General features: G+C 37.4%; 2 protein-coding genes, 1 long non-coding RNA gene and 1 pseudogene across 11 annotated transcripts; 2 read left to right on the top strand and 2 right to left on the bottom strand.

The window, feature by feature from the left end:
• Positions 1–45,652: 45,652 nt before the first annotated feature.
• Positions 45,653–143,891, bottom strand: PLOD2 (procollagen-lysine,2-oxoglutarate 5-dioxygenase 2). 3 transcript variants are annotated; one of them, XR_004300084.1, is made up of 20 exons: positions 143,320–143,891; positions 99,087–99,178; positions 95,594–95,730; positions 84,962–85,125; positions 81,776–81,888; positions 79,492–79,555; positions 78,164–78,261; positions 71,164–71,265; positions 67,894–68,019; positions 66,139–66,260; positions 62,925–63,029; positions 58,588–58,713; positions 56,225–56,366; positions 55,012–55,074; positions 53,909–54,022; positions 51,014–51,079; positions 48,993–49,054; positions 47,709–47,855; positions 47,474–47,599; positions 45,653–47,070 (listed from the first exon to the last, which is right to left on the bottom strand). XR_004300084.1 is itself a non-coding variant. In XM_032408514.1 (20 exons), exons 1-20 carry the CDS (start codon positions 143,426–143,428, stop codon positions 46,915–46,917), a joined length of 2,277 nt encoding a protein of 758 aa, XP_032264405.1. In that variant the 5' UTR covers positions 143,429–143,890; the 3' UTR covers positions 45,653–46,914. The 3 variants fall into 3 exon arrangements, 2 of the variants coding, with proteins under 2 accessions (XP_032264405.1, XP_032264406.1); XM_032408514.1 differs by having other exon boundaries at positions 48,993–49,097; positions 143,320–143,890; XM_032408515.1 differs by lacking the exon at positions 55,012–55,074 and having other exon boundaries at positions 48,993–49,097; positions 143,320–143,890.
• LOC116635347 lies at positions 59,340–59,521 on the top strand (annotated as a pseudogene).
• Positions 143,892–144,202: 311 nt separating the features above from the next.
• On the top strand, positions 144,203–165,429 carry LOC116635200. Its single transcript, XR_004300126.1, has 3 exons — positions 144,203–144,493; positions 157,777–157,784; positions 165,419–165,429. It is a non-coding gene; the product is annotated as an uncharacterized LOC116635200 (long non-coding RNA).
• A 9,948-nt stretch (positions 165,430–175,377) lies between these two features.
• PLSCR4 (phospholipid scramblase 4) lies at positions 175,378–220,723 on the bottom strand. 7 transcript variants are annotated; one of them, XM_032408510.1, is made up of 11 exons: positions 220,618–220,721; positions 220,095–220,143; positions 202,830–203,072; positions 202,230–202,257; positions 200,819–200,929; positions 186,161–186,396; positions 183,472–183,514; positions 182,121–182,347; positions 179,739–179,900; positions 178,225–178,383; positions 175,378–177,349 (listed from the first exon to the last, which is right to left on the bottom strand). In XM_032408510.1, the coding sequence occupies exons 4-11, from the start codon at positions 202,234–202,236 to the stop codon at positions 177,302–177,304; spliced, it is 993 nt and encodes a 330-aa protein (XP_032264401.1). In that variant the 5' UTR covers positions 202,237–202,257; positions 202,830–203,072; positions 220,095–220,143; positions 220,618–220,721; the 3' UTR covers positions 175,378–177,301. The 7 variants fall into 7 exon arrangements, with proteins under 7 accessions (XP_032264401.1, XP_032264403.1, XP_032264399.1 ...); XM_032408512.1 differs by having other exon boundaries at positions 220,641–220,710; XM_032408508.1 differs by lacking the exon at positions 202,830–203,072.
• Between the last annotated feature and the right edge of the window lie 67,635 nt (positions 220,724–288,358).

Here is a 288,358-nt window from a genome sequence, read left to right as displayed (position 1 = left end):
AATGTCACTTCCCAGAAGAGGCTTTAAGAGTCCGGGTTTTACTTCCCAGCTGCTGTTACCACAGAAACAGACATTGTAAGGGGGCCTCTGTCTTCCCAGCTGCTTAGTGACTAAAAGCCTCTTGACCGGCACGGCAGACATGTAGTTTGAATCAGATATAAACTTTTAATGTTTCAAGCCACCAAAGTTTGGAGTTGCATCATAACGTGGCGGGGGGGGGGGGGGGGGGGGAGGTCACCAAGAGGATGTGACCACCAGTTGACCCCAGAGCTGGACTCCAGCAATCAGAGGCTCCTCGTCCCCTCCCCTGTCCTTGGAATGTGCATTCTACTTGCCTCCCCCACTCCCACAAGCTGCCCCAAGGACACGGCCTTGAGACAATGAAGTGGTGCTGGACCATCTGAACAGTACACATGACTGAATCCAGTGAAGGCCTCTATGCAAGCTTTTCAGATGCAGCGAGTTGGTATGGAGATCTACTCATCCTGCAGCTGCCCAAGACAAGTAAATATTCCCTTGCTTTTTAACCTGCCACCTACCAGTCTGGAGTGGTCTCTCTTCTGTCTCTCCCTGCCCTTCGTGGCGGGTGGGGCGGGGAGGGGTTTCAGGTTATACCCCGGAGGCCCCCAGGTTGCGGACAAACAATTGGCAGCCAGCCAGGCCACCAAAGAAACGGTCCCTGGGAAAGAGGCATCCGTGGGGGCAATCCCGAGTCAGTCAGCGGGGAACCTCCGCGTGAGGAGAGGTGGCCCGTATGTAAGAGCTTGAGGACCGAGCCTCGCCGCCGTGAGGACGCCCGGCAATCGCCAGCTGGTCTAATGCGCCCCTCTGCGGAAGTGCGCAGACTGCGCCGCGCAGAGCGAAGAAACGCATGGTTGCGCAGCAGGCTGCCCTGCGCTGTGCGCCCTTCAGCTGGACGCCAAGGCGCTACAGAGGCTGAAGGTCAACCTAGAGAGCTGGAAGAAGAGCTGAGATTAGAGAATACGCAAGTGTTCACTACTCTGCTCGCTTCAGGGCTGGCAGACACAGTGGGAGAGTGGGATGATAAACTGGAGAATTTAGCCTGCCAGTTTGTAAAGCGGGGAGGGTGCAAACTGCCATGGATTAAGGTCCAGCGCCTGTGACTAAGCTTGATTGGGAGGTTCACAGGTGAAATCCCTGGGAAGGGATTGTGGTGATTGACAGTGAGACAGACCAAACGCCCCGTGCCATCTGCCCCTAATACAAAGGAAAGCAAAAGCACAGCAACAGTAACCCCAGCCAGCAGAGCAGCCCCCAATTCCGGAAATGGTCGTGATGAGAGAATATACTTCCACTGAGCTTATTGATAATACCTGCCAAGTTCCAGCGAAAGGCCAGGGTAACTATCCAGACATGATTAGGGCAGCCATGGGATAGGGGAGACAATGGTATTTCCCTGACCAGGCAGGAGGGACAGATAAAGAACAACATCACCACCACACATCACACACTTGGCCTTCTGGCAGCTCCTTCATGGCACTTGGGGGGAGGGGGGGCATGTGAAAGGAATCTTTTCAAAGTCTCCCCTTCCCCCAGCCAAGCTTATAGACAAAACTCACAGTTGTCTGCACTTGGCCCTAACTCTGTTTTTCTAGGTGATGGTGCCCTCCATTCTCGGAAAGTTGACCCCAACTACAAAACATATTCTTCTCTAGCCTGACCACAACCCATATCCCAGATGAGCCCCGGACAGACCCTCTCGAAAAACCCGCCACTTCCTGCTCTATCTGGTCAAGAGTCAACCCTCTCCTCACAACCCCCATTCCTGGGCACAGCTGCAACCCTCTCACATCCTTCAAAACCCCTTAAAAGGCCCAGCCTAACAGAAACTCCGGTTGACATCTCTCTTGATGTCTGGCCCCTCTCCTCCCTTGGAGAGTGAATAAACTCTGTCCTGATTGTGGCCCTACTCTTGGTGCAATTCTTTGCCGCCCATATCACCAGTGACCCTAACAGGGGTTCAAGGTACTCATTCCCATATAGATTATTACCTCTCAAGGAGGCTTGACCCAATGAGTATGAGCTCCCTGAGCATGCGAGACTCAGGAAATCTATACAAGATGTACAGCAAATTCTTAGGGAATTGGGAATGAGACAGGCAATCTACACCCATGTCTTTGAAGGTCCTGATTGGGCCACATTCAGTGCAGGAATAAAAGCTAAAATACTCCAGCACTTGGTATGGGAGACTGATATTCATGCTGAACCCAGTTGTGGGACAAGATATCTATGATGTTAGATAATCCATTGCTGATCTAGAGGAAACTGACAAATCCCAAGAATGGATACAGGCTGTAGGAAAGGCCCAAGAGAGAGAAGTGGCTTGAAAAGCTAAAAGACAACTGCCTATATGGGTCCAGTAAAAATAACCCAAAAGTAAATGTAGTTTGACCTAACTGTTGTCGGGTCCCCACCTAGACAGATAGATGCTGTGTTGGCCTATGGAAAGCCTTAAAATATGAACAACAGTTCAGACCTGTCCCTGCTGCTCCTACCATCCCTGATAACCCACACAGAGGCCTCAGGGTTATAGTCCTAATCACAGTGGGTGCCTCCCACATCCTGAGTAGAGGATACAGGCCAAGATTGCCTCCAGGTGAGAGTTGTTGGAGGCGATCAGAGGCCTCATATTGAGCTCACTATTCACTGGTCCTGCAGAAATAAACAAAAGGTGGCAGCTCCAGGGGATACCGGAGCCAAATGTACTCTAGTACATGGTAACCCTCCGAAGTTTTCTGGTTCCCTCAGCAACCATGATGGTTACAGTGCGCCAACAGCTATGATCAGGAAGGTCCTTTTGACACTGCAAATTGGGCATTATACCCCCGAGAAAATGAGGTTTTCATCTCCCCAATACCAAAGAACATATTGGGCATTGATATCCTACACGGTCAAATTCTGCAAACCTCTATCAATGAATTTCACCTCCAGGTTAAGAGTAATCAAGCCAGTTCCATGGAAAAATACCAGTTGAGAACTGGCAAGCCTGCCACCCCATGAAGAATGGTAACTGTCAAACAATAGAAATTGCCTGGAGGGCATAAGGACACAGGAGAAACTATCCAAGAACTGCACCAAATGGGTATTTTATGCCCTGTCCATAGTGCTTTCAGTAGCCCCACATGGCCAGTAAAAAAGCCAGATGGTCCATGGCAGATGATGGTGGACTACCAAGACTTGAACAAGGTAGTGCTCCCCATCCATGCAACTATGCCCAACATTGCCACCATCTTGATACCTTGGCCATGGTCCTAGGAATGTACCATGTTCTATCAGACTTAGCAAATGCCTTTTTCAGTACATCCCTGGCACTGAGTCACAAGATCAATTTATCTACACATAGCATAGGCAACAATGGATCTTTTGAGTGCTTCCCCAAAGTTACCTGCACAGCCCTACCATATGTCATAGAATGGTAACCTGAGGCCTGTCCCTATTCTCCTTCCCTATATCAATAAAATGGGCCCATTACATTGATGATATAATCTTAACATGTGAAGACTTGCTTCTGCTGCAGGCTTTGCTGGCACATCTGCAAAGGAGAGGATGGACAACGAACCCACAGAAAATTCAAGGCCCAGGCACCACCCTCAGGTTTTGGGAATCATTTGGTCAGGTAACATGTATGTTGTCCCAGATGCTGTTTAAAAAGATGCAAGCCTATCCAACCCTTATATCCAACCCTTAAGAATATAAAGGAAATGCAAGCCTTGTACGACTTTGGGGGTTTAGGGGACTTTTTTTCCCCACCTGGCAGTGCGACCATCCCTTATACCACCTGATAAAGAAAGGGCACATGTGGAACTGGGATCAGAGCAGGAAGCCCCATCTAAGAAAGCAAAAATATCCATGAAGCAAATTAAAGCTCTGGGCATCTTCCCAGCAGGGCTGCCATTTGAGTTAGATGTGTCTGTGACTCCAGAAGGTATGGGGTGGGCACTCGGGCAGAGACAGCAGAAGGGGAGAGTGCCCCCAGGATTTTGGCTCCAGCTTTGAAAGGGGACAAAACCCCAATATATTCCAACAGAGAGACAGTTCCTAGCAATGTTCAGAGCTTTCCTCCACGTGGAACCTTTCAGGAAGGAATAAACCACAGTGGACATTGAGATGAACTCAGAGCAGTTTGGCTGGTGATCACTCATGAGCCCTGGCCATTAACCCTTTGCACTGAAAGTTGAGGTGTTCTAAGGAGACTAACCCTATGACTTGGACAAGGGGAACCCAAGGGTTGGATGATCACTAACAAACCCTTGTGTGGTCAGGATATATGGAAAGTCATCAGATCTGCCTGCAAGAGCCTGAGGCAGTCTTCACTGTTTTCCACTTCCCGGCCCACAAGGAACTGACACCTCCTGGCAATGAAGAAGCTGCTGCCCTCGGTGCACCTGGGTGGCTCAGGTCATGATCTCAGGGTCCTGGGATCGAGCCCTGCATCGGGTTCCCTGCTCGGTGGGGAGTCTGCTTCTCCCTCTCCCACTCTCCCTGCTCATGTGCTTTCTCTAGCTATCTCGGTCTCTCTCTCTCAAATAAATAAATAAAATCTTAAAAAAAAGGTGAAGAAGCTGTTGCCCTCATTCAGATATGAGCTCTACCAACTGACCCTTCTGTGGATACAGCAGATGGGATGCATAGAAAGTGTCCGCCGTTGCACCCAGGGGGTTGGTATATTGGCAAGGATGCCAGATGTCCTTAGAATACTTGCTTAACGCAATAACATGTCATGTGTGTTCTAAACAACGTCCAAGGTAACTGCCAAAAGAATCTGGGTCCATCCATCAGTGTTCCCAAACAGTGAAGAACTGGCAAATTGATTATATTGGTCCCTTCCCTCTGAGTGGGGATTCTAAATTTTCCTTAGTTTGCATAGACACTGTGCATCCATCCCAACCCAACCTTTTCCCTGTCACTGTATGAATGACACTGTCACCATTAGGGGATTAGAGAAGACAAGTACCATGTATGGATACCCTCATTGAATAGACAGATCAAAGGCCACATTTCAAAAGTCACAATATGTAAGCCTGGGCAAAAGAACATGATATTGGGGCTCCTGAGTGGCTCAGTGGATTAAGCATCTGCCTTCAGCTCAGATCGTGATCCCAGGGTCCTGGTATTGAGCCCCGCATTGGGCTCCCTACTCAGCAGGGAGTCTGCTTCTCCCTCTGCCTGCCGCCCCCCCACCCCCCACTTGTGCTCTCCCTCTCTCTCTGTCAAATAAATAAAAGAACATGATATTGAGCAAAGGTTTCATCTCTCCTATTATCTGCAAGCAGCAGGGTTGGTAGAAAGAAAAAAATGGAATATTAAAGCAGCAGATTAAATTACTAAAAGGTAAAACCACCTTGGCCAGGACAACTAAAGTACTGTCCCAGGCTTTAATATATTTGAATGATCAGCCATACAGCCTGTTGTCCCATATGCCAGACTGGGGACCCCTGCCCAGATACCCAATACCATAAAGGTGTGGAAATCACAGGAAACAGCCATTGCCCCAACTCTCATCGTAAATCAACACGCTGTGCTGCCGGGAAAGCTAAGCCCCATCATGCCTGGGAAAGGAGTTATGTACTGGAATTTACAATGGGACATCTGACTGGGATGGGTGAGTTCCTTGGCACCCCTGAGGGTGGGGGGTTGGGGAGAATTCAATCTCCACTGGAATCCCATTGTCCTGCTAGAAGCTGGACCTGTTGAAACACACTATGTCTGGAATGGAATTTGCACCATTGAAATAGGGGTGAAGGTAGGGGTCCTTGTCTGGCACATCCCACCCCCAGTCCATCTCCTCATGCCTGACAGTGCTGCCTCTCCCAGCCAACATGTATGGTATATACAATCAGGGCAAGTTCCTAAAGCTGCCAACCTCCATCTCCTTAAGGCCAGCTGGGCATGTTCTGTCTTCCACTGGTACAATTATTTGGCCACTGTCCTTTTTCCCTCCATTGTCCTGGAGGACATTATAGCACACATAGAAGTCCTCACTAAATTCACTCAGCAAGCCTTAAAAGATAACCAACAAAACCTGGTCTTCATTGGACACTGGAATGAAAAGCTGTCCTCTAAAATAGGATGGCCTTGGACATTATTACTTCCTTATAAGGAGGCACCTGTGCCATTATCCATATAGAATGTTGTGTGTTTATGCCTAATGAGACTGTTAATGTATCATCTTTATTAAATTACATGAGGATAAAAGTGAATGTCCTGAATGATCTGATCCCCAGCCTAGGGGACTTAATAAATTGGTGGTTCAGATCATAGGGCTCTTGGTGGAAAAAATTGTCACTGATTTTGGGAATCATTGTCTTAACCTGTGTTTTCTCTCGCATGTACCTATATCATTGCTGCATCACCTGCCTCCAGTGCAGCCAGAGAGCCACCAAACCAGCCACCTCCATGTTAGTGAAACCCCTTGCGGACCACTCCAGGCACATTGAGGAAGAGGGGGCCATATGAGATTGTAAAAGCTGGTCAGGAGGGATAGAGTATTGGGAAGGGTCGTTGAGAAGATATGACCACCAGTTGACCCATGAACCAGACCTCAGAAATCAGAAACTACCTAATCCCTCTCCTGTCTTTGGAATGTGCACTCAGCATGCCTTCCTGCTCCCAGAAGCTGCCCCAAGGACAGAGCCTTGGTCTGGTGATGTGGCGTTGAGACCACCTAGAAGGCATGCGTGACTGAACCCAGTTAAGGCCCTGTAGAAACTTGTAGGACATGGCAGGCTGGTGTGGAGATCTGCTCCTCTTGTGGTTATCCAAGACAAGCCTCGAATGTAAGTTCCCGTATGAAATCTGCCACCTACCGACCTGCAGTGGTCTGCCGCTTCTCTTTAGTCTTGCTCTGCCCTGAGTATGGGCTGGTTTCAGATCACACCCGGAAACGCCCCAGGTTATGGACTAACACCTGGAGTTCAGTGTTTCCCAAACTTCAGTTCGCATCAGAATCACCTGGAGGCTTTGTTAACAGACTGTGTGTCTATGGGCGCCTGGGTGGCTCAGTTGGTTGAGCGACTGCCTTCGGCTCAGGTCATGATCCTAGAGTCCGGGGATCGAGTCCCACATCGGGCTCCCTGCTCAGCAGGGAGTCTGCTTCTCCCTCTGACCCTCCCCCCTCTCATGTGTGCTCTCTCTCTCTCTCTCTCTCTCATTCTCTCTCTCAAATAAATAAATACAATCTTTAAAAAAAAACAAAACAGACTGTGTCTAACAAGTTCCCAGGTGCTGCTGATGCCGCCGGTCTGGGGAGCACACTTTCAGAACCACCGGCCCGGCCTAGCCTGGCTGGCAGGTGCTATGAAACTTGGGGCTGAATAATAGTTGAAGAACTCCTACGTAATTGTTGATAATGAGTCCAGTATTATCGTTTATCCCAACATACTAATGAGATGAACATCAGCACATCTGTGTTATAAGAAATTAAGATTATGTATTAGACAGGGTTTTATTATTATTTTTACAATGTACTTTGGGGCCCCAGGGTGGCTCAGTCGTTAAGCGTCTGCCTTCGGCTCAGGTCGTGATTCCAGGGTCCTGGGATCGAGCCCCGCATTGGGCTCCCTGCTCAGTGGGAAGCCTGCTTCTCCCTCTCCCACTCCCCCTGCTTGTGTTCCCTCTCTCGCTGTGTCTCTCTCTGTCAAGTAAATAAATAAAATCTTAAAAAAAAAACAAAACAGAAACAATGTACTTTGATTTACACTATTCTATCTCAGGAACTGTCTACATCAATACAATGACATTTCCTATGCATCCTCTTCCTTTGCCAGCCCATTAGAAAATATAGGGGTTATGCTGTATTCCAATAAGACTAGTCACACAATTTAAAACTTGGCTTGGATAAAAAAATTCCTCTTAGATGGTCTCTGACAAATGGTACAATTTATTTACTGATCAACAAAAAAAGTAAAACTAATTGTGCTGAAACAATTTTTAATAAAAATTAACCTGGAACTCACAGAAATGTCTCTGTCCACAAAGGATAATGACTTTACTTCCAGCAAAGATATCCAAGAACATCCAATGCTTCTATCTAGTGTGATTAAAAACACAAAGAAAGCACAGACAAAAGCCCTCAATACGGGGTGTCTCACTGTCCTTCATTTGGGGGCAGTGTGGGGAGCCGTATCTCCAACAATGCCCAACAGAATATAACCAGCCACATACAAGTAAAAAGTAACTTTTAAGAATGACTCTATGGCCTGTGCCCAGTTCTTGTCTTCTAATACCACTCTCCAATTTCTCCTTGAAGAAATAGCTGATAGTAGGACTGGGGCAAGATGAGCCTGCAGCATCGTGAAGTGCCAGGAAATGTGCAAAAGACAAAAGGATACAGGAGCCCACTGAAGGAGTCCAAATGGCCAAAGTTGGAAAAATTGGAGCAGCAAAAAATGACACACTATTTCATCATTACTCAAAGTACAAAATAAATATCTAAGAATCCATAGTGAGATAAATAAGTCATTGAATAAATATATAAATAACTGGGAGATAGAGGACACATCTCCCCTACAGGTAAATTCCAAATAAATTATATAAGTAATTATGTAGATATCCCCACCCCCAGGGAGATGAAGCTTAATTCCTCACCCTTTACTTATGGGCTATGCTTAGTGATTTCTTTCCAAATACTACTACGTACAGTATGGAACGGGCAGTGGGAGGAACAAGTCACTTTACAGTGGAGAAGACTGGCAAATGCTACCTTTTCTAGGTGATGAAGGTTCACATCATGTGGATCGTATGTACCTCTCATTTATAATGTTGAGAATGGCACTTCACCTCTGTGGTCTTCCTCCCAAAAATCCATAACCCACTTCACCTGAGAAAGATATCAGACAACCCCAGACTGAGGGACATTCTACAAAATACCTGATCAGCACCCTGCAAAACCGTCAAGGTCATAAAAAGACAAGAGAAGTCTGAGAAACTGTCACAGCCCAGAGGAGCCTAAGGAGACATGAGGACGAAATATAATCTGGTTTTCTAGATGAGACTTGGGAACAGAAATAAGAACAATAAAGAAAAACTAATAAAAAATAAAGTACGGAATTGAGCTAATAATAATACATCAATATTAGTTCATTAGTTGTGACCAATCTGTAATAGTAGTGTAGGATAGTAACAATAGGGAAACTCAGTGTAGTATATATGGAAACTTTGTGTGCTGTCTTTGAAACTTCTCAGGAAATCTAAAATTTTCTCAAATAAAAATTTTATTTAGATATAAAAAAGATTGTAACTACTTAAAAAAAAAATGTCCTCATCTTTTAATTGTGAGATAGCTGAGTCAAGACTTGGGTCTTTCATATCCTAAATAAACTCCTAGAAATTTTTCCTGACCAGCTTCCTCAGAGGATGACTATGTCAAGTAAGGAAGGCTTCCTTCCTGAAGACAGTATGTGAGCCTTCAGTCTGGTGAGATTTTCTGGTGTTCAGGATGACACTGGTAGTCGTTTCAATTAGGCTTGAAAATTCTCTGAAATCCTGAGTCGTTAGAAATTCAGAATACGATTAATAAAATTTGAACAGATAAAAAAAACTGTTACTCTCACCCCTTCGGTTCATCTGACCCCTTCAGCTTTGAGTGGTCCTGGATTTCATCGCTTTTGAACAAGAAATTTACTGATTTCTATGTGGAGGAATGAGTTTCAATCCATGACTTGGAATCAATTGGATGATGGAAATGATTCCACTCAAAGTCCCTATTAACTGATTGATAACATACCTACAGTGTGGTAGCCAGGAATGTGGTATGGGTTAGGATTTCAGAGTTAATCCCCAGTTGTTCTCATATAACCAAATTCAAATTTTAAACGAAAAATTTTTACTATCTTTTGTTTTTTCTTTGCCTTCTTTCCCCCGCTCCCCACCTCTCTCTCTTAATTTTGGCATTTTTTTTTCATAGTTCTCCATGTCCTAGAGAGAAACCTGAGGATAGGAGATTTCCACGGAAGCCTGAGTGCCTACTGCTGGGGGGGATAAGATGGAATGTGCAAACATGCTCCTGTAGCCCCATGTGATGCGGGCCCAGCCAAGGGACAGCATTACCTGCACTGTGTACTCACACAGCTGCAGAGTCATTGAAATGACCTATGGGCCCTATCACTGCACATATTCAATTAGAACCCTTTATTAATGGGCCAAAGAGGAGCAGGGAAATGGGAAAATTACTGTGCAAATTGCTTTAATCCATTCAGTCCTCCCTGGCTGTGCCTTCCCTGATTAGTCTCTAAATTTTTTCTCTTTACTTATCCTCTGTCTATAAAATCTATATCCCTTACTTTGTGGTGTTCTACATTTATTTTCCCTTCTCTTTACCATGCACACACGTGCGCACACACATCCCAGAGGTGCACTAATGTTCGCCTCCCTGTGAAGGGTTTCTTGACTATACTAAACTACTCACTCCTCCCTGTGTATAATTTCTTGAAAAATACTGGTTAACATAATGTTCTAAATCTCAAAAAATGAATAAATATATGCCCTAAGGTGAGAATTCAGTGTTTGACTACAGTTTTGCAGGAATTATATAGTGCTACTTACTTCTAGATAAGAAATTAAAAGCACTTAGTCAAATAGTTCTCTACATATATCCCAACCATGTCCATTTAGAAAATCACAATGGGTTCAAATTATCATACATCTTAAAGTTCAGAATGGCAAATCAGAGGTCATCTTTTAAAGTAAAATAACTAGACAGAAAAACCTACCTACCGATTATTATATAAAATCTACTTTCTCTGGTAAGGTTAAAGTGAATCATCCAGACGTTTGTTCAGACCCAAACAATTCTTCCTGGTTGAATAAAAGCAGAATAAATCTCCCAAAAATGTTACTCACATCTAAACTATGATTAAAGATTGTGAGTCAATGATTTCTGCATTTGACTTTATAGCTATCTGCCTTTAGCCCTGCATAATTTTTTTGTTTTGGTCAACAATTATTTATTTTTCCAAATCTACCATATGCACATATTATGCTATTGGATTAGGTGTAATGGTAGACACAGAGGATTGTAAAATGCAATTTCTACCCTCCAGGAAATTATCATTCATTTATCATATTATTATAATATAAAAAGAACACAATTCTGCCAACATTAATGTGAAGACATACAGGTAGACTGAAAGAGTAAATGTTACGATGACATTCTTCATTGGCACCCTTGCCCCTTCCCATCTGCCCATATCTAAAGAAATACCACATTAAACAAAAGATACTGAGGTTATTTAAAATGTTTTCTAATATTTATGTTTTCCCCCTTTCCTTTGAAACACTGTGTGTATCACCTCTCCTAGTCTTTGACCCCTCTATTTTTTAAAAGGTTTTATTTATTTATTTATTTGAAAGAGAAAGAGCACAAGCAAGGAGGAGAGGCAGAGGGAGAAGCAGACTCCCCACTGAGCAGGGAGCCCGATGCGGGGACTCGATCCCAGGACCCTGGGATCATGACTTGAGCTGAAGGCAGACGCTTAAGGACTGAGCCCCCCAGGAGCCCCTGACCCACTCTATTGTTAACCTGAAACTGGTGATGAGGAGCAAAGGCCCTGGAATGTGCCTGGCTCTGTCTCTTGGGAAGCTTTGTACCCTTGAACAAGTAATTTACTCACTTGGCAACTCAGCTTCCTCCTCTGGTAAGTGGTGTTAATAATAGAACTCACAGCATTTTCGTGAGGGTTAAATAAATAAACAACAGTATTAAATGTTCGATATTAGATAACAGTGTTCGGTATATAACAAGCATTTAATAAATGTTGACTGTTATTACTGATCTAGTGGTTTGTTGCTTCTATTAATTGCTTCCTTGGACTCAGGAACTAAATCACCAGCAAGATGCACCACGCTCCTGCAGCCAGATGATGTCTTAAGGAGACAACAACCAGACCCCTATCACTATGCGCTGGTAAATGGGACATATAGCCATGCGGCTCTATGTAGGAGAGTCAGATAAAGCTTCACAGCAACATAATTTCGTCTTGTTCTTCTATAGCTCATTTTAAAAATTACATTTGGTTAACTCTTTGCTCTGAGAGCCTTAGGTTGGCATTTAAAGGCAACCTCAAATTCTCAACCAGGGAAAGGTCTCAACAGAAGATGAGAAATTTGAACTTACAAGAATTCTTATCTCTTGAAGCACAGCCATCAACAGCAGACCATGCATAAAAATATAAAAGGATATTATTCTACTTGTAAAGAATTTAAGCATTTCCACCATCTAAAATAAAGAAAAGCTACACAAAGAAGAGCCCAGGCTTCTCCAAAGGGACAGCAATCATTTGGCTTTAAGTGACAAGGATAATTTACATCAATTTACAAATTAACCACCAGTATGACAAACATGAAGCCAGTCGGTATTTGACGTGGGGATATTATTAAATAACTGTCATCTTGCAGTATGTTTAAATTAGTTAATTTGTTTCAATTCATTAATTTTTAAATTAATCAGGTCTATATGTTCTTTTGCACAAAACTGGAAGGATTTTCCTGCAGCTCAACATTGCCCTCCTATGGACTAAAAGCCATAATATGATATTTCGGATATTTAAAAAAGAAATAGGAAAATCATACTCCTATAGCACAGGTTTTAAAATAAGCAGTCAATCTCAGAAATCTGAATAGCAGCATCGCTAAGTGATCATATCAGATTTGAACTCCTCCTTCCATTGATCAGTTCTGCCCTGGAAAGATTTCCCAGCTTTAGACAACCAGTGGTCTTGTGGGTGGGCAATCATTACAAAGAAATGAGCAACATCATGATGAATCAGTTATTTCACTGAATCTGGCCAGTAATTACAGGGACATTCCAAGGTGATTTTCCTTACTGGGTATCAGGTATTTCCTAAGCTAACAATTTATAAAACCTGGTAGACTTCTGGGAGGTGTGGTGAGCTTCCATATAAAGGATACTTTCCACCAATTAGGATAAGAATAAAAGTGCTTGCCAGTTTTGTAGTCTAGACTGCCTAAGAGAAATAAGCCCGATTCTGTGAGGAACTCAACTGGACTTCTGGACTGAATTTGTGTGAGAGAGTCCAGTGATTGGGTATGCTAGAAACAACCGGTGAGTCATCAGATGCGATCAAGCTGGATCAAGAAAAAGAAGACAGGAGGGGGTGGGATGATGATATTTTTAAAATAAAAACCATAAAAATAAAAAATCATTATACAGTCCTTTTTTGAAATTACAATATTAAGGAAATGTTTTATGCATATGCAGATGATGGTGGAAAAAGTGGTCCAACAGCAGTCACTTTCATACAAAGTGCTTGAAAAGAATATTCCTAAATGATTGCAAAATAATTACAAGTAAGTCCAGGAGAAGTTGTTTTAACCCCTATGAGTCTCAGTTTTCTCATCTGTAAAATAGTATTTTCATTCCTATTTTGCAAGTTTGAGGGTAGAGATAAAAAATAACCCAGGGAAAATCCCTCACTTAGCACATATATTGGTATAGAGTAGCCGTTGTATAAAGGGCAGCTGATTAATAAACAGTATCCATAATTGTCACCTTAGATTTTAGACTTTATCATGCTCTTTTACATATATTAACTAATTTTATCAAATATATTACCATTATTGCAGTCACTACTCAGTGGTATAGCTTCCTTCAGAGTAGAGAACAGAGAGATCAATCTAGCTTGGGAAATTTTAAAGAACTTAATGAGAGTAAGCAACAGATTCATCATCTCAAGCACAACTCACAAGAGCACAAACTTTAACCAAAGCTTTATTATAAAAACTCACACCCACAACTGAACATAATTGACTAACCTTCTCATCACCTTTATAAATCTGCACTCCAAAAAAGTGGTAGGAGCCATTTGCAGGAGAAGCTGGAGAAATGAGTCCAGGCCCTTCATCTTCAGGCCAAAGTGTTCTCAGATGTCTTTTCTGGAAATCATATCTTTTTCCTGTGTGTTCTTGGTGTGCCAAGATATGAAGCTTCAGCCACTCACTCTACAAAGCCTTCCTTGAGGGATGCCTGGGTGGTTCAGTCAGTTAAGCGCCTGCCTTCGGCTCAGGTCATGATTCCAGGGTCCTGGGGTCCAGTCCCGCATTGGGCTCCTTACTCAGCCGGAGCCTCTTCTCCCTCTGCCTGTTGCTTCCTCTGCTTGTGCTCTCTCTCTCTGACAAATAAATAAATAAAATCTTAAAGAAAAAAAACAAAGCCTTTCTTGGGCTTAATAGGCTCCAATCATCTTGGTCCCGAGGACTATTTTTGCCGTATGCATCCTCTTCAACATCCAGTATGTTTAGGAATTCAAATACTAGCTACAAGCAAAGATGGGGAAGGTAAAGATTCCAATTATTTAATTACACTCCAATCACAGAAAGGGGCTGAGCAAGTCTTCTGAGGCAAAAGAAGTTACTTGCAGCACTCACCAAAGATACATTCAAAATATTAGTAGGCATTAACCATCTAAAAGGACACTATGAAAGAATATAGAAAGGAAATGTAAGCCAAACCATAAAGTGGTTTGAAATAACAAGAGTTAGTATTTAATTAATGCTAAGGCACTGTTCTAAGTCCTTCACATGAATTGACACATTTAATCACTACAGCAAACCTATGAAATATGAATGTATTATTATACACACTTTATAAGTTTGGAAACTGAGGTCCGCAAAGGATAGGTTCCTTACTCAAGATTACACGTGTTAAGTAGGTATACCCATATTAAAACCGCGGATAGGGGCTCCTGGGTGGCTCATTTGGTTAAGTGTCTGACTCTTGATTTTGGTTCAGCTCATGATCTCAGGGTCCTGAGATGGAGCCCAAGTTAGGCTCTGTGCTGAGCCTGCTTGAGATTTGCTCTCTCCCTCTCCCTCTCCCTCTGCCCTCCCGCCCCCACTCACATGAGGGCACATGCGCGTGCATTCTCTTTCTCTAAAAATAAAGCAACAACAACAAAGATAAACCCAATATTCAAATTAAAGGTATCTGATTCCAGAGCTTGAGCTCTTACCACTCCCCGATACTGCCTTTTTAAATTAGTACAATTATTGATACATATTTTTTTCTCATAAAATACTCCACAAATCAGATATCTTTGTACTGGTTAGGAGACCTAGTAAGATTTATTTAATGTGTCTCCTTCTATGAGGTAAAGCTCTGAGCCAATGTAATTAGACTTGTACCTTATCAAGAAATGAGGCAATGAAAAATCATGTCTTCTGCTTGGGTGGGAGAAGCTTGTGAACAGTTAATTTTCTTTTGATGGGTGTAGTCTTTGTGGGAGCAATATGGAATGCCTGGTCCTGAGTCACAGACCAGGGTTGCTTTGGATGACATTACATTGTCCCGAATTAGATGCTGCTCAGGGATCCAAATCTACTCTGCTTATCTCTCTGAGACATGAAAAGGTAACTCTATGTCCCTGAGCTGTGGCAAGAGGGCATCACTTTCAGCAGCTACAGAAATCAATACTTGTTCCAAGGGAAGGAATGCCTGCCCCCTAAAATTAATGTATGCTAGGATAAAGACAATGGAACGATTATAGTTAATGGCACTTTTTTCTTTGTTTATAACACCTAATACATAGGCCTCTTTCCTTTTAGTAAGTGCCTGATGTAAAAGTAATTAATTTAGTCGATCCTTTTGTTTGGGGATGGAACAATTTGCAGGAGCTCCTGGAAAACTCGTCAAGCTGGCCTGGAAAGTATTCTGGAACAATCCCTTAAACTGAGTCTCCCTAACAAAATGCTTAAGCAGAGTGGGACTTGTCAGGGGTCAGACGAGTTAATTTTAGAACTGACTTTCCACAAGTAGAAAGTTAAAGTCAGTTATGGCATACATAAATGAGAATAAAATAAGACTCAATTTTGTTCAAAAGAAAAGGAGTAAGCATAAGAAAACAGCCTTTCAAAATCTCGAAGATCTGGCTCTTATAGAGGAACTCGAAACCCTATCAGAAACTTAACCAATTTTAATATAAATTTCTTATTAAAGACAATTATTGATGTCAGAACAGTAATGAAGATTAATCAACTGTAATCAAGAATTTTGTTCAGGAAGAGAGCACATTGCCAGAGAAGGAAACAAGGCAGTAAATTAGAAATAATAGTAAAATTCAGGTCCTATTAGCTTTGAAAAAGACACGTCTATTTCAAAGATCAGCAAAGGACTGAATTATAAAGGGGAGAGGGGATGTCACAAGGTTAAGTATTGCATAATAATAAAGAGGAACACTGAAAATAGTCATCTATCTCAGAAGAGGAAATAGACAATTTTCACAATGCCAAGTATCACCATTCAGAAACAAAGAAAAGCCAATTAAAGGGTTTGAGCCTCAGACACATTTATTTTAAAAGTTCCCACAAGATTCACAATCCTAAACACTAATCCTGCCTCCAGAGACCAGCTTTATATCATGGTCATGCAGATTCCTTCTACAATGCATATTCGAAAAAAGTTAACAGAAAACTTTTCATGTTCAATAATACTAATTTCAATTAGATATATAAATGTTGTGGGATGCTTTGTCTGGTTTAAAAAAAAAGTGAAACAAATTAAATATACCAATGGCCCTGAACTTAACAAAATACATGGAAAACCATTTGGAAACAGGCTCCAGGTGCCTGCCTTAACCTCTGTTTCCTTGTTCTCCTCCTTCATGCAGGGAGATGAGAAGACAGAATGGAGAAGGGAGGGGCAGACAGTGCTGAGGGAGATATTTGGGGGATGATAGGAAGAACAAGGAACAAAAGGAAGAAGTGTATATTGAGTGGAAAACTGGGGGTGGAGGAAGAGGAGTAGATGGGAAATGGGGATGGAATAAGGAAAAAGACTCTTGATCTATTATTTCCCTAAAAGATGAGATCATTTGAGGAGTTACCTGAGCTGGAGTTGGTTAAATTTCAAGCAATGGCATTGTAAGTTTTAAAGTTGCATACTTTGTAGTTCAAAAAAAGAATCAGTTCTAAAGGAGGAGGCCATTTTTTTTTTTATTGCATCATCTTGTTATGAGGATATGGTGGTTAAAGAGAAAGTCAGTCTTCAAAAGATGTGGAAAGCTACATGGTATAGAAAGTCTGCCACCTACAAGGAAAATCTGGAGGAGAACAAATTTCTGGTTATGTTAGTTAAGTCTGGTCTTGTACTAAAGTTTTCCAGCTTATTGGCCAGGATGCTGAAATGGCAATATAAATAAGACATAATTGTTGGTTTGCCATTGAGAATTACAGACTTTCTGAGATGAAGGAAAACATCAGAGAGATCACAAACCTAAAATCCCCTAGGTCACAAACCAACGTGTGTACTGAGGTCAGGGACATGAGTGTCTGAAGGGGGCCCAGTGGGGAGCACAGTGAGCAGCAAAGGTGAGCCCGGGGAAGAGGGGTAGGTGGCCCCACTTAGCCCCAGCTGGTCTTGCCATGTACAACCCAGGCTCTGCATGACCAGAACTTCTAATCTCTCACGAGAAACTGGAAACAGATTTATATGTAAAATGACCCAGTTTTCTTTTTGCATTTGCTTATTTATTTTAATCGACTGCTTTTTGAGCAGTTTTCTGCTCATGACAAAATTGAACAGAAGGTACAGAGATTTCCCATACACCCCCACACACATATAGCTTCAAATCATGTTTGTCTGATTCCAAATGCCATGTTATTTCCAATGTGTCAAATGAATTCTCAATTCCAAATGCCCACCAACAACCTTTTAAATTAATAAACTTGATTTTTTAGAGCAATCTTAGATAAATGGTAACTGATCAGAAATGGAGTGGAAAGTAAGAGTTCTGTGTGCCCTCCTCCCCCACACATGCCCAGTTTCCCCCACTACCAACATTGCCTACCAGAGTGGTACATTTGTTACAACTGATAAACCAACGTTAACTCATCATTACCCCCCAGAGTCCACAGTTTCCACTGAGGTTCACTCTTGGTGTCGTACATTCTATGGGTTTGGAAGAATGCATATGACATACTGTATAGCATCATACAGAGAAGTTTCACTGCCCTACACATCCTCTGCTCTTTGCTTATGCATTCTTCCCTCTCTCCAACTCTGACAACCACTGAAATTTTTATTGTCTCCATAGTTGTACCTTTTCCAGAATGTCATCTAAGTCCCCAACCATGCAGTATGTAGCCTTTTCAGATTAGCTTCTTTCACTTAGTAATATGTGTTTAAGATTCCTCCATGTCTTTTCATGACTTCATAGCTCATTTTGTTTAGCACTGAATAATATTCCATTGTCTGGAATGGACTGCAGTTTATTTATCCATTCACCTACTGAAGAACATCTTTGTTGCTTCCAAATGTGGGCAATTATAAATAAAGCTGCTTAAACATCTGTGTGTAGGTTTTTGTACGGACATAAGTCTTTAATTCCTTTGGGTAAATACCAAGTAATCCAATTGCTGGATGGTATGGTAAGAGTATATTAGGTTTTGTAAGAAACCACAAAAGTGTCTTCCGAATTGGCTGTACAATTTTGCATCCCACCAGCAATGAATTAGAGTTCCTATGACTCTACATCCTCACCAGTATTTGGTGTTGTCAGTGTTTTGGATTTTGGCCATTCTCATAAGTGAGTAGAGGTATCTCCTTGTTGTTATGAGGAATTTTTAAGTGCTCAAGAACCTTTGGGGCACCCGGGTGGCTCAGTCTATTAAGCATCCAACTCTTGATTTGGGCTAAGGTCCTGATCTCAGGGTTGTGAGAGTGAGCCCCACCTCGGACTCTGCACTCAGAGGGGAGTCTGCTTGAGGTTGTCTCTCCCTCTCCCTCTGCCCCTCCCCCATGCTCTCTAAATAAATAAATAAATAAATAAGTAAATTTTTAACAAAAAATAAATGCTCAAGAATCTTTGATTAAAAGCAAGAAGGAAGGAAGGGCGGGAGGGAGGGAGGTAGAGAGGAAGGAAGAGCACTATGTGAATCAAATAAATCACATCTATGGGCTACCAGAGTTCTGATCCCATTCAGCGCTTCAGAGACAAGGAAACAAAGAGCTTGATCGACGAGAAGGGAAGGGCTTGGTCAAAATCACACAGTTAGTTATTGGAAGAGCAGAGATCATCTTAGGATGCAGGTCTCCTTTTTCCTAGCTCAGTGCTTGTCTGGTTTGTACAGATTCAGATATTTTCACAAATTCACACTGAAATTCTTAAGTTTCTTCAGAGCTTGGCAGTGGCCTTGCTTGTGTGCTTCCCTCAATTTAGCAGTTTGGTTGAAAAGTTTCCAGATAAACTCCAGCTCCACAGCCAACGTTGCTCTGGTCCATCAAGTAAATCTTCTCTCAGTCTGGGAGGTAAGTTGGAAGAGAAGGTTAAACACTGATGTTTTATGGAGGATCTAAGAGTTGGAGTCAGTGTAACTGAAACCTTCACTCCATGCTGGGCCTAATGTTTTGAAATCTGTCTCTTCTTTCTACTAAGCATTTCCAATGTGTTGGTGCTGAGGTGAATATAAAAGCTGTTCCAGGAATAAGTATTTAACAAAAGTTTTAGTTTAGTTTAGTTTAGTTTTGTTTTGTTTTGTTTTTAAGTACTCTGACTTAACTTATGCAGATAAACCTTGGAGACAAAGATTCCATGAGAGAAACAAAGTTCTAAGTCGTCAGAAGCATGAAGATGGTGCATAAATGATGATTATAAAAGACCAAAAAGACAGAAAGATGACAAGAGATGAGAGGGAAAAGTTGTGTGCTCAGAATGAATAGGAAGTTAACACTATTAGGGAACAACATCATTTTATTAAATTATAAATATGACTCAAAAGGTTATTTTTTAGGAAAAGGACCCTTCAATACACCTTCAATGATATACAGGAAAAAGAAATTTTAAGGCAGTATTTGAAAAGTAATTATGTAAAATAAGTGTCTACAGCTTATACCCCTTCACTATCAGAACTCACTCTTACAATTACCCAGCACCACATGTGTCTGTTTTTTCACTCTAAAATTGGCTCTGCACAGAAACTTAGTAGATTTCTAGAGATTCTCATATAATAATGATTATTTTAAGAATTAGGAGTACTGTGAATTATAAATACTTATATCATATCTGCTTTTATACCAAAGATGTTTACCATTTTAATGTGTGAGAGATTTGAAGAGGGCAATATTTTATAATACTGGAAAAGACTTGGTGATCCTTGGAACCCAGAACACTATTTTCCTCTAGGGAACTGATGTTGTTATTGTCATTAGAAGTCTCCTTCAAAGACCTGGAGATTTTGATAAAAGCAATACAGAGCTACACATAAATGGGAAATTCTTTCATGAGCATTCAACCAATAGAATTTAATAAGACATAGTTCCTGTGTTTTGTATTTTTTTATCCAGATCTTCAGAGTTGTCTATTATTGTTGACAGGTTTAGTCAACAAAACAAACATTTTGTGTGGGAAGAGATGTAGGCATAGTATTTACTGTTAAAATTAAGAAAGGGAGGAAAATAAAGGTCAAGGTAATTTGGGTTTGAATTCTTTTTCTTTACCAGTATTAGTAAAGACACAACTTTATGATAATCAAATTCATTTCCAGAAATGTCATTACAAAATTCAGAATACCTTTTATCATACCTCTATAGCGAAGTCTTTTCCTTCTGCCTTGCTTTCCTATTGAGGTGGCCTGTGGTCAGCCTGTGTGGGAGGGACAGACCCTCCTAGGATAACTATAAACATGGAGCCCTTCCCTCATTTGGTACATCTTTGAGAAACTTGACCCCCCATCCCACAATTCCTTGGATTGTGTCATTACCCCTGAACCCAGAGACTGCTTTATCTTATGCTCTAATAATCTTCTTGGGGTCAGAAGGGGGTGGTTCTCATCTAATGGCATGATGGGAAATACTACCTTTATCCTGAAGATTCCCCCATTCTTCTTTTTTTTAGGCAAAGCCTCTCTCCTGAACTTAGGCTCATATATCTAACTGTCTTAAAGGTACCTCGAATTCAACATATCCAAGTGAGCTCATTATCTTCCCCCGAATACAAACATGCTTTTGTCCCAGGAGAAAGAACTATCCATCCAATTGCCCAAGACAAAAAAAATCTGGTTATAAGTATTAGCTCTTTTTTCTCATTCTTTTCCCTGTATCCAATCAATTATGCATTTTTGTTTTATTCAGCATTCCCATTTGCTTATAATCTGCCAAACTTTCTACATACTCACACTGAAGGACACCATGATATATTTCCTGGATTATTGCCATATCTTCTTAGCTGGGATCTGCTTCTCCATTTTTTAAAATGCCCGAGAAATAATTCATTTCTGTAGGCAGATTGACTTTTTTTTTTTTTTTAAGATTTTATTTATTTGACAGAGAGAGACACAGCAAGAGAGGGAACACAAGCAGGGGGAGTGGGAGAGAGAGAAGCAGTCTTCCCACCGAGCATGGAGCCCAATGTGGGGCTCGATCCCAGGACCATGGAATCATGACCTGAGCAGAAGGCAGACGCTTAATGACTGAGCCACCCAGGGGCCCCCAGATTGACCTTTAAAAAATGTAATGCGGACCACACTCATCTGCATTACTCTTAAGGTAAAGTCTAAGACACACATGGTTTACATGGTCTATGTGATCTTCAGCATCCCTTGAACTATTTTTCCCCATTCCACTTCATTCAGTCTCTCCTCCTGACCTAAATTGTCTAATTTATCATTCTTCACAATTCAGCTTAGATATTACTTCCCTTGAAAGCTTCCCTGGATATTTCTTATGTGTTTTACTAGCATACTGGACTTCCCTTATCTTAAAACTTACAATACTGTAACACAATTATGTATTTCTTTATTCAAAAAATGGTTTATTGAGTGTCCACTATATGCCAAGGGCTATTCTAGATACTCTTAGTAGTGAACGAAACAAACAAGTTCTCATTCTCATGGGTTATATTTCAATTGAAGCTATTAAATTAACAAATACATGTCAGAGAGTAGAAAGTGCCATGAAAAGGAACAAGGCAGAGTAACAAATATGTAGTGTAATTGGAGCAAGAAGAAATGTATAGTTCATGAAAATTAGGTAAGGCTTCTCTGATAAGCCAGCAGAGTAGCAGAGACATGAAAAAGAGGGAGCAAGTCATATGGATTTCTGAGGAAGAGGATTCCAGAGAGCAGAACAATATACACAGAGGCACTAAGACAGGAGCTGAGCATAATCTAGGACAAGGAAAGGCCCAGGAGGCAAGAGGAGAAAATAAGGGTGAGCGTAGAATAGAGGGAGTAAGGGCAGATGGCACAATCATTAGGCCATTGACAGCCCTCATGTACACTCTGGGTTTTATTTTACCTAGCATGGAAGCTATAGAGCTTTGAACAGAGGAGCAATGTGACCTGACTTAGAAGGATTATTGACTGCTGTTTGGAGAAAAGGGTGGGAAAGAGAAAGGGGACCTGGTTTTTATTTTTTGTTTTTTAACTTCTAAATTCCTATCCTTAAAATGTGCTTGTTACAGAGTAGGCATTCCATAAGTAATTGATATTTGATTAATAAATGTATAGGGGCACCTGGGTGGCTCAGATGGTTAAGCATCTGCCTTCAGCTCGGATCATGATCTCCAGGTCCTGGGATTGAACCCCGCATTGGGCTCCCTGCTCAGCGGGGAGTCTGCTTCTCCCTCTCTCTCTGCTTCCTCCCCCCTGTTCATGCTCTGTCTCTCTCTCTCAAATAAATAAATATATAAAAAAAATAAATGTATAAATGAATTTCTAGTTTCACGATTTGGAAAGGGCCTCAGGCATTTTTGGTGATTTCTGAGCCACCACCAAAGATTCTATGATTTCATTTGTTTAATGAGAAACAATGCAGATAGGGAATGAGGAAACGTTCACTCCAGAAAAGTGTACTCTGAAACAATATCAACAAGACAAAACAATTCTTTTTCATTGGGCAAACCAGTTGGGGAATTGTTTACTCGAAAAAGTTCACCTATTCAAGGTCTAAGGGTCTATGGCCTTGTATCCAAGAGATACTTACTAGGCTCTGTTTGCAGAGTCCACCTGTGATAGCTTAACCACTTCTTTATAACTACGACGAGGTAGAGACAACTGCCTTCAGTCGGCAGTCACTGCCAGGTCTGGACAGAAGCTTGCAAACCACCCCCACGATCCAGGTCTGAATTCACTCAGTGTTGGCCTAGAGAGAGTGATAAAAGACAACTAATTGCCAACTAATAATTGATGAGAGAATGATGAGAGAATTTTACTTATATTTGGATTTCTGCTTTTTTAAAAATAACAAAAAATGATAATATTGAACCACATGGGGCCAGTTTCTGGCACTGCATTAACGGGCTGGCACTGAGCGGCTGCGTGCTCTAGGAGGGCTGTGCGCTCATCTGAGACTCCATCCCAGCCAGTGATCGAATTAGCTTTATATTAGGTTTGACTACAACCCAGAAATTATCTTTCTTAAAAGTAAATAGTTAAAAAAAAAAAAAGCTCCGTATTGTCTGGGGGAAAAAAATGAGCTTCAACCCATACCTCACACCAGACAGAAAAATTAGTTTGAGATGGATCATAGACCTAAATGTAAAGAGAATATTTTCATAAATTAGGGGTAGGCAAAAATTTTCTAGGCAGAATCTAAAATTAACTATTCTAAACTATTTAAAATAGACTATTTTTAACTATCAATTATTGAAGTAGTAAAAATTAATGCAATAGACCATCAAAATTTTAAATTTCTGCTCATTAAACATTAAATTCTGTTCATCAGGCTACCACCATTGTGTTCTATTTATTAATAAATTGAATAGGAAAGTCATGGACTGAAAGAAAATATTTCCTATACATATAAGCAACTCTAACTCACTAAGAAGAAAATAACCTAATTTAAAAATGGGCAAAAGGCTTTTACAAGCAGTTCACCAAGGAAGAAATATCAATGGCCAAAGAACACATGAAAAGATGTTCAACACCCTTAGTCATTGGAGAAATGCACATTAAAGTCACAATGAGAAAGCATTACATACCCACCAGAATGGCTAAGATAAAAAAGACTGATACCACCAAATATTAGCAAGGATATGGAACACCTGAATTCTCCTACATTGCTGGAGTGTAAGTTGGTAAATTAGTTAGGAAGTTAGTCCAGCAACTTCTTATACAGTTGAACATGCAGCTGTTCTGTGATAAAGAAATTCCATTTCTAGGTATTTACCCAAGAAGAATGAAAAATATATCTCCACAAAACAATGTGTACTAGAATGTTTACAGCGGCTTTATTCTTAGTAGCTAAAAACTGAAAATTATCAAATGTCCATCAGCTGTGAATAAAGAAATTATGGCGTAGTCATACAACAGAATAGTACTCAGCTGGTAATATTCAGTGATTGAGAATTTCTAGGGTGATGAAAATGTTTTATATCTTGATTATATGGGTATATGCAAATATCTAAACTCTACAAATTTTATATTTAAATCTGTGGATTTCTCTGTATATTAATTTTACCTCAATTAAATATTTTTCTTTTTTTATCACCAAAAAAACATTGTATTCAATTAACTAAATGCAATTATATCTACCAGGCACCAAATTAAACATAAATACCCAGTAAGTAAATATTCAAAGAAAATAACAGGGGTGCCTGGGTGGCTCAGTTGCTTAGCGTCTGCCTTCGGCTCACGTCATGATCCCAGAGTCCTGGGATCGAGCCCCGGAGTCCGGCTCCCTGCTCAGTGGGGAGTCTGCTCCTCCCTCTCTCTCTGCCCCTCCCCCAGCTTGGGCTCTCTTCTGTCTCCTCTATCTCTCTGTCAAATAAATAAATAAAATCTTTAAAAAAAAAAAGAAAACAACACAGTTGTTTTCTTCACTTAGTATCACTACCTTAGATATCAGTTTAACTAATAAACCTCTTAGTGAATTTTGATTAAACTATTATGTTGTTTTCATCAGCTTATACTTTGTACATCTTAGCTGTGTATGAAACCCAAACTCTGACTGGTCCAGGGGTTCCTACAGCTAAACACAGCTTCAAAAAAGTCTAAGCAGAATCCCTCCTTCAGCAACAGAGGCCCCAAGGAGCAAGTGAAAAGACATACTTTTTTTTTTTTAAGATTTTATATATTTATTTGTCAGAGAGAGAGGGGAGAGAGAGAGAGAGAGCACAAGCAGGGGGAGCGTCAGGCAGAGGGAGAAGCAGACAACCCACTGAGCAGGGAGCCCAACGTGGGACTCCATCCCAGGACCCTGAGATCGTGACCTGAGCCGAAGGCAGACGCTTAACTGACTGAGCCACCCAGGCGTCCCGAAATCACATACTTTTGCTAAACATCAGAAGTTCTGCCTCCATCAGTATTTCTAATCCACAACTCCCCCCTCTTCCCCTCCCAGTTGGCAGAAATTGACAGAAAATAATTAGGATTATTCAGTTACTGTCTATATAAAACCCCACCAAGTAAACTCCTCCCAAGTGTCTTCGTCCATTTGGGCTGATTTAACAAAATACTAACTCCTGGGTGGCTTATAAACAACAAACATTTATTTCTCACAGTCCTGGAAACAGGGGACGCCAGAGATGAGGGTGTTAGCAGATTCAGTGTCTGGTAAGAGCCTGCTTCCTGGTTCTTAGCCGGCTGTATTTTCTCTGTGTCCTCACAGGGTACAAGGGATCAACTGTTGTCTCTTCAGCTGTTGACTTTTGAGATTTTCCTGCTGTTTCTTTCTTTCTTTCTTTCTTTCTTTCTTTCTTTCTTTCTTTCTTTCTTCTTTCTTTCTTTCTTTCTTTCTTTCTTTTTCTTTCTTCTTTCTTTCTTTCTTCTTTCTTTCTCTCTCTCTCTTTTTCTTTCTTTCATTCTCTTTCTGTCTGTCTTTCTTTCTTTCCTTCTTTTTCTTTTAAGATTTTATTTATTTATTTGACAGAGAGCCAGAGAGAGCCAGAGAGCACAAGGGGGCAGAGGAGGGGGACTGACAGAGGCAGAGGGAGGAGCAGACTCCCTGCTGAGCAGGGAGCCCGATGCGGGGCTGGATCCCAGAGGCCCGGGATCATGACCTGAGCCAAAGGCAGCCGCTTAACTGAGCCATCCAGACACCCTTTTCCTGCTGTTTTCTAAAGAGAGCACAGTCTTCTCTAGCCTCACTCAGATTTCTGATTCCTCAGGAAGCCTCTGAACTAAGCCAGCAATTTTCCTCGGCTGCCCTGAAGAGTGAAACAGCCTCCGACTCTTCACGGCTCACTTTCTGATGCGGGCACTTTCTGAAACAGCTTGGGTCTCTTATCACAGATGACTACCTTCTGAACAACAGTTTCAAACTAAAACTAAATGAGATTTTAAAAGGAGATATGAAATGATTTTGTTAAAAAAAAATTGCTATATTGACTACCCAAAGAAAATAAAATCTTTTCTTGCTTACTTTAACTCAGACACTAAAACCCCATATATTTCGTTCCATAATAAATAGAGGTGCAGTTTTACTGGAATCCAGGGCATCTCCACAATCTTTTCAAATTCCATTTTTCCACAATATAAATTTTTCCTCCAGAGACCAGTAGCCTAGGGTTGATGTGGTGTCCCACCCAGGGAAGGTTTAGAAATTGAGTATTTCCACTTTCCAGCTGTGACAGTGACGGGAGATGAGAAATCTGAATGGGTCAGAGGCAGCCAAAGCTTACCTCTGCCCATAAACGGACATTCTGATGCTGACACAAGAGAGGCACCAAAACTTACAATCTATGAATGAAATTCTTCTGTACAAATATGGAGTGCGCTAGCCTTTTGTAATATAGCCTCTCACAAACGTTTTGACCCTTATTAAGAAAAAGATGAGATACGTACATCGTTTAAATAAAAATAAACTGGAGTGTTGCAGACTGCCTTAAGCTAGGGTCCATCCGATGTTGTTCTTTGGAGAGTACAGTTGATCTCTCAATAACACAAGACAAATGTTGGTCAGATGCTAGGTATAGCTAGACGTGACCCCAAATGTGACTTTGCTGTTACTGTGGTTAAGTTTGAATTACTGTTCTCTGACCTTTATTTATCCTAGGCTTGTAAACTAGCAAGTCATGCTAGTCTGTACTCTCAAAATGCATGCATGGAAAACCTCAGTACTGTCTGCGTGGCACAGACTACGAGCACATCGGACTGATAGATTTCTCTAGGGAGAAGTAGTGGTAAACTAGGGCCATAATTAGAGCTGGATTATAATGCGATAAAATGCATAACGATTACCTTTTAAAAAGATGATTCTTGATCAAAGTTCAGGTCTTTAGTAAATATAAGTTCCTCTACTTAACTAGCTTTTCAAGTATACATATAAATCAATAGACTGGCATTTTAATGACCCTTTTCTAGAATTAGATCTCTTTATAGTGAATTTGAGATTTTAAATAGATCCATAAATTAACATCCACGCTTTACTTTTAAAATATCAAATTCCTCTTTGTCTAAAGCTATACTATCTTCATTTTCTCTTTTAATAAATATCGATTCTGGGGCGCCTGGGTGGCTCAGTTGGTTAGGCGACTGCCTTCGGCTCAGGTCATGATCCCAGGGTCCTGGGATCGAGCCCCGCATCAGGCTCCCTGCTCGAAGGGAAGCCTGCTTCTCCCTCTCCCACTTCGCTTGCTTGTGTTCCCTCTCACGCTGTCTCTCTCTCTCTGTCAATTAAATAAATAAATAAAATCTTTAAAAAAATAAAAAAAATAAATATCGATTCTGCTTGCATTTTTTTGTTTATATAAACTTATTTACACAAAAACCTAAAGTGGAAGAGAAAAATGATTTTGAATTGTGTCCAGTTTTGACCATTAAAGATAGGAAACAATAGGAGTCCAGCAAGAAAAATGAGGTTACATACATAAAATTTACTATTGTGTTATGTTCCTAAATTCTCAAAATTATTTTTTAACTGAAAGAAGCAAGAGTTGTAAATAAAGATTCAGATAACACTTTTCTAAACACCTGGGTTTTATCTCTAGTATAACAAATAGTACAAGAACAGGGTCTGGATTTTCATGGCAGTCCCGGATTCTAAGAGGGCCTTCTAATTACTCTCACATAATAGACCATGGTTTGAAAAATAAAGCCTTGAATGGAACTTCAAGAAGGTAGCCAAATACACATTATTTTATTTTGTGTCTGTGCTTCTTTAAAGCCTCATGTTCTCCCCAAATATCTTTTCTTTCCATAGCCACATGTCTGTCACCGAGCAAGGCTTTCCATTTGACAGGTAATTAAAAGGAGGAAAGGTTTGCCAAAGCTTACAACACTCTTATTCAATGTTAAAGATACCATAGAGAAGAGTTTTCTAGAATGTGCTTATAATACATAGTTCTGCATTTATTTCTGTTTAAAAGACCTATAGCAAGGAGAATAGCTGACAGGCAAGTCCCTAAATCTATTCAATCATTTCTTGGGAGTTCAAAATGTACAGTAACCTCTCAGAGACTCTAGGAAGTCCTGCTATAAGGAGACCTGTTTAGCTTTGTTTAACAGGGGTTCCCAACTTTTCAGGCACTGTAATACTTATTAACATGGCCGTGTATGTTTAGGGAATTGCCAAAAGTGATAAAGTTGAAACGGGATAAAATGTTTTCAAATTGCATGTAAATATTCAAAAGTCAATATAGCACCATCATCACAATCCTAAGGTACTTTACAGTTTACAAAACACTTTCAAATATGCCATTTCATTTTATTTCTGTAAACATCTTGGGAGTTAAAAAGAACAAGTATTAATCACACCCACTTTGAAGATGAAATAACTAAAGCTTACAAAACTTAAGTGAGGGTTCTTATTCTGGTGAAGATGAGGTAAGCAACTCTACTCTATCTCACCATCTGAATACAACCAAAACTCCCTCCCAGAATGCATGGAGTGAATGCTTGACAACAACTCTAAGTAAATGGGAGCAGGTGACTTGGGGAAGAAAACCAGAACTCAAAGTACAAGAAATCAGTGGAAAGTTTCCTTGTTTTGTTCTTTTTCCACCCATATCTTTTTGTCTTAGAGTCAGCACAAGTCCCAGAATAGTATAGTGTAGCAGGCATGGACAAAAAGAGCTCCAAGAGAAAAAAAAATTTTTTTTTTTGGTCTTAGTACTGAAAAGTGGAGCCTCTAAAAGGAGGACAGAGTGTGGAGAAATTTATGGTCTTTTTTCTTGCTCTCTCAGCTTTATTGCCAGCAAGCCCCACTCTTGAAGCTGCAACCATATGGTGGGGCAGCAGTGGCAACGAGGTAGAGACTTGAAAGGAGGAGAATCCTTCTCTCTAATCAGAGAAACTGTGTGATCCAAGGACCATGGAGGAAAATCTTCATTTTTCCCTTCTATCCTCCTGCCATTTGCATTTGGAAGCAGAGGCAGGCTCAGGACATGTATACAGTGTAAGCAGACCAGCAGGGGACCAGGAAGGAAGAACACTGGGAGCCAGTCTAGGGAAGACAGTGGAGAAAGAAAAGGACCCCAAAACATTTTATATGAACCCTTTGGCTTAATCCTGAGCTGAGTAGTAGATCTGACCCTAAACAGTATACCAAAAGCCTTGAGGACTGAAGTAGGAGGTAGACAACCACCCAGGCCTCAGACTGGCCCCCAGGTGGGACACATGCAGGAGAATGCTGAATAACATAGCAAAAGCTTTAAACAGTATATGGACATTTGAACTACAGTCCACATAAACATTTCAGACATTGCAGCCAGTTCCTAACTGACTCAATTGCCTACTAAAACTAAACAAAACAACAACAAAACATTCTCCATGGGATTTGATCAAGACCCAGATCCTCATAACTTAATATTCAAAATGCCCAGCATCCAACCCCAAACCCCAACTTATAAAAGAATCAAGAAAATCTGACAAATTACCAATAGAAAAGAAACAACAGATATCAATTAATGTGAATCAGATGGTAAATTATCAAAGACTTTAAAGAAGTTATCATAAAATGCTCAAAAATGTAACAACATTCTTAAAACAAATGGAAAGATAGAAAGTGTCATCAGAGAAATAGAAGTTTTAAAGGAGAACCAAACAGAAATGTTAGAACTGAAAAATACAATCACTAAAGTTAAAAAAAAAAAAATCACTGAACGAGCTACACAGCAGAATGGAGAAAATAGAGGAAAAAGTTAATGAACCTGGAGATAGATCAATAGAAATTATCCAGTTTGAACAATAGAGAGGACAAAGTTTAAAGAAAAAATGAACAATCTTAAGACCTGAGGACAACATCAAAAGGTCTAACATTTCTGTCTTTGGAGTTCCAGGAAAATAAGAGAAAGATAATTGTGCAGAAAAAAAAATATATTTGGAGAAATCATGCCTGAAAACTTTCCAATTTGGGTAAAGATATAAACTTACAGATACAAGTTCAGCAAACCCCAAACAGGATACACTTAAAAAACAAATAATACATTATATGTTAAAAAAAAAAAAAAAAAGAAGAAGATAGCAGGAAGGGAAGAATGAAGGGGAGGAAATTGGAGGGGGAGACGAACCATGAGAAACTATGGATTCTGAGAAACAAACTGAGGGTTCTAGAGGGGAGGGGGGTGGGGGGATGGGTTAGCCTGGTGATGGGTATTAAAGAGGACACGTACTGCATGGAGCACTGGGTGTTATACGCAAACAATGAATCATGGAACACTACATCAAAAACTAATGATGTAATGTATGGTGATTAACATAACATAATAATAAAAAAAACAAAAAAGAAAGAATAAATATACATGGTCTTTTAAAAAAAAATTCATGCCCATACACATCATAATCAAACTAATAAAAATCAAATATAAAGAAAAATCTTGAAAGCACTTAGAGAAAAATAATGTATTACATATAGAAGAGTAACTATTTAAATGATTGTAGATTTGTCATCACAAAGAAAGCAGTGGAGCAAAAATGATATCGTACTGAAAGAAGAGATCTGTCAACATAGATGTCTCTATCCAGTGAAAATAACTTTCGTTCACAAAATAAAATAAATTCATTATCAAATGAATGAAAACTAAGAGGATTTATCACCAGCAAAAATCTGCTATGAAAGAATTGCAAAAGGAGTTTCTTTAGGTGAAAGGAAAAAATACCAGAGGAAAACAGATTTGGGAATAAAAGAAGAGCAACACAAATGGTAAAAATCTGCATAAGTAGACTGTACATTCTTTGAATAGCTGAAAGTAAAAATTATAACATTTTCTGGTGGGTTGTCAAATAAACATAAAGTTAATGAATATTACAATCGAAACATAAAGGGAGATATGATGGTTAAGGTTTCTACATTCAACTAGAAGGAGTTAAATATTAATTCTAAGTAGACTCTGAAAACTTCAGTATGAGTGTTGTAATACTTGGAGCAAGACTGGAAAAATATTCAAAAGGATATATTCAAAACTTAATTGGTAAATCAAATGGGATACTTAAAATATTTAATTAATCCAAAAGAAGGCACAAACAGTGGAATGAAAAAGGGGACAACAGAAAACAGACAATAAAATGGTAACCTAACTCTAAACATATCAATAACTACTTTAAAGATGAATGGTTTAAACATACTTATTAAAAGGCAGAGTTGTCAGATTGAGAAGAGAGAAACAAATATATGTGGTCTATAAGAAACCCACTTTAAATATAATGATATAGGTAGACAAAAAAGGATGGTAAAAGCAATATACTAATACACTAATTAGAGGAAAACTGGAATGATTATATTATTATATTACTATCAAAGTAAACTTTGAAGCCAGGAAAATTACCAGAAATAATGAGACATTACATCATGATAAAAGGGTCAAAACATCAGGAAAACATCCGTGCTAAATGTATGCAACTTCAAATACATGAAGCAAAAATGGAAATAACTGACAAAAGAAACATGTAAATCCACAATTGTACTTGGAGATTTCAACACTCCTTTCTCAGTAATCAATAGAACTAGTAGATAAAAAATCATAAGGTATAGAACTGAATGACACCATCAAACAATTGGGCCAATAGAACACCCACCAATAGCAGAATACTCATTCTTTTCACATATACATGGAACATTCGCCTTGAGAGACCACATCATGGGTCGTAACACAAACCTTAACACATTTAAAAGAATGGCAATCATACAAATCATGTACTCTGACCATAAACATATATACTTACCACATAATACAGCCATCCCACTCTTAGCTATTGCTCTAGAGAAATGTAAACTTGTGGTTATGCAAAACATGTACATAAATATTTATAGGAGTTTTATTCATAGTCACCTAAAACTAGAAACAACCCAAATGACCTGCAATAAGTAAATGGGTTAGAAAACTGTAATTCATCCATACAGTAGATTACTACTCAGGAATAAAAAGGAACTATGTATATACACAACACTACTGACGAATCCCAAAGGCAATACACTGAAGGAAAGAAGCCAATCTCCAAAGGTTACACGCTGTACGATTCCACTTAAAGGCAAAACCTGTGTGGAAGGGGAAGAGATTAGTTGGTGTCAGCATTTCGAAGCAGGGGGAGGTTTTAAGTACAAAAGTGAAACTAAAAGGATTGGTGTGATGCTGCTATTTTATATTCTGATTATGGTGGTGGTTACAGGAATTTACACATATGTTAAAAAGTGCAGAACTATACATCAGAACCAGAAAAGGTTAAACAACAACAACAACAAAACCTTTAAGTGAGTTGCCCAAGATTATGTGACTTTTATGTGGTGAGTTAGAAGAAAAAGCGGATGCATTTGTACTGGGCCCTCAAATATTTGTCGAAAGAAATGAACTGATAAATGAACCAGCACTTTACTCTCAAAATAGTTCATTTGGCAATATATTAATTCATTGCAAAAACTGAAATCACAATTTTTAGTGTATTTATATAATGCTTTATACCTTTCAACAATCCTTCCTGCTTCAACAGTCTCTGCCATGTGACTTTGCAGTTTTTCTTCCTAAAGGTTCCACGTATATGTCTCCAACCCTCAGTCTGGGTTCAGCTACGTGACTTGCTTTGGCGAAAGTATAAGGTAGAAGTGATGATGGGCCAGTTCAAAACCTAGACCCTGAAAGGCCTTCTATGTTTCCATTTGCCCTCTTATGCGTCTATCGGTGCCGTGAGGAACACATGCTGGGATGAGCCCACTAGGCCTGCGAGGGAAATGAGATATTTATAGAGAAAATCCCATTAAACTGAGCCCAGGGGACTCACAGAGCCATGAGTCTTTTGTGTGGCAAAGGCTAACTGCTATCTTTCTAAAGCACAAATTGACCCCTAGTCCCTCACAGGATCCCAGTCTTAGGGTAATAGCAATGAGAATCAAGATATCTAGGAAAGTATTCAGACAAAGGGAACAAGACAAATCCAGTTCTAGCAGGTGGAGTGTATGATTTCTCCACAGGCTCAAAATAAAACTTGGTTAACAGATCTGAAAGGAAAAAATCAAAGGAAAATAAGCATCAATGTTAGCTTGTTACTTGATCTACTTGGGGCCCCCTTAAGCACAGACAGGAATAGAATTTAGTTAAAATCAAGCACGACTGAATCTCTAGGTGAAAGCCTAATAAATACAGAAATAGGAAAAAAACCAGATGGGTACCTGAGGAGAGAGGAATGTCTTTATGGCAATATAAAGAGGCCACCACGTAGATAAGCACTGTGTTTCTTCTTTTGACTTGGCTATCAAGGGAGCTGAATGATAAGTTTTATGTGCAATTACCGTAAACTTCTCCGCCACTTCCTACAAATGTTTTCTGACCTTTCTTATCTTCAATTTAATGGTATTAACACTATTCCTTTGGATAAAACCAAAAAACCAAAACAAAACACTATTCCTTCAGACTATCTGTAATTCATTTTACAGGTAGGTATGACAGATATTATAAATACCATATGATGCCTTAGCCTATGAACTATTTGCCTTCAAAATTGTACATTATGATCATCATCAACAATGTACTCAATATACCAAGAATTATGGGGGTTACTACATGAGGGCTGCTCCTGGCCTTTTAAATAAAGGGCCAATAACGTTGAATTTTGTGAAATTCTCATTCACGACACTGCAATATTCAGGCAATCTTAACAACTTTGAAAAAAAAAAATGCCTTTGCCAAATGCCCCAGAGATGCAAATTTAAGTAATTACAGTTGTTCCTCTTAACTCTTACTCAATACTGTGATTAATTTCAGATGTGCCAGACTGAAAGCTTTCTGCTGCCAAACTTTCTGAAGGAATGCTCCTTTTAACAGCTGAAAGATACCAAAAGTCAAAGGACGAAAAAGTAGTTTAATTTGGATATGCCTTACAACCCAGTGTTTTAAATAAAAAGAGAGCCAACTAGCATAGCATTAATGCTTGTTTTATTTGGAAAGACCTTGAATTTGGAAAACCATTCTTTTATCCCATGCTTACTGGGCCATGTCATTTGCTAGTGATGATTCTCCAAGTTTATTCATACTAGGATGGCAGGATGCTTTTATATACAATATAAATTATGTTGTGCATAAATTCAATAAGATAAATATTAAATTGAAGTGAATTAATCTTTATGCTTTTTTAAAATCCTTTCCAAACTTTTCTAAACATGTTATGGACATCAATAGCAATTTTAATATTCTAATTTAGTTGAAAATTGACCTTATAAAATTACATTTGGATATTCTGGGAATCCTATTATTGGAGATAAATTACACTGGAACAGAACAAAATCTGATATTTACATTCAAATTTAAAAATTGCATTTACATATAAGTTGAGAGAAACCTCATTTAAGAGCAAAACACATTTTGTTACATATTAGAATCACTGAAACACTTCTAAAAAATACCTATACATGGGCCTTCCCTCCAGAGATTCTGGTTTATTTGGTTAGGGCCAGAACATCAGTATTTTTTTACTTTTTTAAAAAAGATTTATTTATTTATTTTAGAGACTGAGAGAGTGTGTGAGGGAAGAGGCAGAGGGAGAGGGAGAATCTCTTCCAGCAGATTCCCCTCTGAGTGCGGAGCCCAACATCTCAAGGCCCTGAGATCATGACCTGAGCTGAAATCAAGGGTCAGATACTTAACTGATTGAGCCACTCAGGTGCCCCATGCATGAGTATTTTTAAAACTTCACCAGGTGATTTTAATTTGCAGTCTGGTTTGAAAACCACTGACCTAGTATTTTCCTTTAAGTCATTGTGGGATGACCCCTATAAGAACTAATAACATCTTAGGTGTTCTTTCTAGAAGTACAGTGACTAGACCAAAGGAGGCAATCAGAACCACTGCAGTAGGCTGTGCCCTACTCAGATGATACACTGGAAGTGTGATGTTGGCAAAGGAGAAAGAAGCAGGGAGTCACAGAGGACAGGATGATGAGATGGTTGCGAAAACCTAAAATGTTTACTTTGGAGAGCAGACTTAGGAACGTTACAGTCCATTTGCATTGCTAACACATGGAAAAGGCATTCAACTTAGTCTATGTTCCTCCAGAATGCAGAACTAGAGCCAACAGGAAGAAGTTAAGAGGGTAACTTGTATCAGCTCAATATATGGAAAATTCTGATAACAAAAGCATTTCATCCACCGATGAGCAACCTACAAATCCTCAAGTGGAGGCCAAGTGATCTGTCATCAACATGAGAAGGAGGTTGAACTAAATGATCTTTTCTTTATCGTTGTGCTAATAACCTGAGAGAACATCTTGAAGTCTCATGAACTATCTCAAACTGTATTCTAGTGTTTTGGGAACTAAAACAGAAGAAATAATTGACTGCGGGAACTCGGCCGGAACCAAGGCCGTCTATAGTCATGAATTGTTTTTTTATGTGATCACACTAGGTCCGACATGGCTGCCTTAGCACTGGTCAGGTCTCTGGATGTAGTAACCTAGGGAGAAGTTGGTCATTTTGTCTTCCAATATAGAAACCTTGAGATTTCGTTTAGGTTGCCATTTGACGATTGATTAGACATTTTCCATTTAACACGGTCCCACTAATTAGCTGAAGATCCTCCTGCAGTGAGCTAAACATAGGTTGTAAGTATTGTGTGGTGATAGAAATAACATCTTTGTTAAAGAAAAATTATTGAATGACACCATTAAAGTACTGTAAGGCAAACTTTATTCAGGACCATTGCAATAGGTATAGGGACCACTGCAGGGGGATGTGGCAATGAGGGGGAGAGATTGGGCTCAACATGGAACACAGCATGGGCAGTGGGAATTTATAGCTGAGGAGCAAGGTGGAGGTCAGCTGATGGAAAATTCCTAAGAGGCAACATCGGGGAAAGGGGGAATTCTGGCTAAACCAACCTAACAGGATTCTTGCCGAAGGCAGGCCAGAGGGATCAAACATCCATGGACATACTGACAGATCATTCCAACTGGAAAAAAGAGTGCCTGCAATGATATTAACACTTGGTAAAATCAGCAAGCCACCCTGAGCAGGAGGGAGGTCCAGAGGTGGTCATACAAGGACTAGTGGAGAATATGATATTTTAAATGTGGAAAAGATAATCTGGTGAAGTGAAGGGGGTGAAGGAGACAGAGGGAATGTTGGTGATTACTGCTTTAAATAATTGAAAGATAAGCCCATATTAAAAGGCATTTTTTCCTACCATTCCCAAATGCACAAATATAAACTTTAAGCAGAAATTACAAAAGACAGATTTTAGCACAGTTAAGAAAAAGCTTTGTTGTCTCTGTGTCAGAATTCAGGGACGAGCCCATCCCTGGATTATAATGCAAGGATGATACTGAAGTCATGTCTGTAATTTCAGGCAGCATGATGGGCATGTAACAGATACCTAACAAACATTCACTAAACAAAGTTTTCAAGTCTAGTCTGGATAATCATCAACCAAGGAAGCTTGAAACATTTATTTAGGGTGGGAACAGGGCAGAGATTGGACTACCTAGCTTTTAAGACTGCTTCCAATCTTGAGATTCTGTTGTCAGATGAGCAAATTAAATCACTAAACCCTACAATAACTCTAGGTTTTTATTATTTTAAAATCAATACATACCTCAATCCATCTTCTCCAAACAAAATATGTATCATTTTCTCAAACATGTGATTGGTTTTATTAGTCAGGTAAAAATAAGCTTTCTTGAAAGCCTTGAAACCGTAACATATAAAGCTTCATTTCTTTCTCACACACACCTGTTGTGGGCCTGGCACCTGTTAAGGCAAACTCCCTTCCAAATAGTGACTCAGGACCCAGACGTCTCAATATATATGCTTCAAGGGTCACTACTGCGGGCTCTTAAATGGTTGGCCTTGGGTGATCCATGTCACTTCTGCTCATAAGCCAATGGCCAAAAGCAGTCACGTGGTTCAACCTATGAGTGGAAAATCTGGGAAGCATATGGATATTGTATGAAAAGCACATGAAACTGTCACAAAAGTAAACCATTACTGAAGATTTAGATTCTGGGCTACAAACATCTGCGAGTGGATACCTATTAATCATGTCACATAGACGAATCATATTCTGCACTTCTTGTTCTGTACTCACTTTAGAACTTAAAAAAATAGTGTAACATTGGACTAAATATTTGCAAGAAAGTCTGTTGAAGGATGAAACTGAAAAACAGTGCACACAACATACTTTCCAAAAATAATAGAATAATCTGACATCTTAAGGTCAAAACAAATGTCCCAAATTAGTAGATGTGACCCTTCCAATCCATGGCAAGTTAGATGTGGGTTTATGCCCATTTGTCACATTCTTGTTTTGAAATATAATTAGATTAATTATAACTCCTGAATATCATTGCTCTCTCCCACGTCTTTACACATTTGAGTTCACTGTTTGTTACCTTTTACATGTCTCAGATCTGCCAAATCCTTAACCAATTTTTTAAAAGATTTTATTTGTCAGAAAGAGAGAGAGCACACAAGCAGGGAGAGTGGGAGAGGGAGAAGCAGGCTTCCCTGCAGAGCAGGGAGCCCCCTGCGGGGCTCGATCCCAGGGCTCTGGGATCATGACCTGAGCCGAAGGAAGACACTTAACCCACTGAGTCACCCAGGCGTCCCAATCCTTAACAAATTTTAAGTAGTTAAAAATATCTCCTCCATATTTGTATAAAAATGCTGCTCCCCAAGTCTGCTTTATTCGAACTATCAGTTACATGCAATCAAGAAGTTTCTAAGTTCTGGATTTTTCTGACATAATCTCCACCACAACTCTCCTAAACAATTCATTCCTTTTTTTTATCAGATTCATACAGGTCCATACCTCTGAAATTGTAAAGTTTTAATGCCATTATTCATCACATTTCTAGGACCACACTGAATAGATATTAAAATCACGCTTGGTCGGGGCGCCCGGGTGGCTCAGTCGGTTAAACGGCTGGCTTCGGCTCAGGTCATGGTCCCAGGGTCCTGGGATCGAGCCCCGCATCGGGCTCCCTGCTCCACGGGGAGCCTGCTTCTCCCTCTGCCTCTGCATCTCTCTCTCTGTCTCTCATGAATGGATAAATAAAATCTTTAAAAAAATAAAATAAAATCATGCTTGGTCAAAATCAACGAGCCACACCCAACAGCAATGCGATCTGTAACCATGGTAACAGCTGTGGTTCCAACAAAAACGCACATCAAGGCCACACTCTCCTTGGAGTTTCAAAACGCACTGCTTTTCCTTTTCCTATTTTATATTTTTCAGTTTAAAGTGGGAAGATAAAATACGGAGTTTTAGTCGCTATATAAGCATAATGCTTTTTAAGGCATCTTGTTGAAAACTGCTTTAAGATAGGTAAAACCAAATTCACGCAATTCAAAATATTTATTGAAAGTCTAACACACATATAGCCACTAAAGAGGTTACTCGTAAATTGATCACCCCGTCTCAGTCCTGCAGCATAAGATGCTGAGAATAACAATGATATCAGTTTATTTTTACAACATCGTAGCATATCATTCTATCCAACTTGAGGCCTCCTACATATCCCTTTATTCAGGAACAAACTTGTACAATCTTTCTCAAGTCTTTACCTCACACATCAAAACCAAAGTACACATTATTAAAAACAGATTTATTTTTATTTTTGGTCTATCTGTTAAATTCAAAACTGCCTTCCCTTCAGGGATCATTTTGATTCAAATGCAATAAAACCTGACATAAAACAAATGCTCCATTACTTATTCACACATAAGTGCATACTATATGCCAGGCTGTATGCTAGGGTCTAAAACAGAAAAGACTAAATAAGGCCCAATCCCTTTCCTCAAATTGCTTGTGGCTTTACTGAGGAAAATTAAAGGTAAATAAACAATGCAGTATGTTAAGTGCTCAGAAAAGCAGGCCCAGTTAGAGAGGCAAGATAGGCGCTTATCCGTGTTTCAGTTATCTGCGGCTTTGTGACAAACTACACAGAACTTAGTGACTTAAAACAAGGTTATCTATGTTTCTCATGGTTCTGTGGGTTGACTGGGCTTAACGGGTGGATTTTTCTTGGGGACTCACATGTGGTTGCAATAGGAAGTCAACCATGCAGACAATAGCCATCTGAAGATTCGACTGGGCTCATTATATCCAAATAATTCACTGGTGTGGGGCCAAACCACCCAGGAACCCAGCGACAGCTGTCAGCTAGAGTGCTTGTACATGGCCTCTCCATGCGGTACAGGCTTTCCACAGAATGGCACCTGGATTCGAGAGGGAGTGTCCTAAGAATGAATATTCCAAGACAGCAAAGCCGCAAGGTCTCTCATGACTCTACTTGCACTATGGAGAGCTGCTTCACAGAAGACCCACCCAGGTTCAGCGTGGGAGGGAACGGGACAAAGGTACGAGTCCTGGAAGTGTGGCTCACTGATGAACACCTTTGGAGACTTGCTATCACAGGCCCCAAATCATTTAGGTTTCAATAATACATATATATATATATTTTTTTTTTTTTTAAATTTCCTCTTAGCTCACAGAAGATCAACAGGGAAGCTGTCTTGGGGCAATGTGAAAATTAATGGAGTCCCTCTGGAGTGAGAGGAAGAGCACCTGAATTCAGTCAAGCAGCCAGGGCACAGGGTGACCCAGTGGAAGGAAAGGCGATCAAGAGGATGTGTGGTCAGCATCTGAATACAGGAAAGCTGGAGTAAATGAGCACTATTTTAGTACACTTCCTGTCAACAACTTCAGCAGGAACACATTTCATTAATCCTCAAAAAGCCAAAACAGAGATTATTAACTTTCAAAATTTGTCTGAATCATTCAATTTTTGTACCACAGGAATCCTGTCCTCGTTGCTGCACTTTTTTTTTTTTTTTAAGATTTTATTTATTTATTTGACAAAGAGACACAGCGAGAGAGGGAACACAAACAGGGGAGTGGGAGAAGGAGAAGCAGGCTTCCCACGGAGCAGGGAGCCCGATGCGGGGCTCGATCCCAGGACCCTGGGATCATGACCTGAGCCGAAGGCAGACGCTTAATGACTGAGCCACTCAAGTGCCCCCTCGTTGCTGCACTTATTAGCCCTTTGCTGATTATGAAGAAAAAAATCATTGTGATTTATCTTTGCCCACCATGCAGTTTTTAAAAACATATTTATTTTTACAATTAAACTCTCTGGAGCTGTCCTAATGTAAGTTATTTTGTCTACTCAAAATCAACTACTGTATCAGTTGTAGTTGAGTCTGACCACTTCTACACTGATTTTATTATTAGTCTAGGCCCATATTTCCTAGTGAACATAGATTAGCAGTTTACAAAGTAAGTAAAAGAACAGAAAACAAATAGGGACACCTGGGTGGCTCAGTCGGTTAAGCGGCTGCCTTTGGCTCAGGTCATGATCCCAGAGTTCTGGGATCTAGCCCCTGCCTGGAATTCCCCTTAAGCCCCAACCTTGAGCCCCCAGGGAATCTGCTTCTCCCCCCTGCCTCTCCCCCTCCTCTCTCACTCCCTTTCCCTGCTCATGTACACTCTCTCTCTTACACATGCACTCTCTCAAATAAATAAATAAAATCTTAAAAAAGCAGAAAGCAAATTATTTCCTCGGTACTAACTGAAAATAATGCTAGCTATCCCTTATTTCAGAATAAGGTATCTAATTCTTTCTTTTAAAATATTGTATCATGTTACCAAAATAAATAAGAAATTACCACTCAAAATCATCCAATGTTATCATTTTTATTCATATTAGCCTTTAAGAAAAATTTTGAAAGCATAAATTAAAAAAAAAATTAAGGTTCCTGCTTTGTTTCAAATTTAGATCCTACTAGTTATCTACATTGACCACAAGATGGGGCTGTGATGTCACAATTTGGCAAGATTTATAAAATATATAAACTAAACACAGATTAAAATAATTTAATAAAACAAAGTTTGATAAGATAATCTCATGTTTCAAATATCATATATTTTCAATTAATCGATTGTCTAATCACTAGTGCTCAGCAAAGAAAAAAAAAATCACACTGTAATTTGTCCATTTCTCACTTGGAAGTTACTGAGCTTTTTCAAATGAAAAATTCTCCTGTGTTGATGCAAAATTATATATATAACGATGTGATTTCTTTAAGGATTCTTGTTACCATTTCACACTGCATTTTTAAAAGTTACTGAACTTAAATCAGTGTTAAGAAAAATGTCTTTTAGAAATACTTTTAAAATTATTGTATAAGCACAGAGAAGTTCATTCCTCATCACAAATCTACATGAAATTTTTCTCTCCTGTTCTATCCCTTAATTATTTTTTTGTAATCTAATATACTTGACCCTTGAGCAACACGGGTTTGAACTGCACGTATACACTTTGTGAGGTTTTTTTCCATACAGACTGTAAAGGTATTTTCTTTTCCTTCTGATTCTCTTAACATTTTATTTTCTCTAGCTTACCTATTGTAAGAATAGAGTACATAATACATATAACAAAAAACATGTGTTAGACTTTTTATTATCAGTAAGGTTTCCAATCAACAGGAGGCTATTTATAAACTTGGGAAGAGTCAAAAGTTATACACACGTTTTTGACTGTGCGGGGAGTGGGAGTTGGAGGGTGGTCTGGGGGCCCATAACCTCTGCATTGTTCAAGGGCCAACTGTAATTACTTTGGGGTAAGGATGATTTGAAAGAAACCGTATTTTCTTTTCTTTTTTTTTTTAAGATTTTATTTATTTATTTGAGAGAGAGAGAATGAGAGATAGAGAGCACGAGAGGAAGAGGGTCAGAGGGAGAAGCAGACTCCCCGCTGAGCAGGGAGCCCGATGCGGGATTCGATCCCTGGACTCCAGGATCATGACCTAAGCTGAAGGCAGTCGCTCAACCAACTGAGCCACCCAGGCACCCGAAACCGTATTTTCTTTATGTTATTTATGGCATGCATGATCTTTCCATTTCATCTGTTAAAACTTCTTTAAGTTGATTACTTGTGTGTTTTGTATTGTTAAATAGGCCAAAAGTCCTTTCTAATTTTCAAAAGATTATAAAAATTCAGATTTCTTAGTTAACCATTTTTCAGTAGAGACACAACAGCATGCCAAAATAATCAGTTACTTGATTTATTAAACAAATACCACCACCTCAAAAATCAGCAAAGAAGCTACTTTTCACATGAGTTTTTTTTTTTTTTTTTTTTTTTAAGATTTTATTTATCTATGAGAGAAAGAGAGAATGCACAAGTGAGAGAGCACAAGCCGGGGGTGCGACAGGCAGAGGCAGAGGGAGAAGCAGGCTCCCCGCTGAGCAACGAGCCCGACAAGGTCCCAGGACCCAGAGATCAAGACCGGAGGGGAAGACAACGGCTTAACTGATTGAGCCACCCAGGTGCCCCCCACATAATCTATTTTAATATATTAACCATGATACAAAAATATAATTTAATTCTTAAAAGAAAGATGTCAGGAAAAGTTTAGATTTATAAAGTCCACACATCCCTAGCATGTATACTCATCTTTCCAATTTTTCTAGTTCCTTTTATTAGAATAATTAAGCTATACTGTACTTCACATTTTAAAACAAGTCTACATGTAGTTTTCTACTCTTTCCATTACTTATTTGTATTTCTCTTCAAATTTCATCCAAAATTCATTGCTATCATTAAAGAGTTTTATACATTTTCCCCTTTTTTCACCCCAAGGGCTTTTTCTTAATGAGAGTTATTCTAAAAGAAGTCTGTAGCTTGCTATTCTGAAAGACCACAGATAAACAACACTGTTTGACAAAGGCTGCTTTCATGAAGTCTTAAGGACTTTAATTTTCCAAAATAGTCAACATCTAGTCAAAGAGGGCTATTTGCTGAGACCGACTCTCAACTGTGACTAAAAATTGTATTTGGCTTTTCCTGCAACTCGAAGAGACCTGTTGAATAGACCACTCCATATTCCAAATGAATGACAGGCCCCCAAAATGTCATACAAGATGGACTGTAGGGCTTAGCAAGCAGAGAAATTAGTAAGTGCAGATGGCAGACAAGAAAATAGGAGTGAAGGAATATATAAAGAGATTCTGTCATTAGGATGGACAGAAGGGACTCAATCCATACGATAATAGTTTTCCTTATTTTAATTCTGTGAAGGGGTATTTGATCTCTTCGGTTAGTTACCAATGCAAGTAAATTATTAGTGTTTTTAAAAAATGAACCAGAATCAAGAAAATTAATATACTGAACTACTACTAAAGTATCTGTATTTTTTTTCCTTTTTTTTTTTTAATTATTATGTTATGTTGGGGAGGGTATGTGCTATGGTAAAGTATCTGTATTAAGGAAAAATATTCACATTAATTCCTATGCACATTCAGAATTAGGAAAAAAGCCACCAATATGAGCATTTAAAGCTCTCTGGGAATACATGTATACACACACACACACACAAACATGTATGCATAAACACAAATAGTTACTACTGACATCAATATACTTCCATTTATTCAAATTAAATTAGTTATGGGAATTCCCCCCCTTTTCTTTCTACTGTTTGTTCTTTATATTAAACAATACACAAATATATTCAGAGTAAAAGATTTCACTTCCATAAAGCACTAAAAATAGCAAGGATATGATCTAGCAATTCCAATTCTGGGAGTGTATCTGAAAGAAAATCATTATCTCAAAAAGCAATCTGCATCCTCATGTTCACTGTAGCAGCATGATTTATAATAGCCAAGACATGGAAACAACCTAAGTGTTCACAGGTGGATGAATGGATAAAGAAAATGTGGTATATATACAAGGGAATATTATTCAATCTTAAAAAGGTAGGAAATACTACAATTTGTGACAGCATGAACAAGCCTTGAGGGCATTATGCTAAGGGAAATAAGTCAGACAGAGAAAGACAAACACTGCATATCACTTACATGTGCAATCTAAAAAAATGAACTCACAGAAACAGAAGAACAGATTGGTGGTTGACAGAGCTGAGTGTTCTCCATGCATCCAATCCTACCTATTTTCCATCTTTCCAATTTGCTGATCTACTTATGGGAATTTTCACACTTTTCCTCACTAATTATGAATTGTTCTTTTTAAAAGTACATTTCATATAATTTCATGAAACTTGGGACAAGAGGGAAGATAGAAAATGCTATTGACTGCCTTGATCCAGTTTCTGAAAACATAGCATGAGATTAAAATAGTTACTATAGGTTGCCACGCATGTGAACCACAACTGAAAAGAACTAGGATCTAGCAGATGTCTTTCTTCTGAAGTGTATCACAAGGGACATTATGCTGGCTTGCACTCTGTTAACAGTTTATAACCAGGGTCTGCTCTGATTGGCTGGTATCCACGACATACCAGTTGTTACATATTTAGAATACCATCCCTGAAGTATAGTAATGTAATTCAGAAATAATAACATGTCTCTTCAACAAAGTTGATGGGCTGTAGGAATTTACTTCGAGTATTAAGTACCACCAAAGAAGAGAAAAGAGGTAGAACCCAACTTCCTTATTTCCTAAGTCCATCTTCCAGTAATTATAATCTTGATCATCACTATCTCCTCAGGGCCTGGAACACTGCATGGCCCATAGTAGGGACTTGAAAAACACCACTGAATACATACATACAATGGAATATTACTCAGCCATCAGAAAGGTTGAATACCCACCATTTGCATCGACATGGATGGAACTGGAGGGGATTATGCTAATTGAAATAAGTCAAGCAGAGAAAGACAATTATCATATGGTTTCACTCATATGTGGAACATAAGGAATAGTGTGGAGGACCACAGGGGAAGGGAGGGAAAACTGAATGGGAAGAAATCAGAGGGGGAGACAAACCATGAGAGACTCTGGACTCCAGGAAACAAACAGAGTTACAGAAAGGAGGGGCAGTGGGGGGAATGGGGTAGCTGGGTGATGGGTATTAAGGAGGGCACGTGTTGTGATGAGCACAGGGTGTTATACGCAACTAATGAATCATGGAACACTACATCAAAAACTAATGATGTACTATATGCTGGCTAATTGAACATAATTAAAAAGAAATCATCCCCCTAATAAATGTGATCTGAAGAGTCAATAAATAAATAAATATACCACTGAATAGATAAATATATATTGAATAAATGTTTGTATTTCTTCACTTGTAAAATAAATTAGATCAATCCCCAGTCATTATGAGATTGAAGATAATACAATGCAATTCATAATTCAGTAAGTAGAGTTTTCATTAAGTTATAATATCATCAGTAAATATACCAATCAAAATGAAAAAATCATAGCCTATTACATCCAGATATTGCTTTAGGATACTCCATCATACATTCTCTTCTAAAGATAAATCACCAGTAATAAAGAGCCCAACAGAAACTTATTTTAAATTATTTTATTTTTCATAATTTTCTAACACATGGTGTTAGAAAAGTGAATTTTGGCACCATGACTTACAACTTTATTTCAAGTTTAACCTTTAAATTAAAAACAGTAGCTATAATAAGTATATTTAAACCTCAGAGAAATGGTGAAAAATCAAGTCACAAATTTTTTGTGCTGGGGAATTTTTTAAAAATGGGATTAAGAAAAGGTAACAAAAAGAGTAGGAAGGATAAAATGGAGACTATGCTGGAAAGATAAAAAAGTAAATAACCTTCTCTAAAAAAGAATAAGGAAGGAGACAAAGGGCAAAGAGAAGAAGAAAGGCTCACCAACTTTATTTTCCTGATATAAAATTCAAGTACTTAACCAAGTTTTTTAAAAATCATAAAATGCTACTACTAATCTCATGAAATTTTCTTTTTCCTCATTATTTTCTAGAATTAAAATCAAAAGCCTGTTTTGACTCAAGGACACTTGCTGATCTTAAGTTGATATTTGATATACTTCACAAAATGGAAAGGCTTGAAAACTTTCCTAAATCTAATACCTACTCAATATAATCCACCTTGGAAAATTAATCTGAAGGAATATAGGGTTTGATTTCTAATACAAATGTAACAAAACAAAATCTGTCTAACAATCTAAACAAAAATGTTTTCAACTGGCTCTAAACCTCAGTTGTATTCTGTACTAAGTTTCTTGAGGAAAAACATTGTGTAATCTTTACTGTTCTTTGTATTCCTTCAGTAACTACTATAAAAGGTACCTGTATAGGTCATAGAAAAAAGTACTTACACAATTAGTTGCATACAAATTTAGTTATAACTCCAGTTTTCCAATGTTTCAAAAATTGTCAATTTTCACTTATATTCATTTTGTTTACGTTAATAAATAAAATTCTTCCCATGCTTTTTTAATAAAATATTATTAGTCTCTTGTCACTTGTACATTTATAGCTGAATATTTTATCAATTGAAACACAAATTCAGAAAACTGTCATTATTCTCAGAGAAAATAAGGCATAGAAATAAATATTTGTTTTTACTTTTTCTTTCTTTTCTTCTTCAATCTGTGTTTTAAGGCTCAGAGCAGACATTAAGAAATATCAAACAATTTTTTACAAAAAGTTTTTCAAATGTTTGGCCCAAAGTGAAGTTGTTCTGTTGAAGTTATTTAAATATTCCTCTCATCTTCTCAAGCACAACTTCAAAGACATGTTCGTCCGTTCCAAAAGAAGATTCAGTTCAATGAAAAGTAAATAACTTAGGGGTCTATAAATGACACTGCGATGTATCTCGTTCCATTTTTAACAGGAAGTCCTTCATGCAAATGTGTGAGTCTCCCTGGATGCATGAAGCTCCAGCCTTTTCTGGGTGATTCAATAGAGCAATTGTACCTTAGAAATTTGCATCCGCCTCCCTAAAAGAGATGGAACAAATGAATGTATCAGCTTATTATGTTTAATTTTTTTTTTTTTAAAGATTTTATTTATTTATTTGAGACAGAATGAGAGAGAGAGAGCACATGAGAGGGGGGAGGGTCAGAGGGAGAAGCAGGCTCCCTGCCGAGCAGGGAGCCCGACGCGGGACTCGATCCAGGGACTCCAGGATCATGACCTGAGCCGAAGGCAGTTGCCCAACCAACTGAGCCACCCAGGCACCCTTATTATGTTTAAATTTTAATCAGTGGGAAAATTCAAATTATGCCATCTAACCGGAATCTTAAAAAAAAAAAAAGGCAAATCTAAAAAAATCTAAAAAAAATTAAAAATCGTAATGACATATTTCTTTTACAAGGTGTAAAAAATCAAAGCCATAATTACCTGAAAATCTTCTCCCACGTTATTGAGTGCAATGTTGATGGTAAATGTAGAAGCGTCATGATGAGGGCGAAGAGAGCGCTGTCTTTCAGGGGAGTATTTTACTACAAAATTCAATAGAGCAAACCCCTAAAAACACAAAGTACACCAATGGATTTGCTTATCAATAAAAACGTAAAATAGCACATTTGTGTAAAAACTAGTAGGAGGTGGACAGGGGGAATGGGAGGATAACTACCTTCGTATAATAACCTGCAAAGACCTTCAGTGTAACAGGTGCAATAAACTCCCGGATAAAATGAAGCCATACATTCTCCAGATCAATTTGCTTCATGTGGATATCATCAGTTGGGACATTTTCATAACCACCAGATATACGGCTATCCTAGAAACAGCATTAATGATGTCATAAAGTGTGGTCCACATGCAATTCACATTTATATTATGTTGGAATTTTTTTCAACCACAAGATCATAATAGACAATAAAAATAACAGTTGTTCAATCATGGTGTACCATCTGCTTTAATTGCAAAACTCAAAATAACTTAGATAACATGCATCAAGGATGCAGCAAAGTATGAGACTCTTTTCTTACTTATTTAATATATATGTGAGGTCTCTATAAAGTAAATAAAACGTATTTCCAAAGCCCCCCCATGCCTCCTAAAAAATTGGTGTTTTACAGTAACCCTTCAGGCAGTCTTAGCTACTTGACGGACAAAGATTCTGCTTGTCTGCCCTTTGGATTCCCTACCACTGAAAACAAGCTTGCCCTGCTATGTTCCCCACTTGAAATTTACGATACCCAAAGTCCTTCCATGATTGCTTTTTATGATCCTACAACCTGCTGACTTCAAGTTCTTCCTCATACTTTGAACTTCTGTCTCTCTGGTCAGCTAACTCGCTGGGGTATGAAATTGAGCAGAGACAGTAATATTCCAGAGTATTCCCCTAAGAGCAGGCATCTGTGGATTCTCCGAGGAAAAGAAACACATTGAACCACCAACAGCAATACTTCCTGCCAAGTCTTTGACACTGAATATAAATGCAAAACTGAATTACACCAATGGCATTCAAACAGATTTCTTCTGCCAATGTTTACACACACACACACACACACACACACACACAAACACACACACACAAAGCTTTGGCAGTCAACCAGATAAACTTTGGGTACTTTCACTATTATAGGTCACTGTGAAAATGCAGAGAATAAAAAGTGGCCCTGGGGAAGACCAATACCACAGAATAAATAGACATATATTACCGTACCATTCCAGCCTGGAGACACTGACTTTAGAAACCATCCAGTGTAATTACACACATAAATGAGAACCTGAGGCCAGATAGATTAAATGCTACCAGAGTGCTCCTGACAGCCTTGGCTAGCCCCTGCATTTAGGTTTAGGAGTCAGAGGTGCATGACAAAACAGATAATCCCCTTTAATTGTCTAAATATCTACCCCTGCTTCTATCCCACATACACATTATAGTTCCTTGTGTGAAATTACCACTTACATGATGTTTCCCCCCAGACCACTGGCCATAATGCTCCATTTCTTCCACCAATTCATCACAGGCTTTTTCAGAAAAGATGGGAAACCAAAAGACATCAGGACAAGGCTATAAAACAAGGCATCACCATTAAGAGAATAACAGTTTGTGTCTTTTAAGTAATAAATGGCATTTCAAAAGTAACAGGATGGGATATTCAATATTCATCTCATTTAGATGCCTTTTTAAGAGGTTTGCCCAATATTACTGACATTACTGTTACAAATAATAGTAGCTTTTCTTTAATGCTAAGACTTTTTTTCTTTTTTTGCATTTTAACATCTATAAAATTAAGACATATCTTAGACTCACATTTGGCCAGGGGGCCACCATGATGTAGTTGTAATGCTACAGTGTATGTATACTTGGCAAATTTTCATTCTGCCTCACCTTGTGTGTACGTGTATACATCTGTGTGTGTGTGCACGTACACGCACGCATGTAGCTGGTGTTGCACTTGAGTTGACTTGCCCTTTGAAATGTTTTCTAAATAATTTACACTACGATTTGTCATTGACTCTTGGTGGGAATGCAAGCTGGTGCAGCCACTCTGGAAAACAGTATGGAGGTTCCTCAAAAAGTTGAAAATAGAGCTACCCTACGACCCAGCAATTGCACTACTGGGTATTTACCCCAAAGATACAAATGTAGGAATCTGAAGGGGTACGTGCACCCCAATGTTTATAGCAGCAATGTCCACAATAGCCAAACTGTGGAAAGAGCCAAGATGTCCATCGACAGATGAATGGATAAAGAAGATGTGGTGTATGCAGCCATCAAAAGGAATGAGATCTTGCCATTTGCAACGACGTGGATAGAACTGGAGGGTGTTAGGCTGAGCAAAATAAGTCAATCAGAGAAAGAGATGTATCATATGATCTCACTGATATGAGGAATTCTTAATCTCAGGAAACAAACTGAGGGTTGCTGGAGTGGTGGGGGGTGGGAGGGATGGAGTGGCTGGGTGATAGACAATGGGGAGGATATGTGCTATGGTGAGCGCTGTGAATTGTGTGAGACTGTTGAATCGCAGACCTGTACCTCTGAAACAAATAATACATTATATGTTAAAAAAAAAAAAAGAAGAAGATAGCAGGAAGGGAAAAATGAAGGGGGGGAAATCGGAGGGGGAGACGAACCATGAGAGACTATGGACTCTGAGAAACAAACTGAGTGTTCTAGAGGGGAGGGGGTGGGGAGGATGGGTGAGCCTGGTGATGGGTATTAAAGAGGGCACGTTCTGCATGGAGCACTGGGTGTTATACGCAAACAATGAATCATGGAACACTACATCAAAAACTAATGATGTAATGTATGGTGATTAACATAACATAATAAAATAAAAAAAAGAAATGAAAGTTATTATGTATACAGTGCTCTATGACATATGATAACATCTATACCTTGATAAGTCTAAATTAGCTTTTCCAATATGTACAAAATAAAAAATTTCTAAATGACTAGAAAACATTGTGTCTTAGTTTAATTGTCAGTATTCTTATTCTTTCTCACAGTACACAAAAGAACAGCATCTCAGAATCAAAGATGCCTTACATTCTCTGAAATAAGCTATTAGCAACAGTTTGGAACACTAATCTAGAGTTCATTTTTAAAAAAAAAATCTTTGAAAAGAGACTCTTAAAGTTCAATTTCTTTCAAAGATAAACTTACTAAATGAGGCCTACACCAGAGATTTGCCAAAGGTTCCTTATTTTTCGTGGTTTGAAATAGTTACAACATTTGGAAGCATGCCAATAAAAAGGGCAAGATCTTAAAATTATTGTTCGATCCCATGTTCTACATTTTTACAACTATATGACCCTTAAGGCTATAACATTTGTAATTAAGCCACATGATTTTTACCTAAAAGATGGTTTCTGCACTTTCACAACAACCTCTGCTAAAGCTATATTGCATTAATATTGTTCCCTTCTGGAAAACAAGGCAAAAGTGCTCTACACATCATAGTAATTATTAATACAAACCTGTTCAACTATATTTTCAGTGAAAATCTTTGAATAATCACGGTTTATATACTTCTCCTTCCAGTCCTACCAAAAAAAAAAAAAAATCAATTGCACAGATTAAAGCAAATACCTGTTTATAAGGAATAGAAAATCCAAAGTATATGCATTTTAGAAATTGCTCAATTTATAAGTGACTATGTGTACTGGACAAAAAAGGAATTTTCAGAAATCACAGTTTATGTTTTTTAAACATAGTCTGATTCTGCATATGCTCACATCACTCTATGAAACATCAAATTTTTATTTATGAAGTTTTATACCTCAAGATTTTAAAATTTGAGTAATCTTACAGCAATTAGATTTACATACTGTATTCTATGCATATATACAGGGATAGGTAAATATGTGCTTAAAAGTTAGTGATAAGAACAAAATCCTATCAACAAATGTTAGTAAAAATTAGCAAATTAATAAACTAGCATCTTACTTATATATACTTTAATAGTGAATTATCTAAAATAATTTTGATTTCTTAAAATTATTTCAAAAATTTCTATTCACTTCAGTTTTTAATATGTATCAACAAAATGATCATGGGTTACTAACACTTTCATTTCTTTTACTTACTGAAATTAAGGCATATAACCATACATTGAGAAATAGCTTCTCTTCATGCTAATTCAGGAACCTGATTCTTCTCTTTGACTAATCTCTGATACATGAACCACATACGAAGATATCTCAATTTTTGTCAACATCAGTTAAAGAATCCTTTTCCTGGGTCAAGTGTTTTATTTAAAAACCACATATTTAGAGGGTATATATGAAAATATGGGGTGATTTAGTATCAAAAAAGATCTCTTCTTAAATGTATTTAGACATATTTAACAAAATTTTAATTTTCTCTTTACAAAGTACAAAGGAGCCAGGAGGGAAGAACTGAGGTATAGACTCAAAATAATTCCAAACAAAATATGTTGCAGAAAATATTTGTCTGAAACATGTCTTTTGAGGTCAGATTTCAGAGAGGCCCTGATAATTTGTATGCTATTCTTAGCTTTGCACATTTTTGTTTATATGTAGCTTGGATATTTTTGATATGGAAGAACCAAAGTTATCTTCAAATTCTTCAATAAATTTCATTTATACATAGTATGTAATTATAAGAATCAAATTATTGTATTATCTCATTAATCTCTCCAATAGTGGTTGTTCTCTGATTCCAAAATACGGTGGGAAATTAGAAAAAAATAATCATTCATAACATTTCAGAATCTTTATTTTTTTCCTATGCATCATTATTGATTTTTTGAAGTAAAAGGAAAAAAATCCCTACGATCTTACAGTAAGGCATTAACTTCTCATTTTAGGCTACCTTTCAAGTATCATTGAACAAACTGTGACTTTACTCATTTCTTAGAAATTCTGATAATGGGACAATCGTCAAATATTTTGCTATGGGACATCCCTCAGGAGGCGTTATCGATCAGGCTAATTTACCAAAAATAAAACAAAGCCATGGAAAGAAAAGCAGTTCCTACTTACTTCTGATGTTTTCATTTCATATTCTCCAAAGATATGAATTCTGACACAAATGTCTACAATTCAGGATATAATTTGGGACATTTTTTCAGGAACTAATATTACCCAAGAAATAAAATAATTCTATTCCTCAAAATAACCAAGAGACTCAGTGCCAAAGTAAAATATGTAATTACATCCTCACCATTTTAAAGAGCCTCTTTTTAATTACACTCCTGTGAAAGATTAAGATATGAAGCTAAGATGAAATGAAAATACTTTTAAAATACAAAAATGTCAAAAGACATTCTTTTTCTATTGAATAGAGTTTTCAGAGACCACTAAATTTACTATTCCTGGATGTCAACTACTCCTACAAAATAAAAGACAATTCTAATCAGGTGGATTGAGTCTATGTAATTTAAAACTTTTGCTATTGAAAAGGGGAAAACCATGAACAGTAGCATTATAGAGATGATTGATAAAGAGAGTATTTTCCCTTGAATAAATGTTCCAAACTGACTGAAGAAAACAGGCTCCCGTAAAACAAAAAAGGAGTGAATTCCTGTATGATTCAAGTCTTTAAGATACGAAATTTTAGAGTTAGAAGGAGATAATTTCTTCAACTTCAGACTTTCTATATATGCTGAATCCCCTTACTCTACAATCTTCTCTGGCTATCTTTGGTGTACATTCACAAACTTGTTATAAAAAAATAAATAAAATGATAAAATAAAATGTATTTTCCCAAACTAACTTCTTGAATTCTCTTCTTGAAAATCAAAACATAATATTATCATATGTGAGCTACTTGTTTTTCTGAAATTACAATTAAAAATTTTATGATGCTTTTGAATATATAAAATAGAAATATTGAGAGAAATCATAGAAACTGATTAATTTCTTTCCCCACTCCTAATATATGTCTTAATTAAAAAAAATTTCTTGGTCAAGAAATATAATTAATTGTATCTTTTATTTATTTATTTATTTTTTAAAGGTTTTATTTATTTGACAGAGAGAGAGACAGTGAGAGGGAACACAGCAGGGGGAGTGAGAGAGGGAGAAGCAGGCTTCCCGCTGAGCAGGGAGCCCGTTGCGGGAATCGATCCCAGGACTCTGGGATCATGACCTGAGCCGAAGGCAGATGCTTAACGACTGAGCCACCCAGGTGCTCCTAATTGTATCTTTTAAAGAATAATATAAATAATAATATTTTAAATGATGTTATTTTTAAAAGACAAAACTAATTATATTTCTCGAGCTGTTTTTTAAACTTTAAAATTTTTAAAGCCTCTTATCACATTTTCATATTATTAACCCAACTGATTTACATCCATTTAGAGTTATAGGAAAAGAAGAAATAAATGAAGTTGAGTATGAAATACCTACCACGGGATTTTCAAAAATCTGCCAGAGGTCATTGTTATAATGGGAAGTATTGTAATTAGCAGTTGATAAAAGTCTTCCAAATTCATGTCTATTAGAAATGTACATAAACACACCCTATGTGCCAAAGAATAACAGTATTAACAATCTTAGAGGAAAATACAAGAAAATAAACTTAACCATAGGAAAAATATATATGAGATATTAATTTCAACTTTTATATCTCATTCCTGAACATGCATTTTTATTTTTCATATAAAACATGCATGATTTAAAATAAAAGAAAAAAATTTTATTAATTATGAATTCAGACACCACACAAAACTAATTGATAGCACTAACACTCAACTGAAAAAAAGAAGAGGAAGAATGACTGTTTTTGTCCCTTTCTCATTGATCCTAGATGTAGACATCAGGGAAAAAAATTCCTGTTTGAAAGCAGAAATATTTTTGAGACACCAAAGTGCAATGAATTGTACCTGTTTTGGCTTCTTTCCCTTTCAAAGAAAATGTCACATTTTTAAACAAGAATTCAAATGTCAATATTTCATCAGACTATGTTATTCTTTTTATTGTTCTGATGTTTAAAAACTGAACATAGAAATTACTTATTCATTAAAGGCAGCTAAAGAAAACCGGTCTCATTTCCTTGCCCCAAACCAAATAAATGTGGCAAACACCACTATGGTAAGTTTGTTTCTTTTTGTACCTGTTTTAATGGTAAAAGGGTTAGTTATTAATAAAAAAAATAATAATGAAGAGTACCCCAATCTCATTTTAGTCAAGATGTACTTTATACTTACTCCTACTTTTTCTCTCCCTTAAAAAAAACAAAACCAGAAAAACTAGTGAAAGGGATTTGGGTTTAATTTTCTCATTCGTCAACCACAAAATGTAAATCTGCCCAAAGAACTAAGAGTTGAGTATCACATAATGCCCACCCCCAACACACAAAACATACACACACATACACAATTTAAGAACCAATGAATACCAACATTTTACCGTGCTAAGTGGAAAGAAGACTCTTAAACTTTACTGGTAGGCAATATACCATATCTAGTATTAATTAAATAAAAACAAATAAAAATAAATAAAAATAACACCTTTGGGGGGCTGAGCATTTGGAATGTTTCCGGAGTAGGGGAGTCTTTTTCCCTTTGTAAAGTCTAAAATGAAGAGAAGCATTGGGTAAGTTGACCTGCACACCCACACTCTCTTAGGTATTCTTAGGTAAATAACATTAGCAGCCCTTGATCAAAAGCTGACATTCTGAAATGTCCTTCATAGACAACATGCATAACAAGCAAAGCTTATAGCGCACACAAAGAAACAACTCCAGCCCTTTCTTTTTTTTTTTTTTTGTCAAACATAAATCCAAGCTCATTCCTTAGTAGAATTTTCATTAGACACAAAATTAAGACAAAGGAAAAAATGTGTAAGAGAGGCCATTCCAGGATGCGCTGTTGAGTCAAATTAGCAGAACATGAGCACAAATTACAATCACAAGTACTGAAGATACTCAATATAACAATGCACATAGGTTTGTGGGAAAAACAAACATAGTCAAACAATACATGCCTTATTAAACTAGAAAAAATACTTGCCAACTTTTCTGATTTTTCCCAAATCACATTTGCTTATATGAATTTGAGTAAAATAATCCAATCATTTCTAAAATAGAAAACTATATAAACATGTTTTAGAATATTTACACATTTTGAAAAACAAACTATTTTCTACAATCATTGAAGTTTTATAATGAAGGTACATTTGTAGAATAGCAATATATCATTACTTTTCACACAGATGAAATATACTACATATCACAATCCCTCTCTCAGTTTAGTGATAAGGAACTGCTTTGAGGAGTGTGCAGTTTATAATGATAAAGAGAATAATGGGCATTGATATCAGAACAAAAGTGTGTTCTTCTTAAATGTGTAAATGATTATTTCACCCAGGCTTTATCTAATTAACTTTAATTAAGTCAGTTTTCCACTACAAAATTGCAGATGGAAGTGAAGATGAATTCTTAAGAATGCAAAGCTGATTTGTAACAAATCCATGTTTATGATTGAAATCTTTCTGTTGCTTATGCCTAAGCATGGAACCTAACATTTTCCAAACTATTTCTACAGATAAATGTTCACAAATTATTCTCCATAACTGCTCCCAATTTTTCAATATGGAACCAAAAAAATTGGCTAGTACTTACAAATTAGAAAGAAAAGGGGCATCAAAACACAATGACACATCAACTGGTAAAGCAAGCCATTTTATAAAAACATTCAAGCAAGCCATCATTGTAGACCCTACCATTTCTCTAGCATTTCGGCACAGAGCCATATCAGGATCCAATTTATCACGAACAAAATAGTTCCTTTCATTCATCTCTGATCGAAGTGTCTTTCCCTTAATTAAGTACACATTAGCCATGTATGGGACATTCCATATCCCCCTGAAAGTAAAGACAAGACATTCCAAAATACCACAAATAAAAAATATTTAAAGGTTTATTTTTATGTTTTCAAAACAAACACTTTGTATGTTTTTAAATTTTGTATATATAAATCATTGAATCAAATTACATGCAAATGCAAACATACATAATGATATTTAACATAGTTATACACACATATATGACATTACTTGCTACACACTACATTTTTATGCAATAAATCACTATCTCCCTACATTAACTTCATTTTAGGGTTGATACCTGTTTAGCGTTTTGGCTGTAATCCTTCACTTCATTATTAGAGTATAATCTATTGTACAGAGTTTCCATTTAGGATTAAGCAGTTTGATAGCAAAAATAATTACATACAACCTGTGGTGTACTACAGCTCGTTCACACTGGCTCCCCAGAGCACTTAGCTATACTCAGTGACTTCCCATTGCGAGTGTGAAATCAGCCACTGCAGAAGTATTTACACCGCAGAAACCGGCAAACACTACAAATCAGGGCATCCCTCAACCCCCAGATCCAGTTGTTAGACCCTTACCAGCACACCACTGAGTACAGCCTAAAATTCTCCTAAAATATATCCTCTTGAAATTCACTAAGCCATCTCAAATTTCTTGAGAAAGAGAAGATATGAAGAAATAGAGCTAGAAGTACGTGAGGGTTGGGAGATACTTTATTTTGTCCTTCATTCTTCCCCACATTTGTCTTTTCACTCTGAACATGACTCATTTCCTAAGAATAGTGAGTAAAGTTTCACCTGAAGGCAAATGCCTGTTGCTTTTAGAGAAAGAAAGGAAAGATTTTGACCAAGGAAATGAAGTTAGACGTTAAAAGGAATATGATTTCATTTTGTTTTGCTAGATGAACCTCAAGGGAAACAGCCATAAAAGATAATACAGTGTATCATCTGAATTCAGAAACTTGTCACTGGCAGAGTATGCAGTTTTGAAGAAAGACACACACACACACACACACACACACCCATGTGCATACGTGTCATAAGATGTCATTCCTTCATGTAGCTTTTGGACATGAAGTGCATTTTTGTATTAACTAGATCAAAAACCTCTCCCATATTCTTTTCCTTATACTTGAAACAACAGTGACAGGAGGCTGTACAAAATATCACCAGTGCCTAAAGCAACTTAAATGAAACATTAATTCTATATTCTACTTCTGTGAACCCTTATTTCTGTTTTACCCACAGACAATATCAGGCATTTGGTCTATACAAATCATCCCAGAGATAATAAAATACTTTGAAACAACAGAATATGATCTGAACAGTGTTTTCTCAGCTATCATGCTTCTTAATTGCAGCTAACAAAAGCTTTAATCATATTTATCATTCAAATTTACTATTACTATTTTCACAAGTAAAACATCTTTTTAATACTCAACTGTTCAACAAAAAGTATGTGGGTTTTTTAGTCTAAATTTAGGGGCACATATTTTTAGTCATGAAAGAATGTTTTCCCTTTCTAATTGGGCTGATGTATCTGAGAAATTAGGCAAAGGCTTTAATGTATCAGTCACTCTGGTCCATCATCTGTATGAAGAAAAAGGATAACATTCCACTCTATACTACCTTAGCAAAAAAACACTATTTCAATTCTGATTATTTTTTAGTCTAAAAAATGTCAACTGTTGTCTCTGAAATAAATATCAATCATGCATACACTTTGTAGCAAGTATATTCTTTTTAAACTCTGGAAATGGAAATCAGATATTGGTGAAGAAATTGATCTTTAAAGCAGAATATTAGCTATTTTACACAGAACACTCTTGCAGTAGGAAATGCTAGAAGGTAAATCATTGCCTTTGTTTTTGATTTTGTTTGTTCACTTGTAAATTTTAAAAGCTATCAAAACAACTTTCATCCTGGCCACTAAATGAGCTAAGCTAAATTCTTTTTCTAAATTTTTAACTAAATATTAGTCTTCTGACAACCCTCTCACAGCTACTCCTACCTACCATGTAGTATCTCTTAGTATTTCCCACAAGTTTAGTTTGTTCCTGTGAAGATTTAGAACCTCAAAGGCAGATTTTTGTAATATTATTTTACACTAGTATTTCAGGATCCCAAGTGGTCTCAGGATGGTAGATTTCCACTAATCATGAAGAAAAGAGGAACAAAAACTCAGGTAATGTTAACAAGACCACATTTTGAGGTTATGGCACTTTACATTAAAAGACTGACCAAGTAACTTACACTCTATTCCCTTGAACAATATCCACGTAATCTTCAGATCGAGCATAGTATCCATCAGGACTCAAGGCTCCCCAGAAGTTGGACCATAGCTTTCCATGACGAGTTACGAGAGGAGCAATGATCTTTCTAAAGACAGCGTGAAAGGAAAAACAAATCCAAGTAATTGTTTATTCTTAAATTACCACAGAATTACGTGTTTTGGGCTTAGCATGACACATACAACACTAAAGTTCATTTAATACCATGTAGTGAGTTCAAAAAAAAAAAAGTAAAATAAAAGATAAACAGGAATTTCTTTCCACTTTTTCTTAAATAAGCACACTGCTGATTTTCAATGATGTTTCCTAAAAAGGCAAAGTAATCGAAAATGCTAATGAAAGTATAAAAATGACTTTTAAAAGTACCTTACTTCTATCCAATTAAGTCAAACTACCTTAATTATTTAATTATTTTAAGTATTTCAGAAATTATACAAAATGAAATCGAATAGTTTCATTGTCATTGAGAAGACATAATAATCCCTGGTGCACTGAAGTATCCAACAAATATTTGACAAATATTTGTTGAATAAAAAAATGAATAAAGATGAACTGAGATATTTGTAAATAGGCCAGTTTTCCTAAAGTTAGGTCCTGAATTACTTTAAAGTATGTTTCCTTTTTTTTTTTTTTACAACTTTTAAAATGGGCTGTGCTATCCCTGGCAACACTGGACATTCTTCTGGCCCTTCAACTATTTAAAAAAAAAACAACAGCTTTGCACAGTGGCAGTATCGTAGCCAATGAGGTTTATCTGAGGCGCGATCATTGCTAATTAAAAAAAAAATAGAGGGTAATTGCCATAGCACTCTGTCTGACTACCTACCAGGAAAGTAGTCCCTTTGAGACAAGCACATGTTACAGATTCAAAATATGTCAGATTTTTTCTTAGGAAAATCTAATTTATAATGTGTCAACACTTTCCAAATGAGGTAATTCTGAGGTTCCTCTAGAATTACTTTAAAAATTAAGTGAATTATAGTGGTGTCAATTTTTAAGAAAAGCTCACCCAACTCTTTCATGAGGAAGTTTATGAACCAGGTATTTGCCACAAAAAAAAAACCCATTTCACAACACTCCAGTCCTGTGAAGACCAGGTGTGCCCTTTCCCTTACCTACAGAAAAGTGAAACAGTCTATAAATACACATCATTCAAAATAGTGATTTTGGTTTATTTTTCCTGGTTCCTATTAAAAGGAAATGTTAACCAGAAACACTTAAATTGTCCATCAACAGATGAATGGATAAAGAAGATGTGGTATATATACACAATGGAATATTATGCAGCCATCAAAAGGAATGAAATCTTGCCATTTGCAATGATGTGGACGGAACTGGAGGGTGTTATGCTGAGTGAAATAAGTCAATCAGAGAAAGACATGTATCATATGACCTCACTGATATGAGCAATTCTTAATCTCAGGAGACAAACTGAGGCTTGCTGGAGTGGTGGGGGGTGGATGGGAGGGATGGAGTGGCTGAGTGATAGACACTGGGGAGGGTATGTGCTCTGGTAAGCGCTGTGAATTGTGTAAGACTGTTGAATCACAGATCTGTACCTATGAAACAAATAATGCAATATATGTTAAGAAAAAAAAAAAGAAGAAGATAGCAGGAGGGGAAGAATGAAGGGGGGAAGATCGGAGGGGGAGATGAACCATGAGAGACGATGGACTCTGAAAAACAAACTGAGGGTTCTAGAGGGGAGGGGGGTGGAAGATGGGTTAGCCTGGTGATGGGTATTAAAGAGAGCACGTTCTGCATGGAGCACTGGGTGTTATGCACAAATAATGAATCATGGAACACTACATCAAAAACTAATGATGTAATGTATGGTGATTAGCATAACATAATAAAAAAAAGAATATGTACAATATTAGAAATGATACTATAAATTAGAATCTATATATTATGTTAATTTAAGAAATAATTCAATGGTGTTAACTGATAAGATCAAATATATAATAGAAAAAAAAATCTTGTAATTTATAATCCAGCTGCCTTCCAAAGAAGGTTAGGCAAAGAAATGAAAATCAAAATCCATCTTCGGTGTGCCTCAATGTTTTTGAGTACTGAAATACAGTAAGGCCCCTTATCCATGGTTTCAATTACCCAGGGTCAACCATAGTCCAGAAGCAGATGATTCTTCTGATGAATCATCAGATCAACAGTAGCTTAACGTTAAGTCACACTGCCTGTGTCATTCCCCTCACTTCATCTCCTCACGTGGGCATTTTTTTTTTTTTTTTTTTAATTTATCTGAGAGAGAGAGAGAGCACAAGAGGGGGGAGTGGGAGAGGGAGAAGCAGACTCCCTGCCGAGCAGGGAGCCCGATGCGGGACTCGATCCTGGGACTCCAGGATCATGACCTGAGCCGAAGGCAGCCGCTCAACCAACTGAGCCACCCAGGTGCCCTCACGTGGGCATTTTATCCTCTCACATCATCACAAGAAGGGTGAGCACAGAACAAAAAGATATTTTGAGAGAGAGAGATCACATCCACATAACTTTTATTACAGCATATTGTTATAACTGTTCTATTTTATTATTGTTGTTAATCTCTTACTGTGAGCAATTTATAAATTAAGCTTTATCACAGGTCTGTAAGTATAGGACAAAAACATAGCGTATATAGGGTTTGGGATTATCTGTGGTTTCAGGCATCCCCTGGAGGTCTTGGAACGTATCCCCTGTGGATAAGGGGGACTACTTTATCAGGATAGCAGCTGGGGGATGATGAATTACACTACATTACTGAAGGAGTAAAACCTGGAGTAAGGCAGTAAATAGCAGAGATGGGACAAGAGGGAAAAGAGAGCTGATGAAATGCTAGGAAGCTACATGCCCTAAGATGTGACCCATCCCTTGTCCCTCTAACCTTCAGTCAAGTCTACTAAATCTCACAAGATTTTTGGTATATGTAAATTCTTTATGAAAACTACATGCTTGGATACAGAAGCAAGAACTGTATGTATCATATGAACCTAAACCTTTGATCAGTAACAGAAATTTATGGAATTGGAAAAATATCCTGAGTTTTCTAGCCTTTCAAGGGCAATGGGCCCAGATGGCAGTTGAGTTACTTTTGAGGGAATTTTATTTTTTACCAGGTTTAAAACATTAGATTAATATTAAAGGGGATATATGTTAAATACATAGTATGAATTCATTAAATAGTTCACTGTAAGAATAAGTACCTGCAAAAGTGTCATATAATAAAAACATATAAATATTATCTAAAAAATGTACATTCCATAATATTGAATTTAAATCAAATTAAGAGGCAATTAACATTGCAAATTCAAGAAAATACTACTGAATTCCACTAGGTTTTAAGAGTTATAAATTGCCACTCTATCCCTTATCTCTAAGGTAGCCTAACTGCTCCTTGCCTAATGATCAAAAGGTTATTCATGTTTTAAAAAATTACATGCAATTTGTAGATATACAGTGAGGCTGTATACACAGATTAATACTAAGAGGTCTTAGATTTTGAAGTAATAACTGAATTCTCAAATTGGCAAATCATATTACATATAGAGGAGGTTAGTATAGCATAACAGATTTCTCATATATTTTACTCAGCAAAATAAAAACAGTAATTCTAATATTTCACTGCTAACCATACTATTTGCTAAGAGAAACAATTGCATTAATATATGTAAACATACTTAAAAACAATACCTGGCACTTAATAAGCACTCATTAAAGGTGGGCTATTAGTAGGAGGATTAATAAACTACTAGCAGCAATAGGTGTAATATAATAAATAATGACTAATATCATTATAAGCTGGTATAGATGATGTCTTTTTCACACTTCAATTCCACTAAATAAAAATAGGTACTGCCAAGTAATAATTATCAGTTCAGTACTAAATAAAATCACAGATCTCTGAAATTTCTTTCAAATTCTAAGAACTTAGATCTCCGTTTGCAATAACTTTTTAGGTCATAAGTTTTATGAAATTCTACTTTAAAAATATCTACAAAAATTTTTAAAACTCCAAATTTTACAGATATATCATAATTTCATCTTGCTTTAAACAGAAAAATAGGCCAAATATAATTGATAAACATTGCATTTGTGATTGTAACTAATATTAAATACTTCTAATTTTCATCATGTTGTTTTCTATTTGACTCCTCTGAAAGAAAACTAATAAGAATTGAAAGTTTATAAGGCATAGAAAATAACTTCATGTGAGTTCCCTCAATTCACTAAGCATAGTGTGTCCACATAGACACAGAAAACGATTATCATTTTAAAAATAAATTGAAAATGAATCTTATGTAGTACCTGTTTTGTTCAATCAAAATTTTTAAGGTCCTTGGATTTGTCAAAACAACATCTGCATCCAGACTAAAATAATAATCACAGTTTTCATCCTGACGGCAAAAATCCCTAACATTGAAAAAGAAATAAGAATTAGATAAAATAAATACTTGCTAGTTGAAAAATGTCAACATAAAGCTTATACATAAAATAAAGTTTCTCTAACATATTCTTCTAATCAATATAGTAAGACAGTCTCCAAAGGGATAAATACTGTCTTAAATTTCAAAATGGTCAGTTTATCAACATAGATATTCACATGGAGATCAACACTAAAAATTTTAGGTCAAGTGAAATACATTCTCAAGCCACTAAAAAGTTTAAGGCATAAGATACCCAGTCAGAATGGCAATTTAGAATTTGGTACTTAGACCTCTCTGAAAGGGAAACATAATTTATCTCAATGTATTTATCAACAACTTTTTTTCACAAATCAAAATGCTTTCTGCACACACACACACACACACACACAGTGCAAAATCTTGCTTATCCAACAACTCAGTTTTAAGTGAATCTTGGAGATACAAGTGTGTAATTCTTTAGGTATTAATACTTTTAAAACTTGATTTGCATGGAATTCTAAGAAATTTACTCCCCTACTTCTTATCAGGGGTCATGGACTATGACATTTGTTTTTCTTGGTAGAGTCTGTAGCATTTTCATCAGGAACAACAAGGAATGAACTACTTGTGATACATAGATGCTTCCAAGTATTATGATTTCTACATCTGGGGCTCTCTCCTTTTGACCTCCCCTCCCTCACTGCTGATCCTAGTTACCACTTTCTGCTATTGTCAGTATGTATCTCTATACCACATTTGTTTCTAAGCAACTGTCATACAGGAAACTTTGCTAAACTTGCACAAAAAATTAGAGAAAAATTTTTAAAAGTTTTGTAATTATGTATGATGACAGATGGTAACTAAACTTATTTTGTGTATTCAAATATTGAATCATTATGTTGTACATCTAAAGCTATAGGTTATATGTGAATTATACCTCAATTAAATACATAAGATAAAATAAAATAAAAATAAAATAGCCAAAATTATTTTGGAATAAAAACTAAAGGAATTACACTACTTGATTTCAAGATTAATATAAATCCCTGGTAATAAAGTGTGGCATTGATCTAAAATCAACGGAACAGAGTAGAGAGTTCACAATCACTCATAAATATTCAGTCAATTGATTTTTGACCAAAGCCAAGTCAATTACATAGGAAAAGAAAAGCCTTAAAATAAAAAGGAGTGTTGAAACAACTGGAATTCCTTTTGCAAAGAATAAAATTTGACCCCCACTTCACTCCAAACACAAAAATGTATTCAGGATGAATTATAGATTGAAACATCTTAAACATAAGTGCTAGGACAATAAAGCTTATGAAAGAAAAATTCCAAGGGATGTTTTCATGACATTGGAATAAGAAAGATTTCTTAAATAGAAAATAAACCCAAAAAGCACATAGCATAAAAGAAAAAAAAAAAGAGAAATAGAATTTTATTGGAATTCAAATTTCTTCTTATCAAAAGACATGATTAAAAAAGTAAAAAAAATCAAGCCACAGAATGGAGCAAATATTCACAAAACATCATACACACACACAAACACACACACACACACCCCTTGTATACAGATTATATAATGAAATCCTATAAATAAACAAAAAAAGATAACCCAATGTAAACAAAAATGCACAAAAGACTTAAACAGATACTCTACAAATGAATACATACAAATAGCCAATTAATATACAAATAGAGAATTCGTTGTCAGGGAATTAAATTAAAATACAGTAAGATATTTTTGATACCCAATAAAGTAGCTAAAATAAAAAAAGATGGGCAACATCAACTGTTGACAAATATGGAGCAGCCAGAGGTCTGAACTACCTGCTGTCAGGTGTGTACAATGGTATAACGGTTTGGAGGACTATTTAGCAGTTTCTTATCAAGTTAAACATGCATTTATTCTAACCCTACGCCCTCGTTAGTCTACTCCTGGGTATTTTCCTAAAATATACTGAAGCAAAATATGTACACACATACACCCACATATACACTTCTAATAAGGAGTCTTCATTAGCAATCTTATTCAAATGGCTCCAAACTGGACATGATCTAATTCTATCAATAAGAAAGTGTAAAATCTATTTGTGGTATATTCACATGATAGAGTATTAGTCAGTCATGAAAGGAATGAACTGCTGATAACTGCATTGACATGAGTGAATGAGAATATGTTGTACTGAGCCAAAGAAGCCAGACACAACAGAGTATATATTAAAAAAAAAAAATCAAGAAAATAAGTTCCAAATGTGGATCCAAGGTATTCTCCAATGAATAAATTATGGAACCATTAGTTTTGTCTTTCTGAGGCTTGTTTTCCTGCCTATGCCTTTATCCCCACACCAGGCACTACCCATCACTCTGTACCGTGAGCTTCCACAACACAAGAGAACATCTGAAGAGAAGTCACATGATTTATTTATCTTTTTTCTCAGCAGCTCTTAAGTCACTGCTGGCATATTCAATTAACATTCACTGAAAAATGATTGTTTTTATTATTTCCAGAATTTTACTAGTAATCTGTCTAAAGTATTAAAGGGGCTAAACAAAGAACCTAAAACTTTCTTCTGAGGGGTATAGTTTTATCTAGACCAGTAGGTGACTAGAAAGTAGGAATACCCTTTATACCCCACAATCTGAAACACACATTTTCACCACACATAATCTTCAGATAGTAAACATTTAGATCACTGCTACATCAGTCGTACTATTCATTTATCTGAGTATCTTTTTTTATTTCTTATTTTAAGTAATCTCTACTCCCAGCGTTAAGGCTCAAACTCATGACCCAGAGATCAAGAGTCACATGCTCTTCTGACTGAGCCAGCCAGGCACCCCTGTCTGAGTATTTTTTTAAATCTTGATCTGCAGTTCAATTAATAGTTTGATTAAATATTTTGACTCTTAACCATCTCTCTCTCTGTATACATGTAAATACACACAAACGTAGATATAGTCTAACAGTAGAGGTGTGCTCATGAGCATACACAGCACACATGCAAACTCACATACAGAGCTGAGACACCCAAGTTCAGGATACTAATTTTGAAGAAAATTTGTTTTTCTTTAAATTTCTTTAGTAGAAATTACTTAAATTGATTAAAACATACATTCCCATGTTTCTGGCTTCAGCTTGACTTAGATTTTCTTCTGGTCCTACTATTTTTATAGTATTGATTTCATGTTTAGCTTTATCAAAAAATACTTTGATGTCCTTTTCATGATAAACTTCCTGTAACATATTTTAAAAACAGAACATTAGTGCAAAAATGACAATAGGATGACTGAAGTATTCATATGTAGGGATGGCATCGTATTCAAGGTTGTGAATTCCACAATTCACATATTCCCTCAATTACAGATGAAATAATAACCTGTATCAAACACATATCACGTGAAGAATCTAAAATAGATACACATCAATATTTTTTAAAATAAAAATAAAACAAAATTCTTCTAACATCTACTCCTGGACAGGTCCTTGAAGAAATATTTAAATCCTGGGTTTAAATTTAAACAAAATGTTTCTGACTTGAAGGAAAAATGGCTTGTGGCCTGAGAATTTCAGACATGTGCTTTAAAATATCCAAAAAAAATGTCTATTAAACCTAATAGACATTAATCTAAGTTAAAAATATAATCATATTTTATAAAGTAAGTATTATAATACTCTTTGAAGCCGGAGACAGAAATGAATGGTCATATATAAAATTGTATTTTTACAAAAAGAAGGTAAAGTTTAACAAAACTTTATTGATAAATTATGAACATAAGTCATCAAATTAGTATGATTCAACTGTGCTAAAATTTAGATAAGATTATGTGTCTCCAACAGAGCATTTCAGAGCTTTTTGTGTATTGAGTTTCACTAAGTTATTTGAAAGCTTTTCACAGCTTGTTAAAACTATTTATAGCATAAAAGCTGCCCAGAGTTAATTTTATAAAAAAAGAGAGAAGACAAAATCCCCTCTCATCAACGAGGTCCTATGAAAGAAGGAAGACATAAATAAATGACACAATATATAAAAACAAAACACTTCAATGTAAATAAATGTATTACGACACATTTTACAAAGCAAATGCTCAATGATTCACCCTTTTAAACTTATTGTAGCTGGTTTTCTGCAAATTTAAAATATTCTCTGGAAAAAGCAAATGATAAGCTGACATATACATTAGGAAGAAAGAATAATATTAAACAAAAAGCATTAGGACAAAAGAGAGAAAATGCATATTTCATAGCTATTGTGTTTTTCTAGAAGATGTTAAGTGTCAATTGTTTTAACAGGACAGGGACAAGTAAATGGGAAAATATTGAGCAAAAATGTCTTTAAGTTTAGATTATGTGTGGGAGGTTTGGGGGAGGTTCTGATTATTTTTGGAGGAAATGACAATATCAAAATCCTTTGGGAAAGAGCATGCCATTGTGTGATTAATCAAAACAATACTGTATCTGGAAGCTATTTTAAGTTCTGATGTCACAGTATTAGCTTAAGTTGCAAACAATTTAATGACCAGTTCCATCAAAGAAGGTGCTAGAACTAACCCAAAGGCAAAGGAATATGAGGACCTTTGACATTTCTTCACATACTTATATATTAAGTTGAACCATATGAAAATAGCTGATATTCCGCCATTTTGAATCTACAAAATTGAGTTTCATGTGGCTCATTCCAATATTATGATACTAGTTTCCAGACTCTAAAATCCTTAGGTCCTAAATAAACAGGACAGTAATTATCCCCAAAATTCCCCACTGTATTTAGCTCAGTGTGTTATTTTAGACATAAACAAATAATAGCAAATAGTTCCAAAGAAGGTCAAAAACAATTTTCACATAAAATATTCATTTCTCAAACACTTACTTTGTTATGAATAAAGAGTTTAAGCGCTTCTTTTGGGTAATCCAGTGTCAACAATATGTCCAGAAATCGAGGTAGGAAAGGGGTTGGTTGTTCAATAAAAACTCCTATTGTTACATTTGGATGGACCTTTGTTTTATGGCAAACATAAAAGCAAATTATTATTAATGTGGGTGTACTCTAAATTCTATTTAAGTCTTAATCAATACAACATAAAATATATTAGGAATATCATTTATAATCTGCTAAATTTCAATTGCCCCATGGCAATTCTCTAACACTTAAAATACATTCCTATGGTCCCCCTCAAAGTGATTTACCTAATCACATCTTGACATTATGACTTAGGTTTGAAGAGGAAACTCACTATCATATTTATTACATGAATGTAATAAAGGACATTGCCTACTCTACCATTCAATGCTTCCTTTATGATAGTCTTTAAAGAAATTTCCTTCAGATCTGAATCTACTTTGTCATCTTCATCTAAGAAGTCAGAATGCTAATTGTTTTTCCCTTTTAGTTTCCATGGCTTGGAAGTTCAACATTTAATCTGTAGCTCAGATAAAGCAATCATGGAGGTCTTGAGCCTTTATTTCTATCCTTGAATATTTCCTTTAATCTCCTTTTATGGATAGTACTTTATTTTGCTCATTATTATATATAAGAAAACTATTTTCTTCCACTAATGTAGTTTATCTTGTTCAATCTATTTCTATAGATTTTTAAAAATCCTTTTTGGGTATGTTTTACAGGATAGTTTATCTTTCACTAATTGCATGAGAACTTTTTGAAAAATTCATCATATTTGTCAGTCCTTGTGATGAGCAACATTTAGGACAAGGAGTAAAAGGTTCCTGGCCTTAAAAATTTACAAATGGTTGGGGAAGACAGAAACATAAGTAAATGACCATGTAATAGTGTTATTACCAAAACTATAAGAAAGATTTCATTATAATGCCTTTTTAAAACATGTCTTAAAGTCTGAATTTAAAGATTAAAGATTTTTAGAAGTATCATATATGTTAAGGGCTGAATTAGGTACCGCCTCTCCCATCTTTTCATGCATGATGCCTCATATATTTCTGTTATCTGGATCATAACTTAATATCTGTTTACATTGAAGTACAACTTATTTACTGTTTACTTCTTTATCAATTTATTCACTCACTCAAATATTTATTACTGAATAAAAAAATACAAACAACTAAAGACAAAATATCTACCCTGTAGGAGTTCTCAATTTAATAGGGGAAATAAGTAAAAAGTTGATCACAACTCTCCCTTATTAAATGAAATAATACATTTCATTTACATTTCATAATAACCTTAGAGTTACTTATTATTCCAAATTTACACATGAGGAAAATGGGGTTTAGAGAAATTAAGCAACTCAGAACACATAATTAGTAGGTAAAGAGCTGGGTTTCAATGTGCTACCTTTTCATTATCCATCTAAGTTCGTTTTATATACTAATGATAATACAACAGTTAACATAGATTGAAGGCTTAGTACTGCATATGTATATATAATTTATACATGTAAAATATTATTTATATATCTACGTATAAAGTTTCATTTAACCCTCCCTTTCTTTATATAGAAAGAAACTTGCTTATGGCCCACACCTAAGAATGTGGTAGGCCTGAGATCTTAACTACCCACATCATTTTAATTTTTATATCCCTATTGCATAATAACTACAAAATTTAAAAAAATTTTTTAAAGGTTTTATTTATTTATCTGAGAGAGAGAATGGGAGACAGAGAGCATGAGAGGGGGAGGGTCAGAGGGAGAAGCAGACTCCCTGCTGAGCAGGGAGCCTGATGTAGGACTCGATCCCGGGACTCCAGAATCATGACCTGAGCTGAAGGCAGTTGCTTAACCAACTGAGCCACCCAGGTGCCCCAATAACTACAAAATTTTAAAGCAAATGTTTTTCTATATTTGCACCAGAAAGTTTATGTAAAAGAAGACCGAACAGATAAAAAGAATTAACCCTCCCTCCAAAGGACATTACTTTCTGCAAAAAAGATCAGGATGAATTTTTAAACATCATGGTGCTGCTTCATTCAAAAATATTCTGGCACTCTTTCCAGATAGGAAATATTCAGTTAGTTATTTGAGAGACCAGCCAAAAAGTCTTATTTTCAAGAAAAGTAGGGCTCTATTCAGAAGCTCCTAAATGTGCACAAGTTACTCTTTGTCCTCCTTTCAGACAGTGATAAGCATAGAAACAATTTAATTCAGGAGCTTCAGTTCTTTATAGTAAGAGTATTTTATATTTGCATGGATCCAGGAGTTACCAAGACTATATAACTGGGAATTTTATTTTTGCTTATATTGGTTCTACCTATCTGGCATGCTATAGATACTCAATAAACCTATGATGAATGAAGGAAAGAATCAGCCTTAATGACAAAATCATCCCTAGAATCCAACTGTTCATACCCATAATAACAGTCTTCCAAGTTACAAGAGCAATTTTTTGGAAGAAAAATGTTACTATAAGATATCCTAAAGCTGCTCTGGTTGATGACAGAAGGATGCATCAAAATGTTCTACAGGTAAATATTATTTATAATTGCTCCTTTACCCTCAAAGTGTAAAAGATAAACTACAGCTATAATTCTCTATGAGCTATACATAAAAGTAGCACTGTGCCTGGCATATAATATGTACAGGGTCTAGAGCCAGATCGCCTAAATTCAAATCTCACCTCCAACGCCTAAAAAACTTGGGTGCCCTTAAGCAAGTTACTTAATTTGTATGTATCTCAGTTTTTCATTTGTAAAACTGAATCAATTAGTACAATCTACTTAAGAGATTTCGTGAAGTTTAATTGAGTTACTTTATGTAAAATACTTAAAACGGTCCTTAGTTACATAATCACATATTATTATTTTTTAAATCATCATATTTGAAAATCAGGTACAGATAATACTAGTCAGTACAAATGCTAAAGCATTTTTTCCTCAATGCTTTAGCTAAGTTAGCAGACTAAAATAGAACAAGAGCATCCAATCATAACAACTATTAAATATTAACAACTAAGTCCCTTTTATTGGGATCAATTACTAGCCAGTTTCACTTTCAAAAACAGTTCAGAAACACACAAATCTAGCAATTTTCTGAATCATCGTTTTAGCTTTATAAATCCATTATCTACCATATTACCAAAACTATAAAATAACATGTTTTTGAAAAATCACTGCATTTCATGACACTGTGCTTTTTATTTCTACATTTCACACGTAGTCAATTCCACTCACATCTACCGTAGATAAGTCAATTGTATCCACATCACAAAGAGTGCAGCCATTATCCTGCGTCCATGCATTCGGTACATAGTTTCCAAAATAATTCAGGAGAATCTAGTAAATGAAGGAAAACTATAGTAAGTAAGCCTTTCCCATCAATTCTATAAACATCTATCTTCAAAGCAGGTTTTCTGCATTAGGTATATTCCTTAATAATTCTACTAATATTTAGCACCTAAAGGTATACACTGAACTAAGTTCTCTCCAGATAATGAATCATAAAATCAGGGCAAATTTTGTCTAGAAAGGCCAAAAAATGCATTATAAATCACAAGGGTCATTTCATTTCAGTAAGAAATAATACCAGAAGAGACATAATTGAATAGATATGTCAAATAATGAAATACAGAGTTTTAATTGAGCTAATGAGACTTAGCCAAAACAACACTAATAAGAGCAGTCATGTGAATAGTAATTTAGTAATAAGATAAATATGTTCAAGGCCTGGTGCAGACACCTGCAGTGAATGGGGCAGTGCCAATGTAACCTCTTGCCAACCATCACCACACATAACAGGTATTATATATATACCTTATCACCAAAAAGCACTAAACCCTCCCAGAAACTATGCTACCTACTATGAACTAGGCTTCTGGGCAGTGGTTCAGGGGCACTGACTTCAGGAAAACTAAGGTTGCAGATTAAAACAGATCTGGAACAAGGTCCTAATTACTGCCACCCCACAAATCCTCTTAACAAAAAACTGAAGTACAATATTGCCTCCCCTTTCAAATCACTCAGACATCTCCTTTGTAACTTATCTCCCCCTCCTCTCAGGCATCTATTGGCAATCATTTCATCCGTAAAATCTGAGTCCCTTGAGTGTGTTTTGGGTGGAGAAGAAAATGAGGGAAGGTAGACAGAGGACAGACATAAACACTAAAATATGAGCCCTCAAACAAATCCTGAGTATTCCTAGAGTGTAAACATTTTAGAGAAAATTCTGATTTACCTTTAAAAAAATCAGTACACTTTTCTACTGCAATTTTAATACCTGTAGTGGTATGACCGTTTGTAATTTTTAAATTTTTATGTTTTTATTTCTTTTCAAAAACTATTTCACCTCAAGACAGTAAAGTTGCAGCAAACTAGCTTTAGCTGTGATTTTTATATTACTGTGAAAAGGAAGCACCTAAAATCCTCACTATGCTTATATAATCATTAATTTTTCATTAGAAAAGTGAGATGAACTCAAAAGAAAAAAATGTCAATATACTAAATATGATGGTCAAAATGTATGGTAGTGCCAATTGGATTTTTCTAGCTTCCTAAGACCCTAAAAGATCTTCCAGTACAGAACAGATGAGGTAATTAGTCTAGTACCATTTTACCAGATTCCTCTCAAATATTTGGGATGCCATCCAAATATTTCTATTGTACTAAAACTGAAACAAATGTTGTTGAAACAGTACAGTATTCATTACAATGGGAAAATCTTTGTGTAATCGTAGTACGATCATAGGACACGGAAAAGTAACTCACTCACATCTCTTTCAAACTACATGATAATTCAGGAAACAAATTCAGGGCAGGAAATATGTACTCATGAAATTCATTAATGACATTTCAAGAGTCAATGTGGTCATTTTAATGGACCTCTATAGTAAAAACAAAAAAATATGCTATTGTCAAATTACAAATGCAAACATTAATCATTCATATTCTATACAATAATATGGTTTTGAAGGATAAAAATATATTCATGTGAAAATGGATCCTGTACTAAGCATTATTTCTAAAAGAAATTTTAAAACATTTTTTTTAAAGGCTAGTGGGAAATATAATTTGTTTAAAATATCCTGGGAAAGAGTTTTTTTTTTAAAGGAAGAAAAAAAATCCCCCAAATAGTTGGCCATATCTAAAATTCCCAACAATGTGTAAAGACTGGCACTTTCCTCATCTCAGAAATCTCATAAAAATTAAATATTTATTTCATGAATTATTGATCAGTCTATTAGAACCCTTATGTGAATATGAAAATGATTGATATCTTTTAAAAGGTTAGAGCATAAAAGGTATTACTACTTTTAGTTTTCAGAATTAAGACTTTATTTTTAACCTTTCCACTTTCTACTTTTTGCCTCAATTTAATTTTCATAGATAATTAAGATATTTTAAAAACATTACTTTTGACTGGAAACCTTTCTCTTTTGGATCTCTCACTACACAGGGAGAAGTTATCCATCACCTCCACCCTCCATTTACATCTGTTTTCTTCATTAAAATCTACAGACATTTATGCTGGCGGCTTTGGAAAGTTCAGAAGACTGTTTATGTAGTTTGGCTGTTCCAGGCAGTCCCCGCTACTAGGTGGTAGTACTTTCCTGATCCTTCTTGCACAATTATCAAACCCTTTCCAGGAATGATGTCATTTCATTGGCAGAGAAACTTTTCCAACCAATCTTTTCTTTTTTCTTTTCTCTCTTTCTCTCTCTCTCTTTCTTTCTTCCAAATCATCCAATTATTCAAGGTCACAGTGACCAAGTATGTACAAAATTAACATCCCTATTTTTATTGCAAATCAAATTAGTTACAGAAATGCTTGTTTTCATGTGCAAATTAGGTGATTTGATCTTCTGTTCGATTTTAGCTTCTATAAAAATACCACCAATTTCATGATTGCCTTAACATGTATATTACCTGATATTTAAAAGAAAAGGTTAGTTATTAAAGTAAGCATCTTATGATGTGTTCCTAACAATAAATGAGCTTCAAGCATAAAAAGTAAAGCTTCAGCCAGAAATCACAGTTTCTGTCTAAAAAGTTAATTATATCAGATTGTATGTATCTAGCCAAGCATGAAAATAATTATGTAGATAACATATTTTAAATAAAATGAAACTTTATTTTAAATAACATATTTTAAATAAAATGTTACTTAAAAAACACAAAATTGTTTACACATCATTATGAAAACAAGTGAAAAGTATAATGTTCATAGATATAGACTGAAAGGACATAAAAACTGAAAGCAATCATGAACAAAACAATATCAAAGGTTAGTGGGATTATAAGTGATATTTAAAATCACTTATAATTTAAAAATTATTAATTTTTAATTATAATTTAAAAATTATTTGTATTAATAGCATGAGATTTAGAGAAAGTAACTAACTTTAATAACTTCAGTCCATAAACACATTAAAAACAATTTATCATTTACAGATTATGTATAATTTTTAAATGAAAAAAAATGGCTTAAATATTATGTTAGATCAAGGTTATGGTTCAAAGCCACTGACATTATAATCACCCCTTACTAAATAAAATAATAAGTAAAATTAACTTACAAAAATTCATACAGAATATCCTTTTGCCTTTCATAATGGCTAAAAAAAACAAAGTTTGTATCTAGAGAATAATCTGCTTTCTTTCCCCATTAGGCTGGACACAGGGGAAAATGTGATATATTCATGTGCCTCTAACTTTAACATAATATTATTAAATAAGGTATTCGCATAAAGTAAATGCTTATTTACATAATCTTTTCTCAAATGTTTATAACAAGTATAATTTTTATAATAAAAAATTTACTTCACTTTGTTACCAAATAGCATCCCAGGAAGACAGACAGGATCATGTCAGGAACTGTGATAGTCCAAACTGAGAATGTTTCCTAGAAGACCTAGACCAGGTCTTTCTAAATGCACTAAGGGTTAGGGCTCCTTTTCTTACGAGATGTCCTAAATTGGTCACTGTGTAAAACTCCAGGCAGCATCGTCCTGGGAGTTGGGAAGGCACCGGTGATGATACCACAATCACTGAACATCAGGCCTTACTCACAACAGCTGAATTCTCAGGGCTAAGCCCCCTCTTTCAAGCCATTTACATTTGATTTAAAAAAACTACCAAGAAGGAACAGCACCCTATTTAGTTATAGGAGAGGTCTGGTTGTGCAAAAGCCCCTGCCTAACTGGCACCAAGGGTCTCAGACAGAGGCTTAAAACAGACGCTGTGAGCGAGCGTGCGTGTGCACAAACACAGGAGCGCGCGCGCGCACACACATACTGTAAAGTGCTTCGCAGACAAATCTGTCCATTTATCTGCTTACGGAGAGTTACATTTTATGACTTTTTTGCCCTGCCAAAAAATAATCTGTCTTGCCACTCCCATGAATAATGCTAGGTCGTTACATTGTTTCTAAACTCTGACATTTTTTAAAGGCTAATATATGGCAGACATGTGCTGGACCCGGGGGGAACAAAAAGTAAATGGGATAGATATGATTTCTATAACTCCTAGGCTAAAGGCCCAGTAGGGGAGACCAAAAAAACAAGTAAATTCCATCCCTGTCCAGAGTGTGGCAACATGTATTGTGATGGAGGAAGTTCCAAATATTATAAAAGCATACAGGAGACCGGAGGAGTAAAGACTAAGCTGACACCTAAAAGGTGAAGAAGATTTAGTAGGTGGGTACAGCAAGTGGGAATTGGGGGCAGAGGATTCCAGACTGAGTGAAATGCGGGCACAGAAGACTTGTAGAATGAGGAAACACGAAACTTGCAAAATTCAAAGTAATTCAGTATGGTAGGGGGTGAGGGAGAGAAAGGGGGAGAGAATGAGTGAATATGAGAAATGTATGTGTGGATATTTGTAGGGTCAGGAGTGGGGAAGTAGATGGGATGGTGGACTAGTGACCATTAAACCAGGAGTGAAATTTTAAAAAGAGCCTTAAAGGCCAGTTGAGAATTTGGATCTTCACCCCGAAGTCCACAGATGCAATTACACAGGTGAATGACATGACTGGCTTTCTGCTTCAGCAGAATGCCCTAGTTCCAGGCTCCTGGTGGGTGACTGCGAGGAGTGGTAGGGTGCAGGTGGCAAAAACTAAGGAAACTATCACTGGCACTGAGAAAATTAGACAAGGCACAGGAATCAGAAAAAAATAGCTCTTGGATTGGGAGTGGGAAAGCAACTAGAGCCAAAATAAAACCTAGTTTCCAGTTAACCAAATGGATGAAAAAGGAGGCAGAGCTGAAGGTCTTGAGCTCCAGATCTCATACGATACACAAATAAACCAACTGGGTATTCAGACCTGGAGGTCAAGAAAGATATAGGAGCTAGAGTAAGGATTTGGAAATCATCAACAATAAGGTAGGAATGAAGCAAATTAACTAAGAATTTGTGTAGAAGAGAAAAGGAAGGTGTCTCAGATAGATACCTGTGGAACACTTACCTGAAACTAAACTAAATAAAGGCATTGCCCCCAACCACTCCTGAGCCACTCCCCACACACAATGTGTTAGATTTTTTAAATGCATATTTAAAAAATAAAAAGAAAATGAGAGAGGTTTAAGAGGCCAGATAATTAATAGACAAACCAGCAGAGAACTGTGCAAAGGGAAAGAGGACCACGTGGGATCAATATAGTCAAATGTTATCTTTGGGTAAAGTAAAAATCAGGACTGAAGAGGATGTCACAACACACGTCAGCAGGAGCATTTCCTGGTGTGGTGGGAAGAGGGACTGGGGGGGGCAGTAAGTTGTCTTTACTTTAAAGAGTGTGGCTGTGAAGGGTGGTGGGGGAGGAAGACAGGCAGGCTGGAAGGCAAGGGGATTGAGGAGGATGTTTTAGTTTGTTCTGGCTCAGTTTTAAGATGGGAAAGAGCAGAGGGTCTTTAAAATGCTGATGAGTAGGAGAGAATAGAGCAGGGAAAACTAATCCAAGATATAGAAAGGAATGCACCCAGCAAGATGGCTTCGTAGGAGGGCCGGAAGGGGACAAAAAGCAAGGTGGAAAGATTAACGAGAGGAGAAGAGGAATCTACTTCTTCCAATTTGATGTTGGAAAAGCTGCCAGTATGGGCTTCCCCTCGCATTTCTTCCCATCCATATAGTTTTTATTGGAATTCCAGACTATTCAATCCTCTGAGACAGCAGGCGACATCTCCCCACCCTCTCTTCCCACAGTGCAGATCTGTTCATCTCTTTTCTAGGTACTTATGAGTAAACTAGGCATCTTGGTATCTCAGAACACTGCTTTAAGCACAGTTTTCACAAGATAGATAGGTATCAAACTTATCTATGAATTTTTCACTCAATAACATTTTCAGCAAGCTCAATTATATATATTTGAAAAGGATCCAAAATTTCATTAGTCACATTAAGTCTTTGTCAATTATAACCCAGCAACCTTCGTATAAGATAAGTGCAAGAAGAAAGACAATTATCATATGATCTCACTGATATGAGGAATTTGAGAAACAAGACAGAGGATCATAGGGGAAGGGAGGGAAAAAGGAAACAAGACGAAAGCAGAGAGGGAGACAAACCATAAGAGACTCAATCTGAGGAAACAAACTGAGGGTTGCTGGAGTGGAAGGGGGTGGGAGGGATGAGGTGGCTGGGTGATGGACATTGGGAAGGGTATGTACTATGGTGAACGCTCTTAATTGTGTAAGACTGATGAATCACAGACCTGTACCCCTGAAACAAATAATACATTATATGTTAATTTAAAAAATAAAAAATTAAACATCAAATCTAAAAAAAAAAGATAAGTGCAAGAAGAAGCTTCCAGCCATATAGTTACATCTCAATCTCAACAGAGCTGTTAAGTGAGAAAATGGTGACTTACAGACCTGCACATTTCCTATTCAGATAGGATACCCTGTATGAGGGAAATATGGCCCATTCTCACATTCGCTGTTATTATTAAACACTAAAGTGAAATGTGTTACCAACAGAATGAAAAGGTATCACTTTGCTTAGGAAACATCATTAGTTTGGTGAATCTGAAAGAAACCACTTAATCTACAGTGTAAAAGATGAAGCCAGTAGATTGCTAGCACCAAAATAGAGCCTCTCAAAGACACTAAAAAAGAAAGGAGGAGAAGGTGAAGGAGGGGAGGGATGGGGGTAAAGGAGGAGGAAGAGAAGAAGATACTCTACATATTGCTCTAGAGTCTATTTCCAAGAAATAAAGAAACAGGGAAAAGTCACTGTGACTCACCTTGGTGGGTCCATTTCCATTAACTGTCACTGGTAATGTTTCATAAAATACATTCTTAGCTCTGGCTTTGCCATTTTCAAATTTCAAAACAACTTCATCTGGGTCAAAAAGAAAAAAAAACAGATTTTAGTAATTTAAAATGTGTGTGTATTCATATACACACATATATGTGTACATTTATATATATCTTCTGGTTATTATAAAATTTCCCACAAATGCCATTCCACGTGCCACAACACTTTTACAAATTTTGCCTACGCTACATCAGAGAGCACCTCAGTCACTCCAACCTGGCACCAGCGAACTGAGGTGCTAATCCACTGAGGTGTCTAGCAGAAGGAAAGCATCTTTGCAAACCTGCCTCCAAGGACTCTTGATAGTAATGTGATCCAGGATGAATTAAATTATTGTCTGAATTTATTCAACTGTGAAATGGGATCTTTGCCTGCTTTTCAAAGTTATTATGATGATAATAACAATATAAATATGGTGAATAGAACACTGCCAGACATAAGCAAGGTCTCCACCATCGGCTATCATTGAGAGCATTGCCAGTTCTCGAAAATCAGGCCTAATGCCAATTCCAGGAATACACAAGTCAAGTGGGAGCAGAAACAGCTGGGTGTTTTTGTTGTTGTTTTCCAGTTCCTTTCTTTGCATTTCCTAAGCACTCCAACCTAAATGCTTTCATCCTGAGAAATTTTTAAGGTATGAACTGCCTTGAAGAGTTGGACTGAATTGCAATGTATTTTTAATGTTTAAGGTATTAATGCATTAATGAATTAATGTATTTTTATTTTTAATATATTAATTAATTGATGTATTAGTATATTTTTTCCAAGACATATGTCTAACTAGGAAAAAGCATAAAGGCGTACATGCATATGCACACAAAACACAGACACACATACACACACACACATTCCACAGTATATGTGCCTGGTTACCAGCTTATCTTCAGCTACGTAAAGTAGTCTAATACTCATACTCCTGAGTAATTCACAATATAAAGAACTTATACTGAAAAATGTGTAATAATAAGGTATAGTTAATTTAAAAATACATCTAGTCTCCAGATGGTGAGACACTAAATTCTAAATTACCTAAAGCTAGAAGCTTATCTTTTTTTGCACTAGTCTTAGGACATGATTTTAAGTAAATGCGTTTCACTATATCAAGCTAAGCTCAAGTCCATTATTTTTTAAAAGTTGTAATATCTATACACTAAACCTTAATCATAGCCCCAAATTGATATGATAAAGGACAGACAGTTGAAAACACAGGTGTTCATTTGTATACATGAGCAATTCAGTATTTAGGAAGCATACCTACAGCTCCATTTAAAGTCTGGAAAATTTTGCATTTGTGATCCAATGTGATGTTAATAGCTTCCTAAAAATGAGAATACAGATACCATTGAAAATGACAATATGCAAACAACACTATCACGTTAATATAGTTTATTCTTTTGCAGAATTTAAAGATCCTATTTGTAAATTATTCCAGCAATATTCTTCAGAAAGACAGAAAGACTGTAATTTTATAGTTGATTGAATTAAAGGATAAAGGGAATGGCAAAGTATTCATGCTATTCTCCAAATATTTCCACTTCCCTACCTTATGACTAATTCTGACCAGTGAATTTTTAGCAGAGGTGAAATTATTTCACTTCTAACCTGGAGCATGGAGCTTCCAGTTTGAGACGCTAGGTGTGCTCTCTCTCTGGCACATGAACTGGTAAGGTCTAAGATGGCTGCTCCATCAGCCAGGGTCCCAAGTGAGGACAGTAAGCAGAAACCCTCTGCTGACCTACAATGCACACGTAGCAGGAGAAACCGACCTGTGTTGTGTTAAGCTCTTGTGGTTTGGGTTATTACTACAGCATAATCCCCAATCCGACTGCTACAATAGATATGTAATTAACATAACCATAAAGATTAATCTGCTTTCCAAACTTCATGATTCTCAATGCACCAGTTTTTCAGCTACATTTCTCTGTATAATAATACTCTTAAAATTGACTTTGTATATTGTTAGAGACCGAATGTTTGTGTCCCCTCAAAATTCATATGAAGCCCTAACCCACAATGTGATAGTATTAGGAGACAGGGCCTTTGGGGAGTAATTAGGGTTAAATTGAGGTCATGAGATGTCCTCATGACAGAATTATGCCCATATAAGAAGAGACACCAGAGAGTTTGTACACACACTCTCTTGCTCTGTGTGTATGTGTGTGTGTGTCTTTGTGTCTCTGTCTCTCTCTCTCTTCAGCATGAGAGGATACAGCAAGAAGGTGGCTGTCATCTACAAGCCAGGAAGAGAGTTTTCACCAGAAACTAACCATGCTGGCACCCTGATCTAGGACTTGCAGCCTCCAGAACTGTGAGAAATGCATTTCTATTGTTTAAGCCAACCAGTCTATGGTATTTTGTTATGACAAACCAAACAGACTAGGACACATGTTAACCAGATAAAATCTTAGCCTTCCAGAGAATCTTTTTTTTATTATTATTAAGTTCAATTAGCCAATATATTAGTTTCTGACATAGTGTTCAACGATTTATTAATTGCATATAACACCCAGTGCTCATCACAACACATGCCCTCCTTAATACCCATCACCCGGTTAGGGTACCCTATCTTAACCCCCTCCCCTCTGCAACCCTCAGTTTGTTTCCCAGAGTCCAGAGTCTTGAAAGAATCTTAAACAGGATTTATACAACTAAAAATATTATGAACTCAGCAGTGAGAGTTCAGAGAAAGCATCCTGAAGCAGAGACAACTAAATATGACTCAAAGTACATTCACAGTTGAATTACACTGAGAAAGACAAGCATGAGGCTGCATGGGCTAGTACTCATGCCAACAGTAGGTCTCTCCTCCCAGATGAAAGAGCAAGTCCTCAGGTTTGCTCTGTCAGGCACATAAGAGGGAAAGCAAGAAATGGAGATGAAGAAAAACATTTTAAGAATAGTTTCTTCAGTATTAAGTGTCTAATGAAAATATTTAGATGACTGAAATATTTATCTAAGGAATAGAAACAGTTACAGTTGCAAACTCACCATAAAATATACTTTAAAAAACTTGTTTCCAACAACAGTACCCACAAATTATACAATTCAGTACATTTTAGAACTATATCACTTCTAAACTATATCAGTTACATACAGTGAATTTATGAAACATTAACTTACATTATGTAAATATACTAAAAATATTCTCAAATTAGGGAACTTTGGTTCTACTTTTCTCCCAAGTTTCATTTAAATCAATCTCAGGAATGTTCTCTCAAGGGCCGATAACACAGCTATTGTTCCCTACATCCCCTCCTTAATAATAGAACTCAGATTTTCAGTAGGATGTTTCTGCTTGAAATAAAGGCCAACATTTACTTTCCATATTGTGAATAGCCACATAAATATGTTCTGGTCAAAGAAAAGTAAGAGAATTTTTTTTTTCTAAAAAGGTTATTTAAAGAGAGTTGATTCAACTGAGATGGCCCTTTATTTACTATTCTGCCTGTTAACTGCCTAGAATATGGATGCAATGGCTGGAGCTCCAGTAGCCGTCTTAAACAAGGAGGTTATATTGAAAATGGGAGCTATTCCATACCCTCTTCAGTGGATCAATGTAAATTTTGGTGTAAAATAGCTGATCATCATCATTATCCTGGAGATTCCACTGTTGAACTATCTGGTTGATATACGGAGCATAACCAATAAATCCTGCAATATAATAGAGAGAGATTAGAGAATTTAGTAGTCAAAGACCAAAACGTGTGTCTATTAATTCCACTGACCAGTTGCACAGAGTTGTAAAGCCATTAGGCCTAATCCTTAGGTTGGAATTTTACAGCTCACCATGAAATAAATGTTATTGAGCATCCTTTGTTTTATATATAAACTATAATAGAGTGAGTTTTTACCACCAACTACAAATCAGAGACTCTTTTTGAATAAACACATTCCCCAAATTAATCGACACAAGAGAGGGAATAATGTTTGTCAAGGCTCCTAAGGGAAAAAGTTACTAGGAAAAGAACAGAATAAGACAGAAGAATTTTCTTCCTGACCTTCTAAAATGCTCTTTCTTGGATCCTTTGGAGAGGATTCACTGTTTCTGGGAGGAAAAAAAATCTCTACTACAGTGGTTTTAATGTCAGCGCCGGTGATGCTAACAAAATCAAAGGAATGTTGGAAATGTCACTGACTGCAAACATCTCAAAGAAATTCTATATCTAGGACATTTTGGAAATTTTTCCTTTCCTTGAACTAGTCATTATTGTACCTGCTAAACCATTTTCTGGCCAGATTTTGTGTGTCACAGTCTGGAGAAAGGAAGTCTAAAATTGGATTGTTCTCCTTGGCCTTCGAGCATAAGCATTAAATTTGCCAATAACAGTTGTCTATAAAAGACACAGACAACAGGATCATTTTTCCCCTTTTTGAATCTTCCTCTGCATTTCAGAAATGCAGCCAAGCTGCTATGTTTCACTGACATGCAATACTCTTAAAAAGGGACCAATGTTACTCCTGTGAATTGAAAGAAAACCTAATTTTTTACCCTCAAAATTAAAATTTCCTCGTAGGAATAAAAGAATGAAAAGAAATAAGTCCAGGAATAATACAGTTACCTAGAGGAAACAAGACAAAATGAAAACATACTTAAACCAATCACTGGTTGCTCATTTTTGTTATTTTCATCAAATTAAAAAATCCTAAAACACTGAAAAATAGCGCATTTTTAATTCCTATGACCCATCTATGGTGATGAAAAGTATGTCCAAATAGTGACACATGACATTTTCCAATGGCTTATATTTCTGTTTTTCAAAAATTATGTTTCCTTATTCTTTTTATAAATCTATTTCAAAAATGAAAAGAAATTTCATCTATTTCAAAGTATGTGAGATATATTTCATATGATTTATATTTTTTATTAAACTGCCATATTATTTCAAACTAATAAAGTTTATAATATTCTGAAATTTTCCTGATTAGGAAACATGTTTTCTTTCCATGATAAATTTTTTTAAACTAAATGATATAATCATAAACAAAACTCTTGTCCCTTAAATAACTGTCAATATACCATTCATGAAATTATATAAACCTTTATTGAATATATTTAGATTTCCTAGCATCACTTTAATTACTATGACTACAGAAAGCAAAGATCATGTTTTGATGTCCTTATATGATCTCTTTCCCACTTAAAAGCACCTTTTCCTTAATTAAACTAGCTCACAAAGGCACTCACTTGCTAGTCTTCTGCTGTTTCCACAGCACTGTGCATCTGATTGAAATTTAAATTCTTGAATAGATATATCACTATCTAGATGAATTTACATATGATATTTTACTACATATGTCATGTTTAGGAAAATTAATAAATGTAAAATAAAACTTCTCCCAGAGGTCCATAGCTAAATGGTTTTTAAACTATCTAGGACTTCGGATAAGTTAAAAGCTAGCCATGTGTTACTGAGAACCTGACAGTTTGGAAGTAGAAGTTGCACCAATCCATAAATGAGGGTTCAGACAGAGACGTCAAGAGTGGGAAACAATCTTAGGAGAAGCTTCATCAGCGCATAAACTGTAAATGTAAGAGGAAAAGACAGCTAAAGCGATGAGGTCAGAGTGACCAATCTGAGAAAACCTAGGTTCTGACTTGAATGTGGAAGTAAAATCCAAAGGTGGTAGATAGATTGGGAGAAAAATAAAATGGTCAAGAGATCTCCCAAATGATAAACTGTGGTTATCTTGAGATGGAGAGAAAAAGTGAGCTGAAACCAGGCAATACAAACTGGAATTTAAGGTTTCAGAAGTGCAGTATTTATAATGTGCTGACAAAGCTCCAAGGTACAATGTCAGGAATGGGTTGCTAAAATATATTGCAGGTAAATAGAGCTGGAATTGAGGCACCTCAGAGAAATTATATTACTTGCTAAAGGTTTCATTTTTATAAGTGACTTGAGCAGAGCCTAGAATCCAAAAATGCTGTTACCTCAAGTAGTACTTACTTGAACTAGACTGAATAGTATCAGTTATATACATGCAAATCACCCCCCAAAATTTGTTTTCCCAATGTGGCTTGCAATTTCCACCCAAACTGTTTTTCTAACATGTCCCCCATCCTATTTGGTTATGTCTTCTGGTCATACATTTACATTAATCCAGTCTAAGGAAAACATTTTGGAGTCATAATAATGTCCAAAGTCAAGTTTTATTTTATTTTTTGAAGGGAGAGGGGAAATGTGATAATTTGTTCCTTTAATCCATTATTAAAACTAATGCAGCACTTTATACCCACTCAGTGCCGAGCTTTTTGACTAGTGATTTCAAGACAAATCACTCATTTACTCTGATATATTTAAAATATACATAAAATTAAGTAATGCTTATTTTTATAGCTACATAATTAGTTCCCCCTAAGTAAGGGAACTTACTAACCCCATTATCCTATAGCCAGAAAATTCTCAATGAAACTATAGTCAGAAGACCCAAAAAGTCACTTAAATTGGGGGAACATGGATTTTCCACTTATAATCTGGAAATAATATTTACACCACTTAGTTTTGTTAGGAGCATCATATGATATGACATGTGGAAAATCTTTTGTCAACTACAAAACCCACCATGGATTCTAAACTGATATAATTTTTTCATAGTAATAAGATGATAATGGTTATTTAAAGCTTCATGTCTATAGTTACATATATCAAAAAAAAGGTTGTTTCATCAATCTTTATAATTTTCTGTGACTAGCATTAAACTCCTCTGCCAGTATCTTACCCACCTCCCGAATTCAGGTAGCGTTTCCCAATGTGCACAATGGGATACTTGTCTGCTAGTCTTTTATCTGGCCACAGAATTCCATCTGCTGCAAACACCACTTTGTGGTTTGACTTTTGAAACTTTTTTAGAACTTCTTCTGGACCACCAGCAAATATGACATTAAAGCTGTTTAATGAGGGGGGAAAAAGAAGTTTTAAAATACACTTGTCAGAATTTAGGCACATAAACCAAGAAATAGTCACTAATAAAGTTAGAATTCAGCATCCAACCTAAGATTAATACCAACGATTTACAGAATACTCCAAACAATTTTCCCTCGTTAAACTATATAGATTGTACTAAATTATTCATATTTACATTATATTGGCAAATGAAGTCCAAATAAAGACAACATTTTTAGTACTAGTCTTAGTATCCCCCCAAATCAAAATGCTAAAGCAGTGTTGAAAGGTTAAAAAGTCAATAACTCATTATATAACTTAATAATAAAGACATAGTCATTGACAGAAGCTGCCATTATAACTGCCTAATGTTTCAATGTAATTTGTACCCATCCATTAAAATTTCTGAAGATTTCATTATCTTTGACAAAATGTGTTTGACTACTAAATGTCACCTATATAAATTTATATTTGAATCATTGTTTAGCCTAAAATCTTAAAAATAAAAGTGTTTAGACAAGTGCATCTTTTTAAAGCTCAATAAATTTGGAAAAAAAAGTCTAAAAGTTGACACTATCATGTCTATGGTTTCACTGATTTTTCTGGAGACATTATTGCTCACTGTTCATTCACAGAATGACAATGACTTAGCCAAATAGGAAGTGTAAAATCCACTACCTGATATGCTTCCACTCTGCAATAAATTCTTTATTCTTGTTACAAACACAAATTGTTTTGCATCCTTTTTTTTTCACATCAGATTACCTCAAGTCCAAAAGTTTCTAAAGACGATGATTTATTGACCTAACATCCCAGGTAGCAAACAATAAGAACAAACTAATGTTCACAAATTCAGCACCAAGTCTTCCTAACAGCCGGTAGTCCAGATGCACTGCTGGGATATGTGAGTGGAGGAGTAAGGAGGCTGTCCCACATTCCTTTCCCAGCCACACTTGCTCTCAAAGAGCTTGTTAATATGCCAGGAGGATAGTACTGCATCAGGCAAGATTTAATAACCTTCTATATATGAATTATTTTATCAAAATAAAACACACTATTGCTCATCTTTATAAAAGTAAAAACCATACGAAGTTTTAAAAATTACTTTAGCAAGAATAGTGCAAGTTTATTCTTGTGGAAGAGATGCTAACTGAGCCCCCATATACATTCCCGAGCCTTTATTTGAACAATGGAATCCCCCTGTGTTAACCGGGCACATGGCCATCCTGCTAAAGACTACTCTAAAGCTAGATGTGGCCACATGATTCAGTCTGTCCAGTAGAATGTGAGTGGGACTGGTGTGCTTCTCTAATCTCCAGGTCCTGTACTTTAAAAAGAAGTTGCTTGCCCTCTGCTCCTTCCCTCTCTTTCCCTTTCATGGTGAACTACACCTCCCAAGTAAAAAATACTTGACATACACACACCCTCACCATATACTCCACTTCTGAATCTTAAAGCCAAACTAAGAGAGTTAAAATATTACTAATGTGCAACTAAATTTAGTAATTGTACCCAGCCAATTTTTTTAAAAAGTAAAAATAAGGTTGGGATCAGAGAGATAGACTATTTCATTTTATATTGTTCTAGAGGATTTAAATTTTATGATTTGTTTTTTCTTCAGTTATAGAAAATATTACCTCAAAATTAAAACATATCTATATATACAACATTTTGGTACATAGCTTTTTCTTTCTTCCAGAATCAATTGGCAAGCTTCTGTTAATACTATTAATAACATAATCATAAAGAGACTCAGGACATACAATTTAAAGTCTGCTAGTTGGGTTTTTAATTTCAGCTCTGCCATGAGCTATCTTGAGTAACCTTAAACCAGTTACTTAAACTCTTTATGTTTCAGTTTCTTTATGTAGAAAATGGGGGAGGGGAGAACTTATCAAGTTATTGAAAAAAAATTAAAAATTAAGAAAAAATACATGGCACATTATAAACACCCAATGAAGTTAAAAATTAACATTATTGTTACCAGAAGAAAGAGACTGCAGTAATGGGAGAGGCAGGAGGAAAACTCACTTTTAAGTTTATACCAATCTGTAGTTTAAAATAATTTTTATTTTTATATACACATATGTGTTAAGATAAATTCTAAATCAGAAAAAATGTGTTCTGACTAAAACCTCAAACTAACTTTTCCCTGTTGATTTAAAAAACGGAATTAACCTGACTACACAAAATATTTATAAAAATATATCAATTTCCTCTTTTTCTTATAAACAAGTACTACTTAACTCCTCAGTATGACCACTTTAGACTTCTGCCTACTAAGATAATCCATCCTCTTTTCTAACAGGGGTAATTTCCTGAAGACTACTAGTTGTTGATATATTCTTTTTAACATTAAAGATTAGGAAAGAAGACCAGTGTCATGGGTAATTGAGCCATAAGAGGCAAGGAAAATAAATCAAACCTTCTGAGACAGAGATTGCCCTGCAAGTTGCAGAAGAACCCCAATACATTGTCTGGACATGGAAAAAAGGGCTATATATTATGTCAGAGAATCACATGATTGGAGACTGAGGCCAACTGATTCAGAAATTTTGCAGGTAGCATTGTGTCTTCAGCGGTATAAATGCACATTTGGAAAGTGAATATTTTCTGTCTTTATAACCCTAGTGAAGGGGTACAGTATCTATGCTGTATGTCTCAAACTATTAGCAAAAGGCAGTAGCTTGAAAAGAAGGATTTGTAGCAACTTTTACTTTTATGACTTAGTAGTTTATAAGTATGCATTACCTTTATAACAAAAAACAATTATTTTAAAGCAAAATGTAAAGGCAAAAATTATGTTCACATAATTTAAGTAAGAATTTGACTGAATAAAAATTTAAGGTTGCTAAAACTTGCCCATCGTATTTTAGCGGCATTGTCATTTCTGTGTTTAAGTACTTTAGAAAAGTTCTCTAAATTGATTTAAAACTTTTCAAAGGGGAGAAAGTTTTTCTACTTAAAATTACTTTGGCCACAACAACCTGAATAATCAAATTTTTAAAAAATGCACAACGGTCACAAAAATAATTCTCATAGGAGTTTGGTCCATTTAAATATGAAGAATAAAATAAAATTTTCCATAGTTAACTCTGGTAAATATTCCTGGTCCTGCAAAAAGCATAAGGTCCCACTTTATGTGGTCACACTGAGTTCTCTAACAGACATGTCAGGGTTCTATCTCCAACAGGTCATTCAAATTTTACAAGCGTTTGTCCTTCTGTGTTCCCGGTTTCTGTGGCACCATCAACCACCCAGTCACCCAAGTTGAAAATCTTTCTTCCAGCCTTGCCTCCTTCCTTCTTTCTACAGCATCTCTCATCAAATATTTCATCAAATCCTATTGATTCCATCTACTTAATCTATTTAGCATTCAAATCCTCTCCACTCTTTCTAGAAGACACTGGACAAGATTAATTCAAAAATCCTACAAGCCCTCACATTACCTACCTCCACCCCATTTCTGATAAGGACTGACTAATATAAACTCCTCTGGAAACCATTCCAGTTCCCAGACTGGATCAGTGGTTCTCAACTAGGTCTAGAGCAGGACTCTACAAATATTTGCTATCTAGTCTTTTATAGAAAATACTTTCGGCTTTGAGGGCAATATGGTCTCCCTCGCAAGGACCCAATTCTGCTGTTGTGATGCAAGGGCAGCCAGAAGCAATTGACATAGCTGTGTTCCAATAAAACTATTTCTAAAACAAGAAGTAGGCTAGACCATGGTTTACCAATCCCTGACCTTGGAATAAATTCTAAATTAATCAGCATCACAATAATAACTTTCCATTAAATAACCTGTTCTGAAACCAGACTGAATTATTTGATCTGTCATCTGTGTTTACTCATAATGTTCCATCTGCTTAGCACATCTTTTCCCAATTGGGTCCACACCATTCACTCTTGAGGCCCATTTCCAGTCTCACCTCTTCTAAAAACTTCTAGTGGATCAGCCTAAATGGAAAAGATCATTTCCTTCCTTTTAACTCCCAGAGCTCTTTTCGTTTCCCCTTTCATGAAACATTTTATTTCTTGCTCTTCATGCTTGGAATGCCTATCTTATACTAGACTGCCTGTTCTTCCTTCGTGGGCCAGATCCACATCTTTATTCATCTGTGTATTCCCCTAGCCTTGTATTTTGAAGATAGTCAGTAAATATTTGTTGGACAAATGAATGAATAAATAAATGAATGAATGAGTCATCCCCAGTCTTAACAAGAAGCAAAAGCTATTGGGTAGTCAGAAAAGAAAGCAACAGAAGTGTTCCCTAATTTTATTTATTTGTTCCTCCCCAATCCAACAATTTCTTCATCATCACTGACATAAACTTAAGCCAAGAGTTATAATCATCCAAACTATTGCTAGTGTTTAAAAGCTTAAAGTCTAATGAAACTGAAGCACACAAGTAGCAACACACCTGATGTTTTTGTCTGTAATCATGTCCTCACCTTAAAATACATATCTTTATTTCTATAGATAATAGCGCAAACCAGTACTAGGAAACCACTCTCCCCTCCCCCTGCAAAAAAACCAGTTAAAACGGTCAACCAGAGGACGCATGGCTGGCTCAGTCAGTAGAGTATGCGATTCTTGATTTCAGGGTCACGAGTTCTAATCCCACATTGGGTGTGGAGCCTACTTAAAAAGAATAAATAAATATTTTTTAAACAACATTGACCCAGTTGAACTTGCAAAATAAATTACAATAAAATCATAGTATAAAATGATAAGTTTTCTGTAAGAATTTTGAAGGAAGGGGTAGGAATTAGCTCTTAAAAAGTGGGTACTACTTTAAAAACTAAATATTACTGGGAGGCTTTTTCCTCCAAATGGTATAGACTTTCATTTCCTGTATAGAATTCTTACTGAGGCTGGGTAGAGGTAGGAGTCAATAAGGACACTGCCGAGCTGGAGAGTCATTTTCTCCAGATTGTTTTCTGAGTGGCTAGTGCTACGTAACACCTAACAAAGAAGGCAGCCAAGATGGGAATGGTGGCAAGACATCAAACTGCTCAAGCTGCTGGCTACCTGTGGGGCCACGAGTCACCAACACTTGTTGTTTCTGGGTCAGTCTCCTTATTGGGAAAATAGTCAAAAGGTGGTTAATTAAATGAAAATTTCCCTCTACTTTTAAATAATAGTTACGTTTATCTCTGCAACATGAGAACTTTTAAATCTGACACATATTTAGTACGCAGTAAGTATTCAGTAAATCAATGAGGGAATTAAAAAAACTTTTAAAAATCCTCCAAACTTGTGATTATGCAGCTACGACATGCCAGATACAACATATACAGAGCTATGGATAGAAAAACGTATCCAGCGGGCAAGATTTCTGTCCCACTCAGCCCTTTTCCCCAACTCCAGTTCCAACCACAGGGGCCAGCACCACATTTTGCACATAACAGATACTTAATACATGTTTACTCAAAAGAACAAACTTTAAGGAGTAGGCAATGTGGTTTGGGAAAAAAATTATATATATATATATATATATATATATATATAAAATGTTGTACATTATAAACACACACATATATTTGTACACATACATACACAGTCAGACAAAGTAATGCCATATAAGAGTATCATATATCAATCTACAGATAGATAAATAGATAATACATACACATATACATATATATACATCCAATGCTTCTTCTGTATACAATTTATTTCTTCCTCATTCCAACATACCCACTAATATATTCAGTAAATATTAACAAGAACATTTGAACAATTTGAAAAAAACAAAAGTCACTCATTTCCTACATGATTCCTAAACATATTTCAGACTATTCTGGATGAGCCAGAAGTCAGTACAATATATTTAAGTGACAGCTAATGATTTCAATCTTTCCTTCAAAAAAGGAAAAAAAGAAAAAAGCAATACTGAAACTAAGAACTCTGATGTATTTTGGCCTTCCTTCATACTAATATAATGAAATGTTGTCCATTGCTAATGAATAGGTTCTTTGTGTCTGCACACTTAAATTGTCATCACTGACAGGAAGGAGGAGTCCATCAAATAAATCTGCCATAGTTAGTTAAAATTATAGCCATCATACTTGAAAAGCTTTGTTTTCAGAAAATTTTTATTCTGTCTTCTGTATAAACTATATAAGACAACATAAAATGCAGGCATACTGGGTATGTAACCTGAACTATGAAAGGTATAAAATATTTACTTCACGGAATAAAATAGATAGGATCTCGTTATCTATAAAATGAATACATATAAATTATATTTATGACAATAACAATAAAATCATAAAAATATTTTTATAAACAATTACCAAAACGATTCAGTAAAACATAACCTTTGACAATTTTCTAAAAGTAAATGATTCTAAAGAGATTATGCCAACATACGAATTTTTTTCTAACATCCAAACTTTTTTGAAGACATATTATGTCTTTCAAATTAGGTCTGTTCAGTTTTATTTGCAAAATTAGTATAATATGAGAATTCCTTGAGCGTGGGATCTATGTTTATCTCTTCTTTTGAAGGGTTAAGTTTAATGCCTGGATCACGGTTTGCTCAAGACATGTGTACCAAATGCAAAGCGAAAAATCTGTCCACTGATCTCGCTTTCTCAGCAAAATAATATTTAGTTAGGAGTCAAAAAAAGAAACATTGGCCTACATCTGGAAGATCAGAAGCATCATTTTCATGGCTTCTGACAATCAAAATTCGTTTTTCTAATGATTTCAATCTTTGAGATTTAGAAAATTTGGATGCTTTCCTACTTTTATAAATCATTTTATTTCTCTAAATGAATGAAGAAAATCAATCTTTTAAAAACAGTTACAGGGCACTTGGGTAGTTCAGTTGGTTAAGCACTGACTCTTGGTTTTGGCTCAGGGTTGTAGAATCGAGCCCCACATTGGGCTCCGCACTCAGCGGGGATTCTGCTTCGGGCTGTCCTCTTCGTTCCTCCCCTACCCTCTCTCTAAAATAAATAAGTAAATCTTAAAACAAAATTAAAAACAGTTTCAAAACATCACCATATTTCTCCTCTTGTAAGATCTATTTCTCGCTCTTTTAATGCAAGTTTCTGTTACCTAATATTTATTGATACCTTGCTATTTACGCAGATAATATTTAAATCAGGTACATCCCCCAGCTTCACTGTCTAGGAATAAGGACAATTAGAATCCAACATGATAAGTGAATGGAAGCTAGCAATATACAAGTGGTAAGACATATACATTAACAGAAAAGATTTGTATAACTAAGATTATCCCTGCGTTTTCAACCAGTATTACTTATCCTCGATCAATACCCCCAGACCAGAGCCAACTAGAAAACTACTATAATAATGGCTTTACTTTATATTCATTTTAATTCTATATCGGCTTTTGTATTGTAACATTGACTACCATTCTAGTTTTTTAAGTTCAGTCTTCCTTACCGCTATCATTAGATAGCAAGAGCTTATAAACTGCAAAGTCAATTCCTTTATCTTACCTCAAAGTCATATAGTTAATCATATTTAAACAAATACTTAAATGAACTGAGGAGTCTCTATCTACCAAAATCCTTGGGTAGATATTTTCATAGAGGAAATATTACTTTTTGGTGAGACCAATAACCAGCACCAAATATGTCTTTTAAATATTTCATATATTGGGAGTCTTTCAAAATGTAGCACATCTGCATTCTGATTATTGGCATTATATTCAACATCACCAAAAAAATAGAAATTTCTGCTCAGTCCAAATTCAAACTCAAATATTTATACCAAGTTTATTTCTAATTACTTTTCTTCTAAAGAATTTTCTTAAGTCTAAAAGAAAAAGAATAAAAGAAATAACCAAAGTTTTTATTAGACATTAATGTGATACCCAAAAAAAGCATTCTACCACATGCTTATTTTGGGGTCTGGACTCTGCTGGTTTATAATCTACTGTATCTAGTACAGAACAGGCTTGTGGAGATATTCAATTTGTATCTAATTTACTCATAATAAAACACTTTCTGTTACATATTGGCCTGTACATTATTCTAAAGAAAGAAAAAAAACCTGTTTACTATATAATAATAATTAGATCTGACCATCTGTCTTCAATGTGACTAAAATAAAAGAAACACATAATTTGCAAGGTAATTCTAAAAGTAATGCAATGTACCTTGTAATAAAACTCAAAGTGCTCAGTTACCTTGATTAAGGTAAATTATAAAATCATTATGGAATAATTTTTCTCCTTAAGGGAATATGCAGCTACCATGCTAAAATATTTGTCCTCAAAATCTTTATGAGCTAATTCCAAAAGAACTCCTCCTACTCCTCCATTACAAGTCTTCAAATTCATTATAATTACTGGTAGTTGCTCTAATCAAGGAGAGATTTTCAGCTTTATAAAACATCTAATTATATTCACACATACACACACATACATACACACACTACAGTATGAAATAACTTGAAAGAAGTTTGTGATACTTTCTCATATGAATAGCTTCAGTTTTTATTTTAAGAACCTAAACGCTTGCCAAATATTTGTTTATATCTAAATTAAATATGATAAACTTACCCTATAGAGTACATTTATAAAGTACATTTATAGAGTACATTTATAAACATCTAGTCTCTAACTTTAAATGTTCATCCAAAAGACAGTTTAGAAGACATATTCCCATGGAGGCAATGTTATAAAATTGTTTCCAAATTAATGAGCACAAGGGATTATTTGGAGGTATTAGAAATGTTCTAAAGGGCACCTGGGTGGCTCAGGTGGTTAAGCATCCAACTCTTGATTTTGGCTCAGGTCATAAGCTCAGGGTTGTGAGATCAAGCCCTGCATTGGGTTCTGTGCTGGGTATGGAGCCTGCTTAAGATTCTCTATCTCAGGGCCCCTAGGTGGCTCAGTTGGTTAAGCATCTGCCTTAGGCTCAGGTCATGATCTCAGGGTCCCGCATCGGGCTCCCTGCTCAGCGGGGAGTCTGCTTCTCCCTCTCCCTCTGCCTCTCCTCCTGCTTGTGCTCTCGCACTCGCTCTCTCAAATAAATAAATAAAATCTTTAAAAAAGACTCTCTTTTCCTCGCCCTCTGCCCTTCTCCCCCCTCATATAAATCTTACTGTTGTCTTTTTTGTCAAGCTGGATCTTAACATATCATCTAAATAAACAAATGCAACCTCAAGCAGTTTTCAGAGATCTCAAAGTGTCCCTTTTCTTAAGAGAAACAACTGGCATCTAATTAAATCAGTTTCTCCTAAGGTTAAATCTTAGATTGGGGGTGGGGGAGGTGGAATGGGGCAAGAGGGTAAAGGTAGAGGTTAAGAGGTTCTTCTGAAAACACAAAAGGAGGCTTGGGTGTCTAAAACCATTACTGGCCATGTATGTGGTAACTTTTACAAGGAGAATTTCCCTCAAAGTCAAAATCAAAACGTATGCGGGGCAAGTTCAAGCTGACCAAAATGGTTGTTTGAAATCCACGGTAATTTTAAACCAAAACATACTCAATATTTAATCTGAACAGTTATTATGAGCTTCCCACTCTTTTTTCAAGGATAAAAAATATATAATAATAGATTCTGCAGAAAAATCCCTGGTACACAAGCTGACGACAGCTATCCCACATTTCATGTTCAAGAACAGGTTAGCTATAAGCAGAACTTTCTTTCTTTCCTGGGAGACATTAGGGAAATTCTAAAGAAGCAAGTATACAGACGCTCTCAACTTTTAATGGTTGATGGCACCAGGACTTCATTATGTCTATTTTCATTTCAAAATTTATGCCTTTCTTACTTATATACTTGCATAAAAAGCATTGCCCTTACTTTTATCTACAGTAATTTATGGTGTTGGATTTTCAAATTGAGGAAGAAATATAAATAATCTTTCCTAAGTTACAGAGGAAAACACAAGATTTGAAATGAGCAATCAAGGACAAAAAATAAAAAGGTAGAAAAAATTGAAGAGAAGGTAGCAACCACTAATGACTCATGATAACCTGACATTATAAAAACTTGCTGAAAGAAGGTAAAACAGGACAGTGGACACTCAAAATTAAGTAGAAGGAAAGTAAAACAATATACAAAAAAAGATATTCACACATGAGAAAGGCTTTTCTTTTTAAAAAATAGGCTTTCTCATGTCTCACTTATAACTTCTCACGATCTGTTTCTTTCTGGTTGACCAGGATCCACTGAATTACTTTCCTCAGTAGAAATGCTCAACATGATCTTTCTTCCAACTCAAGTTAGAATTAAAACATGAATTTCACAAAAATGCTAGCTCATGCCATGTTTTCTCATTGTTGCTTACAGTAAATCATCAGATTCAATCCATTACATAATTATGTCAGACCATAGTTTTATAATTATGAGTAAAATCTACTTTTTAAAACAGTAATTCCTTGAGAATAAAATAATTTAATATATAATCTGCAAATATGAATTTTGACACTTTTAAAAAATAATTTAATGTAAACTTAAAAATCCATAAATTATTTCTCTTACCATTCAGTAAACAAAACAACCAAATCCTCTTGATTGGCATAATGTTCCATGATTTCTTTCATTAATCTCACTTTCTGGCCCCCTCCAATACTATTAATTCCAGCACCACCTCTCCACTCTTCTCCTTGACCAAGGACCTATAAATGAAATCAACATTTATCACTGAGCAAAACTCAAGTTATGACAGTATCATAAAAGCTAGAAGTCATCAGCAACTTGTATAGTATGACACAGTATCCACTCTTTAAACATTTCACTAAATCACGAAATCACGATGCTACAGAGAAAAACACTTGCTGCATAGGTCAGGTCATGATTCTTCAATGTTATCCACCCCATAAAATGCCATTCCCAATTTTACCATTTCAAAAGTAGAGTCTAATCTAAGGAAATCAAGGGGTATGGGGGGGCACAGACAATATTTCTCATATCTTACTCCTATTTGTTCAGATAAAATGAAAAAGAAAATACAGAAACTTTCCATAACTTTTCAATCTGGCAGGAAATCTGCATGATGAACACTGAAAGCTCAGTAACTCCTGGACAGGGCCCTTAGGTGATTTTCCTACTGAACCAAGTGGGTTGTTCAAGGAAAGACAGAGGACATTAGGTCAAATGTCACCTACTTTACCTTATAAATCTTACATTACTCTCAAAAGCTTAATAATAATTTATCAATGCAAGAAATTGCCTAAGCACAATTAATCAAAGCTAAACTTGTAGCTGTTCTCCTCACTGTTTGCCTTAGGCTCCTCAGTTGCCTCCCACATTGCAAGTGCATGGTAACACTAGGCTGCTTCCATAGTTTGGTGATTGTAGATAATGCTGCTATAAACATAGAGAGGCATGTATCCCTTGAATTAGTGTTTTTGTACTTTGGGGGTAAAAATCCAGTAGTGCAATTACTGGGTCGTAGGGTAGTTCTAGTCTTAATTTTCTGAGGAACCTCCATACTGTTCACAGTGGCAGCACCAGTTTGCATTCCCACCAACAGTACAAAGAGGCTTCCTTTTTCTCCACATCCTTGCCAACACTTCCTGTTCCTTGTGTTTTTGATTTTTGCCATTCTGACAGGTGTGATGTGATACCTCATTGTAGTTTTGATTTGCATTTCCCTGATAATGAGTGATGCTGAGCATCTTTTCATGTGTCTGTTGGCCACCTGGATGCCTTCTTTGGAGAAATGTCTGTTCATGTCTTCTGCCTATTTTTTATATTGGATTATTTGTTTTTTTGGGTATTGAGTTGTATCAGTTCTTTATATATTTTGGATACTCACTCTTTATCAGATATATCATTTGCAAATATCTTCTCCCACTCAGTAGGTTGCCTTTTAGTTTTGTTGCTTATTAGAAAATAAATACTATTAGCTCCATCATCACTAAACACTGAACCAAATATAAACCTGGCTAGCAAAGCCCATGGGGCTCCTAGCCTCAGATCTCTAGTTATTACTTTATTACCACCTCTACTGCAGATTGGGGATAAACGCTACCAAGAAAACTCAAAACTGATGTGGATCTGGATTTATTCTGGGGCTAGTCTAGGAGAATTATTAATTTAGTAGAATTATTAGTTTTTGCCCTAAAAACTGGCCTCCTCTGACCCTGTGATTTGTAATACTTCTACTCCAAAACCCTTCTGGATTTCTCCAATATCATAGTAATACCAGACTCAGCCACATCCAAGAGCCTACTCTGTGCAGTGCAGCATGCTAAGCTCTATTCTCTATTTTCTTTCCACTCCATCAGTGTGTCAAACTTTAGTATGCATCAGAATCACGTAGAGGGTCTGTTAAAACACAGACTGCATTGGGCTGCCTGGGTGGCACAATCTGTTAGGTGTCTGACTCTTGGTTTCAGCTCAGGTCATGATCTCAGGGTCCTGGGATTGAGCCCCACAACAGGCTCTGCGCTCAGTGAAGAGTGTGCTTGAGATTCTCCCTGTGCTCCTCCCATTCGTGCTCTCTCTAATAAATGTTTAAAAAAATACAGGGTCCTACTGTGTCTGGCAGGGTCCTACTGCCAGAGTTTGTGATTCAGTAGGTCTGATGTCAGGCTTGAGAATCTCCTTTCTAACAATTCCCCAGATGATGCTGATGCTGGTGGTCTGGGGTCCACACTTTAAGAACTATTGCATTTCATAATTGGGAAGACAGCAAGAGTCACTCAAATGGGCTTGGTCCAAGATTTGACATTTCATAGCTATATACCCTGGGGCAAGTTTTCTTTACCTAGAAATAAAGTAATATCTAACATATATGGTTTCAACAGCATACAATATATAAAATTCCAAACAGCTTCACATATAAGGAACATCCCACACTCTCCCCAGTCCAAACTCTAAAAATCCCCCCCTTATTAAATTTCAGCATTATTCAGCATTATTTTACCCTGATTTCTCTGTTACCTCCACATGCCTCCTATCAGTACATACTACTATATTTTTCCTCTATCCTAACAAACTCCTAACATATTTCTCATTTATCCTGCATTGAGCATCTGGTTGTTAACACTAGATCTCTTTTCCAGCACAGTTTAGCCTCCTTAATAGCTGTTCTGTATTAACATCATCTGTACCAAGTCTCCGAGGGGCTAAGTAAGTGAATACTACCTTCTTTCTACATTACATACTAGAACAGCTCAGTTTTTCCCTAAGCAAAACAGTCTTCCCCTCTTTTTTTTTTTAAGTTGTTTTTTGTTTGGTTGGTTTGGGTTTTTTTTGAGGGGGGATAGTTTTTTTTTTGTAAATGTTCAGTTTGTTTGTTGGTTTGTTTGTTTTCCTACTTGGGATACCTCCCCATACACCTCTTATTTGTGTAAAAGACTTGCCTGACAGTTCCTCATTTCTATAAAAAAATAAATAAGTAAAAAAGGCAGGCCTTTAACACTCAGTTTACTAATTCTACCAAAGTCCCCAGGTTTCCTCTGGTCATTTATCAGTGAGATATTCCCGTGGAGGTCAGTCTTCTAAAAAACCTTTTTATACTTTTATAATGTTCCCAAATTCCTCTAAAACAAATAACAGGAAGAGCAACTCTCAATAATGGGACAGAAAAGGTATTCCCCTCACTGCCATGTTTCCAATTCTCTGTAAGCGAAGAAACAGACTATGACAGACAAACCCATTACAGAAAAAATTCTTCAAAGTAAGTGAAAAACATTACTGTCAAATCTGTTATGCTGTGCTTGTATATGACCCCTCAAAAGAAGCATATATATAAACATGTTTTTCTGTTGTTTTATGGAATGTGTTTATACAAAGCATTAGCAAATATGAAGAAATTATTGTCTAAGTGGCAGAGTATTAATAAGGTCAAAATGTACCCTTAAAACAATCAACTGTATATACAAACTCAGTAACTATGTAACCAAATTTCAACTCCCTTGTGTGGGTTGCAAACTGTGGTGGTGGTATTGTTGTTATTGTTATTAAAAAAATGTACTTTAGTCACATATTCTAACACCTCCATGAATTAAAAGATATACTGTACCTTCACAGTATAATTGAAGTATTTGGCAGACTGCATAAATCGATGGAATCCATCACTTTCTTTTGTTGCTACCGTTATGACTAATAATTTATCTGCAAAGACAGAGGGACTAGCATAAGATGGTTCACCAAGAGGTTAAATGTTCCCACTTTCCAATCTCACTAAACCCACCCGCCTACCTCCTGTTAATTTTTGTAATGAAGTCTTAAAATCCATAGCAACATTTACATCACCATCAGTGCATCGTTTTTTTAACAAATAAAGGAACCAAAATCAGCACTGCTCTAGTAAATACACAGCTTTAGTTGCCATTTTATAATGGATGATTATTTTCTATCCAACATAAAACCACTTCTCAGTAGGAGGAGGTAGATTTAAGGAATCATTTTAAAATATCCATAAAAGCTATTAAGAGGAAACCGAATCAGAAAAAGGCACGTTGGAAAAGGCATAGAGGAAACAAGTACATTAGCAGATATCAAAAGTGCTGGGACATTTCTTTCAACCATAGGACATAGAAGGACCCATGGACTAAGAAAGCAGAAGTTAACATCTTTTCAACATTCTAGGCACTGAGCTGTATTGTTTGATCCTCACTTGCTCTTTACCAATAACAAAAAATCCACAAATTCATAAATGTCTGCTAAGCAATAGGCAATTATTAGAAATAGCATTAATGCATTATAGAATTTAATTAGAAATAATTTAATATAAATCAAAGTAATTTTCCATGAAATTTTTAAAATAAATAAAACAATAACATATATAGATGCAATACACATGAAGAAATAACAGATTCAAACATTCATTAGTCAACCAAAAAAAGGAAAACATTTCCATAGAGATAAATATCAACATTCTAATTTTTTTTTTCTGGAAAAAGGTATATTTCACATAATTTTCACCATTATGAGAAATAAATAGTCAAAGAAAAATAAGTTATTTTCATAAAGTTGTCAGGCCCCAAATCAATATATTTTAAGAGTACTTTTTCAATTAACTATTCTTTTTTAAAAAAAAAAAATTCACTTGTAAAGTTTAAACAAGGCTTAACTGATTGAGAAAATGTGACATATTACCATTCACAATAAATTTTGAAAGAGAATACCAGATTTTTATAAATATTTTATACATAAATCATAAAAATTATCTACAAGCTTAGATTCTGATTAGATGGATTTTGACACTATTTTCAGTATAAAATTAACAGCAAGGATTTTAACATCCTTAATAGGAAAAGTAATGTTGGCCAGACCACTAAGTAAACAGAAACGTCACCTAACCCAATGACGCAGAAGGCAAAATTAAAAATGTGTAGTCTGACTATGTCTGGCAGTCTTATGCCAAATAAGGACTCCTGTTGTTTTACTATTGTTGCTAATTACAAAAACAAAACAAAACAAAACAAAATAGTGAATTAGTAATTTTGTTAAAGGTATGTTTAATAGCATTATGTATAAGTATCTGTTTCCTCTTACCTGCTATTCAGTATCATTGCTATGATGAGAAATAAATCTTACTCAATTGGGGGCAATAAAAGAAGAAAGTGCTGACATGTACTACTCATAAATTTCACCAATCAACTCAAGAGTCTAACTTGGTCACCATTTATGAAGTATCCTTGTCAAAACTTTAACCTAAATTTGATACATACTTGATTTCACAACTGACCTAACGAATCAGTGGCAAAAGGGAAAAAGAATGGAAGGGAAACTAATGTAGTATATTAACAGAATTAAGAGATAATTCAACCAGGGGCGCCTGGGTGGCTCAGTCGTTAAGCGTCTGCCTTCGGCTCAGGTCATGATCCCAGCGTCCTGGGATCGAGCCCCACATCGGGCTCTCTGCTCCGCGGGAAGCCTGCTTCTCCCTCTCCCACTCCCCCTGCTTGTGTTCCCTCTCTCGCTGTGTCTCTCTCTGTCAAATAAATAAATAAATTCTTTAAAAAAAAAAAAAAAGAGATAATTCAACCAAATGTAAATCATGGAGTTTAGTTGGATCCTGATTTGAAAAACTAACTGCAGAAAGGTATTTTTGAGAAAATTAGGGAAATTTGAACACTAATTGGATATTTGTTGATATAGGAAACTGTTAATTTTTTATTGTGCTAATGGCATTGATTTTTTAAAGAGTCCTTATAATTTAGAGACACATATTTAAGTATTTACCCAATGAAATAATATACAGTATTTACAGTTTCTTTTAAAATTGTCTGAGGTTGAGAGGAGGCAATGAAGGAGGAAGATAAAAGATTAAACAAGACTGGCCATATGTGATGACTGTTAAAACTGGACTCCTTTTCTGTATGTTTGGAAATTCCTACAATTAAAAGAGAGTTGAACTTTATGCACAATCCCTAACCTTCCAATCAGAAAAATTACAGAAAAATATTCAATATAAAACTTTTAATAGTCTAAATAAGTAAAAAGAAGGATGAAATAGCAGAAATATTCTAACCAAAAAAAAAAAAAAATTGTAATTTAAACAACTACTATTAGTACTTCACTCAATCCACCCACCACAACCAAAATGATAATGTGAGATGATAGAGGACGGAAATGGGCTTGAATAAGAGGCACGCATCAACCATTACCAAAACCGATCTATAATGGTGTCAAAAGGCAAATGGAAGCTTAACTGTGACCAAATGGAACCTCTATTGCCACTATCTGGCCCTATTATAAAATAGATTAATACAGTTTGCATGAGCAAGAAACATGTAACGCATCTATAAAGTGTGGTAGATTAGAACCACCATTTATCAATGAAAATTCACACCATAGCAAAAAACAAACAAAAACTTCTGTAATCATCTTTACAATCCCCCCAAATGCCTATCATTATAGTAAGATTTAATAAATACTTAAGCGGCTAAATATATACCTCTCTATAAAATTCAGATGAATATCAGAACTTCTCAAAAAGGAAGAACTCAATTTATCTAGAAAGGCCAAAAATATGCTATATTCTCTCTTATTAATGCAGTTCTGGGGGCAGGAGAAATGCATTGTTAAAGAGGCATTCTTCTTTCTCCAAACAGTTGTTACTATAAGAGCAAAATTATCAATATTTAGTGCTGACCTAATTTTTCTTTTCAAAAGCAAACCATGGGTTCAAAATAGAAAGTTTTGTGTAATATACCATCTCCAAATGCTAAAGCAGCACACAAAATTCATCTGAAATTCATTGTCTTAATGACAGTCATCACATTAAGTAACTCAGCAATAGCCCAGCTACCTTTGATCCTACTACGGGAAGGATAAATTTATCTTTCCAAGAAACTTTCTCCACACAAAGTCAAACCAGTCCTCAATTTTAAATTTGCAGATATCAAGAAAAATAACTCTAAAACAGGAACTATAAGTATGCTATTCTCACTCTGCAACTAACTCATTTTATGACAAGATATGTCCTTTATCTATAAAGATCAGTGACTCTCAACTTTCTACTGAAGGAACATATCATATCTTCTTAGTAATGGTTAGCATAGTGCAGGGGCTAGAAACTTTCACTGTACAAGACCAAAAAGCAAATATTTTAGGCTTTATGGACCACATATAATCTCTGTCATGATTCTTTATATTTTTTTAAACACTTAAAAAAAATTTTTTTTAATTATTAATTTTCTGGCTGTCTTTACAAAAACAGTGGGTCAGATTTGGCCTAAGAGTCATAGTTTGCCACTGGGGTTGGCCAAATGAATCTGAAGACAAATACGTGGGTTCAAATCCCAGCTCTACCATTTATTTGTTAGAAATTAGTCAGCTGTGTGTGTCTCCATTTATGTCTCAACTATAATATGTGCAATAATAGCACCTGCCTGATAGGTTTGTTGTGAGAATTAAATTAGGTAATATATGCAAAGTGGCTGACACACTGTAAAGTCTACATATATCTACATAGATAGTATCTTCTTATTTCTACTCAACAAATGCATGGATAAGGTAGGCTATTGTTGCGCAAATCTCAGCAGGTTATAATTCCATCTCTTTCTCTACCAGAGTTACATACTCAAGAATCTGACATCTCTTCCAACTCTCAAGATTTTATGATGCTAGATTGAAACACACACACACAAACCCAACCTATGTAAAAACAGTTCAGGTTGAAGCTATTTAATCAAAGAATTTAGCAAGAAAATGCAGATATGTCTTCTCAAATGTTTACATTTCTCTCCATCTCCAAGCAAGCTATAACACTAACTCCAGTTATGGTCATGACTAGCCCAGGCTTCTGCAATAGTCTCCTAAACCCACTTAACCCACTCCAACTCTACAAAGCAGCCAGAGTGATGTTGTTCCACTGCTAAACACCCTTAAATGGCTTTCCATTGCTCTTGGGACGGTGCCCAAGGTCTATCACCTAAATGTGGTCCTTGACAGTGGCCCTCTCCACTGTCACCCATTACCACTCCCTCCTGTCTTCTCTCTGCTCCAACTGCCCTGGCTTGTTTTGACTCTCCAACAACACCTGCTCCTTCCCACCCAAAGAGAAGAGCATATACAACATCATTATCTAATTCCCCTCCTGACCTCTTGATGGAGTCACTGCCTATTGAAATTTCAGATTCTTTTTTTTAAATTTTATTATGTTATGTTAATCACCATACATTACATCATTAGTTTTTGATGTAGTGTTCCATGATTCATTGTTTGCGTATAACACCCAGTGCTCCATTCAGTACGTCCCCTCTTTAATACCCATCACCAGGCTAACCCATCTCCCCACCCTCCTCCCCTCTAGAACCCTCAGTTTCTCAGAGTCTGTAGTCTTTCATGGTTCGTCTCCCCCTCCGATTTCCCCCCCTTCATTCTTCCCTTCCTACTACAGTAGAAATTTCAGATTCTTACAATAGGCTATTTCCTTAGGGAGACTGTCCCTGACTACCTCTCTTTCAGGGCACTTACCACAAATTGTGTATTAATATTCACAATTATTATTTGAGATTAAAGTCTCTCCCCCCCAGCTAAACTATAAATGTCTTACAGGATGTCTTTTTCTCAACACTATACCTCTAAGGTATATCAATGTTTAGCATATAGTAGGTTCTTAATAAACATTGGTTGAATGAGTAGATTCAAGGATAAGTAGTGCTATGCTTCATGTGAATGTGTATATAAAATAATTTGTTCTCGGGCGCCTGGGTGGCTCAGTCGTTAAGCGTCTGCCTTCGGCTCAGGTCATGATCCCAGGGTCCTGGGATCAAGTCCCACATCGGGCTCCCTTCTCGGCAGGAAGCCTGCTTCTCCCTCTCCCACTCCCCCTGCTTGTGTTCCTGCTCTCGCTCTCTCTCTCTGTCAAATAAATAAATAAAATCTTAAAAAAAAATAATAATAATAATTTGTTCTCAACAAAATCCCTATGTCATTAGCTTTATTACCTCCAATTCACAGATGAAGAAAGTAAGGTTTAAATAAGTTTAAACAATTTTACGAAAGTCACCCAACATGTTACTAGCAAAGCCAGGAATAAAACTTCAGTTATTTCTCAAAGTCCATTTCTTTCCAACATTTCATGTGGACTTACTTGCTAGTGAGAAGTTAAGAGACTAGACGCAAACTGAGTTTTACTACATGTGTAGAAAAGAGAGAACGTAGCAAGCTGAAACTTCTAGCCTTAGAAAGACCTGCATGCAAGGTTGGTCCTTGGCTGCCATCTGGAAAATTGGATTTGGGGAGGGTTCCCACCATTCCGAATAAGAATGGCTCACTGGGCCTAAAATGTAGAAACAATGTACTTAATGCTGAACAGCTGCTTTCCTTCTAGGAGCTTGGAATTTTGATACAGAGCTCGCCTATAGGACCAGCCCCCACTAAAAACCCTGGGCACTGAGTCTCTAATGAGTTTTCCTAATAAATAACATTTCACACGTGTTGTCACAGTTAGTTGCTAGGGGAATTAAGCAAATCTTGTGTGACTCCACTGGGAAAGGACTGTGGGAAGGCATCTGATTTCCCTGGATTGGCTCATGTGCCTTTTTCCTTTGCTGATTTTGCTTAATATCCTTTCACTATAATAAATCACAACAATAAGTATGACTTATATGCTAAATCCTCTTAGCCCTCCTAATGAATGGTTGACTCTGGGGTTGGATGGCCTTGAGGATGCCAGACCCAACATGCTTCTAGTTACAAGCAGCAAGTCTTCATCTGAAAAAGACATTATGGGCCTAATTAGGTTATGTGTCTGATAAAGGGCTAGGTATTAGGTTAGGGCTCAAAGGTCATGCTAGAGAGATATAGAAAAGACTCCAAACAGACATTAGAGAAGTATTTGGTACATAAGGCAATCACACTCTGTTCCTCTGCTGAGAGTTATTTTATTTTATTTTATTTTATTTCTTTAAAAGATTTGTTTATTTGACATAGAGAGAGAGAACACAAGCGGGGGAGAGGGGGCATGGAGGGCAGAGGGAGAGGAAGAAGCAGGCTCCTCACTGACTGAGCAGGGAGCCAGATTAGGGGCTTGATTCCAGGACCCTGGGATCATGACCTGAGCAGAAGGAAGATGCTTAACCCACTGAGCCACCAGGTGCCCCAAAAGTCATTTTATGTTAATGTAAATTGTGACCTCATGCATAATGTAGCAAAGTCTATTTCTTTTAGAGAGGAGGAAACCAAGACCTAAAGAAAAAACAACACTTGTCCAGGATCTTGCAACTCAGTGGTAACCAATCTAGGACTGGAACTCAAGATTCTCAATTACTAAAAACATGGTTTTCCAGGTCCTATTGAACAATTTTGTTGCTTTCTTAAGTACTGAGTCGTCCAAACACTATGACAATTAAACCAAAGCCACAGCGCATAGGTAGCAAGAAAACAAATTGAATTTTGTGTAATTGTTGAAAAAAATTCAAAACAAAGATTCCTCAAGAACAATTAATGCCAAAAATTTCAATAAAGAAAAAACCTAAAAAGGATATGACAAAGAGACATCAAAGGATTCCTTAGGATTTTTATAGGAAAGGGGGGAGAAAAGGGAACACTTAAAAAAAAAAAAAGTAAACTTGCAACCACTAATGCTACATAGGGAACAGCTTCACACATTAGCATTCAGATGGATACCTGAGCTTCCACAGCCCACTCTGGACAATGCACAGATATACAGCAAATCAGGAGATGTGCCGTGAGGTAGTAGGGGGAAGGTAGTATGTAGGGTGACCAATCACCCCAGTCTGCCTAGGACTGAGGAGGTTCCCAGAGCACAGGGATTTCAGTTTTAAAACCTGGAAAGTCCTGGATCGCCTGGGTGGCTCAGTCGGTTAAGCATCTGCCTTCGGCTCAAGTCATGATTCCAGGGTCCCGGGAATCGAGCCCCATGTCTGCCTCTCTGCTCAGCAGGGAGCCTGCTTCTCCCTCTGCCTGCCACTCACCCTGCTTGTGCTCTCTCTATCTGCCAAATAAATAAAATCTTAAAAACAAAACAAAACAAAAAAAACCACCACACAATTAAAAAAAAAAAATCAACTTGGAAAATCCTGAGCAAATGAGGACAATTTGATCCCTGTAGCAGTATATGCAGTGGGATTAGAGAAAGTGAATATTGCCAGTTATGTATAAAAGACTGGATGACAAATGGTCCAGGAGCCAAATGGTAGGAGGGCATTAAGTTAAGGATAAACACTTCTAGAAACCAGCAGTTCAACCAACACCAGATATCAAGTGAAGCAGGACCAGATTAAGACCGCCAGAGGCCTTAGGCACCTAAGAGGTCAAAGTGGACAGAGACCACCTCTCTCCCTCATAAGTATTTCAAACCATAATATGCATTTTAAACTTTTTTTCAAATAAAAAATTGTACATACACTAAAATTAGTATCACATTTTTAAAAAAGGTTTTCTAATTTTCTTTTTGGGGGCCCATGTTTCCTGATGGTATATACCCATGTTTAGCTTATTAGGTAACCTAGTAGTGAATGAAAGACAAATTTCAAGACACAGTCAAAAGACTTATTTAATATTATGCCCAAGAATTCCTAGCAGGTAGTTGATTTCACAGGACTATGAAAGCTTAAAGGCATTTAAGAATAGCATTCAAACAGATAATTATATTGCAAAAAACATCAAATTTAGTGTATGTAGTCAGTAAAACTTGAATAACTATTAGGATAACACTGGAATTTTAGAATGAGGTGAAATTTTTAATATCAAAAATCGTGGGCCCCTCTATAACCATATTAATCATAGCAACCATTGAGAAATTTATGAAAAACCTTGACATAAATACATCTTTAATAAATTTAAATAAATTTATATTTAAATAAATGTATATTCACCTAATCACAGAAGTATTCACATACTTTAGAAAAACATTAATATGAACAATATAATCTATTCAAACTGTGTTAAAAAAAAAAAAAAAGAACAAACTTTGTTCAGAACTCCAGTGCAATAACTCTCTTTGGTAATACCCCACCATCCTTCACAATAACTATTCATGACCTAAATTTTAAGAACTCAACCTAAAGGTGATAGACAAGAAGAAAATTAAAGGAGACCCACTCCTCTACATCCATCCCCATCCCCTTCCAGAAACATGGAGATAAAAATGCAAGGACTTGATTGCAGCCAAAAACTTTACACTGAGTTCCAACAAATTGTTTCTGGAGTTTAGAAGGGGAAACTAAAGTTTAAACACCGAGAATGATCATAGTAAGGGGGGCTTCGATCAGGGTAAGTAAGACATGACTTAAAAAAATGAAAGAATAAAAAGTGCCCTAAGGGCTCTACCCGAATATAAACTCAAAAATGAGCCAATATGTGAGAAAGCTGGCCAAAACAAACAAAAAAGCTATCTTGACAAGAGAGGTGATGATCCCTGTGTAATCAGTGCAGCCTATGCATGGAAAATTATGAGATGTTTGGCATGCTACACTGAGGAAAATTTTGACAAACATGGAGTTTGACCAGCATGGTTAGAGGTCTGGGAATTATTTCATATATTGAATAGTTGAGGGATTGAGAATTTTTCTACTTGAAAAAAAGACTCAACACCTCCCTACCTCATCACATTTGAGAAGAAAAAAATAGATTTCCTCTATCTTATTTTGAAGAAGATAACTGGCTGGGGAAGAACTAATGGAGAGAAGGCAGATCTTGTATCATTATTGTCTTAGTCCATTCAGGCTGCTCTAATAAAACCACCATAGACCCTGTAGCCTAAAAACAAGAGAAATTCATTCCTCACAGTTCTAGAGGCTAAAAGTCCAAGATTACTCCACCAGCATGGTGACGGCCCTCTTCCTGGTTTACAGCCAGCACCTTCTCCCTGTGTCTTCACATGGTGAAAGGGGCCAAGGTCTCTTTAGAGCCTTTTTTTTTTTTTAAATTTTTTATTGTTATGTTAATCCCCATACATTACATCATTAGTTTTAGATATAGTGTTCCATGATTCATTGTTTGTGCATAACACCCAGTGCTCCATGCAGAACGTGCCCTCCTCAATACCCATCACCAGGCTAACCCATCCTTCCCACCCCCTCCCCTCTAGAACCCTCAGTTTGTTTTTCAGAGTCCATTGTCTCTCATGGTTCTTCTCCCCCTCCGATTTCCCCCCCTTCATTCTTCCCCTCCTGCTACATTCTTCTTCTTCTTTTTTCTTTCTTAACATATATTGCATTATTTGTTTCAGAGGTACAGATCTGAGATTCAACAGTCTTGCACAATTCACAGCGCTTACCAGAACACATACCCTCCCCAGTGTCCATCACCCAGTCACCCCATCCCTCCCACCCCACCCCCCACTCCAGCAACCCTCAGTTTGTTTCCTGAGATTAAGAATTCCTCATATCAGTGAGGTCATATGATACATGTCTTTCTCTGTTTGACTTATTTCGCTCAGCATAATACCCTCCAGTTCCATCCACGTCGTTGCAAATGGCAAGATCTTATTCCTTTTGATGGCTGCATAATATTCCATTGTATATATATACCACATCTTCTTTATCCATTCATCTGTTGATGGACATCTTGGCTCTTTAGAGCCTTTTTTATAAGAGTACTAACCATATTCATGAGGTCTCTACCCTCGTGACTTAAGCACCTCCAAAAGACCCCACCCTCTAATACCATCACCTTTGGGAGTTAAGTTTTTGACATACGAATATGGGGCAGGAGGGACACAAACATTCAGACCATAGCAAATACAAAGTATGATTAAAAGCATCCAGGATGAATGGACTGTCTTAGAAAAGCAGTGTTTCCTATCTTTATAAACATTAATACAAAGAGGATAGGTCCATTTTCCAGGATTTATGACTTGGAGGGCACACTTGATACATTCAAAATATGAAATTTATACCTCGGTAATATTAATGTCAAAAGGAAAAGGCGTTGCCCCCTAACAGACAGAACAGATTTTAACTGTAGAATTCCAAGGGTTCAAAGGTTACAGCAACCTCCAAAGTAGAAAGATGTACCGATAATGAGAACCTCCATTGAGTGGGCTGGGGTAACCCATCTGCAAGCCAAATGCTTTAGCAGAGACTCTAAATTGCCTGCCAAAAATCTGGTCCCAAGGTTATGTAGTTTGTTCAAACAAATTTGATTTATTGCTGTTTATTCCATATTTTACATAAGCACTAAAAATATTTCCCAGACTCATAAGCAAAGGTCATCAACAGTAAAGTTAACAACGAGTACAAAACAGCAGAGGCTGAGATAACATATTCCTGCTAATTCAACTACAAATGAAAAGAAGAGTTCCCCTTGCGCGGAGGCCAACTTGAGATGGACTTGTGGCCAAGCAAGCCACGCTCTGAGAGAAAGTTTTAAGGATGAATTGTCTGAACCAAAATGGCCTTACTCCTCCATAATGGAAAAAGAAAAATCATTATGAAGTCTGTCTAACCTAAAGGAATAAAAATAAATGCATCTGGGTTGCAAAATTAAAAGCACACCTGATAAAGTGCAGAGTAGCTGAAATGGAAACAAGAAAAAAGTCGTAACTTTCATTCCTCATCTTCAAATATAAACATTTGCTTCTTCTAGTCCACATTGCCATGAACACATTATAAATACATTTTTTCGAAGAGGGTATTTTCCATTGTATCCATCTTGCACAAAATGAGTACATTTAATCTGAACAGCAGTTCATCCCCACTCTGTCTGCAAAGTTTTATGGCATCTATTTTGGCAGCTCAGAATCCTCCCCCAACAACTTGCTAGTTCTCCACATTGTTCAACAAATTGAACTTGCCATGTAAGAGATTACTAGAAAATTGAATCTGTATTTTTGATCTTTGGGGAAAGTAAAATTAAATGTAGATGATTTGATTTCTACAACTATGGATACCTTCTTCTATGGAATTACTGTAAGACTCCAAAAAAAAAAAAAAAAACCAAGGAGTTTTATTATTTAATTTGTGTAGTAAACTGTCATAAACTTTCATCTTTATGTAAGAGAAATGCCCTATTTTTTGGAAAGTATGTCCCAGAAAATGTAAGAAACATTCTAGCATTCACTGGGCCAAGTTAGAGATTTAAAAAATATGTTTATGTATACAGATGACTGATTTTTCCTTCCTCAGCCACTCAAATTAGTAATTTAATTTTTTGGACTAGGTGATAAAGTCGGAAGTGATATTCCTTCGCAGATCTTTCTCCCAGATCTCTAGCTTTCTCCCAGGAGATACCAGTAATGTTGTTCTTATGGATGCTTCAAAAGATGTCAATATATATCCTACACTCCAATTTTGCGTATTTTAAATTTTTTATTATTCAATTTATTTAAATTTTTTTTAAAAAGCAAAAAAAAGTTCACCCATTTTTCCTTCCCTCCCCCAATCTCTGACCACTGGCAACCACCAATCTGTTCTCTGTATCTATGAGTTTGTTTTATGTATATTTTAGATTCCACATACAAAAGTGATCATATGATATTTGTCTATCTCTGACTTATTTCACAAATGGCAAGATTCATTCTTTTTTATGGCTGAGTATATATGTACTGCATTTCTTTACCCATTTAGCCATCGATGGACACTTAGGTTATTTTCAGATCTCGGTATTGTAAATAATGCTACAATGGACATGGGGGTGCATATGTAACTTTGGAATTAGTGTTTTCATCTTCAAATACCCAGAAATGGAATTGCTGGAGTATACAGTATTTATATTTTTAATTTTTTTTTGGTATCTCCATCCTGCTTTCCACAGTGGCTGGACCAATATATTCCCACCAAGAGTGCACAAGGGTTCCCCTTTTGTACACATCCTTACCAATATTTGTTATTTATCTTTTTGACAACAGCCATTCTAACAAGTGTGTGGTGATCTCATTGCGGTTTTGATCTGCTTTTCCCTGATGACTAATCATGTTGAGCATCTTTTCATGTGTCTGTCGGCCATCTGTATTTCTTCTTTGGAAAATGTCTATTCAGACATTCTGCCCAATTTTTTAATCAAATTATTTTGTTGTTATTGTTGTTGTTGTTGTTGTTATTGAGGTGTATGAGTTTATATATATTTTGAATATAACCCCCTTATCAGAAGCATGGTTTGCAAATATTTTTTTTTCCCATTCAGTAGATTGCCTTTTCATTTTGTTGATGGTTTCCTTTGCTGTGAAGAAGCTTTTTAGTTTGATGTAGTACAACACGTTTATTGTTTATGGTGTTTTTCTTTTTCTTTTTGGTTTTGTGTATTTTATTGTTGCTTTTGATGCTTTTGCTTTTGGGGCCAGATTCAAAAAATAATTTCCAAGACCAATGTTAGGGAGTTTATCACCTGTATTTTCTTCTAGGAGTTCTATAGCTCAGGTCTTATATTCAAGTGTTTAATCCATTTTGAGTCAATTTTTGTATATAGTATAAGATAGTAGTCCAGTTTCTTTCTTTTGCATGTGGCTGCCCAGTTTTCCCAACACAACCGATTGAAGAGACTGTCCTTTCGTCATTGCATATTCTTGGCTCCTTTATGATAAACTAATTGACCACACATGAGTTTATTTCTGGGTTTTCTCTTCTGTTCCACTGATCTATGTGTCTGTTTTCGTGTCAATATCATACTATTTTAATTACTATAGCATTGTAATACAGTTTGAAATCATGAAGTGTGATACATCCAGCCTTGTTCTTCTTTCTCAGATTTGCTTTGGCTATTCAGGGTCTTTTATGGTTCCATACAAATTCTAGGATTGTTTGTTCTATTTCTGTGAAAACTGCCTTTGGAATTTTTATGAAGATTGCATTAAATTTGCAGACTGCTGTGAGTACTATGGACATTTTAGCAATATTAACTCTTCCAATTCATGAGCATAGAATATCTTTCCACTTATTTATGTGTTCTTCAATTTCTTTCATTGTCTTATAGTTTACAATGTATAGGTCTTTCACTTCCTTAGTTAAATTTATTCCTAGGTATTTTTATTATTTTTTATGCAACTGCAAGTGGGACTGTTTTCTTAATTTCTCTTTCTGATAGTTCATTAGTATATAGAAACACAATAGAATTTTGCATACTGACTCTATGTCTACAACTTCACTAATTCATTTATTAGTTCCAACAGTTTTTTGATGAAATTTTGATTTTCTATATATAATATACCATGTCATTAACAGTGACAGTTTTACTTCTTCCTTTCCAATCTGAATGCCTTTTATTTCTTTTTCTTGCCAATTTATCTGACTAGAACTTCCAATACTATGTTGAACAAAAGTGGCAAGAGTGGGCATCCCTGTTTTACTCCAGATCTTCAAGTTGTCAGCTTTTTACCACTACTTTAGCCTTTATTATCTTGCCACACGTTCCCTCTATACCCACTTTGTTGTGGGTTTTTATCATAAATGGATGTTGAATTTTTTCAAATGCTTTTTCTGCCTCTATTGAGATGATCATATGATTATTATCCCTCATTTTGTTAATGTGGTATATCACATTGATTGATTGGTGGATATTGAACCATCCTTGCATCCCTGGAATAAATCCCATTTGATCATGGTGTATGATCCTAATAGTTCAATTATTGCTGAATTCAATGTGCTAATATTCTGTTGATTTTTGCATCTATGTTCATTGGGGATATTGGCTTGTAATTTTCTTTTCCAGAAAGACATCCTTACATCCAGGCATCCTTGCCTGGTTTTACTATCACAGTAACTCTGGGCCTCTTACAATGAATTTGGAAGAGTTCTTTCCTCTTCTATTTTTTGGAAGTGAATGAGAAGGACTGATATTAATTCTTCTTTGAATGTTTGGTAGAATTCACCAGGGAAGCCTGGTCTTGGACCTGGATTTGATCTCCTTATTAGTAATCAGTCTATTCAGATTTTCTATTTCTTCATGATTCAGGGGTGGTAGGCTAGATGTTTCTAAGAGTTTATCCATTTTCCCAATTTATTAACAAATAATTATTCATAGTAGTATTTATGGTCCTTTATATTTCTGTGATGTTGGGACACCTGGTGGCTCAGTTGAAAGAGCATGTGACTCTTGATCTTGGGATCATGAGTTTCAGCCCCACACTGGGTGTAGAGATTACTTAAAATATTACTTAAAATTACTTAAAATAAAATATATATATTTCTCCGTGATATCAGTTGTAACTTTTATTTCATTTCTGATTTTATTTGAGCCCTCATTTTTTACTTTTTTCTTTTCTTTCTTTCTTTCTTTTTCTTTTTTTTTTTTTTTTGTGAATCTAGCTAATGGTTTGTTAATTGTATCTTTTCAGAGAACCAGCTCTTAGTTTCACTGGCTTTTTTATTATCTTTTTAGTCTCTATTTCATTTATTTCTACTCTAATCTTTGTTGCTTCTTTCCTTCTACTAACTTTAGGCTTCATTTGTTCTTCTTTTTCTAGTTCCTTGAGATATAAAATTGGTTGTCTGAGACTTTTTTTGTTTCTTGAGGTAGACATTTATTGCTATGAACTTCCTTCTTAGAACAGCTTTTGCTGCATCTCATGAATTTTGGTATATTACATTTCCATTTTCATTTGCCTCAAGGTATTTTTCTTATTTCTCTTTTGATTTCTTCTTTGATCCATTGGTTGTTTAGTAGTATGTTGTTTAATCCCCACAGACTTGTGAATTCTCCAGTTTTCTTCAAGTAATTAATTTCTGGATTTATACCACTGCAGTCAAAAAAGATGCTTGATACTATTTCAATTCTCTTAAATTTATTAAAACTTGTTTTGTGGCCTAGCATATGATCTATCTTGGAAAATTTTCCATGTGTTACTGAGAAGAATGTATATTCTGTTGCTTTTAAGTGGAATGTTAACTGTTAAGTCTATCTGATCTAATGTATCATTTAAGGTTGGTGCTTTCTTACTGATTTTCTGTTTGGATGATCTATCCATTGATGTAAGTGGGATACTAAACTCACCTAGTGTTACTTATTGCTATCTATTTCTCCCTTTAGATCTGTTAATATTTGCTTTATATATTTATTTATGTATGTTGGTTGCATAAATATTTACAAATGTTATTTCTTTTTCTTGGAGAGCCCTTTAACATTATGTAATGTCCTTCTTTGTCTCTCACTACAGTCTTTGTTTCAAAGTCCATTTTGTCTGATATAAGTATAGCTACTCCAGCTTTCCTTAGTTTCCATTTGCATGGAATATTTTTTCCGTCCCTTCATTTCCAGTGTGTCCTTACATCTAAAGTGAGTTTCTCATAGGCAGCATATAAATGAGTCTTTTTTAACCCATTCTGCCACTCCGTGTCTTTTGATTGGAAAATTTAGTTCATTGACATTTAATGTAATTATTGATAAGTATGTGTTTATTGTCATTTTGTTAACAGTTTTTTGGCTATTTTGTAGTTCAAAAAATTTTTTGCATCTCTTTTTAAGATCTACATATCTTTGAGATATTTTCAAATGTAATCCAGCTACACTGTATCCCATCATATAGAAAAACTACAGGGGCGCCTGGGTGGCTCAGTCATTAAGCGGCTGCCTTTGGCTCAGGTCATGATCCCAGAGTCCTGGGATCGAGCCCCGCATTGGGCTCCCTGCTTAGCGGGAAGCCTGCTTCTCCCTCTCGCACTCCCCCTGCTTGTGTTCCAGCTCTCGCTGTCTCTGTCTCTCTGTCAAATAAATAAATAAAATCTTTGAAAAAAAAAAGAAAAACTACAATTTAATTAAACACTATGCTAGTGACAGGTATTCACATTGTTTCCAATCCAATGCTATACTAAAAAAAAAAAAAAAAAAAATCTGTAATGGGTGATGATTTATATAAGTATTTCTTACATATAAGATTGTATCTGTAGAATAAATCCAAAGTAGAACTTCTGGGTCAAATATTTTCCTCCCATTTACTATTTATCTTTTGACTTTATTTTGATTGTATGATTTTTGCCAGGCAGAATTTCTTTTTTTTTTTTTTTTATCAGCCATTAACTCTTACGTCTTCCAGGTTTTAGAAAGACCTTCTACCTTCTACAGCTATACAACAACCCTTCCATATTTTCTTCTAGTACTTTTATAGTTTCATTTTTTCACATTTCTTTCTTTTCTCGTATAGCTGATATTGAATAAATGAAGTGATGAACCTGCTGAAGATTTTCTCTCATATTATTCCAAACAAGGAAGTCGTTAGATTCCATTCTGAATTACCAGAATTTGTGATGAATTAACACAATAATGCTTTATGAAAAATATTACTTATTTCAACCATGACAGGATAGTGACCTATGATTATTTTAAAGACAGAATAAACCAAAAGGTAGTTTATATGTCTCAAAGTATGCAAATCCCCAAAACACTAAAAATAACAGGAAGATGACTTTTCATAAAGGTTTTTTCTAAGTAAAATTGGCTTTCTAACACTATTTTGATTGGATATAAAGCTCTATATAGAAGATTCTCTATATAGAAGGTTCTCTATGTGCCCCCATCTGCCACACTGACAAAAATTCACCTAAGGTGTAATTACCTCTGTCCCAATCAGTTCCCTGTTGTCTAAGGGCCTGTTTTTCCTCCCTTCTTATTTCTTCTCTCAATTTTGAATAGCGACTTACTTAAATTCTGAACCAAGTCATATGTTAAGATACATACATGGATGATTCTCTCTGACAAGTCATTGTTAGACAAGCCCAGCCTGTGTCTGATTAACCTCACAACCTTAAGACAGCCATCCTCCCAGTATGGCCCCAGTCATGGTGCATCAGAACCCCTGCACTACACTCCCAGATCTAGGCAAATTCCATGAGGTGGGGATGATGTGGTGTGGGTAAGCATGCATTTCAACATGGGGCTTAGAACGCTTGAAGGACAGCAGTAGAGAAATTCTATACAATCGAACTTCTATCTTATTTCATGCAAAATATAAAACCCTGAACATGTTCACTTTTCTGTTTTGTGCCCATGGTAATATGTATGGTAAGTCAGTTATAGCAGGGAGCCAAAAGTCTTTCTGAACATGTGCTATATTCTCCCAGTTATTGAAGCACTGTTTTATTCAAATTCAAAATTAGGGGGGAAAAGTCAAAAAGATCGATATCATATAGTAAACACACATATATGATTAAAATAAGTCCTCATAAACAGAAAGCTATGAAAGTATTTGATTTCAATCCATTATCATTCAGGCAATGAAGAGACAGAAAGATGTATAATGTACAAATGACCTGTCTTCAAGTAAAATATTTAATTTGACATGTAACACAGAGTAGACACTGTTGACCTTAATGATTTATGTGATAACCAGACCCTCCAAACACTATCCCCGAGGCTGTGTAACTTTGTTCCAGGAGCTCACACCAACCTATTCTCAGGCCTCAGGTTCTTTCAATTCCAAGCTCCTCTGCAGAGATGTATTCCTTTCTTAATAACTGGGTTTCTTGGCCTTCTTCCATCAGTGGTCAGAACTCTATCATGACATCATTTCAATAGGTGACCAGAATCTGGTTTTGTACCCTCTTCCTTAATTTTAGTTCCTGTCAAAAATTTCCAGTCTTAGAGCTGGTATCTCAAATGCTCACCACCCAGAAAAGGACATACGCATTGCCTGGCTTACCATTCTCAAGATCTGCCTGACACTAACACTCATAACTTCCAAGTTCCCTGCTAACCATCTATTGTCCAAAATTTACTCAACAAGAAAATCTTTGACAGATTTCTATTCCCTTGACTACCTTTTATCTTGTAGACATACTTCCCAGTTTCTGATACATTTCAGAGAAATGCTTTTGTTTATTCATTCTTGGAACATTCTACCTCTGGACCTCCTATACCCAGTTTAGTTTCCTTCTACCCCCGGGGATCACTGAACCCTGAAGACCCAACTGGATCCTTAATCCAGACACTCCCAATCTGATCAATCATGCCAGTGTCCTTGTCCAGTGGTTCTCAAATATTAGCATGCATTAGAAATACCCAAAGGCTTATTAAAACAAAAATTTCTAGACCATGCCCCCAGAATTTTTGATTTGGTATGTCTTGGGAAAAGCTCAGGAATAACTTCTGAGTACCAGGTTTCAGCACAGGAGATGGTGATGATGCTGAACAGTTATGCCAATGAATATACATACTTCAACATCTCCAATTATAGATTATAGCCCAATAAGGAGGTTAAACAATGAAGGAAGAAATCAAGAGTAGTTGGGATATTCCCACATAAGAAAAAATTTTAGGTGGGCCTCAAAGATGGGATAAGACTGCCATCATAGAGTTTACATGCATGTGGTAGACAAAAACCAAACAAAATATTTTCATTCAACTTACAGGGCTAAAAAAGAAGGGGGGTAGAATAGGGAGTCTTGAATATGTTACAGTTTTGAATAGCATAACCAAATTTCACTGAGAGGGTAACATGAAGCATAGGAAGTGAGCTAGCTAGGCAGACACCTCAGGAAAAGCTTTCCAGTAAAAAGAACCAAAGAATACAAAGAATCTGACTAAGCTGGGTCCAGTCCTCATATGTCTTTGAGGGAGTGAGGAGAGGACGCTACAGGCACCAGAGTGGGCAGAACAGACTAAGCAAGAAAGAAAATGAGATGAGTTCAAAAGTCAGAATAAATAGATTGTGCAGGGCCTAGTAGGTCATTGTAAAGATTTGCCTTTTGCTCCAAATGCACTAGGAAGCTATTAGAGGATTTTGAGTGACGGGATGACATAACAGTTGCTAAATACTACTATTAGTACTACTACTACTACTACTACTACTAGTACTACTACTACTACTAATAGCAGTGTCTACCATGTAGATACTATTAACTAATTTAATCTAAATCTTTTTTTTTTTTTTAAAGATTTTATTTATTTGACAGAGAGAGACACAGTGAGATAGGGAACACAAGCAGGGGGAGTGGGAGAGGGAGAAGCAGGCTTCCCGCGGAGCAGGGAGCCCGATGTGGGGCTCGATCCCAGGACGCCGGGACCATGACCTGAGCCGAAGGCAGACGCTTAACGACTGAGCCACCCAGGCGCCCCTTAACTAATTTAATCTAAGTACTAGAGTGTGATATAATGATTTGTCAGAAATATATATTTGGTCATTCCAATGACCAAAACATATTTCTCAGATATAATTTGGTCTTCATCCACAGTTCCTAAAAATGCCTCAGAGCCATAAAGGTGAAAATGGGTGTCTTGTTATTAATGAAGGTGACTTTTGGACCTCACGCAAGTGTGGGGGTTGGTTGTCAGGAGGACCAACCATGTGATTAGAGGGTTGGAACTTCAGTCATACCTCCTGACCTCTGGGGAGGGGAGAGGGGCTGGAGGTTGAATCAGACAATGCAATCATGACAATGCAATGAAGCTTCCATAAAAATCCAAGAGAACCGGGTTCAAAGAGCCTCTGGGTTGGTAAACACATCAAGATTAAGGGAGAATGGCACATCTGGAGAGGGCATGGAAGTTCTGCGTCCTCTCCCCATACCCTGCCTTATGTATCTCCTCCATCTGGATGTTGATATGTATACTTTACTATGTCCTCTAATAAACTAGTATAAGTATGTTAGTGTTTCCCTGAATTCTGTGAGCCACTCTGGCAAATTAAAAGAACCTAAGGAGGAGTTCATTGGAACCTCCAATATATAGCCATTTCGTCAGAAGCACATGTAACTTTGCAACTGGTGTCCGAAGTGGGGGGTGGGAGGCAGTCTTATAGGACTGAGCACTTAACCCATGAAATCTGATGCTATCTCCAGAGTAGATGGTGTCAGAATTGAGTTGAATTCTCGGACACCCAGCTGGTGTCTGAGAATTGCTAGGTGTTATTGGGGGGGCCACCCCCATAGGCATTGGGTCCAAAAACCTAAAAAGATACAGTTATTCCAATTTTACACTTAAATAAGTTGCCTTAAATTGAACAGACTATAAATGGCAGGACCTAGATTTGAACCCAGACAGCCTGGCTCCAAAGTCTGTGCTCATAACTGCTATACTATACTGTGTCCCATAATCAGCCTGAAGTTTAACAGGATTACTCTGGTTGCTATGACTGAAAGAAGTCAAGGATAAAATCAGGAAGCCTGGTTGGGAGTGTTCACAATAATAATCTAGGGTAGAGGCCATGGTGATATGGATCAAGGAGTAGCAGTAAAGAAGATAAAAAGTGATCAGTTTGGATATGTTTTGAAGGTAGATTAAACAAAACTGACTGATAGATTAAATGGGAGATTTGAGAAAAAGGAGTGAAGAACTCCAGATTGTTTAAGAAGACTAACCTTAAAAGATTAGCCTGCTGTGTGGATAAAGTGGTAAGAAAATGTTTAAATTAAAAGCATTTACTGTGCCTTCTAGATAATAAAAATATCTAACTGCCATATTCCCTATCCTGAAGGGGATGCAGTCCCTATAACTTCCCTATAACTTCTCCTTGTCATTTGTTTGCTCCTGAAGGAATTATAGACACCAACTATTAGACAACCTACATGTAGATTAAGTGTTTTGTTATAATACATAGAACAGGATAATGACTGAGCTCATCCTAAAATGTGAAGCTTTTCTGTACTTCATAATATTTTATTTAGATTTTTATTGGTTTTAGGCAGAAATCAATATGCAGAGGTTTTCTTTTAAAAAAAAAAAAAACCTATTTTAGAATAAGCAAGGCATAGCTGTACATTCCTGTATAAATGTCATCACTTTGAGTCATTAGTAAGAAATGTGTTACAAGGATTAGAACATGTACACTGAAAAGCAGCTGGGGAAAAGAAGTATCAGCTGTTGGCAAAGAGCATTGTTGGAGGATGGTCACTGTGAAAAAGCTGATCTCTCCCTCCCTCTCTTTCCCTGTCTCTTGTACAATCATATTCTATTAATACATTAGAAATGAATGGTTCAACTGGTTCTTCAAAAAGAAGAAAAACATAGCAATGCATTAAGTAGTCATAAACAAGATGCATATTTAAAACAGATGTTTATAAAATCTCTCCCTTTTGAATGCAGTCTAATCTCAGCAGTATCAATCCATTCAGGGCAGCATGATCTCGGATACTGGGTCAGGTTGTATCTGAATGAGTCAGCATTTCAGTCAGAGAACTTCTGTAATAGGAATGAAAATCCCCTGGTTGGAAAGCTTGGCCAGTGTCACATGGGACCCACTGATGTGAAGAGTTCCCCCAAATCCAAACTCTCAAGAGTAAAACAAGGAGACATCCCCACTGCTGAAAGGGTTCCTGACATTACTCATCAGAGAACAGCTCCCCAGTGAAGTCTGATTTCACTGTGACCTAGAAGCAGGGGTAAGCATTCAGTATTTCTTAGTACTGAACACCTCTCCAGCACTCCTCACTTGCTCTTAATTCTGGAATTTCTCAAAGTAGAGAAAACTCACATTGATTTCATAAATTGGTATATTGTTTATACGAGAGATTCCAGATTAAGCTACACTATTCATGTGTTATTTTCCAGAAATATACAATCTGGCTTAAAATAAGAATAGAAAATATTTTCTCAAAGTCACAAATGACTCTGTTAGCGTTTTTGGTCACTTAGCATTCCAGTCAGTTAAACCATGGCGTCTTTGATCTTCCTCTAAACACTTAACAGGAATCATTCTATAAAATTCTCTAATTAAGCAGAGAATACCAAATATAATCTCTTCCTGATGTTTCATGATCATTCCTTACAATATCTTCCCATGATACAGTAATTCCCCAAAACACATCTAATTCTATACAGCTATTTATCCCCATAATAAGTTTTTGGTTTTTTTTAGGATTTTATTTATTTATTTACCAGAGAGAGAGAGCACAAGCAGGGAGAGCGGCAGGCAGAGGGAGAAACAGGCTCCCCTCTGAGTGAGGAGCCCGATGTGGGACTCAATCCCAAGACCCTGGGATCATGACCTAAGCTGAAGGCAGGTGCTTAACTGACTGAGCCACCCAGGCATCCCTCCCCATAATAAGTTTTTCACATGCTATTTCTTACCTTTAACTTCTTGGTCTCCATTTTGATGTCTGAATATCAGTATGCCTGCTTCTATCAACAACACAATATGTTTCTCCAGTTACTGCCCCCTTATAATTTTCATAACATACTATGTCCTGAGAGGTAGAAAACTCATTTGTCCATACTATGTATTAAATAAAGTCAATAAATGGTTTTTCTATCTTTAATTATCAGTAATATAGACAGCTGGATGTTTAGATTATGTCCAAAATGAAAAGTACAGTTAACTATATTAAAATTAAAATTTCTTTATTTCACAATGTTTATCAAGTGATCACTACCACTTGAAGTCTTTAGAGATGTATCTTGCAACTTATTTAAACTGTATAAACTCCCCAAATGCGGTTACAAAATAATATCTAACATTAGGGAGGTTCAGGTTTTTATTGAAAAAAAAAGTCATGCTGACCTAAAACATTCTCAGGCTGAAGCAGTGAAAAATATCTCAGGCTTCTATGGTATTGGTGAAAATTTGTGTTGCTTTGATAATTATTAGAATGGCATGGAAAAAATTCAAAACTCCTTCTGGGGAAAAAATGCACAACCATACATGCACACACCCTACCTAAAAACTCTTCTGCCAAAATAAAACAAGCAGTATTTGAAGAGAGGAGTACCCTCTAGACATAAACTCCATTCTCTTCTTACTTTAGGATAGTAATTTTGGACCTGGTGTGCATAATGCAAACACCTAAAGAGCTTTAAACAAACAAACAAAAACTGATGCCCCAACCCACCTCACACCAATTAATCATCAGTATCTCTGGATTATTCTTGTTTCCCTTTTCAGAGAGGTAGATCACTGTGGTCAGAGAGAAACCCTCGTTCACCAAAGGAATACCACATAGGCAGGGGCACTTGGAAATTTCAGCCTGTGATAGGGGAAAAGAGTCGCAGCCTCAGCAGAAGTTTATATTCCTGAACTACAGATCTAAACCTTGACTGCACTCTACCTTTGAGCCCTGCAAATAATCATCAATGGCTTTCATCTTCATTCCTTCAACAAATAGTTATTGATGGTTCTCTGTGAACCAGGCCCCTGTGTGCTAAATGTTAGAGATAAAAGCAAATACCAGAATTTAAGACAATGTAAACTTTAAGAGCTGTGTTCCCAACTCCTAGTTGACACATAGTAGGCACTCAGTAAATATTCTTGGAAGAATCAATCACTGCCTTCATGGATTTTACAATATAATAGGGAGTGGAGTGGCAGATAGTAAGAAAATAATTGCATTACTAAGTATAAGTAGAAATTTTGGTAAATGCTAAGAATGAATTCAAAGCAAGAATGAGAGGAGAGATTTTAATAAAGGAAACTGTTTTAAATTGGGGGGTTAGGGAAGAACTCTCAGGAATTCACACTGAAGCTGAGACCTGGAGGAAAGATGAGTTCAGGTGAAAAAATGTAGTGTTTGCATAGGGAGTGGAATTGAATATAATCTAGCAATTTTGACATCGCAGGGGTCCCCTCTTTAAAAGCCAGCTATTCAGGGGGCGCCTGGGTGGCTCAGACGTTAAGCGTCTGCCTTCGGCTCAGGTCATGATCCCAGAGTCCTGGGATCGAGTCCCACATCGGGCTCCCTGCTGGGCGGGAAGCCTGCTTCTCCCTCTCCCACTCTCCCTGCTTGTGTTCCCTCTCTTGCTGTGTCTCTCTCTGTCAAATAAATAAAATCTTTAAAAAAAAAAAAAAAAAAGCCAGCTATTCAGGATTTTTTCATTTCTGTTCCTAGAGGGTTAGAGCAGTTGTAACAATGTCTCTTACTGTATCATTTACCAAATGTACTGTCGGAAAAGCGATTACCAAGTTACAACTTAACACAATAAGAAAAAATCCTGTTGGAAGTAACAATAAATAAACCACAACTGAAGCTACTACCTACTATTTAATTTCCTTCCTTAAAAGAAACCAATTTTTTCTAAACAAATTTTTGTCACCTAAACCAATGTGCGTATGGTATTTTCTTTTTCTCTGTAAATAGAGAATTATGCAATCCAACAAGTCTCCTTGTTTGATTCAATTAGCAAAAAAGTTTACTACCAAATTCACAGTCCAGCTGTATCAAACTAGTCCCTCCAGATATTTTTTTCTACTGTTTTTTCTCTTCTCTTTGCTTATTCGTTTTCAGTGTCTTTTTCTAGTTTTTATCCCTCCATCTCCTTCAGAAAACTAACAGTGGCACATATCAGAAGCACTGGGGACCTTTTTCCAATTACAGGGTAGTTGCATGTGTTATGCAAAGGATAGTCAGTGAAAATACTGCAAAATCCAAACCTCTCCTACTACACTATTAATTTTCCCATTGAACTGAATGGAAAGCAGGCTGAGGGGAGTATTTTCCAGGTACATACATCTCCTTCCTAATGCTTGCCTTTAAACATATAGCATGATAAATAACAAACAATAAAAGCTGAATTCAAATAAGGCTTTTTAATTAATACATTGCATCAAATTACAAGAGAAAGGCACTATCAGCACATTCCAATCTCTGATCAAATCAAACGCACTGATGCCTTGGTGCAACCCACAGCTGACTCAGCCCTGCAGCAGCACTGACTGATCTTACAGTCATGAAACCAGAGCTTCCCCCCATTTGTTCCCATCTTCCTTGTTTTGGTTATATGGCATTTCCATAAACTTAAAAATCTGCTGCAAGCTGCTCTGTAATTTTTCAGCACTTTAACTATCATTTTTGCAGAGTGCTCCCTCCCAAACTCACAGTTCAGTGAATCATAGCAGCTGTTCTGGCCTTCTTCCTAGAGTTTAACATTCTGACTTCCCTTACAAAATTTCTGTTGTAGGGGGTTTGTTTTTTGGTACCAGCACTTTACCAAATAAACATTTGGATAACAGTATTATAGACACAAAACAGACTATAAATTTCAATAATGGTGATTATTAAAATAACTGTATAAAATAGTTACCAAAATCCCTCAAGGAAGTTCCAATCCACAAATCTCACAAAAGTGAGAAATAAGAATGGCAGCTAGACTATATTACTGACATATATTTAGGCAAATTTAAACTTTTTTTCTAGTTTTGAGAAATAATTGACATACATCATTGTGTATGTTTAAGGTGTACAGCACGATGGTTTGATTTACATATACAGTACTGTCATCCCCATCTCCCCCTGGCTTATTGGTGGGGGATATGTTTCAACACTCCCGGACAAATTTAAACTTCTAACATGCAGAACTTTGACTCCTCTGTTCTGCTCACATTCCCCATCCAATCTATCTGCAAATCCTATCAGCACTACAGAATCCAGCCTTACCTGTGAGTGGTCTAAATCTCCGTGAGTGGTCTAAATCTGGGCACCATCATTGCTTCCCTGGACTACCGAAATAGCTTCCAGAAGGATCTCCCTGCATTTATCCCTGCCCACTTCAACCTATTCCTTCCACTGTCCCTAAAATGACACATCTACAACTCTGTCAGCTGAGGGCTTCAGTGTATAGTTGAGCAGTTGTATTCCACATAGTCACCTAGCAAAGGGGCTTGTTCTCAATAAAATTCAAACTCCTTACCATAGTTTCCAAGTCCCTAAGTGATCTGGTCCTGTCATTCTGAGCTCCTCTCCCATCACTAGCCCCTCCCTGCCCCTGCTGCAGGCACATGGGAAAACCTGCTATTCCAGGGACACATCAAGCACATTCTAAGGCATTGGTACTTGTGATTCCTGCTGCCTATAACGTTCTTCTCCCAGCAACAATTCCTCCCTTCATGTCTGTTCAAATGTAACCAATATGAAAAGTCCTCTCTGAAAACAGTACCTAAAATGGCATCGCCAACCTCAGCACTCTTGGCCCTCATCCCATTTTATTTTTCTTTGTGATACTTATATCTACCTAGTACATCTGTTTATGGTCCTTTCTTACTCCACTAGAATGTATACTTCATTGATACGAAGATGCAACTCACAGAAGAAACAGCAGGGACAATAAAATGCTTTTATTTTGACAAGTAAAGAAAGAAATCATTATAAATTCGAGAATCAAACTCTTATTTCCCATAAAAACTAGAAGAAAATCTTTTAAAAGTAATGCTACTGGGAATTCCACACAACAGACCATTTGGTACCTGCTGGTAGAGATGACAATCCATATAACCTCTGAAAAGCAAACGGATAATATGCAACAAGAGATAAAACAGTTCATATCCTTTGATTTCAAAATTTTGTTTCTTGGACCTATCTTGTAAAAATGGAAACCAAACACGTTTTCAAGAATATCCCTACAATGTTATTTCTGTTACTACAAAATAGAAAAGAAACCATATTTCCAATAATAGAATAATAGTAATACAAATTATGGCATAACCCCACAACAGATATCAAAATGTTACTTAAAAATCATGACTTGAACAGTATTTTAAGCCATGAGAAAATACTTACAATGTAGTGCTTTGTGAATATGGTAGAATGCAAAACGCTTTTCGATATGTGTATGTATCCTGATTTTATAAAGAAAACATATGAAGAAATGTGAACCAAAAAAGGGAAAAAATTATCAAAATGTTTTATATTGTTTACTAATGATAGTGGGATTATGGACAAATTTAATTTATTCTTCTTAAATGTCTTCATTTTCATTTATATGTATTTAATTTCATTGTAACCAAAATATAATTTTTAAATGAAGTTATACCATCCTCATGAAGTCTGTTGTATCTTAGTTCTTACTGACTCCCACTGGTGCTTCAACATGTCTTAGAAAAGATTTGTCACTTTTTACTAGTTTTCAGAATGATCTTCAGATGAAAAACATGTTTAGAAAGGGCTAAACTAACTGCTTACTGGGCACATGTCATCAAAATAAATCCAGATTCACCAAAGATTTATTGTTATCTTCATCAAAATGAAAGCAAAAATTATTGAGATGTATCATTTTAAACACATGCACTCAAAACCAAAAAGGTAAAATTTCCATGGCAGCATATTAAACCTGTATTAGCATTTATTAATCTAACCCATCCATTTCCAACCTAGTTTTGTTTATTTGTTCATTTTAACATTGAAGTGTATGTACTTCTCATCTGGAGTTGCCAAAAATTATCAAAAATAAACAAAACACATGTAATTAAAAATAAATAAATGCCATGTGTAGGTGGCAAAGAGCTTAGAGCCTAGAGAAGTAAAATGAAGCACTCTATGTCCCAACTCCAAATAATTTTGAGGAAGCCCAACATTCTAATTATAATGCAAGATTGTCCTGTAGATTTGCTCAGCAGAAGTTTCAGCCACAAGCTTATTTTTTGTTTCTGCAATGGGCAAAGAAACTATAAAAGTTTTTAAAAAATTACATGAAAACCAAACTTTCAAATAAAAATCATTAAATCTGTAATCGTGAAGTATAGTTATGGTGATCCAAAAGTTTTCTCTTGTACTTTTGCTTTCATAAATACTTAAGAAGTGGAGTCAAATTAAATCCTTCCTTCCTAAATGAGCCAGATTTTTTTCCGGTTATCTCTTGACCTTCTCAAATTCCAGAAGCCTTAAATAAGCCCCAGTTGTTTCATCTCAGAAAAGTAACTTTAGTCAGCTAAGTAATTACTGAAGACTAAGAGGGTGTTGTGTGAGATGAAAGCACTAGAAAATAAGATGAATGAATAGCTGAAAGTCAAATAAACCCTATAAAATTATAATTAGAGATAAGTGGCACTACACTGCCCTCCACATTAAGTTATGATCCAGTGTCCTAAAAAAAAAAAAAAAAAAAAAAGAGGATAAGGGGGAGATAAAATCCTATTACTTAGCTGCCTCTATTTTATAGTTTAATTTCATTTTCCTCATGATTTTCTTCAGCAGTTGTTCTTAAAACTTGAGAAAGGATTCAAAGATCTTAGAATTTTATAATAGACTTTCATGTGAGTAAGTAGAGCATAATGTTTTATGTAATGCTGACCCCATACTTGGATCCCCACTGTCAAAAAGACATAAAATTCTGAAACTGAATTATTTGTCAACCTTCAAGAACAATACTGAAAAAAAGTCATACAAAAATAAATGTTAAAACTATATTTCTCCAACTCCTTTGGAGCTAAACTTCTAGATGAAAATTACGCCCCATCTTTCAGATTCACATCTATGAGATGTAGAAGACAGATGGTCTTCTCCCCGTGACTACTGGCTGTTTCTCCTAGGAAGCATGTTTCAACAAGATGTGGAGTTATCTACATTAGTGTTCTAGTCTTCCATTTTGTGTGGGAAGATAGATGAAAGGGAGAAAATGAAGGAGACAGGGAGAGAGACACACAGATAGACATGTGGCAGAGGAAGTAGTGGAATTCTGCTTCTAGAGTCTAGTCACCAACTTCACGTGAGTAAGGAGTCAGTGGACACAGCTTCCTGATCCCTGAATTATATTTACGGCAGCGTATTCATAACTCAATAGACCTACCCCCCAACTATAATCAAGGTAGTAACTTCCTACTTTGGTCAGCAGCTCTGCTGTCTTAGGTGTCAAGGCTGAAGGCTCAGCCTAAAGCCTGCCCTTCCAGCCTTTCCCACAATCGTGTAAGCCCATACCTACTATTGTTAAATCCCTTTCTGCTCCAAATATCTAAAGTGGCTTCCCTTTTCTGAATGGAACTCTGACAGACATAGGTGCCTACCCCTCTCAGTAGTTGTGACTGAGGTGAGCCATGGGTCATCAGACCCCTCTGTAGGATCCACAAAGAAACTTCCAGAGGCATGCAGTTCTAAGGCATAGCAATTCACAGACTTGGTACCCACAGTAAGAGATACTGTCTCTGTCCTCTTGCCGGTAAATCCAGCTGAGAAAATGAAGTTAATTCACATGAAAAGACTGAGAATAATATATTAAGTACTTAATTAACAGATTATATATTAGCATGGGGGGGGACAAAGAACCAGGAGACACCTTGAATATATCACTTAATACCTCTAGATAGAGTTACTTGGATTAGAGAAGCAGGAGGTAGTAAGGGAAAATATTAAAATCAGTCATCTTTAAGAAAGTTCCCAGTTCTAATAAAATGATTTTTGAAGAATAGTGTGATAAGGTGACATCAAAGACAGGAATGGGAAAGATGGAGTCTTAAAAAAGACAAGTGGGATTCTGATAGTGGGAAGGAACTGGAAAAACAGATATGACTTAAGAAAGGTAAAAAAGCATGATATCGTCACTGGACAGTGAGGAGTCCAGTATGAATATAGAGTGAAAACTGGGAAATAATAAATATACTTGAAAAGAGGGAAGGCACTGGAAGCTTCTGAACAGGGCAGTGAAATTAGAGATTAGAAAAATTTGGAGCCAGCTAATTCTTTTCTGGGGGGGCTGTGCTATGCACTGTAGGATGTTTGAGCAGCATCCCTGGCCTCCACCCACAGAATGCCAGTAGCACCCACCACTCATGACAGTCAAAAATGTCTCCAAACATTACCAAATATCTCCTGGGCTGGGGGCAAAATCACTCCTGGTTAAGAGCTACTGGACTCCAGAAAGATTAGTGTGGGAAGTGTGGGTAGTGTGGAAAGATGAGATAAGATATTGTATATACAATACAATAGCAATTATAACTATCCCATTCTGTGATGTGCGCCCAGATCAGGAGTCACACACACACATTAGTGCAGAGGCCGGGGGGAGCTGTGGTGAACACACCTATACAAGCACCATCCCAAGGACAGAACTCCTCAGCAGCAGCCAGCTGTTGTTGCCATGGGAAGGAAAATCCTTTCTTTCTTCCCCACCTCCCCTTCCAAGAGAAGTAAATTCCAGATTTTTAAGTAAAATTTCCTGATTTTAAAAATATAGGACTTAGTTCAAGTTTTCTGGAAAACAATAAACAGGCTGGGTTTAACCCTCAAGCGACCCAAGATTTGCAGCCTGGACTAAGGTGATGATAGCTTGGAAGGTGTTTAGGAGGAGAAATTAATGGATCCAGATCAAACAAACCCACTGTAAAAAGACAGTTTTGAGAAAAGGTGGAAAAGTGAACTTGAGTAAGCATTAGATGACAAGAAGGAATTACTACTGACTGCGATAATGGTATTATGTTTAAAAAAAAGACTGATCTGTTTGCGATATTTAATTATATGTTATATATAGATACGTTTTCCATTATAGATGAAACAAAAAAAGAGAGAAAGTAATGAGTGGAATTCAACACATTTGAATATCAAGAATCAATCAGAGGAATGAGGAAAAGCGACTTCAAAGATTTGAATTAGAGTAAATAAAGAACATCACCAAAGAGACTGCACCACTAAATTTATTATTTATTTCCTTTGGGTTCCCCTGGCAAAAAACTGTCTTAACTTGTTAAAACTTATTTTCTAGAATTTATTGACAGCCTATACTTTTCTCCCATTACCAATCAGAATACGAGAATTAATTCTATACAATAATTCTAGGTTCCACTTTAGAATAATGTTAATCAGAATTCTGTTTAAAATAATTGTTAGTAGCACTCAGTGGGCAATTTCTGTTCCCAGACCCTGTGCTAAGGTTTTTACTGGCATTATCACATGTAATCCTCAAATCAGCCCTAGGCGACAATTATCATTATAAAGAAACTATGATTCAGAGATCTTAAGTAACTTGTTCCAAGGATAATCAGCAAGTGAGTGGTAGAGAAGAGATTTAAATTCAAGCTGTCTGATCACAAGACCCTATCCCCTTAACCATTACACTGTCTCCCACAGGGCAACTTTCCCATGATTAGCAGGCAAGCAGTTTATTACCATCTGGCCTTAAAATAAATCACGTATCCCAGTGAGCCAGGCAAGCCCATATATACCTTTAATTCACAATTAATGGTGTCCAACCCCTTTCCTATTTCGTAAACACTCTTTGGCTATATCTAGAAAGCAAACATCCTCTTCTGTACTGCTTAATATTTGAAGAGTAAAGTAGCATTTCCCTCAAATTCTTAGTACCATATTCAAAATGAAAGTGGGACCAAGACAGCTTTCCCGATAATTCAAAGCACAACAGACTTGTACGTCAGTTTATCAGAAATACCAATAGATGTGAGGCACCCTCTGCCACCATGAACATGGCCACGGTTGGCTTCACAGAGTCACAGTACCTATGTTCCTGAACTTCTGCTGATCCCCAAGGCAACCAAATGAAAAGTGAATCCAGTACTGCACACTGTCTCTAGTGCGTGTCCCACTAGGGTTCACGTACGCTGGGCTAGGCTAGGGGCCAGGGCATGGCAAGAACAGCTGAGATATACAACTTATTATGGTTAATATGAAATGCTATACCATCAACCAGCATCATCCAGATAAACAAATCCCTAAGTATGAAAATATGCAAACCATATTGCTGCTTGGTGCATATCCAATTTTACATAAGCAAAATTCCCTTTTGCCAGCATTCGGGGCAGTGCCTTCTAGTTCAGAGTTTTTTTAATTACCTGTCTGAACACATTCAAATCACTTATTTTATAATTTTCTAACATGCTTACAAGCAATTTCACCTCCCTTTCTCCAGTTACCTTCTACTCCACCACCTCTTCACACTGAATAGGATTCACTCTCAAAAGGATTTTCTACAACTCAAATATGCTTGAAACTAATTCAAGTGTGGGCTATTCTGACACTTGAGAAAAATTCATATCTTGCATCTACAAAAAATTTAAATCCAGTTACAGAAAAGAAGATGTAGCTATCAATTGTAGTCATTTCTTAAGTTTGCATGTTTAAAGTACGCTGCTTAGTTTATCTTTTAGCGCAACCCGAAAAATCTTACCTCTCGACTCATCCATATACTGCAGCCCACGATGGCACTGCTGATCCTGGTGCAACAGTGCCATTCCGTGACTTGCTATGGAGAAGAGGGGCTTGGCTGTTTAGGATTTTATACCATATGAAAAAAAACCTTATGCTTACATTTGTGGGATATAAAAATACCAACCACTTTATATTAAATCATAACATAAAGGTTAGTTTATCAGATTTTAAAAGAGATCTTTCTTTAACCTAACCTACTCTACAGGAAAAACATCTGCTAATGCTTACTTGCTTATTCAAAAAATCACAGTTAATCTCCAAAAACAACATCCAGCCTAAATGGTTCTGTGATTTTTGGTAATCTTACTCTTGAAAAAGCAACAACTGTATATATTTTCAAAATTAAGCCACCCTCTTCCTCCTCCAATTGTTTTATTTGAACTGTTTCCTCCAATTTACATAAAATCCTTCTGCAAACAGTAGGGGGAAAAGCCAAGAAAAGAGAAAAAGCACTGGGCACCACCATCTCCTCCAAAGATTGGTCTAAGATAGTACCACTCACAAGATATGTTCCATTCTAGAGGTGCAAACACATGTAGAATAAATGTTACTGTGACAAAGATCGAGCAGCATATCAAAGAAAATTCCAGATCAAAAGGCATTCCAACTTTCTACTCCATTCTTAAGGCTTAACAGTAATCTCCATGGCTAGAGACACATGCATACACACAGAGACAGATACTCACACAAATACTTTTCTCCCAAAGACTGATTTTCTTTTTATTTACCATGTTTCTAGTTTACTGAATGCAATCATATTTTAAAGATACTTAGTGAATCTAAAAATTAGGTGATTTGATAACTGTTTTGGGAACAATTTGGAAGAGGGCCTCCAATTTTTAAACAGCACATTTCATTTAAAAAAAAAAAAAACAAAAAAACTTTTTCTAATTTTAAAGAGTTACCAGCATCATTTTTGTTAACCAGTAGGACTTATATAGTCAAGACTGAAGCAGAAGAATGTAAAGTTATTTTTTAAAACAGCTTACAGTATTCAAATGTACTGAAGAGTATATGATTCCTTTCTGAAGACAGAAAATAGCTTCATACAAACACCAGACTATTTTCTCTCACATTAAAGCACTTGGAATATTTTTAAATGTAAACTTAATTCCAGTTATTCTTAGATTTACTTTCTTACCTCTAAATCAAAACTTAATTAGGAAAAAAAGCAATATCAAGACCTGTCCAACTCCTGAGAGAATAACTAGAATATTAAAATACAAAACAACTTTGTATCTATGCTTCCTTTGGCATAACGAATGTATTAATAGTAAGTTTCCTTCAGGCCTGTTTTCTGATTCCTGCAGCCTTTGTCTCTACTCCACATCCTGACACTTAGAATTCAAGAGACATCAAATAACAGAGCTATAAAGATCATAAATTACAAAGGAAGTCTGGAGAAGCAAGGTAATTGGCTCAAGGTTGGTGAATGGAAAGGTTAGAACTTAGATCAAAGTTTCCTGATGCCCAGATGTCAGTGCTCTTCCCCATAAGCCAGGCTGTTTCACCTTAAAAGCTTCTTTGATTTGTTCAGTTTTATATACGCATTATTCGTTCTGCAAGAATCTTAGAATTTCAGTGTGGAGCAGCAGCTGAGCCTGGTGTGTTTTTTGTTTGTCTTGTTTCATTTTTCTATTTTTCCTTCGCATAAGGCAACACAGAACACAGGCAAGTCACTGAGTAAATATTTGAATTAAATTTTGAAATATTAATTGTCATATTCAGAGTATTACACAATGGGAATCGTTCTTAGCATACATTTGTATCTAGGAAGTTACAATATGTAAATTACCTCTATAAAAAATGTATTCTGGGAGAACTTAAAGTTTAGTTAATTAAATAAACAGATTTATTAAAGTATGTAGACTCATAAAAGAAAATATAAATTGCTACTCAAAACGAAGAATTAAAGCAATACCAACAGAGTTATAGGTAAAAAATGCATAAAAACTTTCACTCACAGAAGAAAATAGATTGCGTAATTGCTAGGGTTATGCTGATATGTTCCATGAAACTTTAGAGATATCAGGTCCCCCTATGTCTACGGAAAACACAGTCATGTTTCTCCTCTACCTACTCACACACAATACTTCTGATACCAGATGTGTAGATTTTTTCTCACACTGGCCAAGTTTCCAAGACCTCCTCCTCCGGTTTGATAATTTACTACAGCAGCCCATAGAACCCAGAAAAACAGTTTACTATTGTAGGTTTACTACAAAGGATATTTTAGAAGATGCAAATGAACAGCCATATGAAGAGATAAATAGGATGAGATCTGAAAGGATCCCAAGTGTCCCCATCGATTTGGGGTACACCACCCTCCTCGCACATATATGCAATCACCAACCCAGAAGCTCTCCAAACCCCATACTTTAGGTCTTTTTTGTAGGCATAATCGATTATTAACTTATTTTCTAACACCTCTCCCTCTTCAGAAAATGAGGTTTAGGGCTGAAAACTTCAAGCTTTTTTTTTTTTTTAAAGATTTGTTTATTTTAGAGAGAGCACAGGGGAAGGGTCAGAGGGAGAAGGAGAGAGAGAATCTCAAGCAGATCTCACCAAGAACAGAACCCCATGTGGGGCTCAATCTCATGACCCCAGATCACAATCTGAGCCGAAATCAAGAGTCTTAACCGACTGAGCCACCCAGGCACCCCTGAAAGCTTCAAGCCTCTGAAGCATGGCTTGATCTTTCTTGTGATCAGCCCCCATTCGAGAGCCCATCAAGAGTCACCTCATTAGAACAAAAGATGCTCTTTTCACCCAGGGAATTCTAAGGGATTTAGTAGTTCTATGACAGGTACTCCTATCACTCAAAAATTACAAGGGTTTTAGAAGCTCTGTGTCAGGAACCAGGGTCAAAGACCAAATATTAGCAGGAACCAGGGGCAGAGACCAAAATATATATTTCTTATTATTTCACAACCTATTAACACTTATGGACTTACAAAGTCCGTGATTTTATGGACTCCAGCCCTGGAGAAGAAAGAGCTGTCTGTGTAAAAGAACGTGGTAAGAAGAAGTAGAAATGGGATCGAAGAATGGAGAAAGAAAAGCTGAGCCAGGACACAGAACCTAGGAACCCCCCAAAATATGCCAGGTATGCAGGTCTCTAACTAAAGTCAGAATACAGTAAGGACTCTGAGTCTCTACTTTGTAAGTCTGTTCATTTCTTTGCTTTGGTGGTTTTCCAGTTTGGAGTTTTGTTTTGTTTTGCCCTTGGTTACCTAGTAAAGTCACTGTTTAAAAAATTCCAACCCTGTTTAAACTAAACTAAGAAGAAAAGGAGAATTGTCCTTCTCTAGATGTGGCTGACAAGAATTTCAGAGGGTCTAGACAAGCAGAGCACTCTGGTCACAGTGGTGGTGGCAGCTGGAGGCCAGGAAAGACTTCGCACGGCTAGAGCTGGAGAGGGAATACCTCTGAAGAAAAGGGGCCTCAGAGCTGGCTTGGGCATGACTGGAAAATCCCATCAAGGGATCCGTTAGCTCACTGCATAACAGCTCTGTGAGACTTCCCTGGATGATTGAATTAGGAAGGTCATTTTAGTCTGCCTGCAAAATGTTTGCCAGTTTCTTTTTTCTTTTTTTAAGAAATGATTTAAATTCAATATTGGCTGATTTTATTTATTTGACAGAGAGAGACACAGCGAGAGAGGGAACACAAGCAGGGGGAGTGGGAGAGGGAGAAGCAGGCTTCCCGCCGAGCAGGGAGCCCGATGCGGGGCTCGATCCCAGGACCCTGGGATCATGACCTGAGCCAAAGGCAGACGCTTAACGACTGAGCCACCAAGGCGCCCCTGATTTTTTTTTTTCTTTTTGGAGATGTTGAAATAGCTGCTGGTGTTTATCATCCTGACAGAACCAGGAAGGAAAGGATTAAATGTTTAAAGAACCGGTCGGAGAATGTATTTAAAATATCTAAAAGTAACTGGCTTCCTTCTTAACACTGTGTGTAGTACCTATAAGTAATTAGCACCCTAAGGCCCCATGAAAGTTGTGGCTTCAAACCAGTCACCAGTCAATGACAGAGCCTTGCTAATGGGACAGTGGCCCTGTGCCGAGACTCTGTGGCCACTGGAATTAAGGGGTATAGCTGGAGTTTCTCCTGAACAATGCCCAGAATCAGGAATCCGAAGCTGCAGGGATTGCACGTACATCTTCCACTTGCTGCTGTGGGGACCGGAGGGTGAAGCTGGGTGGCCTGACGCATATTCAACTTAGTGTACTTGTGTCTGGGACTGACAGCGGATGGTGGTGAAAGAGATAAAAATTGCATGTGCTTGGAAGTTCCTTCATGCCGTAAGAACCTTTACTTTGTGATGTCCACAGTATAGAGAAGCAGAACCACATTAGCATTTAAATCAGAGGAAAACCCTCTCTCTTTCTCTTTGGAAGGAACTTTAAAACAGACTAACAGTAACTAGAAAATAAATAAGAGAATTCCTTCTACATGTTTGAGAATGTAATCCTAAAGAAAATGAATAGATGACCAGTAAATGTGATACACACTGGGATGTCTTGTGCACCCAAAATAATGAAAGCAATTATTAAAATCAACATATCAATGTAACAAGTGATATTTAGAAACTGACGCATTTTAGAAACTTAAACATATTTGTTAGAAACACTTTTCCTGACCATTGCCCTCATTTAGCCCCTCACTTTAACTGTATGTTCACCAAAACTCTTATTAGTGTTAAAAGTTTTATATAGTATATTTGTATACTTATTATAGAGTATACGTAGAGAATATATTTTTGTATTTTCTTTGAATTGTATTAAAATTAAAATGTGGTAGGCTTTTTTCCCTTCAATAGTGAAGACTTTGATTATAAACACAGTAATTCTCCAGAAATATGAGCCTTCAGCCTAAAGGGAGAAGATACTCAGATGTAGTAGACCCTGCCATTTCATCTTAATAATGACTGGAGTGCTCCCATCACTCAGAAATATGCATAGAAACTGGTTGATACTCTCTCGTAAGAAGAATAAAATTCAAAAGAACGGTAAAAGAAAGTATTTCAGTGTTGATCTTAAATGAAAGCAAAGACTGTCTACTACTTACTGTTTAAAGCTTTTCCCTTGTTAGACAAAATTTAATTCTAAACCTATACAAACTAAACTTTAAACCAAATTTCTTGTAGAAGAGAAATAGTAAACAAAGTATATTTCTTTACTAACAAATTAAGCTTTTTCTCACTTAATCACATCTCCTTTAAGATATAAATTTAAGGAACACCTGGGTGGCTCAGTCAGTTAAGCGTCTGCCTTTGGCTCAGGTCATGATCCCAGGGTCCTGGGATACAGCCCACATCAGGCTCCCTGCTCAGCAGGGGAGCCTGTTTCTCCCTCTCCCTCACCTTCTCCCTCTCCCTCTGCCCCCACTCCTGTGCTCTCTCTCTCACTTACTCTGTCTCTCAAATAAATAAATATTTTTTTAAAAAAGATATAAATTTAAGAAGGGAAAAGATATATACATGTTTCAATAGCAATAAAAAGTGATTGCTATTTTCCCAAAACTGCTACAGTATCCTACTAATACAATTTAAGATCTGAAAAATACTTGAGTCAATTCAGCAACTAAGTATATAAATGCACTACCCTGAATTAGTTTTTTTTAATAAAGAGATTTATATTTAAAAATTAAGTAAAATTATTAACAGAAGTCAATTTCCCACTTTTAACATACAAAAGAAAATATGTAATAGAAATCTTTCCTCTGTGTATAAAAATAACATACCTCCACTCTTTGAATTTTGTTTTAAAATAAAGTTATCCTGGGCACCTGGGTGGCTCAGTTGGTTAAGCGACTGCCTTCAGCTCAGGTCATGAACCTGAAGTCCTGGGATCGAGTCCCACATCGGGCTCCCTCCTCAGCAGGGAGTCTGCTTCTCCCTCTGACCCTTCCCCCTCTTGAGCTCCCTCCCTCAAATAAATAAATAAAATCTTAAAAAAGAAAAGTTATCCTGAGTGGGAGATGTTGAAAGTTATTTTTTAATTATAAACAACAGTTTTTGAAGAAGCATTATTTTTAAGATTTTATTTATTTATTTGAGAGAGAGATCGAGAAAGCACAAGCAGGGAGAGCAGCAGAAGGAGAGGGAAAAGGAGAAGCAGGCTCCCCACTGAGCAGGGAGCCCCATGTGGGGCTTGATCCCAAGACCCTGGGATCATGACCTGAGCTGAGGGCAGAAGCTTAACCGACTGAGCCACCCAGGCGCCCCTTGAAGGGGCATTCTTATGACACAGTTGATAGGATGGTAATAAATTCTGTACTGCTACACCATCCTAACAGCATTTCCAAACACAGGTTGCAACACATAAGCTTTGAGGTAGTAAGAAGTATGTTGATAACAAATCATAACAGACTGTCCATAATTCTACTACTCAGGGTAACTGTTTCTTGGCTAACTATAATCTCAATAGCTCTAAAAATTAGTTCTGTTATTTAAGTTTAATTTAGTGAGGCAAGCACACCACTGCAAATGCAAACTAGTAAAATGTAAAAGAAAAATATGTCACTTTAAAAGCCACCAATTTCTCAGTTTAGCCTAATTCGTACCAATTGTTGAAGAAAAATAAAAGTACTCACTGATAAATGTGCTAATCATTTCCTCCCAGGAACAGAGCCACAAATTCATAACCAAGTTTCTAGACCAAATTCTAGAACACCCACAAGCTATGAAGAAGAAACATGCATCTCCTTTCCAATCAGCCATCAGTGTTTTATTCCTTTTTGATTATGAGTATACTCTTTACACCACAGCACATGTCTAGTTAGCATCAAGTGCCATGTTTAAAAAGATGTAACAGAGAAGCTGTATCTTTGAATTAAAAACACCATAGGAATCACTGGAAAGTCTAAAATGAAAAACAGACCATTCAAATGCCCGGAATCAGCTGCTACTGTCCAGAATCCTGCTCCTTCCAAGACAGCAGCAGCTCAGCGTGAGCCACAGCTTAAATGGGAATGTCATCTCCTAAGGCAAGGATCTACAAAGTTCTTCTGTACAGGGCCAGGTAGTAAGTAATCTATACTTTGCAAGCCATAGTCTTTATGGCAATTATAAGACCCTGCCTTGGAACACCAAAATAGCCACAAACAATATGTAAATAAATAAATGTGGCTGTCGGCCAACAAAACTTTATGGACCCTGACTACTGAATTTCATAGAACTTTCACATGTCATGATACACTATTTTTCATTTGATATTTTTCAACCATTTAAAAATGTAAAAACTATTGTTAACTCACCAGCCATACAAAAACAGATAGCTGTGGCCTGCCAGATTTGGCCCATGGGCCACCGTTTGCCACCCTCGGCTAGGGCCCAGTTTTCCTTCAACCTGTGCCAATCCCTTTCCTCTCCATTTACACAAACCTACAAATATGTGTTTTCCTTTTAGCAAAGCATTCCTTGTACTTCTTTAGGGCTCTGATGTCTAGTCTCTATTTATTTCCCAGAGGTCCCAAAAGTCCAACAGAACAATAAGGAGGTCAGGAAAGACATGGAGCCTAGTCTGGAGAAAGGACACAAGCCCTACCTGTGTTGCTTTCCAGCTACATGATCTTCTGCAAGTTACATAACCATTCCAAGGTCTCCAGGTCACCATCCATAAAGTTTAAAAGAGAAATAAAAATCATGGTATCCAATCACCTGAGAGTATTTCTGAAGGTGTGACTTTATATTGAGTAAGGTAAGTAGAGCAGAAAAATAGAACCTGTGGAAAAGAGTTGCCAAACCACAGTTCAGAAACAAGGCCTTGCCAGATATTTCATTGATAAATTGCTAGATCATGGTAGTGTATGGGTCCCCGGGTAGAGAAAGGAAGTTCAGTGAATTTAGTTAAAATCCTGGGAAAATGAGCATCCAGCAATCTCACTGACTGATGCCACTTTTCAAAATTCTACATGTGGGCCACTCAACAAATATGAAAGAATATGAGAATCTCTGTGTTAGAACACAGAAGAAACTGTGAGGAGCACAAAAATGAATAACTTAGTCCCTCATTTCAAAGAATCTACAATTTATTAAACATAAAAAATCCATCATACAAAGCAGGTATGATCTATATACCAACTGCATTAAAATGTTAGAAAATGAGCCAAACAAAAGATAGTAAGGGCGGGGGGGGGGGGGGCGGTGCCTGGGTGGCTCAGTGGGTTGAGCATCTTCGGACTCTTGGTTTCGGCTCAGGTGGGGATCTCAGGGTCCTAAAAGTGAACCCCTTTGTCGTCAGGCTCAACGCTCAGCAGGGAGTCTGCTGAGATTCTTTCTCTCCCTCTCCCTTCCCCTCTGCCACTCCCCCCCTCAAAGAAATAAATCTTAAAAAAAAAAAAAAAAAAAAAGATAGTAAGGGGAAGAATTTCCTAGGAGCTAGATTTAATAATGAATAGAATTTCAAGAACAGACAGACACAGAAATTTGAGAGTACCGTACATGTATGTATCTAGAATTGTAGGGTATGTGGATTATCAATTCCACTAGACTGTTCTCCAAAAATGATGTGCTTCTATCAACAGTTGGTGGATTCCCATCCTTAGAACAGTTGTTATGAACAGAGTTCATTTTCAAAATGCTTTAGTCAACATGATGGGTAGAAAAGGGTATCTCAATTTAATTTTCATTTCCTATCCTCACATTCTCCATAGGTGTTTCATAGGTCCCTTTTTAGATTATGAAATAAAAGGCATAGTCTGCTTAAGCATGATGAGCCGTTCTGTGCGGCAGAAAGTACACAGAGGATAAGCCTCGCTCTCTCCCTTCCAGAGGTTTCTCCAGGACGTTGGTCTTTCCCTCTCCACCCCAAAAATTGCCAGTTTGCATCAGCAGATGGGACAAACCTTTCCTTTCCCTCCCTGAATGCCCCACAGTAAATTAAAGAGTTCATAAATGAACATGGTTGAAAAATACAGGTCTTGACAGAAACATCTGAAACCATTTCCTCCATTTTTGCCCAAAACTTGGTTTCTGCCCAATTTAGATCATGGAATAGTCAAGGTACCTTAGAAAACACACAGAAATTTTTATCCAAGCCTGGAGACCTGGTTTGTAAATACGAGGCATAAATACATCCACTCTTCTCCCCCTCTTATCCAGAAGGCAGAAAAGTATATGAAAGATAAATCAGGGTTTTAATCTGATTTGTGGACACTCATTAGGAGGGTTTTGCCTCAAAAGCTCCCACAGGGATAAAATTTTAAGGGAAAATTCCAATAAATAATACTAGGAGAAAATAATTGTTTTTAACCAAAATCTTATTTCAATTCTTTCCATGCTAAAAAACAAAATGGCAACCTAATAGGAATGAACACAGTACACAGTAAAACCCTCAGTAGGTATAACTAAAAGTGGTATTCTCAACTCTAGTCAACACACAGTATCAAAGAAAGCTAGGAAAAAACATATTCCAAAACTTGATTAATATGATTCAAATAGCACATTCCCTACTACAGTGGAAAAATGGAAAATCACTATAAACATTTGCTTTCAAAAAGGAGTTGCTAGTATCATTCCAGTAATACTATAATGCCACATTGCCTCAGATCCACATCGATTTTTCTAATCCAGGGGTTTTCAACCCTGGGCAATTCTGCCCTTCAGGAGACATTTGGACATTTTTCTTTTTTTTTTTTTTTTAAGATTTTATTTATTTATTTGACAGACAGAGACACAGCGAGAGAGGGAACACAAGCAGGGGGAGTGGGAGAGGGAGAAGTAGGCTTCCCGCAGAGCAGGGAGCCCAAAGCGGGGCTCAATCCCAGGACCCTGGGATCATGACCTGAGCCGAAGGCAGACGCTTAACGACTGAGCCACCCAGGTGCCCCTGGACATTTTTCATTTTGAGACATTTTTCATTCTCACACGTGGAGGAGGGTGCTACTGGTATCTAGTGGGTAGGGGCCAAAGATGTTGCTAAACATAGCACAATGCATGGGACAGCCCCCCTCCAATAAATAATTATCCGGTTCAAAATGTCAATTGGGCCAAAAAAGCCTGGTGTAATCTATTTCTTCACGGCTAACTGGGACATGGTGACAAACACAGGTGGATAGAAATGATAAGTACTTTTCTTAAAGACCTCCTATTAAGTGAAACAAGTTAGAGTTCTAAAGTTCACTTGATAGATGGATAAATAAAATTTCCAATTTAGCAATTTTCGGTTGCAATATTTTAGGGAGAAAATGGGACATAGTACATGACTGGCCATGTTACTGAGCAGTGTATCATCTATATTTATCAGCTCATCACATTCACCTACACAAAAGTTCATAATCAAACTGGCTACTGCTGCCTCCATGTACTACAAATTAATATTTTCCTGCATTTAGGCGCTAACTGAATTCTCCATGCCTACCCACCAAGATCGACCAGACCTCAGATTTCAGCAGTGGGTTTTATGTGCTCAGTTTCTGAGGAAAACATTCATATCTAAAATTCCCTTTCCCTTATGTTACAATCCATTAAAACTTTACTGTCCAGCTCTATGAAACTTAAAAGCCAGAGTGGGAAAGCAAGATGATTTTGACTGAAAACCTAAAGGAAGCTACAAAGAGATGCCTTCTATAAAAAAAGGGGGGGGGGGGTTGGTAATGCACTGAAATAAAATATACAGAGGCTGAAGAGGTCCCTCTAAAAGTAGCAAAGCCCTTCGAGGTTATTTTATTTCCCAGTAAGGTTTCCTTGGGTGTTTCAACAAAGAAAGTCATTTTTCTGGGGACTGTTTTTTTTAATGTCTCCATTTCCAAGTTTGCTGAAGGCACTTACTCGTCTATTTTCTAGGTGTTACACTAAAAGAAAATTTTAAAGTTATGAAAAAACTCAGTTCAAATTTAAAGAAACCACACAGTGTTCAGAAATCCATTGTGAAATCAACACATTTATCTAGAAGAAAGAAAAGCATCATGTAACTGACAAAAATCCATCTACACGCTGAAGTTTTTCAAGCTAACAAAGCAAGTACTGTTTGGCAGGAATGTAGAAAGATGGGTAATTTAGCCCACTGAAGCCTTCTTAAACATTTAAAGATGAAGACAAAACTACTGCTTAGATGGACTAGCTGGGTTCTACACCAAATGTCATCTTCTGACTGTAAACCTGAAATAGAAATGTGTCCTTGTGCTTAAAGTTCAAGCAGAAAAACGCCCTATTTACTTACCAAAAAAAAAAAAAAAGGAAAAAAATAACCTAATTTAAAAAAAAAAAAAATAAAGCAAAAGGACATTTAAGTGTGAGATCTAATTTCAGAGTGTTGAGCATAGAGTAGGAGCACAAAAGCGGAAAACTCCAAGGAAATCTCCTGTGCTGCAAATGGCACCGAAGTATGTTTAGGCAAACATGTGGTGAAACTCTTTAATCTTGGTAAATGTAAAAAGTTTTGTTTTACATGAACTTGACTGGACTCTTCGCTGCAGTTCCAGCTTCTGAAAACAAGAAATGGCACCAGGCTTAGGAAAAGGGTGGCTAAGCGGAGATGTGTGTCCACAGCTTCCCCTCCAAATCCCCAAGGAGGAAAGCCGCCACCTGGAGGTATTGGGTAGCCAGGCAGCCTTACTGAAAACAACCAAGGTTTTGAGCGTTGTTTTTGGCAAAAGGTAGGTGTTACCGGCTGCTTCCTGGGGCGCTGGAAGGAATGTGTCACCATCAATCAGAAAGTACACTGAGCCCCGTGTTTGGGTCACAGAGGGACTACTGCCTCTTCCAACACGAATAAATCATGCCAATTCCAGGAAAGGAGGAGAAAGGAGAGTTGCCCGAAAGGTGTTGGCGCCCAGTGACCTGCAAGACGAAAAGGAAACCCCAGCTTGTGCTGAAGAAAACTTCGTGCGCTCACAGGTTGCGGTGAACTCCCAGAACCCAGGAGGGCGGGGGCTCCCCCACTTCCCCGGGGACCAGCGCCGCCCGAGCGCAGTTCTGGGGAAGACCTCAGCGGTCCTGAGTCATTCACCTCGGTGGTCCTGGCGAAGGACAGGCTCCCACCTACTCACCTCTGCAGTCCTGGGGAGGGACGGGCGCCCCTCCTACTCACCTGGCAAGCCCCGGTGGATGAATGAACTGCCCACCCGGCCGAGCCTCCCGGGACACGGGCAAATCGCGGGAGGGCTCACCTGTGGGGATACTGGAAGGCTTCTCCGAGTCCGCACCCAGGCAGGGATTCCAGAGCTGGAAGACAAACGCCAGCAGCAGCAGCTGCGGCTTCAGGGCGCAGCACCCCATCTTCGGCCTCCGGAGAGCCCGCTCCAGCTCCGGCACCCCCACTGCCCAGCAGCGGTGCACTTCTCGCGAGAGCGCGGGGACCTCGGTCCGCCCCGGGCCGACGACTGCGGGCGGGAGCCGGCGGGCCAAGTGCGCGCCCCGGAGCGGCTGCGGGCAGCTGGAGCTGCGGGAGGAAGGGCGGCCGAAATGAGGCCGTCGCGGAGTCGCGGAGAGGCTAGCGCCTCCCGGCGCTGCGGGCAAGTTATAGGCTCCCCGAGGGGGAGGCGACAGGGCGGGCCGCACCCCGGCTATTGGCCGCCAGCTGACCCGCCGCGTCGGTGCGGTCGCCTCCGCTCGCCTTTGCCGGCCCCACGTCTGGGATTGTTTGCTCAACTCCGACCTATTTAAGGAGCTGTCTGCGGCTACGTGTAGAGGCTCACGCAGGGCTTCTGGCTGGAACAAGGGAGCGTGTACTTAAGTTTGGGAGTGGGCCTGGGAGAGGGGAGGAGCCGCGGGGAGTCTGGTGGGCGGGCGGTGCTCCCCTCCCCTTCTTCTCTGCTGCCTCAGCACCAGAAGCTTCCCAGTAGCCTCAGAGGGTGTGAATTTGCTCTTCTCTGAATTTGGAGACTACTCTCTAATCACAGTGACTGCAAATCCTCAGCAATCTTCGCTGAAGAGACCTCGCCAGACTCTTAAGTCATGGAAATGGATCGCCCCCCACCCTCAACCCTTACTCAGGGGGCAAGTTTCTTCACTCTGTAGAAGGAAGGCCCTGCTTTTATTTTACCCTGTAAACCGAAATTTTTTATTGTCCAGTGAACATTTCTTCCTCCTCTGCCTGTGCCAGGAGAGCCATAGACTCTCTCCAGTAATGGCTTGTAAATCCTGCGGAACTGGAGTCCAGCATGTGTAACCTGGGGCTGCGCCTTACAAGATCTTCCTTCAGTCCACATGGAAAATTACTCCCCGAGTTGTCTGAGCGATCTCTCAGGTCCCTGGCACGTCCTCCCCTGCTTCCAGTTTTGACTCTTGTCTAAGCAAATGCCCTTTTTCTGTATTACATCTCATCACATTTTAGCTAGCCCAGTATTTAATCTGTTGGGATGAGCAGGGGCAAAAAGTACAAGCGTGACAATTTTGCTTCATATATTTCATGACATGAGCTATCTTATGGGAGAAAAAGAATCAGACTGGTAATGCGGTAGCATTCTGTAATCTTCTCCCTCTATTTTCCTAAAATGAAAAAAAAAAAAAAATCGAGCCAATACCTTTTCCAACTCTGAGCCTTTGAAGTTAAAACAGAAAATTATTGAAAAAGATATCCCATTATGATCTCATTTTGTCTAAAATTAGCATGGTATATAGATGAGTAATAAATGGTCGCATTTAAAACAGGTGGAAAAACCTGCGAAGAAATGTTGCCTGGATGTGACATTTTAGAAAATCATTTCCTGTGCCCAGAACTAAGCTAGTTGTTACTGTTTTGAAGGTTTGGTCTCAGGATTTTTAAAGGAAAATTGGAGAACGTTCAGAGAAGGATAACAAATAATTAAAGAAATGGAAACTATGACCTGTGAGAAGAATGAAATAGGTTTATTTAGCCTGAAGAAGAAAAAGCTAAGGGATGGATTCCCTAATAACATCCTTCAGCGTGTGGCCAGCGCCACTCCACAAAATTAGGCAGAAAACAAACATCAGTCTTCCGAGCCTGAGGACTCTGAAAGGAATGGCTGGTCTTTTGACCAAATCTAAGTCTCCAGAATTCCAGAACCTGTCAACTGTACCTGAACTGTGCCAAACTCCTTGAATTGGACTTCTTGCTTTCCTGGTTGTCCGTATCTTCAAGAATTCACCTGGTCAGAGCCTACCTTTCTGCTCTGTCACTCCCCCTTTTGCCTCTATACACACTTACAGCCTCTCCACATCACAAGTATGTATTTCAATTGCAAAGTCCATCAATGCCTGCAGGTTACTATGAAATTTCTCCTCTTTTAGAGTCACAAGGTCAGGACTATAAGACTTGTATAAAGCAAGTGTTTCTTTGAGATTTTCACATAGCCAGGCACCTTTATCACTGTCTAAAAGAGCTCCAATTCTGAAACCAAATCCTTCCTGCCTTCATATATTTCCAGCTGTCTGCTGGACATTTCTGCTTGGACATTCCACTGGCACAAACCCCAAATGTCTTTAACTCATCAAATCCAGATCCCACTCACAGCTTCCTCATCTCTGTTGATACTTCTGCTCTCTAACTCACAGAGCCTCAGACATTTGCTGCTCTCCTCTCACCCCCGCAACACGCAGAACTCGATTCCAAATCTTGTCATTTTTTCCCTTGACATTTTCTCTCCATCTATTCCTTTCCATTCTCACTGCCACCTCACTAAGGCACTCCTGAATATGTCCTAACTGTGCTGCCTGAACTGTTTCCTAACTGTAGACCTTTCCTGCCCCCAGTACAATACCACTATATACCACAGCTAGATTCATCATACTCAGATATTCTTTTGATTACTTTATCCCCAACTCAAAGATTTCAGAAGGAATTTGGAAACATTCTAAATCCCTTCATGTAGAATTCAAATTCCTTTACTATCAAACCTAATCACCTCTCCCTATACCTATACACAACCCATATGGCTTGCTTTATTATGTCCCAAAGCAGGCCAAAGACTTTATCATTTTTATTCTCTAGAGCTTGGGTAAAAATCACTGTCTTCATTTGAGTTTCTCCAGGGCCAACCCTAAGCCAAGATTCCAGGATCAACAGTTTGTTGGAGTTTCAAAGAAAAGGGGTAGTTGAGGGTGAAGTGACACAGGAGAGAGAATTTCGTTGATAATGGGTACATTATTAAATCGACAACAGTGATTAAATAGAGTTCAATCCCACAAAATTGCTGTACTTACCCCTCAGAAATATCCTGGCCAAGGGGCAAGAGAACAGGGGTATACATACCCCAACACTCATTAGTCATTAAGAGCTGAGGGGCACTTATTAATTCTCAGCATTCCAGGTTGCTTATGTCCATAGGCATAGCAGTCTCCCAGTAATGATGCAGCTCTTGGCCATAAGTCAGGTTGACATATTCGGAAATAGTAAAAAGCTTTGAGGAGAAATGAGAGGACCACTCACAGCATCTGCTCAGCCACCATGCCTCTGTTCATGTTGTCCCTCCATCTAAAAAGCTCCTCTCCAAACCTCTCCTTTCAAAGGGCTAACTTTTGTCAGGCTCAGGTGCGGCCTCCTACAGGAAGCCCAACTTTGGCGCCTCATCCAACCTCGGGCTGAGTTAGGTATCCCTATTCCAGGCTTTCTAACTCCTTAAACAAAACTCTCTCATTAGTGACAGTGTTTTATTAAACAGTTTGTTTTTTGAGGGCAGGATCCAATTGTTCATCATTGCACACTAAGTAACTGGCACATAGTAACATGTATTCTTTCATTCATTCATTCACTCAGAAAACACTGACTGTGTACCTACTCTGACTAGGCACTGTCCTAGATGCTAATAAAACAAATATATCAGTGAAAAAACAAACATCCCTATGCATTGACTCTTACATAAAGAAAGAGATAATAAACATATAATGGTAATAAGTAGTAGAGAGAAAATAAATCGGGAACGGTAACTAGGAAGGACCAAGGAGGAGAGGGTATGTGGAAACTTGGAATAGGAAGTCCTAGGAAAGCCTCACTGAAAAGATGATGCTTGAGCAAAGACCTAAAAGTGGTGAGGGAAACAGAGTCATTGTGCTGTATGGGAAAACTGTGTTCTGGGAAGAAGAGACAGGGAGTTTAAAGATTCTGAAGCTAGAACATATCTGGAGTGGTAAAAGAAGGCAAGCTAGCAATGAGCAGGAGTTCAGTGACCATGGCTAAGACCAGTGAGAGATGTAGCCCCTGAGAAGTGATGAGGAGGGCAAAGGTAAGTAGACATGCAGACAGTGTGAAGTCAGTCATAGAGTCTGATAACATCTTTGCCCTTAAGGACATTATATTTAAGTGAAATAAGGCACTTACATCTAAAACAATCAAACTCACAGAAACTAAAAATAAAATGGTGGTTGCCAGGGGCTGGGGAGGGGGAAAAGGGGAGCTAGCTAATCAGTGGGTGTAAAATTTCAGTTATGCAAGATGAATATGTTCTAGAGATCTACTGAATAACATTGCATCCATAGATAACAATAATCTCCTGTACATTTAAAAAATCTGTTAGGAGGATCAATCTCATGGTAAATGTTCTCACCACAAGTGAAAAAGAGAGAGAGAACACCATCCAGATGGTTGTACACATAGTAGTGATGGGGTCTGGTGTAGGGTTTAAGAAGGCTCACAGAATCCAGATGCATGGTTAGACTAAGGGGCATGGGAAAATGAAATACAAAGCCTGGAGACCAATTTGGAAGCTAATGCAGTGGTCCAGGAGATGATGGTGCTTTCAGCCTGATAAAAGCAAGTCAGCTTCTAGGTAGATTTTGATTGTAGAGCCAACAAAATTTGATCATTTGAATGTAGGTGTGAGAAAAAAAAAAAAGGAGACAGGGATATTTATTCAATGAATATTTGTTGAATGAATGAGAAGTCAAACCTTGGAAAGACATGAAATAGCCCTGGGCGTGGAGAGGAAAGGAGAGGTTAAATGAAATAGATGAGAAGGAAAAACAACCAGACAGCCGAGAGCTGAAACTTGGAGATGACAAATGCTTTGAGGGGAAGAGGAGGAGTCAGCAAAGGAGACTGATAAAGTTAGAGAAATAGCAAAAATTCTGCAAAAGAGAGACATGGGAAATAGAAGAAAGCCTGGGAAAAGGTCAGTGCTTTTAGCACTATGGACATGAGTTTAAGCTCAAAAGCTTAGATGGGAGTAGAAACCACAGTGAATGTAACATACACTAGAGATGAGGGCATGGAGAACACTGTGCGGCAGAACTCTCAGGCTGCCCCTTTGGTCTAAATCAGCCTCCCAGCAGACGTCAGAGCCAGCCTTTCTAAATTTAGGGTGAGCAAGTTGCCACCAAGCTGAAGGTGCCTTCTACGAATGAGAGACTCTTCTTTTTAAATTCTTCAAGCTGCAATTTGAGGGGAAGGATTTCCAAGGTGACTTTTTCAAGAGTTGGCTATCCAGACAAGACCAGTATGAGAAAATAAACATATGTTTAACATATGGTAAGCAAAAAAGCTTTCAACAACAACTTTTATTTATCACAGGGGAAATGTGCATGGACTGTTTTCTGAAGTTTTTTTACTTCTCTGGCTTCTTTTTGTCTTCAGGAAAAGACAGAAGCCCTTTATAAATTCAAGTTCCCATTCAGCACTTCCAACCACTTTTTTTTAACCTTCATTATATGATTTAGGCATCTGAGCATGACTGTATAGAATCTCCCCCGAGGCTAGGTATGAGTTGTGAAACCCTCATACCTAGCAAAATGATGTCAGACCTAAAGCTAAACTCAGCCAGATTCAAAGTAAGAAGAGAAGACCAGGGTAGTAAAGAGAGCCAGAGAGCACACACGTACTCCAAAGATGATCCCAACAGATGTTTTATGACTATTCACACTGTCTGGGCCATGAGTCACCCTACAAGGTCAGCAAAAGAAATGTGTGGCTTCTGCATTCAGTCTTCTAAACGATTTTGCCAAAGTTCCATACCGAAGCTGTGACATGTTTGCTGACATAGGTGACACCAGAATGACATTAATTCTGATTAAACCACAATATAGTGTCAAAAATTTCTTGTTCAACAGTCGTATGTAATGATTTCCTATTTCCTATTTTCTGGTCCCTCATTCTCCTGGACCTGCTTCTTCTCAGGACCATTTAACACCTCTCTATGGAAACATCTCTACCTAGAGGCACATTTGCCTTGAAGCTGACAGAGTGTAAGCATCAGTGCCCTCACTTGCAAGAGCCCCTTGGGCGTATTGGGAGTGTCTGGGAATTGTATAATATCCTGTGTTGAGAAGGAAGCAAGGTTGTAATCAGGAACAATTACCAAAAAAGCATTTTGCAGAAACTACCAAAGGAGATCTTAGGGAAAAAAATGGAGACCTGAACCCCAAGGATTCCATCAATTGTTAAGTTTACTTTTCTTATCCTAAATAAGTACTTCTTCTTTACCTTATTTTATATTTGTAACTCTATGGTCTTTTTCTTCTTAAAAATGCCTAAACTGATATAAACTTTAAACCTTTGATTTTTTCATTGTCCTACCCCTAAATCTAGATCCAATCCTTTCCATAAGTATTGAGAATATAAAAATCTATAATCAGTAATTCCTGATCAGCTTGGAGTTGCACCTTCCTGAGTCAACTCTGATCTTACACCATGCCCAGTTTCTAAAAATGACATTGTCACCTTTTTCCTATGTGACCGGGCTCTTCTTTGCATACCCTAGCTCAAGTATTTAGCTATATCTTGGGTCCCTGTCTGATAGCCTAGTTCATCGCAGACCCAGAGCTTTCCTTGTCTCATAAATCTCCAGAGAATGGAGTTCTTTAGCTTCGCCAACCTCTGAACCTCCTCAAGGCCTCCTGCTGGCACTATCTTACCACCTGCTATTGGGTGCTTCCTTATGTTTTCTGCCCCACCACTGGCTGGTCTGATTCTGAACATCCCTGTTCTGGCAGAGCTGATTAAGGCAGAATTGAGCTTAGCATACATTGATTATGAGTGTTTGATTCAGTCAGAATACTATGAGTAAAAAGATTGTATTATAATTTCACTTGGTGAGATCTCCAATGATGTTAATTGGAAATGAAGCGTAGCCTAGCTAAGAAATACATAGATCCATTATGCAATAAAACAGATATAAGTAATTCTAATATTAGATGTTATAAAAAGAATAGAGAGAATAAAATCATAGAATATTATAAAGCTTTGGCCCCAAGGAAATGAATATTATTTAAACATATGCCATGAAAGTACTAGTACTATTTTTAATTCATCATTCCTAAAATCTGGAAAATGAATTTTGTGACATACATTAAAGGAAATATTTTTGCAATAGAACTGAAAGGTAGAAGGATTTAATTTAAAGGGTGTGCCAATAGAGAAAAGCATGGCATTGGTCAGCATGCCATGCCATGCCCATTCTGAATGCAGCACCCAGAATTATGAGTGTTGTCTTCTTTAGAGTACTTTCCATTACAGGTTTCCAAAAGAAATGGTTTGCATCAGATGTAATTTTCTGTATTATAGACACAGATCACAATTCACAGAGTACCTTCATACCTTTGAAGGTAGCTGTAATGATCATGCAGCCCACTTGCTGACTGCTTGTGAATATGTGAAATGTTCAGTGAACTCCCTGCGGCATCATATTTTGCAAAGTTCTCTATTACTATCTCGGACACCACTCTGGTATCTGAACGTAGCCATTTAGTGGGTGCCCTCTAATTTATCTTTACCTTCAATCACAGTGTTTTTGTTAATTACTGCTCTCATGTTACTTTGTTAATGTGTGGCCCTCATTTTTTTCCAGCTATTAATGATTCTTAAAAACCACAATTTTAACCTAAAGTAGGAACACTATTTAGATGCCAAGGATTATTAGTTTTAAAAAAAATGTTTCAGGTATAGACTATAAAGGGTAAATAATCATGTAAAGAAGTTCTTAAACAAGAATATTTTTTCTTAAAAATTTAAAAATCTCTTAAAATGAAAAGTATTATCAAATCAGTCATGTAAATGCCAACCTTTGAATTTTTCAGTTTTTCAATAATTATTATTTATTGCATAAATAAAAACAAATAAATGTTACAACTAGTATCCACCCAGCAAAATTGCCACAAATCAATCACAAAAGTGGAAAATCCCTTTTTCTCTTTATTCCACCCATGTTTTCCTTAAAGTAGGTGCACAGTTGTTCATTATTCAGTCAACAAATAGTTACCTGCAGGCACCATATTCCAGACACTACTTTGTCCTCAGGATTTCAAAATGAATTAGACAGTTCTCTCACTTTGAATATATTCATGCATGTTTAAATCACTGTGCTAAATAGTAAATTAAATCATATTATGCATTTCTTTAGTCTATAGTGTATCTAAATAAAATTCCATTAAAGAAAAAAATGTTCTGAATTTTGGATAACAGAATATTATGGATAGATAGACCTTGATGTCCCAGATAAAATAATAATTTGAATTATCCTCTCAAGGTAATATTTTTTGTCATTTCTTGTTTATAAGGATAAGAATAACATTTGTTGTTTACTGATTTTGGCACCTAGTTAAATAATAGAAGAGATATTATGTTCTTTCATGTCTTTTTGTTGTTATCCATGTCAATTCTCAGTATAGTGCACACATAGGAAATAATTAATTTTGATACTTCAGTTACATAAAAAAATCATAAAAAATGTCATTTTTATTGCAAAACTAAAGCATTGAAAGGTAAGTTATTAAAGTTTTAATATAGCCATTACTCATGACCAATATTGCCTATCAGCTAACTTTCATGTGCCCTAATTTTTTTTCTCTGTCACAAAACCAGTTTTGTGAGTATTCAAAGTATACTCTGAAGTATACTTTTAAAGTATATGCTGAAGGTATTTCAGCAGTGGTGATATGGCATTATGCTTACCTCAAATCTTCGACTCAGGTCAACCTGGGTCCCGATCCTAATTCTACCACTTAACACCTGGGAAATCTTGACCGGGTTTCTTAAACTCTTGAACTGGTTGAAATTAAAGAAAATCTACTACTGCACAACGAACGGTGTCCAGAAGCAGGAGGGTCCCCAGGCATAGTGGGTTAGGTCTCTGGCTCTGAGTATTTCTGATGCTCTTGGCTTGCCCTACCCTCACTCTTGGACTGGTAAGAACATGTGCAGGCATACTAGGCATTACATCGACATGAAGATATACTGAAAAAGGAAAGGAACTGCCATTTCTCATGTCTTTGCCCAGCAGCAGCCCCCAAAAAACATGTCAAAAGACTTCCCCTGGTGTCATTAGCCAGAATTAGGTCACATGGTCATTACTAAACCAATCATGGCGGGGGAAAGGGACTGCCAACTCACATCCTGGTCAGAATCTTTCCCTAGAGATGTGGATAGGGTCACCTTTCTCTGAGTCACATGGGAGGGAGTTGTTTTTTGGTTTGGGGTTTTTTTTTGGAAACTTAAAATTAAGATTCCATTAGGAAGAATGAGTAAATGGTTGACAGCCAACATAGCCCATTATCTGTTTATTGGCTGGCTACCAAGTAAATTGAGGATTCAGTACTTTAATCTCTCTCTCTCTCACACACACACACACTCCCTCTCCAAACCTCCCAAAATGTGTCATGATTTTAGTTAGATTACTATCTAAATTTGCATGATTATTGTTGTGTAAATAATATTCACTGTTAAGGTAAATAATTTTCTATGGTTTCATTTCCTTTCTCGTATGTTTTCTGTTTTTCCTTGGATTAATAATTATATTTTTAAAAATTTAACTATCACGGGGCGCTGGGTGGCTCAGTTGGTTAAGCATCGGATTCTTGATTTCGGCACAGGTTATGATCTTAGGGTCATGAGATCTAGCCCCGCAGCGGGCTCTGCGCTCAGTGAATAAGCCTGCTTGAGGATTCTCTCTCTCTCTCTCTGCCCCTCCCCCTTCCTTATATTCATCTAATGTGGGTCCCTGAATCCATGCCCTCTGTTCGGTATTCTGCAGAGAATAAATCTCCAGCTACTGGTGGGGGAAGGAAGTCAAAGAAAGAGTAGTGTTCTGGCAATGCAGGTGGGACAGGGGATCTGAGGCCTACAGACTTTCTATACAGACCTTTAACCAAGCCCTTTGTTTGTACCACTCAATCTCGCATTCCAAGCTATTCAGCAGCTCCAAATTATGAGCCTTTTCTCCACCAAGAACTGTTTTGTTTCTTGTCTGCAGGCACTCAGGTTTCAGCTTTCTCCACTCTGCTAAGAGGGTTACTAGGGATCTATCTGCTTTACACGTTCCCATAATTTACTGATATCACTTACACTCAACCTACTCGTATTAGTTTTTATTCCTTCCCTTACATTTTAGCTGGATTTTTGGAGAAAGACAGAAATGCATGTGTTTAATTTGCTATATTTAACTAGGTATCTGTTTAACTACATTAAGCCTCAATTTCCCCGTCAATAAAATGAGAATGTTAACAGTACCTAGCTCATGGTATGGTTGATGAATTAAAGGAGCAAAGTGTTAAAATTGCTAGTACATTGCCTAACACATAATAAACAGCAACTTAATGTTTATTATTATTATAGTTATAAAACAGACATATATGCAACAAATAATGCACAAGAAAATATGTTCAATTCTCTCTATTTTATATTAAAAATTCCATAAGAATAGAAATGTTGCCTGTTCTGTTTATTGATTAATACATATTTTTCTAATTAAATTGAATTGAATTTTTCATACGTGCATTTAAGAACCTACTAATTAAATAAAGAAAACATCTTTGTAGTTAACAATCATGCATTTCACAGGTGAAGACATGTAGGCCTACTGGGCTGAAATCATCAGAATGGAAGCTTAGAGAACCCATTGTCATTGGTACATATTGATTTTACCTCCCTGTCCCCCATCCCAGCAAATAATTATCTCTTTGTTGTGGTTATAAATAATGATATTTTTGTAATAATTTCCTATGGGCAAATTATTGGTGTGAATAAGATGATTTAGGGGGAAGGGGGGGTGAGTGAGACTTAGAAATGGATTTATAAATATTTCTGATATTTCTAGTTGTCAAATTTTCATTTATCAAAACCTGAGGGACTTCCGTAGTGTTGCCTGATAGAAATCGTCATCACTATAGGCTACATAAGGTCCAAGTGATCAACATATTAGAGGTCTATTTTTTAAAAACTATATCATCAGGATGGACCTAGTCACTAAGAATACATTTAATGGTGTCTGGACATTCTGTAAAAAAGGAAGCAGCTAATCATTTTATCACTAAAGGGCCTCCCTGATCCATGCCACTGCAAATACCCCTTCCTTCTCTGCCCTGCCTGGCATTTCGCCTGTATCCTTCATCACATATGTCATCTCAGAGTATATTTACTTCCTCGCACATGGGTTGTATTTTCCTTTGAGGCAGGGCTGTACCTGATTCATGTTTGTATTCCCCAAAGCCTTGAAAATTGCAGGCATGCCATAAATATCTGATGAATGAATGAATGAGTGCCTTTACTATTTCCCCCCTTTCTGTCATATATAAAGACCCAATTCGTTGTTTTCTTTTTCTAACCAGTATTTCAGTAATTGATATATACTTATTTTACTTACTATACCAAGACTAATAAAACAGGATTTTGACTCCTCTTATATAATTGTATACCACTGCCCACTCTATAAACTATTATAGTTGTACTGCCCTGTTTTTAATTGCTTCACTTGCATCATTGTACCTGAATCTCCACTTCTCCACTCCTTTTTGATTCAGATGTTAGGAAGCTGGTGTTAAGCTTACCACCATGTGCTATCAGTTTGGGAAGAGTGACTATTGAACATGGTACTTTTTCAGTCCAGTGGGGGATGTTCACTTGAGCCATAATGCTCTCTTCTTGTCAAATTCTAGTTTCATCATAAATGAAAAATAATGTTAGTTTACTGTCTTATATTGTGACTTATTGTGAATCTTATCAGAATTTATCTGAAAACTGGCATTTAAAAATATTTAAAAACAAGTGTGATGTATTATCAGATTTGAAATAATAATACTATGCGATAAGAACAAAATGTTTTCGATTTACCTCTCCCATCAGAAGTCAAAAGAAAAACAAGAGGCAACTTACAGACAACATAAGAAAACTGTAACTGGTTGAAAAAAACCTTTTTTGATTTTTTAATTGTAAATTTTTTTTTTTTTTTTAGAGAGAGTTTGTGAGAGGGGGCTGGCAGGGGATGAACAGAGAGAGAGGTAGAGAGAGAATCTTTTTTTTTTTTTTTTTTTAAAGATTTTATTTATTTATTTGAGATAGAGAAACACAGTGAGAGAGGGAACACAAGCAGGGGGAGTGGGAGAGGGAGAAGCAGGCTTCCCGCCGAGCAGGGAGCCCGATGCGGGGCTCGATCCCAGGACCCTGGGATCATGACCTGAGCCGAAGGCAGACGCTTAACGACTGAGCCACCCAAGCGCCCCTAGAGAGAGAATCTTAAGCGGTCTCCAAGCTGGTGTCCGACATGGACTCAATCTTAAGACCCTGAGATCATGAGCTGAGCAGAAATTGAGTCAGACACTTAACCAACTGAGCCACCCAGGTGCCCCAAAACCTTTTCTGATTTTAATAAAATATATTTACTAGTATTTTGTAAAGTCAGTCAATCTAAACTGGACATCACTAATAACATGATGTCACATTGATTTCTTCAGAAAATATTCATTTTTCTATCAACTGCTTACTATAAAATATTTGTCATTTCTCCAAGGTGTTTAATTACGGAATTTTAAAAGACAGTAAGTGTTTTGAGGGACTAAATAAAGTTTAATTTGAGGCCATGTAAATTTGTTTAAACATATGCTTGCTTTCCTGTTGTGTAGACAAATAGGTCTTGGTGTAACTCTACCAATCTTTACGTATATGATCATATATATGTATATATAATTAATTGCAATCATAGGGGTAGAAATTCCAAAAAATCAGTACAGTATTGTCTGTTGGCTGAAATTTGAAAGAATAAAACATATTTGAAGAAATAATTTTTAAATTAACAATATTTCTTGTATTTTTAAAATAATTTTTTCCCATGTGCATGTGTCCAAAGCCTGAGGCCTAACATTTGCTGTGTGTCATGCGGGGGGTAGGGCTCTAAAGGCTGAGGTGAAGATTTGACCTTTCGTCTTTGGTCACTGTCAAGACGATCCAAACTGATATTGTACCCTTCTTGTCAATTGTTGCTGAGACTTTCATATTTCCATCTATAAAAAGAGTCTATGTGTCTTTTTGCTGCGTCATTTGAAGAAAGTTTGTTTTTGGTCACATGACAGTGTGAAGATGTTGTCATTGAAATTGAGACATAGGTTTAACATTTCCCTGAGTCATCTCAAGGCTCAGCTAATACAATTTCACCTCACTGATGGTGTTGCTAATCTTGTGCAGTTAAGCAATAAAACATTTGCCTCTCAGAGGGATTATAAAAAGTAGGATATTAAAAAAAGGATAATGCCATATGATGTGCAGGGTCACCTTTTGTACCTTAAGATCTGCTACTGCAGTGAGCTCTCACCAGAATTGCCTTCTCTCCCCTCCCAGGCCCCGACACACGCCAGGCCGAGAGTTACACCGAAGCCTTCCATTTGCCTTGCAGCCTGAACAACCAACTTCCCCCATGTAAATACATGTAATCATTCTGAAATATGAATGAAGCTGATGTAGCATTTTTTTTAATACTTTCATAGATTTGCTTGAGAGGTAGATAGGTCATTGCAGATTGTGAATAAGACAAGGTGGAGCCCACCACATGTTTTTAAAATTATATCAATAATGCAATTCTGAGTTAGGGAACTTTGAATGCTAGTTCCAGGAAGAGATTTTTGATCAAGTGTGTATTTCCAACCTCATAAATGGTATACCCTTGCTCTATCCTTTAAAGCCACAAACTAAATCTGAAATAGTCAATTGCTTTTAATCTATAGTGGATATGTGAGAAGAATATGGAGAGTGGCTTTTCTGAGAGAAATAAAAACCTTTAATTTAATTTGCTGCACGGTTTAGTAAGAATTACCTAACATATCTAACTCCAAGACGTTATTGTAGTCATTTTTATAAGACACCCTTTTCCTCATTTTTCATTCTTCACATGAGCTAAACACAATATGAATGAACAATATTCAATAACAACAAAAACATTTGTTAAGTTTTTCCATGGAAAGTTTCAGGAATTCCATCCACAGTTTATCTGTGATCATTTGCCAGCATAAGACTAAATGTTCCTGGAAAGCTTTCTCTCTTATTCCTGTAATGGTTTGTAGAGTTCTTTACTTCTTTCCTCAAGATCCTCTGTACAATCTCAATCTTAAAAGAACCATTTGTCTTCTGCTTAATAGAAAAAGTGGAAGCCATCAGTATAAATGGTTTGAACTACTTTCCCTCCCTACTCCCATTGCTGTTTCTTGATCTTGGACTTCCCAGCCTTCAAAACTGAGAGAAATAAATATTTGCTGGTTAAGCCACTGAGACCCAGTCTATTTTTTTTTTTTTTTATGGCAGCCTCAACTGCCTAGGACAGGCCCCAAAGATGTTTTGTTTGTGTAGGTTATATTTATTGATACTTACCATAGTCAAAATAAAACAGACTTTTAAATAATATTTATTTATTCATTACATGTTGTAGTCACTATGTGTTAACATAAATAACATATTTTATGAAAAATATATTTCATAGGAAGAATGGTAAATTTTTAAAATATTTTGCTTGATAGAAATCAGCTGGATTCTCATATCTTCTACATTCAATTGGTTGTGATGTTTTGGTTTTTGGTTGAAGTATATGAACAATACCTAGTCTCAAACAAATATGTAGACAAAAAAGACAAGATTATTGTAATAGCCTTTTTAGATAATTGTGGATATTCTTTGATGCCACATCAAAATTTGCATCTGAAAGGTTAGTTGCAAAGTGAATCATGTCAATGAACGTTTGGTATTCTGTTACATTAAAATTCATTGGTCTATTTTGCACTTTGAATGGATCTTTTACTTATGTATGATGTTGTAACACTGTGCATTAAAAATGTGAAATATATTGGCTCATTAAGTTATGCAGATCTTCCAAATACACGCACATGAGATAATAAGAGTGAAAAAAGTAAAATAAACTCAATATTATTATGAAAATAGTTTTGACTATTTCTAGACAGTACGGTCTAGTGGTTAAGAGAGCAGGATCTGGTTTCAAACTCCTGACAGACTCCTGGGTATGATTATCAGCCATATTGGGAAAAATTTGTGTATCCATTTATTATATGACTGATAAAAAATACCTTCATCATTAAGATTGCTGTTATACGGAAATGACATAACACATGTAACTACTGGTACACAATAACCAAGAACAACAGTTCTTTTTACATTTCCTTTGGTTCCTAATTTCATTCTGTGCTTCCAGCTTGTATCTGTGTTCTTTACTTTGATTTCATTTCCTCTTCTCACCTCTGACATTCAAGGTATATGTGACCCAGGTCAAGCCTGAAAAAATTTTCAGATATTAGAATCTTCAGCTATACCCAAACTGGAAGGCAAGGAGACAGGCAAGTGAATGTTTTTTAGGAAGATTTTAGAAGATTTCTAGAATTTTAAGAGGTAAAGAAAATGAGTCCTTAAATCCTAAGGATCCAGAAGTTGCACAGGTGAAAGATATAATTTATTAAGGATATTTCCTTATTAAGGAAAGGATATGATTTATTAAGAGGAGTTTCTATTCCTAGAGCCTCCTTGGGCATCTCTATAATAGGAAGCAGAACTTCTCCTTCAGGCTGTTTGAGTTGGTGGAACATTTGGGAAAAGCATTATGTTAACCTTAAGAAGAAGGGTTGCATTCGGCTCCTGGGTCATGGAAAAAATAGCTGACTTCAGCTCTTTGTCAGAAGTCTGACTCAAGTTGGGTTCAAGTTTCCTGTTTTGGTTACTATTACTGTGTAACAAATTACCCCAAATGGCAGTGTATTTTAAAACAACCATTTTATTAAACTCACAGATTCTACCATCAGTAATTCAGACAGGGCATAGTATGAACAGCATGACTCTGCTTCTGCATGTCTGGGGCCTCAGCTGGGAACACATGAAGGCTAGGGGAAACCCTCCAGAGCTGGAATCATCTGAAGGCTCATTACTCTCATTATTGACCTCAGCACCTATACATGGTCTAGCCATGGGGCTGAGGCTAACTCATAACTTGGCAGCTTCAAAGTACTCAGAGGTTACATGGTGGTTTAGGGTTCCAAGTGTGAGTATTTCAGAAAACAAGTTAGAAACTGCATTGCCTTTCATGACCCAGCTTCATAAGTTACATAGTATCATTCCCACCATATTAAATTGGTTGAGACAATGTCACAAGACATATATGGTAGGATCAAAATGTTGTTTCACATGCATGCTCACACACACATACACACTCACTGAAATTGTGAAATTCTCACTCCCATACATGCAGATACAACACTGAAAGAAACACATTAAAATGTAAACTCTAGTTACTTCTGGGTGATTGGATTATGAGTGATTTTATTTTCTTTATTTCTACTTTATTTTCCCATTTTTTTTGCCAAGCTTTCTCATTCAATCTCTTCATACCCAGCTCTGCTACCGTAGAAATCTTGATCCTTCTCAAGCTCAGTCCAGCCCAGCCCTGAACTATCCAAGTCTACCTCGGACTCACTGGGCTCTGAAGCCTTTTGTTTTATCTCTTATTCATTCTTTATCACTGGGTCTAAGCTCACAGGGTTAGACACTTCTTTACCTTAAGCTCCAGAGAATTGTTTCCCTGTCTGGAACTCAGGTAGTTTAAAACATGACCACACCATTCTTTGACACTACTCCCCTCCTCTTGAATATAGGCCCTCAACCCAAGGTTTGCTTCTCATTGGCATCCTGTTCTGAACAGATTTATATTTCAGCTTTATTCACTTCTGCTGAGTCAGCTAAGTTAGCCTTGATCGAGTTCCCTTGTGCCTACATTTCTGTGCCCAGGGCCAATAGCCTGGCACTGAGTTTTTGTTGTTATTGTTGTTTTTCAAGTATTTACCAATTTGAAGAAGTCTTCCCAACCTAGAGATGAAAAAAGTCATTAATTACTCCCATCTATAAATGTAAAGGTCAAGGCTCAGATACAAGAAAGCTTCTGCCCTATAACCAAGCCCCTGTTATCTTTTATTAATATACCATTCTTGGTATAACAGCAAAAAGACAAGAAGAGGTTGCTACCGACAACCATCACTCCTCCCTTCCGGAAACTATTGACACAGCCTCAGATTGACCATTTGACCAACTGGGGTGTCCTTGTTTTCTCTTTGTAACAAATGTCCAACACAATACAGTAAACTCCCATCTCCTCAACTAGTAGCTTCATCTACCAGCAACCAGTTGTTCTGAGATGGAAATGAGTCCAACTAACATCTCCCAGGCTCCCAGGCCTACTTCTGAGACATCTGTTGGATTCCTGACCATAGCCAACAGATAGGGCCTAGCCAGAAAAGCTCTCTGCAAAACAAACTGGTGAGGAGGAAATTATTCCTGGGTTTATATCCCAGGAAAATCAATAGCCAGAAGTTAAATATCTCTTGCCAAAAGGCTTACAAGACCATAAGAGCCGGGAGTCAAGCTGAATATATACAATTTCTTGTATTCTTAAACAAAAATTTTCTTTTTTTTTGTCTTATGGTTAAAGAATATTCCGAATAAATAATAAATTTCCTTCAAAGTAGCCATCCGAGCTAGGGACACAATTATTCTAATGATGCTATTCTTATCCATACCTTTTTAAATTCCTCTTTTAGAATTATCTTTACAGAGGCCATGTTATTTTGCCTATATTCAATACATTTAGTTAATATTTATTTAGTCTCTGCTTCTTGCTAGACGCTGTTAAACACAATGAAGATATAGTAGTAAACATAAAACATAAAATCCCTGCCTTCTCTGAAACTACTATAAACAAATAAACATATAAGTGCTGACAAGGAGAGACTGATTTGGGAGACTGGAAATATTTTAGATAGAGGGGTCAAGGCATGCCTTTCTGAGCAGGTGAACTGTGAAGAAAAGGAATAAGCTTCCTTAGGATCTGGGAAGGATGATCTAGGGCCCTGAGAGAAAACTGAGTTTACTTCATAGCATATGGATAAATGGAAAGCTACTAGAGGATTTTCAGAAGGGCGTAACTTAATTTGGTTAATCTTTGAGAATGGATTTGAGATAAGTGGGTGAGTGTGGTGAGCCATTCAACTGAGTCATAGAATTTATGGTACAGACTGAGTTTTGTAGTTTGGGGAGTCATTTTTAAAATATGATTTCCAAAACTGTTATTAGCAACAGAGACCTTAGAAGATTCTCCACACTGGCCTCACCCTAAGTCCTTGTGAAGAATAAATATCTTGTTAACAATGGATGTGTATACAGGGCAGTTAAGTTTGTAAAGAATGTGTCTAAGAATTGAATATATGAATTATATATAGATAGATAGATAATAGGGTTACTTAAGTTAGTTTTTTTTAGGAGGGTTTAATTTTTTCATTTGAGATTTTATTTATTTAGAGAGAGTACGCGCACGAGCAGGGGGGAGGGGCAGAGGGAGAGAATCTCAAGCTGACTCCCGCTGAGCACAGAGCCCTACTCACCACCCTGAAATAATGACCTGAGCCAAAACCAAGAGTCAGATGCTCAACCGACTGAGCCACCGAGGTGCCCTTATGCTGTTTGATTTTTTTAAAATTTTCCATGAAAACTGTAATAGTACACTTGAACCTAGAGCTTGTCTAAATGAACACATATTCAGACTTAGAAGAGCTCAACATAATGCAGTCTCCTTGAGCCCTAAAAACAGAATTGGGTCTGGTTCATAAGGGGAACATATATTAGCTAATCTATCTAGACATATGGAAACATGGCATCCATACACATTTTTTCCATTTCACTTACTTTACCACTCAGACTTTGGGAATCTTCCCGTAAGTTTGTCTATGACTCATCCTTGGGTCAGATGACTTAATGCTTCCATCTAACCAAGAGAAGGGAACATGATTATTTAAGAAATCCACCATCCCCACTCAGGATTCCAGGAACCTCTAAGGGGGCTAATCTTGTGGCTTGGCATTTTCATCTTTTCTTTTTCCTTAGAAAAATCAGTGCTTACAGTTGGCCTGCTAACTGGCATTTCTTTTATCCCTTGAGGGTATTTCTGGGTCAGTATGCTTTGATAATGCAGAAAAGACCGTACCAGAGTCCGGCTAGATTTCTTTGTGCAGAGCAAAACAAATCCTGTTCCTACTCTTCCTTCTTTTCTTTTACGTAGTAAAATTGCTAATGTTTGGAATAGTCCAGTCCTAGCCACATAATTACCTCATTGGAATTCTTATGAAAACACTTATCAAAAAAAATAAATAAATAAAACACTTATCAAAACAAGTCAGGCATTATGGTTTTAATTTTACAGATGCAAAAGTGGAGGAGCACGAGATCTTCATTTCTAGCCTAAGGTCACTTAATTAGCAAGGGCAGCTGCTAGGCTCAAAGCAAAGTCTGGGCTCCAGAACATCTTGTACACTCTTTCTGATACACCACATGTCTCTCCAGAAAACATCTAATACTTGCTGGATACATGCTTCCCCACCCGCAACTGAATATTGGACACTGTCACCGTGTAAGCCTTCGTTGTTCCCTTATCATATATTTGTTATCTATAGTGGTGATTTGTGTGGTCAATAACGAATTCTAGGCAACAGAGTTTTCAAGTTGGTACAGATAATAGTACTTCTTTCTTTGCAGTAGACCATTTACCGAAGGAGACTCTGGTTTATGTTTGAAGCTGACACTGAAAGCAGCAGTTAGGAGATAAATTTATCTAAATTCCTAGTTTAGGGGCACCTGGGTGGCTCAGTCGTTAAGCGCCTGCCTTCGGCTCAGGTCGTGATCCCAGGGTCCTGGGATCGAGCCCCACGTCGGGCTCCCTGCTCCGCGGGAAGCCTGCTTCTCCCTCTCCCTCTCCGCCTGCTTGTGTTCCCTCTCTCGCTGTGTCTCTCTCTGTCAAATAAATAAATAAAAATCTTAAAAATAAATAAATAAATAAAAATAAATTCCTAGTTTAACACTGACAGGATATACCCTGAAGGTTACATTCCCACATGAATAAAAACAGGATGATACCTTTAAAAAAGAGTCTCAAGGGCACAACACACACACAAACACACTCACACACACACAAGCCAATCCAACTCTGCATTTCCTTGGTTTAGAATCTTTTCTGTGTGGTTCAGAAAAAAAGATGATCAAAATCTTAGTTGGCTGAAAGAAGGAAGGATTAAGGGTGGAGTGGGAGAGATAGGAGTGGGGTTGGGGAATTATTTGCTTATTTTTGAGTTGGGTCGGGGAAATCAGCAAAGGAATTGAGCCAGTTAAAAATCTAGGAATATTGGGGAAGAGAGATAAGTAATGACAACTTGTAGATTGTTTTACTGGGCATTCGCAAGGTGATCTCTCTTTGCTTCTTCCTTAAGTATTCAATCTTCTTTTTTTTCTTAACATTTTATTTATTTATTTGAGAGATAGTGCGCGTGCGCACCAGTCGGGAGAGGGGCAGAGGGAGAAAAAGGCTCCCCGCTGAGCAAGTAGCCCAATGTCGGGGGGGGGGGGGGGGACGATGACTCCATCCCAGGACCCTGAGATCATGACCTGAACCGAAGGCAGCTGCTTACCCGACTGAGCCACCCGGGCACCGCAAGAATTCAATCTTCTTAAAGCTCCTTTACATGCAGAGAAGGTCTAAAGTACTCTTCAGTGATTTTTGTATTTTGTTTGTAGGGTTGCCAGATTTCACAAGTAAAAATACAGGAAGTCCAATTAAATGTGATTTTCATATAAGCAATGAATATTTTTTTTAATGTGTGCAAGTCTCAAACATTGCATGGGACAATCTTTTACTAAAAATTGATATTTGCAATTTGAATTTAACCAGGCATCCTGTATTTCATCTAGCAACCTTATTCATTTGGCTAAGACATAGATAAAACAAAAAGTTTATTTTATCAGCTTACTTGCAAATTGGAAGAAAGTTTCCAAAAGATTTTTGGGCAGTAACAGCTGTTCCCAAGCTTGGCTGCACCTTGGAACCACCTGAGGAACTCCAGATTCTGGAGGTGTTGCTCTGAGATTCAGTCAGGACTCAGGGTTTTTCAAAGCATTCCAGGTGACACTAATGTGCCCCAGTGAGGAGTTGGTGACGAAGTCCATTGGTTCTCATCCTGCACTACACACAACAAAGACCTAAAAGACTTTTGGATCCCATCCAGATCCCATACCCAGATCCCACCCCAGAGTAAAGAAATCAGTGTGGAGGGGCAGGAAAGAAGAGGGGGTCCCCTACATTGCAATTTAAGAAAAGCTCCCAATGATGCTAATGTTCCTTCAAAAGTTAGGAAGTCCTATGGGCGCCTGGGTGGCTCAGTTGGTTAAGCGACTGCCTTCGGCTCAGGTCGTGATCCTGGAGTCCCAGGATCGAGTCCCACATCGGGCTCCCCACTCAGTGGGGAGTCTGCTTCTCCCTCTGACCTTCTCCCCTTTCATGCTCTCTCTCACTCTCACTCTCTCAAATAAATAAATAAAATCTTTAAAAAAAAAAAAAAAGTTAGGAAGTCCTAAATTATAGCCTAAAATATGGCATCCTAGGGAGGGCCATCTATAGGAAACATTTAAAAGTTTATCTTTAATATTTTAAGTTATGAAATTAATATTTATTATAATAAATTCAAGCAATAAAGAAACATCTGAAATAAAGATGATGTCTCTCTCTGTCAAATAAATAAATAAAATCTTTAAAAAAAGGGGGGGCGCCTGGGTGGCTCAGTCGTTAAGTGTCTGCCTTCGGCTCAGGTCATGATCCCAGGATCCTGGGATTGAGCCCCACATCGGGCTCCTTGCTCTGCGGGAAGCCTGCTTCTCCCTCTCCCACTCCCTCTGCTTGTGTTCCCTCTCTCGCTGTATCTCTCTCTGTCCAATAAATAAATAAATTCTTTAAAAAATTTTTAAATAAAATAAAATAAAAACGACTCCCCCAATTCTACTTTCCAGAGGTATCCACTGACAAAGACTTGATCTGTTTTTTTATTTATTATTATTATGTTATGTTAATCACCATACATTACATCATTAGTTTGTTTTTTTTTAAAGATTTTATTTATTTATTTGAGAGAGAGAGAGAGTGAGAGAGAGAGCGCAAGAGGGGGGTAGGGTTAGAGGGAGAAGCAGACTCCCCGCCGAGCAGGGAGCCCGATGTGGGACTCGATCCTGGGACTCCGGGATCATGACCTGAGCCGAAGGCAGTTGCTTAACCAACTGAGCCACCCAGGCGCCCACATCATTAGTTTTTGATGTAGTGTTCCATGATCCATTGTTTGTGCATAACACCCAGTGCTCCATGCAGAACGTGCCCTCTTTAATACCCATCACCAGGCTAACCCACCCTCCCACCCCCCTCCCCTCTAGAACCCTCAGTTTGTTTTTCAGAGTCCATCATCTCTCATGGTTCGTTTCCTAGGCCAAGTATAAAGGGAGGAGGAGAGAATCAATGAGAAACAAATATATGTGTCAGTTATCTTTTAAAGAAGTTGGCATGCTTCACTTTTAATGGACCAGAACTTTGTCATGTCACCACTTCAGGGAAATGTTGTGTTTCTTTCAGGCTTCACTGTAAATCAGTGAAATTGGGGGTTATATAACATAAGGGGAGAAGGGGAAGAGAGATGGAAGAAGACAAAACAGCCTCTACGACAATCGTATTCCTGTCCTGACATACCCATGTAATGGCAGTGGCCGTAGAGAGCACTCGGGCCATTCTGTCCCCTCATGCGCTTGCCTCAGAGAGCAGGAATGACTAACCCAGCCACCGAGTTGGAAAAAGGAACTGGGCCTAAGTGGCTCCGTCCAGTCATTTTGTGTCTCTTTGGGGAGGCAGCTTGCCTTGCAGAAAGTGCACATTCCTAGTTCTTCTGTGGGGTATATTTTATAGGGGCAAGCCTCTCCCGGGGATCCCTCTGGTTTTCCAGCTCTGCCTGAGACGGACAGGGTAATTCTGATTCTACACCATTCTGCAAACCTTTTGTTGCCAGGGAAAACCACATGTCCTTAAAATAGCCTTATCAGAAAAAAAAAAATAATTTGTATTTCCTTCCTGTGTCTATCTCACACATAATTTCATTCACAAAGTAATCTCTCAAAACACCAGCAATATATAGTTTCCCTTTGAAAGTTATAGAGCTATCAGTGAAGAAAACAGTGTAAGTTCTCCCTGATTTCCATGTCAAGGCAGGTCCTGTGACCACATCTCAAACTAGTGGCATGATATGTCATAAACAGAAAATCACAAAGCCAAATAGAATGGGGAGAGATATGCAAACACATGAAATGCAGAGAAAAATAGAATTTTTTTTACTAGTAGAGAAAATAATAGCAAAGAAACTGAAGGGGATAAAATAGACACTGAAAGTTGCCAGGAATATAGCTGACTGTCATCCCATATATCTGATTCTGGAATAAAATATTCCCCATCCAGCCATGTCATCTGTCTGTCATCTGTCAGGCCAACAGGTAGCTACACTAGGTCATACCTAGGCAAGAGTTGTGCTCAATTTTCCATTAGCTGTATTAGTTTTCCCTACTTAAGGTAATGGCCTTACTGTCTTTGCCTGACTGATATTCCTTTTGAACTGACAATTACATTTCTTCAAAGCAGGAAAATCGAGCGAACAACAAATAATAGTCTTTTACAAGTACATATATACACAAATATATAATATAATACATATATATACAGACATATACATTGTATCAGTGGATGAATAGATGAATATATAAACTTCTCTGTTACCCATGACAAACATTTTAAATGTTTTTGTTGCTGTGGTAACACAGTAATTTACTTTCCTCTTTATAGTTAGACTTTTGTGAAATTCCTCTGGTTTATTGAGGTAGACTCCAAGTATGTGCTTAAAACTGAGGTAGAACGTTAGAACACGGAGGGCAGCGGCCGCCGGATCCGCACCGTGGTTCCAAGCCCGCAGCTCCCGCAGCTCCTGGTGCTGGGCCTGCAGCTGGCGCTGCTGGGCGCCGGGGCCCAGGAGCAGGTGCCAGGCACCACGCCTGCCCCTGGGACAGCTCCTGGAGTGCGGACCTCGACGCGTTCATGGACTGCACGTCATGCCCGGCCCGCGACTTCTCAGTGACTTCTGCCTGGGCCTCTCCGCAGCCCCTCCAGCTTCCTGTGGAGTTATTCTTGGAAAATGTCTTGTAAACCCTAAGGAGTAACTGTGGAAGCAACTGAAACGTCAGGAGCGTTCCTGTTCTCGGGCTATTGAACGCAATGGCCGGGTAGGAGCAGGACCCCAGGATCCCCAGGGGCAGGGCATAAGTTAGGAGCTATGAAGGAATGTGACCCTCAGTCCCCCTCTTTCTGCACCTGGCAACTGCTAGCCCAAACACCCCGCTCCTCTCTTATCCCCTGACTGACTCTTTGTGTGCCTATGCCTAGGGGAGAATGCAAGCCCGCTTCAAGATATTTGCCATCCCTAGTCAAATAAATAAATAAAATCTTGAAAAAAAAAAAAAAAGATATTTGCCATCCCTTTGTACTCCCTTCCCACGCTTTGTGGCATCTGCCCTTGCGTTTCTGATAAAAACAAAATAAAAGCAAAACAAAATATTCAGCTGCTGCCGCTCTCCCTGGCAGAGGCAGCCCTGCATGGCCGCTCAGATTGGTGTCTGAACGCTTTATTTCAGTGCGCTACGACACTTCCTTCACGCTGCTGTGGCCCATCTTGTGGGTTGGGGAGGGTGGGGCGTGGGGGCGGCAGGCGGTAAGCCTAGCCCTCGTGCTGGGACCGCTTTCCGGTTTCTTGGTCCCGAGCGGTTGCTGCAGGAAAGTGAAGTTTACTACTCCCTTCCAGGAGGCCGAGGCCGGGCGGGGGGGGGAAGTGCCTCCCTGAAAGGGCGATGATGCAGGGACAGCCCCGCGCGCCTGCCAGTAGGAGCCCCCACCCATTCATCATCCATTCATTCATTCATTCATCTGGAGCCAGCCCCTGCCCCCCAGCCTGCCCCCCAGAGAGCCCCCCAGATAACCAGAGCCAGACTACCAAACAGGGGTGTGGAAGGATGCGGGGCGAGCGAGGCCTGTGCTTCAGAGGAGCCTTAGAGGGTGTCCCACTACATTGTCTCTGGCTCCAGCAAGAAAAGGAGACCCGTGCTGGCTCACACCAGACAGCTGACACGAAGGAACCTCAGCATTTGCACAAGGGCCTCCCACTCCAGCCCCACCCCCATGGCCTGAGGGCCAGGCTGACGTAAGGGACAGGCACAACACCAGGCCCCACCCGCTCAGATGTGCTGAAATTCCACGCCAGCGCCTCAGTCTGCCTAACACTAGGGGCCTGGCCCTAACACACTGCCCCCCAACCTTCAAATGAGGGGATATTTATTTTGGGGAGAAAGTTTGGAGGGTTGAGAGAATTTATTAATAAAATAAACTTTAAGAAATTGATTTAGAACATTAGAATCATTTGAAACAGTTTTTTTTTTAATTGCTAAAATTCCAGTGTTATGAAAGATGTTGCATCACAATGTTTTAAATCACTGCTAAATTTTTGGTGAGGTGGAAGGAAACTTTTGGTTCTAAGTGCGAATTCATGGTGTAACTTTGGGCACTATCTGGGCCTCTCTCAATTCCTTCATTTATATCTAGAGTGAAGAGCAGATAGTCCTTAGTGCCCCTTCTAACTCCAAAATCCTTTGATGCTATTCATTAAAACTTCTAGATTAGTACCAATATATTCTTGGCTGAAGAAAAAAAAAAAAAAGAGCATAGTTTACTGAAGAGCCCATGAGCTGGTGCTGCCCCCTATAGCAGACTGACAAGGGGGGCTGAAACTAGATGAATATTTTGTCATTCAAATTGCTTCTCTCAGTCTCTATGGGCCTATTCCTGCATAATCAAGAATTCTAAAAGCTAATTTCTGTTTATTTTTAACAGTTATAATGAAAGGAATTAAAACTTAAATTATGTTGAATAACTATTAGCTAAGACAATTTGAGCAAACATGTTAACACTACTCAAGGAAAGGATTGTTTCTATAATTTTCCAAAATAAATTTATCTGAGCCTGGATTGCAGAAGAGGTGACATCATTTTAGATGAATCTCTTTTTATCTAACGACAGCATTAGAAACATTAAAAATATTTTAAGAGAATCTGGAATTCAATAATATGATAGAAAGATAACTAATATACGTCATTCCAAATAGAAAATAAAAATTTAGTTGTAAATTAGGTCTAACAAATAGTAATAATATAAAAGTTCAAAATTGTTTTAAATTTTGTGTTTATGTTAAAGCATTATTCCCTGAATATTTTATTTTATAATAAAATTGTGTGTTAAAAAAAATAGATCATTTCCATTGCTGGCAATGTTGCCAAGATCATCTTAAAACCCTTTTGCTATAGCATACCTACAAAGTCTAGCTAAAGTATAACCAAAAGCCATGTAAATGCAGAGTGTAGCTCCTAAGAGAGTGAGAGAATTTACTAGAGGTCAAAATCAGGCACAGTCTGAAATCTCTGACTATTAAACACAGGCTGACACCTTCTCTGGCATCCCAGAGAGGAGTGAGTTACCAATCGTTATTGACCGTGGCTTAGATTTCTCCTGCTAAGATGAGACGGGAGATGAGGGATGAGCTTAAGCAAAGCTGTAGTATTGGAACAGAGACTACCAATAAAATGGGAACTTTTGAAGAGACACACCCCAGTGTGAAGGCTGAACTAGAAAAAAATTCACCACTGGCAAACAGAGCTCAAGAGAAAGTTTGACTATTTGGGCTTGTGCTGTAGGTTTAGAGAAAATTGCTTACTGAGGATCTGTAACCAAGACTTATCCTCATTGTTTTGGTTTTCCTATTTAAAATGCATACATGAGTTGGGAAGCACCGAACTGACAGAATAGGGTAAAAGTGGTCTTCGGTCGGAAACACCACTGGGATATAGCAGAAGCAAAAGCACACCTCTAGGAGAGAACATACCCTCAGACAAAACCCCTCAGAGCCTCATGGGCTTCCCACCATAATCCTCAACTTGAGAGAACACATGAGGTAACATACCGCCATCTTCCTCTATTTGTTTCCCTATATTTCTGAGTTAACACACAATGACAAACCACATATGACACAGAGATTAAAGAAGCACAGGGCATAGTGGTTTAGAATGTAGCCTCTGGAGCCACCTTCAAATAATGGTTTTGTGGACATAAGCTAGTTGGGTTCCTTTGTGCAAGATACCTAAATCTCTCTCTCTTTTTTTTTTATTTGTAAAATCGGGATTATTATAATAATCTATCTCACAGGATTATGAGAATTGAATGAGTTAGTGTATAGAAAGTCCGTACAACCAGTATGGTGCCTGGAATACAGGAAGCACTAGAAAGAGTTAGCTGCTACCATCATCATGATCGTCATCATCATTATCATCATCATCATAGTTAGTTGATCACATTATACCACCTGTCTCATGATTAGTCTGTTTTTCCTCCATATGTGCCCAGATGCATATCCATCTACCCTGGAATTGAATCTTGAGGTAAACCCAGCAACTACACATCTCAAAGTTATATGAGTTCATATGACTGGCTCCCTTGTTGAGAAGCAGCAGAACTAAGAACGGCAAGAAAATTTAATGGGCGACCTTTAAGTTAGCTAATTACAGAATGTCTTAGAATCTGCTGTTTACATTTTGTTTAGATATTATGTGAAGAGGCACCACCACCCCAACCTTAGCACCTACCCTACCTCAGCCACACCCACCACCCAGCCATACTCACCACCAATCCTGTCTGGACAACTGGAAAACGGAGTGAGGAGAGTAGGCTGCCTGATCAGATTTCTAGTTGGAATTTGAGACTGGGCAACTCTACATGCTCTTGCACGTGCTGTGCTATCTTCCAGGAGCTGTTATGTTTCTCACCTTTTATCCAACATTTCAATTTTCCTTCATTGCAATTACAACAGGGAGGGGAAAACTCCTTAGCACCCCAACTTCTTCTATTACCTCTTGATGAAGTTTGTTTCTTCCTCTGAAAAAAATGGTATTGATGATTTTCAAATAGTATTGGTATATTTTCAATATATATTTTCAAACAAAATAATTTTTATTTTATGCAATAATTCTTTAAATCTGTGCTGTAATTGCATACTTTCTTGCTTTATCCTTGCTGAGGGATAGAGGACTACCTTTTCATTTCTGTCTCCTTTAACACCTAGCACAGAGTCATACACATATTAGAACTATTTTCACACATTCAACAAATATTTGTTGAGGATCTCAGATGTACCACTCTCTCGGGCTCTGTGTTTAACTGTAATAAACAATCAATCCCTACTTTGCTTGATGAAAATTTGCTAAATTGACCTTTTCCATTGTATTTACCATGCATTCAGCTTACAGACAAGACTGTAAAATGCATCTTATTAACCTCCAGCAGTGCCAGGAAGTGTACCTGGGCAAATGACACAACCAGCCAGCCTAAACTATCTGATTAAACGGGACAGAAATATATTATATAGCACCTGAGAAGGTGCGAGTGACATGGTCTCTACTGAGTGTGCCAAGATCCCATTGAACACATGTCCATGTGGTCCTCAAAGATGTGCATTTTGTTTAAAAGTCTGTCTCATTCATTAGCCTGTGAACCCCTGAGGGGTAATAATTCTGTATTTTTTACCTTTGCATTTCCCTCTGCCTTCAGAACTAGTTCAATGCCTGAATTTAGTAGATGCTCAATTATTAATAGAATGAAATAGTGGAGAGAGGGGTATATTTTTTAAATGGTAAAACTTTTTACTGGTTACTATAATAAATATTTCAGAAATACAGCCACTGATTGCATTGCTATTCATCAGGCAGATACTGAGTGAATGCCTACCAGGTGCTATTATTAAGCATGCTAAGTGTTATCATGTATAATACTAAGCTATCTCACTTTAACTACACTTGGAATGTATCATTCTGTTTTTCCCTTTTCTGGGATTTACAATTAAAGATGTCTAGAGGCAAATAAATGGGGAACAGCTTCTGTGAAGGTCAACCAAATTATGGGAAAGATCCATTTTCAATGTTAGTTATCACTAGCCAAAAAGTTGAATTTGGTATTAGTTTATTAAATCCATACCTATGGATTTTCCAAGTTTGCATCTTTCAATATAAGTTAAATTAAACCTTAAACACTGTGGTGGGGGGCAGCAGGTACTAAAAAGTAGCCAGCTATCCCAGCAGAGCAGGATACCATCTCCTGGAATCATTGCTCATTCTAAACTTGAACTTAATTTAACATCCAGTTGGCTGAAAAATTCAACTAGAAAATTAGTCTGTTAACCAGGTTTTTGTATAATTTTTGGGAAATCTGGTCATTAAAATGGTTTTAAAATGCATCCTTCACTGACAGTTATAAGTTCTGGCAGCTTTCCTGCATGATATACTGCTCTTGAAATCATACTTAAAATTTAAATGGGCCTTAAGTGAATTAGAAATAAGCATTTAATAACTTGGTTATATCAGAAAGCCAGTCACTACTATAAAACACTACAAAAATGACTTTATTGGAATTAAACTTATATAAGAAAAAAGGATCCTGAAGGAACCTGATTGATAATTAATAGGAAATTCCTTCAAAAATCCCTTTGAAGAAAAGTGTTAAAAATAAAAAAACTGTCTTGGTCCATTTTGGCTGCTATAACAAAAATACTATAGACTGGATGGCTTATAAACAACAAATTTATTTCTTGCAGTTCTACAAGTCCAACAAGATCAAGGCCCCAACAGAGACTGTGTCTGGCAAAAGCCCACTTCCTGGCTCATGGATGGATGCCTTCTCAGTGTGTCCTCACTTGGTGGGAGGCGGAAGGGAACTCCTTGCCTTCTCTTTTATAAAAGGTACTAATCCATTCATAAGGGCTCCACCCTCATGTTCTGATCATCCCCAATGTCTCGCCTCCAAATACATCACATTAGGGGATTAGATTTCAACATATTAATTTTGGGGGACACAGACATTCAGTTGATGGCATTCCACCCCTATTCAGGACAAAATTCATTCGTTTCATCCTAACAGCCAAAAAGTCTTAACTTGTTCCAGCATCAAAAGTCTGAAAGTCCAAAGTTGCATCTACATCAGATATGGGTAAGACTCAAGGTCTGAGTCATCCTGAGGCAAAGTCCTCTCCATCTATGAACCTGCGAAACCAAACAAATTATGTTTCCAAGATACAATGGTGGGACAGGCACAGGACAGACATTCCCATTCCCAAAGAGAGAAATAGGAAAGAAGAAAGGAGTGACAGGTCTCAGGTAAGTCCAAGACCAAGCAGCACAAACAACTAAATCTTAAGGCTCAAGAATAATCTTTGACTCAGTGCTCTGTCTTTTGGGCCCATTGGGATGGCCATGTTACCCACAGGGCTCAGCAGAATGGCCTTCCCTGCAGAGACTCTCTGCCTGGGCCCTGTGGATCTCCAGGACTGGCGTTCAAAACCCGAAGCTCTCCCAGATGGCCCTGTCCTTTGAGATCTAGGTGAAGGCAGCCATGCCCCCTTGACCTATGCACTATGAGCATCAATAGAGATAGGCCACATGGACCTGCACCCTCCGGACAGGTGGCCACCGGAGCCCATGCCATACCAGGGCCTACCAGAGCCACAGCTGGGGCGGCAGAGGAGCATGGCAAGAGAGTGTAGAGAGCAGGGCCCCCCATGTGAGGTAGGGCCAGGTAGCATGCAGAAAGGCCCCACAGGTATTGAAGGCCCTTCCTTTGAACCACTCAGCCCCCTAAGCCCTTGCAATACAGGTCTGTAATGGGAGAAGTGGCTCTGTTGACCACTGACTTGCCTTCAGGGTCTTCTTCCATTGGCCCGGAGAATAATTTCCTGGCTTCTGTTAAGAAGGCTCACTCATACTGATCTCCTTATCAGTACCTTGGCCACACCCTCAGTGTTCTTGTTTTTTGCTATATGGATAGGCTGAAAATTTTCCAAGTCTTTATGTTCTGCTTCCTTTTGCTTAACAATTCTGTCTTTAAGTCATTTCTCGCTGCTTGCATTTTACTGTAACAATCAGAGGAAGCCTCACTGCACCTTCAACACTCTGCTTAGAACTCACTTCAGTTAAACATCTAGTTTCATCCCTTGCAAGTTCTATGTTCCACAAAACATGAGAACAAGAACATAATTCAGCCAAGTTCTTTGTCACTTTATAATAAAGAGGGCTTCTCCTCAAATTTCCAATACCATGTTCCTCAATTTCATCTGAGGCCTCATCAGAATGGCCTTTAGCACTCATGTTTCTACCAACATCCTGTCAGGATTACTTAGCTATTCTCTAAGAACACCAAGGCTGTCTCTACAGCTCTTTTCTTTCTGAACTCTCACCAGAATCGTCTTTAAAGTTCTGTTAAAATATCTAGGCTTTTTCTAGAATGCAACTCAAAATGCTTACAGCTTCCACCCATTACCCAGTTCCAATGCTGCTTCCACATTTTTAGGTATTTGTGGCAGCAGCACCCTCACTTCTCCAGTACCAATTTCTGTCTGAATCCGTTTGGACAACTACACAGAAATACTGTGGACTAGGTGGATTAAACAACAAATATTTAACTCTCACAGTTTTGGAAGCTGGGAAATCCAAGATCAAGGTGCTGGCAGGTTATAATGACACTAATCCTGTTCATGCGGGAGGGTTCCTCCAGCAGGACCTAACACCACCCAAACGTCATCACACTGGGGGAATTCATAAGTTTGGGGTGGGGGGAGGGATACAAGCATTCAGTCTATAGCAAAGACTCAATTACAAGTCAAAAAGTAAGACAGTATTTTACTATAAACCATATTATATTTATTTAAAAGCCAAAAACAATATGATGAAGCATGAAAACATGCAGATTTCAGAGTAGCTTTTGTTTTTAGTGAATCTGATGAAATACCATTAGGAAATATAGAAATACCAAATATAGAAATACAATGAAATACCATTAGGAAATATAGAAATCATAATATGAACCATAGTATAAAAATATAAGACCATAGTATTACTTTTTTAAGATTTTATTTATTTATTTGACAGAGACAGACACAGCGAGAGAGGGAACACAAGCAGGGGGAGTGGGAGAGGGAGAAGCAGGCTCCCCACGGAGCAGGGAGCCCGATGCGGGACTCGATCCCAGGACCCTGGGATCACGACCTGAGCCGAAGGCAGACACTTAACTGACTGAGCCACCCAAGTGCCACAAGACATACAGTATTACTTTTAAAGAAAGTGGAATTATAACTGTAAGAGACAACTTAATACCATAAAAACTTTAAACAAATTTAAAATGTCATATGTTAAAAATAATATATTTTTTTTAGTATTATGCAGCAGGTCTTGGGATGTAGGGGTATAGGCAAGTAAAAAGGAGGTTTATAGAGATAAACTTTCTCAATACTATTTGTCTGATTTCATATATAAAATGTCAAACATTATTATAAGAAATAATATATATATCTAAGACTGCAATTATATTTTCAAATATAAGGTAATTATTTTTTTCTAGAAAGCAGCAGTTTTACATTTTTTTTAAAGCTAGTAGTAGCACCTAAAAATAAAAATTACCAGAAACTGAGTAAAACAACTTTACCATGAAAAGATAAATATAATTTAAAAATGAAGCACCTTTCTTTGACTTCAAGAGGAAGTGTGGGCAAAGGCCCTCATTTCTGAATAATCCCATCTGAGAACACTCAGGCTTGTTTTACTTCGCAAGGAGAATACATTTCATTCAATATACTGGCTGTGTTGAAAGAACACAGTCCATGTCCAGATAGGAAGGTAGAGTGCAGAAGAGGCAGGTTGATTCATCAGAGTCTATTCAGTAATACACTATGCTTTTAACTAGCCAATAAAAAGAAGTACGTTTGTACTCTATGGTGATCCTACATAATTTTACTGGTAAGTTATAGTTCGCAGAGAAGTAGCATGTTTGCTGTGTTTTATTATTTTCTTTGCATAGATACAGATTTATCTATCATCTAAATAAAAAGCAGCTAAGAAATATTAGACAATGTCAAGATTTGTAGGTTTTGCTTTTACAAAGTGCTACACAGAATGTCATATTTCAAAATTCAGGAACAAAACTCTAACTCCTGGTATTAGAAAAATACGGTGATTATCAGGGATCTTCTTGAAAAGTGAAAAAAAAAAAACCAATTATCTTCTCTATGTCACATCAAATGATATACAAAGGTTCAAAAGGCATTCTTAGAGATTTGACCAAACATATTTTTTATATAAGGCATCTGTGACCAAGAGAGATGAAATGGATTAAATGCAAGCTCCTTATAAGGGCGCTGATGTCTCTAAGTTGCTCAGAGAGCTAGACTGGCTGTGGTCCTTGTCACCTCTTCCTGATAGTCTGACCCTGACTCCATATACAAGCAAGTCCTGACTGACCATGCTAGTGAATGAGGGAGTATGCATGAAAAATATAAACCCTATGATAAAAAAAAAAAAAATAAACCATGTTTGATTTGGAAATAAAATCAAAATTTTCATGGAAACTTAGAAACTTGCAAAACAAGGTTTTGATACATATGCACAAGTCAATTTTTCCTTGTACAATAAACACATAGAATTTCTGTCTGCCTTCCTTTTTGTTTTTGAATATCAAGAGTATCATTCTTTTCACCTGGAATCAAATTTGTCTTCAGTAACAGGACAAGAGGTAGGAGAGGTAGGACAGGGTTAGGGATAATAGCTATATTACTCTGTCTCAAAGATTGCTCTAAAAAGCCCACCATTTCATGACCTATTAATGTGAGAGCTCTCGGATTCATTTTCCCTTATGTCATGGTAAAGCATTTTGAAGCTCATTGTAATGTGTTTACTTGGTTAATGAGTCATAGCTTTTTCAAGGTGAACTCCTAGTCTACCAAGAGGACAAATGAACAGATAATCAATTGAAACATATTTAGATTGTATTCTTGCCCTTACACTGTTAGCCTGTTAGAGCTAATAACCAGTGAAAATAATCTGCAAAAGCAGATACATATATTTGCAAATAATTGAGGGGATTGTAAGCCCGATCCAACTTTTCTAATTTTTTTTATTAGCCATAATTGCTGATTTGCTGTGTCCATCTATCTTGATGAATGTTGTGACGGAGATCTTTCAAAATACATGAAGTCCTGAAATTAGAAAAAAAATTAAACATACATATATAATATATACTATAGAGAGAGAGAGAGAAAGATAACTGTACATGTATAGATACATACATAATTAGATGCAATGCATAAAGTATTATCCTTTATAATTTATCAGATGATCCTCATTCTAGTTAAGGATAAATAAATCTAATAAAACCTTTATGAAGAGGATCTAACATGAAGACCAGCAATTACAGACTTGGAATTGTTGGTAGCCAATAACATTTCCATTTGGGGGTACTGACTAGCTAAATTTTCGTTGTTAAAAGGAAGAAAAGCTTAACAATCAATATTAAATATGTTAAGTATACCAACTGCAATATGTTAGCTACATTTTTAAGGTAAATATATCCATTTTATTTCCACTTAACCACTGATCAGTCAGTAATACAGCAAGGGAGCTGTACCTAATAAATCTAAGGAAGATACAACACCAAGGGGTCCACTGACAGAGAGGCAGTGGGGTGGAGGGAAAGGACATCAGCTTTAGAGTTATTTATTTCATTAAGAAGTCACAGGATAGGCATCTTTAAGTAATGGGAAAGACAAACAATAGGCAATGAGGACAAGTATACCCACTGGATGCCCCATATTCTCCAAGTACTCTTCTGGCTCCTCTACTCACATGATAGCTAATGTTCAATGCCCTGAAAAATATAAGTATTTTTATCTCCATTTTATAGGTAAGGCGAATGAGGCCTGGAAGTGCTAACCACTTTCCCAAACACGTAACTAGTAAGTGGTAGAGACAGACACTGTCCTAGTTTCAAAGGTTACTGCCTTTCTATTACACTACACTGCATCTCATCATAAAGAGTGATTCTCTCAAGACAACTCAAAAGTAAAAGACTTACAATGAGAAAGCAAGCTCCAAAAATCATGGCTTTCATCTTCACATCCAGGTCTAATGGGAAGTGAATTTCAAAGTGGTCAGCATTGCCCATTGCTGATAACAGACCGTTCCACTTCCTAATAATACTGCCAATGTTGGACACGCCATCGAGGGATTTGACCTAGAAAGATAAGAATATGACTTTATGAGGATTGAAAAATATTATAATACATACTTCATTCTTCTACTTAGAAGCAGTTTACACTGTGACAGCATAAATACAGGACAGGAAATTAATATAGTAATGATGTAGTTATTACTAAAAAGTAATAAATTACTGTAAAGTAACAGGGAATTATGGCCAAGAAGGATAAAGTGCCTTGCAACTGGTCAATAACTGAACTGGGGTATAGCGGACAGTTCTCGGGCTGGTGCTCTTTCTTCATCCTCAAATGAGTTATTAGGGAGGTACGATTTGAGTTGATTCCAAAATTCTTTTTCATATAGTGAAGGGTAGGAATTGGGGATTGGAAGGGAGTCTCTACAGTCTAGGGAAACACACGAGCAAAAGTAAGGAAGCATAGCTCTATGTACTTCACAAACTTCAAATAATCACTCAAGTTTTTGTGGGCCAAATCCACCCTGTCTTCCTAAAGTATGTCAGAATCCCGAGGGGCTTTGGCTTGTAAAAGGGGGATTCTGGCACTTGCCAGAGGGAAAATACCCAAATACTAACTTTTGGTGATCAGAATGATCCTATACACCTGCCCCTAAAATCTGGCTTATCCACATTTTTTATTTCGCTACAATGGTCTTTTAATAAATAAGCAATGCTTGAAGAACTAAAAAAAAAGTTTATTGGGTATCATAGAAAATATCTGAATGAGCAACTTTAGATAATGAGCCTTGCTGAATTGCAAGGCATTCAAGGTTTCTCTAAGAAGCTCAGGAAACATTTCTAGGAATCTCCTTTGTCAGATTCGTAGGATAATAAGCACTCATTTTGTAGATACTGAGATAGAGGCAAAACAAGAGGATTTCCTGAGAAAATGTTATAACCTATTATGAGTTTTATCCATGCTATCAGTGTTATCCTATCTCTTAAGGACACAGACAACTTCTACCATGCAAATAACGTACACAATCTCAGGGTGCCCCATATGTTCTGTGATATGTCGGGCATTTTTGTTAATCAGGACCTGCAATCCTGCAAATCTGTGGTAAAAATGGTGAATTAAATACGACCAAGAATAAATAAATGGATTCAGTCATGCTATTTACTTTCGGGTTTAGTGTTTTAAATGGTTACTTCTTATCTTTATCAAACACTGAAATAAAAAAAAAAGTAGCTCATACTTTGGAAAACAGTAAGCAATCCACTAACAATAATTTGAAAATGATTTGATGTCACCAGTAACTCTTTCCTCATTCTACTTTATTCATTCACATTAAAAGATAGTCTAAAGCCAAATGATTTTAAGGTCTGTTAGTACATGTAGAAAAAATAGTAAAAATGTCATTTTTATATTTGTTTACCTCAAAAACCGAATCTGAACCACAGCCGTAGGTTGAACAAGGCCCGCGCACTCTCATCACATTTTCTTTCTTCTCGTTCCGGAGGCTGTAAACGGCCCTGCACAGGTTCCAGTGTTCCGCAACAAAGCCAATGGGGACACCGGGAGGACACTGCACCTCCAGCTACAAAGAAGCAGTGACAGAGGGAAGGATGCTACATATATACCTGTACGCGTACACACCACCCAGATGTGCTCTTAAGTCTTTCCAGGACTGAAGAATTGTTACTGGTAGAGAACCTTCCTTTTTAACCCAGGCTCTTTCTTAGGGTTGTAGGTCGGAACAGCCTTGAGAACTGAGGTGACATTTCCCTTTGGAACAAAGTGGCTGCTTGTTGCAAAAATGGACAGTTCTCCAAGCTCAGAATTGCTCAGCTGTATGCAGCATCTGCGTGGGCTCCTCTGAGTCAACCCTATAGAACTTGGGGGCACGGGGACCTACGCCAACTGCATGACACTCATGCTGTTTACTGTGCTGTAGTGAAGTTCTTTGTCTCTGCTCTAGGTGTCTCATGTCTTCTAGCACAATTCATGACAAAGTAGCAAGGGAACTTCTTAGATTCGAATCTCAGACTTGACAATTATAAGAGAAAATAGAAAAAGAGGCATTCTGAAAAATGAATTTTTTTTTTAAAGATTTTATTTATTTATTTGACAGAGAGAGAGAGCACGAGCGCACAAGCAGGGGGAGTGGCAGGCAGAGGGAGAAGCAGACTCCCCGAAGAGCAGGGGGAGCCCGATGCGGGACTCGATCCCAGGACCCCGGGATCACGACCCGAGCCAAAGGCAGCCGCTTAATGACTGAGCCACCCAGGCGCCCTGAAACTGAGTATTGTGTAAACAACAGAATGTGTGAATGGATATGTAAAGCCATATTAAAAAGTTTCAAAACTGTCCACTGCCCTGCTTTAGCTAAGCATCTTTACAATATTTCTTTGTGAAGAACTAAGATCTTCATATTTAATAATAACAAGAGTCACAAAATTAAATTACTTAGTAAGAGGCCAGAGTTAAAGTTCTACTGGTAGCTTTTCTGGCGTCATATACACTTTTCTAAGAGTTTTGAGTCCACTAGGTCTCATCATGGGGCAGTACTACATAGCTTCATGAACTGTCAAATCAAGATATTTTTTTAAAAAAAGATGTTATTGTTCATATATATACATTCACACATACACATAAGCATATAAATTTGATAGCTGCCTAGGATTAAGATCTTACACAAGTTTAGTCCTAAGAGCTAAAAAAATAAATAAATAAAAACTGTATACAAGTAAATTACTTAAAAAAAATTCATTTGAGAAGAAAACCCAACTCATGAATATGAAGAATTCCTAGTATATCGAAAAGGACTAAGGATTAAAGGTGAAGATTCATCTCAAATATCAGGCTATTATTACAAAAACAGTAACGAGAGAGGCGTAAGATACCTGGGAACAACATCCTCTGAGCACTGTACTATCTGTCTGGTACTGTAATGAACAGTTAACATTTATTTATATTTAATCCTCAAAGCAATCCTGTGTGATAGGTGCTATTATTACTTCCATCTTACAGGAAATCAAAACACAGAGAAGGTTGTAAATAAATTAACATTTAGTAAGTGCTGGCACTTACCATGTCTTTTAAATATCCCAGGAATCCCATGGGGTATTGTTGTGCATATTTTATGTACAAGAGCACTGAGCCCCAAAGAAGTTAAGTAAATTGCACAATTTAAGTAGGTGACATATCTGGAATTCAAAATTCTAGTGGACCTCTCGCTAAAGCTGCTGCTTTTCTCTGCAGCAAACAACCTTCCTAGAGCTGCACGGGTTGTAGAAGAGGAAGCCAACTGTAACTCAGAACACCTGCTCTCTAGGTCTGGCACTTGGGGGACTGTAACACCCTCATCAGGCACTTCATCTTTCTGAGCCACCCCTTCTTTATCTGTGGCCAGGTGTGGACTGCGATGGGGAGTGCAAAGTCATCCAAGGTCTCTTCCAATTCTAAAAGCATTCGATGATGTCTAGCGACATCTGCGGATATGTAGGTACATTTAGACAAATGTGTGTAACTTCTGTTCTAGGTCACAGATACATTTCCAACTCAGTAGACACAACTGATAGAATTGTGGTCACCGAATAAATAACCCTAATTTGTGCCTGACCCCCCAACTAGCACCAGAAGACAAGAAAGAACCCACAAGAAAAAGCCCTCTGTGATTTCCCTTGGGTGAGACAATGTGGCCTCCTTCCTCCCCACTCTCTGAAAATCCCCTTCTGTGTCATTCTGGAAGGAGCACAACTGTGCTGTGAAGACTTGGATCAGGAAGAAACCAGGGATAAGACCTGCATTCTCTGACCTCTTGCCTGGTGGAAGGACAACAGAGGCAACAGCAGGTGCATCTGAAAGGTCTCTGCATTGTCATGATTTCTCGGCCCATACAGTCGGTGACCCGGAGGACGAAGGGCCTTAGTGTCCGATAAGCATTTCTGGTAAAGTCGTCTGTGTCTTCAGTTACGATGTAAACCATTTGGTCCAGGTTGTTTTTAATATCATATCTATTATTAGTTTCAAAAGATGTCATCACTATAAAAGAAAATGAGAAAGACACTTTAAATTAAAAGCAGTTAAAATGGGCCCCGAGAAGTCCTTTTATAGTATTTCTTAGGGGCTTAAAGCAAAATAGCTTTTTAAAAATTTAAAGTGAAATATTACCATTGATTAGGATACCGAAATAATTCAGATGCCCAATAAATATTTGGTAATTTTGAACACTTAAAACATTTCTTTTAAGGAGGTCAGTAAAAATGATTTTTAAAACTTTTCCACATAAATGCAAAGACTAAAACTATATTCCTGGAGTACCTGAATTTAGAAAACTTTAATAAAGAAACCATTTAGAGGGGCGCCTGGGTGGCTCAGTTGGTTAAGCGACTGCCTTCGGCTCAGGTCATGATTCTGGAGTCCCGGGATCGAGTCCCGCATCGGGCTCCCTGCTCGGCAGGGAGTCTGCTTCTCCCTCTGACCCTCCCCCCTCTCATGTGCTCTCTCTCTCTCTCTCTCTCTCTCAAATAAATAAATAAAATCTTTAAAAAAAAAAAAAAAAGAAACCATTTAAATAAAAGTACACATTTTACCATAAAGTAGTCAGCTCAAGAAATATACTGAGATGGTTAGGGTCATTCCTAATTGCAAATAGGAAAACGAACCAAGAAGACTCAGGCTCTGCGTAGCGGTCAAATGAATATGCAGATCTGGTGGTAAAGAGAAGGTCAGTAATCCAGTGAGGATGAACTGAGATCAAGCAGCATGTTTACTGTGATTTCTTTTTACTTCTAAAGCAAGGGCACTGGACTAGAACTTAGCAGATTTAGATTCTATTTGCAGCTCTACCAGCTGACTATGGTGCCCCCTGGCTAACTCATTTAGTCTCTTGGTTCCTTCTTTTCCTCTTCCATGAAAGATGAATATGCAGAATAGGGTGGGAAGGGGGAGTTGACCAGATAATATGTAAGTCTTTTTCAAGTCTAAGAACTTAGGTATGGTACATAAATAGATACAATTATACAAAACAATTCCCTTTATTACTTTCTTGAAAAAAGGGTAGAAGAAGATAGTCCTTTCTCTTTGAATCATTAAGAAATGATCATTGGGTAATGCAAATTTCCACCTGATTCAAATACTGCTGAACACTACAAAATTATACATACTTTCCAGAGGCTCAAAATGCTGAAGGACGTGTATGTTGTCCAACTGTTGGGATAGAACAAAGCAATTAGCAAAAATACAAATAACAGAATTAAATCAAATCGGTGCTAGAAAAGAAGCTGATGAGACAGGTATAAAAATGTATTAATTGGCACCAAAATATCTTTTTGAAATTGAATGAAATAAAAAAATTATCAAGTGAAATTAGCAGAGCTGTCCAGATAGGAATACCACTTTTCTCCAGTTCTACTGTAAAAGATAAACAGGTGCAAAAGAAAAAAAAGATAAACAGTTGCCTGGTACATCAGAAAATAATCTTCCTACTACAGTAACAGCATCTAGAAGAAGCTGTGTTGACACAGATTGTTTCTAGCTCGGCCCCTACTCACTGATCTCATTGACATGTCTGTCACTCACTGAACTCACAGCCTGGAGGTGCTCAGGAAGTTTGGGACGGTTTAACATGGACCAGCCACAGAGGAAGCTACTTTCTCAGTGGCTTACAGAGAGCAAATCAGCCAGGGACCTCACACAGTAGTATCCAGTTTTACATTATTTTCACAGGTACCTCTGGAAGATGTTAACACACTGATTTCCATTCATTTGAGGTCCTAATGCCAGGGGCTTCCCTAGGTGCATACTTTAATGAGGGTCCACAAGGCTGGAAGCATGTGATTAGGATTAGGACAAAGGGGAGGAAACATTCTGGGATGGGATCTCTTGAAAAGGGTGTTGGGAACATCACTAGATAAACTTCTGCCTTAACTTCACTTAGGAATCACTCTAAAGACAGTTTGATGGGCTCAGCACCTGATATTACTTGACAATATTATAGCAGAAAAGAAGAAACCTCTTTGAGGACAGAGTAATTATATCTATATAATTTTAGATGATATAGATCATTCCTAATCCTTGAGCCCAGAATATTGCCTGAAATGTCCTATTTCACCATAGTCATTGAATACTTTAGCTAATAAAAAAGTACATGAATGTGGTAATAAAGAAAGTCAAAAATAACTAGACATAAATATTTTGTGGTGTAATTGATTACAGGAGGGTATAGGGAAGATATAATCCTTCCTTCATGAAAATCTTTTTCTTATATGAAAACACAATCAGGTAAGGAGGTCTAAATCTGTCTTATAAAATGCCAAAAGTGGTCACTAAGGAGGTCCACAGTTCCTTTAAAAATCCAGAATGTTAAAATCTAGAACTCAAAGTAAAAATATTCATTGCTGATAAAAGCATCCACTGCTGAGCAAAATATTCTAAAGAAATAATGCCTGTTAATGTAAAAGAAGTTTGTCCAATGAGACTCTACGGCTGCTATAGATCAGTTCTCTAACAAACTGGTAGGGTCACTGGCCAAGCCAATACTCTAGAAATAATATAATCCTGCTACTTTGAATGCTCCAGAATCTTGACAGTCTGATAATGATTCATGGAATCTATATTGGAGATTGCAAAAAGGCTAGGTAGGATAAGGAAAATGATAAAGCAAATGACTGGTTCTGTCTTCTGTTTGCATATGAGGTGTTTCAACTAATAATATCCACAAGCTGCCGCCCACTGGATGGCCTTGTGTGCCCAAAATAGTAGGCGCACTATAAACCTTAGCTCCTAAAAATTCTCCTAACAACCCAATAAGGTATGTATTGCTAGTACTATTTTACTGATGAGGAAATTCAAGCACCAACAGGTCATGAAAGTTACTGAAGGTTGCAGTGAAGAGGGAGTACAAGTAGAATTTAAAACCGGGTTTGTCTGGCTCTACACCTGTTTGTTTTGTTTCTTTTTTCACTTATTTTTTTAAATTCAAAACATCCCTGAAAGAGAAAACAGAATTCATAAAATATGTTCATTTAACTCCTGTCAGAGTAATAGAAGAAATGAAAAAACTTGGCAAATTAAGAAAACTGGCAAGTCCCTTGCTTATAATGTATTCCAACATCTTTTTCTAAAACCAAACATGATTCGATAGGTTCTAAAGGACTTCCAGTACCAGCTTCATCTTATTTTCATTAAGCAATTTTTTTGAGTCTCTGACATGTGGTTTTAAGCGATACCATTTGGTACGTGGATTTGACATACTGCCCCAGTTTCTGATCCGGATATCCTGGTAGCTTCAGAACATCTATATAGATGGAAAATAAGAATCCACTGTGTTGTGGGAAGGGGGTCTCTGAATTTGGCCTGAAGAGAACCCTTGGTAAGTCTCCTCTTTTTATTGACATTTTATGTTTGGAGGGTGGCAGGAGTGGCTAATGAAAATTGTGGGTAATGAGAAAAAGGGATGGGAGGAGACACTCAGTGACTCACTCTTGGCCTTCTGTTCTGTTCTTCATGTTGTTGTTCTTGGTGTTAACTCTTTACTTCTATGCAAATAACACCTCAATTAGCATCTTTGATAGTTTTCCCTGTTTCTTAAACTGCCTTCCACAGGACACCTTGCATATCTTAAAATTCAGCATACATCCTTTAGAAAGCTGTACTGATTCCACCAAATACATCCCTGCACTCATTTTCCCTTCACATTTCTGAAATCAGTACCACCATTCCTACGGTCTCACAAACAGGACCACTGTCATCACTGACCCACCACCTTCATCCACTCTATCCAGCTTCAGATCTCTTTTTGTCAGATCCCCAGTCATACTTCATCAGAAAATTATTTGGATTTGTGTGGAGTACCTGGGTCAAGTATTCCAGACCAGGAGGACAGTTTGGCATAAGAACAGGCCCTGGCATCCATGTTATTGGAACAGGCTGATTTGGCATATGATATTTGCCAGGCTGGTACTGGATAGGATGAATACCACCAGGTAGCTGATATGAGGGGAACGCACAGGGCTGCTGCGGGCTGTAGTATCCCACAGGCAAGCCTCCTGGGTAGCTTGCAGGTGCAGGGACAGCTGGTCCAGCGGGTCCTGTATCCAAAAACAAAGGAAAATGTTATACACTATTAACACTAGAACACACTTCTACATGAAAAACGTATGTGTCACACAATATCCACTTCAGACTAAAACATGATCCATTTTCTGAATGTGTACCATGCACCAACAATGTACTAAGTAAGGGGCTTTACACGGTAACTCATTTAATCCTCTTAAACCTTATAAGATAATTATTCCACACAGAGGTGTAGAAATAAGGTTTGAAACATCAAGTAACCTGTTGGCTTCTCTGTAATAGGTTTCCCCCTTGGAGATAATAATATCCCTACTTCAGTAGGTGGTAGTGGGATTAGCACAAGACAGCACATAATTAGCACTGTACATTTATGTTATTATGTTTATTGTTATTATTGTTTAAGGTCACAAAGATAGTAACTTCAAAGGGGTGTTTTTTAATGATGGCTAAGTAATTCAGAACAGTTTTATCACCCCAGAAAGCAAGTCCATACCCATTAGCTGTCATTTCCTATCTTTTGCCCCGGCCCCTGGAAACCACTGTCACTACAGATTTGCATAACCTGGACATTTCATATAAATGAATTCATGTTAACATGTAGCCTTTCTGTCTAGTTTCTTTGATTTAGCATCATATTTTCAAGGTTCTTCCATCTTGTAGCATGTACTAGTATTCAATTCCTTTTTATGGCTGAGTAATAGTCCATTGCATGGACATACCACATTTTATGTATTCATTAATCAGTTGATGGGCATTTGGGTTGTTTCTACCTTTTGGCAATTATTTATAATAACACTGCTGTGAAATTAGTGTACAAGTTTTCAGTTCTTGAGTATATACCTAGGAGTGGAATTAGCCTTAATGTTTTGAGGGAATGCCAAACTGTTTTCCAAAGTGGCTTCACTGTTTTACACTCCTACTGCTGAACTGCTTTATTAGTGCTAGTTGGGTGTGCATGTGTGTGTGTATTCCTTAGGATTTTCTACATACAAGATAATGTCATCTGCAAATAGAGATAGTTTTGCTTCTTCCTTTCCAATCTGGATGACTTTTATTACTTTTCCTTGCCAAATCGCCCTGGCTAAAACCGCTAGTACAATGTTGAATAGAAGTGGCATGAAGAGATATCCTGTCCTGTTCTTGACTTTAGGGGGAATGCTTTTGGCTTTTGCTATTAAGCATGATGTTTTTCATAGATGCCTTTTATTAGGTTGAGGAAGTTCCCTCCTATTCCTAATTTGTTAAGTGTTTTTAATCATACAGGATGTTTCACTTTGTCAAATACTTTTTCTCTATCTATTGATATGATCATATGATTTTTCTACTATATTCCATTCATATGGTACATACACTGACTAATTTTAATATGATAAACCAACCTCTCGTACTTGGGACAAAGTGTACTTGGCCTGGTATATAATCCCTATTTTAAATTGCTGGATTTGGTTACTACATTGCTAGTATCTTGTCGAGCACTTTTGCATCTGTATTTATAAGGAATATTGCTCTACAGTTTTCATTTCTTGTGATGTCTTTGTCTAATTTTGCTAATAGGGTAACACTGGCCTCACAGAATGGGTTGGGAAGTAAGTGTCCACTATTCTTACATTTCTTGTAAAGGGCTGGTATTAAAATCTTCATTAAGCATTTGGTAGAATTCACTAATGAAGCCATCCAGACCTGGGCTTTTCTTTGTCAGAAATTTTTAAATGACTAATTCAATCTTTTTACTGGCTGTATAGCTCTCTTTAGGTTTTCTCTTTCTTCTTGGAGTAAGTTAAAATTGTGTTTTTCTAGGAATTTGTCTATTTCATCTAGGTTTTCCAGTTTGTTGGTATACAACTGTTCATAGTATTCTCTTGTAATACATTTTAATTTTTTTAAGCTTGTTAGTAATGTCTCCATTTTCATTCTTGATTTTAATATTTTGAGTCTATTTTTTTTCTTGGTCAGTCTAGCTTAAGATTTCTCAATTTTGTTGATATTTTCAAAGATCCAACTTTCGGTTTTGTCAGTTTGGCCTATTGCTTTTCTCTATTTCATTTACTTCTACTTTAAATTCTGTTATTTCCTCCTACTTGCTTAGGGTTTGGCTTCTTTCTAAGGTGAAAAGTTGGGTTACTGATTTGAAGTCTTTCTTCTTTTTTAATGTAGGTGTTGATAGCTATAAATTTCTCTCTGATTTTTTTTTTAAGGTTTATTTATTTGAGAGAGAGAGGAAAGGCAGGGGGGGAGACAGAGAGAATCTTAAGCAGACTCCCTGCTGAGCACAGAGCCCAGTGTGGAGCTCAATCGCAAAACCAACTGAGTCACCCAGGCTCCCCTCTTTATGCTCTGTTTTAGCTGTATCCCATAAGCTTTGGTATATTGAGATTTTATTTACCTCAAAAGTATTTTCCAATTTCTCTTGTGATTTCTTTTTGCCGTTTTGGTTATTTAATGGTGTGTTAATTTCCTCGAATTTCCCAACTTTCCTTCTATTTTTATTGATTACTAATTTTCTTCCATTGTGAAACCTGTATGATTTTAGTTGTTTTAAATTAATGAGACTTGTTTTTTGGCTCAATCAGTAATCTATCTTGGAAAATGTCCTATATGCACTTGAGAAGAATGTATATTCCGCTGTTGTTGGGTAGAGTAATCTATACGTGTCTATGTTTAGTTTGGTGTATAATATTGCTTATGGCCTCTATTTCCCTTTGACCTTCTACTTAGTTGTTCTATCCATTACTATAAGTGGGGTATTGCAGTCTCCAACTCTTATTTACTGAATTGTCTATTTTACCTTTGAATTCGGTCTTTTTTGCTTCATATATTTTGGAGCTCTGTTTTTAGATGTATATATATATATATATATATATATATATAATTGTTATGTCTTCCTGATGGATTGACACTTCTCTTATTGTAAAATGTTCTTTATCTCTAATAACAACTTTTGCCTTAAGGTATATTTTGTCTGATATAAGTATAGCTATTTCACTAATTCTTATCAACAACGAAGTTTGAGAAACATTGTGCTAATATAGTGTTTTATAATACATACATACATTAGTGGGCTGTGAAATCAATTTAATGATTAACAATTAAAATTTTTTACAATAAAATTTACTACACTAGAATAAAATAAAATAGAAAAAATCAAACTGTATTGTCCATATGCTATATACTCACTGTATTATTGCTTGATGAAATGTTATATATAGCATATATATAATAAGTACATATAAATATTGTTATATGTAAATATATACATATATATATTATTTACTGTGGGTCATAGTAGATTGTCATTAAGAATGTTTAAGGGGGCGGCTGGTAGAGCATGTGAATCTTGATCTTGGGGTTGTGAGTTTGAGCCCTACGTTGGGTGTAGAGATTCCTTTAAATAAAAGAAAGAAAAAAAAAAAGAATGTTTGAAAGCCAGTGATTTAAAGACCCTTTTGTTTAACCAACGTAAAAAAGAAAAGATCCTATTGTAAAATGGAAAAGATGGAGACAATGTCACAAAACTGTGATGCATAATCACATGGTTGCAAATAGTTTTGTGGATCTTCTCCTTAAAGGAAAAAACAAATCTTACCTAAATATAGGTTAAACTGAGTTTCTTTCTGAAAATTGCTATTTGTTTATAAAAGTACTGTTTATAATGTGTGGATGTGCATGTATCCGCGTTTTCTTATACTGGGATATTGGTCCAGAAGACAGCAAGGGGTGTCAGAAGCTGAGATTTACCTCCTGTCTAAGTACGTGCACTAAAGGGAACAAGCCTGGGATAGCTGTAGCCATATTTCCCAAAATAACCCAGGCTCTGGGCCTGCGGCTCCAGACTGGGAAATCTGGTATCTTTTTGTAATCAAAAAGCAATGCCACACAGCTGTGTAGGGCAGGGACTGATATTTCCTGAAAAATGTGAACAGTCCATTGGTGGCTGTTCTTTGAAAAGGTCCCTCCTGCAGAATGAAAAAGACCTGAGAGAGTCGGGTAAGGTGGAGACTATGCTCTCTCTCAGAGAACCCAAAGAACTGGATCCTGGACACCATGCACACCAGGAAGGAACTCCTGTTAGAGGAAGCTATGTTTATATATATATATATAATATATATATATATATATTACTACTTATATATATAAGTAGTAATAGGTAATACGTGCTGAGCTTTTATTATGTTCCAGGCACTGTTGTAACTACTTTACATGTATTAAATCTTGTAATCTAGGCATCAACCTTATGTGGTAGAGACTATTATTATTCTCCTTAATTTACAGAGGAAAAAACTGAGGCATAGGAGGATAAGTAACTTGCTCAAGAATCAATAATGTCAATATGTGACAGAGTCAGAATTAAAACTCAAGCATTCTGACTGCAGAGGCACCCTTAATTAAATTATGCTAATACTCCCTTTAGATCAGAGAGGCGAGGAACATCCAAAATAGGACTCTCTGGATAGCCTTGAAACTACAGAGTAGAAGAGCAACTCTAGCTGGCCGCTGTTTTTTTAGGCGCGCGCGTGCGCGCGCACACACACACGCACACACACACACACACACACACACACACGCATGCACCCCTCCTAGGGGATGTCACAGTACAGAAAAAACAGTGTAGCAGGCAGAAAGCTGGCTTCAGAAAGAGTAAGTGGTCACCAGCATAGAGGCAAAGCAGTGGTCTGGGGTCAGCCAATGCCGAGGAAACCAGCCACCACCAGGAAGGGAGATTCCCCAAGACTTCCAGAAGTAGTGTGGGATGAGAAATAAAGACAGATAGCCCTTCCTATAAGGCAAATTGGACAGAGGGTCAGATTCTGGTGATTTGGGCATTAAAGGGAAGAGTGGCTTTTGACGCTCATGAAGTCTGGGACATTTTGGTTACTCATCAAAATCCCACTCAGGAGCATCATGAATTGTGGAACTATTTCTTCTAATACTGTCTGAGAACAAGGCCATGAAATAAATCAAACATTTCTTTATTTGGGAAACACTCCACAATGCCATTTCAAGGACCAGCTGCTGTGCTTACTGCTAGAGACAGAAAGATGTAGAAAGACATGTCTTTGAGGACATTCAGTTCTACAGAAAATACACAGATTTTTTTTTTAAAAAAGTGAATGGTTATCATGAAGCAATTCACTCGTGGGATCAGAGGTAGATTCATAGTGTGTGAAGAGATTAGAGAGGAACGGTGCTCAACCCAGGCAGAGGAGGTACCCTATGATGTTAGTGCTGACATGTTAGACCCAGCCAGATGTCCACAATGGACAGAGGTTTTACAGGGAGAGTAGGTGCAAAATGAACAATTGCACAGGGGAGACTCAGTATTGCAGGGGGGCCAAGGCTGTGTATGGAGATTAGGCAGACAGGCTAGAAAGGAAGGTGGGGAAGGACTGAAGATTATGAAAGACCTATACTCCTCTGTGCAAAGAGTAAACTGTATGCCAATAAAACAGAAAGTGAAGTAATTGGGCTTACACTCAGAACCTTTATGAATGAGGTTCAATTAGGCAGGAGGTGCTTCCAGGAGTGCAGATGGAAGGCAAGTTAATTTGTAATGTAAGGAGCAGTAAGTGGAGGAGTAATAAGCAACATTGAAGAGACAGTCCTGTCTCAGTAACAGACTGGATATGAGGAAAGATTCTCAAGTTCTGTGGTGGGTCCCTGCAACCTCCAGAGGAGGGAAAGAATAGAGGGTATGTGTTCTGGAGCAACATGCCAAAGTTGAATTACAGACTACTGAGTTTGAGATCCAGGGTCATTTCCAGGGAAATGCAAGTTCAGAGCACAGGAGATTGATACGGGCGGGTGCTAAGGGATTCTTAAGTGGTTAAAGGCAAATTACCAAGATCACTCAGGAGAGTGTGTAAAAAGTTGGGTGAATGGAATAGTTGAAAGAAGGAGACAAGGCAGGGCAGGGGAGTGGCCCAACCCTGGGGAATACCACTTCTTAAGGACAGAGGACGTACAGATCTTGATAGACACTGAAAGTCAGGACAGACTAAGGGAAAAATAATAGTAACTAGAAACAACGTCAAATTAGAGCTACATGAGAAAAAACAAAAACAAAAAACCTAGTGTCTTTAGAACAAATGGAAGAAATTACATGTTTCAGTTTGTCATGAAGAATATACTTCAGTTCCTGTAAGAACTGTGTTTAAGAGTACCCAAATTAGACTGGAAATCAGATATCCCTACCCCCTCTTTTTGAACTATTAAAAACAATGCAACTAAAAGTCATATAAATAATCTTAAGAATATTGTTTTATCAACTCAGTGAGTTGCTTAATTCTTATATGAGCCATGTGATTTTATTTTATTTTTTTAATTTAATTTAATTTTATTATGTTATGTTAGTCACCATACAATACAACACTAATTTCTGATGTAGTGTTCCATGATTCACTGTTTTCGTGTAACACCCAGTGCTCCATGCAGTACGTGCCCTCCTTAATACCCATCACCGGGCTAACATCCACCCACCCCCCTCCCCTCTAAAACCCTCAGTTTGTTTCTCAGAGTCCATAGTCTCTCATGGTTCATTTCCCCCTCCGATTCCCCCCCTTCATTTTTCCCTTCCTTCTCCTAATGTCCTCCATGCTATTCCTTATGTTCCACAAATAAGTGAAACCATATGATAATTGACTTTCTCTGCTTGACTTATTTCACTTAGCATAATCTCCTCCGGTCCCATCCATGTTGATGTAAAAGTTGGGTATTCATCCTTTCTGATGGCTGAGTAATATTCCATTGTATATATGGACCACATCTTCTTTATCCATTCATCTGTTGAAGGGCATCTCGGCTCTTTCCACAGGCTGGCTATTGCGGACATTGCTGCTATGAACAGTGGGGTGAATTTGGCCCTTCTTTTCACTACATCTGTGTCTTTGGGGTAAATACCCAGTAGTGCAATTGTTGGGTCATAGGGTAGCCCTATTTTTAATTTTTTGAGGCACCTCCACACTGTTTTCCAAAGTGGCTGTACCCACTTGCATTCCCACCAACAGTGTAAGAGGGTTCCCCTTTCTCCACAACCTCTCCAACATTTGTTGTTTCTTGCCTTGTCAATTTTTGCCATTCTAACTTGTGTAAGGTGGTATCTCAATGTGGTTTTGATTTGGATTTCCCTGATGGCTAATGATGATGAACATTTTTTCATGTGTCTGTTAGCCATTTGTATGTCTTCTTCAGAGAAGTGTCTGTTCATGTCTTCTGCCCATTTTTTGACTTGATTATTTGTTTTTTGGGTGTTGAGTTTGAGAAGTTCTTTATAGATCCTGGAAATCAGCCCTTTGTCTGTAGTGTCATTTGCAAATATCTTCTCCCATTCTGTGGGTTGCCTCTTTGTTTTGTTGACTGTTTCCTTTGCTGTGCAGAAGCTTTTTATCTTGATGAAGTCCCAAAAGTTCATTTTTGCTTTTATTTCACTAGTCTTTGGAGATGTATCTTGAAAGAAGTTGTTGTGGCCGATGTTGAAGAAGTTACTGCCTAGTTCTCCTCTAGGATTTTGATGGATTCCTGTCTCACATTGAGGTCTTTCATCCATTTTTTAGTTTATCTTTGTGTATGGTGTCAGAGAATGGTCCAGTTTCATTCTTCTGTATATAGCTGTCCAATTTTCCCAGCACCATTTACTGAAGAGACTATCTTTTTCCCATTGCATATTTTTCCTGCTTTGTCGAAGATTATTGACCATAGAGTTGAGGGTGCATATCTGGGCTCTTTATTCTGTTCCATTGGTCTATATGTCTGTTTTTGTGCCAGTACCATGCTGTCTTGGTGATCACTGCTTTGTAATATAGCTTGAAATCAGGCAACGTGATGCCCCCAGCTTTGTTTTTCTTTTTCGACACTTCCTTGGCGATTCAGGGTCTTTTCTGATTCCATACAAATTTTAGGATTGTTTGTTCCAGCACTTTGAAAAATGTCATTGGAATTGTGACTGGGATGGCATTGAAGGTATAGATTGCTCTGGGTAGCATAGACATTTTAACAATGTTTATTCTTCTGATCCATGAGCATGGACTGTTTTTCCATCTTTTTGTGTCTTCTTCAATTTCTTTCATGAGTGTTCTGTAGTTCCTCGTGTATAGATACTTTACCTCTTTGGTTAGGTTTATTCGAGGTATCTTATGGTTTTTGGTGCTATTGTAAATGGAATCGTTTCTCTATTTTCTCTTTCTACAGTTGCATTGCTAGTATATAAGAAAGCAATTGATTTCTTTGCATTAATTTTGTATCCTGCCACATTACTGAATTGCTGTATGAGTTCTAGTAATTTGGGGGTGGAGTCTTTTGGATTTTCCACATAAAGTATCACGTCATCTGCAAAGAGAGAAAGTTTGACTTCTTCTTTGCCAATTTGAATACATTTTATTTCTTTTTGTTGTCTGATGGCTGTTGCTAGGACTTCTAGTACTATGTTGAACATAGTGGCAAGAGTGGGCATCCTTGACCTGTTCCTGATCTTAAGGGAAAGGCTCTCAGCTTTTCCCCATTGAGGATGATATTCACTGTGGGTTTTTCACAGATGGATTTTATGAACTTGAGGAATGTGCCCTCTATCCCTATACTCTGAAGAGTTTTAATCAGGAAAGGATGCTGTATTTTGTCAAATGCTTTTTCTGCATCAATTGAGAGGACCATATGGTTCTTCTCCCTCCTCTTATTAATGTGCTCTATCACATTGATTGATTTTCGAATGTTGAACCACCCTTGCATCCTGGGGATAAATCCCACTTGGTCGTGGTGGATGATCCTTTCAATGTATTGTTAGGTCCTATTAGCTAGGATTTTATTGAGAATTTTGGGGATATCGGTCTGAAATTCTCCTTTTTGACAGGGTCTTTGCCTGGTTTGGGGATTAAGGTAATGCTGGCCTCATAGAATGAGTCTGGAAGCTTTCCTTCTGCTTCTATTTTTTGAAACAGCTTCAGGAGTACAGGTATTATTTCTTCTTTGAATGTTTGGTAGAATTCCCCAGGGAATCCATCAGGCCCTGGACTCTTGTTCTTTGGGAGGTTTTTGATCACTGCTTAAATCTTGTTACTACTTATTGGTCTATTCAGGTTGTCAATTTCTTCCTGTTTCAGTCTTGGCAGTTTATAGGTTTCTAGGAAGGCATCCATTTCTTCCAGGTTGCCTAATTTATTGGCATATAGTTGTTGATAGTGATTTCTAATAATTTTTTCTATTTCCTTGGTGTTAGTCCTTTCGTTCATAATTTTATTAATTTGGGTCCTTTCTCTTTTCTTTTGGATAAGTCTGGCCAGAGGTTTATTGATCTTATTAATTCTTTCAAAGAACCAACTTCTAGTTTTGTTGATCTGATCTACTGTGTTTCTGGTTTCTAATTCATTGATCTCTGCTCTAATCTTAATTATTTCTCTTCTAATGCGTGGCTTAGGCATCGTTTGTTGCCTTTTCTCCAGTTCTTTAAGGTGTAAAGTTAATTGGTGAATTCGGGATTTTTCTATTTTTTTGAGTGAGGCTTGGATGGCTATGTATTTCCCCCTTAGGACTGCCTTTGCAGTATCCCATAGGTTTTGGACTGATGTGTTTTCATTCTCATTGGTTTCCATGAATTGTTTAAGTTCTTCTTTGATTTCCTGGTTGACCCAAACATTCTTGAGCAGAGTGGTCTTTAGCTTCCAAGTGTTTGAATTTCTTCCAAATTTTTTCTTGTGATTGAGTTCTAGTTTTAAAGCATTATGGTCTGAGAAGATGCAGGGAATAATCTTAATCTTTTGGTACCAGTTGAGACCTGATTTGTGACCGAGTATGTGGTCTATTCTGGAGAAAGTTCTGTGTGCACTCGAGAAGAATGAGTATTCTGTTTTTTTAAAGTGGAATGTTCTGTATATATCTATGAGATCTATGTGGTGCAGTGTGTCATTCAAAGCTCTTGCTTCTTTGTGGATTTTCTGCTTAGATGATCTGTCCATTGCTGAGAGTGGAGTATTGAGGTCTCCTACAATTAATGTATTGTTATCAATATGACTCTTTATTTTGGTTAACAGTTGGCTTATGTAGATGGCTGCTCCCATGGTGGGGGTGTGGATATTTACAATTGTTGGATCTTCTTGTTGGATAGACCTTTCAAGAATGATATAGTGTCCTTCTATGTCTCTAACTACAGTCTTTAGATTAAAATCTAATTTGTCTGATGTAAGAATTGGTACCCCAGCTTTCTTTTGAGGTCCATTGGCATGGAAGATGGATCTCCATCCCTTCACTTTCAGTCTGGATGTATCTTTAGGTTCAAAATGAGTCTCTTGTAGACAGCATATGGATGGGTCCTGTCTTTTTATCCAATCTGCAACCCTGGGCCGTTTTATGGGAGCATTTAGGCTGTTCACATTGAGAGTGATTATTGAAAGGTATGAATTTATTGTCATCATGTTGCCTGTGAAGTCCTTGTGTCTATAGATTGTCTCTGTAAATTTCTGTTCTATATCACTCTTGGGGTCTTTCTCCTTTTATAGAACCCCCCTTAACATTTCTTGCAGGGCTGGCTTAGTGCTCACATATTCTTTCAGTTTCTGCTGGTCTTGGAAGCTCTGAATCTCTCCATCCATTCTAAATAACAGCGTTGCTGGATAAAGTACTCTTGGCTGCATGTTCTTCTCATTTAGTACCCTGAATATGTCTTGCCAGCCCTTTCTGGCTTGCCAGGTCTCTGTGGATAGGTCTGACATTATTCTGATATTTCTCCCTTGGTACATAAGGAATCTCTTCCCCCTAACTGCCCTTAAGATGATTTCTCTGGTCCTAAGATTTGTGAGTTTTACTATTACATGCCAGGGCGTTGGTCTGTTTTCCTTGATCTTGGGAGGGGTCCTCTCTGCCTCTAAGACACGAATGTTTGTTTCATTCCCCAGATTAGGGAAGTTCTCAGCTACAGTTTGCTCAAATATATCTTCTAGTCCTCTCTCTCTCCACCCCCTCAGGGATCCCAATAATTCTGACACTGGAACGTTTCATGGTGTCACTTATTTCTCCAATTCTGCTTTCATGGATTGTGAGTTGCTTCTCCCTGGCCTCCTCTTTTCCTTCTTTTCTATCAGTTGGTCTTCTAGATCACTAATTCGTTTTTCTGCCTTGCTTACCCTAGCTGTTAGATTATCTAGATTAGATTGGATCTCATTGATAGCATTTTTAAGTTCTGCCAGTTCAGCTTTCATTTCTGCCAGTAGAGACTCTACGTTGCCATTAATCAATTTCTCCATTCTAGCTATTGTCTTCATAAACGCTACCCTGATGTCCATTTCCGACATTTTGGTTAATCTGTATCCATTTGTAAATCTGTGGCAGAAGTTACAGTCTCTGAGTCTTTCCTATTTTGGGGGTTCCTCCTCCTACTCATTCTGTTGAGGGGTGGTTGAGGGAATATACAGAGTCCAAATTATTGACCACAACCCAAGCAAGATGCACCTGTTTTATAGGGACCTTAGGGTTGTTGGCCTCTTGTTCTCCCAGCCTGTCTTCTGGGGGAGGGGCCTGCTGCGCTGTTACTCAGGCAACCCCGTTTGGGTGGAGTTGCCCTGCCCTCTGTGTGGGGCGGATGGGCTCAGTGAAAACCGTTTTTTGGGGGCTTTTGTTCTCTGGCGGCTTTCCCTGGTGGCTTTCTGCATCTCTTCCAAGAGTCAGAGCAGAAGAGACCGTTTCCAACCCTCTGCCTCAGAGCAGAGAGATCGCAGTCTGTTCTTCAATGAGCTCTCCAGGCCACACTATCTCTGTTTCTGTCTGTGCTGCTATAAACTGCAGCGTCCTGGGTTGTGCACCCCTCAGCTGCCAGGTCCAGGCACGTCTCTACCCTTTGTGTTTCTAAAACCACCAGCCGCCCCCAGTTCGCATGCACGGTGCTGCCGCTCCAGATTTCAGTCCAGGGGGCTACCCTAAAGTCCTTTCCCCGCCACTACCGGTCTGCGAGCCTGTGCCCTGTCCCCAGCACAGGAGTCTATCGCTCACCGGTGGTGTAGGATCCTGGCGGCTTGGCTCCCTCCCCCTTCTGTTTATTTTCCAAAATCTGCCCAGGGAATCGCGGCTCCCCGCTTCATACCTCGAAACCAACTGCCTGCGATATTCTGTTTGTAGAGATCCAGATATATCTTCTTACATCTCAGACTGATTTTGTGGGTGTTCAGAGTGGTCTGGTAGATATCCAGATCAGTTCAGGGGACCGGTTGGAATAGGGTCCCCTACTCCTCCGCCATCTTTAGCCATGTGATTTTAACATAAAAGTACCTCATGTAATAAAATTTGAGGATCAATAAATTAGAAAATTATAATTTAGATTATGGGGCTATTCAGTACAGATTATATTTCTAGAAAAATTATATACATGTTTATGTAATCAAATGATTTTTGTTATATGTATTATTCATAGATGTTAAGAGAACTGAAGGAACAAACATGATCAAATTATGTGTGGTAAACAGCATATTATATTCCCCATTTGAGCTTTGAAATTACCATTAAGGATTCTGATTGGTTCTGTAGGAAACCAAAACAAAGCAAAACGGTTAATTTTGGTAACTATAATATCCCAGATTTATTTAAAAAAAGAACTCTGTTATGGAGCTTTGTCCTACCAATACCAACGTGAAAAATACCTCTTTGTGGGATTTGCATCTTCTCAGTTATTTTGAATACTACCATCCTTTTTTATTTCACAAAATTATGTCAATTTCTTTTCTTTAAATAGACTACGTATAACAAAAGTGTCTTTATTAGCTATTCTTTCAAACATATTTGGGACAAAATTATTTTCAGTGGGATTGCATGTCCAGTACTATAATGCTAATAGAAATTAAGTAATTGATTTTAAAGAAATTAATTAAAGCCAAATACTTTATAGTATTCCAAGTTCCTTTATGTGAATTACAGGGCCATAATTTGCATCATCATAAATAAGTATATAGTTCAGCCACTAGGTGGCGATCACAGTGAATTTTTGTTACTGTATTTCATAACTGAAAATGCAGTTCTGTGCTCTGCATCATAATGTTTTTCATAATGTTTATCTAGTCATTTGATTTGAATGATATATCCTATGCTCTTGCTAATTTTTTGATAGGAGAGGAACAGACACTTTCCCAGATGAACAGAACATGACTTATAGCCAATGTTACTTAGAACTGGTAGAGCCTCTGTTCTAGTGGAACCTAGGTTATTGGTTATAGAGTGATCCATTAACATAAGATAGATTACGTAGATCATGTTCTGAAGTAAATTTAGAGAAATGGTCAGATATAGCATGATTATAATTTAGGACTGTCAAAACCTTGGATTTAGCAGGAGTTGAGCCAGTAATGAGGGGTTAAATTGGACCAGATATGCACATATATGAGGGAAAGGGGAAAAGGAAGCCCTGCTGTTTTCAGAAAACACTGCAAGGGCAGAGGTTAACTGAGCTCCACAGATCTTTTGTCTAGAGCCAAAACAACATTTTTACCATTATCCTTTGGGTACTGGGGCTTCTTCTCCTCTTTCACAGACTAACTCAATGGTTCCCACCTCTAAATATACATTTAACTATATATTTAGAGAAATGTTGCTACACCTTATCTATCATTTTCTAGGTCATTGAAATGTATTTGCATACAATCCCGATTATTTCCTTCCTTACTTCGAAAGTAAGCGTATTTCTAATTTTAAAAATTTTACACATTGCCTAATTATTTTATAAAAAGACTATAATAACTCAAATTTCTACTAGCATTATGAGTATCCATTTCACTAAGTCACCACCAGTAGTGCATTCAGACTTATAAAAATATTTGTATAACTCCTTAATCAGCACTCAAGGCCATTCACCTCCATTTCTCTTGCATTTGTCCCATGCATGTCTCCTAACAGACTTTCATGACCTTGGGCTTTTTTTTTTTTTTAATTTAGATTCAATTAATCAACATATAATGTATTACCAGTTTCAGAGGTAGAGGTCAGTGATTCATCAGTCTTATATAATATCCACTGCTCATTACATCACATGCCCTCCTTAATGTCCATCACAAGTTTACTCCATCCCCCCACACGACCTTGTGCTTTTGTACCTACAGTTCCTTCTGCTAGAAAGAAGTCCCTTCCTCCTTTCCGTTGAGTGAGAAACTCCTCATCAAGCCAGAAAAATCTGACTTCCTCAGTTATATCCTCCCTCAAATCCCTGGTAGAGTCAGTTACTGTCATCCCGGTCCTACAACATTCTCTTCACATTTTCATAACAGAGCAAAGAGCATGCCTTTAGTGTTTGTACAACTTCCTTCCTCAGTAGCCTACAAATATATTCTAATGGACATCCAGTAAACTACTTGGCATCCTGGAGGCATTCAATACTTATTTACTGAATCATTCAATTACTTACTTACTTTTAAAAGCAATCTTAACTATTAGTATGGTTTTCTGGAGAGGTGAAATAATCTTTCTGATTATTTAACCCACCTGGTACAAAATGGGAATTGTAGTCAGGAGGAGCATCAGGCCTGGGATCAGGAGACTTTATTTGATTCTCCGTTTCATCTGTAGGTTGCTCAGGGGCTGTGGGGACCACACCTTGGGAGGAGAGGTAGAAGGGACATGATTTACAATGGAAGTGATAATGTGATAAGAGAATAAATTTATTTTTTCTTTTTTTTTTTAAAGATTTTATTTATTTATTTGACAGAGAGAGACACAGCGAGAGCAGAAACACAAGCAGGGGGAGTGGGAGAGGGAGAAGCAGGCCTCCTGCGGAGCAGGGAGCCTGATGTGGGGCTCGATCCTAGGATCCCGGGATCATGACCTGAGCTGAAGGCAGACGCTTAACGACTGAGCCACCCAGGCGCCCCAAATTCATTTTTTCTTATCAATGAATGTAAATAATATGAAATACACTCATATTTTTTAAAGACACATAATTTATTATGTATATTAGGTATTAACCTATTAATATATATTGATGAATTTTCAGGCTGAATATAGATTTAAGAAAAAAACAAACTAAGCAATTATTTATATTGTGCTATGATCAAAGCAACACACTTTCATGCTAGTGGTTCAGCTGACTTCATGCTGATTCCTACCTACATAAACTGCTGGCTCATTAGCAAAAATTCTTTTCCCCACTATATAATATGGAGAACACAGTCATATGTAGAGTGAATCTTATTTTGTCCCTAATCCTTTTTGGAAAATGACTATGTTTAAATGATTTCAAAACATCACACAATAAATACGTAATGGCTTAAAATGCAGTGGTTCCACACACAACTCAGTCAGAGGCAGTTTAAACTACCTCTCCAGTGAAACTGATCTCGGTTACTATAATTGTTGCAAGGGAGGGCCTGAACTCACTTTCCATGATGCTACCTCATCCCATTGTTGTGATCAGAGACGTGTCTCCCTGTACTCACTACAAGGAAAAATTCTGATTCTCTTAACTGACTGATTTTTATCTCTGAAAAACACAAATCCCATAAATGTGATGTTTCTCTCCTTCCATCATCTTCTGCACTGTTTGAAAATGCAGGACCTGCTTCTGAGCCCTTCTCCATGTGAGCAGGCTGTCACCACAGGCTTCTTATTAGTACTGCCCCTCTTTGCAGACTTACTTTCTTACTTTTGCCTTTACTTAATTCTCCCCACATACTTTAGAGATCTTTCAGTATATATGTGCCAATATAAATCCCTTTTAATCCTTTTCTGTCAAAGATAGAAATGTTCATATATATAAATGAACACATATGTTTTCTCCAAATGCTAAACAACAATAAAAAATAACTTCAAAAGGAAATAAACTCCAATTTTTAAGGAAAATATCACAAAATTCACATTTGAAAATAGAGCATATTAAAATTTATTCATAAAATCTTACCTGACATTTTGAAGAATTCCACTTAGTCCTGAAAAATAAAACATTTTAATACCTTAAGATAGATATATATAGTTACTATTATTACTTAGTGATACATGTAACAGGTTTTATGATTTTTTTGTCTCCAGTTACATTTCATTCATATTTTTATTAATTCAACAAATATTTACTGAGCACTTATTATGTATCAGGCATTAACATAGATGTTGAAAATATAGTAAAGACCAGAAAAACAGGTGACCATCATGCTGGAGATTTTTAGTGGCATGAGATTAAAAACACATTAACAAATATTTAAGATTATATCTGGATAGTACAGATACATAAAGAAAACAAAGTAAAAAGTTTAGGAAAAACATGGATGGGGTCCCAGGAGGTTCAGGGAAATCCTCTCTCAGTGGTAAACTTTGAGCTGTTTGAACCAGGAAAGGAGGCATGACACTACAATGTAGGGAGTTCTAGGAAAACAGGCAATATGTGCAAAGGCCCTGAGATGGCAGTGAGCTTGGAGTACTCAAGGGTGAGGCAGAGGTCAGGTGTTACTGGGACACAAGGACTGAAGAGAACAGAGTGAAGAGATGGAAACAAGTCTGATCATACCTGAAAAGCGAGGCAAAATGTTTAGGATTTGCTATAATTGCCGCTGGGCAGTCTTTGGAGGACTTTAATCAGTGGAGGGATGAGAGCTGATTTATACTTTCTCTTGAGGGGCACGAGTGGAAGCAGTGAGGATGGGATGGCAGCCATAATCCGGGTGGGACCGATGCTGGCTTAGACCGGGGAGGTCACCCTGGAGAGGGTGACGTGTGGTCAGGAGCAGAACCTACTGGAGCTGCTGACGGACTAGGGAAGAGAGGAGTGAAGGATGAGCGTCAGTTTTCAGGCCAGGGTACCAGAGCTGATGACAGTGCCATTAACTGAACTGCAGAGGAAGCTGGTGGGGAAGTGGTGCGGACTGGGGAGGGTAAGAGTCAAAAGCTCCAAATAGGCATGTTTTGTTTAAGAAGAGGCCAGAAGAAGTTTATTTTATTTAAATAAACAGTATGTATATGTAAACGTTATGAGTATAACTCGAGAGAAGTAAATCAGAGGTTGAGATGAGATTTGAAACAAGGGGTGGGGGAGAGATTTCATGAATTCATTCAAGACTGAAAAAAAAAGTTATTATCAGAGAAAGGAATTTTAGGATTTCTGAGTTCTGGATATTAACAATGAACAACATCAACAAAGGCTATAATTTATGAATGCTTATCTAATGTCAGGCAAAGGGTTGAATACTTTCCATATCTTTAATTATATTATCTCTCTCATATATAAATAGCCAACCCTACTAAAATCAAGTACTTCTATTTTTTTTAAGATTGTATTTATTTATTTGACACACAGAGAGAGAGCACAAGCAGGGGGAGCAGCAGAGGGAGAGGGAGAAGCAGGCTCCCCGCGGAGCAAGGAGCCCGATGCGGGACTCGATCCCAGGACCCTGAGATCACGACCTGAACTGAAGGCAGATGCCTAACTGACTGAGCCACCCAGGCACCCCTAAAATCAAGTACTTCTAAATTCAAAGTTTCTTTTGGATTTTCTTTCCAATGTGTCATTCTGTTTATCAGACTACAAAATGGGGTCATTTGTGTAGTTCCAGCTGAGTAGAAATCACCAATATAGATGAGGTATGTCAAAGAAACTTTAGATTACCATATAAGACAGTAGTCAATATGGATACTGAGTTGACTCAATGAACACCACCATGACATAAACCAGTATGTAGATTTCCAGCTCAAATGACTGTCTTGCCAAGCATGGATCGGAATCCCACCAGTCTTGCACCATTTCCACTCACTTCTGGAACTAGAACTAGTTGTACAAAGTCCTATGTGTCTTAAAGGTTAAAAAAAGTACTCTGTGGTGGGGGTGGGGGGGGAGCCACCTGGGTGGCTCATATGGTTAAGCCTCTGCCTTCGGTTCAGGTCATGATCTCCAGGTCCTGGGATCGAGTCCCACATTGGGCTCCCAGCTCAGTGGGGAGTCTGCTTCTCCCTCTCCTTCTGCCCCTCCCCCTGCTTGTGCTCTCTCTGTCTCTCTCTTAAATGAATAAAATCTTAAAAAAAGAAAAGTATTCTAGGGCATATCAAAAAGTCAGAACAAACTGCAGGCCAATCAAAGTACATGAAATTGATCCTATTCCTTCAAAGATGGTAATCTCTGGTGTTTAGAAAATGAGTGTTTCTAGAACCTTAAATCCTGGACACTCTTAGGAATATACCTTCAAGTGACTCTTGTACATGTATACAGAAGATACATACAAAAATGTCGACACACTGTTCATATTAAAAAAAACCATGAGAGACGATGGACTCTGAGAAACAAACTGAGGGTTCTAGAGGGGAGTGGGGTGGGGGGGTGGGTTAGCCTGGTGATGGGTATTAAAGTGGGCACATACTGAATGGAGCACTGGGTGTTACACGCAAACAAGGAATCACGGAACACTACATCAAAAACTAATGATGTAATGTATGGTGACTAACATAACATAATAAAATAAAATTTAAAAAAACACTCCAAATGTCCATCAATGGTACACTGAACAAATAAATTCTTTTCTTTTTTTAAAGATTTTATTTATTTGACAGAGCGCACAAGCAGGGGGAGCAGCAGAGGGAGAGGGAGAAGCAGACTTCCTGCTGAGCAGGGAGCCCGATGCGGGGCTCGATCCCAGGACCCTGGGATCATGACCTGAGCTGAAGGCAGACGCTTAACCGACTGAGCCATCTAGGCACCCCTTAACAAATAAATTCTGGTACATTCCTATGATGCAAGAGTATACTGTAGTGAAAACAAACTATAGCCATATCATCAAGAGAGATGAATCTCAAAATAACGACACTAAAAAAAAAATAAAAGCAAGTCATTGGAGAACACATATACGAAATCATTTAATGTCCAAATGTAGGAAAATGAAACAGAACATTTTTTTCCGGATACATACATGGGGGGAATACATACTTTAAAGAAAAGTTAGGGAATAACACAAAATTCAGGAGAATGTGGGGCAAGTGTCATTGTGGCCCACAGGGGCTTTAAGTTTCTCCTAATGCTTTAGTTTACAGGGTGGTGAGAACAGGGGTGATGGGTTCTTACTAGTCTTTAAAAGGTACATATATGTTTAAATATGCAGATTTATGTGTCTGACATGATTTCACAATACAAAAGAACTATTTGACAGTTATATGTTGCATATAACTTTCTAACTAAATATCTGTTGTTCCTTTCTACATTATTCCTGGAAGTGTAAACAATGAAGAAACCGTGATGGAAACTTTTTGCAGTTGAGTATTTACTGGAATGTGTCCTGGCCTCTTGGCAAGGGAGCCTTTGGATATGTGACAATCTTGCAGTTCTCTAGGCAGAAGTCTTGGAGATCTGCATATGCAAACTGAAACCTTAGGCTCTGACGGTTTCCAGTGCCTTCAACAGTGAGAGGAGAGAAAAGAAACCAGGGGGTCACTGTCTGTACAATTCCTCTGCTTCCTACCAAGGGCAGGAAAAACAGCTAGTTCCTGCAAAGTCCTAGTCCATCTACCACAACTGACCATCTGGGTTTAACATATAACTGCTGGGAGAGGATATCCTTTGTACAAAAGGTAGGATACTTGGAGGAAGGTAGATTTGGTGGCTGGTAAGTGATGCATGCCAGCACATTGGCTCAGATACGCAGATCCCAGGTATCCCTAATGGCTATATGACTTTGAGTGACTATTCTGCTGTTGGGTTGTTGTGTCATGGGCAGTATGACAGCTGCATCCACCTCACAGAACTGTTGTGAAGACTGACATGGTACACTCAGAGAGCACTTTTATTTATTTATTAAAATTTTTATTTTATTTTTTTGAAGACTTTATTTATTTGACACAGAGAGAGAGAGAGAGAGAGCACAAGCAGGGGGAGGGGCAGAGGGAGAGGGAGAGGGAGAAGCAGGAGCAGGCCTCCTGCTGAGCAGGGAGCCCGATGCAGGGCTGGATCCCAGGACCCATAGATCATGACCTGAGCCGAAAGTAGACGCTTAACGACTGAGCCACCCAGGCACCCCCTCAGATAGCACTTCTAAAACAGTGCCTGGCACACAGCAAATCCTCAACAAGCACGCATAATTTCACTAGATAAAATAAACCAGCTGGTGAAGAAACCAAGAATAAGTGTCCGTCTTCAAGTGTAGCATAAAAGAGCTGCTTGCCATTCAGCCATTAACAGACATTACTAAGAATCCCTGGTGAAGACTTTATCCTGGGTTTCAAGCTGACATCAATAACTCCCCATCACTGATTCCGCAGTGACTATGGTTCTAGCAGACATGATTTTACAAGCGCTGTTGGTAATGAGTTTGGAAATTGGAAAGAACTAGGAGAAAGAAAATGGAGGCATTGCTGGAGGGCTTTTTCCTATTTGTAGCTAAATGAAAGACAAATGAGTTAGAGCACATCTTACATGTGTACAGGATTTGCTTTAGATTTTAGTAGGATAGTGACATTAATTATATTATTCAGATGAATGGATTTATCCAGTAATGGACTTTAAAAATTGCAGACAATTATAGTTACATTAAAGACATTGTCTAAAAATTACAATATTCATTACATCTCCAAGATATAAACATTGAGGTTATTTTTAAATTATATTAGTGTAGTGTCTATATTAGTGTAGTACTTCATGGCATATATTCCAATGAGATAATATGTGTAGTATTATATTTGATTTATTTGAAAGGCTTGATGAAACTCTTAATAAATGTAAACGTTGGTATTTTTCGAGCATTCACTTTATAAACCTTTTATTTCACAAGACTCCATGCTGAGTAAATAGAAGTTAATGTGCTAATAGTCCTAGGAATGTACACAGGCCCTGCTTAAAAAAGAAATATTTATTAGGCTTTGATTAATCTCTCATGTATTAATCATTTTCTTCCATTTCCATAGGAAGTGATGACTACTCAATTTCAGTTGTTACATGTAACTTAGTGTTGTATATGAAAGATTTTGTCTGGCCTTTGTCCCAGGCTCTGGGGAGAAACTTCTGAATCCTTGGAATTTCCCAAGTGATGGGAGTGTCTTTATTAAACATGGTGGGCCTTTGGATCACACCTCAATTTATGCTAAGGAGATGTCACAGGATGGGGGCTGATCATGCCAAAAGATCACCATATGAATTAAGAGGGTGGTATTTTGAGCTATGTTATATTTTACTTATCTCTTGACCTCTGGGGAGATGAGAGAGGCTGGAGATTTAGTTCAACCACTTGGCTAATAATTCAAGTAACCATGCCTACATAACGAAACCCCAATAAAAACTCTGGCCATTGAAGCTTGAGTGAGATTCTAGGTGGCGAACACATCAGTATGTTGGGAGGGGACGCATTCTGACTCCACAGGAAAGAGGCATGAAAATTTCAAATCTGAAACCAGATCTCACCCAAGGTGTCTCTTCCTTTGGCTGGTCCTGATTTTTACCCTTCATAATAAAACCTGCACTGTAAATGTAGCACTTAGAATTCTGTGAGTCATTCTAATGAATGATCAAACCTGAGAGGGTGATGAGAACCCCCAAATTTGTAGCCAGTTGCTCAGAAGTGTGGGTGACCTGGGGTTCCCTGAACTTAGGGCTGGTATCTTCAGTGGTGGCAGTCTTATTGGAGACTTGTACCTTTAAACTTGTGGAGTCTGTGCTAACTCTGGCTGGTGAGTGTCAGAACTAAACTGTGCTTAGATTTTTGAAAAATTTGCTAAACTATTACAAATAGAAGTACATATATATATATTTTTTTTCTGATGTAATGTTCCATGATTCATTGTTTGCGTATAACACCCAGTGCTCCATTCAGTACGTGCCCTCTTTAATACCCATCACCAGGCTAACCTATCCCCCCACCCTCCCCAGAACCCTCAGTTTGTTTCTATACATATTTCTGATCACAACAGTAAAACATCATCATTTGTAAAACATCAGTAAGTATAAAGAAATGAACATAACTCTTAAACCAACTTCCAAAAATAACTATTCTTAAAATGTTGGTCAATGTCCTGCATGTGTGTATATGTGTATGACTTTATGTTTCTGTGTGTATGCATGGGGGGGGGGTTATAATAAATATTATTAGAAATACTGTAAACTAACAAATATATGTGTTTAAATGTAAGGTACCAATGACTGTCTTCACTTATTTAAACTATTCCATTTTTATTGTTCACACCTTTCTAGTATTATGATTAATGCTATAAAATTTCCATTTACATAAATATTGGTACAAACTTCTTATAACTAGTTTAAGAAGGATTTGGTGTTCTATAGGTGAATGTTTTTACAACTTAGGGAATATTTTGCCAATTTTTTTTTTTTTTCTAGCAAGGCTCTTTCAGTTTAAACTCAAATCATATGAGTGACCATTTCAATGTTAATAAATATTACCTCCCTTTAAACCTTGCCAATTCGCTAAATGAAAAATTTCTTTTGTATTACTATGCCATTAAACACAATTCTTAATTCAATAAGTATTAAAAATAATGTGTTTCCTGAAAGAGAAATTTTAACTGATATGGTGGTTTATAGATTTTAAAGAATCACTCGTGAAAATATTACAGAACAGCAGGTACTCAGCACTGTATGGAAGGAAGTCTTATTTACACATTCAAAAGGATTGTTGATTCTTCCTTCTTAAGCGACTCTTTAAATACCTCTTGCTAATTAAACATACAAAACTTTTATTCACTTCTTTGACTGAAGCAAGACAAAGACATATGGGAATTCAATGGAAGCCTAGAGAAAGAGCCCCCAAAATTGGAGGTTTAAAAGAAACAGGTGCATTGTGTTTCTATTTAGCTTGCCCATGGATTCTGGATTGAATATTAAAACAGCTCTACGTTTCCAAAAGAAAATCCAAATTAACACACATGTTCAGGGGTAGCCTCTCTGAAATCACTGCTAAAGAACAAACTAGTTCAAATCAGATTTGACTGGAATATCCAAAAATATGGCCTCTAAGTCTCCCTAAATCTTATACGTTTAGGGTTTTAATTAGTATTTTTTTTTTTTTTTGCAGTAAATTCACTAGACTTACTATGTGTTCTTTTGCCTTTTTTTTTTTACATTTTTTAATCTTCCATTAATGGATGAAAAAGGCTGCGATGCCCAAGAATCATAAAAAGCTTTATAAAAGAGGTACTATAACAGAGGTGGAAAGTGAGGCACAGAGAAGTTATTTAAAGGCTTTTCCTCAAGGTTGCACAGCCATTAAGAAGTACTGCCAGCATCTGGCCAGGAAGCTGGCTCCCCCAGTCTACAGCATGTGGCTGCTCCCACCTGTGCCTTCCTCTCACCCATAACTGCAGCCACACCAGAACCCTTCAATATTTACCTTTGAGGTAGGGTGGAGTAGAAAAATAAATACAGTCTAATGAGCTACTTTTCCTTGTTTCTGGTGATAGGCAGTAGAATTAAAAGGCAGAAACAACTCGTCCAAATATGCTTCTTTTTGAATATAAAATTCATTTCATAAATGGGTGGGCCTGGTCCTTGAAATGTTCTTACAGTAACTGTGATACATTTATATTAATCCATCTACTTTGGCTCACCAAGAGTGTTGTGGATTATAAATATACGAATTCATATGTGCTATTACCGAGGATAATGTTAGCTATAAATGTTAAACTGAGTCAGTTTACTTACTTTACTGAATATGATGAGATATGTGAAGAACTCGTTTCACAAAAAAATTCTGCAGTAAGATTTCTCATAACATAAACAGAGCTCAGGAAGAAAATCCTCCCTGGGAAACTGGCCCAAGGGGAGATCATGTTTATAAAAGGAAGTACTGGGGTCTCAGCTATTCTACTCTGGCCCAATAGACTGGCTGGACCAAAAAGAAAACACTTTTCTGTCTTGGAGGTGGTGCCATGTGGTGCAGAGAGTGGAGAAGAGCAGGTAGGGCTGTGGAGAGTGAGCCTCCTGGTAAGGAACCTTAGAGAGAGCAGGGAGACAGAATATTAGCAGCAGTTACAAGCATAAACAGCTTTGGAAAGGTAAAGGCTTTAAAGAAGATTAAATTTTGGTGGAAGCCCTAACTAGAAAGCAAGTTTCCTAAAGGAAGAGATTTTTACTTATATAATTCCCTACATATTCTGGATCATGACAGACCACAGGATTTACGCACTTTACAGGCATCAGTTTCTCTGGATTAAAAAAAAAAAAAAAGGAAGTTGTGTATTCTAAATAAATTTATAATTAAATTAAATTTTTTTTTTTTGGTAAGGGCTTTTTGAATGTTAGTTGATTCACACAGAGATAGTTCCCTTAATTTGCACATTTTTGTCACTTTTGCACTAGTCTGTATTATGTTGTTCTCATAAATTACAAAATGTAATTCTCTTGATGAAATACTACTTCTACAACCCTGCTATGTAGAAACTGAAAATGTTATATTATTTATTCACAACATACTGCTTACCTATATTTTATATATATTGTACATTTACGTAAATTTATATAATATTTATATGTTATAGACTTAAATATACCATAATACTAAACCACAGGGCTAGAAAGAATAAGCAAACCAGTCATGTTTCCAAATTCTCAAACAAATAAACCATCATTACATTCCAATGTAAAACTAACTGGAATGAGGCCAAACAGAAAACATGGTTCTTTTTAATTAAAAAATTTTAATACTTTTTAGAGAAAATTTAAAGTATTGTTTAAAGAAGCAGTTAGCTAGAGAGAGCTGTGGGGTTACCTGCTGATTAATTAAGACCCCAAATAAACCAATATATTTAAAACACTCAGTTTCACTGTGTTTCAATTTTAGATATCATTTACTAATTATCTAGGAGGTGCCAGGAACTTTGCATATTTTCAGTGAAGTGGATATTATGGACTTGCATTACACAGGTAAGGGAAGAGAAGCTCAGAGTTTAAATAACCCATTCAAAGTCAGTTTCATGAATTGGGGAAACTACGGTTTAAAACAACCTTATCAGAGGCCAGATTACTTTTCTAAACCCCACTGAAAATTGCCTTCTGTATCCTTGCTGCGCTCTCTCTCCTATCCCACCACCTTCACGTTGCTTTCAAATTATCCAACTCTCCTACTACTATACTCTATAATATGAAAATAGGCCCTTCTACTGAGCCCCTTTCACCTTCCATTTTGTAAGGTTTTTGGAATATATGTATAATTTAGAAAGAAATTCTGAACCCAGAGGAAAAAAATTCATAATAGGTCACCTGTTCCAGTTCTGGGTAAGATCTAGTAAACCTGTATCACCCTGTCTCTCCCACTGAATGCAATGAATTAACCCAGACTGAAGGATCAGGCAGCTATTTGAGGACTCTGGAAATCCCATGCAAAAGGATCGGAGAAGAAGGCCAGAATTGGAAGTACCATAAACCAGAATCAGGTTCCTAATCTTTCCCTGGTATCCCTGCCTGATATATTTTAAGGTAGTCTGAAACACGGTAGTAAGCAGCAGGTGCAGAGAGAGCTCCCAAAGAAGCTCTCTGGTTCTGGCTTGAGCAGGGAGAAGGGGAGTTCCTAAAGCTCAGAAAGAGAGAGTTTTCCCGGTATTTTTTCTTTTTCTCCACTTTCTCATGTCCCAGATCCTGGCGATCCCACTGTGCAGGAAGGAGTGAGTGCATCCAAGGAGGCTCACAGGTGCCTAGGAAATCTTCCTCTGGATACAAGGAGCTGGGGTCCCAAGAGGATGGGGTGAAACTCTTCCCTTGGTTTCTTTTTTCTCTCTGCCCTCCTATAACTTGGCCTTGTATACAAATTAATTTGTGGGAAGTACACAGCAGAAAAAGGTAAAAAAAACTTCATTTTTTTTCTGGCTCAAGAACTGAAAAGGAGAGGCCCAGAAAACTGGTAAGGAGACTGTAGAGAAGGAGAAGCCTCAGAAAGTATCCCAGTAAAGTTATTTATGAACTTCTGGGTTCATCCCTGAGTGATGCATACATGGATCTGATCCTAACAAAAACTTTTTGAGAACTGAAGGGAGAACACAGCCCAGGTCTCAGACTGACCACTGGATTGTAAAAGAGATCTAAATAGCATGACCAAGGCTTTGAAAATGGAAGTTGATACTCAAATCACAATACACAGAAGGCTGGTAGAACCTATGGCCTGAACCCAAATGGGTCAACTGCCTGCCAAAACAATAAGAAAATCAATTTCCTGCATAGCATCTAAATAAGACTCTGAATCTTTTAACATAATATTCAAAATACAATATCCAGGATACAGTACACATGTACAAAAAAACCAGAAAAGTCTCAACTCATGTGGGTTGAGAGCCACCACTAAAAACACTACTCAAAGATATAATCCAGAACACAGTAACAGATTAAATACTACAAAAAGATTCAAATAATGTTAAAAAAAAAAAAAAGACAGGAAATGAGACACAGAAGAATGAAAAAGAAAACAAGCAGGTATAAATTTAAATATATCAATAGTTACATTAAATGTAATGTACTAAACATATCAATGAAGAAACATACATTATCAAAATAGATAAATGGATATTTTTTTTTAATGATCCAATTACATGCTCTCTAAAACAAACTCATTCAAATGTAATGATAAAGTAGACTGAAAGGAAAAAGATAGAAAAGATATACAGAGCAAACATGTAAAAGAAAGATGGAATGTTACGACAAATTGAAAACAAGTAGCAGCTGAGTGTCCATCAATAGATGAATGGATAGAGAAGATGTGATGCGCACACACACACACACACACACACATGCGTGTGTGTACTGGAATATTATGCAGCCATAAAAAAGGATGAGATCTTGCCATTTGTGACAACATGGATGGATCTAGAAGGTATGATGCTAAGGGAAATAAGTCAGACTGAGAAAAACAAATACCATATGATTTCACTCATATGTGGAATCTAAAAAACAAAACAATTAAACAAAAAGCAAAATCAGACCTATAAATACAGAGAACTGATGGCTGCGAGAGAGAAGGGGGTGGGGGATGGGCATAAATGGGTGTGGCAGTGTGGGAGATACAGGCTTCCAGTTATGGAATGCATAGGTCACAGGAATAAAAGGCACAGCATAGGAATATATAGTCAATGATACCTGTAATAGCGGTGTACAGTGACAGATGGTAGCTATGCTTTTGGTAAGCATAGCATACAAAACTGAGCAGAAATGACTTAGATAAATAGAGATCAAAGTATCCTTCCTTGGATAAAGGCCTAACACTGCCATTAGAAAGAAAAAAAATTAAGTAAAGGGATGAAATACATTTCTACTGGGAATATTTAATTATTCAAATATAGAAACATGTAATGCATATGCACATATTATAAACAACTAAGAGAATGATTCCGTGCGCCTGAGTGGCTCAGTTGATTAGTCTGCCTTTGGCTCAGGTCATGATCCCGGGGTCCTGGGATCGAGTCCCGCAGCAGGCTCCCTGCTCCACTGGGAGCCTGCTTCTCCCTCTGCCTCTTCTCTCTCTCTCTCATGAATAAATAAATAAAATCTTAAAAAAAAAATGATTAAAAAAATCTGGGACATAATCAGATTTGCAGATCTTTTATTTCTTTTCTACTGGGAAAACTTCAAAACTTTTATAAGCATATAAACTTCCAACATTAAAACAATACAAAAACAATTGAGAAAATAAAATTGAAATAAAAATTAACACTTTCTACAGCTGAATATGATAGTGTTTTGTATAGATTTTTTAGCTGGATAGAGTTGCTAAGGATATTTTTAAAGTAAATATTCTTAGATTATGACATTAAAGTTTTTTTTAACTTTTGCTAAAATGCTATTCAAAGTTACTTGACATAGTAGAAATTTTTAAAAGATTTATTAATAGGATATGCAACTTCCCTACAAAAATTTTCCAAATATTAAGTCACCATTTGATGTTAACATTTCCAAAATAAATGTAGACATTTCTCTGCCTTCTTAACCCAATATTGTTAGGAATATTTAAGAAGGTCAAATTTGCTAAATATGTTATTAAATAATATGGCCCAGTTTGTTCTTGTAAATATTACAAAATTTTCATCACATTGAAACTGAAAAAACTGCAAATATTTCGTAAAGAGAACTTTAGTCACATAGAACACATACAAATAAAATGTGCTAGGTATACAAGCATGAAAGAAAGTTTGAACAAATTGATTTCCAAAGTTCCTTCCCACACAAAAATCTGTACCTCAGCAATCAAGCACAATAATTCTCAAGGTGGAAGGAGCAGGGGGCTCCTGGGTGGCTCAGTGGGTTAAGCATCTGCCTTCGGCTCAGGTCATGATCTCAGGGTCATGAGATCGAGCCCCACATTGGGCTCTCTGCTCAGTGGGGAGTCTGCTTCTTCCTCTGTACTCTCCCTCTCTTTCTCTCTCTCAAATAAATAAAATCTTTAAAAAGGAGAAAAAAGGAGGAAGGAGCGGATTTATAAAAGAAATCTGGAACTATTCCAAATATGCCACATAGCATATCTGACCAGGTGACGCTGACATTGCTGATTTAGGATCACACTCTAAGAACCACAAATCTAGGGGACTTCTTTCTCTAAGTGTATGAGGCTTGAAACCATTTCCCAAGTGATTCTGATATACCCTTCACCACACACCCAACCATCTATAACTACAGATCTCTTTCCCAAGTAAAAATTCATCTTCAAAAGGAATCATCTTAATAAACTCAATTAAAACTTCAATTTACTAATGTAATACCTATCTAAATTTTTCCTCAAACCTCATTGGTAAACCCAAGTAAATCTCTTCTGAAGTTCAAAAGAAATCCAAACTATGCTGTAAAATTTTTAAGTGATTCATTCTCATTCTTGTATAACTATTCAGATCTCAAGCTCACCAAAGTTGAAATGTTTTACACACAGTTCCAAGTACAATTCTCTTTATAGACTCTAAGCCAAAATCTTGGCTCCTGTAAGTATGTATAATTGTGTTGATTAGTTTTATGGGTTTCTTGGTTACTAGGTAACTGGATAGTTGAATGGGCTCAATATGAATGGATTAAAGTCCAATGACTGTGAAGAATTCAGTCACTTTCTGTTCCACACCTTGGCAACTTAATAGGTTGCTGTTACATAGCTAGAATTAAGAAACTATCCTACTCAAAAAGCTATTACAGAGGCTTGAACTAACAAGATAAACCTAGGTCTGTTACTTTAGGATAAAATATGCAGTAGAAATGTCCAGAAGATGCACAGAATCTTTCACTGATTATTTGTAGAACATATATTTATTTAATTATATCTTTGCATGAAATCAGACCTACAAAAAACTTCAAAGAAACTGTGGTTTTCACTAGGAACAAATAAAAATGTTGGTAAAATCTAATCAATTTTTACTGTTATGTTTTCATAACCTATATAAACATATTTCTTGTTTCGGTCACACCATGATTCCTTCTAAACAAAAGGTTTGTGGTGGAATATTTCCTTCTTTTTAGCAGAGAAGAATCTTGGAGGTTGGTTATTTGGCTTTGTTTTAAAATAAAAGAATGAGATTAGGAGGCGCCTGGGTGGCTCAGTCAGTTAAGTGTCTGACTCTTGGTTTAGGCTCCGATTATGATCTCAGGTTTCTGAGTTCAAGCCCTAGGGCAGGCTCTGCATGCTCAGTGGGGAGTCTGCTTCTCTCCCTCTCCCTCTGCACCTTCCCCGACTCATGTGCGCACTTTCTCACTCTCAAATAAATAAATAAATAAATCTTTAAAAAATAAGTAAAAGAATGAGATTAAATGGAAGCAAAGTAGGACACCTGGGTGGCTCAGTGGATTGAGTGTCCCACTCTTGATTTGGGCTCAGGTCATGATCTCAGGGTCCTGAGACTGAGCCCCACAGAGGGCTCTGTGCTCAGCAGGAAGTATGCTTGAGATCCTCTCCCTCTGCCTCTGCCCCTTCCTGCAGCACTCCTATGAATGTGCCCACATGAGCGCTCACTCTCTCTCTCAAAATAAATAAATCTTTAAATGGAAGCAAAGTGATAGCCACAGTTCATAAATAGCTTTTATTAGACATTAAATTGGTTTCAATTGTTTGAAAAGAATATTAGGCTCTCCATTTTAGCTTTTAAGGGGGAAATGTCTTTGTTACCTGGAGTACAAAAATATCAGAAGAGTAATATTATAATATTTATACAACACATTTAAGGAAACATTACCATGTCAATTATGATACCTGGAAGATTACCAGAAAATGCCTTATTGCGTCATTTTCTGGCTAGTCTTCTAGTATTAAAAACTAACAAAACAGGATGGCATATGACCTACAATTAAATCATTTTGATAAGAAACCTTACATTTAAAAGAACATATTTTAAAATAGGTATTATCTGCAAACAAACACTGGAATTAATCAAGTAGTCAAGGAGTACATATATTTATACCATGAAAAGTAAAAATCCCTCCTACCTAGATCCCCGTTTCTCATTTCAAAAGGCAACCATAGATGGACTTTTTGTCTTCCATGAGATTTTCTAAGTATACACAAACTAATATGTCTTTTAATACAAATGACAGTCCTCTACATACCTTTCTGTATTTTGTTTCTTCATGTGTTAAAAATGTCTTGATGTTGACTACAATTCATATAACCTTATCCTTTTTAATGGCCGTACCAGTTTATTTAATTGGCCTATTTTTTTTAAGTTTTTATTTAAATTCCAGTTAGTTAACATAGTGTTATATTAGTTTCAGGTGTACAATATAGTTATTCAATACTCCCATACATGGCCCTGTGCTCATCACAAGCACACTCCTTAATCCCCATCACATATTTAACCCATCCCCTTGCCCAGCTCTATTCTGGTAATCATCAGTTTTAATTGGCCTATCAGTGATGAAAATTTAAATAGTTTCCAAATACCTGCAATTAAAAGCATGCTAAAATAGACTTACATATACTTCTTTGTGTACCTGTGTATTAAATTCCTGGAAGCAGAACTGCTGGATCAAAGTTTTGTGCATTTTTATTTTGATATATACTCTCAAACTGTATTCCAAAGGATGTGAATCAATTCACGAGACAAAAATGTGTTACAGTCCTAATATGATGTGTTATCAACATTTTTGTCATTGCCAATCTGAAAAGTAAAACCACTATATTTTCCATATCTTATGAGGAAGTTGAGCAGTTTTTAATTATGTTTAAAAGTAATCTGCAACTCCATTTTCTCATGAACTGTTTGTCATTTGTCCATTTTTCCGTTTGTCTTTTTTTAGATTTTCTTTATTAATATGAATAGTATTAGAACTTTAAGAATTTTTCCCCAAAATCTGTCCTTTATTTTTTCTTCATTTTTGCTATACGTTCTTTTTTACTTTTTGTAGTTCTATTTTATTTTTCTTTTTAAGCATCTCTCTCTCATCCTGAAATACCGTAAAGGTTAATTTTAATTTTAATACAATGCTGCTGAGAAACATAAAGAACATGAACATTCCTGCATTTTTTGTTTGTAAGAAAGTTAACAGGCTGTGAAATCACTCAGGCAAAAGTTTTCAGTTATATGCCTCTAAGAAACATCATAGCACTCAATATTAAGGAAGGAGATAAAGGAAGGGATTTTCAAAGGAAGAAGCTGAAAGAAGACATTCAAAAATAAAGTAAATGAAGAGAACAACATGGAAAGCTTTGTGAAAAAAAAAATATTTTTTCTACATTGAATGACAACTAATATATCCAGAAAGGATTTATTCTATATAAATTACTAAATACACTTCCAGGATCTTTATTATTTATTATTTTTCCTATTATAATAACACCACTTTTTCCTTAGACATACATACATTATAGAACTAAGAGAACATGAATACACATAATTCAGTCTAGTTCTACATTATTTACAAAAATGTTACTGTATGTATATTCTATTTATATATATACTGTTTCAACTTGTTTTTTGTGTTCCAACTTATAATATACTTTGGACATATTTCCACTTTAGAACATTTAGAGCTATCAAATGTTTTAAACTATACATGATCTCACCTTTGGATGTACCATAAATTATGTAACCAAATCCCAATCAATGGTTATGAAATTGTTTCCAAGTTTTCTGTATTAAAAACAATACTACTGTGACCATCTTTGACACAGATTTTTATTTGCATGCTTAAGAGCATGATAAACTCCAATAACTGAATATTTGAAAAGTTTAATAGCTACCACCATAAAAAAGCTTTATCAATACATTGCCACTAAGAGTTTGTTAGACTGTATTTCTCTCAACTCATTATCAACAATACTGAATATTACCAGACTTTCAAAATCAGTAAAACACACAAAAACTCTTATTTTAATTGTACTTTTCTGATAATTAGCCTGGCTGAGTATACTGCTTTCCATTTGCATTTCTCTTGCTTTGAACTGACTATGTCCTCAAATTGATTGTTGATTTTAAAAGCCTTACTGAGAGTTCTAGGCATACTACTATAATTAGCTCCTTTTCCGTTAACAATTCCCCTATTTGTTTGTTTTCTGAAAGTGAATTGTTAGTAAGAACCATGTCCCTAAAGAGGCTGTAGGTTTTTCTATCAACCTCAAAAACACTTTACCCACATGCCATGTTCACAAATATTCATTCAGGTTTTCCTCTTTTACTTTCAGGTTTCATACCTTTATATTAAAATTAATAAATCATCTAGATCACATTTGTGTGCCAAGAGTAAGAAAGTTCCAGTTTTATTATTAGTTTTCCCAAATAAACACCTGATTATTTAAGCATGATCAATTACATGTCATTTCTTCCCCACCACCTGATTTAAAATGTATGTTTATAAAATGGCAGCATTCCTTTTATTCTTAAATGTGTCTCTTCAGTTTCATTGACTTGTCTGGTCTATTCCCTATTCCACTGTCTTTTAATCACTATAGCTTGATAATACCTTTTATTATGTAGTAAGTATATCTACTGTTTTTCCACAAGGGCTAAACAGTTGACTTAGAAACAAAAAAATTCAGTTAGGAATCTATTTAATTTATATATTCTCTTAAAGAAATTATATCTTTAGAAAAACGTATCTTAATGCACTTACTTATACATTCATTGTATTTTCAAGTCTGTAGTTTTACCTTTTTTTAATAAGTTTTCAATTTCGTGTTATTTCAGGCTAAATTGAACGGTTTATTTTGTTCAATTGTATTTTTTGTTTATGTAACATCTATTGATATCTATTAATTATGGTTAGATGCAACTGGACACTTCATTAAATTCTTTTCCCAGGATATTTTCAGTTGCTTCCTACAGACATCCAAGATACACAATCACATTATGTGTAAAAAGAGATAATTTCGTTTCTTTTTTTCCTAATCAGAATGTTAATGTGTTCCCTTGCCTGATATCACTGGTCTATACAATTCACAACAATGTCACAGAATGTCATGAGGAGCATTCTTGGCTTTCCCAAATCTAATGGAAATGACGCTAGTATTTCAAAATTAACCAAGACAACTGAGTAAAATATTAAATCCATATTCTTAAGTAGGTCGGAAAATCCATCTTTTTTTTTATATGGTGGGAAATCAATCTTAATGCCTAATAAGCTTCATCTGTACTCGTTTTGGTAGCTACATTTTAAATACGCAATATAGAACTAAAAACTCAACTGAATTGTAGATCCTAAGAGAAGATAAAAATACCAGAAAATAAATGAAAGAAAAATCTAAGTCTTGAAACATAAACGTTTTATTTAATAGAAACATCTCAAGTACACTCCAAAATAAATTACATCACCCCAGTTTGTCCGCATTTTCAAAACGAGAGGAGTTCTCTCCAGTAACCCCCGCCCATCCGCCCGCCCAGTCTGTGAAGTTACCACAAACCGTTTTACCTGCGAATCAGCCTGGTGGGAGTACCTGAGTGCAGCGCCGAGGGAATGCCTGCGAGAGACGCAGGAGAAGCCCAATCAGGCAGGACCCGGCCTGCGAGACAGAGCGGGCCCAGCAACGCGCCTTCCTCCCGCAGGAGACGCTAGAAAGGAGACGGGGAGGGCCGGGAAGCGCAGCCAACTCTCCCAGAGCGCATTTTTGCTCCTGCAGAACGGTCTTTCCAACAGAAAGCTTTCATTCCGGGGCCGCTGCAGCTCACGTTAAGGTCCAGGGGGCCCCGACCCCCAACCCAGGGCTGGAGAGAGGCTCTGCCTGTCCCGCCGCGTCTCCCGACAGACGCGCGCCGGGAAGCCCGAAACTCCGGCACCACCTGAGGATGCAGCGCGCGGCACAGCGGGCCGGCCACTCTCGGCCCAGGACGCCGCCCGTCCCCGCGTCCGCCAGCTCCCGGCCTCCCCTCACCACCCAGCTCCGCGCCCCCTCCTCCGGGACCCCGCTCCTCGCCCGTCGCCCGGCCCCACTCACCGCCTGGCCCGCTATCTACGCACCCGCGACGCCAAGCCCGGGGTCTAAGTTTCCCCGCGGAGCGGAGTAAAGAGTAGGGGCGGGGAAGCAGAGAAGGAAGAGGAGGACTTTTCAAATTAAAAACAAACTGGAGCCCGGAGGGGAGGGGGCGGTGCGGGGCTCAGGGGCGTGGTCCCGACTCGCCCGGACCCTCCCCCAGGGCGAGCGGCCGCGCGGGCCTCGGACCCCGCCCCCCGCGCTTGGCGCTGGGCCGCCGCGGGTCGGTTGTCCCGGGAGGCGCGGGGCGCCGCTGGCGTGGGCGTCCGAACGAGAGAGGAGGGGGAGGGGGACACGGAGAGAAAAGTTGTCACAGCTCTAGTGTGAGGTGAAGAGAAAGGTAAGGGCCTGTCGACGGGTGCCTCTAACCAAGGAGGCAGGTTCCACAGCCTGTGAGTTTTGCTGACAGAGATTACTGTGCGTGGAAAGGAAAAGAAACCACTGTTTCGCAAGAGCCCGGTTAATTTGCATCTGCTCCCACCCCCCAGACCCTGGCTTGGAGAATTGGCCTTGGCATTGCAATGCTAGCTGGAAACACTCAGGCGCAGGCACAGGCATTCTGTTTTCTTTTCCACAGGATTGGAGGAGGCCAATTTGATGTTAGAGGGAGGGAGTCCAGGAAAAAGGGAAGGGGAGCAGGGTTGCCTAGTTTTTTGACCCTGGGAGAAAACTGCCATTTGTTAATTATAATTGTTGAGCACAAATGCTTTTTTTCAGACTCCTGGGGTTCATCTTTGGGGTGGTCCATGGGGGAGAAGCACAATCCACTGACTGGAGCTGGGGGAGTCTAAAAAGGTCCCTGACGTTATAAAAAAAAATCAGAGCTGGGCAGAAGTAAATTAGATTAAGCTCTGAAGAGTACTTGGCAGTGCTCCACTATGGAAGTTTCGATGGGGGAGGGCATATGGGAGTGGAGTTCTGGAATTTTCCATATTTTCTTTGTATGTATGGTACTTGTTAGTATGCAAGTGAGAATAGATTTAAAAAACTCATATTGTACTTCTCAGTAATAATTGTGCAAGACATTACATAAATACAGAAAGAAAGTTATATGGAAAGCATAAACTGTTGGCAAAAACTGCAGCAAAATATAATACTATTTATTAGCTTTGTTCTGAATTCATGAGAGTGATCAAGAAATTGAGCTTATGAATGCAAACATCCACAATACCACATGAAAGATGGCAAAAAGTTCAAAAGCAAAACATGTCTTGTGAAACATACTGCTTTGAGGGGGACGGGAAAAGAAATTAATGAAAGTGTGTCTTATGCCCAAATCAGAAGTTTTGAGAATAAAAATGATTCAAACCCATGTCTTTCCGAGATTCCTGATGTGATGACATTTCTACTTGAATACTTCAAGGGATGACAAATTAATTATTATTATTTTTTTTTGTACTAATCCTATTTAGTTGCTCTGCTTCTTAGCTACATCTCTTTGTATTTTCTTTTTACTGGGTGTTCTTACATTACCGCAATCTGCTTAGAGTTAATATTGTACTTCATATAAAATTAAAAAATTTGCGACAGGACTTTTTGGTTCCTCAGTACTATGTGCCATTGCTCTCATGCTTTACATGCACACAAATTATAAACCACATAGTAAAATGTTGTTTTGATAAAGCAGTTGTCTTTTACAGATATTAAGAGAAGAAAAAAGATAACTTTTATATTTACCCAACGTATACATAATTTTTGTTCTTCATTTTTTTCTTGTAGATAAAGACTTACCTCACTTCAGGCTGGAGAATTTCCTTTAGTATTTCTTGTAGTTCAGAACAGCTACAGAGAAATTCTCTCAATTTTTTAAATCTAAAATATTTTTATTTTATGTGCATTTTAATGGTATCTTCACTGGATATAGAATTTTGGGCAAACAGATTTTTTTCATTCCCTGCAGTTTTAACTTCCATTTTTATCTGATGGGATTCATATTATTGGTTTTGAGATGAAATTTTTTAGCTTTGGTTTTCTGCGGTTAGTTTATGATATGTGGTTTTCTTTGTAATTATCCTACTTAGAGTCCTCTTAGTGTCATAGATATGTAGGGTTGATCATGGTAAACTTTCAACCATTATTTTTAAATTACTTCCTTAGCCCATTCTTGCTCTTTCCTTTCCTTCTGTGAATCCAATTAAATGTTTGTTAGACTAGTTAATATTGCCTCATAGGTCACCAAGACTTTGTTTACTTTTTTCTAATTTTTTTCTCTTTAAGTTGAATAATTTCTATGGATTGCTCTTCATAATATACTGGCCTTATTTCAATCTGCTGTTAAGCCCTTTACCAATATTACACTTTCAGTTCTAGTATTTCTGTTTGGTTCTTTTTCACAGCTCCTGTGTACCTGCTGAGATTGCACACCTGTTCATTCATTTTGACCATCATTTTCTTTAAATTATTAAATGTATTTATAATACTGGTTTACTCCCCTATGCCACTAGGTGATTCACCTTGGGATCTATTTCTATAGGTTGCTTTTTTTTTTTTTTGACAGAGCACAGACACCCACAATTTTCTGTTTCTTAGGATATATATTAATTAATACATATTAATTTTTCATTGTGTATAGGATGTTAAGGATAATATATTGTAGAGTTTCTGATTTCTGTCTTCTTCCTCTGAAAAGGATCAATTATTCCCTGACATGTAATTGGAGGCAAATCATCTTTAACTTCTGGAGCCTTTGATTCATACTTTGTTAAGACTAGTCTGTCAAATGCCTGAAGGTTTTACCAAGCCCCTCTATCTTTGGCAGTCCTCATATTCCAATTCTATTTCCTTGCAGTGTACAGCAACTGAAATCTCTGTCCAGTCCTTTCAGCTGCTACTCTCTGCTGGCATCACTGGAGGATCTCCAGCACATATATAGTTCAATGGTCAGTCAAGGATTTTAGGGCTTTTTATAGGCAGGTATTAAAGTTCTTCCCTCTTTGTCACCTACTCTCTGATATTACCCTCAATGTGCTGCCTGAAATCTCTTCACTGACATCACAAGTCAATAAAACTAAAGGAATCTACTTGAGTTCTAGCTGCCCTGCACCTGAGGACTGGGGAATGTCCCCAGGGAAAAGGCTGTATAAACATGCATCTCACTCAGTTATTATAATTCCCTTCTTTTACTGGTCAAATCTCCTGTAGTTTTGGTCAGGTTTTGACAGCTCTCCAATGTCTTCAAATATTTGTGGGTTTGGTTTTTTTTTTTTTTCAGGTTTATTATTCTTATCGATGGGAGAGTTATCCCAGTACAAGCTAACTTATCATTATTGAAACTTTAACTCTCACAAACTCATAACATTTTTAAGCAGTTCATTGCTAGATAAACCAAACTGTTAGAAAGCCCTTTTAATTAAACAAAATCTATATCCAGAAAACATTCTTTTTTTCTTGATTCTATTGTTTGTTCCAAAAGAGAATATAATTCTAACTTTAATTCAATAGCTTTTTAAGTTTTTATAAGTTGCTATCCACTTTTCCTAAAATATTTTCTTTTTTTTTTTTTTTTTTTTAAGATTTTATTTATTTATTTGACAGAGGGAGAGACAGCGAGAGCAGGAACACAAGCAGGGGGAGTGGGAGAGGGAGAAGCAGGCTTCCCGCTGAGCAGGGAGCCCAATGTGGGACTCGATCCCAGGACCCTGGGATCATGACCTGAGCCAAAGGCAGACGCTTAACGACTGAGCCACCCAGGCGCCCCTAAAATATTTTCTTTGTAAGATTGAACACCTTCTTTTTTGCCATTTCTGTTTGTCATGATTGCAGATTCCTTAGATTGAGATTACTTTCCTTAGAGTTATTGTTTTCTAATAGTTGGTCTGATACTTCCGTAACACAATGAAATATCAATAGGGCTCTATTAATGAGGCCCATTTACATTAGTTTTATCGGCACATTAACCATTTCTAGTATATTTGTGGTGATTTTCATTGTATACTAGAGAAATTTTACTTATTAGTATTTGGTAGATGACCTTTTATTTATTAGTATTTGGTAGATGACCTCAGTTCTTTAGACTACTAAGGTCTGTATATAAGGGATTAGGGAAATGGAACCCAAAGAATTTTAACAAAAGAGCAAACAAAGATAACAAGAAATGAGAGTAGGCTGAAGTTGGGGGTGGAGAGAGATGAGCATGGAAGAGAGGCTCTTCCCCGCAACTAGAGTAATGGCTTAATGGTTTTGTCAGCAAACAGTATAAGGTGAATTGCCCAGTTTTCAATATAATCCTTACTGCTGTCAAAATTTTTGGAGTCGAAGTATTCCATGGCTCCCACAGTCTTCATATATTATAACATTGACTCAGAAAACAAACTTTCCTTCCAACTAATCAGTGTAAGGAGAGTATTTGAACAATGGGAAATATTTCTACTTGTGTGCAGCATTAGATATGAACAGGATGCCAGCAGCAATATGCTTCAGGGTAAAGTTTCTCATTGTCACGTTTCTCCTTATGAATTGACTTGACATAAATGTTGTGTTTCAAATTAACTTCTCTGGCATATTAACCAGGAAAAGTCAGTAAAAGCAGAAATCCTTATACTGAAATTGTTTCTCTCCAGACCACATGTAATGGAAGTTTTTTGCTCTCTTTGGAATCTTAACCTGCTCACTTAGGGCTAATTTAGGGAGGTCTCACCGAGAAACTCATTTTTTTAAAAAAAAGATTTTATTTATTTACTTGAGAGACAGAGAGAGCAAGCACAGAAGCAAGGGGGTGGGGGAGTGTGGGGGGGGGCAGAGGGGCAGAGGGAGAAGCAGAGAGAGCAGGGAGCCCCTCCATGGGGCTTCATCCCAGGACCCGGAGATCATGACCTGAGCCGAAGGCAGATGCTTCACTGACAGAGCCACCAGGTGCCCCATCACCCAGAAACTCATTTAATGGCAATTTAAGAACACAATCTGGTTAACCATTTATAGGTAATATCATCAAACCAGCTCTTTAAAGCTATAGATATAGTGTCTATATAGGCAACTGACTTTTTATTTTAGAAACAGAAACTCATATTTTGCCTATATAATTTCATCTTCTTCATTAAACCCGTTTAGCTCCTCAGCCTTATGACTAAAATTAGTTGTAGCCTGTTAAGGTAAATTTGAATTTGTATTCTGTTAACCTATCATGTTAGCTTTTTTCTTAGATTTTGTCATTAAAATTTTACTTTTTTATGTCTGCTCTTTTTATGTCTACATTCATGTCATTGATAACAAATCCTGGGATAAATAAAGAATCTGGTAAGTCATTACTAGAAGCTAATCTCAGGATGACAGAAATTCAGTATTGATTACTGAATTCTATAATTGTTCAATCAGCTAAAAATCCACTTAGATTATCCTGTTATGTAATCACTTTTTTTCTTGCTCAAAGCAATTAAAATGAAAATTTCCGCTACATGTATGTTAAAACAATGTTCATCAGGGTGTTCTCATGATCTTTTATAGTAACAAGCAGGAAAGGGAAATGTGTCCATTTTATGAGTTTTGATATTTAAGAACACAAAATTGTTAATGTTGTTCACCCCCCCTTTTGCTAAGTGCTTGCATACTATTATTTAAAAAAAAGTACTGTATATTTGCCTGAAATTGACATTGCAGTATATTGTGGGTTGAATTGCGTGCCCTAAAAGATCAGTTACTACCCTCACCCTTGGTACCAGTGCATGTGATTGGTCTTATTTGGACATAGGGCCTTTACAGATGTAATTAAATTAAGATGAAACCATATTAAATTGGGGTGGTCCTAATCCAGTGACTAGTGTCTTATAAGAAGAGAGATATTGGAACACAGAGGCAGACAAAGGGAAGTACCATATGACAATGCAAGCAGAGATTGGAGTGGTGTATGTATAAAGCCAAGGAGCACCAAGGATTACTAGCAACCACCCGAAGCTAGGATAGAGGGGCATAGAAGTGATTCTTCCTGAGTCCGCAAGAACGAATCAACCTTGATAACACCCTTTCTTCAGATTTCTAGCCGCCAGAACTGTGACAGAATAGAATTCTGTTATTTAACGTGATCTAGTTTATGGTAATTTGTTAAAGCAACCATAGAAAATTAAAATAGAATATGCATGCGCACGCGCGCGTGTGTGTGTATCTACAAGTCAATATTGCCTTTTTTCTCTGGAAAATTGGATTTCCAGAACTGGAAGAGTTTGCCATTCACTAGTTTTCTGAGTCTTCATGTATTCTGTGATGTTGAAAATATCATTGACAGTGGTTTCAAAGATACACTTTCATGTTATTTTGTGCCCACGGATGTAGTTTATATGATTTTGAAAGCTTAAACTCATTTATACCATCTGTATCAAATTGCCTTTGATACATGAAGTGGAAAGTGAGTTGCATCTCCAAGAATATAGCAATAAAGAATGGAAAAGAGTGTCTGAGTGTTTGGGGAACACATAGAACCCTAATCAAAATGATTTCAGTACCATCTCAAGGAGGCACGAATAGATATGATGGATCAAGAAGAAAAAGAGAGGGGCGCCTGGGTGGCTCAGTCGTTAAGCGTCTGCCTTCGGCTCAGGTCATGATCCCAGGGTCCTGGGATCGAGCCCCGCATCGGGCTCCCTGCTCCACGGGAAGCCTGCTTCTCCCTCTCCCATTCCCTCTGCTTGTGTTCCCTCTCTTGCTGTGTCTCTCTCTGTCAAATAAATAAATAAAATCTTTTAAAATAAATAAATAAAAATTAAAAAAAAGAAAAAGAGAATGTATCTTTCTGAAGTAAAATTATACTAAAAAACATGGGGTGACTCTTTACTGAAAAGATGTATACTGCATATATATGGATATAAGTATACACACCATGCATAGATATATGCATACACTAGATATGCTCATATATGATTTATGAGCATAGAGAAAAAAATAGAAGAACAACACACTGTTATAAATATGGGCTATCTGGGATGTGGCAGTGGTGGAAAGATGGAAGGAATGAGAAAACTGTGGCTTAGAGACTATAAAGTAACTGGCCCAGTAGGTAATGGGATTGAGATCTGAACCAAAATATATCTTGAATCTTCGGAATGTTGTCATGAACTTTGTTCTAAATGTTATGATATTTACATTGATGTAGAAAGGGACATTGGAATAATCTTTTTTAAAAAGGTGTATTCTGTTCTTGAAATCTAATTATATTACATTTTCTTATTTTTCCTTTCATAGAACATATTAAATAACTTTTCTGTCCATTCACATAGGTATATTTAAAACTTACTTTTTTATCTAACAGTTTTTTTTAAATGTTAGGTCTACTTCAGACTGATTCTTATGTATATGTGTGTCATGAAATGTATAAAAGTATTTTTTAATGAAAGCATATTTCTTAAACACTATCAACTGGGCGATGTGATCATCATATATTTATGCATGTTTGCAAAATCCCAAAATGCCCAAGGCACTTCAACAAAAATGTAAGGAAGTAGGAAATTTTAGAGGCCAGCACTCCCAAAAGCAAAAAGGAGAAAAGGATATATTTCTTGAAATCAGATAAATATTTAACTATATGTGGATGAGAAGGGTATTTCAAATTCAATTTTTACACATGGCAGTCCCAAATGCCACAATCTGCACATTATGACATCAAGGTTTTAGACTCAATGAAATGAGTGTTTATGTTGTGACTAAACACCTAAGAGTTGGCCATTGTCCTTAAATGTAGATAGACAATTCATTAACTTAGAGCATCTTTTTGTATTGTATTTGTATGCAAAGTGATTATTTACTGATTCAAAATTTTTTGGCTGAATCAGAGCTACTGACATTTTATAAATATGTTCAGAAATGTGAATTCTTAGGGTAAGCTGCATACCTTTTTTGAAAAATAAGACTTTTATTTTTTAAAGATTTTATTTATTTGTTTGACAGAGAGAGACACAGCGAGAGAGGGAACACCAGTAGGGGGAGTGGGAGAGGGAGAAGCAGGCTTCCCGCTGAGCAGGGAGCCCGATGTGGGGCTTGATCCCAGGACCCTGGGATCATGACCTGAGCCGAAGGCAGATGCTTAACGACTGAGCCACCCAGGCACCCCAAGCCTTTTTTTTTTAAAGAGCAGTTTTTAGGTTTGTAACAAAATTGAGAGAGAAGTACAGAGATTTCCCATATTTCCTGTGAGCCCATACATGCATAGGCTTCCCACTGTCAACATCACTCACCAGAATGGTACATTTTTTCCCAAGAATGAACCTACATTGACACATTATAATAACCCAAATCCATGGTTTACTTTAGGGTCACTCTTGTACATTCTATTGAGTTTGGACAAATGTATATTGACATATGTACATCATTATCATATAGAATATTTTTACTGCTCTAAAAAGCCTCTGTACTCTGCTTATTCATATGTCCCTTTGCCCCCCACCCTGTCCCAGGCAACTACTCATGTTTTTACTGTCCCCATGGTTTTGCCTTTTCCAGAATGTTACAGAGCTAAAATCATGCAGTATGTAGCTTTTTCAGATTGGCTTCTTTCACTTACTAATAGGCATTTAGGATTCCTCCATGTCTTTTTATGGCTTGACAACCCATTTCTTCTTATCATTGAATAATTTCATTGTCTGGATGTATCACAGTTTGTCTATTTACCTATGGAAGGACATCTTGGTTGCTTCCAAGTTTTGGCAATTATGAATAAAGCTGCTATAAACATCCAGGTGCAGGTTGTTGTAAGGACATAATTTTTCAACTCACTAGTGTCAGTACCAAGGAGCCCACTTGCTGGGTCCTAAGACTATGTTTAGTTTTGTAAGAAACCAACAAACCGTCTTCCAAAGTGTCTGTACTATCTTCCATTCCCATCAGCAATGTAGGACAGTTTCTATTTCTCTACATCTTTGCCAAGCATTTGTTGTTTGTGTCCTGGGTCTTGGCCATTCTAGTGTGTAGTGGTATCTTATTGTTTTAATTTGCATTTCTCTGATGGCATGTGATGTGGAACATCTTTTCATGTGCTATTTGCCATCTGTCTATCTTTTTTCTGGTGAGGTGTCTGTTAAGGTCTTTGGCCCATTTTTTAATTTTTTTTTTTTTTTTATTGTTGAGTTTTAAGAGTTCTCTGTATATTTGTCTTTTTCAAGTGTTTTCTCTTCATCTATGGCTTGTCTTCTCATTCTCTTGACAATGTCTTTCACAGAGCAGAAGTTTTTAATTTAATGAAGCTTGGCTTATCAATGATTTCTTCATGGATCATGTTTTGATCTTGTATCTAAAAAGACATCACCATACCCATGGTCATCTAGGTTTCTTCCTATGTTTTATTCTAGGAGTTTTATGGTATTTGCCATTTATATTTAGGTCTGTGATTCCTACTTAACATAGAACAAATTATCAGCATTGAAATTCTCACAATGGTATTATATCCTGCAGATTTCTTTTGTAGTTATGGTCTATAGGTGTGAATATGTGATGTTTTAAATTTGATATATATTTCAACTAGATGTATCCTGAAATCTTATCATTATTACACAGAGCAATGCACATGATACAATTATAAAATAGGCCATAATTTCAACTGAGTCTGCAGGGTGTTTTGCAAGAAGGAAGAATCTAGAACCAGAAAACTAAAAAAGTTGCAGAAGATTTGAAGTTGAATTTATACAGTGAAGAATATAAGCCCATATTTGTACCTAATTTGGAAATCTAATAAATTCAGCCTTTAGAGCTCTAATGAAACAAAAGAAGCACACATAAAATTGTTATTCTGTTATCATTTCATTCAACAGATATTTTAAAAGTATCTCTCCTGAGCCATGGGTATGGGTTCCTTGGGAATCAAGGTAAGGGACAAATAGTGGAAAAATGCTTCCATTTGAAAGTACCAAACTTAAATTAAAAAAAAAAAAAGAAACATTTTTTGAATGTATAAAAAAACAGGAATAACAAAACTGATTCAGAAACATGTGATCTCTGTCTTACATCTAGTAAGGCATGGGCAAAAGAGACTCTGGGTTGAGTACAGGTGATAGAAAGTTGCATTGTGACCCTGATAATGCAATCATTATTGCCTGCTTCTCAACTAGCCACTACTTGCTCCCATTACACCTCTGTACTGTGGGATGCTATTCATTCTCATTATCAGCTCCTAGTTGTGAGTAATATCTCTTCCATATTCATACTTCACCTCTCTGCCAAGTTTCAGGGATTAGGTAAATATACCATATCTACAAATAAAAAGAAAAAAAAAATCCTTGACCTATAAAAGAAAAAAATAAAAGAATTGAGATTACTGTTATCTTTCATTTTTCAACAATAACCTCAATTTTACTACACTTTCTGGTAGAGAAGGGCAGACAAAGGACAGGGAACTGAGAAGCAATGTTTGTCCCTCAGTATATAGTCGTAAAGTGGCTACACGGCCTATGTTTCAATAAAAATGAAAATCTACAATACAATTTGAAGAAAGCAAATCTCATTAAGTTAGTACATTGATGTGCTCATTGGATTGTATAAGAAAGACTATGGAAGGAGTAGTCTATAATTTTACAGTAGAGGGGAGATAATACATGCATATTAGGCCGAAGAACTAAGATTTCCTAATGCATGAGAAGTAGGTTGAACACCACCACAGAAGGAGGAACACTGTAGCTTCCTAAAAGTAGATCCAACAGAGCTCGTGACTTTCAGTTTAATTCGTACAGAGTGTACCTGTCCAGATGTACCAGAAGATGAAAACAAGTGCAGAAGTTTTAGTGGAAAGAATATGCAGTTGGGCTGCAGAAAGTCTGTGCTGATTCTTTCAATAATTTGGAAGAAGTTTGAGCAAAGCCAAGTGTAGTGCCTGACATGTAACTAGCACTAAATTATTTGCAGAGCAAAGGAATGAATCCAAGTAAGGAAGTAAGGAGATCACCCATAGCTAAAATGTCTGAGTTTCTTGTCTGGGGAAGAGTTTATGAAATAAGCAACCAAGTTATATTAACTCAAACTGTAAATTATTCAAGCTAAAAAGAACAGAATCTGAATTGTATCAGTTAAAAATGTTTCTTTCCTGCTTTAAATTTCATTTACTGTCTTGATAATAGACTTTTTAAAATTACAAAAAAATTACATTATTATAGTTTGGAAAAAAACAAAACAAAAAAAGGAATACAGGTATTTAAGGTACTTGCGAACACTGCTCCTTCTTAATTTGGATATAGAGAATTAGGTACCAAGTTAAGAGAAGGGGTTTATAGAAATTAAATTAAAAAGAAATTATGTCCAAATCAGATTGAATCTTCCAGTGCATGAAGTACATATCAAGAATCTAGAGCAGATACCAGAAGAAATATGTGAAAAGCTCATCGAAGAATGAGAAAAGCAATAAAAATTTGGCCCAAGGTTTGAAAGGGGGAAATAAGGGACCAAAAGAAGTTTTTAAGAAAATCTGACAAAATCAACACTTTGAAGATTTTACTTTTCATATAAAAAAGATAAAAAATATCATTAATTTCTGGTCCACTTTTCTACAGAAAAACTTACATGTTTCCTACTTAAACGGCAGGTAGAGATGGTGGAAATATCATTTTCATGAACATCTGCAAAAGCTGTTAACACTTAGGAAGTAACTGTGGGCATTTATCTCTGCACGAAGGAATCTAGGAAATACTGCAGTTTCTTATGCTTGGTGTTGAAAAGTATGAAGGTGAGACTCCTACTAAACCAAAACAATTACATATATTTTGTTTTTAATGCTGAAACTGTAGGTCTTTACTTTTTTTTTTCTTTTTAAACCTCTGGTCAAAGGAATGACAGTTCAGAAATGTGCTATAAATTTCTCTTGGAGCCAACTGATTAAAATGTAACATAGCATTAGAATATATTTTAATAAATATGACACCTATGATGTATTCTAAAATTCTGGCAAAGTATATTAACTAAGAATTATTTATTGAACAGATACTGGGGTATCTTTCAAGCCCCACACTGTAGATGCATTTTGGTCTCAGCCAAACTGTCTAGAACCATGGTTCTCAAAGCTGGCTGCCCCATAGACTAACCTGGCAAGATCTGTAAAAATATCAGTGTTTGGGCTCTCTACCCATAAAGATTTTGACTGAATTTTTAGGGTGTGGAGCACAGAAACTAAGAACAAGTTCTAGCTGTAATATTTTGGGGGAAACAAGTAAACTCTCTCTCCATCTCTTGCCTCTCTATGTTACATTTTTTATTGTTGTTCATTTTGTTTTTTTATATTAAGTGCTGGCTTTCTCTGCTTCTGAGTTTACAGGACAGAAAACAGTCCCTGAATCAATCATCTGTGATAGAAAGGGTGTCATCTTATGAAAGTATGGGTGCTTTTCCAGTAAGTATAAAGATGCAGAGTATGGTAGGTGACCAGCTTTATTAAAAAAAGCCGAAGCAGGTAATATAATACTGTCCAGTTATAGAGAAATTTTCTTGGATCTCTAACTCTCCTTCCTATGTTGACGTGTGAAATAGGACATTCCAACAAAACTTCTGTACCTAAATTTTCTTATAATATTTTTGAAAAAAAGTATTTCTAAATTCATACATAAACTGAATTTTTACTAATAAAATAATTATGTTTCCTTTAAATCAAATTCTTTTTTTTAAGATTTATTTATTTATTTAAGAGAGAGCACGTTTGCACATGAGCAGGGGGAAGGGCAGAGGGAGAGGGAGAAGCAGACTCCCTGCTGAGCATGGAGCCCCAGACCTGGGTTCAATCCCAGGATCCCCGAGATCATGACCTGAGCCGAAGCCAGAGGCTTCACCGACTGAGCCACTCAGGTACCCCAGTGAAATTCTCTTTATTAGTCTTCATGAATAGACTTGTTTCTTCTGCTGTACAGACACAAACTACGCTCAGTGGCAGCAATCCCGTTCCTGGATTTCAGTTTTCTTGTTAGCCTTACCGAGGGAGTTGTGAGAGGGTGGAGAAATGGGGAATAAGGAATGTGAAAATGTTAGGTGATAATGAAGGGACATGATTTTTCTTTTTCGACTACCTAGTAGAAATAAACCCAAAGCTTTTCTAAGGTCTAAGAGTAGATCTGCTAATCTTTAAGCAAGAGTTTTGTCATCTTTGTTATCGTTGATACCTCTCAGATTACAATATAATCCCCTCCCACGTTATGTTCTTGAAACTAGTCCTTCCTTACTTTATAATCCATCATCAGAAGAGCATTCAAGTTTGGCTTTTCAAAGCTCCTGAAACTACAACTTGTCCAGTTAGAAAAAAACATTTACTAGCATGGGCACTTTAGCCTACACATCTGCATTCATTACTTTGCTGATGGGCTCTGGCAAAGCGGGGGGCGGGGGGCGGGGTTCGGCAGTGTCCTTGACACAATCATAGCCTTCCATGAACGTTAGAAAAGCACTCGTCTTGGCTTCATTTTGGCCTGTGCCAAGCCATAGTACTAGCCATCGTGTCATAGGCGATTGGCACCCCCAACAAGTCCCTACCTGGGAGTTGTTCTCAAAACAACTTGGTTTTGCTATGATAAACAAAAAGCACTGGTAAGAAGAACTGCAGCTCTTTGAAGACAACTGCAGTGCGCTGAGACCTTAAGGAAGTCTAATTATCATAATTTGAAGCAACTCTAACAAACTAAGAGCATCACCCTTTTTTCCTTCTCCCCATCTTTGCTTAAGAAGCATTAACTGACTTTGAAGCATTTTTGTTTAAAAAGTCAGCCACTCATCTTACCCCCAAATCAGGATAATTGTTCTCTCCCCCAACTGAGGTTGAAATAAATGATATCATTACAGTTTGCAAAAAAGCAGTTTTACTTCTTTATGAGCAAAACACCAGTTACTTCTCAATATAGTCCAACTATTTTGTTTTATATATCTTTAATATAATCGCTAACCCTTTCTCTTGTCAAGTCTTTTAGCAATGAAACAGTTGGGCAAAAATCACATAAAGGAATTAAAAGGAATGAATGAAAAGGCTCTCATTTTAAGTTTTAAAAAAGCAAAACAATGATCACACAGGTCTTTTTTTTTTTTTTTTAAAGATTTTATTTATTTGAGAGAGAGAGAGCATAAGCAGTGGGACTGGCAAAGGGAGAGAGAGAAGCAGGCTCCCCGCTGATCAGGGAGCCTGACCTCGACCTCCTCGCAGGACTTGATCCTAGGACTCCAGGATCATAACCTGAGCCGGAGGCAGATGCTTAACCAACTGAGCCACCTAGGTGCCCCCACACAGGTCTTTACAAACTCCTTTTGTATACTTTATCTTCAATCTTTATCAAGCTCAATTTAAATATGAGGAAACAAATTGAGAGGTAAAAAAGTAAATTTATGAGTTTGCTGTATGTCATTGAACGAGCTCATGAATGTTGTTGCAGGGATTCAATCCAAATACTCTGACTTCAAGTCCAGTGCCCTTTTTACTGTATCATGTGACATCCATTTAAAAACAAACAAAACCTTAATTAGTAAGCCACCAACATTCATGCAAAATAAACAAAAATCTAAATGATTCAGTAGACTCTATGCTCAGTATGATTCAGTCATCTCAAGTGGGTGGATGCGGATATAATCTACACTAGCAGATGCCCAGTGTCCACACAAGGAAGGCCACAGAGAGTTTTACTGTCCTCTGCAATGTGAAGAATGTGCCTGAAATATCATTTAGTTCCTGGGGACTCATCTCAAATAGAGTTGCAGAACTGAAAGTGTCTTAAAGAGTCAGCAGAGTAAGAGCGCACCTGGATATAGCTTCATTTGAAAAACAGCTAAAACTAGAAATATTCAGTCCAGAAAAATAAAGATTTAGAAAGAAGGAAGCGTGGGCTGGTTGTTTTGAAGTATTTGAACTATGTAGAAGTAACTTTGCATCTCAATGTATTAGAACTAAACACAATAGAATGTTCAGAGGGGGACAAACGATTGTCATTTAATGTATCACTTTCTAGTCATTACAGCTCTCCAGAACGTTTTAAAAGACCACCTCATGAACAGTTTACAAAGGGAACCTGGCCAGTACATTGTACAGAAGACTCCAGACTTCCTGGCTCCTACCCAGCCCCAAGCAGTTTAACTTGAGAAGGAAAGACTAGGGAGGTTCACTTTTTAGCGCAAGAGATCATACCCGGCACTTTGACCATGGAAAGAGTTTGTCTACAAATACTTATAATGATGATTATAATAATGCTGCTGATAATGATGGTAGTATGTTATGCCAATCATGTTTTTTCACATTTGAGAAGCTGAGTACAGCCCATTTACTCTCTTGCTCTTTATCACTCTTTTTGTTTCTTTCTTTTCTTTTTTTTTTTCAAAGTAATACCCCTTGAAGCTCAGGAGACAGACTGAAAGGCAGAGGCTCAGTTAATGCCCTCAATTTAGAACTACATCTCCGAGAAAGAGAATGCCCTTGAGCTAAAAATGTAATTCTTGGCCTGCAGTGTCCTGGCAGAGATCAGAGCAGACATCTGTTCCCGCACACGGCTCTCTGTTGACAGCTGTGAGATGCTCACCGAAGCAAGTCTTGAACCGCTCTGCTTCGCTGTCTCAACAGGTTAACTGGAACTGAGGATTTTGTAATACAGCTTTACGTCTGTGCAAATGCTCTGTGTCCTTTAAGTTTGAGTGGCTTTGTAAACAGTGAGTAGATGTTAGGTCCCCTGGATTTGGAGTCAGACGATCAGTTCTGCCACTTGATATGTGTGTGCCCCATATGTGTCCTTCCTTGTAATAGGGAAATAGCAGTAATGCTTCCCACACTGACTTGTTTGGAGGATTGAGGTAACCATATGCATAAAGGATTTAGCATAATCTATAACAAATAATAAGTGCTGAAAAGATATTAGTTGTTTTAATTATATTCATACTCATTGTTTCAAGCAAGAATGATTCCACAGTCATAGATAGTTCTGTGAAGAGTCCAACTACAGCTCTGTTGTACAGCTAAGACTTTCTGTCTGTTGTTTAAAATAAAGTGTGGTTTGTTCAACAATATTATCTGTTATACAAAAGTCATTGTAAAAAATCAAATACTTATAATAAATGTATGTATCGGGATATAGATAAAACTTCATGCTAACTTGAGACTTTTTATTTTATTATTTTCTTTGAAATATGGGAAGGTGAGAATGAAGAGACACTGTGGAATTGGACCAAGATAAATATAGTTTTGGTTTCTGAAGCAGGAGATTCTGGGAAGGTGATGACTGGAAAAGAGCTCTCTTCCCTCTACCACCAAACCCTCTGTGTCTATTCCTCCTGAGTCAAATGGATGCTAATGTCTACATGGAGTCTGTGTGCCAGTGAGTCATTGTGTTCCACGGTGGCCGTGGTGTGGACAGCTCATGCACAATCATGAACTCTTGCACTAGGTGAGTCCCTGAAGCCAGGGTTCATGTAGTAAAGCCAAGAAGAAACTGAATCATGCACAGATCCCTCCTCTTCGTGTGGAGGAGAATAGGAAGAGAATGGGTGGAGAGGTTTTCTTGAGGTACTTCAATAAAGAGAGGTTGACTTGCTTGCTTTTATTCTAGCAGTCTTTTCAGAGTAGAAGCCATAGACCTCACATGACCCATATGATCCAGCAACCCTGGTCTCATCTCCCATTCCTCTCTCAACGAGCTTGCTTTCACTCCAGTTACACTTTCTGACCCTTAAATGTCAGAGTCACACTCCCACCCCAGGATCTTTGCAATTATTACACGCTCTGTCTTTCTCAAATACTAGGCAATATACTTATTTTAAGTTATTATATTTATGGACACATTTATAAATTTATTTTCTGCCTCTCCCAAGCCATATTTTCTTTATCAGTCCTCGAAAGGAAGGAGTAAAAAAAAAAAAAAATGAAATTCTGTGCACAATAGAGACAACTTTGGAATTTAAGAATAAATTTAATAAGAAATGGGTAGAGCCTTCATAAAGAAGATTGAATCTTCTTCAGTGATTTGGCACTGAAGTTGTAATTTCAGTGATTGTAGTAAAATATAGGAAATGAGTAAGCAATGCTTTTGAATGGGAGGACTCAAGATTTTAAAAATCAATACATTCAAAATTTATATATCGATTTAATACAAAAGACTCCTAAATTTTAAAAAATGGCTAAAATGATCTTCAATTATATGAGGAAAAAACTAAATGCCCAAGAATATCCAGGGAAAATGTTGGAAATGTAATTTAATAGTTTATAGTAATAGAGCTATTGAATATTTTTTACATGACTCAAAAAAAAATTATTCTGTAAACCATGTCTCTTAGCTTTCAAAATCAAATTTCTTTGTGCTACTCAATTATATGTACTCATAAATATATGACAACTGTTAAAATTTTGTTAATCTATTTTCTACTCTGCTCTTGTTCAGTCCTCATAATATATTTCTTCCTATCATAATTATACTGTGATGAGTTTTAAATTTGGGGGGACATAAGATTACCAAAAATGGGTTTGTTTATAGCCTCTAAAAATAAATAATGCAAAATAATAGAGCATTTAAAAAAATGTCTGGTTACTTCCAGTGAATATGTAAAATTTGTTTGCTTTCTTTTCTTTTTTTTTTTTTTTTGAAGATTTTATTTATTTATTTGACAGAGAGAGAGAGAGCACAGGCAAGGGGAATGGCAGAGGGAGAGGGAGAAGCAGGCTCCCCACTGCGCAGGGAGCCCGACCCCTGGGATCATGATCTGAGCCGAAGGCAGTCGCTTAACCAACTGAGCCACCCAGGCGCCCCGAATTTGTTTGCTTTTGATGTTTGTATATATTTTTCCGTTTAAGTGTATGTTATCTGTGGATTTAATGCCTTCCAGGTTAATATTACAAGAGAGAAACTGTCCATTCCCAACCCATTGAATTTAGTCAGATGTTTTTCTTCAACTTCAACTTCTCCAGTCCATTGATTCTTGTTCATTAGGTTAATAATGGAAATATTTTCAATATTTTTCTGATTGTGAAAATGATCCATACATACTATAAAGATTGAAACAACACAGAAGAGAGGGAGCTGGTCTGTCACATGAAAACACACACTTAAATACACACAAATGCAGGACAGAAGAGAAATTAAAGTCATTCCTAATTTCAAGGATGTATTTACTACATACAAAACAAACAAGTCCAGGTTGGAAATATGTGAAATTCAGATGTGGCAGCCTGGTCTGGTTGATTCCATCTCAATTAACCAACCTGTGCCAATATACTGTGTCAACCTCTGGACCCTAGGCCTATAGATATTTCCTTTTTGGATTGAGAACATGCACCAGACACCATCTATCTTCCTCTTATCTCCCTTCTCTTCTGTCCACATCTACCCCTTTGAAATGACCACCCCTGGTATCTTTAAATTCTTCATTTTTTCTTTCTTCTGCTTAGCCAAAATTTAGGCTTATCCCCCGATCCAAAAAAAGTCATCTCTTGTTTCCATTTCTCCCTATACACCATGGAGATTCTTCTCTCCTCTCCTCAACTGAAAAGCCTTTCTATCTTATTTTCCATTTATTTCTCATCTGCTTGCAATCTGGCTTACTTTCTTAATTCTCCATGGAAATGATTCTGGCACAGTTCACCAATGACCTCTATTTCCAAATTCAATGGGAACAATTAAGTCTTTATTTACTGACCCTTCACGGCTCTCTGCTCCCTGACATCACACCCTCCTGGTTCTCATACTTTTGCATTTCTTTAGCTCTTTCACAACCTTTTTTTCCCACATAACCCCTAAATGTCCATGTTCCCTAGGATACATTACTGGAAAAATCCTTATTGGATAATCTCATCTTTTTAATTGTTTTCAGTGACTACGCATGTATTGAAATTCTCAAACCTCTTGATCCCACAGAGAGTTCTGTCCTCACCTATAGATTCACACATATCCAGTTGCTTACTGGACACTTCCATCTGGGCCTGACAATGGTATACCAAATTCAAGAGATTCAAAATAAAATTGATATAACCCCAAGCATTTTTTTTTTTTACGTTTCCTGTTTTGACTGATGGTACTATAATGCACTTAGCTAGAAATCAGTTTTCCTTGAAACTTCTTTATCTTCCATGAACTCACTTTTTTTTTTAGATTTTATTTATTTATTTAGAGAGAGCAAGTGGGGAGAGGGGCAGAGGGAGAGAGAGAATCTCAAGCAGACTCAATGATGAGTGCAGAGCCTGATGTGGGGCTCAATCCCACGACCCTGAGATCATGACCTGAGCCCAAATTAAGAGTTGGACGCTCAACTGACTGAGCCACCCGGGCACCCCCACTAACTTACTTCAAATCAATGGCTCTATGTGTGTAGATCTTGCCTCTCAAATGATTTTTCTCTTTTTCTTCTTTAATACCACAAAGGCATTCAAACTGTCTCCATTCTGTTCATAGTCTTAATGATGTAACCAAAATACATTTCAGACCACATTAGTTCCCTATTTAAACCCTTCAGTGCCTCATTGACACATGCAGAATATGCCCAACCTCCTCTTAGAATGTACACATGGCTACCTCTCTGTCATCTCCTCTCCCATCACTTCCTGCTGCTATGTTTATCAGAACCCAATTACAAGCAAGCTCTTCATATATATACTATTTGTATTCCTCTTCCTCCTTTCATACCATCTCCTTGTTCTGGTTCTTCTGCTCATCCATCTTCTATTTCTTTCCTTTACCTGGGCAACTCTTATATAAGACTTGGCTCAGGCCTTATTCCCAAAGCCTTTCTAACTCTTCTCTTTGCTATTCTTCCTTCATCACATTGGGTTAAATACTTTTATGGATTCTCCAATGCCTCTCCTTATCATCATCCTCACATGGTATGTACAATTAGGTTTGTGGGCTCACGGGCAGACTGTGTCCAATTTGGCACCTGTATAATCCTAGTTCTCAGCACAGTGGCTGGCACATGGTTGGATTCAATACATATCTTGAATGGACAAATGCATGGTATCTTTTACTAGATTTCTTGAATAGTCACTTAGTGAGTGCTAACTAAATGGAAAGTAGCATAGGTATTGTGGCCAAGGACATACTGTTCCATTTTTCTGATTTTCACCTCTTTTCAATTATATTAAGATCCAAGAACATTTGAAAATGTTTTGAAAACAGATTAACAATACACTGAAAACTAATTAACAATACACTGTATACACATTTGTTAAGTTAAATGTTTGCATGTCAGTTGGTGTGGTCATATTTTCCTCCATTATTTTGGTACAAATCCAAAGAAGAGGTTAAAACCATTGTTTTATTTAACCGTGTTTCCACATTCCTGTTCCTTTACCTTGCAGAGGTTTTCAACAAACTTAGAATGTTCTTGAACATACAACTACGATACAATCTACCACAAAATTAGCTATGAGCTGGACATGGTCTAATAATATCCATTACATGTTTATTTTACATTTTAATATTTATCTGTGCTCTGCTAGACCTGAGCCAAGTCTTAAATAATTTGCTTAAATGATTGGCTTGAGTAAATTGAGTCATGACTGAGCTTCATACTGGTAAGGAAAAAAAAAATGGGAACCTATTGTCAACTACATCTCATATGTCTTTAAAAATAACTGTAGAAAAAAACATTTTAGATAATGATTTAAAGAAATATTTTATGTGAATTCTTTCATTAAATTCAGAAAAATATGATTTTTGGGAATATGCCTTTGATATTCCCGGTAACTCTGAATACCTCAGACTAGAAAATAAACTCCTCATTTCTCCTACCAGCGGGTGCTAACATCATGCTTTTCAGATCGAGAAAACTAATGTAATCCCTCCGCTGCTCTCTTGGATCTACAATGTCTTAATAATATCATGATTTGTGACTATGCTGGAAGCCATGGCTGGGAGATGCAATTTCACTTTCAGTTCTCTATATCCACAAAAATTTTGTGTTAACATCTAAGGATCTTACTATTACTAGGTACACAGGTTCCTGCCACATTCTTTCTCCTTGATTTTTTTTTAATGTATCCCAACATATACTTCTTAAAAAACAGACTTATTTAGGTAGATTTTACATACCATAAAAGTCACCCTTCCAAAGTGTCCTGTTCAGTGGTTTTCAGTATATTCAGAGAGTTGTGCAACCATCACCACCGAGAGGTAATAATAAGCCCCAAACACACAACGTTCTGGCTGTCATCTCTGACCATCCCTATTCTTATGTTCCTGGCTTGCTAACTCTTAAATTCCATCTCCATCTGTTTCCTGACCTTTGATCCGTTTTCTCATTTAACACTTGCTTCTGCCCTGGAGACTTGGCATTTGTATTTTGTCTCTGATTTCTGACAGTCATTAAGGACTTTGACTTAGAATTGCTTACCAGCTCTCTCTCACCAGTTACTCCTGGGAATTCTCCTGTCTTAGCTGTTCCTTAAAAATCTATCCATGCATACAACCCACCCCAACCACTACGGACAGTTAACTGTTTCCCATTAGAGGGTCATTGAATCAGCATTTTACTTCCAAGTTTTGTTGTTTTGGAATTCAGCCCTTGATGAAGCTATAGCAACATGAATGAGCTCAGGATCTCTCATATATGGCTTGTGAATCAAGAGGTAAGGGAAAAAAAATAGAGATCTTGCTTAGGAGAAATCTAGTGCATGACTTTGGAAGCTGGGAATTGCTTCAAAACCAGGCACATAAAGATATGAGGTACACCCAAGTGAGGCACAGATGAATTGCCTATAGGTCCTAATTCTAGCTTATCCTTCAAGGCTTTGCCTAGATACATACAGAATGAACCACACCTCACTGTTCATACTGGAAATGGGAGGGGGAGTTTAGGGAGCGTTCGTGATTGTCACCTTGATAGAAACAGTGCTTTGTGTTTCTCATTGGTAAAATTAGGTGAATAATTCATGCCCCTGTTATCCAACAATGACTTAAGGGTTATTTTGTAAAGATAGCAGCAAGTATCACATAATGCATGTGGGAATTCACAGAGTGTCAGCAGGAGCACAAGTCATCCGTTTTTGCAATTTTCTAGAGAGGCAGACTTGGACAGTGGGGCTGGGTACTGGCAGAGGTACTCTGCCCTCTGCTTCTCTCTCTATTTAACGGAGAAAACATAACAGTGATCTTGCTCAGGAAATAAATACTTCGAGCCTCGGAGCCAGTTTTTTAATGATGAACCAGAAAATCCAGCTTTCTAGTACCTGGAGACAGCGAAGGAAGTTGCCATGCTACCCAGAGAGAGGTCCACAGGCAGGAACCAGGACCAGCTTTCTATACAGGAGTGATAGATAAAAGGTAAGCAAATGAATGTTTAGAATTGCTAAGCACTATGTACATTAAAGTAATCTATCTACGAATACCAAAAAGTAATGGTGAAAGATTACTATGAAGAATACGATATGTGGAATATATAATGTCCATGATATTTTGTTCTTTAATTCTAAATATGTAACTTTGTTTAAATAATAAATATTTCTGATCTTAAAATGATCTTTATGGTTTGTTTCACTTGTGGCAGCTCACAACTGGGATGAGGAATGAAACTGATGGCCAAGGAGGGTGAAAAAATAAAGAAAAGCAAATAATTGTTTCAATTAGTATAATTCTTGTTCTAAAACTAAGAGCAAGATTTAAAAATCACTAATTTTCATAATTCTTATTTAATAATGCATGCAGTTAAATAACTGTAAATTCACCAGAATAAAATTCCTACGTGTAATTCGTGTGATGCTGGACCTTGCAATGGAAGTTTAATTTGCATGGCTACATTTCAATGAGGAAACTGAAAATAACTTGCCCCAAATCCAAAAGCTGAGAAGCAGTGGAGCCAGGACTCAGATCTGCATTTATTACAATCTGTGATTTCCTCTACCAGACAGAATTGGGGAATATTTAGCTTGCTTCAGTATTTAAAGTGATACTGCTCTCTGGCCCGGACTGGCTTCCAGAGCCCCAGAATAAGTATAAACGCACAGGACACCACATGTGGTTTAAAGTCTGCTGTTTTCTCCCTGAAATTCTTAATACTTTTTTAACAAGGGATCTAGCACTTCTGGTTTGCCCTGGGCCAGAATTATGTAGCTGGTCCTGCTTCTGGAAAAGTCTGGATAGCTCTTTAAAGAGTCTTCGTGTTTATAATGAGTGTCATAAAATCTAGATTTATCAACTAGCAGAATTGTTCCTGGACATCTTTGGGACTGATTCATTTCTTTTCATTTTGGTAAAACAGCTTCACCTCTCAGACATCAGTTTTCTTTTTTCAGAAAATGGTACTCATTGACCCTGAGGGCGCTCACTTATTGCTGAAGTGCTCTCCACCCACGGTGATGCTTCTGGAGCTCTCCAAAGGAAGGTACGTCACTGGTTCTTTCTATAGTTACCTAGAATGGCCTTCTTTGGGCCTCGAGGAAACTACAGGACTTGGGAAAATGTAACTTCCTCTAGTTTCCTGAAGGGATAATTTGACCCTTCTCAACAGTTACCTTCAAAATACAAGAGCTGAGACAAAAGGAGAGAGAGAAACTACAACACTGTTTCTGGACTGTCTTCTACCTAGAAAGAGTGTATTGATCTCTCATTGTGTTCCTACAGCACCCAATATAAATCTTATTAAATGCTGTTAGAGTGGCCTGTGACGCCAGAGACAAAGAAATGCCCAGAGTGGAGCAACCAGCAGGACAGAGTTTATTCACTCTCCAAGGAAGGAGAGGGGCCAGACATTCTAGACAAATGTCGCCCTGAGTTTTCTGTTAGGCTGGGCCTTTTAAGGGGTTTTGAAGGATGTGAGAGAGTTGAAGCTGCGAGCATGTGAGGGGGGGTGGGGTGTGAGGTGGGGGTCAGCTCTTGGCCAGGTAGAGCAGGAAGTGGCAGTTTTCTTGAGGGGCTCTGTCTGGGATGTGGGTTGTGGTCAGGCTAGAGAAGAATATGTTTTGTAATTGGGGTCTATTTATTAAGAATGTAGGGCCCCATGACCTAGGAAAACAAAGCATGAGGGCCAAGTGCTGACACCTGTGATTTTTGTCGATAAGCTTGGTTGGACTGGGGGTCTGAATAGATTCCTTTCAATTGCCCTTATCACCTGGAAGACGTGTAAATGTCTTTCTCCTCTACTAGACTACTTTAAGGAGTAGAATATTACCTTGTTTATTTTTTTTTCAATCTTTGGAGCTCCATTATTTAAAAACATTTTGATGAAGTGTTTGGTGAAATGAAATGAATTGCCAAAGTCCCCTCCCCCGCCATATTCCATGACTTTGGCAATTACATATTTCAATCCCAATTACTTGTTTTTCAGGTGAGTTAAGTGAAAACTTTCCTCAACCCCAAGTAAAACTTAATGAATCCCCCAAATGGATGTGTAAGTGCTTCATTACCTAAAAGCAATGTTTCTAATTAGTTTCTGCCTCTGGGTTTTATTTTCTCAACGTGATTCAGCTAATGTTTCAGCTAAAGAGAAAAATGAGCCACTGATTAAACTAATGTCTTAGCATAAGACAAAGTCAGTCACTATTAGCATAAATTCTTCTTCAACAGCATTTGACAAAAAGTACTGCTAATTATCTAGCCAACTATAGATACAGATATGTTCCAACTACAGTTGGAATATGGCACTCACATATTAAATAAGAGTGTCTCTTTAAAGATAACGTGATTGAGGCCACCTTCCTTGTAGAAGAGGAAGATTTTTCTGGATGAGAATATGTAATTTTCAAAAGTGATAGGATCAGGGTCCAAACTCATCAGTCAAAATCCTGTGAATACTTAAAAAATTTAAGAGGAAATAGTAATACAATCTTACAGCATTTTATCAGGGAATAAAGCATGATTCCTGTATTACTCTGTTAGGTCTGCTATAACAAAATACCACAGACTGGATGGTTTAAACAACAGAAACTTATTTTCTTACAGTTCTGAAGGCTAGTTCTTGATGTCTTCAGGGTTGGTTTCTGGTGAGAACTTTCTTCCTGGATTACATATGGCTGCCTTCTCCCTGTGTCCTCACTTGGGCTTTCTTCTGTGCACATATATAGAGAGAAAGATCTCTCATGTATCTCTTTCTTTTTATAAGGACACCCTAGTCCTATTGGATCAGGGCTCCACCCTATGACCTCCATTAACCCTAATTATCTTTCTGAAGGCCCTATCTCCACGCACAGTTACACAGGGATGGGGGTGGGAGGTAGGACTTCAACATATGAATTTTGCAGGGGCATAATTTGGTCCATAACAATTTCTAACTTGTTTGATGAGGTCATAACAGAGGTATGTTGGAGCCAGCTTGCGCAGGCTCACAGGAACCAACTGTGAGCATCTCTTCCCAACTCTGCATTCAGTGACTTAAAATCTGCTTTAGTGGGAGTACTGACACCATTAAATTCATCAACCACTACTCTTCAGCAGCATCTAGCACATATTATCACTGAATCTATAATTACATACAGTAATCACCACTGTATAATAAATAAAAGTAAATAAATAATCATGTCAACAAATGTTCGATGCATATCTATCAGTGAAACATTAAAAATTTGGAAATCATAAGAAAAATAAAATCTCATATGCATTTTCTCTCTGATTAAATTTATCTTGAAGATTGTGTTCAACTTGATTAGTGAAATGGATTTTGCAGATAATAACTAATAAGAGATATGCATTGGCTTTTCCCAATATTTAATTATAAAAATTTTCAAATATACAGAAAAGTTGAAATATGTTACAGCAAACACCCATATATCCATTATTTACATTTTGCAATGAACATTTTACTATAGTTGCTTCATCATATACCCATCCATCTATTCCTCTACCCATCAATCAAAGCTTCTTAATTTTTTTATGCATTTCATAGTAAGTTGAAAATACCAGTACACTTCCACTAGATACTTCAGCATGCCTGTGATTAACTATGATCTGCTATTTGTATTGGGTTCCTTTTTTTTCTTAAAAGGTAAAATTCCCTTTAAGAATCTGAGCGAAGATTAACCCTGGGGGCTTCCGTAGACCAGGACCTCACCAATGATCTACCAGAAGGAACATTTTGTAGGTTAACAGTAAAATTCCCATACAGTAAAATGTATAAATTTTAAGTGTACCATGTGATGAGTTCTTACAAATATATTCACCTGCATAACCTAGACCATTATCAAGATACTGAGCATTAGCCTCAGCGCTGAAAGCTTCCTCATGTTCCTTCCAATTCCAACCCCACCCTTTATAGGCACCACGACTGTCCTGATTTTTTTTCTTACCATAGAAAATTGTTTTCTCCTTATTAATTCTATAAATGGAAACAATACAGTATGTACTCTAGGTATGGAGCTTTTTTCATTCAGCAGGGTATTTTTGAGATTAATCCATGCCATTGTATGTACCAATAGTTCATTCTTTTTATTAATATGAAGTGTTCCATTGTATGAATATAATATAATTTCTTGATCCATTGTCCTCTCATGGAACCCCAAGCTATTTCCAGGCTTTTGCTATTATGAATAAAGCTCTATAAACTTTTTTGTCAAGTGTTTTTGTGGACATATGTTCTCATTTCTCTTAGATAAATACTTAGGAATTGAATTACTGTGTCAAAAAATAAACATATGCTTAGTTTCATAAAAAATTGCCAGAGTTTTTTCCAATGCGGTTATACCATATTACATTCCCATCAATAATGTCTGAGAGTTACAACTACTCCACATTCTCTCCAACAGTTAGGTCATTAGTTAACTCATTCTTTTTTTGTTTTAACCATTCTGATGATATGTGTGGGTATCTTTTCATAATTGTAATAGCCATTTTCTTGTCACAAGCAATATTGAACATTTTTTATGTGCTTATTGGCCACTTGTATCTCTTCCTTTGCCAAATGTCTATTGAAATATTTTGCTCACTTTAATTGATCTTTTTGTCTTTTAATTTTTAAGAGGTTGTTAAATATATTGTGGATAGCAGTCTTCTGTCAGATACATGTTTGTAAATATTTCTCTCTTTGAGTCACCTATTCATTTTTAAAAATGTCTTTCAACGACAGAAGTTTTTACTTTTCATGAGGTCTAATTTATCATCTTTTACTTTTATGGTTATTGCCTTCTTATTTCTGTCTACAAAATCCTTGCTTAGCCCTGAATTACAAAGATATTATACTATGTTTATGTTTTAAGCTTTCTAGATTTAGCTAATAGATTTTAGTTTATGATATACCTTAATTTTTGTGTATAGTATTAGATAGTCTTTGAAGTTAATTATTCCCATACAGATATCTAGTTGTTCCAGACCATTTGTTGAAAAGATTTTCCTATCCCCTTTGGATTCCTTTGGCACCTTTGTCAAAACTTAATTTACCACCAATATATGATTCTATTTCTGGACTCTCCATTCTATTGGACTGATCTGTTTATTAATCCTATGCTAGTTCCACATCATCTTGGTTATTATAGCTCTACAGTAAATCTTGAGGTTAGCAAATGTAAGGCCTCCAAATTTGTTCTTTTTAAAGATTGCTTTAAATATTCTAGGTCATTTGTGCTTCCATATAAACAGTAGAATCAATTTCTACCAAAACACCTGCTGGGATTGTGTCGGACTTGAACTGAAACTATAGACCAATTTGGAGTGAACTGCTATCTTAATGGTTTTAGGTCTTCAAAATCAATGAACTCCATTAAATGGACTCCAATTATTTAGGGTTTTTTTTTATTAACTTCCGTCAGTGTATTATAGTTTTCAGTGTGAATGTCTTTTGTATCTTTTGATAAATTTATATCCAAATATCTTGTTTTTTGATCCTATTCTAAATAGAATTATTTCTGTAATTTCATTTTCCCTTTTTTTTTTTTTTGCTATTAGTGTATATAAATGCAACTGACTTTTAATTGTATCCTGTGACCTTGCTAGCTCATTTATTATTTTTGGTAACTTAATTGTAGTTTCCTTAGTTTTTTTCTATGTTAAAAATTATGTCATATTCAGATAGAGACATATTTACTTATTTTTGAATTTTAGGCTTCTTAAATATTTTATTGCCTTACAGCAATCAGTTAGGACCTCTCGTAGGTTCAATAGAAATGGTGGAAGTCGGTATTCTGGCTTTTTTCAGACCATAGTGGAGAAGTATTAAATATTTCAGCATTAGGTAGCTTCTTCGATACCATTTGTCAGGTTGAGAAAGATTTATTATCCCTAGTTTGCTGAGAGCAGCCATGAATAAATGTTGAATTTTGTCAAATGCTTTTTTGTAATCTGTTGAAATGATCATACTGACTTTGTCTTTTATTGTTAATATGGTGTATTACATTGGTTGACTTATGAATGTCGAACCAGCCTTATGTTCTTAGGATGAACTCCCTTGATCAAGATGTATTCTTCTTCTCTCTACATCACTGGAGTTGATTTGTTAATATCTCATTAAAAATCTTTTGACCTTGTTTAAGAGAAATATTGGTTAAGAGTGGTTTTGGTAATATTTTTGTCAGGTTTCAATATAAAAATTATATTGGCTTTATAAATCCAATTGTAAAGTGTTTCTTTCTTCTGTATTTTCTCAATAATATTGGTGTTATTTCTTTCTTAAATGTTTGCTAGAATTAATCAGGGAACCATCTTGACCTGCAGATTTCCTTGTGGAAGGATTTCAATAAGAAATTCAATTCCTGTGGCACCTGGGTGGCTCAGTTGTTAAGCGTTTACCTTCGGCTCAGGTCATGATCCCACGGTCCTTAGATTGAGCCCCACATCGGGCTCCCTGCTCAGCGGGAAGCTTGTTTCTCCCTCTCCCACTCCCCCTGCTTGTGTTCCCTCTCTCGCTGTGTCTCTCTCTGTCAAATAAATAAAATCTTAAAAAAAAAAAAAAAAAAAGAAAGAAATTCCTGTGCTAGATACAGTACCATATACATTTTCCATTATATCTTGCATTAGTTTTGGTAAGTTGTATTCTCAAGACATTCAAATATAGTTGTATTTTCAAGACATTTATCTATTTTATCTTGTTTGTTCAATTCCTGATAATCATAATTTATTTTTTTCGTTTTCTTTATGGTAAGTCTAGGTAGGTTTATTAATTTTGTTGATGGTTTCCATTGTTTATATTTCATTGAATTCTGATATATTTATTTTCTTCCTTATGTATACTTCGAGTTTTTACTTCCTTAGATGGGATCTTAAATGATTCCTTCTGAAGAAGTGTTTCTAGTATAAATAGTTTAAAATACAAATTTTCTTGAAAGTACTACTTTAGGTGCACTGTGCAAATTTTCATATGTTGTATTGTTATCATTCATTGTTAATTTCCCTCTTGATTTCTTCTTTTATCCATAGATTATTTAGAAATGTGTTGTTTAAATTTTCAAATATTGCCATGTAAAGAGATTTTATTACTAATTTTTTTTTTTAAAAGATTTTATTTATTTATTTGAGAGAGAGAGAATGAGAGAGACAGCAAATGAGAGGGGGGAGGGTCAGAGGGAGAAGCAGACTCCCTGCCTAGCAGGGAGCCCGATGCGGGACTCGATCCAGGGACTCCAGGATCATGACCTGAGCCGAAGGCAGTCGCTTAACCAACTGAGCCACCCAGGCGCCCTTATTACTAATTTATAATTTAATCCAATAGTGGTTAGAGGGTATACTCTGTATGATTTTAATTCTTTTAAATTTATTGAGACTTGTTTTATTGCCCAGCATATGGTATATCTTAGTGAATGTATCATTTGTAACTGAAAAGAGCATGTATCCTGTAGTTCTTGGGTATAATGTTCTATAAATATCAATTAGGTGAAGTTAGTTAATACTGGTGTTCAGATCTTGGCTATCTGTCTGTCTATCATCTACCTATTTATTGTTCTCATTGTTCTATCAATTGCTGAGAAATTTCTTTAATCTTCAATTGTGACTGTGGAATTGTCAATTTCTTCTTTTAATTCAAGTTTTTTCTTGAATGTGAAGCTCTGTTTTTAGGTGTATTGAAGATTGCTATACCTTTCTATATTTATCTCTTTATTCAAGATAAAGTGAAATATTTTATTATGACATGTCCTTACTTATCTTTGATAATATCTTTTTCTTGAAAACAGCTTTATGTGGTATTGATATTACCTCTCCAGCCTTCCTATGCTTACTGTTTTCTTGGTATATATTTCCATCCATTAATTTCAGTCTTTCTGTATCTTTAAGTTTTTTTTAAAATTATACTTATATAACATAGAGTGTAATAATAGTTTCAGATGTACACTATAGTGATTCAACATTTCTATTCATCACCTAGTGCTCATCACAAGTGCATTCCTTAATACTCATCACCTATTTAACCCATCCCCTCACTAACTTCCCTTCTGGTAACCATCAGCATGCTTTCTGTAGTTAAGAGTATGTTTCTTGATTTGCCTCCCTCTTTCTTTTTTACCCCTTTGCTCATTTGTTTTGTTTCTTAAATTCCACATACGAGTGAAATCATATGATATTTGCTTTTCTCTGACTGACTTATTTTCCTTAGCATAATATTCTCTAGCTCCATCCATGTCATTGCAAATGGCAAGATTTCATTCCTTTTTATGGCTGAGTAATATTCCATTGTGTATGTATATATACCACATCTTCTTTATACATTCATCAGTCAATGGACACTTGGGCTGTTTCCCTAATTTGGCTATTGTAGATAACACTGCTATAAACCCTGGCATGCACGTATCCTTTTGAATTAGTATTTCTGTATTCTTTGGATAAACACCGAATAGTGCTATTGCTGGATTATAGGGTAGTTCTATTTTTAACTTTTTGAGGAACTTCCGTACTGCTTTCCAGAGTGGCTGCACCAGTTTGTATTTCCACCAACAGTGTAATAGGGTTCTCCTTTCTTCACATCCTTGCCAACACCTGTTGTTTCTTGTGTTAGTTTTAGCCATTCTGCCAGGGTGTGAGGTGATATATCATTGAGGTTTTGATTTGCATTTCCCTGACGATGAGTAATGTTTAGCATCTTTTCCTGTGTCTGTTGGCCATCTGTATGTCTTCTTTGGTGAAATGTCTGTTCATGTCTTCTGCCCATTTTTTAATTGGATTATTCATTCTTTTGGGTGTTGAGTTTTATAAGTTCTTTATATATTTTGGATACTAAACCATTATCAGATATATCATTTGCAAATATCATCTCCCATTCTGTAGGTTGCCTTTTAGTTTTGTTGATTGTTCATTTTGTTATGTGAAGCTTTTTATTTTGATGTCTTCCCAATAGTTTTTTTTTTTTTTTTTTGCTTTTGTTTCCCTTGCCTCAGGAGACCTATCTAGAAATAAACTGCTGTAGCGGAAGTCAAAGAAGTTACTGCTTGTGTTCTCTTCTAGAATTTTTATGGTTTCAGGTCTCACATTTAAGTCTTTTATCCATTTTGAATTTATTTTTGTGTATGGTGTAAGAAAGTGGTCCAGTTCCATTCTTCTGCATGTTGCTGTCCAGTTTTCCCAACAGCATTTGTTGAAGAGACATTCTTTTTCCCATTGGATATTCTTTCCTGCTTTGTTGAAGATTAATGGACCATATAGTTGTGGGTTCACTTCTGGGTTTTCTATTCTGTTCCACTGATCTTTGTGTCTATTTTTGTGCCAGTACCGCATTGTTTTGACCATTACAGCTTTGCAATATAACTTGAAGACTGGAATTGTGATGCTTCCAGCTTTGCTTTTCTTTTTCAGGGTTGCTTTGGCTGTTTGGGGTCTTTTGTGGTTTCTGTACCTTTATTTATTTAATTAATTTATTTTTTAAAAAGATTTATTATGTGGGGGGGGGGCTGACGGAGAGGGAGAAAGAATCTTAAGCAGACTCCAAGCCCAGCATGGAGCCTGACATGGGGCTTGATCTCCTGGTCCCGAGATCACAACCTGAGCTGAAACCAAGAGCTGGTTGCTTAACTGTGCCATCCAGGCACCACTTTGTATCTTTAAAGTGTAATACCTGTATGTAGTATATAATCAGGTCTTGCTTTTTTATCCATAGTGAACATTTCTGGCTTTTAATAAATCTATTGGACGTTTAGTTATAATCACTTACATAACTTTTAGTGTTTTTTTTTTCCCCTGGATTATAGTACATATTCTTAACTTTTTACAGCATAGGAGACCTAATATACCACTTCATATTAATGTAGAAACACTGAAAACATATGGGTCCATTTACTCTACTCGCATCCTTATTGCTACAGTTGTCACATGTAGTACATTTTTTATATGTTATAAACTCCTTTGGGGCTATAAGTTCTGGTTTGATCATTCATAAGTATCTAAAGGAATTAAGAGAAAAAGTCTTTCCATTTGCCAATTCCATGAACTTCATTCCTCATGAGTACACAAGTTTTCTTTCAGCTGGTGTAATTTCCCTTCAGCTTGAAAAACTTTCCTCAGCATTTCTTGTAGTCCAGGTGTGGTGGTGACAAATTCTACTTTATCTTAAAAGATCTTAATGCCACTTTTATTTTTGAAGCATATTTTCATTTGACATAGAATTCTAGGTCAACAGTTTATCTTCCACTGCTGAGTTTTGAGAGTTCTTTACATTTTCTAAATATTTGGCCATTTTAGGATATACAATTAACAAATTTTCCTCCCAAACTGTAGCTTGTCTTTTTACTCTTTTCACATCATCTTTTGCAGACCAATAGTTTTCAATCTTGATAAGGTCCAATTTATCAATTTTTTCTTTTATGGATTGTGATATTATTGTCGAGTCTAAGAACTCTTTGCCTAGTCCTAGATCCTAAAAATTTTCTCCCTGTTTTCCTAAAAATTTTATAGTTCTACATTTTACACTTAAAATATCTGATACATTTTGAGGTATTTTTGTGTAATGTATGAGGTTTGGGTTGAGATTTATATTTTTACCTGTGTATGTCCAATTGCTCCAGCACCACTTGTTGAAAAAGCTATCCTTCCTCAATTGATTTTTTTTTTTTTTTTTGCACATTTGAACAAACTTGGGTGGGTCTATTTTTGGACTTTGTATTCTGTTCCATTGATCTATGTGAGTATACCTCCACCAATACCACACAGTCCTCATTATTGTAGCAGTGTATTAGGCCTTAATATTGGGTAGAGGGATTTCTACCTCTTTGTTCTTTTTCATAAGTGTCTTATTTTTCTAGGGCTTGTGCCTTTATATACAAATTTTAGAATAAACCTGTCTACAAAAAAGCTTTTTTCTTTTTGAATCTTGATAGACATTATATTAGAACTATCCATCAATTTGGGGAGAATTGCCTTTACTCTTCCAGTACAATAAATAGGATATCTTTTCATTTATTTATATCTTTGATTTCTTTCATCAGCATCTTGTAACTTTCAGCATATTGATCCTGTACATGTTTACTAGATTCATGAATAAAAACTGTATAATCATTCTACCTAAAATCAAAGCCTGGTAAAGATTACCTAAGTCTTATTTTCTCTGGGGCAATTGTAAATGATATTGTATTTCTAATTTTGTTTTCTACATGTTCATTGTTAATATATAGAAATACTATTGATTTTTATAGCTTGATCTATGTCATGTGACCTTGCTGAACTCATTCATTAATCTTAGGAGTTTTGTTTATTTGGCATGTAGATTTATTGGGATTTTTCAGGCGGACATACATGCCAGCTTCTTGAATCTGTGGATTTGTATCTTTTGTATATTTTAGCCATTATGATTATTTTTTAATACTCTTTCAACCTCCCTCTCTTTCTCCTCTCTGATGACACAAACTTTAGGTTCTTTGTTACTGTCCCATGGGTCCATGAGACTCTGTTCATTTTCTTTCCATCAGTCTATTTTCTTTTTGTTGTTGGGATTAGGTCAATTACATCAAGTTCACTGATTCCTCCTTTTTTTTTTTTTTAGGATTCATTTATTTATTTTAGAGAGAGAGCATGCGAGTGGGGAGAGGGGCAGAGGGAGAGGGAGAGAGAGAGAATCTCAAGCAGACTCTCTGCTGAGCATGGAGCCCGACAGGGGACTTGATCCCAGGACCCTGAGACCATGACCTGAGCTGAAATCAAGAGCTGGCTGCCCAACTGACTGAGGCACCCCACAAGTTCACTAATTTTATCTTCTGTCATCTCCACTCTACTACTGAACCCATGTAGTATGTTTTTTTGTTTGTTTTTAAATTTCTGTTACTCTATTCAGCTCTATAATTTCCATTTGGGTCCTTCTATTTCTGTGCTGAGATTTTCTATTTTTCCATCCATTTCAAGAAAATTGTCCAAGGACCAGACAGTGAGATTAGTGCCTGGGGTGAATCTAAATTTTGAAGGGCCAAAGCAGATACAATTTTGCAAGCCCTCTTTAAGAAACATAGTATAAAATTAGGTATGAAAGTGAGTATTGCTTTAGATTTATAAAAGAAATCCCAAACTTTACAAATTGCAAATTAAAAAAAACCTGACAAATGCGAAATCCTCAAATCCAGAGAAATAAAATATTTTTAATTAAAAAATTAACAAATCAAATTGCAACTGTTTATGAAAGAGCAACGTAGGGGGTGCCTGGGTGGCTCAGTCAGTCAAGCGGTTGCCTTTGGCTCAGGTCATGATCCCAGGGTCCTGAGATCGAGCCCCGCATCAGGCTTCTTGCTCAGCGGGGAGTCTGCTTCTCCCTCTCCTTCTGCTGCTTCTCTCTCTCTCCTTCAAAGAAAGAAAGAAAGAAAGAAAGAAAGAAAGAAAGGAAGGAAGGAAGGAAGGAAGGAAGGAAGGAAGGAAGAAAGAAAGAAAGAAGGAAAGAAAGAAGAAAGAAAGAAGAAAGAAAGAAAGAAAGAAAGAGCAACGTAGAAAATGGTAAAGCAAGCTCAAATGATCACAATTTGACTTTCTGATTTTATTACTTTTCTGTTACTATGTAATTATCACAAATTTAGTGGCTTAAAACAACATACAGTTATCTCATAATTTTTTTGAGTCAGGAGTCTGGACACAGCTTAGCTGGGTCCTCTGCTCAGTTTCCTACAAGGCTGTAGTTAAGGTGTTGTTAGTCAGGCTGCATTATCCTCTGGAGGCTTGACTGTGGATGTATCTATTTCCAAGCTTTATCAGCTTGTTGGCATAATTTACTTTCTTGCTGCTGTATCATTTAAGTGTCTGTCTTACTGCTTGCTGTCAGCTGAAGGCTATCTGTCGTCCACTGCCATCTGGACCTCTTCCTAGGTTCACTTACAGTGTGGCAGCTTACTTCATCAAGTCAGCAATAGAGAAAAAATCTTTCTCTGGTTAGCTAAGATAAAAGTGACATCCCATAACCTTTATTATATAATGCGACTTAACTAAGGGAGAGACACCCTATCTCAATTTCATACCCTATTGTTTTAGAAGCAAGTCATTGTTTCTGCCAATCCTCAAGCTGTGATAAGTGTTGTCATTAACTCATGTAATTTCAATGTGCTAGAAATTATTCTGTAAAATTATATAATTACCTAGGTTAACAATAAGATTATATATGAGACAATAAAGAATCACATTATGGCCCATAAAATGGTTTAAGAGCATTGCATGCTCTTATCTGTTGTACTGGTTCATTTTTTTGCACTTTGTGTGAGGGCAAGTTATTGAGAAATATCGGCCTCAAGCACATATATGAGAGAGAGAGAGAGAGACAGATTACCTGGAATGTGAATCAGAACATCCTCTTTTGTGCCAGGCTTTGGGTAAAAGAAAAGGAAGACCATAGCAATTCAAAACAGGAGTGAAAGTGATATGAAAATAGAAGAGAGATAGATAAACCATGAATACAAAAGTGGTAGGGATTCCATGGATGAGCTACCCTCGTGCATAAGCCCCTCTGCCAACTTCATGCACGAACCTATGAATAATGCAACATTCCTGAGTGTTTTAAGTCCCCTTGAGCAGAGGGAAAGACCAGGGCATCCGTGAAAGACTGTGGGTATAAAAAGAGAATGTCATACCTGTCCATGATGTCAATGAACATTAATTAACTAATACTTGGAACCTCAGTTTTCTTATGAATAAAATAAATAAAATAATACTATTTGTAAAACAATATTTTATCTATAAAATAATACTAAAATGTTCTAACTATAAAATTCTGATTGTGTAAATGCTTTCAAATATTCTTAATGTACTCTGAAGCAAGTTTGTCACATATTTTGAGATGTAGAACTTAACTGAGTTACGGATTTTCAACTTAGAACAAGTCTTCAAGAAAACTAATATTGGGGAAAATAATGTTGGGAAGCAAAACTGGAGAATACGTGGCTTGTTTACATAAGTGCACACATAAAGAATTATAGTTATTATTTGAATCAAATATCAACAACTAGAAATACATCACATATATACACCAGTAGTATAGGAGAGCATGTATTTGCTCAGTGTGGAAAATGCTAGATTAGAATACCCAGAAGTAATAAAACTTTACTTTCTCATTATTTTTCTAAGACATTTATTTCCCACTTAGAGCAGTTATGCATCATCTGAAAGCTGTAAACAATGTTTATAGTGTAGTGTCCTCTATCTAAGTAGAATTGAGAACAGGGATGCATTAATAATATAAATAACAATAATAATAGTGAAACATACTTCTTTAATCATAACAAAACCCTAAAGAGAGAGGGGTAGTGATTCCTTTACAATTCCCTTACAATTACTTACCAGTGCTTAGGGAGGTTTCATTAAGGTTGTTGTATGAGAAGGACAGAGCCAGGCCATCAAACCCAGGTCATATTTGGGTTTCTGAAGCAAAAATGGTATCATTTTACACATTTCTTACATCTAATAATATGATTGAATTTAATTATTTATACTTATTCCTAACTCTCAAAGAATAGATTAAATCAAACCACTACTAGAAGAGAGGTTTTGCTAATAATTCTCGAAACACTGACTCCCATAAAGCTCAGGGGCATGAATGTAAACTTGGCACTTATTGAAAAAGCTACGTAAGTTCCACACTGCGCGTGTGGCAGTTTGTGAGCTGTACGTAGGATGGCACTAGAAACCAAGACAGAAACAAAAATGGAGCCACCCTTTAGATAAATTGGTTTCACAGATATATGTTCCTTTAAGCTGAAGACCCTGTGGTCTCACATGGTATCAACAGTTTGGTGTCCCCCGACCCGGAACACTCTATCTACCTCATCACTTGGCAGAATTCTAGAAGATTTTTTCCACAATTTGACAAAACGAGAAGCTCTGGGACAGTATATACTCAGATTTTTCTACCTTTTGCTCTACTGTTCATAGTTTTCATTCCCCAAATCAGCTTATATCCCAGGAGAGGTGCTCCCTTTACATTCTATCCACTTGGAATGAGGAGAGATTAAGGAGAGGCAAATAGTGCATACCACTTATCTTTTAAGTAGTTCCTACAATTCACTTCTAATAGGTCAGACTGCTACATGACCACACCTAGCTGCATAGGAGGGTAGGAAATATTCTCTTTATTCCAGGTTTCATGTGGAATCAATGAAAACACAGGTTATAATATTATGGAAGAAGAGGAGGAGAGACTTAAGGGACTAGCTCACTTCTACCACAATTCCTCTCCACTCCTGAAACATCAAGGTAGGGACATTGGCTTTAGAGAACACACTTGACCTTTTTCTGTCCCCTTATTTGCTTGCCTCAGAGAGCAGGGATGAATTACTGGCCCGGTGAGTTTGAAAGAAGAAACTGGGTCTGAGTAGTTCAGCCCTCTTTATCTTTGACTCTATTCGGAGAGGCGGCCTCTCTGCAGAGAGCACACATGCCTAGCCCCTCCACAGAATAGTTTGCAGTGTCAGGCCTCCACAAGAAAGGACTAGGGTTGTTTGCCTCTGCTGGAGACAGGGAAAGCAACTCTCAATCGGTACCTTTTTTGCAAAGCTATGGTTGCCAGAGAGTGTAGCCATGTCCTCTAAATAGCTCTGTCAGTACAAAAATGATGTGTTTCTCACTCCTGTATCTATCTCTCAAGTGATTTCATTCACCACCGAAGAACAGCAATATTATAAAGTGTCTCTCAAAATGCCAAAAATATGAGCACATTTTTTTTCTTAGAAAGTTATAAAGCTATCAGTGAAGAAAACAGCACAGTCCCACCTTGATTTCCCTGTCCAGGCAGGACCCACGGCCATATCTCACACAAGTGGCACAAATTACATGTAGATAGAAATATATGACCACCTACAGAACAGAAAGAAATATACAGAAAACAGAGAGAAAAGTGAAAATGTTATAATTGGTGGAAAAAAAAAAAAAACTCAAGGAAAGAGGAAATTAAGGAGCGGTACCCAGAAGAATTGTCATAGTTGTCTGTGAATCTGCCAGACCCCTGAATAAAATATTCCATCTTTAGGCATGTCTTCTGCCAGGACAATAGTCAGGCCGGACTGTATCTGGGAAGAACTGTATCCAGCTGCCCATTAGACATATTGCCTTTCCCTAAATCAAGGTAATGATTGGGTTCTGTCTCTGCTCATTTGACATTCCTTGTGCTATCAGCAATTAAATTTCCTCAAGGCAAGTGAATCTATCAAATGCTGAATACATTTTACAAAAAAAAGAAATCTAAAAACAAATACAATAAGAGAACTTAAACTTAGATGTGAATGACAGCTATGAAAAGAACACTCTAAGTGTATCGATGTTTGAAATAAATTAACCTCAGTGTCATCCCCAATTTTGACATTTTCATTGTTTTTGTAACACGATAATTTAGTTCTTCCTTCATGGTTAGAAGATTGCGGTAATATCAGTCTGGATTGTTGAGATGAACTCTGTTAGCACATGCTTAAAAATAATTTAGAATATTAGCAAAATTTGAAACAGGGTTTAAAATTTTTTTCCATTCAAATGTGATTGTTAGGAAAGATAGTACATTGAATGTTTTAAATCTCTTAAATTTGAGGTGTGGTTGCAAGAATACTGGACAAAAAAGGGGGGTTTGTAATTATAGTTCTGGATTTCTAGTATAACTTAGAATACATGAACTAGGGCTTTACAGTTTTCTCATCTTACATTAGAATATAGAGCAGTGAGTCCTTCGTGTTCCTTCTAATTCTAAAATCCTTTGGTTCTATTCATTAAAATGTGTTGATTAGTGATGGCATAAATTTGGCTACAAAATAAGTATATTTTAATAAAGAAAGCTATAAGCTAGTACTGCCCCCCCTTTTCAGGCTTGTTTTACTCAGTTTTATGGTGAGGAGGGCAAAAGGCAGCCAGCAGCAATAAATTTACAAAACCAGATAAGTATTTTGTCATTTTAATTAATCTCTACAGCATCCCTCATATCTCCCTATCCTTGCATAAACAAGTTTCTAAAATTGTTTATTTTCTAAATTTGTTTTATTTTTAACAAAAGAGAACAAATAGCATTCAAATACTCTTACCTAAGACAACTGACCAAACATGCTCTTGAAACTTTCATGAAAAACATAGTTTCAGCATTTTTCACAAGATAAATTTTCCTGTCCCTTGGATTGTAAAACAGTTGCTATAATATTAATTGAATGATGTTTTACCTAATAAAACAAACATTTTCAGAGGATCTGGAATTCCATATGAGTTTTGTATGGCAAAAACATCATATATGTCACCTTAAATAGAAAACAAAGGAGTATCTTTTTAGTTATTGCCAACCACTAATAAATCAAATAAGATTATTTTGTTATATTGATGTTTGAACATTCTCTCTTATGTTCTTGACCCTAAAATCTGTGCACCCTTCTAAGAATTTTGTCACTTCCATTTTTGGCAATATTGCAAAGTAGATAATGTGAAAACCTAAAAGTGCTGACTAAAGTAGAAAGTAAAACCTATTTGCATGCAAAGCCAAGCTCCTAAGAAAGAGAAATCTGTGGGGCAAAAGGGAAAAATCTGAAAATCCTGAGTGTTACACAGCGGCTGACACTTTCTTTGGCTTATGAGGGGTGCCAATCTTCCTTAGCAAGAGGATTTAATTTCCCCAGTCATGGCAAGGCAGTGGTGGGGCCTTGGGCCTGAGCAATGTATTGTACTATGTTATAGATCCCCAATAAGGTGAGAACTCTCAAAGGGAGTCAACCCAGTATGAGGGTAGACTAGACAACAAGGACTAAAAGAAAGCTTGAGCACTGGGCGTTACACACAACTAATGAATCGTTGAACCCTACATCAAAAACTAATGGTGTACTATATGTTGGCTAACTGAACATAATAATAAAAAAATAAATAAAATAAAATCATATAGACTCAAAAAAATAAATAAATAAAAGAAAGCTTGACTGTTTTGGCCTATAGTAGAGGTAGGGAAAATCTTGTCCACTGAGAATTCATAATCAAGATTGGTACTCAATATTTAAAATATACACATGACTTGGGAGACACCAAACTGACAGAATAACATAAAAAATGGTCTTCTGTATGTTATGTCACTGGGACACCAGCAGAAGCAAAAGCAAGCCTCTCAGGAGAGCACACCCGCAGACAAGATGTCCTCGGAGCCTCGTGGGCTTCTCAGCGATGATCCTAAACTTGAGAGCACATGAAGTAACCCACCACCATTTTACTCTATTTCTGTTCTCCTGTGTTCACACATAAAGAAACGAAATATCACACAGATGAAAGAGGGACAGGGCATAGTGGTTTAGGGCATAGCCTCTGGAGCTACTTTCGAGTAATGGCTTTGTGAGTAACTTTGCACAAGATCTCTAACCTCAGTTTTCTCATCTCTGAAAGGGGAATTATCATCGCATCTATCTTACAGGTTGTTTATAAGAATTAAATAGGTTAATATGTGGGAAGTAGGACCAGAACCATGCCTAGAAGATAGGGAGCACTGAAAAGGACAGCTGCTCTTATCATCAACAGCGTCACTGCAGTTGTGGGCCACTGATTACATTATCCCAGCTAGTCCATGGTTAGGCTGATTCTTCTCCAAATGTACCCAGATGCCTATCCTTCTGGCCTAGAATTAAATCTTGAGGTAAACCTAGCAACTATACATAACAAAATTATGATTTCACATGACTAGCTTCTTGGTTGAGAAGCAGCAGAACTAAGAACTGCAAGAAAATTAACTGGGGCAACCATTATGCTACCTAATTACAGAACTACCTAAACAAGAACTTGCTATTTCTTTTTGGTTTCTGTTTAAAGCTATACTTCTATGTAGATTTCTGGTGTAAATCATTTGCCTTATAAATGTTATGCTAATATACACATATTTTATTATGTTATGTTATGTTATGTTATGTTAATGTACACATATTTTGGTTCCTCAGAATCCAGAAAATTTTACATGGAAAACTCTAACACACACACATGATTGAGCAAATTGAAGACAGCTTTTACGTCAAGAGTAGATGTACCAGGGGTGCCTGGGTGGCTCAGTCGGTTAAGCATCTGCTTTTGGCTCAGGTCAGGATGCGGGGGTCCTGGGATCAAGCCCTGCATCGGGCTCCCTGCTGAGCAGGGAGGCTACTTCTCCCTCTCCCTCTGCAGCTCCCCTTGCTCATGCTCTCTCTCTCTCTCAAATAAACAAATAAAATCTTAAAAAAAAAAAAAAGAGTGGATGCATCGTGGTCATCCCAGCCCCAGCACCTTCCCCTACCACTGCCACACACACAAGTGGACACTGACCACCCCCCTCCTCTGGAACCTGGGAGAACAGGGTCAGGACACCAGGCTTCTGCTGGGCCTTTGAGACTCATCAGCTCTACAAGCGTTTGTGTCAGCTAATTCCACCTGTTCTGCTTCCCGTCTTCCAGGAGCTCTCATGTCTCTCCCTCTCTTTCCAACTTCCTTCATTATAATTACATCAGAGGGAAGAAGTTCCTCAACACCCTGTCTCCTTACTATTAACTCCTGATGAATTTCAGCTTTGTCTCTGAAAAATAAGATTAATTAACACCTCGCTCATGATGTGGTAGTGAGAACCATGTGATACATATGTGCAAACTAATGAACTGCATTTATTTTATATCAAGCATTCTTGTTGAGCTTCATACATATATAATTATATATTGACTTGTTTTACACTTGCTGAGGGATAGAGTACTATTCTGTACCTCTTTGAGTTTCCTTAAATACCTAGCTCAGTATCTTACAAATATTTCATCATACTGCTCTATTTATTTTATAAGTGATATTGTAAACTTCATTTCACTTACGTGGAAAAGTGCACTGAAACAGGCTCATTCTGCAGTTGGTCAGTCCATGTAGAAAAAACTCTTAAAAACATTATTTTACCATCAGGTTACCTCAAAAACAGAATCTGAACCACAGCCATAGGTTGGACACGGCCCAGGTACTCCTATCACATTTTTTTTCATCTCATCTGGATGCTATTAACGGCCCTGAGCAGGTTCCAGTGTTCCACAACAAAGCCGGTGCTGACGCCAGGACGATACTGCACCTCCAGCTACAAATGAAGTGATCAAGGGGAGAAAGCTACGCATAGGTGTCTACCCGTACAGACTACCCAGATGTGCTCTGAAATCCTTTAAGGACTAAGGAAATTGTTGAGAGGGAGAGCCTCCACGGGCCTCTCACACTTCTAAACTACTCGCTGTGTGCGCCAAGAATGCAAGGCCCTGACTGCTCTTCTTTCCCTTGACCATTTCTCAGGGTTGTCATTGGAGGGAGCATCCTTGAGGGATGAAGTCATACTTTCCTTCAGGACACAGGGGAGGCTTGCTTGTCACTTGCTATGAAACAGCCAGTTCCTTCTCTAAGTCTATGGTGGGTGTGATTATAAAGGGGATTTTTGTGGTGATGGAATTGTCAGTTATCTGCATTGTGTGGTGGACACAGGAATCGACACAGGTGATCAAATCTCATAGAACTGAATACACACACACACACAGGAATACAAGTAAAATTGGAGAAATGAGAAAAAATCTATCATGAGATAAATGTTCCATAAACTTGAGTACATTTGTAATTTTGATTAGCTTTACTACATCATGGCTTACTTTAATCATGGAAGGCTGTATTTATAGGATTGGAGAAGAAAACCCAACTCATGAATATGAATCCAAAAGGACTAAGGATTAAAGGTGAAGATTCATCTCAAATATCAGGCTATTATTACAAAAATAGTAACGAGAGAGGCGTAAGATACCTGGGAACAACATCCTCTGAGCACTGTACTAACTGTCCGGTACTGTAATGAACAGTTAACATTTATTTATATTTGATCCTCAAAGCAATCCTGTGTGATAGGTGCTATTATTACTTCCATCTTACAGGAAATCAAAACACAGAGAAGGTTGTAAATAAATTAACATTTAGTAAGTGCTGGCACTTACCATGTCTTTTAAATATCCCAGGAATCCCATGGGGTATTGTTGTGCATATTTTATGTACAAGAGCACTGAGCCCCAAAGAAGTTAAGTAAATTGCACAATTTAAGTAGGTGACATATCTGGAATTCAAAATTCTGGTGGACCTCTCGCTAAAGCTGCTGCTTTTCTCTGCAGCAAACAACCTTCCTAGAGCTGCACCGGTTGTAGAAGAGGAAGCCAACTGTAACTCAGAACACCTGCTCTCTAGGTCTGGCACTTGGGGGACTGTAACACCCTCATCAGGCACTTCATCTTTCTGAGCCACCCCTTCTTTATCTGTGGCCAGGTGTGGACTGCGATGGGAGTGCAAAGTCATCCAAGGTCTCTTCCAATTCTAAAAGCATTCAATGATGTCTAGCGACATCTGCGGATACGTAGGTACATTTAGACAAATGTGTGTGACTTCTGTTCTAGGTCACAGATACATTTCCAACTCAGTAGACACAACTGATAGAATTGTGGTCACCGAGTAAATAACCCTAATTTGTGCCTGACCCCCCAACTAGCACCAGAAGACAAGAAAGAACCCACAAGAAAAAGCCCTCTGTGATTTTCCTTGGGTGAGACGATGTGGCCTCCTTCCTCCCCACTCTCTGAAAACCCCTCCTGTGTCATTCTAGAAGGAGCACAACTGTGCTGTGAAGACTTGGATCAGGAAGAAACCAGGGATAATACCTACCTGCATTCTCTGACCTCTTGCCTGGTGGAGAGACAACAGAGGCAACAGCAGGTTCATCTGAATGGTCTCTGCATTGTCATGATTTCTCGGCCCATACAGTCGGTGACCTCGAGGATGAAGGGCCTTAGTGTCCGATAAGCATTTCTGGTAAAGTCATCTGTGTCTTCAGTTACGATGTAAACCATTTGGTCCAGGTTGTTTTTAATATCATGTCTGTTATTAGCTTCAAAAGATGTCATCACTATAAAATAAAATGAGAAAGACACTTTATTTTTTTAAATTTTATTTTATTATGTTATGTTAGTCCCCATACATCATTAGTTTTTGATGTAGTGATCCATGATTCATTGTTTTCGTATAACATTCAGTGCTCCACACAGTATGTGCCCTCCTTAATACCCATCACCAGGCTAACCCATCCCCCCACGCCCCTCCCCTCTAAAACCCTCAGTTTGTTTCTCGGAGTCCATAGTCTCTCATGGTTCATCTGTCCCTCCGATTTCCCCCCATTCATTTTTCCCTTCCTTCTCCTAATGTTCTCCATGCTATTCCTTATGTTCCACAAATAAGTGAAACCATATGATAATTGACTTTCTCTGCTTGACTTATTTCTCTTAGCATAATCTCCTCCAGTCCCATCCATGTTGATGTAAAAGTTGGGTATTCATCCTTTCTGATCGCTGAGTAATATTCCATTGTATATATGGACCACATCTTCTTTATCCGTTCATCTGTTGAAGGGCATCTCGGCTCTTTCCACAGTTTGGCTATTGCGGACATTGCTGTTATGAACATTGGGGTGCATACGGCCCTTTTTTCACTACATCTATGTCTTTGGGGGAAATACCCAGTAGTGCAATTGCTGGGTCATAGGGTAGCTCTATTTTCAAATTTTTGAGGAACCTCCACACTGTTTTCCAAAGTGGCTGTACCAACTTGCATTCCCACCAACAGTGTAAGAGGGTTCCCCTTTCTCCACAACCTCTCCAACATTTGTTGTTTGTTGCCTTGTCAATTTTTGCCATTCTAACTGGTGTAAGGTCGTATCTCAATGTGGTTTTGATTGGGTTTTCCTGATGGCTAATGATGATGAACATTTTTTCATGTGTCTGTTAGCCATTTGTATGTCTTCTTTGGAGAAGTGTCTGTTCATGTCTTCTGCCCATTTTTTGACTTGATTATTTGTTTTTTTGGGTGTTGAGTTTGAGAAGTTCTTTATGGATCTTGGATACCAGCCCTTTATCTGTAGTGTCCTTTGCAAATATCTTCTCCCATTCTGTGGGTTGCCTCTTTGTTTTGTCGACTGTTTCCTTTGCTGTGCAGAAGCTTTTTATCTTGATGAAGTCCCAAAAGTTCATTTTTGCTTTTGTTTCACTAGCCTTTGGAGGTGAATCTTGAAAGAAGTTGCTGTGGCCGATGTCAAAGAGTTTACTGCCTATGTTCTCCTCTAGGATTTTGACGGATTCCTGTCTCACATTGAGGTCTTTCACCCAATTTGAATTTATCTTTGTGTATGGAGTTAGAGAATGGTCCAGTTTCATTCTTCTGTATATATCTGTCCAATTTTCCCAGCACCATTTACTGAAGAGACTTTTTTCCATTACATATTTTTTCCTGCTTTGTCGAAGATTGCAGGGTCAGTTGAGGGTCAATATCTGGGCTCTCTATTCTGTTCCATTGGTCTATATGTCTGTTTTTGTGCCAGTACCATGCTGTCTTGGTGATCACTGCTTTGTAATATAGTTTGAAATCGGGCAACGTTGATGCCCCCAGCTTTGTTTTTCTTTTTCAACATTTCCTTGGCAATTCGGGGTCTTTTCTGATTCCATACAAATTTTAGGATTGTTTGTTCCAGCACTTTGAAAAATGTCATTGGAATTTTGATTGGGATGGCATTGAAGGTATAGATTGCTCTGGGCAGCATAGACATTTTAACAATGTTTATTCTTCCGATCCATGAGCATGGAATGTTTTTTCCATCTTTTTGTGTCTTCTTCAATTTGAGAAAGACTCTTTAAATTAGAAGCAGTTAAAATGGGCCTTGCGTATTTGTATAGCATTTCTTAGTGTGTAAAGAAAAACAGCTTTTTCAAAATTTCATTGAAGCATGTGCAATTGCTTGGAACATCGAAATATCTTATAATCCTTGTAAGCATTTAAATTCTTTAGGATTTAAAACATTTATTTTAAGCTCAGAGCAAGATGACTTTAAAATGTTTAGTCACATAACAGGAAAGATTGAAAACATCTTTCATAAGATGATCATGTCTTATATAATACCTGTATTCAGAAAACTTTAGTTTTAAAAATATTTTAATGAAATTACACATTGCATCACAAATGAATCAACTCATGAAATATGGTAAGATGACCAAGGTCATTGCAAACTGCAAACAGAAAAAGGAACCAAGAAGAGCTGGAGGCCTTACATACAGCCAAAGGAATGTGTAAATTTGTTGCTTTAAGGGTCAGGAACAATTTCCTATGAACAGAGGACAAGCTTCATGTTTACCGTGCTCATTTCTTCCTGCTTCCCGCAAATCTAGATTCTGTTGGTTCCTCACTAATTCCTTTATTTTCCCTGCTCTTTTTTTACCCCTCATCTATAAAACGTGAATGATGGGGTGGAAAGAGGGAATAAGTGTAATGGGGTTGACCAGATAATATATAAGATCTTTTTTAGTCTAAGATCCAATATTATATGATTTAAGAATAAATAAATAAAATTATACAAAAAATTCCCTTTTTAAGTTTCTAGGACAGTCTTTTCTCTTTGAACCACTAAAAAATGATCAGTATGAATAAGGAACTGGATATTGAATAATGTTGTTTCAAATATTGCTGATCATCACCGAAGTACACATATTTTCCGGAGGTTCAAAATGCTGAAGAATGTGTATGTTGTCCAATTACTGGGATAGAAAGAAGTAATTAGGGAAGATAGAAATAACAGAATTAAAACAAGTTAACATTAGAAAAGAAATTGATAGAAATTATTACCATGTATCAACTGATTTTTAAATATCTTTAATGTGAATTAATTAATTACAAATATATTTTATCAAGTGAAATTAACCTATCTGCACCTGATCAGATATAAGGAGAACTGTCTAGGTAGGAAAAACACTTTCTTCCAGTTATACTGTAGAAGACTAAACAATTTAATAATGTTTATGATAAAATATCAGAAAATCATCTTCCTACTACAGTAACAGCATCTAGAAGAAGCTGTGTTGACATAGATTGTTTTTAACTCAGTCTCTACTCACTGATCTCATTGACCAAAACAGACTAGAGGTACTCAGGAAGTTCAGGAAGGTTTAACATGGGCCAGCCACAGAGAAGGCAATCTTTTCAGTGGCTTAGGGAGAAGGAATCAGCCAGGGTGAACCTCACACAGAAGCGTCCAATTTTATATTATTTCACAGGTACCTCTGACAGATTAACATACCGATTCCATTCACTCGGGTTATTAAACACCAAGCTCTTTCCTAGGTGTTCACTTTTAATAAGGGGAGGGTCCAAGAGGGCAGGAAGCTTACAAATAGGATTAGGGCAAAGGACAAGAAATATTCTGGGATATGATCCCTTGAAAAGGGAAATTGGGCATATCATTAGGTAGACTTTTTATCTTAGTTTTACTTTGGGATTATTCCCAAGATGCTTGAATCCTTCTAGTGAAAAAAAAAAAAAAAAACCTCCTTCAGGACAGACTGATCCAATCTTACACAATTTTCTGTCATTCCTAAATTCTGAGCATGGAACATTGAAAAGTCACATTTCCTTAAATATTTGTTGAATAAGTTAATGAATAGATTTTGAAATGAATAAAACTGAAAGTGACTTAACTGGGCATGAGTGTTTAATTGTGTGCTTAATTTTAAGAGGGTGGAGAACACAGTCCATGCTTAATTCAAGATTTTTTTTCTTGTATGAAAACACAGCCGGGTGAGGGGATCTATACATCTCTTACAATTTTTCAAAAGTGGCCACCAAAATGGTTTTACAGTCCTATTTAAAAAATTCCAGGATTTTATTTTTATTATTTATTTATTTATTTATTTATTTTTAAAAAATTTATTTATTTATTTGACAGAGAGATAGCGAGAGCAGGAACACAAGCAGGGGGAGTGGGAGAGGGAGAAGCAGGCTTCCTGCTGAGCAAGGAGCCCGATGCGGGGCTCAATCCGAGGACCCTGGGATCATGACCTGAGCTGAAGGCAGACGCTTAACGACTGAGCCACCCAGGTGCCCAAAAATTCCAGGATTTTAAACTCTAGGACTAAAAGATAAAAAAATTCACTATTTCATAAGATGTCCACTGCTAGGCAAAATAGGCCCAAAGAAATGAAGCCCTTTAACATGGGAGTTTACCTAATAAGACGTAGGGGCTATTATGGCACAGTTTTTTGAGGAGCTGGTGGAGTTGCTGGCAAACTCAAAGAAACCATGTAATCCTGCTGTGTTGGACAGAAATTCCTCTGAGGGGTCCTCATACCCTTCATATGAGATCTCAAAAGTCTAGAGAAGATGGAGGAAAGTGACCGGGTATGTGCCTTCCACTCACACCCAAGCAGGCATCTCAACTAAACAGCATCATTACAGTATCTCATCCAGGCAGTGGTTCCTTCATGCCAGGAATTGTATCAGACATTGACGATTCTCAGAACTGTCCAATAGCGTAGGGATAGTTAGTACTATTTTGTAGGTGAAGAAACTGAAACATTGAATAGTTAAGAAATGGGGGCGCCTGGGTGGCTCAGTCGTTAAGCGTCTGCCTTCGGCTCAGGTCATGATCCTGGGGTCCTGGGATCGAGCCCCGCATCGGGCTCCCTGCTCCGCAGGAAGCCTGCTTCTCCCTCTCCCACTCCCCCTGCTTGTGTTCCCTCTCTCGCTGTGTCTCTGTCAAATAAATAAAAAAAATCTTTAAAAAAAAAAAAAAAGATATGAATAGTTAAGAAATGTGTTCAAGGTTATAGAACTAGTACGGAATAAAGACAGAATTAAAAACTATATTGTCTAACTCTAAACCCGGTTTTATTTTTTATTTGTTTCTGGTTTTGTTTCTCAATTCATCCATTTTGGAAAGGGAAAAGTGAATCCATCATATTTATCATTTAACTTCTGTCAGGATAATGGAAGAAGTAGAGCAATTTTTTTTAACTTTAATAAACAATTTTAAAGCTGTATAATTTTTAAAAGATGGGGAAATGGTCTAGGAGACCCCAGACTTGCAAGGACAAATTATTTTTATTGTGCAAGTATAAAAAAGATTTCCTAAAATTTATTTACTATAAGCATTCTATAAACTTCTAAAATAATGAAGGGGTTTACTCTAGCACTTTAATGACTTCATGTGTATCTTATAGTTACTTTACAAAGGGACAGTTTAGTAAAATTTTTGGCTCCTACAAATTCTAATTTCTTCATCCAATTGTACTGCATTTCGCATATCATTTCCACAGCAGTGTATCGATAGTTTTCAATGCACAAGATTAATAATATATTGAATTGCAAAGAGGAACTTGTCAACTTCAAGGAATACTTTATTGATTATGTGGGGAGTGAAGTATTGAATTAGAGTCCCTTGCTTATAATGAACTTAAATACCTCCTGTTTCCAAGACAAAAGGGGCCAGGATTACAGAAGAATTTCTAATACTAGCTATATCTCAGTTTCACTAGATAAATTTTTTGAGTTTACACCATTTGAGTTTACAACCAAATCTGCTTATCCCTCAATTTTATAACCTGGGTTTCAGAGTAGTTTCATAATTTTTATACAGAAGGGATTTAGGGGACCACCACTTTGTGGGAGGGGGCCTCATGGACTTGGCTTGAAGCTATGTGTGCTTGGTAGGCACTTTATGTTTACTTGGTAATAGGTTTTTTTTTTTTCATTTTATTCCATAGGTTTATTTAATGTTAGATTTGGGTACAACACTTGTCAAGTTCAAGAAGGTCTCTTCCATTTTTTTGTTTGCTAAATTTTTTAAAAATTATGAATTTGTTTGAAATTATATATCAGAACTCTGATGTATCTTCTAACATGATTGTAAGATTTCCTCCTTTTATCTATTAATAAGATGAATCACATTAATAGAATTTAAGTTAACTTTCTTGAGAATAAACCCAACTTGGTCAATTACAAACTAACCTAAATAAACTTGGTCCTGCATAAGTTATTGTTTGGTAGACAGCAGTAATCTCTGAGAAGTTTGAGGTGGGGGAAGGTTACTACTGCCTCACAGTCTCCCTACTGGGTATAATGAAAGCATATCTTGGACAAAATTCTGTACACATACTAACATTTACTAAACCAATATTGGTTAGAAAGTGGATATAAAATTGTTTATACACAGACCTATACCTCTGAAACAAATAATACATTATATGTTAAAAAAAAAAAAAGAAGAAGATAGCAAGAAGGTAATAGGTTTTTATGAGAGCTGGAGTAGCTGATGAAATTATGGGTGGTGAGGGAAAGCAAGGGGCCAAGGCACCTGATGAGTTTTTCACTAAGTGTTCTGTTCCTTCATGATGTCTTTTTTTTTTTTTTTTAACAATTTTATTTATTTATGAAGGAGTGAGAGAGCAGGGCGAGGAGCAGAAGGAGAGGGGCAAGCAGACTCCACACTGAGCACAGAGCCCCACGCAGGGCTTCATCTCATGACCCTGAGATCATGACCTGAGCCTAACCGACTGAGCCACCTACATGCCCCATGTTGTCTTTCTTGATGTTTACTCTTACTTCCAAGTAAATGACACCCCAATTGGCATCTATGATAGATTTTTTTTATCTATAAAAAAATAAATCCCTATGACCCTCAAAATTTAAAAAAAAAAAATCCCTATAAAATAGGGATACTATTTTTCTAATTTCCTTCAAGAGGACATCTTGAATATCTTACAACTCAGTCTGAATCCTTTATGAAAGCCATACTCTTCCTACTGAAAATATTGTTATACTTTTGCTCCCCCCTCACGTATCTGACATCAGTTTCACCGCTCCTATAGTCTCACAAGCTGGACCTCTGTCATCACTGACCCACCATCTTATCCACTGTATCCAGCCTGTGTCTCTTTTTGTTGGGTCCCCAAGGTCATATTTCCTTTTTTTTTTTTTTTAAAGATTTTATTTATTTATTTGACAGAGAGAGACACAGCGAGAGAGGGAACACAAGCAGGGGGAGTGGGAGAGGGAGAAGCAGGCTTCCCGCAGAGCAGGGAGCCCGACTCAGGGCTCGATGCCAGGACCCTGGGATCATGACCTGAGCCAAAGGCAGACACTTAACGACTGAGCCACCCAGGCACCCCCCAAGGTCATATTTCCTAAGAAAATATTTTGGATTTGTGTGGAATACCTGAGCTAATAAGTATTCCAGACCAGGAGGGCAGTTTGGCACAGGAATTGGCTCTGGCATCCATGCTGCTGGAGCAGACTGATTTAACATTGGACATCTGCCAGGCCAGTACTATATAGGATGAGTGCCACCAGTTGGCTGGTACGAGGGGAAGGTACTAAGCTGACGTAGACTGTAGTATCCTGTAAGCAAGCTTCCTGGGTAGTATGCAAGTGGGGGGACAGTAGGTCCTGGGGACTCTTGTGTTCAAAATCAAATGAAAAAATTACACATGACTGAAACTACAATATATTGAAACTTAGCATGATTTTTTTTACATGGAAATTACATGGGTCACATGACAGCTTCTTGAAAATAGTAAGAGGTTTCATTTTCTGAGGGAAGGGCATACCACGTACCAAAAATGTAGTTAGAGGGTCTTCCAGATTATTAACTCATTTAATCCTCTTAAACTTTCTGAAATAGTTATGCTCACTTCACAAGTGCAAAAACTAAGGTTGAAGAGATGAAGTAATTTGATAGCCTCTCTATGCCCATCTCATATGCCCACCTGCTGCAGGGTTAGCACAGGGCCTGCAATAAATTTAGCACTATGCAAATTTCTATTTTTATATTCTTTATGCTATTGTTAAGTTTACATAGATAGCAACTGGTAACACTGGGATTTGAAATCACATTTTACCTTCAAAATGATGACTTGAAGACTGCTATATTGTTGCTAGTCCAATCACTTCTTCATATCCTCATCATCTGGTTCTCACACTGCTCTCCTCCAACCACGGGTCAGTTTAATTTCAAGTTGGTCAATGTAAGTAAGATTACAGTCAAGGAAACCAGATTTCTTTAAAGAATCACAATATTTAAGAAGAGAAGCTCTCAAAACCATGAATTAGTATGAGGGTACCACTAATGTATGACTTTAGATTTTGCTTCTTTTATCAAATGTCTCTCAAAAGAAGCACCCTCAGCATCAGCCAGGATGGATCAGTGCAGTCCTGGGAAGGAGCCTAAACTCCTGCCCAGCAGTAACAAGGGGCACTTCAACCTCTTTGCTGTGCAAGGAAGACTGGTCCCCTGCCATCTACTGGAGAAGCAGGGATCTCACAAGCGTTTCACATGGATTGCTAAAAATGTGGAGAATTAACAGCATTTAGATATGAGACTGTCCATACGGCTGAGATGTAGCTATAGTGTTAAAAAAGTAAAATCTGAACACTTTTATCACCAAATTTGGTGTGTTTTGTTTTACTTTCTTGGATTTAAAATGATTAATTGTTTTATTTACATAAGTAACAGCGCTCTGGTTGACTACAAGGGGGTACCTGATAAACTCTTAAGTTATTCCTAGCATTGGAAAGCCTTAACTGAAATCATGTGAGAGGGAGAACCCCAGTTGCCTTTCTCTGAACTTCTAGGAAAGGCCAGAACCAAATGTAAAGAAAAGCCAAGCCTAGAGCAAAAAAGATCCTCTCCTCCTGATCCCAGGAAAAAGAGATGTTTTTAAAAATGTACTGCGGTTGAAAACTAAATAAATAAGGCCAATAATTTATTTTTCAGATTTCATTACAGATCTATTTTAGCTAAAATTAAATAAAACCAACTCTAAGTTAGCAGAAGAGTCCAGCTGAGACCTGACCTGTAAAGCTGGCTGAAGCCTTGATCATATTTGTGTTTTCTTATTTTGAATATTCTTATCATTTTTTGTTTCAAGAACTTATTGACTGTGAATTACTGAATTAATTTCAGCACCTACTGATGGATCTGCAGTTTGGAAAATACAGTATTAAAAGTGTTTCTCAAACTTAGCTGTTGATAAGAACAACAAGATAGGATGTTTTTCTTTTTTAAGATCTGTCTTGGAGATTCTGATTCAATAGGTGGCCAGGATCTGCATTTTTATACTAGCAAAAGAAATCCACATTATTTTGACAGACCTAGTATATTAAGCTACACTCGAAGAAACAATATGTTAGAATTTTTTCTAAAACTTAAAATATAATCTGCCATCAAAAGTCAATTTATGTAGCAGCATTATTCATAATGGTCAAAAAGTGGAAAGAATTCAAATGTCCATGAAGTGAAAAATGCATAAACAAGGTGTTTATACAATAAAATATGATTCACCCTTAAAAAGGAATAATTATAAACACAATGTACATGAATAAACCTTGACAATATGCTGAGTGAAAAAAGCCAGACCCCAAAGGTTATATGTGTTATGATTCCACTTATATGAAATATCCAGAATAGGCAAAACTATACAGATATAAATAGATTAGTGGTTGCCAGGGGCTAGAGGAAGAACAAAATGTGGAGTGATTGCTAATGGATATGGATCTGGGAGGTGGTAAAAATGTTCTGGATTAAATAGTAGTGATGGCATGGATTTGCAGCCAAACTTTAAATTAGTATTTTCTGAAGAATCTCAGATCAGGAATTAAGTTTAAAGTGGCCCCAAAGGATACACAAGATTATGATCTAGTAACATTGCTCACAAGAACTGGAGAATTTCGAAGGTCCTTTTGTACCATTTGAATTTTGAAATATCTGCATTATAATTTTTTTAATTGAAAAAATAAAGTGGTCCTGGGGAAAAAAAATAGTAGTGATGGCTATACAACCCTGTGGATATACTAAAAACCACTGAATTATACACTTTCAAATGGTCAATTTTATGTATGTGAGTTATACCTCCATTAAAAAAAAAAGAAAGATAAATCACCTGAAAGACAGAGAAATAAGACACTGAATGAAATAAAATACTGAGAAATGGCCAGATAGAACTTGACCATAATACAGGAGTGTCAAGAGCCTGTACTGAGAGGTTATCCTGGATCATATCCACACAACATATACATAGAGGAAAAAGGAAAAGGAAGCTCTGCTGTTTTCAGAAAACACTGCAGGGGCAGAGGATACCTGAGCTCCATGGGTCTTATTTCGAGAATGAAATAACATCTCTGGAATCATCTCATAGATGATGTTTTCCAAACTGTGAGCTTTTGCCTCTTCTTTATACTCATTGTTACTAAGTATCATCCAGATGGGACTACTGCAGTAACTTCTTAACTAGCTTTCCCTCTGTTCCAGTGATTCTTTCACACTGGCCCCAAAAGCTATCTTTTTTTTTTTTTTTTTAAGATTTCATTTATTTATTTGAGAGAGAGGGACAGCATGAGCAGGGGGAGGGCCAGAGGGAGAGGGAGAAGCAGGCTCCCCACTGAGCACAGAGCCTGACACGGGGCTGGATCCCAGGACGCTGAGATCACGACCTGAGCGGAAGGCAGATGCTTAACTGACTGAGCCACCCAGGCGCCACCCCTTCTCCCACCAAGAGCTATCTTATTAGACATCCAATCAGTTACTCACTGGACATTTACTGAGCACCTTTTTTTGTACCAGACCCTGTGCCAGAAGCTGGGAAGAAAGTGATGAAAGACAAACTCAAGTATCTGCTTTGAAGTGTTGATGTCCTATCAAAAAGCATCTGTAGGCTCGCACAGGCTCCAGGATAAGATGCAAACTCCTTCATCAGCGCAAGACCCGTTGTTATCTCCATTGCTGTGCACTTCTGCCTTTTGACCCAAGCAGGCCTTCATCAAGGCCCAATCATACCACCAGACCTTCATCACCTCCTGTTTTTTGACATGTTTTCTTTCTCCCAGACATTCTCCCTTCCCCACCCATTTTTTGATTGAGAAACTCCTTATCGTGCCAATAAAACTTGAATCCCTCAGTTAGACCTTCCCTTTAATCCCACAGTCAGTTACTTTGCCTTCTGTGTCCCTACAACATTCTTTTCATATTTCCATATAACTTCCTACTCCAGGAAACTGTAAATTCTTTGAGGGCAGGAATGTTCTACTTTGACATCCAGTAAACTACTTGGCATCCAGTAGGTGCTCAATATTTATTTATTGAAATAATAAAGTCATTAGTTAGTTAAACAAGCAACTTAATTCTTAGTGTCATTTTCTGCAGTGGTGGAAAGATTCTTTCTGAAGATTTAACTTATCAGGTATAAAATAGGAATTATACTCTGGAGGGTCATCAGGTTTTGGATCTGGTGCACTTAAATGGCAGTGCAGTCAGGAGGAGCATCAGGTATTGGATCCAAGGACTTTGTATTATTTTCAATTTCATCCATAGGTTGATCAGCATTTATGGGGATGAGCCTTGGAGGAAATGGAGGTGCACAATTGAGAAATGGAATGATTTATTACTGAAGATATTAATTTTTTCCTTATTAGATTGCTGCAATATCAGTGTATGTAATCATTGTGAAATACACTGCTGTATTTCTTATAACACACATAATACATGCATATGATATGTTAGGCATTAATTCATGCATATGATAAATTGTTAGGCTGAACATAGAGTAAAAAACTAAAGCTGAGTAATTATACTGTGCCTGTGACTAAAGCAATGAGCTCTCAGGCTGGTGGTTCAGCTGACCTGGTACTATTATTTACATAGATAAATTCCTCACAAGATAGCAGAAATTCTTTGTCCCATGATGTAATATGGAGAAACTGGCATATGTGGAGTGAATCTGATTTTTTTCCCCCACACACTTTTTGAAAAGTGGCTGTGTCAAAGTAAATTCAAAACAAAAACAACATAAATACTTAATGGTTTAAAAAGCAGTGTGCCACACATAACTCACTTAGAGGTGATTTAGTACACTTACCCAGTGACTCCTATTTTGACCTGTTCTTCCTAAAACAACTGAGGTCACTATAATTACCGAATGGAAGGTGTCGAAGTCATGTTTCATGTTATACCCTGCCCTTTCACTGAGATTGGAGACATTTTTCCTGACCTCAGTATGAGGAACAGTTCAGTGTTCCTGAAAGAACTGGTTTACTTTTACCACATAGAAAACCCAAGTCCATAAATGTGGTATTTCTCTCCTTGTATCAGTTGCTGGAAAACTCAGGGCCTGCTTTTCAGACCTCCTCTATCAAGGAAAGCTTTTCATTGCTATCACCTCTTTTGTTAGAGTTATTTTCCTACCCTTACTTTTCTTTATTTTTCTCATGTATTTTAAGTATCTTTCTTTAGATGCAACCAATATATAAGTCTCCTTAGTCCTTTCTATGTCAAATACAGGAAAGTAGGAATGTTCATGTCTATAAATGAATGGATATATTTATATTATCCAAATGTTAAACAACAATAAAAATAATTTCCAAATGAAATAAACTCAAACTATTATTAAGGAAAACAGTCATATAATGCATTAAAATGAAGCATAATAAAATTCGTTCATAAAAGACCATTGACATTTTTGAAGAATTCTAATGAATACTAAAATATAAAATGTTTTAATGCTCTAATATTTTTATACATATTTATATGTTATATATATTATTAGTCATACATGTAACAGGTTTTATGATTTTTTTGTGTCCAGTTACATTTCATTCATATTTTTATTAATTCGACAAGTACTTACTAAGCACTTATTATGTATCAAGCACTAACATAAATGTTGAAAATTTGGTAACAAACCAGAAAAACAGGTGACCATCATGCTGGAGATTATATTTTAGTGATGTGAGATTAAAAACACATTAACAAATATTTAAGATTAAATCTAGATAGTACAGTTATAAAGAAAAAATAAAAAGTTTAGGAAAAACATGGATGGGGTCCCAGGAGGTTCAGGGAAAGCCTCTCTCAGTGGTAACTTTTGAGCTGTTTGAACCAGGAAAGGAGGCATGACACTACAATGTAGGGAGTTCTAGGAAAACAGTCAATACGTGCAAAGGCCCTGAGATGGCACTGAGCTTGGGGTACTCAAGGGTGAGGAAGAGGTCAGGTGTTACTGGGACACAAGGACTGAAGAGAACAGAGTGAAGAGATGGAAACAAGTCTGATCATACCTGAAAAGCGAGGCAAAATGTTTAGGATTTGCTATAATTGCCGCTGGGCAGTCTTTGGAGGACTTTAATCAGTGGAGGGATGAGAGCTGATTTATACTTTCTCTTGAGGGGGCACGAGTGGAAGCAGTGAGGATGGGATGGCAGCCATAATCCGGGTGGGACCGATGCTGGCTTAGAACAGGGAGGTCACCCTGGAGAGGGTGACGTGTGGTCAGGAGCAGAACCTACTGGAGCTGCTGACGGACTAGGGAAGAGAGGAGTGAAGGATGAGCGTCAGTTTTCAGGCCAGGGTACCAGAGCTGATGACAGTGCCATTAACTGAACTGCAGAGGAAGCTGGTGGGGAAGTGGTGCGGACTGGGGAGGGTAAGAGTCAAAAGCTCCAAATAGGCATGTTTTGTTTAAGAAGAGGCCAGAAGAAGATAAATAATTAACAGAAAATGTATTGTTTGTGTGTCTATTTGTTTATTTTCTATTATGAACGATGTCTTTACATCTTAAAAAAAAATAAACTTTTCTGGCTGGGGAAAGACTACCCCTCTCAGGGCTAACCAATTCTTAGAAACAGCAAAGGGCTCTGACAGGAGCATGCCTTTGATATGCAAACTAACTGCTCCAGAGCATCTACCTCTTCTTTTGTCTGGCCTATACACCCTAGGAGATAATATTCTTCCCAGGGCCAGGTACCAGGTAACTAGGAGCCATTCCTATGACTTAGAGCATGCCACAGTTACCCAAAGCAGCCAATCCTCAGTGGCTTGCCTGCTCTGCTTTGCCTTCACCCCTCCATCATGGCCCCCTTAAACCCCAATAAAGGCCATGATCTAAGGGATCTTCTAGCTTCTGCTTCTTCCTAATCAAGATGTGGTGTTTCTCCTGTGGCCCTGTGTTGTGTGCCATGCCTCTCATTTCTAGGGGAACTGTACCGTTGCTTTTCTTTCAAAGGCATAAACCTCTCTATGTTGTCAATCATCTTTATAAATTAAGACCAATATAAACTTTTTGCTGGTGGAGGGTCCCATCTTGCTGTTGATGGTTGCTGATTAGGGTGGCCGTTGCTGAAGCCTGGGGTGGCTGTGGCAATTACTTAAGATAATGAAGTTTGACCCATCGATTGACTCTTCCTTTCATGAATGATTTCTCTATACCTATGAAGCTGTTTGGTAGCCTTTTATCCACAGCAGAATTTCTTTCAAAATTAGAGTCAATCCTCTCAAATCCTGCCACTGCTTTACCAACTAAGTTATATTTTATTTTTTTAAAGTTCATTTATTTTTTTTAGTAATCTCTACACCCAGTGTGGCACTCGAACTCATGCCCCCCGAGATCAAGAGTTGCATCTCTACTGACTGAGCAAGCCAGGTACCCCTATGTGATATTTGAAACCCTTTGTCATTTCAGCAGTTTTCACAGTATCTTTACCAGGAGTAGATTCCATCTTAAGGAACCACTTTCTTTGCTCATCTGTAAGAAGCAACTCCTTATCTGTAAAATTTTATCATGAGGTTGCAGCAATTCAAATAATAATAAAGTTTAAATATTATGCGAATTAACAAAATGTGGCACAGAGATATAAAGTGAGCAAATACTACTGGGAAAATGGCATAAATAGACTTGCTCAACACAGGGTTGCCACAAACCTTCAATTTGTTTAAAAAAAAAAAAAGCAGTATCTGCAAAGCACAATAAAATGAAGTATGTCTATATATGATCCTGTTCTTCAAAAAAAAAAAAATTAAGACCAAAGCACGAAACATATTTATATGTGAACATTATAAGAATAACTCAGGGTAGGAAATGAGAAGTTGAGACGAAATTTTTAAGGAGGGGTATGATTTAATTTATACAATTAGGCAGAAAAAAATGAGGTTATCATCAAAAAAAAGGAATTATAGTATTTCCAGATTTCTGAGGGTGATGACAAATAATAAGGAGAACAGTATCAACCAAGACTATACTTTAGTGAATGCACATCAAGGGTCAGGTAAAGGGCAAGCAATTTGCATATTATTGTTAATTATAATAGCATGTCTCTAAGATACAAACTATTATCCCAATTTTATAGATGAGAAAACAGGCTTAGAGAAATAAAGTAACTTAACTATATGCTTATGAAATGATCAAGCTCATGAAAGTCAATTACTTCTAAATCCAAAGCCCATGTTCTTTCCACTATGGCTTCCTGTTGATCAGAATCTAGAGTGAGGTCATTTGTGTCGTTCAAGTGGAGTGGAAAGTCACTCTTGTAGAGTTAGGTGAGGGAAGCATTAGAAGAACATGTGAGTGATCATTATGAATACTGAGTTGACCCAAAAATGTTGTCATGAGATAAGCCAGTATACAGATTCCCAGCCCAAATGTTTGTCTACTAAGTATGAGGCAAAGAGACCAACTAGGCTTGGACCATCTCCACTCTGTCCTTTAAGCCTGAGTTACTAGTACAATGTTTCAAGAGGTATAAAAGTATTCTGAAGCCCACCAAAAAACTAGTGTGTGCAATTGCTGGCCAGCCAAAGGAGTTCAGGAAATTGGTCCTACCCTCCAATGATAAGAATCCTTGGTATTTAGAAAATCAATGATACCTTTTTAGAACCTTCAATCCTGGACATCCATAGGTACGTACTTTTGAGCAACTCTTATACATGTACACAGAGGACATACATAAGAATGTTCTTTTTTTAAAAGATATTTCTTTATTTGAGAGAAAGAGTGTGTGTGTGTGAGAGGGAGTGAGAGAGAGCATGAGCAGGGGGGAGGGGCAGAGGGAGAAGCAGACTCCCCGTTGAGCAGGGGGCCTGATGTGGGGCTCGATCTCAGGACCCCAGGATCATGACCTGAGCCGAAGGCAGATGCTCAACTGATTGAGCCACCCAGGTGCCCCCATAAGAATGTTCTTGACATCACTTTCATATGAAGAGAAATCAAAAACATTTTTATTATCCATCAGTGGTAGGCTAAATAAATTGTGGTATAATCATATAACAGCACACTGCAGTGGAAACAAATCAGAACCACATCCATTATCATAGATGAATCTCAAAAATACAATATTGAGGAAAAAAGTAAGTCACTGGGGGTGCCTGGGTGGCTCAGTGGGTTGAGCATCCGACTCTTGGTTTCAGCTCAGGTCATGATCTTATGGGTTGTGAGGTCAAGCCCTGTGTTGAGCTCCTCACTCAGCAGTAAGTCTGCTTGAAGATTCTCTCCCTCTGCCCCTTTCCCACTCATGTGTGCGCGGGCTCTCTCTCTCTCTCTCAAATAAATAAATAAATTTTTAAAAAGTCACTGAAGAATATTATATGATTTTATTTTATGTTCAAAGGCAGAGAAACTAAATAATTTTTTTCAGATATATACATGAAAGTAAAGCTCTAAAGAAAAGCTAGGGAACTAATAACACAATATCTAGTCAATGGTTACCTGTGGAGTGATGAGGAAAAAGGGACTCTAATTTCCTGCTAACGTTCTAATGGTTAAGGACAGGGAAGATGGGCTTTCATTCTTTAAATGACAGGTGTATGTTTAAACACATTTTCAGATGTATGATATTACTTCACATTGAACAAGACTATTTGACAGCTACATGTTGAGAGTAATGTTTTTTTAACTAAAAGTTTGTTGTTACTTTCTAGATTAAGTGTGGGAATTTCAAACTGCTAGGGACTCATAATGAAATTTATTAGAACAGATTATTAGGGCCTATTTCTATCTATCCATCCATCCATATACCCAGTAATTTGCCATTATTTTAATGACTGGTGAATCTAGATAAAAATACATATTTGAAATTTTCTCAAAATAAAGATTAAGAAAAAATGCAGAATTCTGGACTCTAACCCTTAGGTAGTATCTCTGGGGACAAGCCCAGAAATCTGTGTTTTTAACAAGAGACTCATGTGATTCTTATAATCAGGCATGCTTGCGACTGATAAAGAAAATTAGTTCTCATAAATTAATAGTTCTCAATTATATCAGTCAGAAATTAGAATTTAAATCTGATTCAAGTGAAAAATCAATCTCTAAAGATGTTTTAAAAAGCAGTTAGTATCAATGAATTTAAACAAAGTAAAATATACCTGCCCACCGCCTCATATGCTGCAAATGCTCACGGTTTGTTTGCCTTCCCTCTCCTTTGAGATGCTAATTTTTTCCCCACCACCTAGCGTCTTCAATTCTTTCTTTACAATATTTCTTTCTTTTATAATCTAGGAGTTTGCATATTATCTCTAATTATAACAACATGTCTCTGTTTAGTTAGCATGTTATATGAGGCAGAATATTTTCCAGTTGATATAAGCATGAATATTGTTAACATAATAGTTCCTTAACATTCAGTGGATTGTTTTCAGATTTCCCAATCATTCAGCAAGGGCAAAAAGTGCCATAGGTTGAAAAGAGGTGGAGAAGCTAAGATGGTGGAGTAGCAGGAGGACCTTAGGCTTGCCTCATCCCTCAAGCACAGCTAGATAAATATCAAATCATTCTGAATACTCAAGAAATCAATCTAAGGACTCACAGAACAAACTGCACAACTAGAGGGAGAGAAGAGGCTACATTGCGGAAGGTATGGGGGAAAAACAGATCGTGGGTGCAGTGGAGGGGAAGGAGCCCTGATCACAGAGAGAGAGAGACAGAGACAGAGACAGAAAGAGGAGTGCACAGGGGAAAACACTTCCTTAAAACCAGTGACTGGGAAAATGAGAAGGGCTGACTTTCATGAGTATTTACAAGAGCAGGGCTCAAAGACTGGAGTATTAGAGGTCTGCTGGTATGGATCCCTGAGGGCGCTGCAGTGCTCCTGTTGAGAAGGAGGGCAGATAGCCCAGAGGCAGAGGACATGATCTAAGGATCCCTGGGGATGCACTGGGAGAGACAAGATGGTCCCCCTTCTCGGAGCACATCTGGGAGAGGTGGTATTGCCTCTCCTGGGACAAAAGAGCCAGTGGGCACCATTGCCCTCTCCTACCCCTCAGCATAGGCACAGAGAACCTTGCCGAGGGCGGCTAATGTGGACACTGGCTCTTTGTTATGCTTTACTCCAAATTCCATGCCCCTGCACTTTGGTGCAACTGCCCTTCTGGGACAACTTGCATTCAGTCCCAACATGGCGAGACCCTCTCCTAGAGAACCAGCACAGATCCCCAAAGTTTGGAGTTTTAAAACTAAGCCAGCCTGCTTGGGATAGAACACTGGTGCACTACGCTGCTGGGTGGGTACATAGCCCAGACACTGACAGGGTGAAGGTAGCAATCTGAGGGTCTCCTGGACACAAGAAGGGAGACTGTTCACTCTTCTGGAAGGGCTTCCCAGACAGCAGCAGGTATGAACTCTCCTCTCCAGGGACTAGGGAGCTGCCTGGCACCATTTTCCTCCCCCATCCCTTAGCATAAACTAACTTCAGTAAGCAGCACAGTGCCAGCAGTGGTGGCCTAAACCGCTTACACCAATCCCCAACCCCCTGAGCTCTGCTGGTGCTGCTTTCCTCGGGCAAGTGTGCCTGAGAACCAGAGCAGTGGGCCCCTTCCCCAGAAGACCAGCACAACACCCCGCAGGTACCATGTCTACTGACCACAGAGTGCTGCAAAGCTTCAGCTCTAGTGCGAAGAGCATCAGTTCTCTTTTAATAAGCAGACCAGAGCACACCTAGTTAAAACTTAGCACAGTTGGCCAAGGCCCAAACACTCCCCACTGCAGGCAAGAAGAAACTGCAGAGGACTGACCTCAGGGAAAGAGTAGCCAAAACACAACAGCAGAGTGCACACAGCATACACCAGAGATACTTCCTGAAGCATAAGGCCCTGGAAACTATATGACCTCTTCTTCATAAAGCCATTACTCTGAGGAGCAGGAAACATAACATGCTTTCCTAACACACAGAAGAACATGGAAACCTAGGCAAATTGCCAAGATGGTGGAATCCATCTCAAAAGCAAGAACAAGAAAAGGTCACAGCCAGGAATCTAACCAAAACAGATATAATATGCCTGATTCAGAATTTAAAGTAACAATCATAAGGATACTAGCTGGGCTTAAGGAAAAAATAGAAGACACCAGGATGACCCTTACTGCAGAGATAAAAAACCTAAAAACTAGTCAGGCCAACATGAAAAATTCAATAACTGAAATTTGAAACCGACTAAATATAATGATCACAAAGATGGAAGAATCAGAGGAACAAATAAGTGATAAAGGAGAAAAAACTATGGAAAAAAAATGAAGCTGAAAAGAAGAGGGAAATAAAAATATTGGATCACGAATGACTCAGTGACTCCATAAAGTGTAGTAACATATCATAGGAGTTCCAGAAGAAGAAGAGTGGAAAAGGGGACAGAAGGTTTATTTGAGGAAATTATAGCTGAAAACTTCCATAACCTGGGAAAGGAAACAGACATCCAAATCCTGGAGGCACAGAGAATTCCCATCAAAATCAACAAAAGCTGTCCAACACCAAGACCTACCATAGTTAAATTTGTGAAATATAAGGAAAAAAAATCCTAAAAGCAGAAAGAGAAAAGAAGTCCCTAACTTACAAGGGAAGTCAAATAGGGTTAGCAGCAGATCTTTCCACAGAAACTTGGCAGGCCAGAGAAGAGTAGCAACGTGCTAAATGGGAAAAAATGCAGCCAAGAATACTCTATTCAGCAAGGTTGTCACTCAGAATAGAAGGAGAGATACAGTTTCTAAGACAAATAAAAACTAAAGAAGTGTGTGACTATTAAATCAGTCCTGCAAGAAATATTAAAGGGGACTCTTTAAGTGGGACAGGAAGACCAAAAGCAACAAAGACTAGAAAGGAACAGAGAAAATCTCTAGAAACAATGACAAAACAAGTAATAAAATGGCACTAAATTCCTATCTATCAATATTTATTCTGAATGTAAATGGACTAAATGCTCCAAATACAAACAATTATAAGAGAATATTATGAATAACTATATGCCAACAATCTGGAAGATTGTGTCACAATGATCTAGGCAATCTGGAAGAAATGGATAAATTCCTAGAAACATTTAAAACTACCAAAACTGAAACAGGAAGAAATAGAAAACTTGAGCAGACCAATAACCAGCAAAGAAATTGAATCAGTAATCAAAACTGTCCCAACAAATAAAAGTCCAGGGCCAGATGGCTTCTCAGGGGAATTCTACCAAACATTTAAAGAAGAGTTAATACCTATTCTTCTGAAACTGTTCCAAAAAATAGAAATGGAAGGAGAACTTCCAAATTCATTCTTTGAGGTCAGCATTACCTTGATTCCAAAACCAGACAAAAACTCCCCTAAAAAAGAGAATTACAGACCAATATCCCTGATGAACATGTAGGCAAAAATTCTCAACAAAATACTAGCAAATCAAATCCAACAGTACATTAAAAGAATCATTCACCACAATCAAGTAGGATTTATTCCTGGGTTGCAAGGGTGGTTCAATATTCATAAATCAATCAACATGATACACCACATTAATAAAAGAAAGGATAAGAACCATATGATCCTCTCAATAGATGCAGAAAAAGCATTTGACAAAGTACAGCATCCATTTGTGATTAAAAACCCTCAACAAAGTAGGGATAGAGGGAACATACCTCAACATCATAAAGGCCATATACAAAAGACCATAGCTAATATCATCCTTAATGGGGAAAAACTGAGAGCTTGTCCTCTACCGTCAGGAACAAGACAGGGATGCCCACACTCACAACTGTTACTTAACATAGTACTGGAAGTCCTAGCCTCCACAATCAGACAACAAAAAGAAATAAAAGGCATCCATATCAGCAAGAAAGAAGTTAAACTTCCACTCTTCACAGATGACATGATATTCTGTGTAAAAAACCCAAAAGACTCAACCAAAAAATTGCTAGAACTAACATACAAAATCAGTAAAGTCACAGGACACAAAAATCAATGTACAGAAATCTGTTGCATTTCTATACAACAATAATGAAGCAGTAGAAAGAAATATCAAGGAATCAATCCCATTTACAATTGCACCAAAAACCATAAGATAGCTAGGAATAAACCTAACCAAAGAGGTAAAAGGGCTGTACTCTGAATATAGAACACTTATGAAAGCAATTGAAGAGGACACAAAGAAATGGAAAAACATCCCATGCTCATGGATTGGAAGAAGAAATATTGTTAAAATGTCTATACTACCCAAAATAATCTACACATTTAATGTAATCCCTATCAAAATACCAACAGTATTTTCACAGAGCTAGAACAAATTTGTTTGGAACTAGAAAAGACCCTGAATAGCCAAAGCAGTCTTGAAAAAGAAAAGCAAAGCTGGAGGCATCACAATTCCAGATTTCAGATTATATTACAAAGCTATAGTGATCAAGATAGTATGGTACCAGCACAAAAACAGACACATAGATCAATGGAACAGAATAGAGAACCCAGAAATGAACCCACAACTATATGGTCAACTAATCTTCAACAAAGCAGGAAAGAATATCCAATGGGAAAAAGAATGCCTCTTCAAAAAATGGTGATGGGAAAACTGGACAACCATATGCAGAAGAATGAAACTGGCTCACTTCTTTATACCATGCACAAAAATAAATTCAAAATGGATGACAGACCTAAACGTGAGACAGGAAAACATCAAAATCCTAGAGGAGAACACTCTTTGACATCGGCTGTACCAACTTCTTACTAGATACGTCTCCTGAAGCAAGGGAAATAAAAGCAAAAATAAACTATTGGGACTTCATCAAGATAAAAAGCTTCTGCACAGCAAAGGAAGCAATCAACAAAACTAAAAGGCAACCTTTGGAATGGGAGAAGACATTTGCAAATGACATATCTTAGTAACCAAAATTTATGAAGAACTTACCAAACTCAACACCTAAAAAACAAATAATCCAGTTAAGAAATGGGCAGAAAACATGAATAGACATTTTCCCAAAAAGACATCCAGATGGCTAACAGACACATGAAAAGATGCTCAACATCACTGGTCATCAGGGAAATACAAATCAAAACTACAATGAGATATCATCTCACACCTATAAGAATGGCTAAAATTAACACAGGAAACAAAAGATGTTGGTGAGGATGCAGAGAAAGGTGAACCCTCTTATGCTGTTGGTGGGAATGCAATGTGGTGCAGCCGCTCTTGAAAACAGTATGGAGGTTCCTCAAAAAGTTGAAAATAGAGCTACCATATGACCCAGCAATTGCACTACTAAGTATTTACCCAAAGGATACAAAAATACTGATTCGAAGGGATACATGCACCCTGATGGTTATAGCAGCATTATCAACAATAGCCAAATTATGGAAAGAGCCCAAATATCCATTGACTGATGAATGGATAAAGAAAATGCAGTGTGTGTGTAGTGGAATATTACTCAGCCATAAAAATGAATGAAATCTTGCCATTTGCAATGACGTGGATAGACCTAGAGTGTATTATGCTAAGTGAAATAAGTCAGAGAAAGACAAATATATGATTTCACTCATGTGGAATATAAGAACTAAAACAGATAAACATAGGGGGGAAAAGAGAGAGGCAAACCATAAAACAGACTCATAATGATAGAGAACAAACTGAGGGTTGCAGGAAGAGAGGTGGGCAGGGGGATAGGCTAAATAGGTGATGGGTATTAAGGAGGGCACTTGTTGTGATGAGCACTGGGGTTCTATGTAAGTTATGAATCACTAAATTCTACTCCTGAAACTAATGTTACTGTAACTAATGTTACACTACATGCTAACCAACTGGAGTTTAAAGAAAAACTACAAAAAAATTAAAATAATAATAATAATAATAAAAAGTGCCATAGGTTGAAAAGAGACTGAATTTGGGCTTTATGTGAGTTGGAATTCAGATTATAAAAGTAAACTAAGGGACGCCTGGGTGGCTCAGTCGTTAAGCATCTGCCTTCTGCTCAGGTCATAATCCCAGGGTCCTGGGATCGAGCCCCGCATCGGGCTCCCTGCTCAGCAGGAAGCCTGCTTCTCCCTCTCCCACTCCCCCTGCTTGTGTTCCCTCTCTCGCTGTCTCTCTCTGTCAAAAAATAAATAAAAATCTTTATTTAAAAAAAAAAGTAAACTAAGCTCTATTTCATAACATGTTAGCTTTATATGGTCCCCAGAGCTCTTCATTGCAGAGGTCTTTTGCATTTTTAGGGCTTAAGCTGCATACGGGGAATCTAAACCAACTGGAACCTAATAAAGAGGGAAAGGGGACATGGGTTGGATAGGACGAGGTTGCTGAAGCTGTGGTTTGCTGCTTTGCGAGGCAGCCCTGATAGCGTAAATTACATTCCACAGCAAGAGAGCATTTACATGGGACAACCCTCACTGCATCCGACGTTGCAGCTGCGCTCTATCTTGCTCTTCAGTTCCACCTTTGTAAACAGTGACATGCAGGCAAAGCTCAATGAAACCACAAGCTCTAGAGCCACACCATGGATATTTGAAACTTCAATCACAAAACTGAGAATGGTCAGCCCTTTGCAGCTGTGTATGTACTAGATGGTGTCCTATCCTCTAGGCGGAGAAGCCACTGGACACGTGGAACCTTGCAATTCTCGAAGCATGAGTCTTGGAAACCTGCACATGCAATCTAAAACCCTGAGTCCTACCTGTCTCCAGGGCTTTCAACTGTGAGAGGAGAGTAAAGAAAGCAGGGGGTC

The sequence above is a fragment of the Phoca vitulina genome, unplaced genomic scaffold (assembly GCF_004348235.1).
Source record: "Phoca vitulina isolate PV1807 unplaced genomic scaffold, GSC_HSeal_1.0 scaffold10, whole genome shotgun sequence".
NCBI classification, from domain to species: Eukaryota; Metazoa; Chordata; class Mammalia; order Carnivora; family Phocidae; genus Phoca; species Phoca vitulina.
This window is presented reverse-complemented; position numbering and strand designations above follow the sequence as displayed.

Coding starts and splice junctions, on each gene's coding strand:
- PLOD2 (XM_032408514.1), bottom strand. CDS start 143,428: ATGGGGTGCTGCGCCCTGAAGCCGCAGCTGCTGCTGCTGGCGTTTGTC. Junction 68,020..71,163: donor TTGACTTATCTACGGTAGAT/GTGAGTGGAATT, acceptor CATAAAACAAAG/GTCCATCCAAATGTAACAAT. Junction 47,071..47,473: donor ACGTGGGAGAAGATTTTCAG/GTAATTATGGCT, acceptor CATCTCTTTTAG/GGAGGCGGATGCAAATTTCT.
- PLSCR4 (XM_032408506.1), bottom strand. Junction 183,515..186,160: donor GTCTGGAATACTTGACCCAG/GTACTCCACACA, acceptor CTATCCCAACAG/TTGGACAACATACACGTCCT. Junction 178,384..179,738: donor GTTCAGATTCGGTTTTTGAG/GTAAACAAATAT, acceptor TTATCTTTCTAG/GTCAAATCCCTCGATGGCGT.